At 43.5% G+C, this 215,983-nt stretch overlaps 8 protein-coding genes, 1 long non-coding RNA gene and 2 other non-coding genes across 48 annotated transcripts; 3 read left to right on the forward strand and 8 right to left on the reverse strand.

Moving 5' to 3' along the window:
* The first annotated feature begins 9,899 nt into the window (after window positions 1-9,899).
* On the forward strand, window positions 9,900-11,938 carry SPRYD4 (SPRY domain containing 4). The gene is made up of 2 exons (XM_025476967.3): window positions 9,900-10,076; window positions 10,386-11,938. The coding sequence occupies exons 1-2, from the start codon at window positions 9,992-9,994 to the stop codon at window positions 10,922-10,924; spliced, it is 624 nt and encodes a 207-aa protein (XP_025332752.1). The 5' UTR covers window positions 9,900-9,991; the 3' UTR covers window positions 10,925-11,938.
* GLS2 (glutaminase 2) lies at window positions 11,907-27,785 on the reverse strand. 7 transcript variants are annotated; one of them, XM_025476955.3, is made up of 19 exons: window positions 27,384-27,517; window positions 27,143-27,239; window positions 20,695-20,794; window positions 20,132-20,253; window positions 19,385-19,514; window positions 18,768-18,847; window positions 18,515-18,678; window positions 18,236-18,294; window positions 16,695-16,727; window positions 16,170-16,228; window positions 15,604-15,670; window positions 15,402-15,452; window positions 15,007-15,183; window positions 14,207-14,338; window positions 14,001-14,093; window positions 13,777-13,838; window positions 13,212-13,288; window positions 12,719-12,782; window positions 11,907-12,578 (listed from the first exon to the last, which is right to left on the reverse strand). In XM_025476955.3, exons 3-19 carry the CDS (start codon window positions 20,773-20,775, stop codon window positions 12,422-12,424), a joined length of 1,608 nt encoding a protein of 535 aa, XP_025332740.1. In that variant the 5' UTR covers window positions 20,776-20,794; window positions 27,143-27,239; window positions 27,384-27,517; the 3' UTR covers window positions 11,907-12,421. The 7 variants fall into 7 exon arrangements, with proteins under 7 accessions (XP_025332740.1, XP_025332734.1, XP_025332736.1 ...); XM_025476949.3 differs by lacking the exon at window positions 27,143-27,239 and having other exon boundaries at window positions 27,384-27,764; XM_025476951.3 differs by lacking the exon at window positions 27,384-27,517 and having other exon boundaries at window positions 27,143-27,370.
* A 230-nt stretch (window positions 27,786-28,015) lies between these two features.
* On the forward strand, window positions 28,016-120,126 carry RBMS2 (RNA binding motif single stranded interacting protein 2). Of its 13 annotated transcripts, none has more exons than XM_025476960.3 (17): window positions 55,675-55,757; window positions 56,010-56,032; window positions 56,134-56,201; window positions 57,292-57,378; window positions 94,097-94,263; window positions 98,883-98,941; window positions 99,736-99,827; window positions 101,432-101,589; window positions 108,952-109,031; window positions 109,159-109,268; window positions 109,595-109,641; window positions 110,279-110,372; window positions 116,861-116,938; window positions 117,277-117,387; window positions 117,971-118,051; window positions 118,408-118,559; window positions 119,527-120,126. In XM_025476960.3, the coding sequence occupies exons 4-16, from the start codon at window positions 57,313-57,315 to the stop codon at window positions 118,552-118,554; spliced, it is 1,290 nt and encodes a 429-aa protein (XP_025332745.1). In that variant the 5' UTR covers window positions 55,675-55,757; window positions 56,010-56,032; window positions 56,134-56,201; window positions 57,292-57,312; the 3' UTR covers window positions 118,555-118,559; window positions 119,527-120,126. The 13 variants fall into 13 exon arrangements, with proteins under 13 accessions (XP_025332744.1, XP_025332750.1, XP_025332748.1 ...); XM_035696323.2 differs by lacking the exon at window positions 57,292-57,378 and adding an exon at window positions 68,320-68,342 and having other exon boundaries at window positions 55,676-55,757; XM_025476959.3 differs by lacking the exons at window positions 55,675-55,757; window positions 56,010-56,032 and adding an exon at window positions 28,016-28,276.
* Window positions 46,639-47,490, reverse strand: LOC112678008 (actin-related protein 2/3 complex subunit 3-like). Its single transcript, XM_035696324.2, has one exon. The coding sequence runs from the start codon at window positions 47,416-47,418 to the stop codon at window positions 46,882-46,884; it is 537 nt and encodes a 178-aa protein (XP_035552217.1). The 5' UTR covers window positions 47,419-47,490; the 3' UTR covers window positions 46,639-46,881.
* Window positions 57,387-67,322, forward strand: LOC112678009 (60S ribosomal protein L7-like). The gene has a single exon (XM_049115672.1). It carries the CDS (start codon window positions 63,078-63,080, stop codon window positions 63,492-63,494), a length of 417 nt encoding a protein of 138 aa, XP_048971629.1. The 5' UTR covers window positions 57,387-63,077; the 3' UTR covers window positions 63,495-67,322.
* A 4,150-nt stretch (window positions 120,127-124,276) lies between the features above and the next one.
* Window positions 124,277-159,037, reverse strand: BAZ2A (bromodomain adjacent to zinc finger domain 2A). 6 transcript variants are annotated; one of them, XM_025476943.3, is made up of 30 exons: window positions 158,849-159,037; window positions 154,106-154,190; window positions 143,418-143,555; window positions 141,250-141,843; window positions 140,168-140,353; window positions 139,328-139,546; window positions 138,376-138,876; window positions 138,175-138,235; window positions 137,028-137,136; window positions 136,757-136,858; window positions 136,388-136,598; window positions 135,012-135,112; window positions 134,607-134,672; window positions 134,187-134,420; window positions 133,792-134,046; window positions 133,187-133,401; window positions 132,828-132,902; window positions 132,439-132,619; window positions 132,275-132,334; window positions 131,939-132,083; window positions 129,916-130,628; window positions 129,572-129,776; window positions 129,296-129,451; window positions 129,032-129,183; window positions 128,558-128,847; window positions 128,314-128,446; window positions 128,054-128,200; window positions 127,434-127,660; window positions 127,168-127,311; window positions 124,277-127,086 (listed from the first exon to the last, which is right to left on the reverse strand). In XM_025476943.3, the coding sequence occupies exons 3-30, from the start codon at window positions 143,551-143,553 to the stop codon at window positions 126,921-126,923; spliced, it is 5,784 nt and encodes a 1,927-aa protein (XP_025332728.3). In that variant the 5' UTR covers window positions 143,554-143,555; window positions 154,106-154,190; window positions 158,849-159,037; the 3' UTR covers window positions 124,277-126,920. The 6 variants fall into 6 exon arrangements, with proteins under 6 accessions (XP_025332728.3, XP_025332729.3, XP_048971631.1 ...); XM_025476944.3 differs by lacking the exons at window positions 154,106-154,190; window positions 158,849-159,037 and adding an exon at window positions 153,457-153,608; XM_049115674.1 differs by lacking the exons at window positions 154,106-154,190; window positions 158,849-159,037 and adding an exon at window positions 151,905-152,122.
* Window positions 159,038-160,639: 1,602 nt separating this feature from the next.
* ATP5F1B (ATP synthase F1 subunit beta) lies at window positions 160,640-167,204 on the reverse strand. Of its 15 annotated transcripts, none has more exons than XM_025476956.3 (10): window positions 167,012-167,204; window positions 166,370-166,552; window positions 165,958-166,132; window positions 164,808-164,929; window positions 164,374-164,558; window positions 163,703-163,861; window positions 163,471-163,593; window positions 162,588-162,800; window positions 161,854-162,055; window positions 160,640-160,893 (listed from the first exon to the last, which is right to left on the reverse strand). In XM_025476956.3, the coding sequence occupies exons 1-10, from the start codon at window positions 167,133-167,135 to the stop codon at window positions 160,796-160,798; spliced, it is 1,584 nt and encodes a 527-aa protein (XP_025332741.1). In that variant the 5' UTR covers window positions 167,136-167,204; the 3' UTR covers window positions 160,640-160,795. The 15 variants fall into 15 exon arrangements, with proteins under 15 accessions (XP_025332741.1, XP_048971640.1, XP_048971634.1 ...); XM_049115683.1 differs by having other exon boundaries at window positions 163,477-163,593; window positions 167,012-167,172; XM_049115677.1 differs by having other exon boundaries at window positions 161,858-162,055; window positions 167,012-167,172.
* Window positions 164,653-164,723, reverse strand: LOC112678062 (small nucleolar RNA SNORD59). The gene has a single exon (XR_003147354.1). It is a non-coding gene; the product is annotated as a small nucleolar RNA SNORD59 (small nucleolar RNA).
* Window positions 166,228-166,303, reverse strand: LOC112678063 (small nucleolar RNA SNORD59). Its single transcript, XR_003147355.1, has one exon. It is a non-coding gene; the product is annotated as a small nucleolar RNA SNORD59 (small nucleolar RNA).
* Window positions 167,205-175,135: 7,931 nt separating the features above from the next.
* Window positions 175,136-193,822, reverse strand: PTGES3 (prostaglandin E synthase 3). The gene is made up of 8 exons (XM_025476940.3): window positions 193,749-193,822; window positions 182,320-182,433; window positions 182,105-182,174; window positions 181,085-181,183; window positions 180,185-180,274; window positions 177,654-177,716; window positions 176,794-176,818; window positions 175,136-176,288 (listed from the first exon to the last, which is right to left on the reverse strand). Exons 1-8 carry the CDS (start codon window positions 193,805-193,807, stop codon window positions 176,269-176,271), a joined length of 540 nt encoding a protein of 179 aa, XP_025332725.1. The 5' UTR covers window positions 193,808-193,822; the 3' UTR covers window positions 175,136-176,268.
* Window positions 193,823-194,169: 347 nt separating this feature from the next.
* LOC125755986 (uncharacterized) lies at window positions 194,170-198,436 on the reverse strand. The gene is made up of 2 exons (XR_007413673.1): window positions 198,167-198,436; window positions 194,170-195,578 (listed from the first exon to the last, which is right to left on the reverse strand). It is a non-coding gene; the product is annotated as an uncharacterized LOC125755986 (long non-coding RNA).
* Window positions 198,437-215,983: the final 17,547 nt, after the last annotated feature.

Consider the following 215,983-nt stretch of genomic DNA (forward strand, 5'->3'; position numbering starts at 1 on the left):
CAAATGCCCATTGATAGGAGAATGGAGGTATAGACAGTGATATATGTCTCATCTTTTTTTAAAAATTTTTATTTATTTATGATAGTCACAGAGAGAGAGAGAGAGAGAGAGAAGCAGAGACATAGGCAGAGGGAGAAGCAGGCTCCATGCACCGGGAGCCGACGTGGGATTCGATCCCGAGTCTCCAGGATCGCACCCTGGGCCAAAGGCAGGCGCTAAACCGCTGCGCCACCCAGGGATCCCATATGTCTCATCTTTATATATAAATATATTTCACACAATGGAAAACTATTCAGCAGTCAAAATGAGTGAATCTGGGGTGGGTCAATCAATTAAGCATCTGTCTCTTGATCTCAGCTTAGGTATGGATCTCAGGGTTGTGAGTTCAACAATTGGGACGTGGAGCCTACTTAAAAAAAAGAGTGAATCACCATAGTGATACTCAATAATAGGGAGGAATTTTAGCAATAAAATGCCAAGAGAAAAAAAAGTCCCAGAAGATTACATATGGCATGATAACCATTTCATAAAGTTTAAAAAAATTGGGGCACCTGGCTGGCTCAGTCAATAGAGCATGTGGCACTTCATCTTGGGGTTGTGAGTTTGAGTCCCATATGGGTGTAGAGATTACTTAAAAAAAAATCTTAGAAAAATCTAAAATAAAAATATGCTTTTCAGAACATATGCAGATAAGATGAAACTACACAAAAAATAAAACAAAGAATGATGAATATAGGATTCAGGATGGTGTTTACCTCAAGTTGGGATGGCAAGGGGATGAAATAGAATATATAAATATATATTTGTAGATTTCTGTGGTTCTCAAGGTTCTAGTTTTTCTGTTACATGGTTGTTGTTTTTTTTTTCAAAGATTTTATTTATTTATTCATGAGAGACACAGAGAGAGAGAGAGAGAGAGGCAGAGACACAGGCGGAGGGAGAAGCAGGCTCCATGCAGGAAGCCCGATGTGGGACTTGATCCAGGGTCCCCAGAATCACACCCTGGACCAAAGGCAGGCGCTAAACTGCTGAGCCACCCAGGGATCCCCGGTTTTTTTTTTTTTTAAGATTTTATTTATTTATTCATGAGATGCAGAAAGAGAGAGAGAGAGAGAGAGGCAAAGACACAGGCAGAGGGAGAAGTAGGCCCCATGCAGGGAGCCCGCATGGGACTCAATCCCAGGTCTCCAGGATCAGGCCCTGGGCTGAAGGCAGCACTAAACCGCTAAGCCACCCGGGCTGCCGTGTTACATGGTTGGTTAATGATGCTGCTTAATTGGGATGTCTAGGTGGCTTAGTTGGTGGAGTATATATGGCTCTTGATCTCCGGGTTGTGAGTTCAAGTGCTCCACTGGGCGCAGAAATTACTTTTAAAAAATAATGAGGGATCCCTGGGTGGCGCAGCAGTTTGGCGCCTGCCTTTGGCCCAGGGCGCGATCCTGGAGACCCGGGATCGAATCCCACGTCGGGCTCCCGGTGCATGGAGCCTGCTTCTCCCTCTGCCTGTGTCTCTGCCTCTCTCTCTCTGTCTCTCTCTGTGACTATCATAAGTAAATAAAAAAATTAAAAAAATAAAATCTTAAAAAAAAAAAATAATGATGCAGGGCACCTGGGTGGCTCAGTTGGTTAAGCCTCTGCCTTGTGCTTGGGTCCTGGGATCGAGCCCTGCATCAGGCTCCCTGCTCCTCAGGGAACCTGCTTCTCCTCCCTCTGCCTGCCACTCCTCTTGCTTATGCTCCCTCTCTGTGTCAAATAGATAAATAAAATCTTTAAAAAATATAATGATGCTTAGCTTATTACTTAATAAAAAATGAATTAGGGATGCCTGGGTGGCTCAGTTGGTTGAGTGTTCAACCCTTGATTTTGGTTCACGTCATGATCTCAGGGTCTTGAGATCAAGTCCCATATTAGAGTCTGAGCTCAGTGTGGTCTGCTTGGGATTCTCTCTCCCAGCTCCCTCTGGCCCATGCCCTCCAAATATGAGAGCTCTTTTTTTCTCTTTCTCTCAAATAAATAAATAAATCTTAAAAAAAAAAAAACAACAACCCACAACAAATTAGGGGAAGCTATATATAGGTCAATGAGAAGGGGATGTCATGGGCAGCTCTGGTGGCTCAGTGGTTTAGTGCCACCTTCGGCCCAGGGCCTGATCCTGGAGACCTGGGATCAAGTCCCACGTCAGGCTCCCTGCATGGAGCCTGCTTCTCCCTCTGCCTGTGTCTCTGCCCCCCCCTCTCTCTCTATGTCTCTCATGAATAAATAAATAAATAAAATCTTAAAAAAAAAAAAAAAAGAGAAGGGGATATCATAAACAAAGGAATAGTCCATGCACGGGAAATCCATAACAAGCCATAGCAACAACAAAAATCCTGGCTAAATATAAATTCCCCACTAGATATAAATTCCAGGAGGGCAGGGCAGGGATGTGTCCGATTTGTTCACCACTGTAAACCCCAAGCTTGACACACAGTAGACAGTAAATAAATTTTTGTTGAATAAATTAATGTAGGCTCTCCAAGCCTCAGTTTCCTCTGGATCAAATAACATAATGTACATAATGGCTTAATAGACTGCCTAATACAGAATAAAGCACTTAATAAACAGGAGCCATTTGATGAGGGTTTTATTAACTACAAAAGCTTACCCCTAACCACCAACTCTACAAACGAAGGGCAGAAGGACAAAGTGCAGCTAATTTGGTGCCCTTGTAAACATCAAATAAAATGATTAAATTTCCTTATTTGAAGCTATCAGCTTTTTTTAACTTTTTTTTTTTTTTAAGTAATCTGTATGCCCAGTGTTGGGTTCAAACTCATGACCCTGAGATCAAGAGTTGCATACTCCACCAGCTGAGCCAGCCAGGCCCCAAACTTCTCTTTATTCCTCATCAAACATTGATAAGAATCTCATGGAGAACTGAACCCCAGCCCATTTCTTTTCAAATCAGCCACTTAGCTGAATGCCAAACCTTCAAACTCAATATAAGCTTTCAAAAACTCACTTGAATTTTTGTAGAGATTTACATATAACTAGAATATCCATTGTTTTCCACTAGTCTAGCCTCTTTTTATTTTTATTTTTTGCTTTAAAGAGTTTATTTATTTTTTCATGAAAGACAGAGAGAGAGAGAAGCAGACACAGGCGGAGGGAGAAGCAGGTTCCTCACAGGGAGCCTGACGTGGGACTCGATCCCGGGACTCCAGGATCATGCCCTGAGCCAAAGGCAGATGCTCAACTGCTGAGCCACCCAGGTGTCCCTAGTCTAGCCTCTTTAAAGGAAAAAAAAAAAAAAAGGCTGTGTCTCCCTTGAGGAGTGGAACCCAGTTTTCCTCAACCCCCTGCTTGGTATGGTTTGGGTTCTTACCAATGCCAGTTCTCCAGCAGTCACTGAGAAACCCAGTACCAGGATGCCTGGCCCACCTCCTTCCAGTCACTGCTGAGCCACAGCAAACATGGTGAGCACCTCCTGGATAGTAGAGAAAAACTCCATGCTCAGAGCTTGGCCTATGACTCTTCTTGCTCACCTGGATGAGACTAGACATGCTAGGACTCGGGTGAGAGGACACAAACACCACCCCTTCACTGTTCCCCAGGCCCCACCATCTACCTACCAAGGAAGCTTTAAACAAAGGATCTGCAGCAAGTCATCCAAAATCCTTGAGTTGCTGAGCCTAATCCATTGGTCTATTTGCATCATACTGAAGGTAGCAGGGATGCCCCCTCTTTTGTTCATTCTTTAAAGTCCTATCAGCCATCTGCCCTCATTACCTACCTAGTGTCACCCTACTCAGGAAGGGGGGAGCTGCTGCTTAGCTGGATGAGTAGCTGGGCTACAGCCACCTGGGGCAGTTATAGGTAGAAGAGGACCTAGGCCAGTATGACTTCTGTGCTCTGGTCAAGGACACAGGACACCTCCTGGAGGGGTCAAGCCAGTGGTACAGAGCAGTGCTGGAGTGAGGGCAGGGTTTGTCTGGGCCCCACTGACCCATCAAAACTCTGTGCCAGGCTCACCACCACCAGCTCTTTTTTTTTTTTTTTTTTTTAAATTTTTTTTTTAATTTTATTTATTTATGATAGTCACAGAGAGAGAGAGAGGCAGAGACACAGGCAGAGGGAGAAGCAGGCTCCATGCACCGGGAGCCCGACGTGGGACTCGATCCTGGGTCTCCAGGATCGCGCCCTGGGCCAAAGGCAGGCGCCAAACCGCTGCGCCACCCAGGGATCCCACCACCAGCTCTTTAAGCAAGAGTTGAGGGACTGTGCCTGGCACATGCACTGGGGCATGAGACCCTAAGAATAACTCCTACAAAGACCAGGGTGCCTAGGCCTTCAGCCAGCAGGTCTCTCCCAAATTGTTGGCTCTATAGGTCCTGGGGGACTAGAAGAGGAGGGGAAGGCAAGCTCAGGCTGGCTGTCTGGGCTGACAGTGTCTGCTCCACTCTTCTCCCCACTGATCTCCCACTCTCTCCTCTCTGTTCCCCTCCCCCCAACAAACTCTTCCAACCAGGTGTCACACTTTTCATCTGGCACTTACTGCCCACCAAGCACCTGTTATGAGAGGATGGGAGAAGGACTGAAGGAGAGACAGACAGAATAAGGGAGAAGTCATAGAATAAGTCCCCACTTGCTTTGACTTTGACTTTGTAGAGAGAGGAAAAGTCTGTTTCAATAGGAGAAAGAAGGAGTCTATTGGAAAAGATGATGAATTCTCCTCTCTGCAGGAATCTCATCTCCCAGATCCCCATTTTGCCAGTTTGGTTCAGGTCTCTGTTAGGTGTCCTGGTCTGGTTTGCAGACTGCTTTTCTAGGTCTAAGGTGAGTGGGGTTGGGATGAGGAGCAAGTGTTTCAGGTGCTTTCTCTGGAGGAGGCAACCAGAGAGGTGAGAGTTCCACTCTTGTGATTAGAGAACATTTTGTGTTCTTCCTTCAGCCAATAGTGAGGAACCTCATCCCTCATCCTGCCATCTGCTACCCATTCAGTGCTCTCCCCAAGGGAGCCTTAGACTTTTATACTCACACCTAAACATCCGCTCTCCCCAACCTTGTCCATTCTCTCTTCTATCAAGCTCTTTCTCCCTCTTTAGCCCTCCAACACAGACTCACCAAGGGAGGAGCAAGAGATCATAATGGCTTCTGTGGACCAAAGGTGCTCACAGTAAACATAGGGACTCATCCTTCCACTTCCTAATCATCTTTATAAACCTGGGTTTCAGGAGCCAGAGAGGTAAAGAGGAAAGTTAAAGTGAAGATCTGGAAGACAATGAGAATTCCAGGGAAGGGAAGGATATTTCCATTTCTCACCATAAAACAGAGCAAGCCAGTGAGAAGGTATCAATGCTGACTTGGCAACTAGGTCATTTGAATCTGCAAAGGAAAGTTCCTTTGAGGAATTGCCTAGGAGTGCAGGGGATTCCCTGGTTTGAACGCTCCTGGGATTTCCCAGGACATACCCCAATTCGTCGTTGTTTTCTTTTCTGTCTGGCTTGTTTACTTTTTTTTTTTTTCTATCACTCTAATTCATTGTTGTATTTTGGGTTCTTTTCAGGGGTTGCCAAAATTTTTAAGTTCTAGATTCTCCCCCTTTCTCTCTTCTGGCCTTAAGTAAGCATACAAACATTTTTTATTTTTTTTTTCTACTAAGAAGTATGGAAGTAGAGAAAATGGTAAAATAACAAACTTGGAGAAGTTACAAAGTTATTTTAAGTATTAGCTGCTTGTAGTGGTGATCATCCTGGAGTCTCACCTATCTCTACGCTAAAGTAAGTTATCACTTGATTAACAATCAGCCTCTGACCTCTTTATATTCCTGGAGCTAGGGATCCTAAGTTTACTTCAACAAAGGAAGACTCCATTTCTGTCTCCAAGAGGTGCCATAGGAAGCATAATCCATAATATTAGGGAGCAAGTACATCTATAAATCTCAGGGAATCTGCAGGGAGAGCTACTTGTCTCGTTCCATTTCTCCACAGTGGGTCCCATGTGATTACCATAGCCACCTCTGAGGTTATCCAGGAGCAGCTTATGCCACAGCCAAAGCTCCAAAGCTACTCCACAGCCAGCCCGTATCATCAAGACCTAAACAATAACCTTGGTCTGAGTTCCATGAAAATACCTAATTTGCTGATCTTACAGTATTATAGGAGGATCAAGTGAGATATACTCAGGGAGTTAAATTAGCTCCCTTCAAATGTAAATAAAGTGATTCATGAATTGAGATAGAAACATAATTTACAATTATCAAATACTGAACATCCTCTCTGGCAATTACAATGTGGGTGAATGGAGATACTGCCGTGAGGGGCTGGGTGAACATCCATCTCTGCATCCACCACATGGAATCTCTATCTCAGCCCCATATTCAGAATGCCAGATCAGCATGTAACCCAGCTCCATTGTGTGGACAGTTTCATAGGACAAAGGCCCCAGCATAACACAAGCCAGCCTAGCAGCCCCTTTGGCTAGCTCCTGAGGGCCCCCCTTCTCTCTTTTTCTCTGGTTATGCTTTGCTGACTGCTGACTCCTGGCAAAGTCCAGAACAATCACCATGCTCTGAGTGCATCATCCCTCTCGCATCTATAGTTAAGGGCTCCAATTAGCACTTGGATCCGGTGAGAACCCCCACATGTTAGAAATGGCATAGGTAATCTAAGAAACAGAGTGAAAATAGACTGACCCATCCTGTCCTTGCCTCCTCATACCCTCTTCTTCCTAGAGAGTCAGATAGGACTCCAAGCTAGACAGATCAATGCTCACTATGGTTAGAACCTGTCCTAAGTACTTAACAGTATATGTGTTATTTCAAGTACTGGTTTTCCCTAGGATTGTATCTCAGTTTATTGCCTGTGTACTCTAGTTAACATCCTCTCCTCGGATGACTTCACCTATTTATGTGACTTCACCTATTTCACTCTCCCTCAAAATTATATCAGAGAACATTTTTGTTCTGTAGATTCCTCAAATACAGCCTATCTGAAACAGAATGAATTATCTTCCCCCATTCAAACATGCTTTTCCTTTTGTATCCCTTCATTAAATCAGAAACCTATGAATCAGTTGGACTCCTTCCTTGAATCCTCTCACTCCCACCTACCCAGTCACCTAAACCCTACCAATTCTACCTCCTAGGTGGCTTAACCCTCATTATGTCTCACCTGAGAACTCTAGTGGCTTCGAGACCTCAGTTGACCCTGTTTCTGGTCTCATTCCCTCCAATTTATTCTCTATGTTGCTGCCAGTTTTATCTTTATAAAAGTACAGGGTGCCTGTGCGGCTCAGTTGGTTAAGCACCTGACTTCAGCTCAGGTCATGATCTCAAGGAGTCTGCTTCTCCCTCTCCTTCTGCCCCTCCCCTCAATTGTGTACACATGCTCTCATAAATAAATAAATAAATAAATAAATAAATAAATAAATAAAATCTTCAGTGAAAGTACCTGTAATTTGTCATTTGCGTCCCTTCAACAGCTCACGAACGCTTGAAAGACATTCTTACTACGAACACACAACTCTTCATAATTCAGCCTCTACTCTTCCAACTGTTCTCCATATCTCCCCAGCATGAGGCCCTGGCAATTTTATGCTTCTTGTGGCTCCTCAAACACCTCATTCTATTTCATTATCCAGTGCTTTAGCAGAAGTTGTTCCCTATGCCTTGAATGTCTTTTCCCCTTTTGTCTGTCAAGGGAAACTATAACTTAATTATTATGCATGGAAATGTTAAGGATTAACTATTGTATATTAGCATCAAGGTAAGTAATCACCTGAATGGTGAAAGTAAATGTATCAGATGGATGGTCAGTCTGTGAAAGCAGAATAATACAAAAGGCAAGAAGTTATTTTCCTGAGCAAGGAATAACGTAATAGAGATATGTCTAAGTGACTGTGAGGAATGTGCAGTGATTGCTTCAGCTTTCACATCTACGATGGAACCTAAGGAGAAAAACTACAGGAACAGAATTTAAGAACTTTCCTCTAATTACCAGCAAAATGCAAAGTATTGATAGAGCAGGACTTTTCTGTAGGAAATCTGTCCTCCATGCCTTTGCTCCGAGGCTTAAGAGAAATAGAAACCTCTCTTCTCACACATTAGGCAGGATGTAAAGGCTGGACCAGGCTGACGCCTGGTGGAGAGAATGAGCCAGCCACCGCACTGCAATAACAAGGGCACAAAACTTACTCCCTTTATCCTCATTCATTTATTAATTAAAAAACAATAGTACACTTTGTGCTAATACTGAGGCCCTGGAGCACAGAGAATAAAGGACTTAATCCCCACTCCTAAGAGTTCTTAAGAACCCATTCATAAGAACCTAACAGGTGAGAAAGGGTGCCTAGGTGGCTCAGACTGTTTTGTTTTTTTTTCTTCTGCTTTTTAAAATATTTTATTTAGGGACGCCTGGGTGGCTCAGTGGTTGAGCAACTGCCTTTGGCTCAGGTCCTGATCCCGGAGTCTTGGGATCAAGTCCCATATCGGGCTCCCCTCGCAGAGAGCCTGCTTCTCTCTCTCCCTGTATCTCTACCTCCCTGTGTCTGTCATGAATAAATAAAATCTTTAAAAAAAGATTTTATTCGACAGAAAGAGAGAGAAGGCATGTGCACAAGCAAGGGAAGCGGCAGGCAGAGGGAGAGAAAGAAGCAGGCTCCCTGCTGAGCAAGAAACCCATATGGGGCTCTATTCTAGGACCCTAGGATCATGACCTAAGCTGAAAGCAGATGCTTAACCAACTGAGCCACTCAGGTGCCCCTGGCTCCAACCTGTGTCCGCCTTCATCTCAGGTCCTGGGATTGAGTTTACATGGGGCTCCCTGCTCAGCAGGGAGTCTGCTTCTCTCTCTATCCCTCTCTCCGCTCAAGCTCTCTCTCACTCACTCTCTCAGATAAATAAAATATAAAAACAAAAACAAAAACAAAACCCAAAACACCTAACAGATAAGTAGCTGCCTCTTTAAATGTTACATCCTTGCAGCACCAGGGAGACTGGGGAGTCCAGTTAGAAGGCTAATGCAGTAGTCCAGGGGAAAAATAATGTGATTGGGGTTCAAGGATAATCAGGTTTCGGGATCCCCGGGTGGCTCAGCGGTTAAGCTCTGCCCTCGGCCCAGGGCTTGACCCTAGAGACCCGGGATCGAGTCCCATGTTGAGCTCCCTGCATGGAGCCTGCTTCTCCCTCTGTGTCTCTCATGAATAAATAAAATCTTTTTTTTTTAATAAATAAAATATTTTTTTAAAAAAGGATAATCAGATATGTGACGAGAGAGACAAGTCAAGGACTTCCAGGTTTCGGGCGTGGGCAGTGGGCTGGTTATGGGTTGCAGATCACAGAGGTCCGGGAACCAAGCGAAAGAGGAAGCTTGTGTAAATGTGAGAACAAAGTTTTAGACCTGTTAAGTTTCAGGCTGGCTGGTGAGGGGTGGGGCGTATCCGGGTAGAAATGTCTAAAAGGTAGTTGGACATACAAGCCTGCAAGTCAGTCCTTCTGCAAAAACCCTGAAAACACAAAACCAATATTTATACTATTTACATATTACTATTTATCAAACCATTTAACCTAGTGGCTGCTGTCTGTCAAGTTGTATTCTAGGCTATTCTTTCTAATTTTTATCAAGGTCTAGAGGGTGGTTATTTTTGTTTTACAAAGTAAGACACTAAGTCTCGGGAGAAGTGAAGTGATTTGCCCCAAGTCACACAGCGGAGCTGCGTTCGAATCCTATTATTAATTCTAAAATCTATGCTCGACACCCTTCGACGCTACCTTTTTAAAGGACCTCCTTGCTAAAAGTGTGAGCAGCAGTCCCCTCGGGAAAAGCAAACAAACCGTGCCCAGCCCCGACGCACCTGCGCAGAACGCGCCAAGATGGCCGCCCCGACCTGGGCGGGGGGGCCCCTACGTCATCACGCCGCGCGGCGGCCTGTCGCGCACCACGTCGGAAGGGGGCAGGCGGGCAGATGGCGGCGTGTGCGGCCCGGGACGTGCCCTGTTTAGCCCTGGCGCAAGATGGCGCTGCCCTTTGCACGTTTGTTGTGCCTGTGCCGCCGGGGAGCCGAACGCTTGGGGCTTGCTGCCGCCGAAGCCCGCAGAGGTAAAACTATCTTCTCTCACTCCTTTACCTCCCAAATGGTTTCCGCATTCCCGGGAGCCCTTTTGGGTCATTCCCCTCCCGATCTGCGTTGGTCTTGAGAGTCCAAACATGGGACACGGGCTGTTTACCCCGAGGCTTCCCCGAGCCCGAGGCCCATATTAACGGGCCCCGCTCTTGCCCGCTGACGTCCTGACGCTTTCCTGTGTACTCGTGAGCTCCCCGACCGCGGCCTCGGATCGTCCTATGCACGTATCCCTAGGCCTAGGGTTCTACCCCCGTCATCATCCAGTCTCTTTGCTCTGCTCGCAGGCATCAGTTTCAAACTGGAAGAAAAAACCGCCCACAGCAGCCTGGCCCTCTTCAAAGGTGACACGGGCGTCAAATACGGCATAGTGGGATTGGAGCCCACCAAGGTGGCCCTGAATGTGGAGCGCTTCCGGGAGTGGGCCGTGGTGCTGGCAGACACGGCGGTCACCAGTGGCAGACACTACTGGGAGGTGACGGTGAAACGCTCCCACCAGTTCCGGATAGGAGTGGCAGACGTGGACATGTCCCGGGATAGTTGCATCGGTGTTGATGAGCGTTCCTGGGTGTTCGCTTATGCTCAGCGCAAGTGGCACACCATGTTGGCCAACGAAAAAGCCCCCATTGAGGGCATCGGGCAGCCAGAGAAGGTGGGGCTGCTGCTGGAGTATGAGGCCCAGAAGCTGAGCCTGGTGGACGTGAGTGGGGTCGCTGTGGTCCACACCATACAGACCGATTTCCGAGGTCCAGTGGTACCTGCCTTCGCCCTTTGGGATGGAGAGCTGCTGACCCACTCAGGGCTCGAGGTGCCTGAAGGCCTCTAGCATGTCCCTCACTGTAGTCCCTAATTATGCTCTTGGCCAATCTCCTCTGAAAGTGTCTGAATCCTTTTAATTTTGCCACCAAGCAATCTCTAACTCTCAAAATTCAGTGTTGGGTCCTCTGTGCAATATCCTAGTCGTTTTCTTCTCCCATACCCTGAGAAAGCTAGGCATACAGCCACCTTTCCCCTCCCCCAAGCCACTGCCAGTTTCCTAAGCTATCATGAGTGTACCTTGCCTGGCTGGCTTCCTTCAGTCCCTCTGCCTCCCTGTGCCCAGACCTGTCTCAGACTGCAGTTTAGTCCTGGGGTCTTAGCTTTCAACTTGTTTGAATGTATTCACCATGTGATACCCTCTGCCTCCCTTTGCCCACATGTGATTTTTTTTTTCCCCCTTTTCCTTGGGGCTCTACAGGATCTCTCGAGTAAATCCTTTCTACCTCTGGCTGGAAGAGTGGTGCAGTCAGTGACTTGCCCCTTTACAGCGTATATGCAGTCTGGGCTCTGCCTCCCTCATAAAGTGCTTTATGGTGGCTGAAACCGAGCCCTCCTTCCCCAGTACCTCAGTGCCAGACTCTCAGCCCCACACAGCTGCAGCTGTCACCACCCACAGTCCGTCTGCCTTAATCTGCACACCTCTGACATCTGGTATAATCACTGGGTCAGTTACAACCACGACCAAAGGAGACAAGGTACTTTTGCTGCAGTTGGAACTTCCAGAGGGAGGAGAGATGCCTGAGGTCTTGCACAATTCATTTTTGGGCCTGCTCAGTCCCAAACCTCCAAGCATCAGCCCACCCCTGCAACCTGATCTCTGGCAGCAGAATACAGTTAGCCTACAGCAGTAGTTGGGGTTGAGGAAAACGTGGTGGGGTGAGTATGTGAAATATGTATTGTTTGGGCTCTGTGGTTCCCTCTTACTCTATGATAGTGATGCAGCTGGATGCCTCTAGAAGAGAGAGAAGGATGGGATTTAACAAAAATAATTTGTGTAATTAAAGTTTATTTGAGCACAAAATACTTTCTCTGTCTATAAAATTAGCAGTAGCAGCAGTACTTCCCAGCCAAGGAGGGCAGACCTGTCCAGGCTCTTAAAGCCTGGAACATAGCTGTCCCACTTCTTCTGTGGATATACACCTATGCATGGTAGCTAAGACCTCTTTACCGGAGTATTTCTGTGTCTCCCATGATGGTTTCTTTAGGGAGAGGGAGAGGGGACCTGGGTGAAGACCTGGGATGATTTTAAGTGGGCCCAACCATTAGGGTGTACCTGGAAGCAGCTCATAGTCTCCGTGGATTGCTCTACTGCATGTGTCCACCAAGGCACTTCTCTATGCTCTGTCAAGGGAATGGGGTATTTTCACTCTCACAGGAAGCAGTGGCCTAAGTTTTGGTCCCCACTGAAGCAAGGTGGCTCTCCATAGCATGTTTGGTGGTTATGGATTGAGGGTGTGGCCAGCTCGTGCTTTTTCTGAGCAGGGACTGTGTGCATGTCCCATGCTCACACCATGCTCTCTAAGTTTTCTTTGGACAGGGCCTCAGCCGCTGCCTCGGCCTGAGTCTCAGATGGTGTGTAGGAGTCCTGGTAATCCTGCAGCAGTTTCACAACCTCCAGGTGGTTGAACTGCACAGCATCATCCAAGGGAACGTTGCCCCACCTAAAAGGAACAAAGACCATGATCAGGCAAAGAAGACACCAACGGTGCCCTGGTTACATCTAAGACTATGGTGGCTGGAGGGCAGCGGTAGAGAAGCTGTTGCCTAGCCCCTGCCCCCCTTTTAGCTTAATCTTACTCACCTGTCCTTGACAAAAGGATTCACTTTGCAAGCTTCAATCAGGAATTTAACAACTTCAATGTGTCCTAGGAATATGGACCAAAGAAAAATGAGATAGTGCAGATTCTCAACCTTTTGGTGTTAACATTAGTACAGACGTCAGCAGCTGGAGTCTAAACGAAGAGGGAAGGTGGAAAGGCCTCTTCATTTTGTTCCCTGCAGCACCCAACCATAGTTGGCCTGCAAACCGCAGGGCATCTGGACAAAACTAGTTGCTGCCCCTGTAACCTTAAGGGCATATATGATAGGGAGTACTCTTGGTAGAAAGGAAATGGTCTTGGGGGCACTTGGCTAGCATAGTAAGTAGAGCATGTGACTCTTGTGCACACAACTCAGGGTTGGGAGTTCAAACCCCACGTTGGGAGTAGAGTTTACTTAAAAAATAAAAATAAACTATTTAAAAAACAAAAGAAAAAGTTAAGATCTGCTTCCCCTTTTATTTAACCTTCAGATACCTTCAGCCGCAGCAACATGCAGGGCTGTGCGGGAATCATAGTCTTTCTGTTCCATGTCCATGGCTGACAAGGCAAACCTGAGGGTAGTGGAAAGCATTTGGAGTTACCTAGATCAGCCTAGAATCACTACTGTCTTTTCTGAGGTGGGGTTAGAATGGATGGGTTCCAGAAAAATAAAACAGCTTGCTAAGATGTGTAGACCCTGCATGATCATGTTCTATACCCAGATGAGACTTCCAAATCAGACAGGGGTGGGATGCTTCCAGAAACATCACTGCCTATTCGTGGTAGGTGCCCAGTACGTGTTTGTTGATGTTGGTGATCTATTTGAAGCAGAGTCCTTACCTCCTAGGACTCTGCTCTTAACACCGAAGTTAATCATAGCAGTGGCCACCTGCCATTATTTAAATTCTTATCACATGGCAGTCACTGTACTTAAAATAATCTCATTTAAATGCAGTCTATCCAATCTATCTGGCTCTAAAGCTGAAGCACTTAACTATTTTGCTGTGTTGACTCATAATGAGATCTCTGACCAGGACTATTTTCATTGTTTATTTGGTACCTTCGAAGAGCTGAGACATCTCCACTATAGGCAGCAAATAACAGGTTCACCACAGTCTTGTTCTAGAAAACAAATACCCACCTGAGATTGTGACTCTGCGCTCACCCATGCCCAGCTTTGCCCTGTGACCCTTCTCCAAAGATGCTTAGCCAAGGGTACTGCTAAAGCATTATGGAATGTTCTATTCTGAAATATTCTTACAAGCCATCTGGGGTTTTCCTTACCCGAACTTCTCCCCCTTCACGCCGTGGGTCTAACTTCCGAGCACAGTGCCTCAGGTTGTCGTAGTTGTGGAAATTGAAAAGAGATACCAGCTTCTAGAGTTGTAAGCCAAAGAGATTGTTTACTTACTCCCCGCACTTAGTAGGAGCTCAAAATTATTTCATTTACTCATTCAAAAACATTAAGTCTTACATGCAAAGTAGCTCACCTGGCAGAAGCTGATGCCCCTATGGCTGTTCCCTAGCTTGTCCAGTGGAGGTGACAGACACATCATTCCCATGACATTGGGTACCACTAGGAGGATGGCTCCTGACACAGCTGACTTGGCCGGCAGGCCCACCTTGGGGATGAAGTTGAAACTGAGGATGAGCTAGAGGTACCCTCAAGTTCTGGATTATTAAATTGGTCTATCCCAGATGAGTGCATAGGTAAAGTCACATCCATCTCAACCTCTTGGCTTGTTAATTAGCTTCTTACTCCTCTCCTGCCCTATCCCCCTTAAATTCATGGCTTCAGTAAGGAAATACTTGAGTGTCTGTGCTATGTCTGATGCTGCTCTACAACTAGGACAGTCTCACTGGACTTCATTCTGGTGACAGAAGATAGATGACCAAAAGACAAAAAGAATCATGGCTTATGAGAAAACACAGGAAAAAAGAAGTAGGGTGCTCTGATGGAGGATGAAGTGGGAGGGGGGTCCTAGTAGGAGGCAGGATGGTCAGCAAAGTCACTGAGGAAGTGACATCTAAACAGACCTGGAGGAGAAGCGGCCAGGTACACGATGGGGGCAGAGAAGGGTTCAGAAGCTGCACCATTATGTATTCATGTGTTTGAGGGACTCAGGGTATTTGACAAACTCCCCTAAGGATTCTCAGCCTAATTGCCAGGCTAGAAGTTAGTGAAGGAGAGGTGGGAACAAGCTGCCAGCTTCCACCTTCAGGGACTCCATGTCCTCACTCCTTGGCTTGGAGCGGGTGGCAAATGGATGGCAGGGTCAGAGGCACTCACGTGGAAGGCAAACTGGCCCGAGAAGTCATACATGCCACAGGAGTGCATGAGGCTGAGGGTGTTGCGCACTGCTTCAGCACTCAGGACGCTCTCCCCCGTGATGGGGCAGATCCCGCCGTTGGCCAGGGTGGCTGCCATGACGCTGCCCGACTCACAGGTCACCTCCACAGAGCACAGCTACAGGGACAAGGTGGAGGTGAGGATGCTGTGTGGCTCTGAACGCTGTGTTCTTGCGTGCAGAACAATGTTCTTGGCATCCTGATCTTTCAAAAGGCTCCCCTGGTGTTTCTGCAGGACACGAACCACTAGAGAGGAGTATCCCTCTTGTGGGTCAGAGCAAGGATGGCAGTGTGTCCGTTCCCCCGGCCCCGAGCAGGACAGCAGTGTTTGCTCACCTGGAAATAGAGATCAAGAGCAGCCATCATGTCCACCCCCTTAGGAAAGCACTGCAAGGAAGAAGAAGGGAGAGCATTTCTCTTCTGCCATCAGCATACCCTGGCACACTGCCAAGGTGTCCACCCGAGTCCACAACCCCATGTGCCCTTCCACCAGCTGCAGAATTCCCAGGGACTTTCTCTACCGGCTCCTCCCAGTTACCTTCTTTTCCTTTAGATAATAGCCGATGGCATAATTCCGATCCCCTGTTTCCTTCTCTGACTGGAATCTGAAGCAAACACCCAATTTAGTACTTGACGTTTGAGGGGTGGGTTTAAGAAGAAGGGGGGAAAATACCTTCCCCGAGAGAGAGAACTAGATCACACATGTCAAACTGAATCCTGTATAAATCCTCACAGGAATACCAGAGGGAACTTCTGACCCTGAGCAAGCACTCGGCATAGCTTTATTGTAAAATGTAAAAAAAGAAACCAACCCCCAAACTGTCTAGTCATCTAGTCTGGGAAAAGTGATGAAGTTCTTGGCTTTGAGAGGCTTGGCAAGAAAGGGCTGAGGAATAAACCCTCACACCGCCTCTCTAAGTACTAAGTAGAAATGGAACTAATTCTTTTGCAAAGTAAACAAATGTCAATGAATGGGCTCAGAGGAATCCAGGTGGCCAAAATTCCCCTGGATTTCTTCCTCTCCAGATCCCATCATCCCCCTCCTCCATCGTACGTGCACACATCCCACAATGTAGTCAGCCAATACTGTGAACAGGGCCTTACGTGGCATTGCTGAAACCTATGTATTCGTTCCCAGCCATTTTGTTCAGATACTGTAACACCTAAAAGAGAAAAAGGGAGGGACGCCTGGGTGGCTCAGTGGTTGAGGGTCTGCCTTCGGCTCAGGGCGTGACCCCAGGGTCCTGGGATGGAGTCCCGCATTGGGCTCCCTGTGGGGAGCCTGCTTCTCCCTCTGCTTATGTCTCTGCCTCTCTCATGAATAAATAAAATCTTCAAAAAAAAAAAAAAAAAAAAGAAAAAGAGCATGAAAGGCATCATGTGGGTGAGGACCCCTAGTAAACACATACTAGCCTGACTAACCCTCCTGAACTCCTAGGTTCTTATCGCAGCAGGAACTCTCGAGACTTTCCCCTCTGAGGCCACAGATTCCCACATCTCTGGAAATAAGACTTCCAGCATGGCCTGGTGCACTATCAAAGTGGGGTTAGAGCCAGGCACTGGGGCAGCTGGAGGGGACAACATGCTATGGAGAAAAGCAGCCAGGGGCTGAGTAGCAAGGGAACTTACAAAATCAAACTTCTCTGCTTTGTTACAGTCCATCTGGAAAGAGGGAAAGAAAGAGATTGAGATCAGCATTCCAAGCCTAAAATGATGACAGGGCAATGTCAGGAACACCTAGTGCAGCTTAATGTTTTACACTGGTTTTGCTACTGGGAATATTTTACATTTACCGTATCTTTTTTTTTAAACAACTGAGATTTTTTTTGTACACCTGCATATCTAGTGATCTTAAAAATCAAATCAGGGATGCCTAGGTGGCTCAGCAGTTGGGCAGTTGCTTTTGGCTCAGGTGGTAATCCTGAGGTCCTGGGACGTCACCCATGGGGCTCCCTGTGTGGAGCCTGCTTCTCCCTCTGCCTGTGTCTCTGCCTGTCTCTGTGTCTCTCATGAAATAAATAAATAATAAATAAATAAATAAATAAATAAATAAATAATAAATAAATAAATCTTAAAAAAAAACCCAAATCATTTAGATTTTATTATCAGGTAATGAGTACAGATAACTTCATCCCATCCCTGAGTCTCACCCATCTGAGTCTCACTTCCAATTCCATTCTCAATCCCAGCCCTCATCCCTGACTCTCACTTCCATTCTCCTGATTCCAGTCCTGTCCCAAAGCCCCACTCCTATTCCTGATCCCCATCTTCAACCCTTACAGCCCAGCCTGGAGCCATCCTTTATCCTATCCCTGACTCCCATAGCCATCTCCAACTGGAGTGACAGGAATGGGATGAGAGATGTGTTGCATATAATATTCAGTTATACCAATTATATTGATAACTGAGATAAAGCTGAAGATTTTAGCCGAGAGCGGGGTCCATTAAGGCCTGCTTAGATGGGAATGGAATGAGACAGGTGCTGGCTACAGAGTTGTAGATAGAGCTATCCCAGGGTAAGGGTAGAACCTGAGCCTGGTCTCTCACCCCACCCCCACCACATCCCATTGCTTCCTGCACATGTCAACTATAGTGTCAACACCATAGGGACTCTGACACCTGAGTCCCTGAGGGGAGGGTTCCTAACACCACCTTCCTCAGGAGGGGTTGTGATTGGCTTTGGAGTGTTGCTGCCCACACTGTTCTCAGGTTCTTGCTCAAGCCCTGGGAGACCTACAGCTGACAGGCCAGCCTGATACCCTTGCTCAAGGCCAACTCACAGTTTCAGGTGACGTGAATAGCTGCCCTGGCCTGGCCATTCACCCTTCTTTTTGCGTCCCTCACCCAGAAATAGCCAATCAGTGCCCAATAGTGCTGTCCTCCCCCTGTATCTGGCATTTGGCCCTTGGTCCTAGGCAGGGGTCAAGACCTGCTCACTTCTCTAAGGGCCAGGAAGCTCTGGGCTCCAGACTCATGGGTGGGGGCAGAGGTGCAGTTCCTTTTACTAACATCTTCAACATATGTGGGTCCTTGGTGTGCCCTCACTGCCTCCTGAGGACAGAGGGATCAGAGCCCCAGCAATCTCCCTGGAGAGCTGGGCAGATAGGAGGAACATAGGAACAGGGGGGTTTAGAGAATAGTACCTTCCAGAAAGCTAGGATGGCACTGACCTTGATCAGGGAGCTCACGACAATGGCACCAGCATTGACCATGGGGTTATGGGGGATTCCTGGGGAAATACAAACCACCCAGAGTCTTATTAGCTGCTGAGAAAGCCTCCTTTACAGCCTTCCCACTCTGCAGGCTAGACAAGAAAAATTTCTTTGCTGGGGAGGATGAAATGACAGAGCTAATCAGGAGGGTTAGAGAAACGAACAAGGCTTCAGGGATGGGTGGGAATAAGAAGGGGGGACATCTAGGAGTCTGGTCTGAGCCGTGGTAGTACTCACCTTCCTCATTGAGGGACAGCTTGTTGTAGCGTAGGCCACTGGGCTCCTTGCCCACAAACTTGTGCACGTACTCAGTCCCTAGGGTGCTTATGGAGATAGCATAGGTGAGGGGCTTCACACAGGACTGCAGGCAGAAGGGAATCTTTGTGTGGCCCACGGAGTGCCTGGAGGCAGACAGGGGCCATGAAAGGGGTCGAGCCTACATTCTGCACCTGCGCCCTACCTCCCCACTCCCTCTCACCCAGCATCTCACCGTTGACCATCCACAGTGCACAAGGAGACGCCCCACAGGTCTGGATTGGACTTGGCCAGCTGAGGGATATAAGCTGCCACCTGGGCATGAGTGGGGAGAGAAAACAGAACAGAAATATGGATATAGAGAGGGGAAACAGAGCTGCTGAAGTTCAGGGTCAGGAGAATCTTCTAGATAAAAGTGAAAATTCTGTCTTCTTCAGGCCAATGGGTTCCCTCCTGCCTGTTGTTCCCAGGGACACCCAAGTCTTAAGTCCAAGAAGGGCTTATCTTCCTGTAGCCCTATTCCTATAGAGATGGCAGTAAAGCCTATGGAAGGTAAAAACAGGAGAACTCTGGGGTCAGCTTCCCTTATTGGTTCTTAGGCTTAATTATTCTATAGGTCTTTTTCAAAGTTCTATCTAATCCTTTATGCCAATTGTCCCCATAAATTGGGGTTGGATTCCCTCATCTGCTCTAGAAATCACATGTATAGAAATACATAAAGCCGTTGTCCCTATTTTTAAAGGTTCTGCTTCTCATCTCTCAACCATGGATTCCCAGCCCCAGGAAATTTCCAAGAAGCAAGGTATATCTGGCCCAGAACCCTTGCCCCTCCCTTAGTCCCCTGGCCCTCACTTTGCCTCCAGTGAGCTCTTTGGCATCCTCAAAGATGCGATCCACATGGCTCGTGAACTCCTCAAAATCAGGAATGACAAACTTCTTTCGGAATGCCTGGGTCAGGAGCACAATGTTGCTGCTCACACACCTGGATCCCAGACACGATTGGGTTAGGGGGCTGGAGAGATGCAGCTGTCACTCACTCTGGAGCCATGGAAGTTGGGAATAAGGAAGGTGTGAGTGGTCATTAGGTTTGGGACCAACAGCTGTATGACCTTTGGCATATCACTTTATCTTTCTGGGTCTTAGGTTTCTTTTGCTCCTAAAATGAGGGGTTGTAATGATGTGGAAAGATAGCCCAAGACACAGTGCCTTGGGATATGAGAAAAAAAACCCAAATAATATGTATAGTGGGTCACCTTTATATTTTAAAAATCCTAAATCATATAAGTATATTTAAATATATTCTTACTGGTACGTAAATGCCGTAAATGCACAGGACATCGTCTAGAAGATACCCACTAATTTGTTAACAATGTTTACTTCTGGGCAAGGGGACTGGGATTGGGGAGACAAGGAAAGGAGAACATGTATTTCCACATTGCTTGCATTTTTACAAATATAGAACATTCATATGTTACTTGTGTTATACACAAGTAATAAAATGAGGGGTTGAACTATCCAATCCCCGAGAGCTCCCTGCTGTTACAGTCTATGTCCACAGAACAGTTTTGAGAATGGTGCTCTTGTTTCCGGGGCCCTCACTTTTGGAAGAGATCTCGGTCCAAGAGGCCACCACTGCTGGACTCTCGAACCATGCGGCGCATCTGGCTCATGCAGTCCCGGAGCCGGGGATCTGATGTCTGCAGTCCAGTGGCCTTCAGTGCCTTTAGGGAAAAGAAGCCTGGTAAGGTCAATTAGAAGGATAGCAATGCAATCCTAATATTCTTTCCCAGTGGATCACAATTAGCTCAATCCCAATTACTACAACAGGTAGAACAAATGGATTTGCAGACTAATAAAGGAGGGACATGGTACAGCTTTGAAGGCTAATAAGGGTTTCCTGTCCTTTTCATCAAGGCAGTTGGTTTCTGAACCCCTTGGGTCAAAGTTTCAAACCAAGAATATGGTTTGTGTCAGAGGGTTTAATCTTCCCAGCCTGGAGGAGAGATGGGATTGCCTTATGATTCTAGGTATCTACTGCCATCTGTTATTTTTCACCTTCGTGAAGCAATGCATTAGCTGCCCTACATTTGTCCTACCCTCCTTTTCCCACTTTGCAGAGGTCCTGAGGGCTCAGCATTCTGAGCAGATAGAGAGGAACTTACAGTAGTGAACTTGTGGATGGGGATTCGTTCCTGTCCTTCAGCAATAGTGTAGAAGAGGAGATCACCCAGGCGGGATAGCATGCCACTCTCTGATGAATCACTGTTTGGGGGCAGAGATAGGGAAGGAGGATAGGAGCGTGAGAATGGCTACCTGCTCCTCCTCCAAGAACATGTCCTTATAAATAGGTATGTGTCCTCACTCTATCTCACTCAGGCCTCCTGCCTGAATCATCTAATCTATCCCTATAATTCCAACTTTCTCATCTTTGCTGGGAAGTCTTAAATCTTATTCTCTCGCTTTCTTGTGTTCCTAACCTTCAGATCTTTATTTCTAGTAGCCTTCAAGACAGCTTTTCTAGACTTCCATTTCTAGATGTCCTGTAGGCACTGCCTATTCAAAATGTCTTAACCTGAGGTTATCTCACCTCCGTCCCTCTGCTCTTCCTCCTGTGCTCCCCATTTGGGTTAATAGCAGTATCACTCACCCAGGTGCCAAGCTGGAAACGTGGAATCATTTGGAAAATTCCCATATCTTACATCCATGTTCAGTTGGTAACCCACATCATGGTAACCATGATAATGTTTCTGAAATCCACCCTCTTTTCTTCCCCTGTGCCAGCATGGTATAGTAGAAAGAAACAGAATTTGCCACTTAAAAGCTGTGTGACCTTAATATGGATAGTAAGTCAGGTTATTTAATATTGCTGAGTTTGCTTCCTCATCTGTAAAATAAGGGTAGTAATACCTATTTCACACGGGTGAAGTAGGCTTAATTAATTTTGTGAAAAAGTCTTTCACAAAGTAAATGTTCGGTAAACCATGCTTCTTTAGCATCAGCTCCATAATGTCTGTTCCCTAACTGCTACTACACTCCCTTGATTTCCAACCCATCTTCCACAATGTACCAGTTCTTTCAAAAACTCAAATATAATTTCTCTCTTTTTAAATTTTTATTTATTTATGATAGTCACAGAGAGAGAGAGAGAGAGAGAGAGGCAGAGACATAGGCAGAGGGAGAAGCAGGCTCCATGCACCGGGAGCCCGACATGGGATTCGATCCGGGGTCTCCAGGATCGCGCCCTGGGCCAAAGGCAGGCGCCAAACCGCTGCGCCACCCAGGGATCCCAAATATAATTTCTCTATTCAAAAACCTTTGAGGGCAGCCCGGGTGACTCAGCAGTTTACTGGCACCTTCGGCCTTGGGGCGTGATCCTGGAGATTGGGGATAGAGTCTTGCTTCTCCCTCTGCCTGTGTCTGTGCCTCTGTCTCTCTCATGAATAAATAAATATAATCTTAAAACAAACAAACAAACAAACAAACAAACAAACAACCTTTGATAGTTCTCCAGTGCCTGCAAAATAAGTTCTTATTTCTTGGTATAGCATTCAAGGTTCTTTAAAACCTGCCAACAGGGGTGCCAGGGTGGTTCAGTAGGTTAAGCATCTGACTCTTGGTTTTGGCTCAGGTCATGATCTCATGGGTTGTGGAATCCTAGGATAGAGCCTGAGTCAAGCTTTTTTTTTTTTTTTTTTTAATTTTTATTTATTTATGATAGTCACACAGAGAGAAAGAGAGAGAGGCAGAGACACAGGCAGAGGGAGAAGCAGGCTCCACGCACCAGGAGCCCGATGTGGGATTCGATCCCGGGTCTCCAGGATCGCGCCCTGGGCCAAAGGCAGGCGCCAAACCGCTGCGCCACCCAGGGATCCCTGAGTCAAACTTTGAGTTGGGATCCGTGCTCAGCGGGGAGTCAGTTTGAAGTCTCTCCCTCAGCCCCTCCCTGCCCCACAGATTCTCTCTCTTTCAAATAAATAAATAAATAAATAAATAAATAAATAAATAAATAAATAAATCTGCCAATGTCCCTTTCCTATTCTCCACAATGCCCCAATACTCCAGTTATGCCAGATAATAGGTAGGTGCCCAAATAGGCCAGGCATTGTCAGGCTTCCTGCCTTTGCCTATGATGCAACTTCTGTATGGATGACCTTTTTTCTCCTTCACTTGGGACAGTCCTGCTCATCCTTCAAGGTCCAGATCAAATGTACTCATTCTGTAAAGGCTTCCTTAAACCTCCCAATATTGTTTATGCTGCTGGTATGACACAACCCACCATCTTACTGACTTACTGACAGAAGAATCTCTCTTGCTCCACTGTTAGGTCTTTGTGTTTTGTTTTGTTTTGTTTTCAGAATCAACATTCATTATTTTTACTAAATTAGACATACGTTGCAAAATTTAAACAGATATGATATTTTTGGGTTATTGATTAAATTCAGAATAAAAAGATGTAAAAATGTCTTTTTTAAAAGATTTTATTTTTGGAGTGCCTGTGTGGCTCACAGTTGGTTAAGAATCTGCCTTCAGCTCAGGTCATGATTCCAGAGTCCTGGGAATGAGCCCTGCACTGGGCTCCTTGCTCAGCAGAGAGCCCTGATGCTTCTTCTCCCTCTGCTTGCTGGTCTGCTTATTTGTGCTCTCTCTCTTTCTGTGTCAATCTTTTTAAAAAAAAAAAAAAAAGATTTTATTTTTAAGTAATCTCTACACCCAGTATGGGGCTCTAACTCACGATATGGAGATCAAGAATTGCATGCTCTCCAGCCGACTGAGCCAGCCAGGTGCCCCAAGATGTAAAAATTTCTCTTTACTTTTCTTTTTCCCTTCCTTCCTTCCTTCTTTCCTTAAGCTATAAAGACTTCTAGTTCTAATTCTTCTGATTTGAAATTAGAAAATTGACATTTTTAAAGGGTGTATCTCCCACTCCCCTTACCCATTTTGCCCATTCTCCCACTCCTTCCCTCTTGATATATATTTAAAAAAATATTTTATTTAGGGACGCCTGGGTGGCTCAGTTGTTGAGTGCCTGCCTTTGGCCCAGGGTGGGATCCTGGAGTCCAAGGATCAAGTCCCACATCTGGCTCCCTGCAGGGAGCCTGCTTCTCTCTCTGCTAATGTCTCTGCCTCTGTCTGTGTGTCTCTTGTGAATAAATAAAATCTTTAAAAAATGTATTTTATTTGACAGAAAGAGAGACAGGGAGCATGCACAGAGGCAGAGGGCGTGGCAGGCAGAGGGAGAGGGAGAAGCAGACTCCCTGCAGAGCAGGGAATCCGACATGGAGCTCTATCCCAGCACCCTGGGATCATGACCTGAGCTGAAGGCAGACACTTAGCTGCTTAACCAACTGAGCCACCCAGGCGCCCCTTTATGTATCTTTATATATCTATACCTTTATCTATAGCTATTCTCTCCCTCTATATATCTTGTCTTCATTACATTGAGCAAAGTCTCTAGCACACAGTGGGTTTTCAATAAAAAATTACCAAGTCACATTTCTAGTAAGGTCCCTTTTCCCCAATGTATCTCTTTTGCTGGCTTACAGCACTTAAAATTCCAGGTAATTAAGACTTCTTGGTCTTCATTAATTCTACTATTAATATGTTAACAGATTTAGAGGATATGTTTTCAGATCGTTCCAAAGATGACAGCTATTTGAGATTAACACCCTTTAAAACTCTTTGACCCCAGGGCACCTGGGTGGCTCAGTTGTTATCGCCTTCAACTGGGGCCATGGTCCTGGGATCCAGCCTCGCATTGGGCTCCCTGCTCAGCAGGGAGTCTGCTTCTCCCTCTCCCTCTGCCCCTCCCTCCTGCTTGTGCACACTCTCTCTGTCAAATAAATAAATAAAATCTTAAAAAAACAACAATGACTCTTTGACTCAACAATTTGACTATATGTTCACAAAGTCACATATTCACATTTATTGCATTGTTAGTAAGACTGAAAACAACCTAAGTGTTCATCAACAGGTTAGGTAAATTATGGTATAGTCATGCAATGGAATATTATACAGTATAAGAAAAACGAAATGAGAAAGTTCTTTAAGTACTGATATGGAATAATCTCTAAGATGTCATATTAACTAATATAAGCAAGCTGTAGAACAATGTTTATAGTATGGTACTATTTATGTTTAAAAGGAAAAAGTATGTTTGCCTCTTTAGGAACAAAATATTTCTGGAAGGATAGATAAGAAACCTGTAAAAGAAAAAAAGAAAAGAAAGAAAAGAAATGAAAAGAAACCTGTAAGCCTGATTTACCTTCCTCTAGGGTGATGAAGCTGGTGCTGGGCAAAAGGAGTAGGAGGGATACTGCCCACTACATATTTTTTTTTTATATTTTGAATTTTGAATGATATGAATATGTATATGCTACTTATTGAGTGTGATGTATATGAATATGGACATACTCTCTATTGAAACAATCCATTAAAAAATAAAAAGTCTCTCAAGAAGCTTGGAATAGACCAGGCATGTTTGTATTTAGGGCGAGGAGGAATATCAGAAGAGGGGAATTTCTTTTTCTGTGGAAATCCAATTGTCACAATGAGGCTAGTGCCTATAGGGAGGACGGGATCCATGTGGTGATAGAAGGGAGGAAAAAGCTATCTGAGGAATAATTCAAGAAGGCAATTATGTAGGAACACTTTAGAGCAGGCTTCTGTGCCTGGCAGCTAAAGGAAGACAGGAAATAATGCCACACCACTGAGGTGTCACAAGCCTTAAGAAAACTGCATACTCTTTTGGCCCAGTTATGGATTTATCTCCAAGATAATGTTGGTGGGGGGGGGGGGAGGAAAGCAAGGTGCAGAACAATGTGTATAGCATGACACCATTTTTATTTAAAAAAAAAAAAGAACGGGAAATAATATCAACATGTGTTTGCTGACACATACATAAAACATCACTAGAAGATTATACAAGATATTGATGACAGATGTCTCTGGAAGGAAAATTTCCTAGGAATTTACTCTAAGAAATAATTGAACGGGTGCACAAGAATATGCAGTAACCAAATTGAAGACTGGTTAACTAAATTATGATACCTTGTATAGTGTAATCTTAAAATGGCTAAATGGCAGCTATTAAAATGACAATATGACACACACATTCAATACTAAAAGCTGTCCATAAATGAAAAAGATAGGTTACCAAAGAATATGAATACTATGATCCTATTTTTGTTAAATTTTATACATACATATATAGAGTATTTATGGATATATACCACAATATTAACTGGTTACCTCTAATATTGGGATATTTATTTTCTTCTTGGTACTCTTATTTTTCTTTTATAATCAAAAATAAGAAAGCTAAATATTAAAAAATAAAAAAAGAAGCTGAATAACTGGGTGTTTTCTCGTTTCTGCCTTTCCCCCCTCAAACACAAGAACCTCTCCCCATCATGGTATCACACGCCCAGAGCCCATCCCCTGCCGGTGCTTTCAACTCCTTCTGCCTAAGGGAACCACCCGATGAGGGGCCCTAGCAAGAATTCCCTGAGAGCACAGACAGCCATAGGCAGGAGGATCAAGGTTCCCCAAAACGCGTCCATCACCTGACTCCACTGGATAAGGAAGTGTGTGTGGAAGGAGTCAGGGATACTACTTGCTCTCCATCCTGCAGAAGACTTGAGGGTGAGGGAGGTTAAGGCTTTGCTCTATCTCACCATTTCTCCCATGGAGATTATTTGGGAAAAGTTAGAGTAGAGAGTAGAACGGGAGAAAGAGGGCCTATTCCTGAATGTTAAAATGTTCTGTATTTCCTTAAGAAGAGGCTGATGGACAAGTATAGCCTAAAAATTAGTAAGTCAATCATACCTTACTGGTCTGTTATCTGTCAGGACAAGGGCTCCGTAGTGGTGAGACAGTGGGTGCCATGTCTGTCTGGCTAGTTTAAAAATGATGTGCATGTCTTTCTGACATGTACTGATGATTCAGTACATGTCAAGGACACAGGAGATGGTCCGTTTTCTGTTCCTGCTATAATAGAGCAGGGGTTACGTGGAAACTGTCTACGTTGGCTTCTGGAAAGGACAAAATTTCCTGCTCATCTCCTCTGCGTCTGGGGGAATAGAGGCTCTGCCTCCAACTGCTCCTGGGTGGTGGAGGGGAGAGGCGCAGCCTCTGGGACAGAATATTAGCCCAAGGGAAGAGAGCCCTTTAAATCAGGCAGCACAAATGACGGGCTGACTGGTTCTGGTTTGGGGAAATCTGTATCTAATGATTCCCCCCCCCCCATTTTTTTCATTCAACAATCAACTGGAAAACTACCCCTATCCTACAGATTTGGGAGCCCTGACAACGCACGCATCCAACACATAAGCAAAAGACACACGCACATACCTGCGCACTAGTAATGCACGCGCATCACACATTACACGCCGAGGACAAGCCGAAACACAGACACGCCATACAGATGGGCAGACCCAAGTCCACCGGGGCTCTAAGCAAGAGGCCGTTTCATACGCACGCGTCCCCTAAAATACACCCGTGGACCTGGAAGGGGGGGGGGTGAGGATGCGCCGTGCGCGCTCGGTCCTGCACTCAGACACGTGCACTAGGCAACACTCCGCGCCCACCTGCGTCTCCCAGCGAGGTACGCACCTTGGACGGGCACCATCCCGAGGACCGACCTGCCCCAGCGCCCTCCCGGGCGGACGGCACCTTACCGCCCGAGCGCGGCGGACCCAAAGCCCCAAATCTAAAGGAAAAGGCATCGCAGGCTAGTGAGCGAGAACAGAGGGGCGAGGAGATGCGCTCCCGGGGTAAGGGGGCTCGGGAGCTGGCAAGACGACAGCGGGAGTGGGAGCGAGCCCGTCCCCTGCCCCGGTCCCGCAAGCCTTACTGATCCTGGCGCTGCGGCTGGTGGCTGTGCGGCGTCTCCCTGCCCAGCGCCGCGGCCTCACTGAGGTGGTGCCGGACGCCCCCGCCAAGGAGAGGGCTCCGGCTCGGGCGGCCCCAGCCTCCCAGCCGGCACTGAGCGCCGGCCCCGCTCAGCGCCTCCTGCAGAGCCCTGAGGGAGCGCATCCCCCCAGCGCGCCTCCCGCTCGGCCGAAGCGCCCCGGGAGTCTGAGCCGCGGCGGGAGGGAGGGCGGAGGACGCGCCGCCGCCGGGGGGAGCGCTGTGGCGGAGCGCGGGGCCTAGGATGTGAGGGGGCGGGCCCGCTGGGTGGGGTGGGAGCGGGGGAGGGCCGGCCCCCGAAGCTCGCCGGCCTCCGCGAGGTGCGCTCAACCCCTCTGGGCAGGGGACCGGCGGCCAGCGGCGTAGGAGACAAACCCTGGCGGAGGGCGTTTGCCGCGGGGTAAGAAAGGGGCGGTGCGCGAGGTTGGATGGACAATGCACAGGCCCAATCACTGGGGAAGCAGAGGCCTTGGGGGCGGAGAAAGGATGAGGCGAGCCAATGAGAGCACGGCGGTGGGCCGTCCGCAGAGAGCCTCGCGAAGGCTGCGGGGCCGGCAGCCTGCGACCGCGCGGCGTGCGGACGTTGAGGGCGGGAAAGCCGAGGCTTGGCGGTTGGCGAAGCCTGGCGAGCGCGCGGAGGACGAGGCCGCGCCAGGACGATGGAGTTGCCGGAGAGAGAGGGGAGCGGCGCCTCTCCGCACTCGGATAACAGGGAGCCCTCTTCAAGAGGCCATCTAGTGACCTTCAGCGTTCGAAGGCCAGAACCGGACACAGTAGCCCGCCGCGTGGAGCGGCATGGAGGTCAAATGAACGCCCCGTCCCCGGCACGCGGTTCTGGTGAGTTGAGGAGTCAGGTGGCCGGAAGACAGCCCGACCCGAAACAGCCCCTGGGCACCTCAGGGAGGGCCCGAGGCGGCCCCAGGGTGCCCTGGTGGTTAACTGGGTTGCCTGGGCTCTCGATTTCTCTCTACCAGGTATTTGGTGGCGGTTCAGCACTTGAGTGTTCTTGGCTGAGCCTCACACGTTTTGTAAACCTGCAAATGCTCCCAAAATTTTAGTCTTTTTACTTGTTTACTCCTATATTCCTCACGGAGAAGTGGCCTAGAAAAAAGAATCTTGAAAACTAAGCACATTCAGGAATTTTTATCAATTGCAACTAGGAAAACATTCATTTGTATCTTCACAGTGCCTCACACAGCATCTATGTGTATATTTTAAAGATTTTATTTATCTACTCATGAGACACACAGAGAAAGAGGCAGACCCAGGCAGAGGGAGAAGCAGGCTCCATGCAGGGAGCCCGACGTGGAACTCGATCCCGGGTCTCCAGGGTCGCGCCCTGGGCTGAAGGCTGCGCTGCACCGCTGAGCCACCCGGGCTGCCTGGCATCCGTGTTGAATAGAAACTCCTGTAATACCAGCTCTCATCTCGTGCTCTTGGTGTGCCAACTATTTTAGTCTATGGCTCCTACTTACCAGACTTCAAAGTAGTTATTGTTAGTCCCATTTGGAAGATGAGGAAAGTGAGACTCAGAAATGAGACTTCTTTGAATAAGGGAACCCCAGTTATTTAATATCAAGCCAGAAATCAGACTCAAGGCTCCGACTACGAGGCTTTCTCCATCCTAAGCTCTTCCCAGAATTAACCCTTGCATTGAATTATCCCAGGAAACGACTCCATCCTTAAAGGAAGCATTTTAGGTGGAAGCGTTAGGATACAGTACTGGGAATTGTTTAGAAGCTGGCTGTATCACAAGCTATCACTTTTCTTTTTACAATTAAAAAATTTTTTTAAAAGATTTATTTATGATAGAGAGGCAGAAGCAGGTTCCATGCCGGGAGCCTGACATGGGACTCGATCCCAGGACTCCAGGATCGCACCCTGGGCCAAAGGCAAGCGCCAAACCGCGGAGCTACCCAGGGATCCCTACAATTTAAAAATTTTAAGTACTCTCTACACTCAACGTGAGGCTCGAATTTACAACCCTGAAATCAAGAGTTGTACAGTCTACCATCACTTTTGGTTTGGAGATTAAAATGAGCATCAGCATAACTGTGGGAGAATAAATATCAAAACCATACTGTGGTATGTTTTGGGGGAAGGCTGTTCTCCTTTGCTACGGTTAGGGTTGGGGGGTTTATTTGGTTTGAAACCAGATGGAGTGAACTTTCTTTTGTTTTTGTTTGTTTTTCCTTGGGCAGGCATTCCCTGTCTACTGTCTCTCTCCTATTGGGACTCTCTAATTCAGGAACTCTATTTTGCCCTGGCTGCTTGGCTTTGCCCATGTCTTTAAGAAAAATCTGGTAGTATAAACTCAAGCTAGCATTAGTTTTACCAAATACAATAAGGCTAATCTTTTTTTTTTTTAAGGTTTTATCTTTTTAAAAAAAAAAACTTTATTTACTTATTCATGAGAGACACAGACAGAGGGAGAAGCAGGCTCCATGCAGGGAGCCCAATGTAGGGACTTGTTGGGGGATTCCAGGATCAAGTCCTGGGCCAAAGGCAGGGGCTAAACCGCTGAGCCACCCAGGGATCCCCTATGTTAGGGATTCCTAACCTACCTAGAAGTCATTTGTCTCCTTTATTTCCTACCTCTGCTTTTATGAATTAGCCTTAATTATAATGAGTAATGAAGTCCCCAATCTCTTTCTTCCCACTTCTCTCTGATTAGAGGAACTGGTTGGGCAGTGAAGAAAATCTGCCTGTAGAAGGGGAGGTTCTTTGCATAGAGAACTGCTTCCAGCTGCCCTTTGGTCTTTGGAGTAAATTCTTCTTCCACTACAATATTGCTAAATTTGCATGAGGGTGGAGCATGAACTAGTGACTTGGGAGGCCCACAGTATTGTATAAAGTATAAGATATTTAAGAACAAATTTGTCATCCCAGGTGGTTAAGGCTTGGCAGTGTCAGATCTTTTTGTTTGTTTCTGATTTGAAAAGGACCCATCTAATTAAATCTGTGCAAAAATATTAGCTAACTGCAACATGGTCAGCTAGAAATAAGGCTTTTCATAAAGTGAAAGATATCCTCTGTCATGTCTAATAGTAGGTTTTTAGGTCAGTCCCTGGTTGTACTAGAGTTGGTGTATAGGGGAGGATTGTCTTCAGTGATTTTGAGCCTTAAATCAGAAAAGCTAAATCCTCTGTGGTACAAAATTGGAAACTTGATGTTTGTGTTTGGGGAGTGTTTATTTGTTATAATTTAGAGGTTCTCCTTGGTTCTGCTCTTTAGATTGTAGCTAGGATATGAATTAGTGCAAGTGAATGATTTCACATAAGCTTTTTTTTCCCCATAAATCTTTGTTCTGCTAATGTTACTGTTGCTACATATATGCTTTCCTGCTTTAGTTTTTCCATTTGCGAAAGATAATCTCGTATTTTACTGGTTAAAAGATAAGTCCTGGGAACTCTGGACATAGTCATCTTCCATGCAGTCAACAAATATTTGTTCTTTGTCTTATCCTCTGCCAAGCCTGGAGCTAGGGAATCCAGAAATTAACAAACAAAATCAGTTTCTGACTATTGGAAGAAGTGAGAAAGCAGTGTTTGGGGCACCTGGATGGCTTAGTTAAGGGTCCGACTCTTGATTTTTGGCTCGGGTTGTGATCTCAGGGTTGTGGGATTGAGCCCTGAGTGGGGCTTCGGCTCAGCATGGAATCTGCTTGCCTTTCTCCCTCATGTCCTCCCTCCCCCACCATCACATGCTTTCATGCTTTCTCTCAAATAAACAAACAAACAAACAAACAAATAAATAAATAAATTAGATCTTAACAAAAAAGAAAGAAAACGGTGTTTAATATTCCCAGTGAAAAATGCTGAGATGAAGAGAAATGCAGAGGAAGTATAAAGAAGGGGCACCTAACTAGGCTCAGGGTAAAGGGTAGCTGAGATAAAGGGAAAGGGACCTCAAGAAATGTTGGGTGATGGGAGCCAACTCTTAAAGGATGAGAAGTGTTTGTATGGAGATGAGGAGAAAAGTATTCCAGACAGAGCTCCGCAGTAACAAACATAGCATGAGAGAACATATGAGGGACTCTGATCAGTTGTGAGAGTGAAAATTCAGTTGGGTGTGAGAATATGTGGATCAGTGAAGTAGAGCCTCATTATAAAGAGTATTTTATTTATTGGTTGATTGGTTGAGTAGGCTCCATGCCCGGTGTTGGACTTGAAGGGTCTCATGCTCTACAGACTGAGCCAGCCAGGTGTCCCTCACTGCATAAAGAGTTTTGAACGCTATGATAAAATTATTTACATCCTAAAGGCAACTCCATAGTCAATCTTCTTTCTAAGATGCTCTCCTTCACTTGAACTCACCACCTCATTGCTTCACAAAGAAGCCCTCAGTTTCCTGTCATTACACTTCTACTCCATATCTGTTCCTCCAGGTGCTATAGAAGAAGAATCCTTCCAGCACTTTCAGGTTAATCTCTCCACTTGCTTTGCTGTATTTTTCAACTTCTTTCTCTGTAATGAGTCCATCTTTCATCATTTAAATGTTCAAATCTTTGCTATCTTTTTTTTTTTTTGGTAAAGATTTTATTGATTTATTTGAGAGAGAGACAGAGCACAAGTGAGGTGAGGGGCAGAGGGAGAAGCAACTCCCTGCTGAGCAGAGAATCTGATGCAGGGCTCTATCCCAGGACCTTGAAATCATGACCTGAGCCAAAGGCAGTCGCTTAATCTACTAACCTACCCAGGCAACCCAAGTCTTTGTCATTTTAAGAAACAATCACAAATGTTATTTGACTCTTACTGTGTTTAATTAAATTAAAACATATCTCAGTTAAATTTTTTATTTATAATAGTCACACAGAGAGAGAGAGAGGCAGAGACATAGGCAGAGGGAGAAGCAGGCTCCATGCACCGGGAGCCCGATGTGGGATTCGATCCCGGGTCTCCAGGATCGCGCCCTGGGCTAAAGGCAGGCGCCAAACCCCTGCGCCACCCAGGGATCCCAAAACATATCTCAGTTAAGCAGCTTTATGCAATTCAGGTTTTGTAACAGCATTGCTTTTTTTTTCTTTTTTCTTAAATTGAGATAAATTGAGGTATTTTGTCTCTTCTCTGTATTTCTTACACCAAGTTTTTTGAAAAAGGCATTACACTTAGCATTACACTTCTTTTTTTTTAATTGTTTTATTTTATTTATTTATGATAGTCAGAGAGAGAGAGAGAGAGAGAGAGAGGCAGAGACATAGGCAGAGAGAGAAGCAGGCTCCATGCACCGGGAGCCTGACATGGGATTCGATCCCAGGTCTTCAGGATCGTGCCCTGGGCCAAAGGCAGGCGCTAAGCATTACACTTCTTTATCATTTCATTCTGTCCTGGATAGTGGTGAAACTAAGCTGCTGGTGCTATTGTGTTGCTTTGGGTTCATGGGCTTTAAGGGATTCACCAGAGCTGAAAGTTTAAATAATATTAGTCAAGGCTACTAAATATGTTAATATATTTAAGAATTGCTAAGTTATCATTAGTAAGCGCATGTATTTGAATAGGATTTAGATTCTGGCTAGACTAGCACTCTGGTGCTGGTGCACATGTTTTGATGTTAGATCTTCACGGAGTAAATGAAATTTCATATGAATTCAGATGTATCTATGATCTATCCCATGTACGTTTCTAATTCCTGTTTAGTTTAACAATTTCAAAATTAATTTTATAGGACTGAAAAAATTCATACATGAGCATGTAAAAAAAATCTCAAGATACCATCACACTGGTCAAATTTACAATGCCCAGTACACATTTTCTCTATTTTGCCAAATAATCTGTTCTGTAAATTGGCTGCTTTGATGGCCATAAGAATAGATTATAGCAAGTCTGGATCATTATAATATGCTAAGAGAATGTAGATTTTGCCAGGGTGCCTGAAGAAGATTTAAAAAAACTCTTAATAGACTAATGCGGGATCCCTGGGTGGCGCAGTGGTTTGGCGCCTGCCTTTGGCCCAGGGCGCGATCCTGGAGACCCGGGATCGAATCCCACATCGGGCTCCCGGTGCATGGAGCCTGCTTCTCCCTCTGCCTCTCTCTCTCTCTCTCTCTCTCTCTCTCTCTCTCTGTGTGTGTGACTATCATAAATAAATAAAAATTAAAAAAAATAGACTAATGCTAATGTGAAAGAATTTGAAACTGAAAACAAAACAAAAAACCTTTGTGGGTAGTTGTGGTTGGTAATGTTTTAATACTTGTTTTTTTTTTTTTTTTTAATACTTGTTTTTTTAACCTAAAGAACATGAAAGATGTTTTCAGTATCTCGTGTTACTATATGGTGAACAAAACCATTCTCTAAAAAACGAAAATTTATTTTAACCACATTCATCTACTTGAAAGCTCTATAAACGATAATTTCTCAAGATTTTATGTAATTTGAAAATTTTTACATCATCCATTTTTGTCTGTCAATTTGTTAAAAGCTACTGTTATAACTCTGAAATTTGGGAAATTTTTAGAAAAAACAATTTTATTTATGTTTTATTTTTCAAGTTTTTATTTAAATTGCAGTTAGCTAACATATGGTGTGATACTAGTTTCAGGTGTAGAATTTAGTGATTCAAGGTTGCCTGAGTGGCTTAGCAGTTGAGCGTCTGCTTCTGGCTCTGGGCGTGATCCTGGAATAGGACATCTGGTCCCACATTGAGCTCCTTGCAGGGACCCCGCTTCTTCCTCTGCCTATGTCTCTGCCTCTCTCTCTCTGTGTCTCTCATGAATAAATAAATAAAACCTTAGAAAAAAAAGAATTTAGTGATTCAGCACTTAAAACATCCTGTGCTCATCTCAACAAGTGCCCTTCTTAATCTCCATCACCTAGTTAACCATCCCTCTGGCTACCTCCCCTAGATAAAATAATTGTAGATTATCAGGCAATATGTGTAGTAATTACCACATAGGCAAGAGATTTTCAAAATTATGTATATTTATTTGCTTATTTGTTTTTTTAAAGATTTTATTTATTTATTAATGAGAAACACAGAGAGAAGAGAGAAGAGAGAGGCAGAGACACAGGCAGAGGGAGAAGCAGGTGCCATGCAGGGAGCCCGATGCAGGACTCGTTCCCAGGCCTCCAGGATCATGCCCTGGGCCGAAGGCGGCGCTAAACCGCTGAGCCACCTGGGCTGCCCTACTTGCTTATTTGTATTTATTATTCCAGCTCAATTTAATTTAGGTGAAAAATCACAGAAAGAGTACAGAGTTACCAAATAAATTTATAATGTACTAAAATGATTATTAATATAATTGCTGTTTTATGAGAACTATTAAACACAGAAATTAGAAAAAAGTTATACACATTTTTTCTGTGATAGTTACTGACAGTACTGGTACTTGATTTAAAATTGTTCTTAGGCGGGCAGCCCGGGTGGTTTAGTGCCTGCCTTCGGCCCAGGGCGTGATCCTGGAGACCCAGGATCGAGTCCCACATCGGGCTCCCTGCATGGAGCCTGCTTCTCCCTCTGCCTGTGTCTCTGCCTCTCTCTCTCTCTGTGTCTGTCATGAATAAATAAAATCTTAAAAAAAAATAAAATAAAAATAAAATTGTTCTTAGGCAAGCCTGGTGGCTCAGTGGTTGAGCATCTACCTTCGGCTCAGGGTGTAATCCTGGAGTTCCGGGATCAAGTCCCACATCGGGCTCCCTGCGTGGAGCCTGCTTCTCCCTCTGCCTATGTCTCTGCCCTTCTCTCTCTGTGTCTCTCATGAATAAATAAAATCTGTAAAAAAAAAAATAAAAATAAAAAAATAAAATTGTTCTTAAATATTAGTTTTGAAAAAAATATTAGTTTTGTTTGCACAATTCTCATGTATTTATAACAGAATTAAAATGATTTAAAAACTAGGAAACTGGGCAGCCCGGGTGGCTCAGCAGTTTAGTGCTGCCTTCCGCCCAGGACATGATCCTGGAGACCAGGGATCGAGTCCCACGTCGAGCTCCCTGCATAGAGCCTGCTTTGCCCTCTGCCTGTATCTCTGCCTTTCTCTTTCTCTCTCTCTCTCTGTGTGTGTCTCTCATGAATAAATAAATAAAATCTTAAAAAAAAAAGTAGGAAACCAAAAAAATAACCTGGGAAACTCTATAGGATCATAGTGTTTAACAGAATTTTATTATTGAGCACAGAAGCTCAAGCAGGGGGAAAATAGAGGTCATAAAACTTATCAATTAAAAGTTATTGCTGGGACTATTTTACAATTTTATTTACTAATCTGAATTTCGGTTCAAAATTTAGAGGGTACAAAAGGGCATATAGTGAAGTTACCCTTTTATCTGTTCCTAGCTACCCACTTTATGCAGAAGCAAATATCATCAGTTGTCTATATAACTTTCCTTTATATATTTTATCTATATCTAAGCAAATATATTTTTCCTCTTTTACACAAATGGTAGCATCCTTTAAACACTGTTTTATATTTTTCCTTAAAAAAATTTTTTTAGGGCAGCTCGGGTGGCTCAGTGGTTTAGCGCCGCCTCAGCCCAGGGTGTGATCCTGGAGACCTGGGATCGAGTCCCACATCGGGCTCCCTGCATGGAGCCTGCTGCTCTCTCTGCCTGTGTCTCCACCTCTCTCTCTCTCTCTCTCTCTCTCTCTCTCTCTGTCTCTCTCTCTCTCTGTGTCTCTCATGAATAAATAAATAAAATCTTAAAAAAAAATTTTTTTTAGGGACACCTGGGTGGCTCAGCATTTGAGCATCTACTGCAATTAATAATATTAAATATCTTGTCATTTTGCAGGTTTACAAATATAACTGTAAGATAAATTCCTAGAATTAGAATTCCTGAGTCAAAAGGTATATGTGTTTGTAAGTTTGATGTTGCCAAATTGCTTCTATCGTTGGTCAGACCATTTTCTAGTCTCACCAGCAGTATAGGAGAGTACTTCTTTTGTTTTGTTTTTTTAAGATTTTATTTATTCATGAGAGACACAAAGAGAGAGGCAGAGAGAGAAGGAGGCTGCTTACCGTGAGCCTGATGGGGGACTAGATCCCAGGACCCCTGGAACATGACCTGAGCAAAGGCAGATAGATGCTCAACCACTGAGCCACCCAGGTGCCCCAGGAAAGTACTTGTTTTTCTGCCCTTCTCAGTTGATTATCACTTTTTAAAAATGTTTCCCACTCCAATTGGTATAAAATAATTTCTAAGTGTTTTAATTTTAACTTTTTACAAATTATGAGTTGAGCTCTTTTTGTATGTTTAAGAATTATGAATTATTCATGTATTTCTCCATTTTCTTTTCAGTATTAGAATTTTGATACTGATTTATAGGAACTCTTCATATATTTTGGAAATTAGCCTTCTATAAGATGAGCTGCATGCATTTCCTCCCCTTGTCCTGATTTCTTATTTGACTTTTGGTTTTCCTTTTGTGGTTTTTGCCATGTAGGAATTTTAAATCATTTTTCCCCTTTTTTCCTTTCTTTTTTAAAAAAATACTTATTTATTTAAGTAATCTCTATACCTAACGTGGGGCCTGAACTTAACAACCCCAAGATCAAGAGTCACACACTCTTCTTTTTTTTTTTTTTTTTTTAAGATTTATTTATTTATTAATGAGAGACACACAGAAAGGCAGAGACACAGGTAGAGGGAGAAGCAGGCTCCTTGCTGGGACTCAATCCTGGGACTCAATCCTGGGACTCCAGGATCACACCCCTAGCTAAAGGCAGAGCTCAACTGCTGAGCCACCCAGGCGTCCCAAAGATTAGAAGTTTTGTAGTTTAAACATTTATACAGAAAATAAATACAAATAGTTTTATGTGGGAGTTCTATGAAACTTTCAAAGAACAGATAATCCTAATTTTATGCACTTTGTTCTAAGAAATTAGAAAAAAAGGGAAACTTCACAACTTTTCTTGTTAAATTAATATAACTTTGTTGTTGTTTTATCTCTACCCCTAATATCTGGTTAGAACTTATGACCCCAAGATCAAGAGTTGCATGTTCTATTGAATGAGCCAGCCAGGTGCCCTTAAATTAGTAACACTTTAAAACCAAACCACACAAGGACAGTATGAGAAAAAATAAATAAAGGTATAAATGTAAAAGTAATAGGACCTATATTTATGACCCAAGTAGAATATATCGGAAGGATGCTAGAATGGTTTAATATTGGAAAATATGCATAATTAATCCCATCAACGGATTAAGAGAGAAAACCTATTTGATCCTCCTGGTCATTGAAAAAAAAGGATCCGATAACCTTAAATGCAAATAATATGCATAATTAACTACATCAACAGACTAAGAGAAAACCTATTTGATCTTCCTGTTCATTGCAGAAAAAAAAATCTGATAACATTAAATGTGCCTGTTCATCTTCAAAGCTCTTAGCAAACTAGACAAGAAAAGGAACATCGTAATAAATCCAATAAAGAGTTTATTGGGGAGTTCCTGGCTTGCTCAGTCTGTAGAGCATGTGACTCTTGATATTGCATTGAGTTCAAGCCCCACCTTGGGTGTACAACTTACATTAGGAAAAAAAAAAGTTTATCAGGGAATAGGGCCAATATCACAATTTCTGTTAACTAGTTTACTGGACATATTACTGTCCAATAAGAAAAAGAAAGAAATGGTATAAAGATTATAAGAAACAAAATTGTCATTCACAAATGATATTCATTAGGAAAATCCAAGTGAATCTACAGGTAAATTGTTAGGGCTAAAAGGAGAGTTCAGGGGCACCTGACTGGCTCAGTCCATGGAGCATGTAACTCTTAATCTCACGGTTTTGAGTTTGAGCCCCATACTTGGTACAGAGATCACTTAAAAATAAAATCTTAAAAAGAGAGAGACTTTGACAAGATTGCTAGATAAAAGATGAGTGTCCAAAATTTAGTAGTGTTCCTATACTGAGTAATTATGCCTATTTTTTAAAAGCTATGTTTATAAAAGTGCATATGAATAAACCTAATATAAGATGCATAGGAATTTTATAGAGAAATTATTAAATGGAAAGGTATACCATATATTGCAAACCCTAGTGTTTGTATCAGCAGTACAAATCTATGATCCCTGGCTCCTAATATTCATGCCTTTGTGTAAGCCCCTCCCCTTGAGTATAAATGGGACCAGTGATTTCCTGCTCACAAATAGAATATGGCAGAGGTAACTGTGCCTTGTTGGCTATAAAGAAGCAAGCAACCATGTTGTGAGCTGCCCTCAGGAGAGGGCCACATGGCAAGGAACTGAAGACCACCCCAGCCAACATTCAATAAGAAACTAAGGCCCTCAGACCTGGAAGGAACTGAATGCTACCAGAAATGAAGCTGATCCTTCCCAGCTTGTGCCTCATGTGAGAGCTGAGCCTTGGACAACACTTTGATTGCAGTCCAGCTAAGGCATGCCCAGCTATCTGACCCATAGAAACTGTGAGATAATAAATGTGTTGTTTTGCACCCCTTAAGTTTGCAGTAATATTGCTATACAGCAATAGATAACTAACACACCATGTTCAGTGGAGGAAAACATTCAATTTTAAAAAGATGGAGGGGATCCCTGGGTGGCTCAGTGGTTTAGCGCCTGCCTTTGGCCCAGGGCATGATCCTGGAGACCTGGGATCAAGTCCCACGTTGGGCTCCCTGCATGGAGCCTGCTTCTCCCTCTGCCTGTGTCTCTGCCTCTCACCCTCTCTCTGTGTCTTTCATGAATAAATAAATAAAATCTTTATTAAAAAATTTTAAAAGATGGAAACTGTCTCCAGAGTAATTAATTTATCATAATTCCAATGAAAATCTCAACAGAATTTTGCAAAGAATTTATAAGAAACCTAAAAAAAAACCTAGTTTTTTGAAACCTAAAAAAATTTTTTAAAAAAAATTTACTTATTTATTCATGAGAGACACAGACGAGAGAGAGGCAGAGACACAGGCAGAGAGAGAAACAGGCTCCATGCAGGGTGCCCGATGTGGAACTCGATCCCGGATCCTGGGATTAAGACCAAAGCCAAAGGCTGGCGCCCAACTGCTGAGCCACCCAGGCGTCCCTGAAACCTAAATTTTTTTTAAAAGATTTTATTTATTTATTCATAGACAGAGAGAGAGGCAGACTCCATACAGAGAGCCCGATGTGGGACTTGATCCTGGGTCTCCAGGATCACACCACAGGCTGCAGGCGGCGCCAAACCACTGCGCCACCAGGGCTGCCCTGAAATCTAAGATTTTTATGGAAGGCAAAAGGGCTAAGAGAAATCAAGATAATTTTGAAAAAGAATGATGGAGTTGGACTTCTCTATGGGATACCAAAACTTTTTTTTTTTTTAACTTTTTTTGAGAGGGTAGCGTAAACAGGCAGAGGGGTAGAGGGAGAGGAGAGAGAGAGAGAATATTAAGCAGGCTCCACACTCAGCATGGAGCCTAACACAGGGCTTGATCTCATGACCCTGAGATTTCTACCTGAGTCAAAATCAACAGACCCTTAATCAATTGAACCACCCTGGGGCCCCTCAAAACTTTTTATAAAACTGTGTGGTAAAGCTGTGATTAACTTTTTAAGAAACTGCCGAATGATTTTTCGAAGTTGCTATACCGTTTTACTTTTCCACCAGCAATGTATGAGGGTTCCAGTTTCTCTACATTCTCATCAACATTTGCTATTGTCTTTTTTATTTTAGCCATTCAAGTAGTTATCTTACTGTGGTTTTAATTTGCATTTTCCTAATTCCTAATGATTCTGAGCACCTTTTCATGTGCCTATTAGTTATTTGGATGTGAAAATGTTTTGCCCATTTTTTAATTGGGTTATTGTCTTAGTATTGAGTTGTAAGAATTCTTTATATATTCTAGATGCAGGTCTTTTATCAGATACATCATCTATAATTTTTTTAAGATTTTATTTATTTATTCATGAGAGACAGAGAGAGGCAGAGACATAGACAGAGGGAGAAGCAGGGTCCCCACCGGGGCGGGGTGGGGGGGAAGGGGGCAATGTGGGACTCTATCCCAGGACCCCAGGGTCGTGTCTTGAGCCAAAGGCAGACACTCAACCACTGAGTCACCTACGAGTCCCAACTGTAATGTTTTCTTGCAGCCAGTGACCTGTTTTTTTGATTTTGTTAACAATATCTTGTGAAAGTCAAAAGTTTTAAATTTTAATGAAACCCAGGTTATCATTATTTTTCCTTTATGACTCATGCTTTTGGTGTTGTGTCTAAGAACTCTGCTAGCCCAGAGTCATGAAAATTTTCTCCTACATTTTCTTGTGGATTTTTACATTTAATTCTGTGATCTATTTTGAGTTAACTTTTGTATATGGTATGAGGTAAAGGTCTAAATTTTTGGTTTTTGGTGTTCTTTACATGTGGCTATCCAATTATCCCAGGACTTTTTTTTTTTTAAACTACAATTTTTTTAAATATTTTATTTATTTATTCATGAGAGACACAGAGAGAGAGAGAGGCAGAGACACAGGCAGAGGGAGAAGCAGGCTCCATGTAAGGAGCCTGACATGGGACTCGATTCCGGGTCACCAGGATCACACCCTGGGCTGAAGGCAGCCTAAACCGCTGAGCCACCCGGGCTGCCCTATCCCAGGACTTTTTATAGAAAAATTCTTTCCTCATTGAATTGTCTTAACGCCTTTGTTAAAAATTAATTGATCATAAGTATAAAGGTTTCTTTCTGGTTTCAATTCTATTCTGTTGACCGACAATCTTGTCTTTTTTTTTTTTTTAAGATTTTATTTATTTATTCATGAGAGACAGACAGAGAGAGAGAGAGAAAGGGAGAGACACAGGCAGAGGGAGAAGCAGGCTCCATTCAGGGAGCCGGATGTGGGACTGGATCCTGGTTGTCCAGGATCACACCCTGGGCTGAAGGTGGCGCTAAACCGCCGAGCCTCCGGACTGCCCCTGACACTCTTGTCTTAACACCAATAACACAGTCCTTTTTTGCTTTAGTCTTTAGTAAGCTTTTAAATCAATTAGTGTAAATCTTTCAGCTTTTTTCTTTCTTTTTTTTCTTTCTGAACTCTTTTCAAAATTATTTTGGTTCTCCTAGGTCCTTTGCCTTTCTATCAGCTTGTCAGCTTCTACAGAGAAGATTTTGATAGGAATTGCATTGAAACTACGTATATGTCAATTTGGGGAAAATGACCATTTTAACAATTACTTCTTTAATTTCTCTCAATGTTTTATAGTTTTCAGTTTACAAATCTTACATTTGCTTTGTTAGATTTATTTCTAAATATTTAATTCCTTTTGTTGCTATTATGAATGGAATTGTTTTCTTAATTTGTCTGCTTATTGCTAGTGTATAGACATACAGTTATTTTTGTATATTCATCTTGTAGCCTGTGACCTTGCTGGACTCATTATTCTTTTTTTTTTTAAGATTTTATTTATTTATTCATGAGAGACAGAGAGAGAAGCAGAGACACAGGCAGAGAGAGAAGCAGGCTCCATGCAGGGAGCCCGACGTGGGACTCGATCCTGGGTCTCCAGGATCAGGCCCTGGACAGAAAGCAGCGCTAAACTGCTGAGCCACCCGGGCTGCCTGGACTCATTATTCTAACACTATATTCTATTAGTATTTTTAAAAAATATTTTATTTATTTATTATGAGAGACACAGAGAGAGAGAGAGAGAGGAAGAGACACAGGCAGAGAGAGAAGCAGGCTCCATGCAGGGAGCCCGATGTGGGACTCCATCCTAGGACTCTAGGATCATGCCCTGAGCCAGAAGGCAGACGCTTAACTGCTGAGCCACCCAGGCATCCCTATTCTATTAGTATTATTATGCGTTCCTTAGGATTTTCTACATGGACAGTTATGTTGTTTATGAATAAAGACAGTTTTACTACCTTTTCTTTTTTCAAGATTATTTGAAAGAAAGGGTGTGTGCACACTCAGGGGGCAGGGGTGTGTGTGTGTGTCGGGGGGAAGTGGCAGAGGGAGATAGAATCTCAAGTAGACTCCCTGTTGAATGGCTGAGTGCAGAGCCCATCATGAGGCTGGATCCCATGACCCTGAGATCATGACCCAAGCTGAAGTCAGGAGTTGGATGCTCAACCAACTGAGCTACTCAGATGCCTCAAGGTAGTTATATTCCTTCCTTTCTAATCTGGATGTCTTTAAACTATTTGGTTTTTGAGGTTTGTTTGTTTTTCTTAGTGCATTGTCTAGAAGTTCTAGCATAATGTTGAATAGAAATTATGAAGAACAGGCACCCTTGCTTTGTTCTTGATCTTCAGTGGAATGCATTCAGTCTTCAGCAGTAAGTATTATGTTAGTGGTGGGTTTTGTTGTTGTTGTTGTTGTTGTTGTTTTAGTGGTAGGGTTCTTGTAACTGTTCCTTATCTATCAAATTGAGAAAACTCCCTTCTATTATAAGTTGAGAGATTTGATCATGAATAGATATCAGATTTTATCACGTTTTCTACATCTACTGAGATAATCCATGAATTTTGTCCTTTATTAATATGCCACATCAAATTACTTGATTTTTGGATGTTTAATCAGTATTGCATTCCTGGAATAAATTGCAGTTGGTCATGGTGTTATAAACCCTTTTATATATGTTTTGGAGTTCAGTTTACTAATATTTTGTCAAGATTGTTTATATCTGTATCCATAAAGGATATTTGATATTTGTGTGTGGGGTTTTTTTTAAAGATTTTATTTATTTGGGATCCCTGGGTGGCGCAGCGGTTTGGCGCCTGCCTTTGGCCCAGGGCGCGATCCTGGAGACCCGGGATTGAATCCCACGTCGGGCTCCTGGTGCATGGAGCCTGCTTCTCCCTCTGCCTGTGTCTCTGCCTCTCTCTCTCTCTCTCTTTCTCTCTCTGTGTGACTATCATAAATAAATAAAAATTAAAAAAATTATTTATTTATTTATTCATGAGAGACACAGAGAGAGAGGCAGAGACATAGGCAGAGGGAGAAGCAGGCTCCCCACCAGGAGCTCGATGCGGAACTCGATCCTGGGACCCCGGGATCACTCCCTGAGCCAAAGACAGATGCTCAACCACTGAGCCAGCCAGGCATCCCAGATATTTGTTATTTGTAAATAGTTTTTTTTCATATGATACCCAATCATTTTTCAACCTAATGGTCTTAGTAACTTTTTTTCTTTAAAGTAATCTCTATAACCAATGTGGGGCTCAAACTCATGACCCTGAGTTAGAGAAATAGATGCTCTACCAACTGAGCCAGCCAGGCACTCCTGGTTTTAGTAATCTTTGACAGTCTTTGCCTAGATCAGCTGTTTCACTAGCGGTTGCAAAGTGGTGCTCTTCTGTCATTACTTATTTCGTTACTATTTTGAATTCTTCTGTAAAGAAAGACTTTGCTTTATTAACTAGGAATAACAGTTCATATGTAAAAGGCCATGTTTGTTTCTTTTTTATTTTTTTATGTTTTAAAAGATTTTATTCGTTAATAAGAGACACAGAGACAGAGAGGCAGAAACACAGGCAGAGGGAGAAGCAGGCTTCATGCAGAGAGCCTGACATGGGACTTGATCCCGGGACCCCAGGATCACGCCCTGGGCCGAAGGCAGCGCTAAACCGCTGAGCCACCTGGGCTGCCCCGTTTCTTTCTATTTGCTAATTTTCAGAATAAGTTGGTTCCATAATATCCTCTAAAGGTGATTAGTTAGACTTTTAAAAACTTTTATGAATTTATGAACTTTAATACTTTTGATGTGTTTACATTGTTGATAATTTTTTAAAATTTTTATTTATTTATGATAATCATACAGAGAGAGAGAGAGAGAGGCAGAGACATAGGCAAAGGGAGAAGCAGGCTCCATGCACCGGGAGCCCGACGTGGGATTCGATCCCGGGTCTCCAGGATCGCCCTGGGCCAAAGGCAGGTGCTAAACCGCTGCGCCACCCAGGGATCCTCTGTTAATAATTTTTTAAAAATTTATTTTAATGCTCAAGTTGTCTTACATTTATTTATTTATTTATTTATTTATTTATTTATTTATTTATTTATTTTTAAAGATTTTACTTATTTATTCATGAGAGACACACAGAGAGAGAGGCACAGACACAGGCAGAGGGAGAAGCAGGCTCCATGCAGAGAGCCCTATACAAGATCACTCCCTGGGCTGAAGGCAGCACTAAACCTCAGCCTTTAGACACTGGAAGTTTCCTCAAGTTGACTCTTGAATCTTTTGACACAACGCTAGTACTTTTTTTGTTTTGATGATTGACATTTTTTTATTTAATGTAAAAATACTTCACACTTTTTACAATAGGAAAATGTTTCTTTTATGAACAATTAAATGAAAACTATCTTAGGACCCTATAGGGCTTTTTAAAGTTTTATTTATTTAAATAATCCCTACACCCGTGGGGCTCAAACTCAGACACCTGAGATTAAGAGTTGTATGCTCTTTTTTTTTTTTAAGATTTTATTTATTTTTTCATGATAGACATAGAGAGAGAGAGAGAGGCAGAGACACAGGCAGAGGGAGAAGCAGGCTCCATGCAGGGAGCCTGACACGGGACTTGATCCCAGGACTTCAGGATCGCGCCCTGGGCCAAAGGCAGGCGTTAAACCGCTGAGCCACCCAGGGATCCCCCCTTTAAAAAAAAAAAAAAAAGATTTATTTATTTATTCATGAGAGACACAGAAAGAGAGAGAAAGAAGCAGAGGGAGAAGCAGGCCCCATGCAGGGAACCCAATGTGGGATTCAATCCCAGGACTCCAGGATCATGCCCTGCACTTTGGCAGGCACTGACCTGCTGAGCCACCCAGGGATCCTAAGAGTCATATGCTCTTTTAACTGAGTCAGCCAGGCGCCCCCTTATAGGATTCTTAATGTACACTAGGTTTGATGCATATCTTAGAAGATAGGACATTAACTTGTTAGGATCATTTGGGTACAACTGAAAATAAGAAACAATAATTTAAATTTTAAAAAATATTTTATTTATGGGGCAGCCCCGGTGGCGCAGCGGTTTGGCACCGCTTGCAGCCTGGGGTGTGATCCTGGAGACCTGGGATCAAGTCCCACGTCAGGCTCCCTGCATGGAGCCTGCTTCTCCCTCTGCCTGTGTCTCTGCCTCTCTCTCTGTGTCTATGAATAAATAAATAAAATCTTTAAAAATATTTTATTTATTTATTTATTCATGAGAGAGACAGAGAGAGAAAAGCAGAGACACAGGCAGAGGGAGAAGCAGGCTTCTTAGGGAGCCCGATGTGGGACTTGATCCCAGATCCTGAGATCAGGCCCTGAACCAAAGGCAGTCACTCAACCGTTGAGCCACCCAGGTGTCCCTTATTTTTATTTTTTATTTTTAAAAATTTATTCATTTTAAGAGTACAATTTAATGACTTTTTGTAGATTTACAAAGTTATGCAACCATCACAACAGTCTAATTTTTAAAAATTAATTTCTATGCCAAATGTGGGGTTTGAACTCATGACCTTGAGGTCAAGAGTTGCACGTTCTACTGACTGAGTCAGCCAAGCGCCCCTAAATTTAGCTTATTTTTACGTTCAACATATTTTAGTAAGTTGATGATAGTGAGTCTACATTAACATATAAAGAAAGAAATTTGCCATTAGCCATTTAAAATTTAATGAGTTGCCTCAGATTCTCAAGCTGCAGGTTATTTACTTAGATTTGTAGTAAGGAATAATATGGGTTTGTTAAGACAACTACTGTGTTTACAAAATATTCAATTTGAAGATAAAAAGATGGATTTGTGATACACAGAGCATAGTACAGTGTAAATATCATGTATATATGAAAAAATACTGCATTGTAAAATGTTTTATAATCATTGTCCAATTTGGCTCTCACAATAATTCCTGAGAGAAACTATGCCCCTTTTGTGGAAGGGGAAGCTGATGTTTTAAAAGATTGAGATTTCGGGATGCCTGGCTGACTCTGTTGGTGGGACATGTGACTTTTGATCTCAAGGTTTAGGTTTGAGCTCCACATTGGGTGTGGAGATTACTTAAAAATAAAAGTATTGAGGGGTGCCTGGGTGGCTCAGTGATTGAACGTCTGCCTTTGGCTCGGGTTGGGGTCCTGGGATTGAGTCCTGAATCGGGCTCCTCAGAGGGAGCCTGCTTCTCTCTCTGCCTATGTCTCCTCTCTCTCTCTATCTCATAAATAAATAAATAAATAAATAAATAAATAAATAAATAAATAACCTCTTTTAAAAAATAAAAGGATTGCAGTTTTCCAGTTTAACACAGAAAATGGTAGAGCTGGGTTTAAATTTCCAACTTCTTTTTTTTTTTTTTGACATGGAATGTTAGAAATTTCTTTATTATTACTTATTAAGCACCAGCTTAATACTGCAGAAAATTTCAAATCATCCTTCAACAACCCATTCTTCCTTCCCCCACCCAAATTCTTGATAAAGAGCTTTTCAAATGAAGACACGGTCTCTTTTTTCTTCTGTATAAAACTTTATCAAATAAAGGCAAAGAACTGTGTACATCTTGCTGTAAAACGCTGCCCAAGGCTGTGGAAAGTGTCTGCCCAGGCTCCTTTTACTGTCCAGGTCCTGAAAGACTCTTGTTCATGAACTGTCTCTTCACAAAGCAAGTCCACCACTTGCTTGGCTTATCATTCTGAGGGTCAAAAACTTTCTCACAAAGTCTCAGTCCAGTCTCTTGTCTCAGCTGCTGTAAGTAGGCCCTCATCACCTCATCTTCCTGTTTGTTTGCAGGTTTGGCATAAATTGCATTAAGTGGAAAACCAGGCTCTCCAGGAATGGGGAAATTAGTGATTCCCGGTGTATACATTTCTTTTTCACCTTGGCTTTTGGAATTACACTTTTGGAGTTTCTTTAGACACTCAGAAATGTAGAGTGTTATATATATCAAGGTTCTATCGGCTTCATTCTTAATCTCATAGTTTTTGAAGAAGACATTGGCCTTGAAGTAATAAATGGCTTCATCCACAATATCTGTATCTTTTGTCTCTCTAGGGGCGGGTCCTTTGAATTGACTTCTGATAGGCAACAATGCCATGTTTCCAATGAGTTTGGTGTCAGGGTCCATGAGAGAAGAGTGGTAAGCCGGCATCTTGGCGGCGACCGGGTTTCTAGCCAGACGAGGCTGGGGTTAGAGCTCGGCCAATTTAAATTTCCAACTTCTGACCTACCTATGTACAAATTCTATGTTTTGTTTTCTCTTTATTTGCTAAAGGTTGCATGACCTATATTACCCAGGAGGCGGCAGTGTTATCTTAATGTTCATTGGGAATTCATTTTTCCCACTGGAGGTACTTAAATGCAAGTGAAAATTGTATTCTTTCAACTAATTCTTCAGTGTAAATTATGTTTGGGTGTTAAAGATAAAAAGGTTAGTAAAGTTGGTGTCTACTTCCTAGGAGCTCACAATCTGGGTGCAAGAAATGGGGCAGCCAAGCAGAATTAAATCCTACTGAAATTTTGTACAAAATGCCATAAGAATATGAATTTATGACAGACCTTTTTAGTGTCTTTTTAATGTGGTAATGGAAATATAGTTTTATCTAGCACACAGATGAGAGACACAAATAAATTCAGGCTTTCTGACTGCATAATGGTACAAAATGAGCAATAAGAGGAAAATAATGTATATTGTGAATATAAAGGAAAACCTCCTAGCTCTCCTAACTTACTATTCCATGACTGTCAACACTATTTTCAGCGTTTTTTACATAATTTGTTATTGTACATAATGCTGCTATAAACACAGGGGTGTATGAATCCCTTTGAATTAGTGCTTTTGTATTTTGGGGGTAAATACCCAATAGTATAATTAGTGGATTGTAGGGTAGTTCTATTTTTAACTTTTTGAGGGACTCCATACTCTTCCCACAGTGACTCTCCCAGTTTGCATTCCCACGAACAGTGCATGAGAGTTCCTTTCTCCACATCCTCATCAGCACTTATTTCTTGAATTTTTTATTTTATTCATTCTGACAGGTGTAAGGTGATATCTCAGGGTGATTTTGATTTGCATTTCCCTAATGATGAGTGCTACTGAGCATCTTTTCATGTGTCTGTCCAATGGCTATAGTTTTCTACAAATCTTGTTGTTTCCATTATAAGTTTATTCCCAGAAATATTGTCCATTATGCAATTTAATAGTAGGCTAAAATATTGTTCATCACTGCTACTTGAGATAAAGAGCTAGTTTGAGGAGAATTAGTTGAACTTTCACCTCTGGAATCCTAGGCTTATTCTTTTATTACTTGTGACCCCAAAATACATATTCATCAGAAATTTTATTTTTTAATTAAAAAAATTTTTTAGGGCAGCCTGGGTGGCTCAGCGGTTTAGCGCTGCCTTCAGCCCAGGGCGTGATCCTGGAGACCCGGGATCTAGTCCTGCGTCCGGCTCCCTGCATGAGGCCTGCTTTTCCCTCTGCCTCTCTCTCTCATTCTCTCTCTCTCTCTCTCTCTCTCTCTCTGTGTGTCTCTCATGAATAAATAAATAAAATTTAAAAAAATGAAAAAAAATAAAAAAATTTTTAATGTAGGTTCCACACCCATGTGGGTACCTGAATTCATGACCTTGATTGAGATCAAGAGTCTCATGCTTCACAGACTGAGCCATCCAGGGGCTCCTATCAGAAATTTAAATTTTATAGGCAAATCAGATTGGTGTACTAAGGAATTTGAATTGAGAGACAGAAAGTCTGGAGTCTGGTGTCAGTTATGCCCTTATTTGACTGCCATGACCTTTGCAAGTGAGTCCACCTCTTTAGGTTTTTTGTTTTTTTTTTTTAAGATTTTATTTTATTTATTTGAGGAGAGAGAGAGCAGGAGGGAGGAACAGAGGGAGAGAGACAGGCCAGGCAGACTCCACACTGAGCACAGAGCCCATTGTGGGACTCAACCCCATGACCCTGAGATCACGACCTGAGCCAAAATCAAGAGTGAGACGCTCAACAGCTCAACCAACTGAGCCACCCTGGGCCCCTCTTAGGTTTTTTTTTTTTTTTTTAATTTTTATTTATTATTTATGATAGTCACACAGAGAGAGAGAGAGAGAGAGGCAGAGACACAGGCAGAGGGAGAAGCAGGCTCCATGCACCGGGAGCCCGATGTGGGATTCGATCCCGGGTCTCCAGGATCGCGCCCTGGGCCAAAGGCAGGCGCCAAACCGCTGCGCCACCCGGGGATCCCATTAGGTTTGTTTTTTATCTGAAAATGAGAGAGGAGAAAGGAAAAGAACTATGCAGTTAATTAGTATTCTGACTCTGTCATCCTCACAGTCTCACAGTTTGTGCGATGTTAGATTTAACTGTTTGAAATTGCCAATATTCATCTATTTGAAGATATTCATATTCGACCTAGAGAAACAGCCATTTCATTTGTGCAACATAATTGTTAAATTCAGTTGTGGTCCCTACTGGGATCATCTGAGCTATTTATTTTGAGGATAGCTGAGGCCAACTAAAATTAATGTGTCAGGTACAGGGTATCCCTCTGTGGCTCAGCAGTTTTGCGCCTGCCTTTGGCCCAGGGCGTGATCCTGGAGTCCAAGGATGGAGTACCCCCGCCCCCTCGGTCTCCCAGCATGGAGCCTGCTTCTCCCTCTGCCTGTGTCTCTGCCTCTCTCTCTCTCTCTCTGTGTGTGTGTATCTATCATAAATAAATAAAAATAAATCTTTAAAAATAAAATAAAATAAAATTAATATGTCAGATACAAAGGAAATACACATTTAGAGGATATAATATTACCATATAATCGATGTAGTCCATTCTGGATATGCATAGAATCCAGTCTAGTCTGTTTCTACATTATGCTAATTTTCTAGCCCAGTGATTTTAGATGATTTGATTCCTGTATTTCTTTAGTGTCTGGCAAAGGAAAAATCTACTTGAAAATTTTGGTAGGCTATTCCTTACAGTAATTTTTGGCTGAAAGTATCTGTTGCTATAGAAGAGAATGTACTCTAAGCACTGATATCCAGAGTGTGAGGTAAATAGTTCTTCAAACTTGTCTTTTTCCCTGTTTTTCAATGGACGGACTCAAGGAGTTAAGAAGGCAGACTTCCCCAATTTATAGTTTTAAGCCCATTTTGCATCCATCCTACATCAGAAGGATGTGGAGCTAAACTATTCCTTGTTGTTTGACGCAGCTCCTTTAGGAAGCTGATGTTTAAATAAACTCTTTTTTTCTCTTCTTCCTAAAGTATTACCTCATTTTTTTTTACCATGAAATAAATTCAACTTTTTGGTATCTTTCCATTATCTAGTCTTTGGGCACAAAAGTTAATCAAAGGGAGGAAAGATGATCCACAAGAGAATATTAATAGCTGGGGGTGGGGGGCCGGTAGCAACCTTGGTCCTAACATATCTTGTTGAGATTTCTGAACCAAATTCACTAGCAAACTGTCTCTGTCTCACTGCTTTCATATGCATAGTGCTACATCAGCCTGGCTCCAGTTGAATGTCTGTCTAGGGTCTAGCACATCTGCAGGTAATACATTCTTTTGGGTTCTCCACCGTGATGTGGAGAGGCTGATAGTTGCATGCAAACATCTTTCATTATACAAATCAGAGTTGATCTAGCCCCAGCTCCTTTACTTGAGGCAGTTATTTAAAAGTGTTTTTCTGGAGAAATTAAAAAAAAAAAAAAAACAGACTATCTTGAATCAGAGGTGCAGTTGTCTCTCTCCAAGACAAGTTTCTAAAAACTCCTATTTTACTTTTTCCCCTCAAAACAACTCTTGAGTGCTGGGCCCTTGAGAATCAAGAATTTGAGAGGCATTGACTAGATCTAGAAAAATATGGGCAATATAATGGGCAAAGGAGATGGGCATGAATGTCAAACACACTGAAGAAATAGATTTCTTCCTCCTCTTCTGTGTCTCCTGAATCTAACCATAGAACTCTATTACATTCTCTATCACTTCCACAAAATTCCATAACCTCCTTTAAAAATATATTTACCAGAATAAAGGACGTAGTTTGAGGTCATGTTGGTGCTCTTTGACATAATTAGCTGTCAGCATCAGTTCACAAACCTAGGTCATTTTACTTCTATGGCCCTGAACTTATTAGACAGACTATAAAAACCTAGGTTTTGTGTTAGCTCACATAAAATAAAATTTATTTAACTGGATTCTTCTTTATCTCCCTTCTATATGATAGACTCTACTTTATTTTTATATTTTTTAAAGATTTTATTTTTAAGTAATCTTTATACCCAATGTGGAGTTTGAACTTACAACTCTGAGATCAAGAATTGCATGCTCTACTGACTAAGCTAGACAAGTAACCCTACTTTATTTTATTAGCACAGGAAAAATAAAGGTTTTATTTATTTATTTTTAATATTTTATTTATATATTTGAGAGGGAGAGAGAGAGAGCACGAGCAGGGAGGAGAGGGAGAAGCAGGCTTCCCGCTGAGTAGGGAACCTGACATGGGGCTCAATCCCAGGGTGAACCCTAAAAGTTTTAATTTTAAAGCTGATAACTCCAAAGTTTTAAGACTGAAAACTCTATTTTAACATTTTTATTTTTAAAATTAAGACAATTTTTTTAGAGGCGCCAGGGTGGCTCACTCTGTTAAGCATCTGCCTTCGGTTTGGGTCCAGGGGTTGAGCCCTGCATCTGGCTCCCTGCTTGGCAGGGAGTCTGCTTCTCCCTCTCCCTCTGCCTCCTATTCCCTCTGCTTGTGCATGTGCATGCTCTCTCTCGCTCTCTCTGTCTCTGTCTCTCTCAAATAAATAAATCTTTTTAAAAAACTTTTAAAATATATATTTTAAGTAATCTATACCCAACATGGGGCTTGAACTCATAACTCCAAGACCAAGAGTCATGTGCTTTACAACTGAGGCAGCCAGGCATCCCCAAAAACCTTAATTAAATCAGTATCTTGGGACTCCTGGGTGGCTCAGCGGTTGAGCCTCTGCCTTTGGCTCAGGGTGTGATTCCAGGGTCCTGGGATCCAGTCCCAGGTTGGGCTCGCTGCAGGAAGCCTGTTTCTCCCTCTGCCTGTGTCTCTCCCTCTCTCCTTCTTTGTGTCTTTCACGAATAAATAAATAAAATCTTTAAAGAAAATCAACGTCTTAAAAAAAATCAGTATCTTTAAATTTATTAGAATTCATAATATTTTCCCAGATCACACGAACATGAAATCCATTTGGATTTAGTTTCTATTTAATTTTTGAGAATTAAAAAATAATAATTTTATTTATTTATGAAAGACCTAGAGAGAGAGGCAGAAGAGAAGAGGACGAAGGCTGAGCCACCGGGGCTGCCCTATTTTTGAGAATTTTTATGATTACTAAATATATGTCAGTGTAATTCTTTTTTTTTTTTTTCTTTTTGGCTTCTTCAATGTGGCCTCTTCTCTACCTTTAGTAATGGAGCTTATTCTTCCAGTCTTCAGGTCAGTTTCTGGGGTACTCAAGATGATTTGATAATTACCTAGTTGTATTTGTGGAATGAGCAAGCCTAGGGTCCTCCTACTCGGCCACCATCTCCCAATTTCCTTATGTACTGTCTACTTTTAGAGAAGAGAAGTGTTATTAAATCTTAGGATTCGGGGCAGCCCCAGTGGCACAGCGGTTTAGTGCCACCTGCAGCCCAGGGCGTGATCCTGGAGACCCTGGATCGAGTCCCACGCCAGGCTCTCTGTATGATGCCTGGTTCTCCCTGTGCCTCTGCCTCTCTGTGTCTCTGTGAATAAATAAATAAAATCTTAAAAAAAAAAATCTTAGGATTCAGGGACGCCTGGGTGGCTCAGTGGTTGAACGTCTGCCTTTGACCCTGGTCCTGGGATCGAGTCCTGCATTGGGCTCCCTGCATGGAGCCTGCTTCTCCCTCTGCCTGTGTCTCTCATGAATAAATAAATAAAATCTTAAAAAAATTCTTAGGATTTATGAAAATCTCTTTTTCTCTTTTTTTTCTAGATCTATTTCTATTTCTTAGAGTAGTAGGACTCTAGAGAAATGGGAGCTGGGGTGTCCAACCTAGTGAGCTTTGATTCTGTATTGTTTTGTTTACTCTTTTTCTAGAGATAAGAGATGTTCCACCAATTTCCATTTTTTTTTTTTTAAGATTTTATTTATTTATTCCTGAGAAAGAGAGCGGGGGGGGGGGGGGGGGGCGGGCGGGAAGAGACACAGGCAAAGGGAAAGGCAGGCTTCTGGCAAGGAGCCTAATGTGGGACTGGATCCTGGATCCTGGGATCACGCTCTGAGCCGAAGACAGACGCTCAACAGCTGAGCCACCCAGGTGTCCCAATTCTTCTTCTTTCTTCTTTTTTCTTTTCTTCTTCTTCTTCTTCTTCTTCTTCTTCTTCTTCTTCTTCCTTCTTCTTCTTCTTTCTTCTTTCTTCTCCTTCTTTCTTTCTTTTTCTTTCTTTCTTTCTTTCTTCCTTTCTTTCTTTCTTCTCCTTCCTTCTTCTTTCTCCTTTTTTAATTTTTGTTTTATTATTTATTCATGAGAGACACACACACACAGAGGCAGAGACATAGGCAGAGGCAGAGGGAGAAGCAGGCTCCTTACTGGGAGCTGGATGTGGGACTTGATCCCAGGATCCTGGGATCATACCCTGAGCATGAAGGCAGATGCTCAACCACTGAGCCACCCAGGTGTCCCTGTTCCACCAATTTCCAGATAAAAGATAAGAATTTCTGAAAAAAAAAAAAAAAAAGATTTTCTGAATGATCAGATTGTTTGCTTATAGAATATAGAGAAAAGAAACTGGATGGGTGATTCCTGAAACTTCTTATCTAGTATTTCCAGCTATAAAGTTTAGCTTGGGGCAGAGGTTTAGCACTGCCTGCAGCCTGGGGTGTGGTCCTGGAGATCCGGGATTGAGTCCCACATCAGGCTCCCTGCGTGGAGCCTGCTTCTCCCTCTGCCTGTGTCTCTGTCTCTGTCTCTCCCTCTCCGTGTGTGTCTCACATTAATAAATAAATAAATAAATAAAAAATAAAAAAGAAATAAAGTTTAGCTTGCCTAGTTCTAGTATAAACTTTGGAATGTAATTAAAATACTAGTTTTTGAAATGTTTGCTTCAGCTCATCCAATCCGGATTATACAGTACCCACGGGGATTCACACTGGGAGATAGTAATTAATCAAAATGGAGTTCATATCTATTGAGTGTTTACCAAATGCCAAAGACTTTCCTAAAGCTTTGTTTTATTTTTTTTTCTTTTCTAAGGCTTTATCTGTTTTATTTTATTTCCCTACAATTTTAGGAAGTAGATATTATTTTTTTACCATGTTTTATAGATGAGAAAAGATTCAGATGTGTGAGATAATTTTCTGTGTCATTCAGTTTGTGACAGGACTGAACTAGAACTTAGATTTGATTCCAAAGGCTAATGAAGTAGGTATTATTTCCATTTTGCAAATGAGTGAATTAGAGATGTTAAGTACCTTGGCATAAAGTCACATAAGTAATAAGTAATAATGGTGTCAGCATTTGAACTCATGTTTGTCTATCTCTAAAAATCATGGATTTAACTATTTTAAATTCTTTTTTTCTTTAAAATTTATTTATTTTATTTGAGAGACAGAGTGCATGAGTGGCAGAGGGAGAGGGAGAGGGTCGCGACTGGATTCCACATTGAGCTCAGAGCCCCATGCAGGGGAGCCCATGACCCTGAAATCATGAGCTGGCCAAAACCAAGAGTTGGGCACTTACTTAGCTGAATGTGCCATTCAGGCATCCCTAACTATTTTAAATTCTAAAATATCACTGAGCATTAAGGATTAAAGTAGGAAAATAAAGCACATGGAGAATGTTACAATTTTTAAAAAATTAAAATAGGTTGACTGACATAAATCCCGTTATAAATCAGGTTTTAGAGATTAAAGTTTTTGTTTCCCATTGTTAGGCTAAGAGAGAAAAAAATCAGCTAAGGGCCTTTTATTTTTTATTTATTTATTTTTTTAAAATTTTTATTTATTTATGATAGTCACACAGAGAGAGAGAGAGAGAGAGAGAGAGAGAGGGGCAGAGACACAGGCAAAGGGAGAAGCAGGCTCCATGCACCGGGAGCCCGATGTGGGACTTGATCCTGGGTCCCCAGGATTGCGCCCTGGGCCAAAGGCAGGTGCCAAACTGCTGCGCCACCCAGGGACCCCAGGGCCTTTTAAATGGCAAGGATAACTTGGCATATAATGAATGAGAATCTCTGAGGGCAGAAAAAGGACTTAAAAAAATATGGTAGCACTGAGAGATGCCTTTAGTATTTTATTTATTACATTTGGCTGCTGTTCTTCAGTCTCTGTTGCAGTTCCCACAATGAGGCTGTTCCCACCCTTCCTGTGTCCCTTGAACTGAGCAGGCACTTCCTGTCCTATTGGAAATGAAAGTTAGAGATTGGGGGTGGTATGTGGTGTGTGTGTGTTTACTCTGCCCATGGTTAGTGCTGTCTGTCCCATTATCATAGCAAAAAGGTGACCAGAAAACTGGAATAGAGACTGGGACTTCATTTAAGGGAGGGTTTGGGCTTAATGTTTGCTGTGGCAAAGCAAACAGGGTTAATTTATGTTTTAAGAGAATATCTATGATGGCACAAGGTGACCTGAAGAAGGGATTTGAAGGCTTTGATTTTACATCCCTGTTTCATTTGGATTGGTAGGAAATTACTGGGTTCATTCTTGAATTTTTTAGTTTCCTACAAATTTCTTATTAAGTCTCCTTCACAGGACATTACTTTGAAACTTTAGAGGTGAGTGTTGTCTCAACTGTGTTAGGTTCTTCTTCTCTCAGAACTTTGTATTTTCTTCTCTATGAAGCATATGCTTTTTAAAAATTATTTTTTTCCCACAGCTGAGAGACAACTTGAAGCAAACATTCCAACTCTGTGAACTTCAGTTTGGGCGTAAATTCCAGATTTGGTGAGTGACTCTTTTTTTTTTTCTTTTTTAAATTTTTATTTATTTATGATAGTCACAGAGAGAGAGAGAGAGAGAGAGGCAGAGACATAGGCAGAGGGAGAAGCAGGCTCCATGCACCGGGAGCCTGATGTGGGATTCGATCGGGGTCTCCAGGATCACGCCCTTGCCAAAGGCAGGGGCCAAACTGCTGCGCCACCCAGGGATCCCTGGTGAGTAACTCTTAATTGTTTCAGCTTCATGGACCTTGAAGACTAGAAAATGGTGGAATAAAGAGTCAAACAGGATAGCTTACAATTGTTGAAAAAATTGCTAGGTAGGCAGTTTTATCTCCGTAAAGCAGAGGGAAAAGAAAAGAAACCACTAGACACCAAATTTCATGACCTGGTCCAGTTTGATATTTCCTTCATAAGTATGAAATCATGCCTGGGGGAATCTGAAAAGGAGTGAGAGGCATTAGCCCATCAGTGTGACCCAAGAGGAATAGAACTATCCAGGGATCTGAAACTAGTTACTTCCTATATTCTGTCTCTGCTCTTTGGTGAGCTCTTCTGTTTATTCCTTCTTCAGGCATTATGATCACTGTAAGTATAAAGTGTGGGGAAAGTCCTGAATGCATCTCACATATTCTTTCTCAATGTAATTAGTTGGCTTCACATATTCTCTGAGGCAGTGCGTCCTAGTGGCCCCTTTAAAATCAAACTTGAAAGCTTCTTCTAAATCTTATAGCTCTAAGGAAAAAAAAATCCTCGGTGTGTTTTCAGGAGAATCAGAACTTGTTCTTATTGGAAAAGGAATGGAATTGAGAGGAGTAGACCTAAGAACTTTTCTTTTTGCTTTAGCTACCAAGACTGTGAAAAATAAAATAACATCTTGGGCATTAGGACCCAGTGGAAGTACCTTATTCAGACTCTTGGTTAACTTCTCTCAGTGACGTAAACAAGCAGCCCTAGCTCCTTCTCTACCCGCCCCCCCCACCCTTCTCCCTCCTGCTCCTTTTCTCCCCCTTTCTCCTCCCCCTCCCTTTTCCCTCTCATTTTTTCTTTCCCCCTCCCTTCCCCCTCCCTGTCCCTCTCCCTCTTCTCTTTCTCAGCTCCCTTACATTAAAGAGAAAATGCTGCTATCAGTGACTTCCAGGCCTGGGATTTCGACTTTTGGCTATAACAAGAACAACAAGAAGGTAGGGAAAAGTGCTTTTTTGGAATCCAGCTCCTTCCTTTCCTGGGGATCGGGGAGTGCCCTTGGCTTTAACATTCTTCGTTAGAGGGGATCAGAATTCCTCTCTCCACTCAGCACCTCTCCCTTTTCCACCACTTCTTTCGGCATCTTTTCTCACCTGGCTTTGGAGTTCCAGCAGTTTACAGTCCATGTGTGTGAGGACTGAAAAGGCAGGGGGATTAAAACAAATCAAGTTTGTAAGTTTGTATCTTTGTGAAATGAAGTTAGTTTGACTTCCTGCTGATATACCCCATCTACCCTGGAATAATATGTCATCTCAAACCCAGGCCCCCTGCCCACACCCTCCAAGGTTATTTTTATATTTTTGAAAAACTCTTTCTATTGCTGCCCCACTTCCTTTCTAGCCCTAACTGGTAGCCCTAACTCTACCAGCATTATCAGGTAAGTAGCTGAAATATGTAGTCAGTGAAATCACAACAGCTTGATCAAGAACTGGGTATACGCTTCTAGACTAGGAAGAGACCCCCACTTCACCCAGTCTGTAGGGAAGGAGTCCCAAGACAAGAACAGACCTTGGGATTAAGGCAGAAAGTTCTGTGATTCTTTGGGTTCTGCTGCTGAGCTGGTGCTTGGACCTCTGCTGATAGCCAGGCTCTGAAGGGATCCTTGCAGTCTCTGTGATTAACCCACCATTGCCAGAGAATTGTGATACGCTTGGGCGCATGGGGAGTCTAATGAGGAGAGGTGGACAGTGATGCCCACATTCAGTAGGGAATATCCTTGGCAGTTTCTTGGCATTTCAGGACACACGGTGCTGATTAGGAGGAACTTCATGCTGTAGGAGAAAGACCCTTTACCCTCTGTCTTGGCATTCAGCTGTTTTTTGAAGAAAAAAGATGTAATAGATGTATAGGGATCTTTTGTCCATCTGATGGAGTATAGGAAGGTGTGGAGAATTCTGCTACTTTTCTCATATATCTAAAGATATTGTTATAGATAATTTAAACAGAGTATCTGATCAGGGCATTGGGTAAATGTTTAGATCCAAAACACTTCATGTCAATTTATTTTTTTATTTTTATTTTTTAAAGATTTTATTTATTTATTAATGAGAGATACAGAGAGAGAGGCAGACACAGGCAGAGAGAGAGGCAGAGAGAGAGAAGCAGGTTCCATGCAGGGAGCCTGATGTGGAACTCGATCTGGGTTCTCCAGGATCACCCCCTGGGCCGAAGGCAGGCACCAAACTGCTGAGCCACCCAGGCATCCCTTAATGTCAATTTATAATGGTATTCATTCTGTTTATATCCTTAAGAAATGTGGGTCCATATATGTTTGTTGGTTATCAATAATATACATATGAATTACATATGAATATATAATTTTGGTAGAATAATATTTCATGTATATTCCTTTCAAATTTATGTAGTACTGTATGAAACTTTCCTTAATTTTTTTTCTCCAAGTCTCTCATGTTACCCAGACCCATTAAAATAAAGTAAAAAGAATTCCAGAAGTTAGTTTTTTTCCTCCTAGGGGATTCATCTAAAATCTTCTCATAGCTGTCTTTACTCCCTTTCCATCTTGTAGTATAGGAAACATTTAACCAGCTTCTAAATCCGGGATACCATAGGGGACAAACAAAGAGTTATAATTGTGGACTTGGATTCAAATCTCATATTTCTTCTGATAACTTAAAAGTTTGAGAAGCAATGAAGAATAATTGTGTGGGTTCTTACAGGTCACTGTTATGATGTCATCACTTTGAGGTTATTTAGTTTAGTTTAGTTTTGTTTTTTTTTAATTTATTCATGAGAGAGGCAGAGATATAGGCAGAGACTTAGGCAGAGGGAGAAGCAGGTTCCCTGCGAGGAGCCTGATGTGGCACTCGATCCCAGGACCCCGGAATAATGCCCTGAGCCAAAGGCAGTTGCTTAACTACTGAGCTACCCAGGTGCCCTGATGACATCACTTTGTATAGATGATTCCTTTGTGTGTGTGTATAGACTGGTGAATATTGGGTATATTTAAAGCATTACTACATTGTGTTGACCTGTAATGCTTTATGTGTTTCTTTTTTAGGAAGAGGGTGTAGATGGATTTGTTCATGTAATTTGTAAATTTTTATATTCAAGGTTACATTTTTCATATTAAAAACAAAGATTTTATTTATTTTAGAGAGAGAGAGCAAGGGGAGGGGCAGAGTAAGAGGGAGAACAAGTCTCAAGTGGACTCTCTGCTAAGCGCAGAGCCCATGGCAGGGCTCCATCCCAGAACTCTGAGATCATGAACTGAACCAAAATCAAGAGTCAGCTGCTTAACTTACCCTCAAGGTTATGTTTTTAGAATAACTTTTGTTTTTAGTAATAAATTTAAGACATACCCACTAAAAAAAAAAAAAAATAAGTCTAAAGAGGTATATAAAATAAAAAGTTAAGTCTTCCTTTCATGTCCTAAAGTTCTTGCCCAAATCCCACCCCTCAAGTAAATTAAACTGGTAGCAATTTGGCTATATATCCTACTATTCTATAACAGGTTAAGTTTTAATTTTGACATTGGCTTATTTGCGATTTCTATTAAGAACTCAGTTTCTCAAGTATATCAAGTCTGTGTAATAAAGTTCTTGGACCTGTCCAAAATATTTAAAAAACTGAAAGAACAATCAAAATTTAAACTTTTGAAAAATACAAATTCTAAATAGCTGCTTTGATTGACTATCATTATGTTATACAAAAATCTAGGTATAAAAATTTGTGGAGATCTGCTTTCTTGAAGGAGATTTTTTTTTTTAAGATTTTATTTATTTATTTATTTATTTATTTATTTATTTATTTATTTATTTATGAGAGACACAGAGAGAGGCAGAGACATAGGCAGAGAGAGAAGCAGGCTTCCCACAGGGAGCCTGATGCAGAACTCAATCCTAGAACCCCATGATCACTCCTAGGACCCCATGATCATAACCTGAGCCAAAAGGCAGACACTCAACCACTGAGCCACCCAGTTGCGTCATGAAGGAGAATTTTTATATCACAATTTACTGTAGTCATCACTTCTAGCTTGTGGAGTAGAAATAATTGCCAGTGAGCTCAGAAGAGCTATTTGTACACCAGTGTTGTAACTTCTTTGAAAGTGTATTAATTTTATTTACTTGACTTTAAACAGTAGAATTGTTTTATTTTGAAGCATATTTGTATACTTCACTTGTCAGGGAAGTTGTTACCTGAGGAGTCCGTGACATCATTTTTTTACTGTTTTTGCTGTGGTGAATATAGGAATATAATAAACGAATGTATAATTCCTTTTTTTTTCCGAATGTATAATTCCTAATAAAGGCAGATTCTTTCTCAGGATTTAGTGTTGAATATCCATTCTTTTCTTGGCATTAAAATAGAGAAAAGGGGAACGTAGATTTCAAAGACTGTTCCTGCAAAATAATGTAGCACATGTTTTAAAAACATCTATTTTAATGGCCTTCAATTACTCTTTGGTTCATTAAAAAAAAAAAAGTAAAAGGACCAGAGTTCTAGGGTCTCAACACTTTCTTCAGTGTTTGAAAGTGCCTCTGTAGAGAGATTTGAGTATAGGTGAGACTGAAAGAGGAAATGTTTGGAACTAAAGGAATCTCAGACTTGTAAAGGGTCTAACCACTCCTTCCCTGACATCATCTTCCTGGCATGTGTTATTATAATTTAACTCCTCAGAGCATCAACAAGTATTTCCTGTGGAAAAAAAAAAGAAAGGAGATTTTGTTTAACTTGGGATAATTTGCCTTGCCTAACCTATTTTGCATAAATTTCTGTTTCCTCTGGATCTTAATGTATTGAAGATCAGTGTGGGGCGGGGGAGGAAGAGAGTAGAACTGACTGTTGGGCAGTGTCAGATCTTCACTTTTTGAGAAGCAGGAGTTACCTGAAAGTTTAAGTATTTACTTAGGAGAGAAGAAAGTGGGAAGCAATGCTATAATTGCTTATACTTAAACAGGGAAGGATGATTTTTTGCATGCTTGCTATATTTTTCAACTAGTTTTCATCAAGTCAAACTTATTAGAACTGAGGACTAAGAACTCTTAGTTCTTGACTGGGGCAGCTATTCTGTTATCCGTAATAAAGTTGACTTAGATGGTTAAAGTTTAGTGGTGATATCTTTCCTTTGATCCCTCCTTTCCCTTTTGAGCCCTACTATACTAATTTATGTACTCATTACTGATTATTTTTATGTTAATAGTATCTTTACTTTAATAGTAGTATCCCACATGACTCCTTGCCTCCTAGTTCTCTTCCCCTTACCCCTGGCCCCTAAATAACTTTAAAGGATTTTTTAAAAAGATTTTTAATTTATTTATGAGCAAGACCGTGCAAGGTAGTGAACACAGAGCAGGGGGAGGAGCAGAGGGAGAGGGACAAGCAGACTCTGCTTACATGAGGCTGGATCTTACTACCTTGAGCTTATGACCTGAGCCGAAAACAAGTCAGTCGCTTAATTGACTGCACCCCCTGCCAGTAACTTTATATTTGCTGCTAGAGCAGTCTTCCAACATCCCAGCAGTCTAGTGCTGAGCATTTCTTATATAAAAACCTTTAATGAAAAAAAAAAAAAAAACCTTTAATGGCTATATATTACCTGCTAAACAAAGCCCATGTCCTAGCCCAATACTCACTATTTATCCAGCCTTTCCTTTTTTTTATTAAAAACATTTTTTAAGATTTTATTTATTTATTCATGAGAGACAGAAAGAGAAAGAGAGAGAGAGAGAGAGAGAGAGGCAGAGACACAGGCAGAGGGAGAAGCAGACTCCATGCAGGGAGTCTGTTGCGGGACTTGATCCCGGGTCTCCAGGATCAGGTCCTGGGCTGAATGTGGCGCTAAACCGCTGAGCCACCTGGGCTGCCCCCTCCAAAAAAAAATTCTTTTAAGTAGGCTCCATGCCCAGCATGGCACTTAATGTAGGGCTTGAACTCACACCCTGAGATCAAGACCTGAGCTGAAACTGAGAATAGGACATTTAACCGACTGAGCCACCCAGGTGCCCCTATCCAACTTTCCTTATCTCCCCCCCTTCCCCCTCTTGATTCCATTCCTTTATTCCGCTCTACCCAGATGTTTTACCTGTAATTTTCTGGATATACCCTTGAATTATTGCATTTCTAATTCCATAAGAAAATATGCTATAATAAAAATAGAAACAGGAAACAGAAAAGAAACAGGATGACATAAAATATAGATTAGAATAAGAGGTTGGATGGAATTATAATACAGATGTGCACACCATAGAGTTTTACCCTGAAGGTGAAGACTGAAGAGTACTCATTGATTTTTGTCACTGCAGAGGTGGTTGGTAATTTTGACAAGCAATTTCAGAGTGGGGAACAGAAGTGAGGTTGTAGTGAACAGTGTATGATTGTAAAAAGGTATGGAAGTATAGATGGTGTATATAGACTAATCTTTTAAGAACTTTAAGGCAGAGTCCTCTTTTCTGGCTAGAGCCACGGTGGGTGCAAAAAAGAAGAAATAGAAGATCTTTGCTGTGCCAGAAACCCTTAAGAAAAAGCTATAAGGAATTCCATAGAGTTGAAGATCAAGCATCTGAGAAAAAAGTTTGCCCCAACGATGCTTTGAAAGGCAAGGAGGAAGCTTATTTATGAAAAAGATAGGCATTACCACAAGGAATACAGGCAGATATACAGAACTGAGATTTGAATGGCGAGGATGGCAAGGAAAGCTGGCAACTTCTATGTGTCTGCAGAACCCAAATTGGCATTTGTCATCAGCATCAGAGGTATCAGTGGTGTGAGCCCAAAGATTCGAAAGGTGTTGCAGCTTCTTTGCCTTCGCCAGATCTTCAATGGCACCTTTGTTAAGCTTAACAAGGCTTCAGTTAACATGCTAAGGATTGTGGAACCATATATAGCATGGGAGTACCCAAACCTGAAGTCAGTGAATGAATTGATCTACAAGCGTTGTTATGGCAAGATCAACAAGAAGCGAATTGCCCTGACAGATAACACACTGATTGCCCCATCTCTTGGTAAATATGGCATCATCTGCATGAAGGATCTGATTCACGAGATCTGTACTGTTGGAAAATGTTTCAAAGAAGCAAACAATTTTTTATGACCCTGCAAATTATCTTCTGCATACAGGGGAATGAAGAAAAAAGCACCCATTTTGTAGAAGGTGGAGATGCTAGCAACAGGGTAGACCAGATCAATAGGCTTATTAGAAGGATGAACTAAGGTATCTACCATGATTATTTTTCTAATCTGGTCAGTTAATAAATGACTACTTTCATTTTTTTTTTTAAGATGTTATGTATTTATTCATGGAGAGACAGAAAGAGAGAGAGAGAGAGAGAGGCAGAGACACAGGCAGAGGGAGAAGCAGGCTCCATGCAGGGAGCTCGATGCGGGACTCAATCCAGGGACTCCAGGATCATGCCCTGGGCCAAAGGCAGGCGCCAAACTGCTGAGCCACCCAAGGATCCCCTAAATGACTACTTTTATTTTTTAATTTTTTATTTTTTAAAATATTTTATTTATTTATTCGTGAGAAACACAGAGATGTGAGAGAAAGAGGCAGAGACACAGGCAGAGGGAGAAGTAGGCTCCATGCAGGGAGCCCCATGTGGGACTTGATCCCGGGACTCCAGGATCACGCCCTGGGCCAAAGGCAGGCGCCAAACTGCTGAGCCACCCAAGGATCCCCTAAATGACTACTTTTATTTTTTAATTTTTTATTTTTTAAAATATTTTATTTATTTATTCGTGAGAAACACAGAGATGTGAGAGAAAGAGGCAGAGACACAGGCAGAGGGAGAAGCAGGCTCCATGCAGGGAGCCCCATGTGGGACTTGATCCCGGGACTCCAGGATCACGCCCTGGGCTGAAGGCAGGGGCTAAACTGCTGAGCCACCCAGGGATCCCCAATGACTACTTTTAAATGGAAAAAAAAAAAAAAACTTTAACATGGGGAGCAGAACCCAATTAAAAATGGGCAGAAGATATGATTAAATATTTCTTCAAAGAAGATCTACAAATAGCCATGAAAAAGGTGCTCAGCGTCATTAGCCATCAAGGAAATGCAAATCAAAACTACAATGAGATACCACTTCACACCCCCTAGGATGGCTGTAATCAAAAAGACAGGTAATAATAACCTGGAGTAATTGGACTCTTCATACACTGTGGGAATGTAAAATGGTGCAACTGCTTTGGAAGTTTGGCAGTTCTTTAAAAGATTAAACGCAGACAGGGCGTCTGAATGGCTCAGTCCATTAGGCTTCTGACTTCGGTTTAGATCATGGTCTTGGAGTCCTGGGATCCAGCATGGTGGTGGGCTTCTGGCTCAGTGGGGAGTCTTCTTGTCCCTCTGCTGCCGCCCCCTCACCCCGCTCTCTCTCTGTCTAATATAAATAAATAAAAAATCTTTAAAAAAAGGGTTAAACACTGTCCTAGGTATATACCCAAGAGGAATTAAAACATGTCCATACAAAAACTTGTGCACCGGTGTTTATCGCACCATTATTCATAATAACCAAAAAGTGGAAACCACCCAGATATCCACCAACTGATGAATGGATAAATAAAATATTGTATGTACCCATACAGCGGAAGTTTTGGAATTTTATTCATCAGTAAGAAAGAGTACTGATACATTTTTTAAAAATTTTTACTTATTTATGATAGTCACACAGAGAGAGAGAGAGAGAGAGAGGCAGAGACACAGGCAGAGGGAGAAGCAGGCTCCATGCACCGGGAGCCCGACGTGGGATTCGATCCCGGGTCTCCAGGATCGGGCCCTGGGCCAAAGGCAGGCACCAAACCGCTGCGCCACCCAGGGATCCCAGTACTGATGCATTGTACAAGATGGATGAACCTTGAAAAATGTTATGCTAGGTCAAAGATGCCATTAATGAAGCCCACGTATTTTATGCTTCCATTTATATGAAATGTCCAGAATAGGCCAATCTATGGAGACAGAAAGTAGATTAATGGTTGTCTACATCTAGAGGGGATGGGGATGGTTGGGGAAAATGAGGAGTGACTGGGTAATGGGTAATGGGTATGGTATTGGGTTTTTTTTGGGGGGGGGATAGTGAAAATGTTCTAAAATTAATTGTGATGGCTGTGAAACTGTGATCTAAGTACCATTGAATGTATACTTCAGGTGGGTTGATTACATGGTATGTAAGTTACATATCAATAAAGTTGTTATTTTAAAAAGATAGGGAACAGAGAAATGAGATAAAAGCAGAAAGAAGATAGGGGTAATATTGAGAGAACTTTTTTATTTTTATTTTTTTATGATTTTCTTTATATATTCATGAGACACACACACAGAGGCAGAGACATAGGCAGAGAGGGAGGTAGGCTTCATGGAAGGGAGCTCGATGTGGGTCTCATCCTGAGACTTTAGGATCATGCCCTGGGCCAAAGGCAGATGCTCAACTGCTGAGCCACCCAGGCGTCCCCAGAGAATTTTTTTAAAGATGGGAGCTATGGGAGCCAAATGTAAAGAGAATTACCTGTGTTACTTTATACTTATTTTCCAAATATATATGTTCCTATTCTTCTTGTTCTCTTCGATCCTTTCATTTTTTTTGTGCCTCAAGTATTCAGCCTCTCTGATCCTTTGTTGTTTTTGCTGTCCCTTCCTTTTGGAATAGCCTTTCTGTTGGTTTGTTCCCTCCACCCACATTCATAAACAGCTCCACCATGCTAGGCCCTGGGGGTAAGGCATGGTTGTGGCTGTCTGTAGCTCACAGAACTGTCTTTCAAAACCCCATCTATCCCTCAACTTCAGCTGAAATGTTACCTTTTCGGGATCCCTGGGTGGCGCAGCGGTTTGGCACCTGCCTTTGGCCCAGAGCGTGATCCTGGAGACCCGGGATCGAATCCCACGTCGGGCTCCCGGTGCATGGAGCCTGCTTCTCCCTCTGCCTGTGTCTCTGCCTCTCTCTCTCTGTGTGACTATCATGAATAAATAAATAAAATCTTAAAAAAAAAAAATGAAATGTTACCTTCTCTATAAAGCTTCTCCTAATTCCTTTACCTCCCAGCCCTCAAGAAGACTTTTTTTTCCCCCCAAAGTCTCTATAATATTCTGTATTTCATATAGGATAATTTATATAATTTTGCATTGCTTTGGAATAATTTAGGTGATGGTCTTATCTTCACTGGAGTATATATTCTGTAAAAGGTAGCATCATTCAGTTTTTATCCTCCAGAATACCTGATAACAGTTTCCTAAGCCTATCTAGTAGATACTAAAAAATATATATATCCTAATAAATGTAATTAAACTACTGTTAGGCATTAAATTAAGGTTAAATGAAGGAAGGCAGCATTGTATTCTATAGAAATAGTGAAATACGGAGTTAGATCTGAATTTAATTGTGGCTTTTGTTAATTATTAGCTGTGTGCCTAGTTGCAAATTTCTTAGGGTCTCTCTGTCCTTGAGTTCTTCATCTTAAAGTACAGATACATTTTATTGGGTTATTTTGAGAATTGGTAATATTTGATAATATTTGTAATCATATATCAGTATGTATAACTGGGCTATTTTCTTTCTTTTCTTTCTTTTCTTTCTTTTTTTTCTTTCTTTCTTTTTTTTTCTAATGGGGCTTGAACTCATGACCCCAAAATCAAGAGTCACATGTTCTACAGACTGAGCCGGGCAGGGGCCCAAACTATTATTTCTTTTATCAAAAAAAGCCGTTTTTCTTCATGCCACTTTTTCTTCCAGCTGCTGCCCCATTTCTCTTCTTCCCTTTACCGTAAAATATCTTGAAAGGGTTATCCAAGAGTTGCATGTACTTGCGCTCTCTCATTTATTTCCTTGCATTATTTTTCTTTTCTTTTTTCTTTTTTCTTTTCTTTTCTTTTCTTTCTTTTCTTTTTTTTTTTTAAGATTTTTAAAATTTATTCGTTAGAGACACACAGAGAGAGAGGCAGAGACACAGGCAGAGGGAGAAGTAGGCTCCATGCAGGGACTAGATCCCAGGTCTCCAGGATCACACCCGGGCTGAAGGTGGGGCTAAACCGCTGAGCCACCCAGGGATCCCCTATTTTTCTTTTCTCAACTTTAGTATATTACTTGATAATACAGAAGATTACGTGAAATTGATTATGTGCAATTATAAATCATAATATTAAGAGAATACCTGTAAGCCCGCCTTCCAACTTAAGAACTAGAATAATTTCTTATAAATTACATTGTTCGGGGATCCCTGGGTGGCGCAGCGGTTTAGCGCCTGCCTTTGGCCCAGGGCGCGATCCTGGAGGCCCGGGATCGAATCCCACGTCGGGCTTCCGGTGCATGGAGCCTGCTTCTCCCTCTGCCTGTGTCTCTGCCTGTGTCTCTGCCTCTCTCTCTCTCTCTCTGCGTGTGACTATCATAAATAAATAAAAATTTTAAAAAAATAAATTACATTGTTCTATGTATGTAGTTATTTAATTGTATACATTATCTCACTTAATCCTTATAACAATTTCATCATTATTATCTGCATTTTACAGGTGAGAAAAAATGAGGTACAGAGAGTTTTAATAATCACTTGCTGGTGAATGGCCCAGTTAGGATTTGAACTCAGTCTGGCTTAGTCTATGTTCTCAATTACTACCATATTGCCTTGTTGCAATACATAGTCTTCTGGCCTTTTTTCCCCTCCATTCTATATGACGTTTTCATTATCCATGTTCTCTTAATTTAATTAAAAAAATTTTTTTGTGATTCATGTTCTATACAGCAGTGAATTATTCATTTTTCAATGCTGTATGGTATTTCATTTTGTGAATATACCATAATTTATCCATTCTCCTGCCAGTGAGTTTTTGGATTATTTCTAGGTTTGTTTGTGCTATTACTAACATTGTTGCACTGAACATTCTCATATTTGTATTGTAGTACATTGGTAAGAATTTCTCTTGTGTTTGTACCTAGGAGTTGAATTGCTGAGTCACAAGGTATGTGAATATTCACTCTAAAGAGGTAATGCTAAATTGCTTTCCAAGTGTACCAAGTTTGTTCTTATCCATGCTGTATAAAATTTACTATAGATTCACATCCTCTCTACTTATTCATTCTCTTGTAAACCCAAGATCATTAGGCTTTTACTACCGCCGCTTCACCAAAACTGCTCTTAGAAGGGTCTGCAGTGACTTTCATGTTGTTGAATGGTCAGTTTGTATCCTCATCTTACTTGATTGATCTATTGTCAAAACACTTGACATAATTGATCACACTATTCCTTGAAACACTTTCTTCATTTGTTTTACGGAACACTACTTTCTCCTCTTCCTCTAGTACCTGAGGCCTCTCTTCTTCTTCTTTTCTTTTTAATATTTTATTTATTCATGAGAGACAGAGAGAGAGAGAGAGAGGCAGAGACACAGGCAGAGGGAGAAGCAGGCTCCATGCAGGGAGCCCGATGTGGGACTCTATCTTGGGTCTCCAGGATCACACCCCACGCTGCAGGCGGCGCCAAACCGCTGCGCCACCGGGGCTGCCCGAGCATGCAACTCTTGATTTCAGGATTGTGAGTTCAGTCCCCACATTAGGATATAGAGTTTATTTAATAATAAATTCTTTCTTTGTCTCTCTTTTTTAAAGTAGGCTCCATGCCAAACACAGGGCTTGAATTCATGACTCTGAGATTAAGACCTGAGTTGAGATCAAGAATTGGATGCTTAGGGATGCCTGGATGGCTCAGCGGTTGAGCATCTGCCTTTGGCTCAGGTCATGATCCCGGAGTCCTGGGATCAAGTCCCACATTGGGCTCCCTACATGGAGCCTGCTTCTCCTTCTGCTTGTGTCTCTGCCCCCCGCCCCCCTGTCTTTCATGAATAAATAAGTAAAAAATCTTAAAAAAAAAAAAAAAAAAAGAATTGGATACTTAACTGAGCCACCCAGGCACCACTTAAATTCTCTCTTTGTCTTTAATTTTAGACATTTTTAATTATACTGTATCTTGGAGAAAAGTGTTTTGGATTAAAATTTTTGGATGTGGGCAGCCCTGGTGGCTCAGCGGTTTAGCGCTGCCTACAGCCCAAGGTGTGATCCTGGAGACCTGGGATCGAGTCCCACGTAGGGCTCCCTGCATGGAACCTGCCTCTCCCTCTGCCTGTGTCTCTGCCTCTCTCTCTCCTCTGTGTATTCTCATGAATAAATAAATAAATAAAATCTTAAAAAAAAAATTTTTTTTGGATGTGCCATTACTTTCATGAATTGGATGTCTAAATCTCTCCAGGTTTAGGTAGTTTTCAGTTATTATTTCTTTGAATAAACTTTCTACCCCTTTTTCTTTTCTATCTGGGATTTTAGGGGTGCATAAATTGTTTCTATTAAGGTGTTCCATAAGTTCCATAAGCTTTCTTCATTCCTCTTCATTCTCTTTTTTCCTTTTTTCTCTTCTGACTGGATAATTTCAAGCGATCACTCTTCAGGCTTGCTGATTCTTATGTTTGGTATAGTCCATAAGGTACTTTGAAGTTGCCAAATTCAACTAGCTTTTTTATTAATTTAGTTTTCATCTTACATAACCTCTTACTAGCATTTGCTAGGGTTGACTATTATCCATTTCTTGAAGCACTCTCTTTCTTTGCCTCTGGTTACCTATCACTTTGGGTATTGCCCTTTTGGCCCTTCTCTTTTGGTCTCTTTGGCAGTTACTCTCTTCAGTTTCTGATTATTTAGAGTTCTTTAGGCCTTCTTATCGTACCTTCTTCCTAAGTATACTTTCTTCTGAGGTGCCTGGATGGCTCAGTTAGTTAAACGGCTGCCTTTGGCTCAGGTCATGATCCTGGGCTTCTGGGATGAAGCCCTGCATTGGGCTCCCTGTTCAGCGAGTAGTCTGCTTCTCCCTCTTCTTCTGTTCCTTCCCTTGCTTGGTTCTCTCTCTCTTTTATTTTTATTTTTATTTTTTTCTCTCTCTCCTTTAAATGAAAAATTAAAATCTTAAAAAAATACATACTTTCATCCTAAATTTTAGTTATTACTATGCCATCAGATTTGCAGATTATAATTGCTAGACCAGATCTCTCCTCTGGGCATCTAACTGCCTAATTGATATTCTTTCCTGGAAATCTCACATGTTATTCAAGTTTTTGTTTTTGTTTGTTTTGTTTTGTCTTATTTTTTGCCCCAGTGTGGTGCTCAAACCCATGACCCTGAGATCAAGAGTCAAATGTTCTGCTGACTGAACCAGCCTGGCACCCCTCAAATTTAACATATTCAAAATGTAATGCTTGCTTTCTAGTCCTCAAATTGCCCTCTCCTGATCTCTACAGTGTTATGATACCACCATCCATCCAGTTACTCAAACTAGACACTATCCTTTCCTAAATCCAATCTATAAACTGTTGTAGTACTCTTGATTCTACATATAAGTTAAATCTCAGATCTTTTCACTTTTTTTCACCTTTACTGCCATCTCTCCAGTTACAGACTGCATTGTTTCTTGTTTGGGTACTATAGTGGCTGCCTAGTTGATCTTTGATTTCAACTCCTGCCTTACTCCAATTTGTTCTTTCCAGAGTATCCACAGTAATATTTTCAAAACATAGATCAGATCTTATAACTTCTTTCTTACAGGAAATTATTCACTGACTGTCTAATGTGTTGAGAATGAAAACCAAGTACATCAGCACAGGTTGGAAGGTTTTGTGAGTCTTTTTTCCTCCTTCATTACACTCCACCTTCACTGGCCTTCTGTTCTTTTTAGATTCATTTGAAAGGCTCCTGGATGGCTCAGTCAGTTAAGCATCTGCCTTCAGCTCAGGTCATGGTCCCCGGGTCCTGGGATTGAGCCCCACCCATGTCAGGCTCCCTGCTCAGCGTGGAGGCTACTTCTCCCTCTCCCGCTGTCTGCTGCTCCCCCTGCTTGTGCACGCTCTCTCTCTTTCTCTCTCTCTGTAAATAAATAAATAAATAAATAAATAAATAAATAAATAAATAAATAAAATCTTTAGATTCATTTGAAAGTCCCACCTTATATCTTTTGCACACATTCCCTTTTTCTGAAATGATCTTCTCTTTCATTCTCTGAATGGTTAGTTTCTTCTCATCCTTGAAGTTTCACTTAAATACCACCTTTTTAATCAGAGTAGCTAAAGTAGGTCACAACTTTCTGATCTTTTCCTTTCTAGCTCATTTATCACAGTGGGTAATTACATGATTACTTTATGATTATTTGATTAATGTCTCTATCTCCACTAAATGTTAAATTTTATTAGGACCAAGACTATCTCTGGTGTAGCTCAGCATTTTGTCCTTGGTACCTGTCCTTGCCTGGTACTCTAAAGCGGGCATTCAGTATTTGTTGAAAAAAATGGATGTGAAGTCTTTTTATATCTCAGGCACTATTATAAGAGCTTTACATGTATTTATTTTCATCTCCATAACAATTCTATTGCATAGGTGCTGTTACTGTCCCCATTTTACAAGTAAGGTTAGGCAGCTTATCCAGAGTCACAACTAGTACATGGTAACCCTAGAATTAAACCTAAGTCTTCGTGATTTTTGAACCTGTATTTGTGTATTTTTAAATTTTTTTGAGCCTGTATTTCAGCTACTTTCTGGTAGTTAATGGGATCTATAGTCAAGAAAGATAGTTTTGAAAAAATATTTAATAAACATTTATTCATCGCCTACTTAATTCCTAAATGAATAGTGAATAATTGACTGCCTTTATAAAAATTGAATCTGATTTTTCCTCATTTGTAAAATAAAGGAAAGAAAATTATTCTTTTTGTTGCTAACTCAAGTTGAATTAGTATTAAGTCATTATTTTACAATTATGGGACTTGCTAACTGGGAGGGCCAGGCATGCTAATGTTTTACCTGTCCCCCCTCGTTTAACTACCAGAGATTAATACTTGCCTTGCCCTTAAAGATTGTTGAGGTTTCGGTTTGAAGCATTCCTCTTCTTCCACTCCACGTGAGAAATAAGAAGAAAGTTTGAGAGAAATAAAAACAATACCTTTATTATTAATAAAACTAATATTCAAGAGCATAGGTTATATCTGTGGACCAGTGGATTTCTAATACTACCCCAGCTTTAGACAGATTTATCCATCTAGATACAGCAGCATTTTTTTTTTTTAATGAACAAACAAACAAATGGAAAGCTGTGGACTTCCGCATCTTGTGGCTTACTCCTTTGAAACTTAACCAGTGTGGAGGGGCACCTGGGTGGCTCAGTTGATTAAGCGACTAACTCTTGGTTTCCACTCAGCTCATGATCTCAGGGTCTTGAGATCAAGCCTCACATTGGGTTCCTTGCTGAGTGTGGAACCTGCTTGAGATTCTGTCTCCCCTCTCTCTCTCCCTCTGCCTCTCCCCACTTGTGTGCTCTCTCTCTCTAAAACAAACAAACAAACAAACAAAAACTTAAATATTGTGGAATAGAAAAGCTGAATTTGTATAGGCATCCCTCATCCTATTGTGCTTCACTTTATCATGCTCTATAGGTATTGTTTTTTTTTTTTTACAGATTTAAGATTTGTGGCATCCCTATGTTAAGCAAGTTGGAACCCTTTTCTAATAGCATTTGCTCACTTCGTGTCATAGTTTGGTAATCATTGCAATAGTTCAGATTTTTTAATTGTTCTATTTATGTTAATCTGTGACCACTGATCTTTGTGTTACTATTTTAATTGTTTTGGGGTGCCATGAACTCCTATAAGATGGTAAATTTAATCGATACATGTTCTGTGTGATCTGACTGCTTCATTGGCTCTTCCCCCATGTCTTCTTCCTCTCCTCAGGCTTTCATATTCCTTGAGACACAATATTAAAGTTAGGCAGATTAATAATCTGCAATGGCCTCTAAATGTTCAAGTGAAAGGAACGGTTCCATGTCTTTTACTTTATATCAAAAGTTAAAAATGATTAAGCTTACTGGGGAAGACCTATCAAAGCTGAGATAGGGGCAGTGGAGGTGCCTGGGTGGCTCAGTCACTTAAGTGGCAGATTCTTGATTTCAGCTCAGGTCATGGTCCCAGTGTCCTGAGATTGAGCCCCCCCTGGTAGAGCTTCCCACTCAGCAGAGTCAGTGCAAGGATTCTCCCTTTCCACCTGTCCCACTCTCCCTGCTTGTTCTATTTCTTTCTCTCCAAAATAAATAAATAAATATACCCCCCCACCCCCCTAAACTAAGGCCAAAAGCTAGGCCTCTTGCACCAGTTAACCAAGTTGTGACTGCAAAGGAAAAGTTTTTTTATTTTTTATTCTTATTTTTTATTTATTTTATTTATTTTAAATTTTTATTATTATTTTTAAAGATTTTATTTATTTATTCATGAAAGACACAGAGTAGAGAGAAACGCAGAGACCTAGGCAGAGGAAGAAGCAGGCTCTATGCAGGGAGCCTGATGTGGGACTCGTTCCTGTGTCTCCAGGATCAGGCCCTGGGCTGAAGGCAGGCGCTAAACCACTGAGCCACCCAGGGATTCCCTTTATTTTTTTTTAAAGAGAGTGCCAGAGCATGAGTGAGCTTGTGGAGAGGGACAGAGAGGGAGAGAGAAAATCTTAAGCAGGCACGATACCCAGCGTGGATTCTGATGCAGAGCCTAGGGCTCCATCTCACAACCCTGAGATCATGACCTGATCCGAAATCAAGAGTTGGATGCTTAACTGACTAAGCCCCTAGGGACCTCAGCCAAGGAAAAGTTTTTGAAGGAAATTAAAAGTGCTACTCAAGTAAAACAAATGATAAGTGAAACAGACTTATTACCGATATGGAGAAAGTTTTAGTGGTGTGGGTAGAAGATCAAACCAGCCACAACATTCCCTTAGTCCAAAATGTAATAGAGAGCAAGGGCCTAATTATCTTCAATTCTATGAAGGCTAATATGTGAGAAAACTGCAGAAGAAAAGTTTGAGGATAGGAGAGGTTAGTTCATGAGGTTTAAGGTAGAAGCCATCTCCGTAACACAAAAGTACGGAGGAGGAAGTGATGACATAGAAACTGCATCAAGTTATCCAGAAGATCTAAGATAATTAATGAAGGTGGCTACACTAAACAACAGATTTTTCAGTGTAGATGAAACAGCCTTCTACTGGAAGAAACCACTATTCAGCACTTTGATAGCTAGAGAGAAGTTAATGCCATGCTTCAAGGGACAGACTTTTTTTATTTTATTTTTTTAAGATTTCATTTATTCATGAGAGACACAGAGAGAGAGAGGCAGAGACACAGACAGAGGGAGAAGCAGGTTCCCTGCAAGGAGCCCAATGCAGGACTTGATCTCAGGACCCTGGGACCACGCCCTGAGCTGAAGACAGATGCTCAACCACTGAGCCACTCAGTGTCCCAGACTTGACTTGTTGAGGTTAATGCAGTTGATGACTTAAAGTTGAAGCGAATGTTCATTGACCATTCTGAAAATCCTAGGGGCCTTAAGAATTATGCTGAATCTGCTCTGCCTATGCTCTGTAAATAGAATAACGATGTCCTGAATGACAGCACATCTCTTTATAACATGTTGTACTGAATATTTTAGACCCAGTGTTGAGACTTACTGCTTCAAAAAAAAATTCCTTTCAAAATATTACTGCTCATTGACAATTACCTGGCCACCCAAGAGCTCTGATGGAGATGTCCAGTGAAATTAATGTTGTTTTCATGCCTACTAACACAACATCCATTCTGCAGCCCATGGATCAAGGAGTAATTTTGACTTTCAAGTCTTAGTATTTGAGAAATATGTTTTGTAAGGCTATGGCTTCTATAGATAGTGATTCCTCTGATGGATCTGAGCCAAGTAAATAGAAAATCTTCTGGAATGGATTCACTATGCTGTTGCCGTTAAGAATATTCATGATTCATGGGAAGAGGCTAAAATATCAATGTGAACAGGAGTTTGGAAGAAGATTCCAACCCTCATGGATGACTCTGAGGGGTTCAAGACTTCAGTGGAGGATGTTACTGCACATGTGGTAGAAATAGCAAGAGAACTGGAATTAGAAGTGAAGTCTGAAGATGTGACTGGATTGCTGCAATATCATGATAAATTTGAGTGCATGAGGAATTGCTTCATATGGATGAGCTAAGAAAGTTGTTTTTGTGTTTGTTTGTCAGTAAACTCTACCCACAACGTGGGGCTTAAACTCATGACCCCAAAATCAAGAGTTGCATGCTCTACTGACTGAGAACCCTCTTAGAATGTGGTTTCTTGAGATGGAGTCCATTCTTAGTGAAGATGCTGTGAAGACTTGAAATGACAATGAATGATTTAGAATATTACATAAACTTAGTTGATAAAGCAAGCAGCAGGATTTGAGAAGATTGACTCCAGTTGTGAAAGAAGTTCTGTGTGTAAAATGCTATCAAGCTACAGATGTGCTACAGATAAATTTTTTGTGAGAGGAAGAGTCAACTGATGTGGCAAACTTCACTGTTGTTTTATTTTAAGAAATTGCCACAGCCGCCTCACCCTTCAGCAACTACTACCCTGATCATCAGCAGCCGTAAACATTGAGGCAAGATCCTACACTACCAAAAAGATTGCAACTCATTGGAAGCCCTGATGATGCTTAGCATTTTTTTAAGATTTATTTATTTATTTATTCATGATAGACAGAGAAAGAGAGAGGCAGAGACAGGAGGAGGGCTCCATGCAGGGAGCCTGACGCAGGACTTGATCCCGGAACTCCAGGATCGTACCCTGGGCCAAAGGCAGGTGCTAAACCGCTGAGCCACCCAGGGATCCCCGATGCTTAGCATTTTTTAGCCATAAAGTATTTTTTTAAGTTTGTTTCAAGTAATATCTGTACCCAATGTGGGGCTTAAACTCACAACTCAGATAAAAAAAAACATGCTTTTTCAAGTGAGCCCCCCACGAGCCCCAGCAATAAAATATTTTTAAATTAAGGTAATTACAGTTTTTTTTAAAGACATAATGCTAATTGTGTACTTAATAGACTATGGCATAGTGTAAACATAGCTTTCATGTGTATTGGGAAACCAAAAAATTTGACTTACCTTTTTTTTTTTTTTTTTTTAAAGATTTTATTTATTTATGAGAGAAAGAGAGAGGCAGAGACACAGGGAGAACCAGGCTCCACACAGGGAGCCCGATGTGGGACTTGATCCCAGGTCTCCAGGATCACACCTTGGGCTAAAGGCAGCACTAAACTGCTGAGCCACCCGGGCTGCCCTGACTTGCTTTATTGTGACATTTGATTTAGAATGATGATCCGAACTGAACCCACAAAATCTCCTAAGTATGTCTGTACTCCCTTCATCTGAATCCTGAAGATTGGAAAAGGATCTGTGTGCCCCTTCCTTCCCTACTTCCTTCCATGCTGTTGCTTCTAAAGTCTCTCATTATAGGAGGGTGATATGCTAATATCTGTCCCTCTACACTGAAAAAAACACACAGAGTGAGGAACAGTGTTTTTCTCTACAAAGGTGACAAGATTCTCTTGATTTGGTTCCATTTTCACAGATCAGACAGTGCTTAATCTAGTAGATTTTTTGATGATTGAGGTAAGATGATAAGCTAAATCTCTGCCTCTTTTGGTGTCATTTTTAGACTGTTGATTTAAAAACATTTTAGAAATTGATTTTTCTTTTTTAAAAATAATTGGGGTTAATTGTTGACCTTACTTACAGTTTGTGAAAGCAATTGCGTTTCCTGTGTTTAAAGAAACAGCAATGGAAAAAAAGGCTGTGGGTGTGGGAGCCAGATGATCCTGAGTTAAGAATAAGATTTTACTATTTATTAATTATGTGAACTTGGAAAAGTAGCAAACTCCTCTGAATATCAGTTTCCACATCAACAAAAACCAAAATGGAAATGATACTTGCTTATTATCTTCTTTGTAAGGATTATATTAGATAACAAAATCCTCTAGGGCTTGGAATATGGTAGATGACCAGCAAATGTTGTCTTCTCTTTGCTTGACAAAAAGATAATAAAATAATAGGTCAGTTTCAACTTTCTTGTATTCACTTTTCTAGTTTTTGTTTTTTTTTTTTTTTCTTGAGATTAGCTTCAGTAGTCACTTTTGAGAGCCTAGGCCAGGGGCACTTTTACATTGTTACCACGAGTTTTTGTTTTGATTTTTTAAATGTAAATGTTCTGTTTTTGGATTATATTTTATACTTGTTGAGGGCCAGGTTTTCTTGTTTTGCATTTCTTCATAGCATCTCTATATGTTAGAGATACAATAATTGTTCAGCTATATGTATTTATTATTTATTTTTTAGAGAGGGGGAGGGGCCGAGAGAGAGGGATGGAGAGAGAGAATTTTAATCAGGCTCCATGCCCAGCACAGAACCTGATGCAGGGATCAGACTCCATCTCACAACCCTGAGATCATCACCTGAGCTGAAATCAGGAGTTGGGACACCTAGCCGTCTGAGCTACCCAGGCACCCCAGTTGTTCAGTTATAGGTTGTTTTTATTCTCCAAATAGTGAGCACTTAGTGTTTCTTGAATGGGATAATGTTTATACTGCTACATATCAATGAACACAATTTCTTTAACAAAAAAATTGGGGGAAAAAAAGGAATGAATGAATAGGAGGATGTCAGACATAGCAATCAGTCATAATATGTGGACCTTACTGATATCCTTTGCATCCTATTTTGAAACAAATAAATTGCAAGATGAAACAAAACAAAAAAGTTTAATATGTATGAGACAATTGGAAATTTTTCTTTTTTTTAAGTAAGCTGTACACCTAATATGGATTGAATTTACAACCTCAAGATCAAGAGTCATATGCTCTGCTGACTGTGCCAGCCAGGCAACCCAGGAATTACTAATTTTTTTAAAGGTTTTATTTATTCATAAGAGAGAGAGGCAGAGATACAGGCAGAGGGAGAAGAAGGCTCCATGCAAGGAGCCCAATGCGAGACTCCATCCCAGATCCCAGGATCACGCCCTGAGCCGAAAGTAGATACTCAACCACTGAGCTACCCAGGCATCCCAAATTACTAATTTTTTAAGTGATATAGTGATACTGTGCTTTTTTTTAATACTTTTTTCAGGGCCACTTGCCTGGCTCAGTTTGAAGAGTATGCAACTCTTGGTCTCAGTGTTAGGAGTTTGATCCCCATATTGGATGTAGAGATTGCTTAAGTAAATAAATAAATAAACTTTAAAAAATATTTTTTCAGGGATACATGTTGAAATATTTTTTCCCACCCCTTCCCCCCCCCTTTTTTTTTACATGTTGAAATATTTTAGAATGACATGATATATTTAGTATTTGATTTGAAATTATATGGGAGGTAGGGAAATAGAGCTACAGATGAGGCAGTTTGTACATGAATAATTGTTGAAGCTAACTGATAAGTAGGTAAGGATTCATTATGTTCTTCATCTACTTTTGTAGATATTTTCCATTATAAAAAATAAAAAGCTCTTGCTACTAAACTTTGCTTCCTATTCTCTACTAGAAGTGTCATCTCCTAAAAAAAAAAAAAAAAGTGTCTTCTCCTTTTTTTTTTAAATAGGTAGGATGTGAACAACTTTAATATCATAACCCATATCCCTTAGTTACGACTTAAGGATATCACTGAACAAAACTGTCAGGAGTAAGCCTAAACAAAGATAGAAAAGAAGGGGGAAAAATGGACAAAGAAAGGAAGGGAGTAAGAGAGAAGAAGGAGACTGGAGAAAACGAAAGAAGTCAGGGGTAGTAGAAGATTGCCTTAAAGTAGAAGTCTCTTATTCCCATTCTAATTTTTTTTTATTTCACCTCCAAATGATACCTTTAGTAGGTAAGTAGGAAACTGAGATTCTGTTTTATAAGTTTTGTCAAAATTATTTTGTAATAAGCAAAAAGAAAAACAGCTATTTTGTTTTAGCATATCAGCTTAAGAGAGTAAGGATTTTCCCTTTTAAAAATATTCTTTATAGATGCTACTATATTGTAGCTGCTATGTACATAGTATATATTTATGTGACTCTGGGTACTGGTGGATCTTGCAAAAATTCTTACATAATCTTACGTATTATTATCCAGGAACTGGATAGAATTTTCTCCTCCTGACACTACATCATATTTAAGGGGTCTTCCAACAAGAAGACCTAACAATCATGAATATTTATGCCCCTAATGTGGAGCTGTCAAATATATCAATCAATTAATAACCAAAGTAAAGAGACACTTAGATAATGATACACTAATAGTAAGACACTTCAACACAGCACTTTCAGCAAATGACAGATCTTCTAAGCAGAACATCACCAAAGAAACAAGAGTCTTTTTAAAGATTTTATTTATTCATGAGACACACACACAGAGAGAGAATGGCAGAGACACAAGGCAGAGAGAGAAGCAGGCTCCATGCAGGAAGCCCGATGTGGGACTCGATCCCACCACTCCAGGATCATGCCCCGGCCCAAACGCAGATGCTTAACCACTGAGTCACTGAGGCATTCCAGAAACAAGGGTCTTGAATGATACAATGGACCAAATAGATTTCACAGGTATATACAGAACATTCCATCCAAATGCAACTGAATACACATTCTTCTCAAGTGCACATGGATCTTTCTCCAGAATAGACCACATACTGGGTTTCAACTGATACCAAACGAGGTTTCAACTGATACCAAAAGATTGGGATTGTCCCCTGCGTATTTTTCAGACCACAAAGCTTTGAAACTAGAACTCAATCACAGGAAGAAATTTGGAAGAAACTCAAACACATGGAGGTTAAAGAACATCCTACTAAAAGATGAATGGGTCAACCAGGAAATTAGAGAAGAATTAAAAAGACTCATGGAAACTAATGAAAATGGGGCAGCCCAGGTGGCTCAGAGGTTTAGCACTGCCTTCAGCCTAGGGTGTGATCCTGGAGACCAGGGATCAGGATCCCGTGTCAGGCTCCCTGGATGGAGCCTGTTTCTCCCTCTGCCTGTGTCTGTGCCTCTGTGTGTGTGTGTGTCTCTCATGAATAAATAAATAAAATCTTTTAAAAAAAAAAGGAAACTAATGAAAATGAAAATACAGCTGTTCAAAACTTTGGGATACAGCAAAAGCAATCCTTAGAGGGAAATACATTGCAATAAAAGCATCCCTCAAAAAATTGGAAAAAACCTCAAATACACCAGCTAACCTCGCACCTAAAGGAACTGGAGAAAGAACAGCAAATAAAGCCTACACCAAGCAGAAAAAGAGAGATAATAAAGTGAGAATGGCAAAAATTAACAAGACAGGAAACAACAAATGTTGGAGAGAATGTGGAGAAAGGGGAACCCTCTTGCACTGTTGGTGGGAATGCAGGCTGGTGCAGCCACTCTGGAAAATAGTGTGGAAGTTCTTTAAAAAGTTAAAAATAGAGCTACCCTATGACCCAGCAATTGTACTACTGGGTATTTACCCCAAAGATACTGATATAGTGAAATACCGGAAACCTGCACCCCAATGTTCACAGCAGCAATGTCCACAACAGCCAAACTGTGGAAGAAGCCATGATGTCCTTCGATGGATGAACGGATAAATAAGATGTGGTCTATATATACAATGGAATATTAGTCATCAGAAGAGACGAATACCTAACATTTGCTTCGATGTGGTTGGAACTGGAGGGTATTATGACGAGTGAAATAAGTCAATTGGAGAAGGACAATCATCATAATGGTTTTACTCATATGGAATATAAGAAATAGTGAAAGAGATTATAAGGGAAAGGAGGAGAACTGAGTGGGAAAAATTAGAGAGGGAGACAAACCATGAGAGACTCCTAACTCCTGGAAACAAACAAAGGGTTGCAGAAGGGGAGTTGGGTGGGGAAATAGGGTAACTGGGTGATAGGCACTGAGGAGGGCACTTGATGGGATGAACACTGAGTGTTATATGTTGGCAAATTGAATTTAAATTAAAAAATGTAAAAAAAAAAAGAATTTTCTCCTTCAGAGAAAGACAAATACCTTATGATTTCACTCATGTGGAATTTAAGAAAGAAAACAGATGAACATAGGAGAAGGGAAGGAAAATAAAAAGAAAATAGAGAGGGAGGCAGACGATGAAACTCTTAACTCTAAGAAACAAACCAAGGGTTGCTGGAGGGAAGATGGATGGGAGGAGGGGGTTACTGGGTGATGGGCATTAAGGAGGGCATGTGATGTAATGAGCTCTGAGTGTTATATGCAACTGATGAATCACTAAATTTTACCCCTGAAACTAATAATATAGGTATGTTAACTAAATTAAATTTATTTATTTATTTATTTATTTATTTATTTATTTATTTATTTATGACACAGAAAGAGAGGCAGAGACACAGGCAGAGGGAGAAGCAGGCTCCACTCAGGGAGCCCGTCATGGGACTCGATCCCAGGTCTCCAGGATCACACCCCCGGGCTGCAGGTGGCGCTAAACCACTGCGCCACTGGGACCGCCCCACTAAATTAAATTTAAATAAAGAATTAAAAAAAAGAATATTCTCTTTTTTTGGAAAACTTACCCTTTGTTTATACATTTACCCTTGAACAATGTGAGGGTTGGGGCACTGAACACCTGTGCAGTTGAAAATCCAGATATAGGTTTTGACTCCCCCCAAACTTAATACTAATAGCCTACTTTTATTTACTTAAAAGATTATTTATTCATTCATGAGAGACAAACAGAGAGAGAGGGGGGTGGGGGCAGAGAGAGAAGCAGGCTCCATGCTGGGAGCCTGATGTGGGACTCAATCCTAGGACTCCATGATCACGCCCTGGCCCGAAGGCAGGCGCTAAACCTCTGAGCCACCCAAGGATCCCTAATAGCCTACTTTTAACCAGAAGCCTTACCAATAACATAAACAGTTGATTAATACATATTTTGTATTTTATATGTATTATATACTGTATTCTCACCACACAGTAAGCTAGAAACAAGAAAGTGTTATTAAGAATATCATAAGGAAGATGGGGCATGTGGGTGGCTCAGTTGGTTAAGCCTTTGGCTCAGGTTGTGATCTCTGGGTCCTAAGATGGAGCCCACATCCGGCTTCCTGGCCAGTGGGAAGGCTACTTTTCCCTCTTCCTCTGTGCTTGCTCTGTCCCTCAAATAAGTAAATAAAATCTAAAAAATATATATATAAGGAAGAAAAAAAGTTTACATTACTGTATCGAAAAAAATCCACGTATAAGTAAGTAGACCTGCATAGTTCAAACTCGTGTTAAGGATCAGCTTAATCAGTTTTTGGTATTCAGTGTGCTCAGTTTCGCAACAAGTCCTCATCTCCACCCCTTACCTCCAACCTCTGCCCCGTTCCAATTGTGTTTGAGATTATGAGTTTGGTAAAGTAGGTTAACATTTTCCCAAGGAAAGTTTTGTTCAGATCACTGTCTTTTTGAGATTTAAGTTATTTTAGGAATTAGAAGATCACAGATCCCGGACTTAGGCAAAAAAACCTCAAGTATTTTAATATTCTATCCTACTCTTTTTTTTAAAAATTCATTTGGGGGAGAAAGAGAGAGCACAAGCAGGGAGAGGGAGAAGCAGGCTCTCTGCTGAGCAGGGAGCCTGGTGTGGGGCTCGATCCCAGGACCCTGGGACTATGACCTGAGCTGTGAAAGCAGATGCTTAACCAACTGAGCCACCCAAGTGCCTCAGTATTATGTCCTACTTAAAAAAAAAAAAAAATAGTGTGTCAGATTTTTAAGAGATTTATTTATTTAAGGATTTTTTTTTTTTTTTTTTTTTTTAGATTTTATTTACTTATTCATGAGAGACACAGAGAGGGGCAGAGAACACAGGCAGAGGGAGAAGCAGGCTCCCTGTGGGGAGCCCAATGTAGAATTTGATCCTGGGACCCCAGGATCATGCCCTGATCTAAAGGCAGACACTCAACCACTGAGCCACCCAGGTGCCCCTTATTTATTTTAAAGTAATTACAGGGCACCTGGCTAGCTCAGTCAGAAGAGCATCTGACTCTTGATCTCGAAGTCTTGGGTTTGTGTATAGAGATTACTAAAAAAAAAAAAAAAAAAAGTAAAGATTTTGAGTCTTAAGACCAGATCCCCAATCTACCAATCTGGGTATTCTTTGAACAGGTAGTGTGAGGGTGGAAAAGAGAAGTGCTGGTGTTTCCTGACTTCTGTGAGTTTCTGATCTATTTCTGGCTGAAATGAAATTGTGTTAAATGATGAAAATATGGTAAATGATGCGGTAGGGTAAAACAGATAAGCAGGTGTTATCTTTTCTCTTTTTGAAACAACTGCCCTGTGGAAGAGGCTCACACTTCTCTGTGAGCCATGGAGCTGTACTGATGCAGCTATTCTTGTTCACTTTGCAGTTCCTTCCTAGGCCATATATTCTCCTGAACACAGATAATCCATCAGCCTAGCTGTGGAGGGGTTCAATAATGCAGAATAACATTCAGTGGGGGCTCAGTTGAGTTCCACACATATTCTTCCCAAGCAGTTGGCTGTCACGTTCTGACTTCAGCTGCTTAACCTTTAAAGATCTGGGATGCCTGGGTGGCTCAGCGGTTGAGCATCGGCCTTTGGCTCAGGGCGTGATCCTGGTGCCGGATCGAGTCCTGCATTGCGCTCCCTGTGAGGAGCCTGTTTCTCTCTCTCTCTCTCTCTCTGTGTGTCTCATGAATAAATAAATAAAATCTTAAAAACAAAAAACCTTTAAAGATCCTTCTTTTGTCCTGAGAAGTTATTTAACTTTTTTTTTGTATTGTTTCCTCATACATATGAGGTATTGCCACACTGACATGTACCCACAAACTGGTGACATGGTTATTAGTTGGGTTGCAGGCATGAGCTTGTACTTCCTGAAACCACTGTGCCTAAAAGGGCTCTGCCCTCCTTAGAATTGTCCATATACTTCAGTTGAGGGCTCTTGATCTGGTTGGTTTCTCTAAGCACCAATCTATAAGAGTTTCATCTAGCGTATTTGAGTCATAGTTCAGATACGTTTGTTCCTTAAATGTTCTACACTAACTAGATGTTACCTACTGCCTGGGAACTTAGAACTGTTCTCTTTCCAGAAGGGAGAGAAACAAAGGATATAGGGTCATGTAAAGGGCTACTTTACGTGTTTACTCAGCTGTTTGCACTGGTTTGGATACTTTCAGTATTTGGGTTTTCTCTTACTTGATTCTGCTTAACAAAAAGCAAAGCAATGTAACAGAATGTTGAAATAAGACTAAGCCTCAGTTTCTAAGTCTCAAAAGAGAATAACACATCTCCAGTTCCACCTCACAGAGTTGTTAGGAAGATCAAATGACATCATAGATGTGAAAGGATTTAAGGCACTGTTAAAGTTAAGACAAATTGATATAGGGATGCCTGGGTGGCTCAGCGGTTGAGTGCCTGCCTTTGGCCTGGGACGTGATCCCACAGTCCCAGGATCAAGTCCCACATCCGGCTCCCTGCATGGAGCCTGCTTCTCCCTCTGCCTGGGTCTCTGCCTCTCTCTGTGTGTCTTTCATGACTAAATAAATAAAATCTTAAAAAAAAAAAAGACAAATTGATATAGAACAGAATTCTGTGTTAAATTGTACCTTGAGAATTTTTGCACATTGAGAGGGGTTTTTGTTACTCAGTTTTGGAGAAATCAGAGTTTCTCAAGAGCTTCTGACACAAATCTTCCACGCGAGTCTTCAAGGTAGAATGGTTGGTTCATCATTCAGGGTCCCAAAAGGAAACAGATGGCATATCCAAATTGAGTAATTTGAGAAAGATTTAATAAAGAGACTATTTACAAAGAGGTTTAAGGAAACCAGTGAGAGAGAGCAGAGTACCCTATAGCCAGCAATTACAGAGCCTACATTACCTCATTACCTCTAGATCTAATAAAGCAAAGTACTGAGAGAGATTACCTCAGAATCTGAGAGTAGCTGTATGGAAAGAACTGTCGGCTTCAGTAGTATGCAGCCAAATCATGGTACTTTGGCAGGAGCTAGGGAAATAAATATTCTGATCTCATTTTCCTCCTACCCTTTGATCTTGTGTACATCTGGTTAGCCAAATTCAGCTAGAAGCCAGAGGACAAGGGAGCGTGTGCATGCACTCTCTATGGCAGCTTCCTGGTACACAAAGAAAGGTGGGCAAGAGTGGTGAGTGGATATGGAAATGCAAATGGATTCCTGGGCAATATGCTGTGGCTATATGCTTAACTGAGGATTCTGTAGTAATTTTGGCTTAGGTTTTTTTTTTTTTTTTTTTTTTTTTTTTAAGATTTATTTATTCATTCATGAGAGAGAGACTAAGAGAGAGGCAGAGACACAGGCAAAGGGAGAAGCAGGCTCCTCGCAGGGAGCCCAATGTGGGACTTGATCCCATCCCGGATCCCAGGATCACAACCTGAGCCGAAGGCAGGCACCTAACCGCTGTGCCACCCAGGCGTCCTGAGGCTTAGGGTTTTTAAGTAGCAATTGTATACTTGAGACCCAGTTTGAGTACCACCTGGTATAAACATAAAAAACTCTCTGGAGGCCATATGGTTGGTACACCTTACTGTTACCATCTTGGTATTAAAGGATATATGAAACAATTTGCTACTGTTGTGGGAAGACCCATGAAAGAGGAGGAGGAGGAGATAAGCTGGAGATGGTGTCAGGTTTACTTGAATTTAGAGGAAGTAGTAGAAAGTGCTGAGTCAGCTTTTAAAACCAGCTATGGGGTGGGGGAATAAATAAATGAAACCAGCTGTGGTGGACAGATATGTGTTATGTGATCTCTGGCTCAGGCTCTGCATTTTCCAGAGATGCCTTTTTGTTTTTTGTTTTGTTTTTAATATTGTTAATGTTTATTGTTTTAGGAAAAGGGGATTGTAGGAAATATCCCTTTCTCTATCTCTTGTTTTGTTTTGTTTTTTTTTTTGGTAAAGCTTGTTTTTTTAGCAATCTCTACACTCAATTTGGGGTTCGAACTTACGACCCTGAGGTAAGCACATGGTCTTCTGACTGAACCAGCGAGACACCTTGGAAATAGCCATTTCTTGCTCTGATATGATTTAATGATTAATCTATACTTCCACTTGAATTTCAATAAAATATATTAATCTTAGGACGTTTCTATCTGGAAGTGGAGTAGGCTGATGTCAACCTAAGCTGAATTCTTTTTTTTTTTTTTTAAGATTTTATTTATTTATTCATGAGAGGCACAGAGAGAGATAGAAGCATAGGGAGAAGCAGACTCGTGTAGGGAGCCTGATGCGACTGATCTTAGGGCTCCAGGATTACGCCCTGAGCCAAAGGCAGACGGTCAACCACTGAGCCATCCAGGTGCCCCCCTAAGCTGAATTCTGTGCTAGTTCATGTTAACCTGTGATTGCCAAATATCGCAAGATTTTTTTTTAAGATTTTATTTTTTCATGAGAAGACACAGGGGCGGGGGGTAGAGACATAGGCAGAGGAAGAAGCAGGCTCCATCTGGGAGCCCGATGTAGGACTTGATCCCAGCACTCCAGGATCATGCCCCCAGCCGAAGGCAGACACTCAGCCACTGAGCCACCCAGGTGTCCCTCTCAAGATGTTATTTTAGTGGTTGGAATGTCCTCTTCTCTCCACCCAACCCCATCAAATTTTTATAGTAGCTTTATTGAGATATAATTCACATACCATACAATTCACTCATTTAAAGTATACAATTCAGTGGCTTTTAGTGTATTTGCAGAGTTTGTATCAATTACCATAATCAATTTTAGGACATTTTCATTACCCCCAAAAGAAACCCCACCACTTAGCCACCAGCCCTCTTCCACACCCCCTCCCGCCCCCCATTCTCACTGCTTACCTCTCCCAGTCAGGTAGTCACTAATCTACTTTGTCTATATATAGCTTTGCCTGTTCTAGATATTTCACGTGATGGAATCATACAATATGTGCTCCTTTGTGACTTCTTTCACTTTGCATGTTTTGAAGGTTCATCCATGTAGTAGCATGTATCCGTACTTCATTCCCTCTTATAGCTGAATAGTAGTTTCATGTATGGATATACTACACTTTATTATCCATTCATCAGTTGATAGACATTTGTTGTTTCCACTTTGGGCTAATATAAGTAATGCTACTATGAAATTTGTACACAGGTTTTGTGTGGACATATGTTTTCAGTTCTCCTGGGTATATACTTAGGAGTGGAATTGCTGGGTTATGTGAAAACTGTGTTTAACTGTTTTAGGAACTCTTAAACTGTTTTTCAGAGCAGCTGTATCACTTTACGTTCCCACCAGCAGTGTAGAAGGGTTCCTGATTCTTTCTTTACATTCTTGCCAGCATTTGTTATTGTTATTATTGATTATAGCATCAAAGTTACTTTTTTTTTTCAAATTTTTTATTTATTTATGATAGTCACACAGAGAGAGAGAGAGAGAGGCAGAGACACAGGCAGAGGAAGAAGCAGGCTCCATGCACCGGGAGCCCGACGTGGGATTCGATCCCGGGTCTCCAGGATCGCGCCCTGGGCCAAAGGCAGGCGCTAAACCGCTGCGCCACCCAGGGATCCCTCAAAGTTACTTTTGATTAAAACAATTATCTTGGGCAGCCCAGGTGGGCTCTCTCTCTCTCTGTGCCTCTCATGAATAAATAAATAAAATCTTAAAAAAAAATAAAACAATAATCTTATTATAGCCATCCTAGTGGATATTAAATAGTATCTCATGATTTTGTAAAGATTTTATTTACTTGAGACAGAGAGAGAGAGAGAGAACGAGAGAGAGCACAGAGGCAGAGTGAGAGGGAGAAACAGGTTCCCCACTGAGTGGAGAGCCCAACGTGGGTCCCGAACCCAGGACCCTAGGATCATGACCCGGGCTGAAGACAGACGTTTAACTGACTGAGCCACCCATGCACCCTGTGATTTTTTATTTGCATTTCCCTATAGCTCCCCATTAAAAGTTTAATTTCCTATACATTCTTCAAAATACAATTGTCTTTTTTTGAGAAACTTTTCCCTCGGGAATTAACTGTCTTTTCTTTCATACTCCTATACAATTTTACTTGGATCCCCATTAGCACACATATTTCATTTTGCTAGTTATGGAGATCATAAGCTCTGTTTTGTGAATTCCTTAATGGCTCCTGTGAGTGTGTGTTTAAATTTACTATGAAATATTTCACTCATACTCTTATGCATTTGTGAGTCCCCACTGCATCACATAGGGCTTGCATGTAGTTGGCATTCAGATGTTTATTGAATGACTCAAAGAGTCTTATGAGTGATTATTAAGAGGTCTTATTCCTCAGGGAAAGTGGACTTTCTCTTATTAGGAGATATTATGATGAAACAAGGGAAAGTATTTTAGGCAAAAATGAGTATGCCTGGCTGGCTCAGTTGGGAAAGCATGGGTCTCTTGATCTTGGAGGCATGAGTTCAAGCCCCATATGTTGAATAGAGTTTACTTTAAAAAAAAAGTTCAGATGTGTTATATGTTCTAGAGACCACCAGCTCCAGAAACATGTCTTCTAGATCATCCATATCCAAGTTGCAATAAGAATTTTGATGTCAGGTCACCGGATTGTATATCTGTGAGATTTTTTTAGGGGTTTATTATAATGATACACAATTAGCAAATCCCCTGAGTTTTACTCCTTTTAGCATATATCCATGCCTATATACTAAATGCTAGGAACTTAGTTAGCTAAGCACTAGACATAGGATGGGGTTTTCTCCTGCTCTGATGGTAATAAGTAAAGACAAGGACCCAGGATGGGGATGACTCTGATGGCAAATGAATGGATACAGGATTTCTCAGTTTTATTAAACCACACAAAATGAACACTTGATTAGAATCTAATTTTCAGAACGAAGACAGCGTTTTACTTACATTATAATTTAAGGATGCCTGGGTGGCTCAGTTGGTTAAGTGTCTGCCTTCAGCTCAGGTCATGATTGCAGGGTCTTGGAATCAAGCCCCATGGCAGGCTCCCTGCATCGTGGAGAGCCTGCTTCTCCATCTCCCCTCAGCTTGTGCTCTCTCTTGCTATCTCTTTTCCAAATTAAAAGAAACACAAAAACACATTTAATTCACAAGTAGCTTATCTTATTGGATCATTCTCTTAAAGATCTGATGGAAACTTAGTGATTGGGGGGTTGGCATTTTATCATCTCTACCATTAAGATCTCTTGAAAGAGAACAAAAGGAAGAACACTGTCTTGTCTCCCAGTTTCCTACAACTCAGCAACACAAGAAACATAAAATTCCTGCTACAGGAAGAGGGGAATTCGATTTTTTTTTTCTGGATAAAGATGAAAGAGTTCTACATTTCTGGATCCCCATCCTAGACCCTTCCCCAAGTATTTATTCCCAGATACTCTTAAGAAATTCATCACAGCCTATTCTCTGCACGTCCTTTAAACACCACCCCACCAATCTTTAGGCTTTTTCCTTACCTCCCTTCATGTCTAATATCTCCTAACTAGTCTCACCCTCTGGTTTCCCACCTCTCTAAACCAGCTTTGATAATGCAGCTGAGAAATGTGATATTGTGTCTCTGTTTATAAACCCATCAATGTTTCCCACTCACTTCCAGAATTAAATCTCCCTTGTGAGAAGACTGATACCTGTACTCTTCTACCAGATAACTTTGCATATTCCTTTGATACATAATATACTACCATCCTTCCTTTCTGAAGGCAAATTTAATAATCTAAGGTATCTAAGATTCTAGGCTGAATGTGAGGACCCTTGTTTAAAGGGGTCATATCTTGGAATTATAGGGCATAGTACAATTCCGAGTCCTGGTCTTTTTGGTTTTTTTTAAAGATTTTATTTATTATTTATTTTAGAGAGAGAGAGAGAGAGAGAGTGTGTGTGTGTGTGTGTGTGTATGCAAACAAGCAGGGAAGGGGCAGAAGGAGAGGGAGAAGAAGACTCCACTCTGAGCAGGGAGCCTGACATGGGGCTTGATCTGAGGACCCGGAGATCATGGCCTAAGCTGAAGTCAGACACTTAACTGACTAAGCCACCCAGACGTCCCTCCAAGTCCTGTTCTGAAGGGCCACTAATTCAAATGACTTCAGGAGTTCCACCTACATGAATGTGAACCAAGGTTATAAGTAACAACCTGCCAGTTTTTCTTCTAGCAGCAGAACAAAACTACATGTCATTCAAAGGGACATAGTTAACTGATAGATGCTATAATAGATTTCTGTCCCTTCCTAAAGAGAACCTGGTGTACTAATAACTCAGCCATTTCAGCTTCTCTAATAACCCTGGAGTTTACCTCACATGAAAATGACATATTTTAGGACATTGTGATAAAAAGCAAATTAGCTTAGAATTTAGAGTCTGCTTTGGTTTATGAAATCTATAGTACAGAAGAATTAAGGAAATATCTTGCTCTTCAGTGTCTAGCTTAGGCCCTGACAGGACCAGTGACCTCAGAGAACCATTTCAGTAGGAGTCAAGAGAGTCAATACTGCCCTATGCTTCCCTCCCCCATAAGAATATCTCAGTTCTGTACCCTTGTACATACTACCCTTTTCTTGCTTATATACATAGGTAAACATGGTTTTTAGTTTACATTAGTTATTATGTCTGCCCAAATAGTTTCCTTTGGGAATCCATATAGGCTTTACCTAGGGACTTTTTCAAGTTTTCTTTTCTTTTTCTTAGACTCTCTTACCACTCAAAATGAGGGTTGTTTTGTTTTGTTTTGTTTTTTTACCATTTCTCTTTGGAGCCAAACCTATGTGGCAATTTCAGCTGCATTGAATTAAGAGATAAAAGGGTTTTTTGTTTTTCTTTTAAAGATTTTATTTATTTATTTATTTATTTATTTATTTATTTATTTATTTGAGAGAGAGAGAGAGAGAATGAGGGAGGGGCAGAGGGAGAGGGAAAAAGCAAACACTTTGCTGAGCAGGGAGCCTGATGCCAGGCTCCATCCTAGGACCCTGAAATCATGACCTGAGCCGAAGGCAGACACTTAACCAGCTGAGCCACCCAGGCACCCCCAAGGTTTTGGGTTTTTTTTTAACCATATCTTTTTCCTTAGGAATTTTTCAGGCCTTGCAGCAAGTTTATTATCAACTAAGTCATGTTTTTATTTTTTAAAGATTTTATTTATTTATTCATGAGAGACGTAGAGAGAGAGAGAGAGAGAGAGAGAGGCAGAGACACTGGCAGAGGGAGAAGCAGGCTCCATGCAGGGAGCCTGACATGGGACTTGATCCCGGGTCTCCAGGATCCCACCCTGGGCTGAAGGTGGCGCTAAACCGCTGAGCCACCGAGGCTGCCCTAAGTGATGTTTTAAATGATAGCTAAGGCCTTAGTATTAAAACCAAGGTTATAGCTATGTAGCAAATCAATAATTTCTTTTCAGTTTATCTCATTCTTCAGTAACCCTTGTGTTCTCGTTTGGATAGCCCTGGCATCTTTGAAACTGCCCCATTGTGTATTTTTAAGCAACTTTCAGACAAGACAAAAATAGGGCAAATAAACCTAAAAGTCATACATTCAAATCTAGAAATGACAATACTTTTTTTTTTTTTTCTTTTTTGACAGTACTTGTTTTAAGAATGACATTGAAGGGACGCCTGGGTGGCTCAGCGGTTGAATGTCTGCCTTCCGCCAAGGGCCTGATCCTGGAGACCCGGAATCAAGTCCCATGTCAGGCTCCCTGCATGGAGCCTGCTTCTCCCTCTGCCTGTGTCTCTGCCTTTCTCTCTCTTTCTCTGTCTCTCATGAATAAATAAATAAAATCTTAAAAAAAAGAAACACACATGCCGCATGCACCATCTGCCTTTATTGACTATATCATGTGACTGTCACCACCATCATATGGATTGTTCTATATGAGAAATCGTAGTATAAGTGCTGGCAAAAGAAAAGAGGACAAGGTTGGGAAATATAACGGGTTATTGTAGCAGTAGTAAGTCATGAGTCTTTGGGCCATCTCAGAATGTGGTCTTAGTTCTCTTCTTTGCTGCAGTGTAGAGCCAAGGGATAAGCTGCTGTGTTTGTGCAAGTGAGTGCACATTTTTATTGTGTATAATGACAAAGATAGGAAAATTCTTGCTTTAACACATTTTAGCCCAAGCAAAGATTTTATTTTAAAGTTTGCTAAAGGTCAGAGTCATAAAATATAAGAGGCACACTTCACATTAATTAAGATTCTTTGGAGAGGAAGATTTCTTCTCTTTGATATTCATGTTTCTCTTTTTCTTCTGTTACTACTGCTTGCCCTCAACACCACCACCAAAAAGAGGGGTAGGGGTGGCGACCTGGAGAAGAAACTAGCATTCGAGAGGGAAGTAATTCCAAATAGAGTAATACTATAAAGTGTTTTGAGCTTAGGGAGAACTGGAATATGAGTATGATGTAGTAAAATGCACTATATTATAGGTAACTGTGCGAATTTAGAGTATTATGAACCAAATATAAATGTAAACACTAGAAGCCTGATTAGGACATAAGGATTTAAAATATCCATGAGGGGGGATCCCTGGGTGGCGCACTTTGGCCCAGGGTGTGATCCTGGAGACCCGGGATCGAATCCCATGTCGGGCTCCCGGTGCATGGAGCCTGCTTCTCCCTCTGCCTGTGTCTCTGCCTCTCTCTCTGTGATGACTATCATAAAAAAAATTTTTTTAATTAAAAAAAAATTAAAAAAAATATCCATGAGGAATGGATCCGTGTTTCACCCAACTAACAGAAGTTTTTCTCTAACAGAAGTACCTTAAAAATGTAACAGAATCTCGTTGCCTGCCTTGGTATCAGTAGCAAGAGATGAGGGATGCTTCATCCCAAATCTTGGGTTTCCTTGACCATAATGTATCTATTGTTCAGTCACTTAAACTTTTAAAAATTTGTAAGTTACTTAGGACTAAAGCTGTATTAGTATGGTAACAAATTTTAGTTTTTACTGGTAATTAGTATTTTTACATGGTCATTTGTATTTCATTTTATTTGTCTAAGTTTATAATAATGTTTAAGATCTTGAAGGAATTTTGCAGTTCTCCTATTCTACAGTTTTTTTGAATCATATGTAAAATTTATTTATAGTTTTAAAGTTTTATTTCATCTTCATAATTTTTATTTTTTTAAATATTTTATTTATTTATTTATCTATGAGAGACACAGAGAGAGAGGCAGAGACATAGGCAGAGGGAGAAGCAGGCTCCATGCAGGAATCCCGATGCAGGACTTGATCCTAGGACTCTGGGACCACGCCCCGAGCCAAAGGCAGACGCTCAACCACTGAGCCACCCAGGTGTCCCTCATCTTCATAATTTTCTTTTTTTTTTTTTAAAGATTTTATTTATTTATTCATGATAGTCACAGAGAGAGAGAGAGAGAGAGAGGCAGAGACACAGGCAGAGGGAGAAGCAGGCTCCATGCACCAGGAGCCCGATGTGGGATTCGATCCCGGGTCTCCAGGATCGCGCCCTGGGCCAAAGGCAGGCGCCAAACCGCTGCGCCACCCAGGGATCCCTCTTCATAATTTTCAAATAGAACCTAGATATTGTCAGTCTTGTCTCATTATATTAACTTAAGAGGCATACATTGTGTTCTCCAGTATCAGTCTGATAAAAACATTCTACTATAACAAAGTATTTTTTTTTCAAAACCTTAAACAAGCCTATTTTGGCCTCTCATTATTCATGAAAGATAGGTAAGACAGTTACGTATTTTCTTATTCTATGACAGAGAGGAATTCCTTAGTTTTGGTGTTGTTTTTACTCTCTATTGAGTTAATTGCTGTTAAAGTTTGGAATCATTCTTTCCATGGAGCCAGGTTCTTCCTCACTCTCCAATATCTAGATGTATAATCTTCTGACCTTCTGTTCCTCATGTCTTTCTGCAGCCATATGTGTCATTGTCTCAGCAGATGGCACCACCTAGTCCAAGCAGCAGTACCCCAAACAGCAGCAGTGGGAGCAATGGAAATGACCAGTTGAGCAAAACCAACCTCTATATTCGGGGATTGCAACCAGGCACTACTGACCAGGACCTTGTCAAATTGTGCCAGTCGTAAGTTGGGGAACATGTGAGGAGGCTTGAGAGACAATACAGATTCAGTGATACTGGCTTCTTGTCAGATACTCTTGTCCTGAAATGCAGTATTATTTGTCACAAGGTTTCCTAGCAGTCCCTCTTAAGGAAATTCTACCTGCTTCTAATGTATAAAACCTTTGTGTGCTTCTTTTTTTTTTTTAAAGATTTATTTTTATTTATTTATGATAGACATAGAGAGAGAGAGAGAGGCAGAGACACAGGCAAAGGGAGAAGCAGGCTCCATGCCAGGAGCCCGACTCGGGACTCGGGACTCGATCCCGGGACTCCAGGATCGTGCCCTGGGCCAAAGGCAGGGGCGAAACCGCTGAGCCACCCAGGGATTCCTCCCCTTTGTGTGTTTCTCTGAGGAAAGTCAGGATGGGCTGGCCTTTGAAGCTGAGTATGTGACTATTTCCATTGTGCTCCCAGAACTGATGGTCTTTGTGGAAAGATTCCTGTCCTTACACCTCATATAGAAATGCTTAATGTCTCTAAAGATATTGATTAGAAGGCAGTGAGAGTTGGCAGTAGGGGTAGAAGAAGGTAGAACTAGACAATTGCATTGTACACTTAGGAGCTTTTCTACTGATAGAGATAATCCCAGTGAACTAGAGGAGCTCTCAAATTAGTGGATAAAGGAGAAGGTGGAGAAAAGGGCTGTTGCTTTGCATCTACCCCTTACATACCTTTTGGGGTTCTTCACAGTATATTTGAGTCACGAGGTAAAGATAACTACCATGGAATTAGCCCAGTTGGGAATGCTGGAAAAATTGCAAGGATCCAAAGATGCCAGCTCAGTTCCATTTGGCAGAAAAATATGTGTTTCAAATGATATATTTGAGGGAATGCTTAGAGGAAGAAATCTGGGGGATGAGGAGGGGAAAACTGAGTTTGGGTAAGTGAATGGTGGAAAGAAATAGAAATAGGAACCTTAGACTGTGTAATAGCCATCTTTTAAAACTTTTTATTTATATATAACATAGAAAAGTGCACAAATCCTAAGTGTATATACAACAGTGACTTCACAAGGTGAACATACCCTTGTAACATAGAACATCACCAACTCTTCAGAAGCCCGCCTCTCAGTTTCTGTCCCCCCTACCCCCAATGATATCTAAATAATTGATTGCTGTGGTTTGTTTGAACTTCATATAAATATAATGATATAGTGGAATGCCCTTTTATGTCTGGCTTCTTTTGCTCAGTGTTATTTGTGAGATTCATCTACATTGTTCCATGTAGCAAAACTTTGTTTCTTCTTATTGCGTTATGGAATTCCATTATAGGAATATACCATAGTTCATTTACTCATTCTATTGTTGCTGGACATTTTGAGTTGTTTCTAGTTTGTGACTATTATGAATATGAATAGTACTGCCATGAACTTGTACATGTTGGTGCATATGTGTACACATTTATGTTGGCAATATAAATTGATGAGTCATAGGATATACATGTGTTCAGCTTTTGTAGATAACACTAAGTAATTTTTGAAGTGGTTAAACTAATTCAAACTCCCACAGCAGTGTATGTAAATTCTAGCTGTTCCAAATCTTGGAAAAGCAGAACATTCTGCCCCCAAAATGTAGTTGTAGGAGTCATCAGAGATATTTTATAAGTCCCTTACTCTTTTGAGGTTTGGTCCATGCAAATCATACAGGTTTTTGCTAACACTGCACTGTACAAACTCAATCTCTAAAGGCTAGGCATATGGGTAAAACTGGTTTCTTTACCTCAGCTCACCTTGCTAGAAAACTATTTAAATGGAAGTGAGGGGACTTAGTCTAGAACTAGTAATTTTTGAGGGAAATGGGAATCGGCAGAAATATTGGTGTGTGAGAGAAAAGACTATCATATCAGTCTGGTTTGTTGATTTCTGCACCATGTATTTCTAGTACTAACTATAATGTGCTACATAAATCCTCTCATTCTGCAAGACCACAAGACAAAAACTCAGGTCTACTTCACCATACTTTTAGGCTTTCATTTTGCTCTTCCTAACAGTTGCCTTACCTTTGACTATGTCTGAAGGGATGAGAATAGTTAGGGTCATCATATAGGATGGAACTAAGGAGCTCAATAGGGGATATGGAGAAGTAGAAATGAAGCAGGGAAAGAATAGGTGCTAGATGAATTATGACAAAAAGGAGGCAGAAAAGAGCAGGTGGCTGAAACCCTTTTGGATGCTGCGAGCTAAACCTTTCTAGGAAGCATGTTTACCGTGCACAGAGGGACTTCCTGGTTTTGTCCCAGTTGTCTCTCTGGGATGTAGGGGAAGTGAATGTTGCTGGATCCTAAACCCTGCTGGGCAGACAGGAGAGACAAGAGTCTGGGATAGGAACCCCTGGCTCTCCTGGAGAGGCTCGGTCCTCTGTGGAAGAAGCAGCAGCACCCTAGCTATTGTCAGCTGTAGTAGAAACTCTGGGCTCTTATCTCAACCTGCTCAGACCACAGCAAACTCCACCCTGAGGCCTTGATAGGGATAGCAGCATGTATGTCCTCTAGCCAGGCTCATGCATCCCTTCCTTTGCCTTAATTTGAAAAGAATCCAAATATGTAGCCCTAAAGGGCTAGGCTCTCCACATTCATCCCCACCCCCATTTTAATGTGTTCTTTTCCCAGCCTCCAGGGCATTGCTTGGCTTATTCTGTCTAATTCAGTGGGTGACAGAAGCCCAACCAAAAAAGTCAGTGAGAGGCTCCCAAGGAATAAAAAATATATCAATCATCATATAATCTTTAGGGATGAGAGGGGAAATTAAAAAAACAAACAAAACCATCACTTGTTTAGGGTATTGGTCTCGTATTCAGTCCTTGCCAACTGTTTTCAGTTAAATCCTATGCTTCTGATTCTTTAATTTTCACCTTCCTAGAGTGGAACTTAAAGACTTCTTTCTAGTGGAACAATTGTAATATAGTCCTGACCTGTGATACTGCACTGCTCAAGTTTGGGGAACTCCAGATGACTTTGCTGCCAAAGTATAGTTTTCAAAAAGTTGAAAAACATGACTCATACAAATATAGGTAAACACATGCTCAAGATTTATTTCATTCATTAATAAGGGAACCAATAAGATGATAAAATGGATTCAAAGAGCATTTGAGGGACTGAATATTTATAGGTACTAAAGAAAGAATGTTGGAATAAGATTTATAGGTTATATACAAAATTGGTTCATATCCTACAGGACAGTATAAAACAGTAACCTTTGGGATTCTCTCTTTTCAGCTCAGGTCATGGTCTTGGGGTGGTGGGAATCAAGCCCCATGTCAGGCTCTGTGCTCACCATGGAGTCTGCGTGTCCCTCTTCCTCTGCTTCATCACCACCCCCCAAAATAAATAAATAAAATATTTTTTAAAAATTAAAAAAAGAAATTATTTGTATTTCTACTGGACAAAATATACAAGTTAATATATATCTTCACAAGGTCTGGACCCTAGTAGTAAGTAGTAAGTCAAAGAAATACCCCCCTAGGGGATCCCTGGGTGGCTCAGTGGTTTGGCGCTGCCTTCGGCCCAGGGCCTGATCCTGGAGACCCGGGATCGAGTCCCACATTGGGTTTCCTGCATGGAGCCTGCTTCTCCCTCTGCCTCTGTCTCTGCCTCTCTCCCTGTCTCTCATGAATAAATAAATAAGATCTTAAAAAAAAATACCCCCCTAGATAACGAGATATATTTCAAATGGGCCTTGTAGACAGTGTTCCAGAATGACATTGAAAGGATATTTTCAGTCCTCATTTTGTCTTACTGTTAAGTTTTGGGAAATTGTCCTTATACTGTTGCTGTGGCCTTATACCTACTCACCTCCCTAACATACTCAAGTCTTGACAGTGAGAAATAGAAATCTTAGAATAAAGTAAACCAGGAGAGAGAACCGTTTTCACTAAAGTTAAGGTTCCTTGAATATAATAACAAAAATGACAGCAGTTAAGAACTTTCAAGTGTTTGCCATGTAGTAGACATTAGTGCTTTGTATCCATGATTTCATATCGTATTCCCAACAACCCTGTTTCTGCAGATAATGAAACTGAGGCCTGAGAAAGTTAAATGACTTGTCCACGATGACAGCTCCACAGTGCCAGAGCCAGGGTTTGAACAAAAACAGTTTGGTTCAGGTTAACCTTTACTCAGGGGTGGAGAGCAGGGTATCAGAAAAGACAGGTGTCTATGATTTTTCATTGGAGGAATGGTGTTTTTCCAAAAGAAAATAAGTAATTATTAAGGATTATATTTAGTCTCCAGGGAATTCCAGCCAATGCTCTGCCTGTACAGATTCTGTTATGTGGACATCACCAGGCTTCTTTCCCAGAAGATAGTAGTCTCTTTCCAACTAATACCTGAGTCTTAGTTGGGGAAGAAGAGAGAAATGTGTTGATATTATAAGGACTACAGTTACCTTATTTCTTGTAGGCACCTTTGGAGAATAGGTGTATATGATAAGCATGACATTTTAAATTCATTTTTTCTTGTTTTTATTAAGGTTTGAGTGGGAACAGTTGTGAAGAAGGGGCATGGATTCATCCAGATGTCTCAGTCCCTGACCTGTTCCAAATACCTGCCCCAACATTATCACTTTGCATTTTATTTTCCCTTAGATATGGCAAGATTGTCTCCACTAAGGCCATACTGGACAAGAGCACAAACAAATGCAAAGGTGAGAGTACCCAGTGACGAGGAGTCTCTGTAAGGTTTTCAGGCTTAAAAGACTAGTAGATAGTTAGATTGTTTGGTGACCAGATAGCTAGAGCTGAAAATGCTCTTTTGAGGACCCAAGGCTAGAAGCCTTCACAGAGTGCCTGTGAGTCCCTTGTGCTTATTTTGGACTTCATGTTTCATGAAGATTCCCCAGATTGGTTGGTAGGTTTGAGTAGGTAAGATTATTTCTACTTAGTAAACCGTTAGAAATGCCTTGTTGTGGTGATAGTGGTGGGATGACTTAGTATTATCTTGTAAGGATGAATAACTTTGTTTAGGTTTTGAGCAGCTCTAAGTGGGGATGGAAGAGAGGAAGGAACGGGAAGGACTATCTGTTGGGGTGGATCAGGATTCTTGCAGGTGCCTGGCTATCTGCAGTGGAGAGGCTGTATTCCCTACATTCCTAGCATTCTTGGGATTTGGCTAGAAAGCAGGAAAGAATTCTGTTAGGGGTGGGGGCTGTGGATTATTACAAGAACCTCGTTTCTGAAACCTTAGATTTCTTAAGGGGGGAGGGGAAAGGCAACACCACAAGGACTTCATCGGCCTTGGCGGCCTTAGCTGTAAAACTGACCAAATATCATGGGATTTGACAAGTACATGGATGACCACATGAAACGTCTTAATTTCTCTTTCTCCCTACTACTTTTATTACATGGATCATAATTCTTCCTCTGTCTCCTGAAAACTCTTCTTCTTCTTCCTACCTCCCTTACACCCTCGCCTCCTAGTGATGCTGTTTCCCTGTTCTAGGCTATGGCTTTGTGGACTTTGACAGTCCTTCAGCAGCACAGAAAGCTGTGACAGCACTGAAAGCCAGTGGTGTACAGGCACAGATGGCAAAGGTAAGGGCGCTTGCTGTCCCATGTCTGTTCCTCAGAGGGGTTGTGCTTAGCACCAGAGCTTGAGTTCTAAGGCCTCCAGAGGGTTTAAAGCCATGAATTTGATGGGTGAGGGCTATCTGAAGTATTTTTTTTACTATGTCTGGCCAAAGATGGGCTGGGCCAGGGTCCCAGTACCCCTTGGCTGCCAGAGGAAGATGTTCTTCAAAATCTGTGGCAGGTTAGATCTGGAGACTCTGTTCCTCTCATCAAATATTATAATCAGATAAGAGGGTCAAGAGGCTTCCCTTTCTCTTGCTGTTTCCCCATTTCCACCCTGGCCCCACTTGCCTACCAGACATCTTGTAGTAGTTTTGCAACATTCTCTGAAGAAGCCAGTTGCCCAACTCAGAAGTTAAGAACAGTGCTTTTCTCTCTGGGTGCAGGTGGGGTGGGGGGAGGGAGATAGGGGTAGGAGAGTTGTTAGGAGTTGGGGAGAGGGAAGCCAAAGCAAGGAAGGAAACTGTCCTTCCTTGTTGAATCTCCCTGGAGCTTTTATCTTAATCCAAACTATTAGAAAACCAGAGGTTTTTCTCTCCCTTTTTTGAGGTGGGATTGCTCCCTTGCCTTTCTGAAGTCATTGTGAATACTCTATAGAGCTGATGAGGCAGGCCTACCTGGCACCTCTTACTGTGTGGTTAAAGAATTAAAAGTCCTGAAGGGAAAGGCAGAAGAGGGGTTGGAGTTTGCTGGTGACCCACTGTCTAGGGCAGTGACTACTTAAATTCTTAACAATACAGCTATGGGAAGTTCTTGCCATTTTGTATATTCTACTCCCTGGAGGGGCTCTTCCGAAACCTCTTCTTTCTGGAGAAAAGCCCTCTCACAGTGGAGTTCAGGAGCTTTCAGAGTTCCTATGAGACTAGAGCTCTCCGGGCTGCAAGCTGACCCAGTAAGCTATACATTTATTCATGAGTGACACAGAGAGAGAGAAGAGAGGCAGAGACATAGGCAGAGGGAGAAGCAGGCTCCATGCAGGGAGCCTGACATGGGACTCAAGGATCACGCCCTGGGCCAAAGGCAGCACATTACCTTCCCTTTCCCCTTCTCCCTCTTCCTGCTCTCTCTCCACTGGGGAGTGAACAGGCATTCCTACTTAGAGGATTCTGCTCTGGCCGGAAGAGGAAGGAGGGAGGATTACTTAAAACAGTCCAGCAGGGGAGCAGTGCAGTCCGAGAGAATCCATCCCCTGGAGTAGGCTGTTGGCAGGGAGTGCTGCCCTGCCTGGTTCTTAAAGAGACAGCCAAAACTTCATCAGTGACTTGTATTATGGGCTTCTAAAGTACTAGAAATATTAAATCTGCTTTCTTCTTCTTTTTTTTTTGGCCTGGACTCAACATCCAATCCATGGCAGTGAGACTAAGTGTTATAAACAGTTAAGATTCCTTTGGTTTGGTTTATGTGGCCCCCTTCCTACTATGTCTTTTCAGAGATGTAATTTTTTTTTTTTTTCAGAGATGTAATTTTTGATGAGGGCTGAGGGTTGTAGAGGGATAAGAGATGTGAGTTTCAAAAAAAAAAAAAAAAAAGAGAGATGTGAGTTTCATTTCCTCCCTTTTTTTCCATAGCAACAGGAGCAGGACCCCACAAATTTATACATATCAAACCTTCCTCTGTCAATGGATGAGCAAGAACTAGAGGGGATGCTGAAGCCTTTTGGCCAAGTTATCTCCACTCGAATCCTCCGAGACACCAGTGGGACCAGCAGAGGGGTTGGCTTTGCAAGGTGAGAGATGCCAGAGTGGGAAATGAGATTAATGAAGAATGTCACTTGGAAGGTCACCAAAAAAATCTGTCCCCTCTTCCTCAAGGGACCAAAGTGTTGGCCTAAATAACTTGATAGTGAATCAGAAATTCGTTTAACTATAGGTCACAATACTTAAAGACCGATTTGCCCCCAAATCTTTATCCTTTCCCCACTATTTCTTGCTATGCTAGCATTTGTTCCTTTGAAACAGACCCAAGGGATCCCTGGGTGGCGCAGCGGTTTGGCGCCTGCCTTTGGCCCAGGGCGCGATCCTGGAGACCCGGGATCGAATCCCACGTCGGGCTCCTGGTGCATGGAGCCTGCTTCTCCCTCTGCCTGTGTCTCTGCCTCTCTCTCTCTCTCTATGTGACTATCATAAATAAATAAAATTAAAAAAAAAAAAAAAAAAAAAAAAAAAAAAGAAACAGACCCAAACAGAATAAAATAATTCTGATCTTTTTTATAGATAAGGAAACCAAAGCCCCCACTGTGAGGTGATATGCCCAAGGTCCCCCAGTAATGGATGGTAGAACAGAGCCCTAATCCTTCTGCCTTCAAGATCAGTGGGATGGGGATGCCCGGGTGGCTCAGTGGTTTAGTGCTGCCTTTGGCCCAGGGTGTGGTCCTGAAGTCCCGGGATCGAGTCCCACATTGGGTTTCCTGCAGGGAGCCTCTTCTCCCTCTGCCTGTGTCTTGGCCTCTCTCTCTCTCTCTCTCTCTCTCTCTCGGTGTCTCTCATGAATAAATATATAAAAGTCTTAAAAAAAAAAAGATCAGTGGGATGAAGTAGAAGATTTGGTCTTCCTTTTCAGTTCTGTTGAGAGACTTAGATTCTGGAACCAACTCTGCCACTGAGTGCCTCTGTGATACCAGACCTTTCTGTGAGCCTTGGTTTATTCTGTGAAGTGGAGAGTGATTTTTTTTTTTTTTAAGATTTTATTTATTTATTCATGAGTGACACAGAGAGAAGAGAGGCAGAGACATAGGCAGAGGGAGAAGCAGGCTCCATGCAGGGAGCCTGACATGGGACTCGAGGATCACGCCCTGGGCCAAAGGCAGGCACCAAACCACTGAACCATCCAGGGATCCCCTGGAGAGTGATTTAGATGAGTGATTTTCTTCAGGTGTCCCTAGAACTTCAGAGTTCTCCAGGGCGCCCTCTTCTGAGCTGAGGTGTCATTGTAGGGCTTTGGCCTCCCCAACCCACTGAAAAAATGGTTCTGCTTTTATTTTAAGATTTTGTGTGAGGAAAAAAAAAAAAAAAAGATTTTGTGTGAGGGACACCTGGGTGGCTCAGTGGTTGAGTGTGTCTGCCTTTGGCTCAGGGCGTGATCCTGGTCTGGAGATCAAGTCCCACATCAGGCTCCCTGCGAGGAACCTGCTTCTCCCTCTGTCTATGTCTCTGACTCTCTCTCTCAGTGTCTCTAATGAATGTAAAAAAAAAAAAAAAATGAGATTCTGTTGCTTTTTTTTGCACGTTTGAAAACTATTGGAATAAATGATCTAAAGATCCCATTTTGTTTTATGATATCTTGTCTGGTCCAGGAACACTCTTATTCTGAAGTGTTTCAGATCCTGGGAACAAGGTATAGGGCCTCTTCCCTAGCTAACTCAATCATGGTAGTACCACCTGCTGGCAATCCCAAGTATAACTAAAAGAGTTCCTAGGCTTGTGGTCCCACACTTACTTACTTACTTACTTACTTACTTACTTACTTACTTATTTATTTATTTATTTATTTATTTATTTATTTATTTATTTATTTATTCATGAGAGACACATACACACACACAGAGAGGCAGAGACACAGGCAGAGGGAGAAGCAGGCTCCATGCAGGGAGCCTGATGTGGGACTCAATCCCGGGTCTCCAGGATCACGCCCTGTGCTGAAGGCAGCGCTAAACCGCCGAGCCACCTGGGCTGCCCCCACACTCTTTTTTGAATTTAAATTCAATTAATTAGAACGCCTAGGTGGCTCAGTGGCTGAGTTTCTGCCTTTGGCTCAGGCGTGATCCCAGAATCCCAGAATTGAGTTCGGCATCAGGCTCCCTGCATGGAGCCTGCTTCTCCCTCTGCCTGTGTGTCTCAGCCTCTCTGTGTCTCTCATGAATAAATAAATAAAATCTTTTTAAAAAAATAAATAAATTCCATTTATTAACATATACTGTATTATTAGTTTCAGGGGTAGAATTTAGTGATTCATCAGTAGCATATAACACCCAGTGCATATTATATATTATTTGCCCTCCTTAATACCCATCACCTGGTTACCCCATCCCCCTACCCACCCCCTTCTAGCAACCCTATTTGTTCTCTATAGTTCAGAGTCTCTTATGTTTTGTCCCCCTCTCTAATATCGTCTTATTTTATTTTCCCTTCCTTCTTCTATGATCCTCTGTTTTGTTTCTTAAATTTCACATATGAGTGGAAATCATGATAATTGTCTTTCTCTGATTGACTTATTTTGCTTAGCATAATATCCTGTAGTCCCATCCACATGGTTACAAATGGTTAAGTTTCATTTTTTTGAATGCTGAGTAGTATTCCATTGGTTATGCTTACGACATCCTCTTTATTCATTCATCTGTCGATGGACATCTGGGCTTTTTCCATAGATTGGCTGTTGTGGACATTGCTGCTCTAAACACTGGGGTGCAGATGCCACTTCGGATCACTGTGTTTGGCTCCCACACTAAGCAAAGGTTCTCGACCCTTTTCAGTTCATGGCACTAACTTAAGTTATGTCAATATATTTTTGCTCTAGACCAAAAGAAATACTTAAGAGGCACCTGGCTGGCTCAGTCAGTAGAGCATGTGACTCTTGATCCCTGGGGTTGTGAGTTTGAGTCCCATACTGGGAGTAGAGTATACCTTTAAAAAAAAAAAACAAAAAACAAGGGGATCCCTGGGTGGCTCAGCAGTTTAGTGCCTGCATTTGGCCCAGGGCATGATCCTGGAGTCCTGGGATCGAGTCCCAAGTCGGGCTCCCAGCATGGAGCCTGCTTCTCCCTCTGCCTCTCTCTCTCTCTCTCTCTATGTCTATCATGAATAAATAAATACAATCTTTAAAAAAAAATAAGAGGGGCACCTGAGTCAAGAGTCTGATTCTTTTTTTTTTTTTTTTAATTTTTATTTATTTATGATAGTCACAGAGAGAGAAAGAGAGAGGCAGAGACATAGGCAGAGGGAGAAGCAGGCTCCATGCACCGGAAGCCCGATGTGGGATTCGATCCCGGGTCTCCAGGATCACGCCCTGGGCCAAAGGCAGGCGCCAAACCGCTGCGCCACCCAGGGATCCCAAGAGTCTGATTCTTGATTTTGGCTCGGGTCATGATCTCAGGGTTGTAAAATCCAGCTCCGTGTCGGGCTCTGTGTTCATCATAGAATCTACTTGTGCCTCTCCCTCTGCTCCTCTCCCCTCTCGCTTGCTCACTTGCACTCGCTTATGCTCTAAGTAAATAAGTGAATAAAATCTTTAAAAAAGAGAAAAAGATTTTTATTCCATTCTTAAGTAACTATACTTACTAATGGGATGTGCATCTGTTGAACACTGCATAACTTCTCAAACCTTGGAATCAGATTGGGTAGTTACACCCTCATTTCTTGTTACATTTTGGTTTCCTTACGGTATTTGCTTTTGTCACAGCAACTGTGGAAAAACCAGCTTTACAAAAAATGTTATCAAAAGGACTGTAGGGTGGTCTGATGTTGAAATGGTAAGCTGTTCAGAGTTGATAGTCTGCATGGTATTCAATAGATGTTACTGTATTTTCTTCAGAATGTTAGAAAAATCCCTTGTATCTGCCCCTGTGAGCTTACCACAGTGGCACAGGGTGCCTCAGAGCCCAGTTTGGAAACTGGCTTTGAAGACTTGAAAACCTGTGAAATCTCTTGCATGTTCCTAAAATGCTACCTATATATTTTCTTATACATGTAGATCCTGCAAAGTAGAATTTTCAACAATTACAAATAATGACTTTTTAAATAAAACTGTCATGTTGTTTATAAGTGTATCCAAATAGATCGAAATATCCTAGCAATTTGATACACAAAACTATCCGTTTAAAAATACTTAAGGCGGGGGATCCCTGGGTGGCTCAGCGGTTGACGCCTGTCTTCGGCCCAGGCCGTGACCCTGGAGTCCTGGAATTGAGTCCCACATCCGGCTCCCTGTATGGAGCCTGCTTCTCCCTCTGCCTGTCTCACTGCCTCCGTGTGTGTGTGTGTGTCTCTCATGAATAAATAAATAAAATCTTAAAAAAAAAAAATCCATTTATCTAAAAAAAAAAAAAAAAAAACTTAAGGCAGGGCACCTGGGTGGCTCAGTGGGCCAAGCATCTGACTCTTGATATCAGGGTCATGAGTTCAAGCCCCATGTATTTTATTATTAAAAAAAAATACTTAGGATATTTCTTTTTAATAGACATAACTCATATCATTTTTATTATAGTATTCCTTTTTTTAAAAGATTTTATTTATTCATGAGAGACACAGAGAGAGAGGCCGAGACACAGGCAGAGGGAGAAGTAGGCTCCCTGCAGGGAACCCAATGTGGGACTCCATCCTGGGACTCCAGGGTCATGGCCTGGGCCGAAGACAGGCGCTCAACCGCTGAGCCACCGTCCTGTATAGTATTCCTTTTTTGCTCCTGATCTTGTATATTCGTTCCATTTCCTTACAGAATTATATTCGAGCATAAAATATTTTTATAGCTGAAAGTCTTTTTATGGATCATTGTTTCATACTTATCTGCAACAAAAATATGTATATACAGTAAATGAGACATTTTACCTCTGGTTACAGGACTGTACAGTAAATGTTATGGAAAAGCTTACTCCTATGACATAGATAAGTTTTACTTTGGGGATCCCTGGGTGGCGCAGCGGTTTGGCGCCTGCCTTTGGCCCAGGGCGCGATCCTGGAGACCCAGGATCGAATCCCACATCAGGCTCCCGGTGCATGGAGCCTGCTTCTCCCTCTGTCTGTGTCTCTGCCTCTCTCTCTCTCTGTAACTATCATAAATAAATAAAAATTAAAAAAAAATTTAAAAAAAAAATTAAAAAAAAATAAAAAAAAAGTTTTACTTTGTTTAGGCTTTTCTAATTAGGTCACGTAGACATCAATGACTATTGTTTATTGCTATAATATCAGTTCTGTTCTTGTTTTGTGTTTTCATGCTGAGAAACCTTATTCACATATATAAGTAAATGGGAATAGGAAGAGTTTTGCGAAAATGGGAATTCATTGAATTCCTCCTCAGTTATAAGCCAAGATCCAAGGTAATCAGTCTGTCAAAACTGATTTTTTTAATGTGTCAGTTAACCTGCTGTATCGTTCAGCTTGTTGGAAGAATTAAAAACATCTGACTCAAAAAAGACTTAAAAGTCAGGCATCATCGCCTCATGTTGAGTTTGGGGATAGGGCGAAGTAAGGGCAGAGCAGTGGCTGTGAGAGGGCTGAACTGTCAGTGAGCATGAGCTCTCCTCAGGCCTGCCAGTTTTAGAAAAGGGCTTATGAGGAAGCAAAGATTCTGTAGGCAGTTCTTTAAAACTCCCCATGCCTGCTCACGCTTTTGGAAGATTAAGGAGTAGAAGTAACCCAACTACAGACTTCTGCTCTGGGATACCTAGCTTGTGATACCTTTCCCTAAAAGGTTCCATTTAAGGCCTTTTTTTTTAGTGACCACCTTTATAGCACTGGCTCATATTTTTAGTTCTTGGCATAGACAATATACTGAGACTTAATTTAAATATGGAAAGAAAAAAATAAATATGGGAAGAGGGAGAGGTGCTTGAGTGGCTGAGTAGGTTTAGGTCTGGCTTCAGCTCAGGTCATGATCTTGGGGTCCTGGGATTGAGCCCTGTATCAGGTTCTCTGCTCAGTGGGAAGTCTGCATCTCTCTCTCTCCCCTTGTGGTTTCTGCTCTCTCTGTCTCTCCCTCTCTCAAATAAATAAATTTAAAATTTTAAATATAAATAAATAAGGGGAAAATACTGTACCTTGTGTCATATAGAGCCTTCTTTTTTTTTAATTTTTATCTATTTATGATAGTCACAGAGAGAGAGAGAGAGAGAGGCAGAGACATAGGCAGAGGGAGAAGCAGGCTCCATGCACCGGGAGCCCGACGTGGGATTCGATCCCGGGTCTCCAGGATCACGCCCTGGGCCAAAGGCAGGCGCTAAACCGCTGTGCCACCCAGGGATCCCCATATAGAGCCTTCTAATTTTTAGAACACATTAAATACATGATCTCATTTGATCTATAGTTAGATCAGGGTAGGGTATATAGGGTATATGGGTAGGGTAGGGTATATATAGGGTAGATGGATGTCACATCTAACAGAAATGAAGAATGGGTCCGGTGGGTTTTTGTGCAGGTCCTAACTCACAGAACTTGGGATAGTGACTTGGTACAGGAATCTAGATTTTCTGATTCCTTACTCAGTTGTCTTTCCCCAACAAGATAATTTTTTTTAAAGATTTTATTTATTTATTCCTGAGAGACACACAGAGAGAGGCAGAGACACAGGCAGAGGGAGAAGCAGGCTCCATGCAGGGAGCCCGATGTGGGACTCGATCCTGGGACTCCAAGATCACGCCCTCAGCCAGAAAGCAGCCGCTCAACCGCTGAGCCACCCAGGCGTCCCCCCAATAAGACACTTTAACTCTATAGTTTGCAACATTGTTTCTATCACTATAGACCATGAACTCTGTCTTACCACTCTTTCCTCCTATAGTTTCATGAAATCTTAATATTATCAGTAGCTAATTAGTACTTGATAATCAAAACCAGAAGCAAAAAAAAAAAACAAAAAACAAAACAAAACAAAAAAACAAACACTGGCAAGTTTTTAGCTTGTGTGGTTTTATTGGAGTGAAGGAACAATTTCCATTAGGAATTTTGTAGTAACAAATAACGGTGACATGGATCACCGGGCTAGCTCAGTGAGTAGAGTATGCAATTCTTGATCTCAGGGTTGTGAGTTCAAGCCCTACATTGGGCATAGAGCTTACTTAAAAAAAATCCTAGTGACAGCCACTATTTATTATATTCTTGTTTATGAACCAGACCTAATAGTAGGCCCACCCATCGATGTCTTCTTTGGAATATTCATAGCTTAATTTTTCCATTCAGGAGCCCTACAGGAGGCAGTTGAGGTAACTTTCATTAGAAGCTAGAGTTACCTCTTCAAGATACCTTGAATTTGTGTGGAGGAAACTGTTTATATAGTCACAACTTTTGGAGCATTTGTGGGCTGGGAACTTAGAGCTTTCTCTTTGAATGTAGGGGGAGCACAGATCCTGGAGAAGCTAGAGCCTAACCCCTCTTGTGCTCCTTAGGATGGAGTCCACAGAGAAGTGTGAAGCCATCATCACCCATTTTAATGGAAAATATATTAAGACACCTGCTGGAGTACCAGGTGAGGCATCTGGGAATCAGGCTGAGAGAACCATAGGTTGTTACTTCCAATGAAGATTCTGGACGTGTTTTGCATGACTGTGAGTGGACTAAGCGAGGTGGGATCTGTTTGCTTTCTTTCTTGGCAGCCCCATCTGATCCCTTGCTTTGCAAATTTGCTGATGGTGGTCCAAAGAAACGACAGAACCAAGGGAAATATGTGCAAAATGGACGGGCCTGGCCAAGGAATGGAGATATGGTAAGAGGACCTCTGAGGAGACAGGAGTACTGAGGACATTAGAGTGGAATGGAAAAATACCATGGCCCGATTTCTGTGAGTTGAAGTGGCAAGCTTGAGAGTTACAGTAAGTGAGAGATGGCTCACTGCCTAACATGATCTTCAGTGTGGGTATTTAGTGGGATTGTGCAGCCTGCACAACCAGAAAAACTCTGGAATAGCAGTAGTAGAACCTGTCCAGACTTCATTTTAATCTGTTGAATCAAATATATCCCAATCTTGACACTGGGCTTCCTTCTATTCTCCCCAAGGGCTCACAATATGAATACTATGTTCTTCCTTTATAGGGTGGTATGGCCTTGACCTATGACCCCACCACAGCTCTTCAGAATGGGTAAGGATGTTTTATAGAATTGGGCTACCTGAAAATGACAACAGCCTGCCCAGGCACTGGGATATTTCACCTTGATTTTTTTAAAATTTTTATTTATTTATGATAGTCACATACAGAGAGAGAGAGGCAGAGACACAGGCAGAGGGAGAAGCAGGCTCCATGCAGGGACCCCAACATGGGACTCGATCCCGGGTCTCCAGGATCGCGCCCTGGGCCAAAGGCAGGCGCTAAATCGCTGCGCCACCCAGGGATCCCCTCACCTTGATTTTTATTTTTTTATTTATTTATTTATTTTTTAAATCACTCTAATATATTCTATTACTTTATTTTTTTTAATTTTTATTTATTTATGATAGTCACAGAGAGAGAGAGAGAGAGAGAGAGAGAGAGAGAGAGAGGCAGAGACATAGGCAGAGGGAGAAGCAGGCTCCATGCACTGGGAGCCTGACGTGGGATTCGATCCTGGGTCTCCAGGATCGCGCCCTGGGCCAAAGGCAGGCGCTAAACCGCTGCGCCACCCAGGTATCCCCCCTCACCTTGATTTTTAAACAGCAGTTAGTAGTGCCTGTGTCTGTCCATGGGGGCCCTTACCTTGGGGCTTCCTGTAACTCCTTACTGATGAGGTTCCTTCCTCCAGGTTTTACCCGGCTCCTTATAACATCACCCCCAACAGGATGCTTGCTCAGTCTGCGCTCTCCCCATATCTTCCATCTCCTGTGTCTTCGTATCAGGTATGTTCATGCTGAAAAAAGGGTGTGGTGGTTTTCCCTATCACTGTGCTTTACAGGTAAAGGAATGTAAGGCTGGAAACTACTTATTTTTTAGTTTTTCCTTTATACTTATTGCCCACGAATAATTTTACATGAAAGCATAACATGTGATCACATTACATATATATGGGCTGTTGTGGTAGCATCTTCTTACTCTCTGTCCACCACCCCAAAGTAAATCTATATTATATTTTAAATTTCCTATTATTCCATATGTTTCAGAAAATTCTATATTTTTCTTTATGTGCATATACACATATTTATACGGGTTTAGAAGTTGTTTATTTTACAAAAATCTGTCCAAATTAAATATATTTTGTACGCTCCACTCTCCCACTTAACAATGTCTTAAACTAGTGATTCTCAAAGTTTGGTGCCTGGACCAGCAGTATCACCTGGGAATTTCAAAAAAACATAAATTCTTGGATTCCACTCCAAATTTGCTGAATTAGAAACTCGGCAGATGGGTCCCAGCAATCTGTTTTTTTGTAGTCACCATCTGCCATCATACAGAGTTACTACAGTATTATTGACTGTATTCCCTGTGCTATACCTTCCATCCCTGTGACTTACTTATCTTCCACCTGCTAGTCTGTATCTCTTAATCCCCTCTCCCTGTTTCATCCATCTTGTGCCCCCACCACCCCACCAGCAAGCTGAGTTTTTTAACATGCCCTCCAGGTGATTCTGATGTAGCTCATGTTGAGATTTTTTTTCTTTAATTTTTTTTTTTAAGATTTTATTTATTTGACAGAGAGAGCATGTGTGCACAAGCAGGGGGAATACCAGAGGCAGAGTGAGAAGCAGGCTCTCTGCCTAGCAGGGAGCCCAATGCAGGGCTGGATTCCAGGACCCCGGGATCATGACCTGAGCTGAAGGCAGCTGCTTAACCGACTAAGCCACCCAGGCACCCTTTAATTATTTTTTTTTTAATTTTTTTTTTTCATTTATTTATGATAGTCACAGAGAGAGAGAGAGAGAGAGAGAGAGGCAGAGACATAGGCAGAGGGAGAAGCAGGCTCCATGCACCGGGAGCCTGACGTGGGACTCGATCCCGGGTCTCCAGGATCGCGCCCTGGGCCAAAGGCAGGCGCTAAACTGCTGCGCCACCCAGGGATCCCAATTATTTCATTTTTAAAGAGTTGCATTATATTTCATGATGCAGGTTGACTAGAATTCTTCATCTCTACCTCAGTGAAGGGGATTCACTTGGATTTCAGGGAGTTTTGGTACAAATAATACTTCCATCCATATATTATTCAGCCTAGTAGTCCCACCCCTTGGACTCTAGCTCCCAGCTCAGTAAAACCACTCATATGTAAAGATCTTTATGCCTACATCCTTAAATATAAGTATTGTTATTTCTGGGGGCTAGAGTCCAAGGAGTGGGATTGCTAGGTTGACTAATATATGGACTTTCAGTTTTACAGATGTTGCCAGATTGCTTTCCACAAAGGCTGTGTCACTTCACATTTCTACTAGCAATGTATGAGAGTGGTCATTTCCCTCCAGCCATAAGTGACATGATGGTCTTTTTAGGTTTTTCTTACCTTGATAGTTATGAAGTACATTGTTACTTTACTTTTTTTTATTTTTATTTTTTTAGTCATTGTTACTTTAATTTGCACTTCCCTGACTATAGCTGAGTTTAAGCATATCTTTTTATGTTTGTCATAGCTTGATTTGTTCTTCTCTGATTGCTCTCCATATGCTTGGCCTATTTTTCTGTTTGGTTATTCTTTTCCCATCAACTTATAAAAAAGCATTTGTATATTGTTAAAGTATTAATCCTCTAATGTTATATTTCTTACAGATTTTTTTCAGATTTAATTTTTGTCCATTGACTTTGTGTTGTGGTCCCCAAACTTGAGCTGTGTATCAGAATCACGTGGAAAGCTTATCAAACACAAATTATTTTTTTTTTCTTTTTAAGATTTTATTTATTTATGAGAGACAGAGAGAAAGGCAGCGACATAGGCAGAGGGAAAAGCAGGCTCCCTGGGGAGCCTGATGCTAGACTCCATTCCAGGACCCCAGGATCACGACCAGAGCCAAAGGCAGACATTCAGTCATTGAGCCACCCAAGTGCCCCCACAGGAATTTCTAATTCAGTAAGTCTAGGCCAAGAGACAAGAGTTTGTATTTCTGTTTCCCAGATGCTGCTGCTGCCAATCCAGGGAACATACTTTGGGAATCACTAATTTTCACCACAAAAAGACACAAAAGTTTAAAATTTATGTATAATTAAATGTCTGCTTTTCCACTAAAGCTTTTAAATTTCTTAATTAAAAAGGTCTTGGGGGGGATCCCTGGGTGGCGCAGCGGTTTGGCGCCTGCCTTTGGCCTAGGGTGCGATCCTGGAGACCCAGGATCGATTCCCACGTCGGGCTCCCGGTGCATGGAACCTGCTTCTCTCTGCCTGTGTCTCTGCCTCTCTTTCTCTCTCTGTGACTATCATAAATAAATAAAAATTAAAAAAAAAAAAAAAGGTCTTGGGGATCTCTGGGTGGCTCAGTGGTTTAGCACCTGCCTTCGGCCCGGGGCATGATCCTGGAGCCCCGGGATCAAGTCCCGCATCAGGCTCCCTGCATAGGGCCTGCTTCTCCCTCTGCCTGTGTTTCTGCCTCTCTCTCTCTCTCTCTCTCTGTGTGTGTCTCTCATGAATAAATAAATAAAATCTTTTGAAAAAAATAAAAATAAAAATAAATAAAAAGGTCTTCTCAGTCCCTATATTATACATATAGTCTCCAAGATTTATTTTATTGTTTTATTTTATTATTATTTTTTTTATTTCTGAGTAATATTTGGCTAAGTAATATTTCATTGTATATATAGACTACATTTTCTTTATCCATTCATCTGTTGAGGGACATCGTGGCTCCTTCCACAGTTTGGCTATTGTGGACATTGCTGTTATGAACTTTGGGGTGCAGGTGTCCCATCATTTCATTACATTTGTGACTTTTATTACCCGGTAGTGCAATTGTTGGGTCAAGGGTAGCTCCATTTCTGACTTCTTTTTTTTTTTTTTAAAGGTTTCATTTATTTATTCATGAGAGACACAGAGAGAGAGAGGCAGAGACCTAGGCAGAGGGAGAAGCAGGCTCCATGCAGGGAGCCTGACGTGGGACTCCAGGATCACACCCTGGGCTAAAGGAGGCACTAAACCGCTGAGCCACTGGAGCTGCCCTATTTTTAACTTCTTGTGGACCCTCCACACAGTTTTCCAGAGTGGCCACACCAGCTTGCATTCCCACCAACAGTGCAAGAGGGTTCCCCTTTCTCCACATCCTCTCCAACATTTGTTGTTTCCTGCCTTGTTAATTTGCCCCATTCTCACTGGTGTCAGGTGGTATCTCATTGTGGTTTTGATTTGTATTTCCCTAATGGCCAGTGATGCGGAACATTTTCTCATGTGCTTGTTGGCCATGTGTAGGTTGTCTTTGGAGAAATGTCTGTTCATGTCTTCTGCTCATTTCTTGACTGGATTGTTTTTTGCGTGTGAGTTGGATAAGTTCTTCATAGATCTTGGATACTAGCCCTTTATCTGATATGTCATTTGCAAATATCTTCTCCCATTCTGTAGGTTGCCTGTTAGTTGTATTGACTATTTCCTTTGCTGTGCAGAAGCTTTTTATCTTGATGAAGTCCCAATAGTTCATTATTGATTTTATTTCCCTTGCTTTTATAGATGTATCATGCAAGAAGTTACTGTGGCCAAGGTCAGAAAGGGTGCTGCCTCTGTTCTCCTCTAGGATTTTGATGGATTCCTGTGTCACATTTAGATCTTTCATCCATTTTGAGTGTATCTTTGTGCATGGTGTAAGAGAGTGGTCCAGTTGCATTCTTCTGCACATGGCTGTCCATTTTCCCAGCACCATTAATTGAAGAGACTGTCCTTTTCCACTGGATATTCTTTCCTGCTTTGTTCAAGATGAGTTGACCATAGAGTTGAGGGCCCATTTCTGAGTTCTCTATTCTGTTCCATTGATCTATGTGTCTTGTTTTTGTGCCAGTACCATGTTGTCTTGATGATCACAGCTTTGTAATACAGCTTTGGTTTTCTTTTTCAACATTCCTCTATTTGAGGTCTTTTCTGGTTCTATACGAATCTTAGGATTATTTGTTCCCACTTTGTGAAGAAAGTGCATAGTATTTTGATAGGGTTGTATTGAATGTGTAAAGTACTCTGGGTAGCATAGACATTTTCACCATATTTGAGAATTGACTTCTTTTAAAAGATTTATCTATTTATTTTAGTGGGGGAGAAGGACAGAGGAGGGAGGGAGAGAGAGAGAGAGAGAGAGAGAGAGAGAAACAGACAGACAGAATCTGAAGCAGACTCTGTACTGAGCGTAGAGCCCCATGTGGGGTTGGACCCAGGGACACTGAGATCATGACCTGAGCTAAAACCAAGAGTTGAGTGCTCAATTGACTGAGCCACCCAGGCACCCTGAGAATTGACTTTTTTAAAAAATTTATTCATGAGGAACACAGAGAGAGAGGCAGAGACATAGGCAGAGAGAGAAGCAGGCTCCATGCAGGGAGCCTGACGTGGGACTCGATCCCTGGACTTCAGGATCATGCCCTGGGCTGAAAGCAGACACTTAACCACTGAGCCACCCAGGCATCCTGAGACTGGACTTTTTGTTGTTGTTGTTTTTGAGACTGGACTTTTTAAGAAGTATTCTTTCACCTAAGATTTGATATTTCTTTTCTTGTTTTCAAATCTTTTAAAAATATCCTTTGATGTTACTGTTGTTTATCTAGGTCTTATGCTTTTCTTTTTGAATATATTCCTAAATGTTTAAGCATTTTGAGATGCTTATGGATACACTGAAGAAAAGTTACTGGTTTATGTTCATCTATCTTGTATGCAGCTAATGTACCAAATCCTTATTAATACTTGCATTTTTTTACTAGTTCTAGGTATATAGTTCTGTCTGCAGTGCAAAGATTATAGTTTTCTCTTCCTTTCCAATTTTGTGCCAGTTGTGTTCTTATCTAATTGTATTTGATCCTACTATAAGATATTATTATAAATGCAGTGGTTTTAATATTTCTTTGATTAGGTTAATGTTAACAGCTAGATTTTGGTACTAGCCTTTAATAAATGTAAGTAGTTTCTATCTAGACTCTATTTTAATGGGGTTTTTCCCTTGTTTGTTTAATAAATTAATAAATGTGAGACAGGAATCCATCAAAATATATACAGCATATGTCTTGGTGTCAGGCTTCTTCCACTCAGCATCTTCAAGGTATACTCATGTTGTAGCACATAGCAGTACTTCATTATTTTTTATGACTAAATCAGTCACCTTCCATTGTGTGACTATACTAGTTTGTTATCAACTTAGCAGTTGATGGCCGTTTGAGTTGTTTCCATCTTTTGGCTGTTAGAATAATGCTGCTTTGAATATTTGTGTACAGTTTTTGTGTCAACACATGTTTTCATTTCTCTTGGGCATATACCCCTGAGTGGACTTGCTGGGTTACATATGAACTCTAGGTTTAACTTTCTGAGGAAATGCCGAACTTTTCCAGAGCTGCTGCACCATTTTACATTCCCGCCCACAGTGTATGACACTTGTTATTCTGTCCTTTATTTTTTTTTTAAGATGTATTTATTTTAGAGAGAGAGGGAGAGTGAGTTGAGGGGGAGGGGGAGGCAGAGAGAGAATCTCCAGCAGACTCCTTTTAATTACAGCCATCCTAGTAGGATGAAGTGAAGTGGTTTCTCATCATGGTTTTAATTTGCATTTCCCTAGTGACTAATGATGTTGAGCCTCTTTCATGTGCTTGTTGGCCCTTTATATATCTTAGAGAGGTATCTGTTCCTATCCTTTGCCCGTTTTCTTTTTCTTTTCTATTTAAAAGATGTTATTTATTTATTCATGAGAGACACAGAGAGAGAGGCAAAGACACCGGGCAGAGGGAGAAGCAGGTTCCCTGCAGGGAGCCTGACGTGGGACTCCAATCCCAGAACGCTGGGATCATGCCCTGAGCCAAAGGCAGACGCTCAACCACTGAGCCACCCCGGCGTCCCACTTTGCCCATTTTCAAATTAGGTTATTTATTGACATGTAAGAGTTGCTAATATTTTTTAAAGAGTTTATTCTTTTTTTTTTAATTTTTTTTTTCTTATTTATTTATGATAGTCACAGAGAGAGGGAGAGAAAGAGAGACAGGCAGAGGGAGAAGCAGGCTCCATGCACCGGGAGCCCGATGTGGGATTCGATCCCTGGTCTCCAGGATCGCGCCCTGGGCCAAAGGCAGGCGCCAAACCGCTGCGCCACCCAGGGATCCCAAAGAGTTTATTCTTAATGTTTCTGTTTTGTGAGGGGGTACTCCAACTTCTTTGGGGTTTTGCTGAACATTATCAGATCACTGGGAGAAACAGTAGTTTCTAGGCAATTAATGTTTTTGTCTGTTTCTTTTGTTTCCATTAGAGAGTAACTCAGACATCTCCTCTCCAAGTACCTAACCCATCTTGGATGCACCACCAGTCATACCTCATGCAGCCTTCAGTGAGTGTTCAGAAGTGGGCAAAAGCCATGAGGCAGTTTGATGTAAAGGAAAACAATGGGATCTCATGATAGCTGACGTGGGTGTGAGTTCTGGTTCAGTCCATTGTGCAACCCAGCTGTATGACCTGAAATTCTCTCGGTTTTGTTATTCTTAGACAAGGATTCCTCCACACAGGTAGGCAGACACCTGTTTCTATTGCGCAGCTGGGTTGCTACCCACCTGTTATTTCCCAGGATTTTTAAATGTCTGTCTTTTGTGGTCCCTGTAGGCTTGAATCACCACTGTAGGCAGCTTCACAGGATGCTGCCCCCTAACCCCGTCCTTTGTCTGCCTCCAGGGCTCTGTTCTGCCGCCAGGGATGGATCACCCCATTTCTCTCCAGCCTGCCTCCATGATGGGACCTCTTACCCAGCAACTGGGGCACCTCTCTCTCAGCAGCACAGGCACGGTAAAGCAGGATATTTCTGATTCTAGACTCAGACTGAGCAAGGAGTACCTGTGTAATGCTTTTGGGCATAAATACTTATGAACAAGGGTGTCATTCACTTTAGTGTCACTGAAGGTGCGCTCAGACTCAGAATAGGAGATGAACAGAGTGCAGCCATTGCACTGCTCAGTTCATGCCTTTAACGGATTCCTACTCACAACCAAAATAAACGGTGCTTCTGTCTACACAGCAGTTTCCCCAGGAGCTCACACACATTTCCTAGAAATCCTTACCAAAATCGTGAGAAGAATGAAGCTCGGGAGCTTTCTCGTAGGCTGGCTGCACTGGGCCACGCACAGGAGAGCACAGGAGAGCGGAGGGGGCTGTGCGCTGAGGGGATGTGGGAGGCAGGATGGAGGAGGAAGGGAAGTCCTCTGGCAGATGGCTCTGGAAACCAGTGCACTTTAGGACCACTGGAAGTGCTCTGCAAAAGGACAATTAAATTAGACTCTCGTAGGCCTCAGTAGTTTCCAGAGCTCCCCAGGTGCTTTAAGTAGCCCAGAGTCACATCCCCGCCCTGAGCCCCAGATGGTTTTCCTTCCAGTACCTGCCGCCGGCCGCCACTGTGCCAGGAGCTTACATCTCCCAGTATGCCCCTGTGGCTGCTTCCAGTGTTTCCGCTGAGGTGAGAGCTTTTTACTCTCTTTGAATCGAGGGTAGGAGGCTGAACAGAGGCAGACATGCCCCTCCCACCCCCAATCCAGATCTTCCTCTAATGGTGATGCTGACTGTGTGCCCTCAGTCAGCTGCTAGGGATTGGGTGAAAGGAGGAAGGAAAGAGTTAATGCCGGCTTGTACTGAAGAGCATCTCCTCTCCTCTCCTCTGCTCTTCTCTCAGAGGGGAGAGGGTGGTCCAAGTGCTGGGGGAGGGGGGTTCAGCGCATGCGTGCCTGCATGTGTGCGTGCACGTGTGCTCTCACACTGGAGTGTGGGTGGGAGGAGGTCGGAGAGGACACCTAACTCTGGGTGGGTTTTCGCTAGGCTGCTTTAGTGGGAAGGGCCAGAAGGATCGCACAACTTGACCCTCGTGCCTTGGCTGTGGTGCAGGAGAGCGGCAGCCAGCAGAACCCAGTGCCGGTGGATGCTCCCTCGGACCACGGGCTCTACTCCTTCCAGTTCAACAAGTAACAGTGGTGAGAGCCAGGCTGAGGCAGCCTGAAGCCAGATGGGTCCTCTGTTGGTCACCCCACCCCACCCCCTCTCCCTGCTTTATGCCTCCTTGAGGGTTCTCCTCCCCTGGGGACTACAGGCAGGCCTCTTTGGCTTGTACTTTACTGAGCTTTGCATATATATATATATATATATATATATATATATATTTTTTTTTTTTTTTTTTTTTTTTTAACAAATTGAAGGTTTGTGGCAACCCTACTCTGAGCAAGTCTATTAGCGCCATTGGCATTTACTCACTTTGTATCTCTGTGTCAATTTGGGTAATTCTCAAAATGTCAAATTTTGGGGTGCCTTGGTGATTCCATCAGTAGAACTAGTAGAATGCTAAGCATCTGCCTTTGGTTCAGGACATCATCCCGAGGTCCTGGAATCGAGCCCTCCCAGAGTTGGGCTCCCTGCTCGGCAGTGAGTCTGTCTCTCCCTCTCCCTCTGTCCCTCCACCTGTGTGTGCATGCGCATGTGTGCTCTCTCTCTCAAATAAATAAAATATTTAAAAATACATGTCAAAAAAAATTTTAAAGAATTTTATTTATTGATTGATGAGAGACACAGAGAGAGAGAGGCAGAGACACAGGCAGAGGGAGAAGCAGGCTCCATGCAGGGAGCCTGAGGTGGGACCCCGTGATCACTCCCTGGGTGGAAGGCAGAGACTCAACCGCTGAGCCACTCAGGTGTCCCCATGTCAAATTTTTTATTACATTTGTTATAGTGATCTGTGATCAGATACTATGACTTGCTGAAAGCTCAGGTGACGGTTAACAGTTTTAGCAATAAAATATTTTTGAGTTACTGTGTACGTGTTATTTTTTAGGCCTACTGCTCTTGCACACTTAATAGGCTACAGTATAACAAACCTACTTTCTGTATGCACTGGGAAGCCAAAAATTTCATTCAACTTGCTTTACTGTGAAATTTGCTTTGTTGCAGTGGTCTGGAACCGACCCCACAATGTCTCTGAGGTGTGCTTGAACAAATGAATTATTGGAAATGCTGGTGCTCCCGGACTCGAGGGCCGACTGGGAATAGAGAGCCGCTGCGGACCCTGCTAAGGACTAACACGTGGGCAGTGTTGTTCACAGGCCTGGGCCTGGAGAACGAAATCTCTGCACTCCTGCCCCCTTCTTCTTCCTCCATTTCTGAGGGAGCCTGGGGGGGACCGTCACTTTTTGTGCGTGCTGCATTCAAGGAGATCAGAAGAACTTCTTTTTTCTTTATTTTGCAAAGAAAGTTTTAATATTTTGTTCTTAACTGCAATATACTCTTTCCTTATCCCAAAGAGACGTAGTGCCTGGAGCTTCTTCCCATCTTTATGAAAAACAGTTTTTGACGTGTTGGACTTGCCAGGGGAGGCTTTAAAAATTTTTGTTATTTCTTTTTTTAAGAAAAGTGCAGTTGTAGAACATGATGAAGGAGTCCTACGGTGGGCCCTTCTGCGCAGCTGCGTTACGGGCTTGTTTTGGGGTGTGTGCGGGGGGAGATGATGCAGACAAAATTTTCTGTTTTATAAAGCTCTTAGCTCACACATCACCTCTCCTCTTCACACATTTTATGCCTTCTTTCTCTCATCCAGACTGTTCTTCTCTTTTCTCTATAGCAAAGCCTGCCTACTTTATACGGTTTTTAATTTTGTGAATTTCTTTTTTGAACGAAATTTTGTACAGACTTTGGGGGGCTGGGTGAGGAACAGGTAGAAAGCTAAGCAGGCAGTGGAAGTGGCTTTCCCTTCCTGCCTGTGCCACATCCTGGGAGAAGAGGCCAGACTTGCCTTCGGGAAGCAGAGATGTGATGTGGGCTCGTTGAAGAGACACTCCTACGGCCCTTGGAAGCTGTCCTTGAGCCAAATTTAGATGAAGACTAGGTCTTCCCTGACAAGCTCCAGGAGGGCGGACTTCCTGACTTCTGACTAATTCTCACCACTGAGGCCAGCGCCATCTGAGGAAGTGTCTTCTCCAGAGACAGCTTTTCAGGAATCCCTGCCTTCCTGTTTCCTGGAGGATCTCCTTCTGCCCTGGGTCCCAGAGCCCCTGTTTTCCCTGTCACACGTTGCTGTGCTCAGATGAACCTTTGCAGTTATGACCGTGCCAAACCCACTAGGCTCCTTCCCCACTATGGAAGATCAGCTGCTTCATCTAGACCAGTGCTTCTCGGGAAAGTGGTTTTGTCCCCTAGAGGCCACTTGGAAATCTCTAGAGACATTTTTGATTGCCTTGCCTGGGGGTGAGGGCTGTGCGCTACTGGCATCTAGTGGCAGAGACCAAGGATGCTGCTAAACATCCTACCGGGCACTCGACCTCCCCAACTCCCCCCACAAAGAATTATTTAGCTCAAGATATCAGTGCGCACTTGTGAAACCTTGATGTAGGCAGTGGTGGTACTGCCTCCTGTACCGGGTTACTTGGTAAAGTCTCACCCTGACCCTGGACATGCAGCGCCTTTTGACACTCAGTGTAACTTTTGAGAGGGACAGAACCAGGGTCCTTGAGTTTTCCCCAGGCTGTGGCCTTGGGTACCTCTGCATGCAGCGAGAGCTGTCCTTGGAAGGCTGTGGGCTTGTGCACCTGCCACACGCACACAGGTCGGCGGGATCAAGGCGTGGGCCGTGTTCTGTGTGGTGTGCTGTGCCAGGCCGGAAAAGGACCGAGTTCTCTAACTGTCCGGGGCAGCCTGCTCCGCCCTGATGTTTGGATCCCTTTTCCAGGGAACCAGGACATCAAAAGTGATTTTCCTTCTTGTGGAAGGATAACAGGGCGCTAGGATAGAAAAGGACAGTAAACCCCACCTTGTTAGTTACAAGACCAGCAATCCTCTAGAACCTGTCTTTGCCCTTGAGCTCCACCTCCTGCGAGTGTGAGGCCGCTGGAGACAGGAGAAGGCCCTCGCCCACCTGGAAGGAAGAGCGCAGTCCCGCCTGGTGCACTCCCAGCCCTGCCCCCTCCACTTCGAAGTCAGGGGCTTTTTTCCCAGTCAGGAAACCCAAGGGAGAGAATGGAGAAACGGGTGCTGGCAGGGTGCTGGCAGGGTGCTGGCCGGGGGGGAGAGGAAGGAGATGCTACGGAGGGAGGAGAGGCGGTGACGCGGTCCCCGGCCTGGGGCTGTGTCCGACCTTCCCTCCCCTTCCACTCGTCCTGGAAGTGAGAGTCCCCGTGCCCCCTGCCCCCTTTGTACAATCCCGGGGCAGGGGCAGTGGGTACGGGTACGGTGCAAGGCGGAAAGACATAATTGCCACTACTCATTTTCTCATGGATCCTCCCTGCAGCCTCAGGAAGCGCTTATACCCTGTAGAGCAACCCCGAATCCAGTCACTTTCTAGAAGGGTTTGGCTGGGCACGTAACTCTTTTTTTGGGGGGCGGGGGGCAAATAACTCTTGTTTCTGAGTCTCCAGCCCCGGTGAGGAAAGTAGACCATAGATTTCTTGTCAGTGACCTTGAAGGAGAGAAATCCGGTGTCCTGCTCATTGACGGCTAGTTTGGAGGCACCTGCTGTGGGGTTTAGTGCCGTGGGGACCTTCAGGTATGGAAACTGTCCTTCGCGTGACTCCTGCCTTCCCTTTGCCCCCCAGAACTATTTTGTGGGTATTTTTTAACTGTGTTTCCCCCCCGCCCCCAACTCTTCAATCTATTTTGTGTTTTGGGTTTTTGTTTTGTTTTGCTTTGTTTTGTCTGTAAATGGCCAGGATTTTGCTTTGTTTTGTTTTAACTCGTGAAGTTCCCCTCCGTGTGTTCCTCTCCTGGGACTCTAAGGGGTGTGTTGGGTGTTTCCGGCTTGGACGGCTTTGGGCTCGGGAAGCCTTGGCGAGTCTCAAGTACTTTGCGGTAGTTACGACCCTGTAGAGCTTCTTTCTGGTGGTTTTCGGTTCCGCTCCTGTTTCTCCCCTAGTTAGGCCACTTCTACCAGCTGCTGACGTGACTGAGGGGGGACGGCGGGGGGGCGGCCGTCCTGGGCGGTGAGCTGTTGGCCCCCAGCGCCGGGGCCGCGGAGCGGGCGCGCTGCGCTCTCACCCTGCGCTCGGGCTTCTCGCTGGGCTCCGCGGCCCGCGACCCAGCCCCAGCCCCAGCCCCGCTCGTCACACGGTCACATGCGCGCACGACTCCCAGAGCGCCGTGGGGGGTCTGTTTTCCGCCACAGAGTGTCCGAGCCGCGTCTCACGACCCGGGCCTCGACGGGGCTCAGGGCCGGCCGGGCCCTCCGTGTCCGAGTCCTGACTGGTCCCCCCGCCGAGGGGAGGGCCGCCCCGGGCTGAGCGACTCTGGAGAGGCTGTGGGCAGCGGGGGGGGGGGGGGGGGGGGGCTGTGGGAATGACGGGGGAGAGGGGATTTTTTAAGACTGTTCTTAACCAAAGAATTTGAAGAGCTGCCCCGACGGGGCGGCCCGGTGGCCGGCGAGGCAGCAGCCCTTGGCGGCGGCGCAGGACGTGTGCAGGGCGGGGTGCGCCCGCTGCCCACCAACCGTCCGGGCTTCCTCCCGGGCTTCCCGGGCCACTCGGCGCAGCCCCTCCCCCGGGGGTGCCCGCGGCTCGCTCCGCCCCGCCAGCGCCACCCGCGTGGGCTCTCTCCGCGCCAGAAGGTACTTCAGAGGCCGGGCTGGAACGGGGATGCGGGCTCCCCGACGGCGGGCTCGGGGGCTCAGGGCTCGCCTGGGCCCGGCCCCACGGTCCCTCCTCAAAGCAGCGCCCGCCCCCCGCCGCGCAGTACGCCTCGGATCTTCGCTGACCTCGCCGAGGGGGCTCCGCGCGGGGCCGCGGCCCCGTAGGCCCGAACGCCTTTGTCCTCGTTCCGCATCTACCTCAGTTTCCCCGGTCAACAGGGGGCACGGGCACGTGGTGAGCGCTCTCCTTGCCTCCGTGAGCAGATGCAGCTCACGTCTGGGCATTTTTATTTCTGTAGCGTCATCTTGGAGACTCTTCGCTCGTGAGTCTTCCTCAGTGGGAATCCTTCAGTTGGGTCTCACGGGCGGGGGAGGGGGGCGAGTGGCAGCGGCGGAAGTCACCTCCTGCCTGGGAGCCACCGCTGGGAGCTGGAGGACTAAGAGCAAGTACCCGAGAGGGCGGAGTGGGACTTCCGCTGGAGGCTGGCGCCCTGCACCTCGCGGCCTCGCGTCGGGAGAACGTTCGCGGGAACAGCTTCCAGCCTGGAGGGTGGCGGTTTCCGCAGCCCGAGCCCTCACACTGGGGTCCCCGTCCCAACACATTTTTTTGGGTGGTGAGTGCTTTCTTGCGTGCACTTGTCTTCAACAGGATATATTTAATTTATACTCAAAACACATTTTGTACGTTTTTCTCTTTATCCAGATGCTTCTAGTTTTATATTCTTTTCATTTCTATGCCAGTGCTACCTACCTTTCTAGTTTATTCTTCCTTTTTGACCCTTGGTATGGCTCTATTTTGTCTATTTTCAACTTTTGTTTTGAAATAAAACGTAAAAGTCGACCTCCTGGTGCTTTATCCGTGGGCGGAAGTTGGGAGGTTGGGGAAGGGCCCGCATTTGCTGCTATGGGAACGGCGGCGGCGGCGGCGGCGGCGCACAGGGCCCAGACTCGGCAGTCTGGGTGGCACCTGGCTGCGAGGGTCGGAGGGGCCTCGTGGGCGCCTCGTGGGCGCCCTCCTGCCTGAGGCCCAGTCTTCCCCTCAGGCACGGCGAGAACCTCTGTGGAAGGGAAGATAAATACACAACCAGAGTCTTTTGAATCTCTATCAAATGTGGTTTTTATTTCAACTGACAAGCACTTTTCTACAGCTGCACTTGTGGAACATCACATGGCAAAAACAGGAGTTTTTTTCTCTAGACCTTTTTTTTTTCTTTTTTAAACCTTATTAAAAATGAGATTGGTCCTAAAAATATAGAAAGAAATAAATTTAAATTCACAAAAAACTGTACATTATCAAAAAGTCACTAAAACACCACATTTGGTTATATAAAAAGTCAAGTCCCTTTTGTTGTAAAAGGAACATGGAAACTTGTTGGTGTTGATGGTGTGGTTTCTTCCTGTTACCAGACTGATAGAGGGGAGGGGGGAACCAGGGGCAGGGGTGGGTTTTATTATTATTTTTTAACCTGCCTTCCCTACCAAATACTCTCATTTGTCAAGAAGAGAAAATCCACCTAGCTCAAGGGGCAGTGAAGATGAGGAAAGAAACACGAGAAATGGCCCCTTTGATCATGCCCTACCCCCACCCCCCTTTCAGCCCCAACTTCTTCAAACTGAGGCTGGGACGCCACCCCACCTCGAGTGCCTGGTCCCTAGGGAAAGAGGTGGCGCTAGGAGAGGAACACAAGGAACACGGAGCCTTCACTCCCCCCGTCCACCTCGCCTCCAACAATAAAATTAGTACATTTTATACCAGGGGAAAACTGCCAGGGGGCAAAAAGAAGAGCCCCCAACTAGAACAGTTCCAAACGTTTGACTAACACAAACTTTGTTACAGCGCAGTTATTTAGATAAAATATAAATATTTATGCATAATATAAAGTCAATTCAAATATTCTTCAATCCTCTTAAAAAGCAAAAAAAAAAAATCTCAAATAAAATTAAAAGTTTTGAGGTTTATCTGACAGAAAAGGCGACTTTAGAAATAGGCCATGGAGGAGAAGGGGGGCAAAAGGAATCAGAGGGGCTGCCCAGCGCCTCCCGCCCCGCCCCCAGGGCCATCCAGTGCTGCCAGTACAGGGAATGCTCCGCCTCGCCGGCGCCCCTCCCCCGCCCCGACGCCGACGCCTCCGCTCTGCTTGGGAGGCCAGCAGCCCCTCCCCAGTGCAAGTACCCGTATCTCTGGTGGGAGGGGCTCTGCCGCCAGGAGAGCAGGGGGCGGGCCGGGCCGGAGCGGGAGTTAGCAGCTTTCCTCTCACGTGCTGGGGCTTAAGGGGCGCGGTCACAGGTAGGGCAGTGGTGGACCCCCGAACCCCCTTCCCGGCTCTCCTGTGCTCTGCGGTCGCTGCTGCTGCTGCTGCTGCTGGGGAAGGGGTCCCGGGCTTGAAGTAGGTAAGGGAGGAAAAAGCACAACTAAACCCACAGAAGCTCATGGGATTAGGAAAAGATCCAGTTCTACCCCTCTCCCCGCACGAGCTTAGGGCGAGCTTAGGGCTCGAAGCTCCGACAGGAGAGGGGGTTCCTGCTGAAAGATTGCACAGTTTGAAGAGGCTGGAACAGAAATGCCTGGGAGAGAGGAGACACAGCCTTGTACCCAGAAAAACTGCTCCTGTGGTTTCCCGAGGACAAAAATGTGATGGTTTGAAACACTAGGGAAGGTGGGAATAAAAACAGACACTTGGGCAACCTGGATGCCATCACACAGCACAGGGCACAAGCACAGCGATCCCCGCCCTCCCCCTCCCCCCACACCACACACACACACAGAGACACACACACACACCTCTGAGGCCAGCTGATTGCTACCTGGCCTCCATCTTGGGAGTGCGCCCAAACTCAGCAGTAGTTGTCCCTGAGGAGTTCCCAAGAGGGAGGTTTGGGTAAGAGGCGGGGAAGGAGGCCGGGAGGCCTGGGGTCAGGGTGCCTCCCTGCCCTCTCCCCAGCTACCGGGTTTCACAAAAGGCCAGAAACTCAGCACGTGAGGAGTATCCAACATGACAGAGGGGACAGCTATTGGCAGGAAGATGAGGACAGAGAGAAAGACAGGGACCTCTGAACTTCTTTTTCCTTTGAGGGGAAAAAAGATCTGGGGAGAGAAAAAAGGGTAGAGGAACCCGTACATGATAGATTTACATTATTGGATGAGAGAAAAATCTTAAAGGAGGAAGAGTAGGAAAAGGAAAAACTGAGAAGGTGAGAAGCAGGGAAGGGACTGAACATGGAAGCAGCATGTTCAGGGCCCGGTGTCCGGCTCGACACACTTGGGAGTTAAGTCCACTTTACTGGCCGTCACTGCGGGTCCACACACAGTACAGAGTGTTTCTCGGTTTCACACATTCACTAGAACTATTGCTATTGTTAAATAGCCCCAGGATGCTGGGGCACGTACAGGGAAGGAGAAGCTGGGAGGAGGAAGCAGGGACTTCTTTCCTCCTCCTCTTTTTAAATTAGGAAATAAAACAGAAAGGAAAAATTCTTTCTTTCTTTTTTTTTTTTTTGGCTTTCAGTCCAGAAGGACCTCATCTCTGCCCCTCTTAGTTGAGGAGCAAGAGGAGGAAAGGGAAAAAGGGACGTAGGGAGAAGAGGATGTAGGGCGCTGCCGAGGGTAAGGTCAAAAATCAGGCTGAGCTCTCTGACTTGAGTCTGGACCCAGGGCAGCATCAGCAGGTGAGAATGGCAGGGTTTTTTGTTTGCAGGGCGGGGAGATGCCACGAGGTGACTCCCCACCTCCCTTGCCTCACAGATTGGCCTGTTTTCCCTGATAAAACTCCTCCCAGCGGCTCTCAAAGAAGCGACGCATGATGTGCCCGGCCTTGCCCACTTCAGAGTCGTCCTCGTTGAAGGTCTGGCAGTTGTCAAAGACCAGGAGCGCATCAGCTGCGAACTCCTCGGAGCTGGTGTACCTGGGCGGGCGGAGGCGGCGCGTGAGCGCGGGCGGGGGGCGGCGGCAACAGCAGCCAGGGGCCCGGCGCAGGTCTACCTACCCTCCCCGGAGCAGCCGCTCCCGCATGGTGGAGAAATCCATAGGGTTTTTGATGATGCGCCGGTACCCGCTCACCAAGCGTGGGTTCACAGGCTCCAGAAAAGGCCAAGCTGCATCATGAGACTCCATCTCCATCAAGATAATCCTGTGTCATTAAAGGGACAGGGACGGCTGCGTCTCAAGCAGCAAACACACAGACCCCCCTCCTCCTAGTCCTTTACTCTGGCCAAGGTAGAGCCAGCTGTCCCCAGAAGTCATTCAACTCACTCGCAAAACGTGAGATCACTGTGGTGGTTCCGCATGGAGAAACGCCGCCGCTTCGAGGGGGACAGCCCTTCATCCGAGTACCGAGGCACTGCTGGGCTCTCCCGGCCCCTGGAGAGTACCCGGCGGCGGCGGCCATCGCCCTCCGGGAAGTTTAGCTCATAACTGCTTTTCCGCTTCTGGCCTCGTTTTGGGAAACCAGGCTTCTGAGCGAATCCTCCCTCTACCTGCTGAGGCCGGGAAAAGGGAGACCAGTCACAGCTGGAGAGGTACTCGGCTTGTTCCCTGCTGGTTTTCATCCCTGCGTGTCTGCGACTGAGGCTTCGAAATACTTCCACGCATCAGCCAGCATGTGCATCTACCCACATGATCCAATAAGGTAGGTAAAGAGGGAAACAATCAATCCCACTGCACAGAAGAAAGCAGATGAGGCTACGGAACGTAAGTGACTTGTCCTAAGAAGGATCAGAACCCAGGCCTCCCAGCACGGAGCCTGGAGTTCCTCCCACGGAGAGACAGAGGCGCGGTGGGCAGTGCTGTGTGTAGGACTGCTGACACACGGCGGGGGAGAGAAAACCTCGGACTTCTGCTTGGGAGGGAGAATGAGAAAGCAGAAGCCTTACCTGGGCCAAACATACTGCACAGAACCAATCTCCTTCTGGGACAGCCTCCATCTTCGGCCGATGGCAGTAAATGTGGCAGCCACGGTCACATCCGTCACAAAGCAGAAGAAACTCATCGTTGTCACCCTTCCGGCAGACAAGACAGGTCTAGACCAACGGTATGAGGAGGCAAGGTGAGCGCCCAAGCCTCTGCCTGCCCTGAGCCAACCCCGCCCAGGCTGGCTGCCCCTCGGCCTTCTCAGGCTCTCCCGGCCTCTTACCACTTTGTTGACGGACTTCTCCCAGGCAATGGACCTCTCCAGCTGGCCCAGGCACAAGCACACCTGGGCTGCACTCCGGCACCGCTCAAGTGTCTGGCGCCAGGCCCGAATGCGAGGGGTGATCTCATATGATCTGGGGTGGGGAGTCGGGGGTGGGAGAAAGTGGTGATCTCTGGATGAGAAGCAGGATCCATTAAACTTAACCCTTCTTCCCAAGACCAAGAATGGGGGTAGGGACACTCACATCTCTGTGGTGGTGCACTGGGGGGCACCACCGGGCGTGCTGAGCAAGGCCTTCTCCAGCACAACCTCATGAGCTGGCCAGAGGGGCTCCCGCAGATACCGCCGCTCCACATTCTGCTCTAGGGCGGCCAGTCGCATCACAGCCAAATCCAGCGGGTTGGTAGTTTTACGCTGGGGTGCCAGTCCTTCTCTACCCCGACCTCTCCAGGTGATGTCCTCCTGGGAGTCAGGGAGATGCTCACAGTAGGCCAAGTCTTCACGAGTAGAGTCTGGGCTGGGACATGTCCAGCCCTGCAGGTGGGAAAGAATTAAAACTCATTGCAAAGAAAGAAAATTAAGCGTCAAAAAAAAAAAAAAAAGGTAGCATCCTAAGATGTCACTTGTGAAGTGGGGACCCAGGGTTTCTCCTAACAGAGTTTAAGAGACAATCACCTCCCCCTCAGCAAGTTCCCACCCAGTGCCAGCCCCGGGGTACCCGAATCTGCAGATCGGACAGGATGACCCGCTGTTCCAGCTCCTCTACCCACTGAAGCACAGCCAGGTCTGTCTCATAGGTCTTCTCTTTGGGGGACCAGCTCATAATCCCTTCTTGAAAGGCGGGTAACTGACTGCGCTCAAAGATGGGGTCTGAGAACGCAGAAGGCAGAGGGAAAGACCCACCAGTGAGGCCGCTGTCCCCAGCAGCAGCCCAACACCTATCCCTGGGCTCGGCAGCTCAGGCTGGGCCGACGCATCTTACCGGTTGAGGGCCGGAGGCAGACCTCCTGTAAGAAGTCCCTGTGCTTGTTGAGGTGTTTGTGAAGTGCCTTTTCTCGGATGCCCCGGGGGTGCAGAGCCTTGAGCATAGCATCCAGTGTCTCAGGATCTTGGATGCACCACCAGCCAGAGCACATCTCTGTGAAGAGTTGATATATGTGGGGTGGGGAGTGGAAACCAGTTCTGAATCCCACGGCCCATACTGATGCCGTTCATACCCATACTCTCACCCCGTGCCACCTCACGGGCACTTACTTACCAGGGGGAACCGGCTGGGCTGTCAGCTGGGTCAGATAACGCTGTTCCATCTGTTTGAAGAACTTGCTGGGGGGTCTCCCTCTCCGTTTCGGCTGTCCTAGCCCTGTGAGACTCTGTGTGCCCTCAGGGTCTCCTGTCCGTCTCTTAGGGGCTGTCCCAGGCAAGGGGGTAGAGGAGAGCTGTACTGGAGAACAGGGTCTATTGATCTGTGAGTGAGAGCAAACACAAGATAAGGGCATTTCCACATTTTATAGGGCCTAATGGCCCAGCCCTTCCCCCAGCTCCAGCAACAGCCTGCACCCGAGGAGCGGAGCCTGTGGCAAGATGAAGTCAATCACTACTCACTGGCCTAGGGGCGGCAGCTTGCTGAGGGGAGAGAGCAGGCTGGTCCTCAGAAACAGCTGGGGGTGGTGTAGGGGCTGCATTGCAAGGCATCTGGGCTGAGAAGTTAAACCAGGGAGCTTGAGAATCGGGGACGGACTCTGCCTCACTGGGCTCTGGCTCCTCCAAGGGCTGTGATGGGGCCGGGTCCAGTTTTCCAGGGCTGCTGTCAGGTGTGAGGACGGAGCTGCTCAACAGGGAGCCGTGGCTCTGAGTCTGGCTCAGCCAAGACAGGAAGGCTGACTGACTGAGGTCATGCTGGCTCTGACCCAAGGACAAGGGGGAGCCTTCTGGCTCCAGGAACCCATTTTGGGACTGAGGATGGAGCTGAAGCTGGGGCTGGGGCTGAGGATAAGGATGAGGATGGGGCTGAGGCTGGGGCTGGGGCTGGGGCTGGGGCTGGGGCTGGGGCTGGGGCTGGGGCTGGGGCTGGATCTCAGCCTGAAGCTGAGCATCGGGCTGTTCTGAACCCTGACCCTGGACAGGGGGTTTCAGGTGCCTAGATTGCAGAGAGGCAGGCTTAGTTTTCCGAGGTCGGCCTCGGGACCGGGCAGGAGTACTGGCAGAGGTGCTGGAGCCAGCTAACTCCTTCTTCAGAGAGAAGGGGGCCAAGCTGGGCGCTGGATGAACTGCCACTTTTAAGGAGTCAGTTTCCTGCTTTATCATACCCTCAGGAACTGTAAAGAGAAGTGAAGAGTTTAAGACATACACTGATGTATAAAGGGAAGGAAAGAGGGTGTATAAATCCAGGATATACATTTTCTTTTTCTCTTGGACTTAGTTCCCCCTTTTGAGATTCAACTGGGAACAACTTACACGCCAATGAACAGTGCTGGGAAAGAAACACTATTCTCCTAAGTAATCAGAAGCAGCAGCATAATCACAAGCTAACATTTTTTTAAGAACCGGATAGATGTTAAACATTATGCTAAGAGTATTAACTCATCCTTCCAACAGCCCTATGAGATATATGTACTATCATCATCCCTATTTTACAAATGAAGAAACTGAAGCATACAGCAAGGAAATTGGAAGTCTCACCCCAGAGCATGTTCTCATAAAATGAAAGCAGCCCAAAAAGACATAAACAGAGATTTCACCAGGAAGACATAGACATGGCCAAAAAGCACATGAGAAAATGCTCCGCGTCACTGACCATCAGGGAAATACAAATCAAAACCACAATGAGATCCCACCTCACACCAGTGAGAATGGGGAAAGTTAACAAAGCAGGAAACAACAAATATTGGGGAGGATGTGGAGAAAGGAACCCTCTTACATGTTGGTGGGAATGTGAACTGGTGCAGCCACTCTGGAAAACTGTGTGGAGGTTCCTCAAAGTTAAAAATAGACCTGCCCTACAACCCAGGAATTACACTGCTGGGGATTTACCCCAAAGGTACAGATGCAATGAAACACCGGGACACCTGCACCCCGATGTTTATAGCAGCAATGTCCACAACAGCCAAACTGTGGAAGGAGCCTCGGTGTCCATCGACTTATGAATGGATAAAGAAGCTGTGGTCTATGTATACAATGGAATATTCCTCAGCCATTACAAATGACGAGTACCCACCATTTGCTTCAAAGTGGATGGAATTGGAGGGTATGATGCTGAGTGAAGTAAGTCCATTGGAGGACAAACATTATATGGTCTCATTCATTTGGGGAATATAAAAAATAGTGAAAGGGAATAAAGGGGAAAGGAGAGAAAATGAGTAGGAAATATCAGACAGGGAGACAGAACATGAGAGACTCCTAACTCTGGGAAACAAACAAGGGGTAGTGGAAAGGGAGGCGGGCAGGGGTTTGGGGTGACTGGGTGATGGGCACTGAGGGGGGCATTTGACGGGATGAGCACTGGGTGATATGCTATATGTTGGCAAATTGAACTCCAATTAAAAAAAAAAAGAAAGCAGCCCAAACGAAAAGCAACTAGTTACCTCCATTAGCTAGGACTCAATTCAGGCTCCCATGAAACACCTACCTAAGCTCTCCTCTGTTCCTTCCACAAAGATACCAGCCAAGTAGGGCAACACCCAGTAGCGGCGTCTGTAGCGGTCCTGACCCAAGGAGACTGCTCGAAGCATCTGGGATGAGTGAAGCAGCTTTTTTCGAAAGAAGAGCTGACGCTGTGTAGGCAATGGAAGGAAAAAGGAATAAAAAACACATTTCCAAAGAGTGACTCTGTCCAGTATATGGGAGATGGGCAATGGCTCTCAGCTTCCCTATAAAATTGATACCACCCAGGGCCCAACTCACACAATGATAAATTCTCTCCCAGCCCACATCCCCAGTTCCTGGGAGGTAAGAAGCACAGTACCTTGCTCAGTTTTTCTATCTGGCGCTCTAGCTCTGGAATGCTTGATGCTGTGGCATCAACCTGGAGAAGAAACAAATGGACAACGAGAGGAAGGGAATTATTAGAGTCAAGAAAGAGAAGTAATGTATTTCCAACTCCCACAGCCCTCAGTGTGGGGCTAGTACCTCTCCATCTCTTCGACCCCTACGGCCATGGACCGTCGCTACAGTCTCTTCCTCTTCCTCTTCCTCCATGCCACTGGTCTCCTCCATGATGCGAGAACTGCGCCTCCTTCCCAGGCTCTCCTCTGGCCCTTGCAACTCTACTTCAGGCCGCCCAGTTCGCTTGGCCAGAGCAGTTTTCAGTCTTGAAACAGATTAAGGGAAAAACTGTGGTGAGGAATGTGAGACTACCACTAAAGGAACCCTGGTATCTAAGCCATCCTGAGCCCTGGGGTAAGGTCCCAACCCCAGGGGAGAGGCTAGAGGCATCAGTTCCAGATGCAAGTTCTGGCTATGCTTCCCCCTTGCCCCATTCTCTCCTCTCTGGGCCCCTCCCTCTGTCCAATCCCTACCTCCGGAGCCGGCCTTCAACAATCCACTTGTTTTTTCTGTAGCTGGACATACTCTCCAGAGTCTTGTCGATCTCACTGCAGAGGAACAGGAAATGAGATTTCAAAGCAGGAGTGGTAGCACAAACAAAAAAGAAGGGAGCCTAAACGGTGAAGGGGATGCAGCTGAACTGGAGTTTCATCCTAGGGCCTAGGTTGGATAAATGGCAGAAGGCGGCTTAGAGTCTCCCTGGGAAGGTACCTTAGTACAGTCCCCAAGTTGCTCTAGCATCTCCAGAGCATGGCAGTGGACACACATCACCCCTCCCATTCTGACCAAGGCATACAGTAACCATCGCCACCTCCCCCCACCAGCCCCTCACTTGATGATGAGGGTGGAGCCATTGAGCTCATGCACAAGGAAGGCCAGGACAGCAGCTTTCTGTTGAGGTGGCTGAGCCTGAAAAGGCTGGGTACGCAGGCTATCACAGAGGGCTGGCTCCACTCCATACGCCATGAGGAAGCAGCGTAGGATCTCAGATACATTGTCTCTTGTCAGTGGGATCTCGGACACCTTCTCCCCCAAGATCTTTAAGGACTGTTAGGAGGAGAGCAGAATGGGAGTTAAGAGAAAAAGTGGAACAACGTAGGTTGGGTCAATCTGGAACAAGAAAATACACCCAGAGAGAACTACGGGGTGAAAAGAGAAAAGAATGAAAGGTGCTAGGACTTGATGAGATCACACAAAAGTACAAAAAGAAAAAGAAAAAGAAAGTAAAATAAAGGAAAATGAACAAAATAAGCAGAGAAGTCAGGAAGATCAACAGAAGGGAAATTATAAGGAAAACAAAGAGGAAGAAACCAGATCTTCCTTCCACTTGTCCTGACCACTTCAGGGAAGGGTTTATTTTTGTGTTTAACTTGAAGCAAAACTGAGACACAGCCCTGGATCCCAGGCCTGCCCAACCTGCTTGGGGAAGGCCCTCACCTGACAGTAGGAGGGCAAGCCAGGATCATAGAGCGCAGCCTTCAGGAGCCGCACCAGCAGATCTTGCACCTCACCCAGGCTGTCGCCTTGACACAGGAGTCCCTCCTGCAGGACCCCCAGGCTAGGTACATCTTTGGCAGGGTCAAAGCCCAGCACCTTGCCGAAGCTGTGCAGGAATTCCACGATGGTCAAGCAGTCTGAGAAGGCCCCGCTGGGCAGGACCAGACCCGGGATGCGTGAGAAGTCAGGTAGGGGCTGTAAGGATAAAAGCGGTAGGACTGTCAAACATACTTGAAGGCAACAGTCTGGGTATCTAGGAGGTTCTTCTTTTATTGGAAATGTCTTCACAACTGGCCCCTCCAGGACCCAGGGACCTGCTACTCTCCCCTCACTACCTGGTGATCAGTCAGACACATATCCTCTGTGGGCTTCTTCATCTCCTCCAAGATCATCTGCTGCCTCTGCCGCTCCTCCAAGCGCCTCTGCATGGCTAGCATTTTATCGGCTTTACAGGCTGATTTGCCTTTGGCCACTTCCTCCTTTTCCTTCATTTTTACCTTCTCCTTCTTCTCCCTCTTCACTTTTTCCTTCAGTTTTTCCTGCTTTGTCTTTACCTTCTCCTTCTCAGCCTACTCACCAAAGGAGAGAGGAACCAAGAATTCCATAAAGATTCCAGTCACCACCCTTTTTCCCTGGTCCCCATCCTCCCCACCTCAGAGCCCACAAACATAGCTATAAAACAAGACCAACTCACACATGTCTTGCAAAATAAGTTTGGTGACTTCAAAGTTATACTTGTGTGTACATGCACCTACCTTGGATTTCTTCTTAGCTTCCTTCTGCTTTAAGCTCTTGGTCTCTTGTTTCCGCTTGTTTCTGGCCTGTAAACCATAAGGGAAGTCATTTCTCCTCAAACTCTGAAAGCATCTCTGCTTGGGCTAGGATTCAAAAACAGACAAGGGTGCTGGGGAGGAGAGGTGAGAGATGGGATGAGGGGTTGGCAATGGATCACTTCTCTCACCCTGGAGATGCCCACATGATTTCTGAACAAGCCCAATTCTCTAAATTAAGCCCCCCGAAATTTTAGGTAAGGAAAGTATGCTGCTACATGAGGGGCCGTGAGGAGGGAGGGGCAGGTGGCAAATGTGGGAGAAAGAAAAAGACAATGAAGCAGATTGTAGGAAAAGTTAACCCACTATATAATCTCTGATGTCTCTCACCTGTCCTTGGTTAGTAGGCTGACACTCTCCTCGTTGTACCTTCTGCTTCATCTTCTTCTTGATTTTACTCATCTTTGCTTTATCCTCCTCATTCAGTGTTTCTGTGAGGGCAGAAAGAAAAATGAAGAGTGAGGCAGGGCAGACTGATTCCCAGCATTCAGAGCAGCACACGCCTATCACAAAGCTGGGTTCCTAATAAGCAGCTCCCTGAAGAATCTAGTTTTATTTTTGAGTACACATAATAAAATGCTAGGGAGAAAAATGGTGAAGAAGAGATACCAGCTATGGGACAGCACAAAGAACTCAAAAATATCCTCTCCAGAAGTCCCAGCCCCTAGAACAGATTAGACTACTTTAGAAGGGGTCCTAGAGGCCACAATGGCAGAGTAGCCTCGTAAGCTGTCTCTCTTCCCAGAAGACTTGGTTGGGGCGGCAACCCATGGACTGATTTCAGTGCACAGAAAGAAAACAAAACCAAACTGCCAAGGAAAGAGGGGGTCTCCAAAGTTGGAATCACAAATTAATAAACAATGTGCTAGAAAGAAAGGGCTCAAATAATGGACACCTCAGTAGAATTGGATCACTGACACAGCTACTGCTTATGGTCCACTCTTATGCCTTACTCTATCCAAAAAAAAAAAAAAAAAAAAGTCTTTGCTTTTGGAAGACTGAATATTGAAATGGAATGCTACAAACAAGAGTAGTACCCATTCTCTTCTGGCATGGACACACCACCATATCTATACGGCAACCCTCTAAATTAGATACTATCTGTAGATAACCCCGTAGAGGCTTCTAGCAAAATGTAAGTGCCTTGCTCCAGGTCATATGGTCAGAATGTGGCAGAGCTGGAACTCTGAATAAGAGACAATTTTTTTTTTCAAAATTTTCACACTATAATGAATAAATGTGATATTTGCTGAAAAATTACACTATTTCCTACCTGTTTATTGACTATTTCCTACCAGTGTCAATTATCTTTGGATTCAGATGTTAATTCTGAACCTCTGTGATGGTGGCAATGAATAAGGTAAAAGTGCACACCCCAAACCTATAAGCCAAGGAGCTGAAAGATGGCAAGGAAGGATATGGAAGCCCTCTCTTTGCCTATCAATATCTGGGAACCACCCAGGTCTGTGGACCACCCAAGAATCCACTAGTATGAGCAAATCAGGAAACAGGTTGTTAGGTTGTTAAAGAAAAGTGCTGGGACTTTGGTGCTACTTTCTAGGGAGGGGATGGTAGATTCAGATTCATTCTGTCCAGATAATTAATGCCATGCTCCCGGGGAAACCCAGGCATTAGTAATTCCTCAACATCTCTAATACTTCACAAAGCAAGTAGAATCCTAAGTAAAATAAGAGACACCACTGTACCTTGGGCTTCCAGTTTCTTTAGGAGGCGGTTATCTGTCTTATTCAGCAACTCAGCGATTTTGACCTTGGGTGGCCGACCTCGTCCCCGTTTCACCTTGGGGACTTCCTTAGTCTTGGCCTTCTCAGTGTTTCGAGGTCGGCCCCGTTTCCCAGTAATTGCCTGAATCCTGGATGGGATCTCTTCTGCTGAGAGCTGTACCCACTGCAAGCCCTAAGGTAATGAGGAAGACTATTACAATGTGAGGGTGCAAGCCACTGGATCCTCTGAATCATTCAATGCCCCAGAACCTCCAAACCCCACAAGAAGCTACAACTTGTCCACCAATTCTTTCTCAGAGACAAAAGCATATTTAACCCTGGGGTATGCACCTCTGGTGTGTCTCTCTCTTCAAAGAAATCTCCAACAGGCATACGGGGACTGAAACTGAAGTGCTCACGGCGGACATTGTGTACCACATTGCGGCTCAGATACTAAAAGGAGGAGGCAAAGTGGCATTAATAAAGTCACAGCCCTACCATGCCTTTGTCCAACAACAGCACAAGCAGAACAGGCCAAAGAGCAGAAAATGCTAGTCTGTTGCCACTGGGCCCAAGAAAAGAGCCCGTGCTTCCATTAAAATGCCCATGAAAGCTACATTACCTTGATCACTTCTGGAAACTGTTTCATCCTCTTCCCACAGGGACCATAATACCATGTCTCCCCTTGCCATCGGTGGCTACCCTTCTTGATGCGCACCTCTCTCCGCCACCTGCCAGAGAAGCACACGTGCCCTGCCGCCAGGTCACACTCCTACCCACAGTCAAGCCATCCCAGGAGCCAAGCTCACTGAGATGACCCTCCCAGCATCCTGTCTTACTAGATGCAAACATAGCACGAGACACAAGTGTGGTGGGAAGGCAGGCCTGAGCTCTACAAATCCTTCAGGGCCCCGGGGGGAAGGCAATACACCAAACTCCACAGGCCCAGAAAGACCTGCACCCTGCCTTGACAAAGTCAGTGTGTGATGAGCAGCTAGGAACCCCCTCCCCAATACCACTCAAAGCAATTGCTGGGTTTCCAGTGAAAAGGATGAAGACTAAAAGCAGAAAAGAAAGAGGGTGAGGGCACAAGCAGAAGAGTAAACTTGCTGCTGACTTCATGAAATGACTTTGTAGGCCAAGGTTTAGTAAGGAACTCTGTGTTCTGAGAAACAGATTATTCTAAGACTAAGCCTTATCTTTCTCTCAAAACTTTAAGAACTCAGACTTGGTGACCACAAGTAGCCTAGAGGGGTGGGGGGTGGGGACAATCAGGAAGGCAGTCATTCTTATGAGGCCCTCAGTGTCAACTGGCTTGTTCATTCTAGTCACATACTGTTCTTGCCCTTACCTCTCCAAAGAGCATTGAAAAAATAATAATAATAAAAAATCCTAACTCATCAGGATTTAGCCACTCCCTACTCACTGCTATCCCTTCTGTAAGTATATAAAGCAAGTCAGCTAATTTGGATATCTGAGCTCTAGGGTCACCAGCTGGGTTTGGAAAAGATAACAGCTGTAAGCCCCTGGAGCGAAAATCCAAGTAGCTACAAGATGAATAAAGAATAGGTGAGGGGAGGCAGATCCTGGGAGAAGGAGGAAAGCCTAGGAATCTCAGGCATTATCATTGCAGATAACTGTCCTTTAATCCATTTTTTTGCCTAGCCCATTCCTCTCCATCTCAGATGAGATGACCTCTCTTCCCTTCTTCCTAAAGTCATTCACTAAATTTGTCAAGGTCAATGTATGTAGCAAATTAGAGCATTTACCCATGTTGGAGGGGAAGACGAACTTCTTCTGGGGTAGCAATACGTCTCCTCAGGACATCACCTTGGGAGGAAGATAGGGGGATACCCAAGTTAAGAATTTAAGCAAAACAGTGAAACAGGCCAGCAGGAAAGGGCTAAATGCCACAAAAGGATAGCAACTTCTTGAAACTGACTAGGAATGGAACAGAATCTGACACTCACCACTACCAGAAGTAGTGATTCCTTCTCCAGTGATCTCTTCCAGATCAGTGGTGGTTTCAGGGAAGGTGCTGACATCCTTATCTGCTGGGGAGGCTGCTGGGAGGACAGCTACCGGGGAAGCTGCAGGGGATACTTTTGGGGAGGTCACCGGGGAGGCTGTCAAGGAGACTTCTGAAGAGACTGGTGGGAGGGCTGCTGATGAAGTTGGAGAGACAGTTGGGAAAGCTGCCGGGGAGATGACTGGGGAAATTTCTGGGGAGACTGCTGGCGAAACCGCTGGGGAGACTTCTGGAGAGATTTCCAGGGAGGCTGCTGGCGAAACTGCCAGGGAGATTGCCGGGGAAGCTGTTGGTGGGACTGCTGGTGAAGTTGCTGGATGGAGCTGAATAGTGGATGACTGGTCAGAGGTTGGCTGGGTGAGAGGTGGTGAGAAGTCTGAAGCCTGAGTCTCCATTTCTTCCTGTTCTGCATCACTACCATTATTCAGGTCAAAGCTGTTATCTAGAATCCAAAGGGACAGGATGGGTAAGGAAAAATAGTGTCCTACAAAGCAAGAGAGTCTACTCAGTCGAACCTGGACTAAACTAAACAGAGTCACTTAGAGGGCTTTTCCCTAGGGTTAGAAAACAAGAAGTAGCCTCTGGCTGTCCTCTCCAGCCATTCATGAAGGTTAAAGGGCAAAGCTATTGCTGTCACTGTGTGAAGTACCTTTTACCTGGACCCAGTAAGGCCCTTGGCCTCCTTCTTCCTGCAAACTCCAAGTCCCACAAGTTCTTCTGGGCACAGGGCAGAAGTCAGTGAGCAGCCTGTGCCTTTTTTAGTCCCAACGCACACTATTCCATAGCCCCCTCAGCTCCCAGTAAGGCGCCCATCCCTAAGGCCCTATCTACGGAACTGGTTTCCTCACCTTTTCTCGGGTTGAAGAGACTCTGTCCTCCCTCTCTTCACTTACCTTGCAGGACAGACTCCCCAAGAACAGGTGGAGAGCTGGGGCTGGCAAAGATAGAGGCTGAAGTTTGACTATCATCTGCCAGGAGACTGAAGGCAGTGGCATTATTGAGAGAAGGGCAATCAAGGGCAGAAATCACAGGGCTGTCCTCAAGAGGCAGCTTGTCCTCTGTATCCATCAGCTCCGTGTCATCTATACCATAAAGTCCTCCACTCACTGGCTCTTCAGGAGGTGGAAAAATCAGAAAACAAGATTTAAGAAATACTGGTCTCAGGATTTCCCAATTCTAGTTAGTTCTCATTGTGTGAAGTTTCTTTCTAATTATTAAATTAAGGAAATTCTACAGCTCTCTCCCTGAAACAGTAAAGTCACCAGGCTAATAGGGATTGTAAAAGCCTGAAATAGAAATGAAGGGAAAAGCATGGGCTCTATATCGACCCACAGACCAACACAAAATTCTAGCATTCATCATAAAGTCGGCTTTTCTTATATTTCAGTGGGGTGAAAGGTACTCGTTCACTGGCAAGTTTTCTTAGTGAGATAGTTAGAACTCAAATAGCCCAACTATGTGGTAATAAGTCCTTATCCAGTGAATTATTACAGCCCAGGGCTCCTGGCCAAAAGGAACATTGGGAGAGAACCTGGGAAATGAACCAATTCAGCTCAGAGTGCAGTTGGCCTAGTCAGCCAGTGGCATGAAACTGTGTTCGGCCACAGGATTATCTGGAGGCCCTGATGCCCCAAATTCCTCAATACTTTCCTTGGTTTACCATCTCTTCTAGGTGATAGAAGCTGGCTACCTTCTGCATGGACAAACTGAAGGGAGCCAGCCGCCAAGCCTACCCGGTGCCAGAGGGTTGAAGGGCTCCAGAGAGACTTCACTGAGGATTGGAGTGTCTTCCAGTTGATCAGGAAGATGTGAAGGATCATCTAAGCAGCTCACTGTGGGGTCAGGGACCAAGACTGAGACTTCTTGGTGTAATGATTCCACAGAAGGGACAGAGCCATTGTAGCCACACATCTTTAATTCTAGGAAATCCCAGAAGAGAGCAAAAGTCATATCAGTGCCTTCAACTGTTCAACTGTGGCTACAGTAGGCAGTCAGTCTTTGCTAGTGGGATGTTCATTCTTTAGTAATTTTAAGTACCAGTCCTATGGTTGGGTTCCAATCTTACCAAGATACTCTAGTGAGTAATGCTAATAAAATCCTATAGCAAGTAAAGAGAGGAGGAAAGGAGAGTGGGGTCTGAGATAAGAGCCCCATCATATTCTCAGCTATTTTCCCCATCCAGTGGGAACAGGTGGTAAGCAGAGAAAATACCCAGTGATTTTATAGGGTGGTCACTCTTGTATTTGGAATCAATGCTAAAATAAGCATTTATCTATTTTGAGGAAAAAGAGAGGGACTATCACATGTACCAATGCTAACAACAACAACAACAACAACAACAACAACAACAACAAATGGAGTAGACAAGCAACGGTATGCTCTGCCTGCATCATTCCCACCTTTGGGTGCCAATCACTATTAGGCCTCAGCCCACTTCAAGCAGCCCAGTCTGGCCTTGCCATAGTCAAGTCAAATTGGCTTCAATGCCCTCCACTAATGCCCCAACCCCTTCCTGTATTTTGGAAGAAGCCCTTCTTGATGCAGCGTGTCTGTTGGGGCTGTTTCGGGCTCGCCCACCTGCCCTCTCCAGGCCAGCAGCTCTGCATGAGCTTGAAATAATTTGCACTCCCACTCGCGAGCTGGTGCTGCTGCCACAAAAACACCAGCCACTTGGCTCTGCTAATCACCAACATGCAAATCAGCCTCCACTGCAGAGAGCTGGAAAGACAAGTTTTCCTCACCTCAAAAAGCCACTGCCCCCCCCCCCCCAGCCCCGTTTCTCCTCTCCCAGCCCAGCTCACAGACCCAGTTATACCTGGCTGCTCTTCTTCCAGCTCCAGGCTGCCTACCAAGCCAGTGCCATTCTCTGCCACAACTGAAGTCAGCTCCTTTTCTGCTGCCTCATCAGGATGGATACCACTGCCTACCTCCTGGGAGGGTGCAAAGGTCTGGATGCTGGATCCCAACATAGGAGAAGTCTGTGGGGAGGTGAAAAAACTAGGGGGTCCATTGGGCATCACCTCAAAATTCTGGTCAGGAAAGGAATCATACAGTTCCTGTGAGTCGAAGTTAAGCCCCATGGGACTCTGGGTACCGTTGGCCCAGAACTCTTGGCTCCCAGCCCGAAGGTTAGTGTTGTGACTTGGGGATGAAGGCTGCCGGCTGCCCCCAAGGATGCCGTTGAGTGGGTATTGTCCCCCCGAGAACTGGGAGAGAAGGGGTGGGTCCTTGAGGTTGCTGCCAGGATTGGCAGATGGGTACTGTGAGTAGTTCCAGAGACAGTCGTAGGCCACGCTGGGGTGATGGAGGTGCGAGGTGCTGGAGGAGTGGGGAGCAGAGTTCAAAATCCCTGAAGTAGTAGTGTGAGATACAGTAGATAAGCCATTAACATTCACATCCCCATTCAAACCTGGCAGAGAAAGAGGAGAAGGGTCAGTTACAGATCCATGTGCAAGATCTAGCGCCTCTACCAAAAGAACAGCGCTGACTAGAAAAAGGGAAGGTGAAGGGGAGGGGGATTCCCCCTCTGCTATATTTATAGCTTTTCGGTCTCCAGGGAACACCGAACCCAGATGCTCCTGGATGTAAGCTTAGCAACTGCTTCTGAGGCTGCTGAGTAGGGAGCTGGGGAGCTCTACTGGCCTAGCACAGGAGCGACCAGCAGAGAGCTGACTGCTGCTGATGCTCAGGGTTTTTTATTTTTTTAAATGAAGCTGCTTGCAGACTCCCTACAGTGACTTACATTCTTCTCCACCCTCATTCCCTAGAGGAATTCTTGCCTTGGAGTGGCATGACTGAATTCTCCAGCGCCCCCCCCCCCCCCTTACCCCAGAGCCCGTTTGGCCCTGCAGTGGCACCAGAAGGGACAGCCTCCACCTCACTGGCACATGCAGATCCAGCACTTTGTGCTGGGCTAAGAATAGAATCTGCAGTCACCACAGCAGCAAGATCCCAACTCAGAAGGCTGGGCTTGGCCCCCCCATAGGAACTGGAGGGTAATATTGCAGGGGGAAAATCACTGCGTGACCAGTGCTACAGACTTCAGTTCTCAACACCTCTGGACTGGAGGACAATTCAAATAAAATGAACCAAGATACTAAAGACACTTGGGGGAGGGGGTCCTCCAGTGAAATAAAGGAGCTTCGTCTATCTATCTGCAACCCCTGTGTGGAGGACAGAAGGGAGAAATAGTTAGGTATAAGGCTATGGCAGTATTTTTCTGCTGTAAGGAAGGAGGGAAGCATTTGGGCTTCTCTCTGCTTCCAAGTATAAAGTACCTGAAATCCAGGCAAGATTAGAGAAGTACTTGGCAGAGCTATGTACAGAGCAACTGATAAGCCAAATCCAGGGAAAGACCTGATCTTGGCAGCAACACTTCCATCTGGAATTATAATAGATGTTTCCCTTTGGGGAACTAAGTAAGCATTAAAACTCTCTCTGTCCCTACCTTCTACTCTCAAGGACAGGGGTGGCACAGACACTCCAAGCATCTGCCCTCTCTTCTACTACACAAACTAAAAGGCAAACACATCCCTACCTTCACCCAAACTCTCCACCCCCAATCCTAGGGCTGGCTTCACCTTTAAAAACAGCTTCTCAGGGGGCTGGACCTTTATCTCTCCCATGGGTCCAGAAGTGTTATCAGAAGCAGTAGCCATCTCACCACTCTGGCAGTAGCCAGGGAACAGGGCTGACAGAAGAGCAGGCCAAGATGAAAAAGCCAGTATGTTTTTCTAACCCCTCCCAACCTTAAGTCAAGACTAAGAATGCTGCTTCCAAAAACCCCTAGAACTTGTTCTTAGAAACTTGATTTCTCTCCAGCAGCTGAAGTTCTGAGGATTTACTTCCTCCCTCCCCACCTGGCAAGAAAAAAGAGCTGTAGTGAGGTAGCTAGCCCAGAGGGGAGCCAAATCTTGTCCCATCAACCTGCTCTATAGGAATTATGCCCACTCCCTCCCCAGGCCATGTGGCCCTCACACTCACTTTTCCCTTGCTGGGGGAAGTTCATGGGAGACCCGTTAGTGTAGAGGCCCTCCCCTGAGGAGGGAGAGGGTTTCAGTCCTGAGGCAGCAGGTGCAGGGGGAAGGCCAGTAAAGTTAAAATGGTCGTTTGCCTCCATTTCTGTAGGAGGGAAGAGAGAGGGGGGAAAAAATACTGGCGGTTAAACAAGGTTATATCACCTGGAATCTTCTAGAGGGAATGCCCCCTCCCCTCCATCTACTTACCCTTCTTCTACCTATGTACTAGGGGTTATTTCAGGGGGTACAGGTTGAAAAAGAGGAGGAACTATACCCCTAACCTGGGCAATGACCCTACAGAAATAGTGCTATAAAGCCACCCTTGTAGAGATAAATAGTGAGAAAAAAATAAGCTATAAGCCTCGAATAATCTTCCCCTGTAAACCCCTTAATCAATCTTAACTTCTGGTCCAGGTTATCCTCCTAAGTTAGATATTATTAAACCTCTATTATGTTATATTTAACCTTTTCCATCCTTTTGTTTTCCTTCCCCTCAAGGTAAGGCCAGAGTCCCATTCCCAGGGGCCACAGAAGGTTCTCAATGCCATCTTTTTGATAGGAAGCCATGGAGATAGGGGTGTTAGCAGAAAAAGCATATCTGACACATATGCTACACTGTTTATTATTATACTTGAGTTAAATTATTTCCATGTTATCCTGTCCATAGCCCTAGGCATCTGAAGAAGATAGTAGTTACCTTAGTGAAGGGATTTGAAAACATGTTTTAGGGAAGTAGACCATAATAGCAAAACTCAAATCATCCAACACTTCTACTCTTTTTCATGGTTTTCTAAGAACACAACTCAGAAAAACGTCAGAGGTGGAAAACTGATTAAAAAACCGTGGAACCAAGGGATCCCTGGGTGGCTCAGCAGTTTACCGCCTGCCTTCGGCCCAGGGCGTGGTCCTGGAATCCCAGGATCAAGTCCCACATCAGGCTCCCTGCTCCCTGCGTAGAGCCTGTTTCTCCCTCTACCTGTGTCTCCGCCTCTCTCTCTCTGCATCTCTCATGAATAAATAAAGAAAAATATTTAAAAAACAAACAGTGGAACACCAAGGAATATTATTCTGTTATACCTATTATGGTTACTTCCTAATGTTTTGGTTCTGTAGCTTAAATGTAAAGGGTCATGGGAGAATAGTTGGATATCTTACATTTGTAAAGGGTAGTGGTTCCTTGGAGGGATAGTATGGTTAAAAAGCTTTTTGCACTGTTCTGAACATGACAGGGCGAAATGAGAAGGAATGATAAGTGAAGCTTTTGGTCAGAATATATTTAACCTTGGGATCCCTGGGTGGCACAGCGGTTTTACCGCCTGCTTTTGGCCCAGGGCGTGATCCCGGAGACCGGGGATCGAATCCCCCGTCAGGCTCCCTGCATGGAGCCTGCTTCTCCCTCTGCCTATGTCTCTGCCTCTCTCTCTCTATCATAAATAAATAACATCTTAAAAAAAAAAAGAATATATTTAACCTTGACAGAGCAAAGATAAGAGGGAAGAAAGATAGGAAGCAGAAGCCAGAGTTACTGGTAAAGTCTGACTTATCAGATACTATGACATACTAGTACATACTAATTTGATATGTAAGAAACACGATCTATCTCAATATAGAAAAAGCAACCCCTTATGTTACCATGTTTTTAAAAAGGACAGAAGAATTCAGGTAGATTTATCAAGCTTCCAAGATAAGGCAATAAAGACCTAGATGATGTTTTAAACAACCTCTTTTTTTTTTTTAATTTTTTATTTACTTATGATAGTCATATCACAGAGAGCGAGAGAGAGGCAGAGGGAGAAGCAGGCTCCATGCACCGGGAGCACGACGTGGGATTCGATCCCGGGTCTCCAGGATCGCGCCCTGGGCCAAAGGCACGCGCTAAACCGCTGCACCACCCAGGGATCCCGAACAACCTTTTTTTTTTTTTTTTAATTTTATTTATTTATTTATGATAGTCACACACAGAGAGAGGCAGAGACACAGGCAGAGGGAGAAGCAGGCTCCATGCACCGGGAGCCCGACGTGGGATTCGATCCCGGGTCTCCAGGATCGCGCCCTGGGCCAAAGGCAGGCTCCAAACCGCTGCGCCACCCAGGGATCCCAAACAACCTCTTTTTAAAAAGAATCAGAAGTAAAGCTGTTTAAAGAATGAATAAATTAAGAACATATATGACTATTGCCCAAAGATTTTCAGAATCATGTTCCTAAATATGCTAGATAATGCAAATTAGACACAATTAGGTGTTCTGAACATGAAATATAAACTATTTATGACATGACAGTTATCAGATTTTCTAGCTAAATACCCTAATTGTCTCTACCTTTATTAATTTTAACTGAAAAAAAATTTTTAAGATTTTATTTATTCACGAGAGAGACAGAGACACAGGCAGAGGGAGGAGCAGGCTCCCTGCAGGGAGCCCGATGTGGGACTCCATCCTGGGACTCTAGGATCACGCCCTGAGCCAAAGGCAGACACCCAACCACTGAGCCACCCAGGTATCCCTTAACTGAAATTTAAAAAAAAAAAAATTTTTTTTAAGCAAGTCATATTTTATTGACAAAAGGGGGAAATCTTTTTAGCATAGATTGATTTCCCATAGTCACTCTAAAATAAGCAGAACTAAACCTGCTGTGCATCAAAGAAACTGGGTTTCTACAGAGAAAGACCTCAGGATCTCCGAGGATTTTCCTACAAGGGCCACTCCTCAGTAATAAAGGGTCTGAAAAATAAGCCTTATGGAACGATAAGCTTCTGAAATGAAAGACATCAAGGAGGAAAGTTCATTCCCTAATCCTCTAGGTTAGGTTCCTTCCAAAGCTTACATCACAGAGCAAAGAGGACATGCAGTAATTCATTTCGGAAGTACTAGAAACGCTATTCCTGGAGAGCCAATCTCATCTGATCCCCACCTCTTCCCTCCCCCAGTTTTATGCACAGCCACACCTCCCCTGGTATGTGTGTGACAGACACCTTTTCTCCCATGTGCACCAAACTATATCCTTCCACTCAATGATAGGCCACAGTTCATTTCTCCATTTTCTATTTGAATCTGCAAGGAAACTAGTGACCTTCTTTCTCCTCTCTGCTACTCTGGGAAAACACAGCGTTTCAGGTCTCATAAATTACATACTAATAGGAATAAATGGATGGCTCACAGAAATCAGATAAGTAAAAGGAATGGGAAGTTATCTAGTGCCTGAGGTCTGTTTCCCCACTAGCCTCTGCTGAAGGGTCATCAGGACCACAATCACTTCATTTACAAGAAGCTTCCTAAAAATATAAAATACCCTTTGTGCCGTGCAGTGAAAATAGCACATTATGGGCTCTACGTTCAAATCCCAGCTATACTACCATTAGCTGTGTGACCCTGGACAAGTTACTTAATGTTGCTGAACCTCAGTTTCATCATTACTAAAAATTGTAGTACCCACCTCCATGGCTTGTGAGGATAAAAAGATAACAAGACCCAAAAGATCAAAATAAAAATATAATTTAAAAACATAACCAGAGGCACCTGGGTGGCTCAGTCAGTTAAGTGTCTGACTCCTGATTTTGGCTCAAGTCATGACCTCAGGGTCGTGGGATTGAGCTCCACATTGGGCTCAGAGCAGTCTGCTTGAGACTCTCTCCCTCTGCCCCTCCCCACCACATCCTTGGTCCCACTCACTCTTGCTCATTCTCTCTCAAATAAATTTTTTTTTTTTTTTTTACCAGTACTACAAAACTAGGGGTAATCCTCCCAGTCAGACTTCCTTACACATTGACTCTTGATTTCAGATGACCCTTAACTATGGGATCACACCACGGGAATGCAAAAATGTAGACAGCTCTTGTAAGCAATAAACCTAGGGTTATTTCATTTTAACCTTCCTACCCAAGATGCTTGTCACAATAATCCTGAAGGTAAATTATGACTTCCCATCTATGCCCTCCCTCCTAAAGGAGAATAGGTAAAGCAAAGGAGCATATCTCCCTTTGAACTAATAGGATTTTGGGCAAATGAAAAAAGAATCAGTCAGTGCCCAACCCCCAGAATAGCAGACAGCTCTCATGACCAGGAAGTATAATCAGGCCAGTACTCAGCCCAGTCCTGGTAGTGTGTAAATGGATCTCTTAAGAGACTCTATGCTTCATTTGTAAGAATTAAGGGACATTGCTCCTTGAGCTTGAAGCAGTAAAGCCCTTGCCACATGGCCAAATAAGGCTGTTTTTCTCAGTCTCAACTGAAGAGCTACTTATTCTGTGGACCTGTGACATGGTTTTAACACAAAAAGGCTGACAATGCACAATGTGTTGAAATAAATATTACAGATTTCGACACTGTTGCAGGTGCCCTGGCCAATCCTAACAGACTTCTGAGGCTACCCCCAGAAAGACAAGACACATTAACCATCCAGCCAGACACTTTGGCAGTACCTGCAGTTCTTTGGTTCATTCTTCCCATATAGTAATACCACAGTTCTACAAATAGAGAGGTTCCTAAATTGGGGGGCGGGGCAGGAAGGGGTGGGGAAAGCTTTCAAGTGTTTATCTTTATTAAACAGGAAATCCAAATTTTACTGTATAGTAAATAAATCATACCACTATGTCTTACCTTCATAACTGTGAATGCTATAAAGGATATTTCTCAAGTCTACTCATATTTGGATTCACAAACCATAATCTAATACAGTGATTCCTAACCAGGAGTGATTTTGCCTCTGGGGCTATTTAGTAATGTTGAAAAGTATATTCTACTGGCATCTAGTAAGTAGAAGCTAGAGATACTTCTAATGATCCTGTAATATACAAGACAGCCCACCACAACTAACAATCATCTGGCTCAAAATATCATTTGTACCAAAGTTGAAAAGTCTTGCTATAATACAAAAGCTGCCCCATTCTGCAATTCCTATTCCATACCCTGAGAGAATTACAAAGATGTACTGACTTTTATTAAAACCCCCTTTCTGGCTAAGGTGTCTTCCTCCACCCATACAGAGTTCAAAATGCCAACCCATACCTTCTCTCGTAAAGGATAGCCCATTCCAACAGCCCTGGTAACAATCTGCACTTGGAACTCTGACTCAGACCACTACAGCACGTATGGACTGAGGCTTTTTCTCAAAATGTGCTTTCTTTAACTCCCTTTCATAGTCAGGGCAATGAGGCAGGAGAATGATGAAAGAAGACTACATATATTAAGGGGAGCCACTCAGCCCAAGGCATGATCCTGGAGACCCGGGATCGAGTCCCACATCGCGCTCCCTGCATAGAGCTTGCTTCTCCCTCTGCCTGTCTTTCTCTGTCTCTAATAGATAAATAAAAGCTTAAAAAAGGGCGGGGGGGGGGGGGGGGGAGCAGCCCCGGTGGCTTAGTGGTTTAGCACTGCCTTCAGCCCAGGGCGTGATCCCGGAGACCCAGAATCAAGTCCCATGTCGGGCTCCCTGCACGGAGCCTGCTTCTCCCTCTGCTTGTCTCTCTTTCTGTGTCTCTGTCCTCTGTCTCTAATAAATAAATAAAATCTTAAAAAACCAAAAACAAAACGCCACTCAAAGACAACTGCCATGTCTAGGCTGCTCAGAACACAAAGAGGATTGTTCTTTGACCTTATTTCTTCCAAACCATATAGGTTCTACAGCATCAATCAGATAATATGTTGTACCATTATATGTCCAGCACCTAATTTAGTGCTAAGTACTTAAAAGAACCAAAGGAAATATTGCTGAAGCCACAGATTGGACAAATGAATAAATCTATCTTTTCTGCCACTACCGGCTTACTCATTCAATAAAGGCTGTGGTTTTTGCTCAGAGAACCCAAAAATTTAGCTTCATTCTTCAGAGGTAACAATTCCTAGAAAGAAGAGAGGTCCCAAATCTTAATGTATTTTAGACAGCTGTCCCCTACGGAAAATAAGGCCTATAAACAGGGAAGTACTGAGAAAGTAAGGGGCAATAAATTTGAGCTCTAAATTAGTGAAATGTTCTCGGTTGATTTAACTGAACACTCAAAGTACACACTCAAGGTACACAGTAGGTTTTAAACTATTTGTTGACTGAATAAAGAAATCATATAATGATCTAAATGAGGTTTTCTGCCACAGTTCTCTCTGGTCACTTCACTGCCAGAGGAATGGAGATGCCTCTGAAATTACAGGACAGTAAAAGTCATATTCCAAAGGTTGTAACAAGGTTATTTCCTTCGTTCAGCCCTAATTGTTTCTCAGAATTTCAGTTCTAACAGTTAAGAACTCGATCCTTGCCTTCAAGAAGACATCCCCCCGTAAAAAAAAACCATGAGATGAGCAGGTAGGTTAAGATCCTGTTTAGTGAGACAGGTCATGAAGAGTCCAACCCAAGGAGACCAAAACTAGTGAGACTACTTCTCCCTGAAAAACCCCCATATGTTAGTTTCGATGAATTTTTGCTAAGATTATCTTTTTAATTGGTAAAAATGCCCTATTATTCTCTTTAATTAGGACAAAACACTAAGCAACATAGTAACACAATGCTACTTTTACTGCTAGTGACCCAATCTAAGAACTATCTCCAGAGCTCTTCAAATACAGTTTTTCTGTTTTGCAGAATTTCATAAATTTCAAAATGAATGAGGCAGACTGACAAGCTGGTTGGAAAAAAAATTTTAAAAAGTCCTTCTGGAGGCCCTGGCTCACTCAGTCAGTAGAGCATGCAACTCTTGATCTCCAGGTCCTGAGTTCGAGCCCCATGTTGGGTGTAGAGATTATATTAAATAAAGTCCTTTGACCCATGTGCAATAATGCTGATAAAGTATTAATCTTGGGCTATGGGGTATATGAAGACATCCATATCTCAAGAAACAAATTTGGAAGATTATCTGCCCCAGGAAATACCTTCCAAGTTTTATACTTCACTCTATGTCCCAAGACATAAAAACTTTGGCATTATTGCCTCACTGTACACATCAGATACAAGGTCAAACATCACACCAACTATTGGACTAACTTCTACACTATTTTAACAATAAAAGAATATGGGATCCCTGGGTGGCGCAGCGGTTTGGCGCCTGCCTTTGGCCCAGGGCGCGATCCTGGAGACCTGGGATCGAATCCCACGTCGGGCTCCCGGTGCATGGAGCCTGCTTCTCCCTCTGCCTATGTCTCTGCCTCTCTCTCTCTGTATGACTATCATAAATAAATAAAAATTAAAAAAAAAAAAAGAATATAACATAGCAAACCTCTTCAGAGGTAATAAGAAAGGTCAATGGCAGCAAGACACAGTTATCCTAACAAGCTTTGCTTCTCTTGGCAACACCTGATTCCAGAACCACAAGACTGCAAGATGAGCCTCTCAAGGAAGTCTAGATTTCTGACTAGCTCTGGAGGTCAGCCCACGTAGTACCTCAAAATTTTCTCCTTTATGAAGAAAACAAAAACAAGAAACCAACAAAACACTCAATATTAAGAAATCCACTGCTCTGATGGAAAAATGCATCCATTTTACAAGGACGTGGAAAAGTTTGCTTCATTCACCATTCCAATTAATCATGTATCAAATGAATCTATATCTACTTTCTCAAAACCAACTTCTATTCCTTTACGGAGTCCAAAGAAGAGTGGTCTTTTTCCCTCCTTCACTTTTTTTTAACCCCCAATGGGGAAAATCAATTTACTATTCTGTCAGGTCTCAACTTAGGTAAACAAAGGCTGAAGAAAGGGAAACTTACAATCAGTGTGTCAAATCAACCCTGTCAGAAAACACCTCAAAAGAACCAACCAGCTTCTCTGTGTCTCTCATGAATAAATAAAATCTTTAAAAATAAAATAACCCCCCCCCCAAAAAAAAAACCAACCAGTCATGAAGAGGGACAAGAAAAAGGACAATAATACTGAACTTGTTTTTATTTTTTCCATATCAACCTCAACAGCTTCAGTGAAAAAAGCAATGATGCTATCTTAACAGTGATGCTGCTGCTATCACGTCATACATCCATCTATTCCCACCTGGACCTCTAATCTAGGAATCTGCAATTCAGGTGGGAGGGTTATGACTGGAAAATACTGAAAAGATTAATGTTTATGCCAGCCTTAAGCAGTTTTTAGGATAGTCCAATGATCTGAGTATGTCATCTCTCAAAATACAAAATCCTGTTGCCAACTACTCTCTAACCAAAGTGCCTGGGGACATAGTACACACAGTGCACCAATATATGCTAGAGTAGAAATCCTCTGCAGTTATCAGGTAGGAGAAAGAAAATGTGGACACATGACTTTGTGCAGAACAGAGGGAAAAAAGCTCACCACTCTCCAACAGGTAACAAGAGAGAAGATGTCTTTTATGGATTGAAGAGCGAGTCACATGACAGCTAACCTTCCTTACTAGTTGGTTCTGCAGAAAGTAAACCACCCAGCACCCTACATCAATTAATATGCTTCCCATGGGGACTAACTACTCTTAGGCTAGAATCACCAGTAAGGAATAAGCCCATCACCTTCACCCTGCAAATCAGTCCCTACTCCAACATATAAATTCCATTCCCTCTTCTTCCACTTCTCAGAATCTACTCTTCATCTCACAAGTTCATCTGATGAGGTGCTCTGCAATACAGAAAGTTATACTTAAGAATACATTAAGTAGGACCCTAAAAAGTCACTCTCATGACACAGAAAGATCCCAGGTCTTCCTGGCAGCTCTCTAACGCTGCGAGAATTTTCATCACTAGTATTCAAAGTGCAGTGGATGACTGAGTTTGCTACTCTATGACCTCTAGCTCAAGGAAAAAAAAAAAAAAAATCCAGACATGGAAGCAGAGATGCTCTGGAGTGTGGGAGGAGGGGGGAGGCAGATCGGGATTCAGTGAGTCAACTGCAGTGACTACACTTCCAGTTGACAAATGAAGTTTACCAAAAAAAAAAAGAAAAGAAAGAAAAAAGTCGAACGAAAGGACTCCTAAGACCGCATGGTTGGCAGGATCCAAGCTTGCCCAGAAGGCCTCAGAAAATGAAACCAAATCTGATTAAAATGGACATTTCAAAACAACAAGAGACGCAGCAGCAAACGCACAGCTGCCATTTCCCGGCCACTTCCTGCGGGAGGCTTGGGGGAGGGGCTGTTTGTGTACAGATGGAGGTGGAAGCTCCCCCCCCCCGCCCCCCCGTAGGATGCAAATCTCGCACACCAATAAATCCTACAAAGGATGCCCGCTAACGGCATAGTCTTTCCTCGGAAAACTGGGAACATAAGCAAAGAAAGGGATGATACAGGATCGTCTTTTCTGCCACGGAAAGGGGGATCCCCTTAGTAAGGGATCCCCTCGGAAGGGGATCCCTCTTTATTCTTCCCTTCGGCCCCTAAAAGCCCGGCTCAGACGTCTCCGCGTCAGCTCCATCAACCCCCATCCCTCGAGTGGGAGACTCCCGGGGCTCGGCGGCCCGAGCCAAGCACACCGCGCTCCAGCCAGGCCCTCCCCTGCTCGCCACGCTCGAGGGAGCGCGCACCCCGCACCGAGGGAGGCACCGAGACCCCCGGAAGCCCCTCTACCTTCCTCTCGCCGCTGCCAGGACGGCCCAGTCCCCACAGACGGAGGGTCCCACCCGCCCAGGGAACCCCCTCGCCCACCCTCCGCACCGGGCAGCCCCCGCCCCCACCCCACCCGAGGAGGTGGAGCCCCTCCCGGGGATTCCTTCCGAGTCCCCCACAGGAGGCGTCTCCACCAGCCGGGCGGCTCCTCCGCCTCCTCGCAGCCGCCGCCGCCGCCGCCGCCGCCGCCGCCGCCGCCGCCGCCGCCGCCGCGAGCCTCCTCGGCCGCTCCCGCCCCCGCCAGCCCGGCCCGGCCTTCAGCCGACCCGCCAGCCCCCTTCCCCTCCCGGCCCGCAGAGCAGCGAGCCCCCCGCCCCAGGCTGGGTCCCAGCAGGAAAGACGCCGGAGTCAGCTCCTCGCCCGGGGCGACGCTCCGGGCTGCCCCGCAGCCTGTTCCCTGAGGGAAGCCTCGGAAGAAAGCGGGGCTCCCTCCCCTCAGGCCCCCGGCCAGCGACCCAACAGACCTGAGGCGGCGGCGTCCAGCCTGGCTCGGGGCTTGTCTCTCCCCGGGGGACGGGCGGTTCACATGGCCGCGCTCCGGGCGCCAGGAGGGGAGGGGACCGCGGGGGAGGGGGTCTGGGGTCCGGGAGGGGGGAGGGGGACGCGGCTCAACCGCGGGGCCCGAGCGGAGCCAACATGGCCGGCGGGGGAGGAGTGAGCCGAAGCCGGAGGGGGCGGGGAAGCTGCGGCCGAGAGAGAGCCGCCCTCCGCGGCCTCCGCCACCGGGTCCTAGCGCCGCCGGCCCCGCTCCCCGACCCGGATCTGGGTCCTAGTGCCGCGGCGGCTCCCCCAGCCGGCCCGGCGGCTCCCTCGGCCTAATGGCTCCTCGTGGGCGGTAGTCCTGCTTCACACCGAGCAAGCTGAAAGGCGTGCCACGGGCCCAGAGGTTAACCTGAAAGACTAGACCAAAATTTTAGGACCAAGGCATGCGCCATTCCCCTAACAGGGGTGTGGGGTGGAGGCGGAGGGGATAATCTCAAGGGCACTTATTTCCCAGGCTGGGTGGTTGGTTGAAAAGTGGACGTGTAGGAGCAGAAAGGTTAGTGAGGAAGTTCAGTCCTGATAAAGGGGCGGGTAGAAAGGCAAGAGGCTGCGGCGTCTGCCCCCACTCACCTGTGTCCTGTGGGGGCAGCCTGGTCCTGTCTGGATCACCACTTTCCCGGTGACATCTGCAGGGCTCTGGGAGTCAGGAAGATTCCTGTGCGTAGGAAAAGGAAGCTCGGCTCTGGAACCAGACCAGGAAGACCTGAGTCTAGCCTAAACCTGGCCGGAGCGGCGGGGGATTAGCCGGAAAACTGGCACAGCAAATAAGATGCCCCAAATGTCCAGCTGCTCTAGAACCCCAGTACTGTTTTTGATAGGGCTATATGACTGTGTGAAACCTGAGAACAGGAGAGAAAAAAAAACTAGCAGAGGACTACAGTTTGGCTCTCATCTATAATGTCTATTGCGGGGCCCTAGGATGGAAAAGAGTGTCATATAATATTAGATTTTAGAATTTCTAGCTCAACCTGCTCTTGTTTGGCAGGTGAAGAAATTAAGGCCCAGAGAGGTTAACAGGCTTGTTCAAGGTCAAACTGTGGATAAAATGTGACTAGAAATCAGGTTTGTAACTCAACAGGCTCTGCAGACTTCAAGATAATTCCTATTCAATGCAATGTAGTTCTACAAACAATTGCAAAACTCAGGCTGAATATGCTGGAAGAGGAACAGAGTGTGGATAATGAAACTCTGGCAGGTTGGAGAGTCAACAAATACCTTTCCCTCTGGGGGTCTGGGAAGGAAGAAAATCTGAAAACTGGGTGGGGACAGGGCAAGGCAGGACCAAAAATACATCAGTCTGGATTGTATTTCCTAACTTCACAGAGGAGTAGTCTCTGCCTCAATTTTGGGAACAGACTCTACTCCCTACCACAAATGGCTCAGAGAAGCTAATAAAGAAGTGAGCTTCAGTAAAGCCTTAAAGCGTGTGGGCCAGAGGGAAGAGGCTAAGAGGGTTAGAAGGGTTACTCTCCCGTTCCTGAGAGAAGATTACTAGGGGGAAGGAATAGACAGGTCAAATCAAAACTCTTCTCTCCTCCCTGACTCAATAACAGATTTATAGGTCACCATCGGGGGGGAAAAAAAAAAAAAAAAAAAAAAGACCCTAACAGCCTGCTGACCTGAGTTAAATCAAAGGATAAGGGCCCCTTCTTCTGGAGAAAGCAGGGATCCGGCAAACTTCTGCTAAGGAATGCCCCACCTTCCCCAAAATAAAAAATTAAAAAAGGCAGATGAAGAGGGCTCAGGGCTTGGAAGTGGCTTCCTAAAAGGCCAGGGAAGAGAGCCACTATCTTTTTTCTCTCTCTCTTCCCTTTTCCAGGGCAGACGAGGGACAATCCTCCTACCTCCGCCCCCGTCGTAGGGCTGGCCAGTCAGAGGCGGGAGGTAGGGGAGGAGCCCGCCAGTCGCGGGCGTGGCCACGCCCCTTCCCCCACCACACACCCACACACACCCACCCGCTGGCTCCACTACGCTCCGGAAGAGCCGGTTACTCCTGTGCCCCACTGGCTGCCCCCACCCCTTCCGAGCCCCAGGCCTAGTCTCCAGGGCAACCTCTAGGACTATCCCAGCCAGGAGCGGTAGGGAAGAGGGGTGTTGGATAGGAGGGCCACCTGGGATTAGAAAGGAAAGTGGGGCAGGATCCGTTCTTCCCATCTGGTGCAGAAAGACTTCAATTACCTTCCTCCCTGAGAGCCCCCTGCTCATCCCATCTAACCAGAGACCTTCCTTGCTCTTTGAGCCCGGATGAGGGTGAGGTGTCAATATGCCCAACAGCTGGGTATTTACTTCTAGTCAGAAGCCACCCCAGGCAGCAGCTGTGCTTCTCCCCCCATCCAGACGACAGAGGGCAGACTGACCCCATATGTCCCCAAACATTCCTCAGTCTCATCACATGTGGTCAATCACCCACCCTATCTCCCTTCAGGAAGCTACTAGAAAGGGGAAGGGGCAAATGGTCACTTTTTCAGCAACTTGTGAGAAGGGTATCTAGGGAATACTCTGAACCTCTCTCAAGCCAGGCCAGTGGGCGGGTAATGAAAATGAGAAGGGAGAAATTAGCACCTGCTCCCCCTTTCTCGCCCTGCCTGTGTTCCTGCGGCACCACCCTGACTCTGGGGTCAGTTGCCACAGTGCCTGGCTCCACCGAGCCAGATGGCTGGGGCTGGGAGGGGGAAGAAAGAGAATGGGAGAAGGAAGAGGATTCGTTTGCATCCCTTTACCTCCCTCCCTCCGTCCCTCCCTCTCCCCCTCCAGATACTCCTGGAATTCCACCCGCCTCGGCTGTGCTGCCCACCACCCTTCTCCTCCACCCAGCTATCTTCCAGGTCATGGAACAGGACTCCGAGTCTGGAACAAATCCAGATGCCTGGTCCCCTCATTCTGGAGTGGTGGATCTAGTGGGGGAAGGATGCAAGCCCCAGATGGGAAGGGGCAGAGTTTGGGGGCCCGGCTGGACTCGGAGGGAGGGGAGTATTCCCCGATAGAGGGGAGGTAACTATTAAAGCCCCCCCTCCCCGCGCTGGTCGGGAGTCAGCCCTGAACCCCGCAGCCACTCCAATTTGCTCCCCTCCCTCTCCAGGTTAGTCCAAAACAGTCTCCTCCCCCTCTCTATTTGGAGGAGGCTAGATTCTCCTGTAACACATCCAAAGGACCATAAACCCTCCTCCTCTCCTCTCCAAGTTGGTATGTGCCCCCCTCAGATTCACCCACAGACCTGTTTCAAACTCCCCAATGAGCTTCTCCGCCGCAGTCTCGCAGGCGGGGGGGGGGGGGGGGTGAGGGGAAGTGGGGGGGAAAGCCCTGTTCCTTAGAATGGGACTCCCTCTGCATCTGAGCCGAGAAGGTTAAGATTCCCTCACCTCTCCCTCACCCCCACCCCCCAGCACCTTCACGCGCTTAGATCCAGCCCTCACCCACTATGTCCCTGCAGACCCTTAAGCCCGGAATCACAAGATTCTGGGTGTGCCTCCCTCCCCCCCATCCCCTGCTCCTGGAATAGAAGTGTTCCGAAGCTGGCCCAGCCCACCCCAGGTCCAGGAAGAGGGCCTTTCCCACCTGGGCTGGCTGGTGGGTGCTGAGGTTGGACCCCCAAACTCCGGGAGAGGCGGGGTGGGGTCAGAGCTACAGAAGAGCTTTAGTTGGGGCTCAGTTGAACTTGAAGGTCGACACGGAGCAGGGCCCACTAGGGACTGGGTAGTCCATGTCCATGCTAAACCTCCAACCCCCACTTACTACGAGGAAGGGAGAGGAGTTGGGGTGGCGGTTGTTCCCCCTCCCATTGGAGGTTAGGATGGCGTGGGAAAGCTCCGGATCCAGGGGGGAGGAGGCGAAACCCAGACCGCGGGAGATTTCTGGCGAGGCAGGCGCGGGGGAGGGGCGCTCCCGGGGCTGGAATAGGAGGGGTGCTCGGGAGAGGTCGGCCAAGGCGTGAGAAGCCCAGATTCCGGGCGCCGAGGACCGGGGAGAAACGCGCGGGCAGATAGTGCGGGGCAGAGAGGAAGGACCGTTCCCGCAGGGGAGTCGGGCCGAGGCTCGGCGGCGGGGATCCCCGGGCCGGGCGACCGCAGGAGGGCCCCGCCGGGGACGCCGCTACCGGGCGCGAGCCGGGCCTCACCTGCAGCAGGGCCGGGCCGCGGGGGCGGCGCGCAGGTGGTGGGGGCCCCGGCGGTGTGTGCGGGCGGGGGGGCGCCGGCGGCGTGTGCGGGGGCGGGGGGGCACTTAAAGAGGCCGGAGCTCCGGGGTGGCGCCCGGCGCCGGGCAGGGCGGTCGCGAGGAATCCGCTGGGGGAGGGGAAGCGGGTGGCGTCTCCTAGGGGCGAGAACCAGGAAGGATCCCAGATGGAGGAAGAGAAGAGAGCCCAGAAGAAGAGACAAACTTCTCCGGTGAAGTGGGGAGGCTGGTGGGTCCGAGCCGAAGGACTCGGGGGGAGCTCCGGCCGCGACCTCCTCACAAAGGGCCGGGAGGGCGGCGGCGGCGGGGCAAGGACGCGGGGCGGGGGGAGGGGGGCGGCCGCGGCCCGGGAGCGCAGCGGGGCCCTGCCAGGTGAGCAGGGCCCCGGCTCACGGCCCCGCGGCCCGTGCCCTCAGCTGGGGGGGCCCGGCCTCCTTCCCCAGCGCGACCCGACCCTACATGCCTCTGGACTCAGGAAGCCACGAGGGCCAGGACCTCCTGGGCCCTTCAACCTCAAGCCTGCCTCTCGCGGGGTGTTGGGGCTGGCGCTGGGGGGCCGCCAGTGGCAGCCCTAGTGGGACCGCTGTGGGACCGTGAGAACCGGCTCTATTTCAGTTTTCCCCCAACCACCACCACCCTTGCAGCAACCTCTGGGGTAACAGGAAGCAGCTGCTCAGTGCAGCCCCCACCTGGTGGTGGGTCGGGGTGGGGGAGGAGAGACGACGGGACTTAAAAGGCCTGGGAGAAAATGAGGGGAGGAGAGGCACCTTAAAAATCCTCCAACGCTACCAAAAGTGGGCTTTACTTTTTGGGGGGAGGCCAGCAGTGCATATTGTCAAGTATTCCTTGAATCTCAGCTCAAATGGGGAGGAGCAGGGGGCTGGGGCGTCGGGGGTATGGGGAGGTCGGGGAGAGCCCCACTTAAGGTGCAGAGTCTCAGACTCTTCCTGTGAACCCGAGCTTGTCAGTGCTCCTGATCCCTTGGTCCGCAGACTCACTGCCTGAGTCCTGCGCCCCTGTAGTCCGGTTTCCCCTCCTTCACCCCCCAAAAGAGCAAAGGTTAGGCCCCACCCCTGCTGAGTCAGCCAGGGAGGGAGGTAGGCATCCTTCAGGCCTTCCCCGGGGGCTGGTCCTCATACTTACCCATGTCCAGCTGGCAGGGCTCCAAAGCTGGGACCACCCAGCTTCTCACTGTCCTTGGTTCCCCCTTCACGTGAAGGCTGGTGTTAGATCCTCCTAAACTGTGAGCTGGGAAGTAGCACGAATCAAAAAGCCAATGTATGCTTCCTGCGAACCACAGCCTGAACTGCTGTAGGGTGATGTCCCTGTGTGACAGACTGGGGTGGGGAGGGAGGAGGGAAGGGCGGGGCTTTCTCTGGGTGGAGAGGGAGGAGGAGGCGAGGACAGGGCAGAACCAGGAGAAATATGGAGGAAGGTTAGATCTGTGTTGACACTCCAGAGGCGTGGTGGAAGAGTGGTAAAGGGGGAAGGAAATAAACAGTTGCAGCTAGTGAGAGGGAGAAGGTTCTCGATGAATGCTGAGACACGTAAACGTGTGGGGGAGGGGATGGAGGGATACAAACGACCTTAAGCATCAGTTACCAGGTCTGCATCTGGGTAACATGGGAAAACAAAGCCCCCATATCTTGGGGCCTTCCTGCACCAGCTTCTTACCCACTGGAGTCAGGATCTAGAGGAAGTGCCCCCACCTCCATAACTCAGCATTTCCCCAAATCCAGGCTTTTCTGGGAGCCAAAGACCTGGCACAGTCGGCTCAGGGGCTCCACCTTCTGTCCAGATCATGACACAGGAGAGACTAGTGCCAAGGACGTCATAGGCAGATGGGAGTTAACTTACAGGCCCCTACTCCACCCCTGGCATCTCTCCCAAGGCCCCTCCCCAACCTTCAGCCCTCGGGGGCCTCTGAATTGGGATGTTTGTCCCCGCCCTGCTTCGATCCAGCTTGAAAGCCTCAGGGGTGGAGCCTATAGATGCAGGCTCCTCCTCAGGACAAAAGCCCCAGCTGGTTTGTAAACAATCGTTAGCTAAGAACCACATCCCAGCAAATGGCCTTTATGGATTTCAAAATGGTGAGATCAGAGTTCTTGCAGTCTCCCGGCCTACCACCAGAGGGCAGCAGGAGATGGGCCCTAGTTCAGGAAACCACTCACTGGGCTGGGACTAGGCACTTAGTTCACACTGAAATAGGTGTACTTTGGAGTGCTCCTGACCTGCCATTTTAGTGGCTAAAATGAAGCGGAAATTACCTAATTCCATTATTTAGTTTAGAAGGCCAACCCCACAAACCCGGAAATTGCCATGCCCTGTAACAGATTAAATCTCCCCAACTTTCCTAAAGGATTTTAGCAGGAGTCAGGACAGGCCTCATGGTTATTTTATACCATGCACTGCCTCAAGGGATCACACGCAACTCTAGGCTTGCCCAAAATATAAATCAGGCAATAGTCAACAACTTTCTGAAAAAAGGTGAAAGGGTGGGCAAGGAGAAAGCAACCTTAGGTAGACCTGGGGGGGGGGGGGGGGGCGGCAGGCAGCAGGCTTGACTTGAGTTTTGCAGGTTTTTAATCCTTCAGAAGCATCCTTTACAAAAAATTGGATTCCTTCAATTCACTGATTGATCCCTGCTCTTAGTATAGCATTCTGTAGACCCATCACCTCTCCATATGCTCTTCTAAAAAATATCCCTGTTGCTTTTTAATCAAGCAGGAATAAAGTATATTCGAGGCAAACAATTGATTTGCTTTGCCAAATAAAGGGCCAAAGTGGAGGCCCTACTATTGAGATCACATCATCTGCAGGGAACCCCTCATAAGACCTGCAGTTGTCCATCAAGACAGTACTTTGTACTATTTCTTACGGCCACTCTAAAACTTAGTGTTGATGGTGTTGTCAGGACAAAGAGAAATAGACCACTTCTGAGGGATGTACATTTTATTGGAAACTTTAAATACTCTTCAGACAGAACACAGGCTTTCATGTGGCCTACAGAGCAAACAGATTTTTCTTAGATTAGGGGCAAGCAGCACAGCACCGAGGATGATCAGTGCTTAGTTTGCCAAAAGGACCTCCTCATGAATGCTCTTCAGCCAGCTTGTCAGCTTTTGCCACAGCTTCTTCAATGGGTCCCACCATATAGAAGGCCTGTTCTGGAAGATGGTCATATTCACCTATATGGAAAAAAAAATCCACTGGTGAGAAGCGGCAACTTTTTGCAGTGTATACATACTTCACCACTTGGGGCCACCAGTCAGAATGTGATGAATTTGTGTCATCCAAGAAATCTTTTAACACACTTCTGTCACAAATAACTTGTAAGACAATACAGTATGGATTAAGAACAAATGGTCCTGGCCATATAACCTGGATTCAAATTCTTACTCTTTACTTCAGCTGGATATCAGGACCAGTTATTTTATATTCTGTGCGTTAAGATTCCTCATTTGTGGGATCCCTGGGTAGCGCAGCAGTTTGGCGCCTGCCTTTGGCCCAGGGCGCGATCCTGGAGACCCGGGATCGAATCCCACGTTGGGCTCCCGGTGCATGGAGCCTGCTTCTCCCTCTGCCTGTGTCTCTGCCTCTCTCTCTCTGTGACTATCATAAATAAATAAAAATTAAAAAAAAAAAAAATTCCTCATTTGTAAAAACACGGTAATCACGCCTTCCTTATAAGGACCTGTAATTCATTTAGAATAACTAGGTCTGAAAACACTCGGTAAATGTTAAATGACAACAACCAAGTAATACAAGTTCACTCTCAGAAGTAAATAGAGTATTTCCAAAGAACACTGATAGGAAATAGTTTATTTTTTAAAATTATGTGACTAGGGACAGCCCGGGTGGCTCAGCGGTTTAGCTCCTGCCTTTGGCCCAGGGCGTGATCCTGGAGTTCCGGGATCGAGTCCCACATCGGGCTCCCTGCATGGAGCCTGCTTCTCCCTCTGCCTGTGTCTCTGCCTCTCTCTCAAATAAATAAATAAAATCTTTAAAAAAAAAAAAATTATGTGACTAGACACAATATACTTATGTACTGCTTGATGATTGCTGGAATGGGAATATAGCACAGTGAGCATTCAAGAGATTTCAGCTTCTCTGCCATTTTATGTTCAGCTTTATACACGTAATCTCACCTGCCAAAATCTGCTGGAATCCTTTGATGGTCTCCTTCAGAGGTACCAGCTTCCCCATATGACCTGTGAAAACCTCAGCTACTTGGAATGGCTGAGACAAGAAACGCTGTATTTTCCGTGCACGGGACACAGTCAACTTGTCTTCCTCAGAAAGTTCATCCATACCCAGGATGGCAATGATGTCCTGGAGAGATTTGTAGTCCTGTGAGAAAACAAGAAAGGCCTGAATAAATACTTACACAAAATATTTTTCTTTTTTTATTTAAGTAGGCTCCATGCCCAAAGTGGGGCTTAAACTCACAACCCAGATATCAAGAGTTGGATGCTCTACTGACTGACCAGCCAAGCACCCCAATATTCATTTTTTCAAATTTGGACAGAAACCTAAGGGTTAATACCACCTTGTACCCAGCGCTTTGTACAAAGCATTTTAGCACCTTACCTCACAAAGTAAACAAGTTAGTAGTGAAGTTACATACTTGGGATCCTGAAGGCCCTCAGCTAAGATCAAGGTCTTATCCTCCCCTCTAGTCTGGTGCCATTAGAAAATGGATTCCAAACCTAAGTACCTGGAAACCCAAGAGTTCTCCTTCACACTAATAGAAAGTCGTAATTTCATCTTTCCTTGCTCCAAAGCAAATCACACAGGTCACCAGGAAAGATTTGCTATTAATATTGTCCTCAAAAACCCACCGTATGACTTTATGGCCACTGATCTCACCTGCATTACTCACCTGCAGAATCTTTTGTACCCCACGAGCAACATCATAATGCTCATTTCCAACAATGTTGGGATCCATGATTCGAGAGGTAGAATCCAGAGGATCCACTGCTGGATAGATGCCCAACTCAGCAATAGCACGGGACAGCACAGTGGTAGCATCCAAATGGGCAAAAGTAGTTGCAGGGGCAGGGTCAGTCAAGTCATCAGCAGGCACATAGATAGCCTATAGTGAGTCAAGACCCCATGAGGAGCAGCAGGAAACCAAGTAATTTGATTTAAGCCACCCTTTTTTGACCTCTCATCATCTTTTAGCATTCGAGACTCAACCTCAAAAATAGCCTTATCATCCCTAATACCTGCTGAGTGAGCATATAGATGATCTAAGCTGTGCTCAAAGATTCATTGTCATTCCTTTTGTTTTTCATCCCCCATTTTAACTCTATTTTATTGATACCCACAGTTTCAGTTAAAAACAAAAAATCCTGCATGACTACAGCAGTTCACTAGGTTCACTGAAAGTCACAACAGTTTAGACAAAGTAATCTTGCTATGTGTGTATATATACACATACACACATCATCTATATCTGCAGATGTGTGGTGTGGCACTTTGGTGCAGTACATGATTAATGCGGTTTCCATGCAGCTCCAAACTCCTAAGGCTTTCTAGAAACCACTACTTTGTGATCCACATTCACCTGTATGTCTTCAACTACTTCAAATGAGCATTTCTTAACCTTCTAGGGTCTCTAACATGCACACATAGAATTTTATACATTATTTTGGGGAGCTCATTAACCTGGTCAAAACCTTGAGACATAAGCAACTAGGTTGTATACTTTCCTGTATATACCTCTATACAAATTAGACCTTCAACCATTTCATTGTTCTTACCTGTACAGAGGTAATAGATCCCTTCTTGGTGGTGGTGATTCTTTCCTGCATGGTACCCATATCAGTGGCCAAGGTAGGCTGATAGCCCACAGCAGAAGGGATCCTGCCCAATAAAGCAGACACCTAAGAAAAAAAAGAAAAAGAACAAAGGTATTAGGTGTCTACATCTTTAGCCTCATCTGCACCTTTCCATAGAGAAGTCCAGGAAATAGGTTCTTTCGAGGCTTCTTACCTCAGAGCCAGCCTGGGTGAAGCGGAAAATGTTATCGATAAAGAGCAGTACATCTTGACCCTCTTGGTCTCTGAAGTATTCGGCAACAGTCAGTCCAGTCAGAGCCACCCGGGCGCGAGCGCCAGGCGGTTCATTCATTTGACCGTACACCAGCGCTACCTGGAGTAATCATACACAATCAGAAAACCTGGCAGGGGAATATGGAAGACATATACCCAAGGTCTCCAAATCGGAGAAACTACCAAAAAACCCTCCTTCTCAGAAAGTGTCAAGATTTTGGTTTGCAAATTTCTTTTCCCTTTTAGAGATGCGGCTCAAAATAACACAAAGATAGTTTCTTACAGCATTAAGGCAAAACTCCTGAAATAGGAAGGAAATAAAACGAAGAAAGGCACAAAACAGGGTTAATTGGAGACAGAAGTATCTCCAACTCCCAAAATTAACTTTCAAATGATGGGACTATCTACTAAAAACGAAGTTTGGAAACGTAATGTCAATGAAGAAAGAAAATATACTTTAGTGTATTACAAGCTGCAGAAAAAAAACAAATTTTTGTAGCCCCTGGGACACTAAAATGAAAACATAACACATGGCTTCAGCAAGTAACACAGTCAGCTAAAATGGTTTCCTGGCACTACAACTACGTGGACATAAACCAGGTCACTACTTACCTTGGAGGTAGCATCTTTTAAGTTGATAACACCAGACTCAATCATTTCATGGTATAAGTCATTGCCTTCACGGGTCCTTTCACCAACACCAGCAAACACAGAGTAACCACCATGGGCTTTGGCGACATTGTTGATTAACTCCATGATCAGTACTGTCTTGCCAACTCCAGCACCACCAAACAGCCCTGGAAGAGGTTGAAAAGAAGCAATATTTAAGCGTTGTGTGTTCCCAAATAAGCAAACTTAGAAAAAAAAATTATACTAGTTTTCTATCTTTTCCCTTCTCAGGAATGGCATCTGGCTTCAGCAAACTCAGAAGAACGAAAGTCAGAAGCTACTCATCAGTGAGGGATAGATCTTAGTACCTACTTATTACACTGCAGGATTTTTCTTCCCACATTAGGTTTGGAAAATATGTACTATAAATAACTTACCAATTTTGCCACCCTTGGCATAGGGAGCCAGCAGATCCACAACCTTGATACCAGTTACCAGAATTTCCTGCTCAACACTCATTTCCACAAACTCAGGGGCTTCAGCATGAATAGCTGCAAATCTGTAGAGGTAGGTAGAGAGGATCAGTGTCTTTTTATTCATCTTGTTGAAAGTTTTCTCTCAATTCTCATCTCTTATACAACACTCCACACAAGCTGGCATCTGGCACCTCGCCTAACATTCTGCAATAAAGGGGATTCCATTTCCATTATCTCAGGAAACCATAATCGCAATCTCTAACAACTTTAACAGTCAAAAAGATTTTCCTTTTGCTAAGCCCTAACCTAACAGCACTTCTTCATGCGTCAATAGGAAATACAAAGACCCACCAATTCTGGAAACCCCACAACCTCAGCCATTGGTATTATTATGATTTTTTAAAAGATTTTATTTATTCATTCAGGAAAGACATGGAGAGGTGGAGACACAGGCAGAGGGAGAAGCAGGTTCCCTGTGGGGAGCCCGATGCAGGACTCGATCCCAGGATCCAGGAATCACTACCCAGGCTGAAGGCAGACACTCAACCGCTCAACCGCTGAGCCATCCAGGCATCCCAGCCATTGGAATTAAAACTCACATAATCAACTTGAGTCCTAAGCAGCAGGGTTTTTTTGTTTTGTTTTTTACAATCAGAACTTTTGCATCCTTAATTTTCTTAAGAAACTATATCTACGGTTTTGATAACAATACATCAGGGACGCCTGGGTGGCTCAGTGGTTGAGCATCTGCCTTTGGCTCAGGGCGTGATCCCGGGGCCCTGGGATCCAGTCCCACATCAGGCTCCCTGTGAGGAGTCTGCTTCTCCCTCTGCCTAGGTCTCTGCCTCTCTCTCTGTGTTTCTCATGAATAAATATAATCTTTAAAAACAAACAAACAATATATCAGCATTTTAAGCAGTCTCTGCAGGAACATTTTGCTACACTACAAGGTGTTGCCTTCATATACAAAACTACAGAGGGGTGCCAGGGCGGCTCAGTCAGTAGAGCAGGTGACTTCTGAATTCAAGCCCCAATTCTGGTGTAGAGCTTACTTAAAAAAAAAAAAAAAAGTAGTTCCTTTGCATGTAAATGCAGCAAGAGGGATACTTACTGTTTGGTTTTGATGGGACCTCTCTCATCAATAGGTTCTCCAATGACGTTCATGATTCTGCCCAAGGTCTCAGGACCAACAGGAATTTTGATTGGTGCACCAGAATCCAGGACTTTCTGGCCTCTAACCAAGCCTTCCGTGCCATCCATGGCAATAGTCCTCACTGTGCTTTCACCTGTTAGTTGAAGATATTGCAAGGTTATACAGAAGGACAAGCAGGCTTGGTATTTAATGTTCAGCTGGCATGAAAGACCTAAAGCAACCAAGACTCCTTCTCAGTACCTGAAATGTAGCTTCAGCAAACTCAGAAGAACGAAAGTCATTTTGATATAATCGTCATTGAAGGAGGACTGATTTGGGGGGTACTTGGGACTCAACAAGTTCTTTACAATTCCTAAGAAATTCTACTTACCCAAATGCTGGGCCACCTCCAAAACCAGCCTGGTCTCCCTGCCTTGCACTTCCAGGGCATTTAGGATGGGTGGTAGTCCTTCATCAAACTGGACATCCACCACTGCACCAATGACCGCCACGATGCGCCCGGTGGCAGCGCCTGCCTTCGGCGAAGGAGATGTTTGGGTGGCATAGTCTCTGGCTAACAGACAAAAAAAAAAAAAAAAAAGTTGGAAGAAATTGGGGTGAGGGCAGTTAATGGTCACATGAACTGGCAAATTCGGCCCAAGACCGGCCTCCTCTTGCTTTCAATTAAGACAAGTCCGGAGGGAGGGCCGCGCAGGAACCAAGACGGCGCCTGCACAATCTTCCCATGCACAAAACTCCATTATTCGCGGCCTCCGGGCCCCCGTCCAAGGGAAAGTCAAGGCACCTGCCCACACTTCGCGTCACAGAGAGCCCTTTCCCAAAATGAGGCGAATTATATCGAAGAAGGCTCCCATAGGCGACCTATTCTTGTTCGCCCGCGGTTAGAGGGCAGAGCGCCGGCCCGGACGTCCTTCGGTCACCAGAAATGCCTCAGGCCCGAGTGACAAGCGGCCTGCGGCTCAAGGTCATGGGGCGGCAGAAGCGAACCCGGCTCCCAGAGGAAGGCACTCACCGGACTGGAGCGCTGCCGGGCTGGCCCGCAGCAAGACCTTGACTTGGGGTAGCGGCGAGGGGCCGAGTCCCCGTAAGGCCCCGGAGGCCGAGGTAGCAGCCACTCGACCCACAAAGCCCAACATGGCGGAGCCCGGGTGGAGACTAAGCGCCGCAGCGGTGCGGGCAGCCGACTCCCCCGTTGGGGCGGGGCCCACTCTGCAGTAAGCACGGCCATTGGATGAATTTGCTGAACATCACTCTCAGTGCTGCTCCTATAGGTTAATAATCTCTGATGTTTTCAACCATTGGTCAAAATCGGTGCCAATCTGAATTCCTTGTTTTCATTGGGCAATATCAGGTTAGGTCCACCCTCGGAACCTCGAGATATAATTGGATAACAAAGATGCCAGTTAGAGAGCGTTCTTGGCGGAACTACGTTCTGACCGGGGCCGAGTTCCTGTCGTGAAGCACGCGGGCTGTCTTTGGCTGTCCTTGGGCTCTCACGTTAGCAGGGACCTTGAGCTAGGCGACGGTCTGCGGGGCGGGACGCACCCCTGACGGTGACCTTGGGGAACTCAGGAGCCTTCTCTAGACTCAAAGCACGGTTCTTCTTTTGCAGCAGTGGAATTGGAAGCTTCCAAGTAGTTCAGGAGGTCAGGAATCCGGACACTTAGTACTGTACAATGAAAGAAACTAGTCTAACCCGGTCATTTAACAGATGTGTGTGTGTGTGCCAGAAATTGAAGAGATAAAGGTAAAATTAAGACTTAGGACCTGCCTTTATTTTTATTTTTTAAATAGGCTCCACACCCTATGTGGGGCTTGAACTCACCACCCTGAGATCAGGAGTCAGATGGTCTATGGGCTGAGCCACCAGTGCCCCAGGTGCCCCAGTACCAACCTTTTAAACAGAAAACGATGCAGAAACGACTAGTGCAGGGTAAAATGGGTACAGGAAGAAGGAAGGGATGAATTTGGGCCACCTAGAGATGCAATGGAATTGTCTTAAAGTGGAGGAGATGAATATACTTGTGAAACCAAGTAGAAATTCCAGGGTAAAGTAGACTATTCCAAGCACATGTTTGCGTGAAACTATGTTCTTTTTTTAAAACTGCAGGTCAGGAAGGTTGGAAATAAGGAAAAAAGAGAAATAGTAGTAAAAAGATTAGCAGGAGCCCGCTCTTAGGGCTTTGGATGGAAGTGAAGACAGGGCTGAGGAAGTGAAGACAGGGCTGAGATAAGTGTGTGGAAATGTTCCTTGAGTTAGGAAAATCAGAAAACCCAGGGCATTCTTTTCTGTAGTATTGATTTTGGCAGGTTGGAGAGACCCTTTATCTATTAGAATAAGTGTGGCCATATAGAGTTTATCGTGGTGTTAGCTCCCCAGACTTTGTCCCACCAGCTCCCATACGTTCTCTTTCTGCATGATTGTGAGAAAGTCTCCTGTTTGGCATGTAGAGAGAGCTATCAAAGAATTAAAGGAGAAAACAGGAAGAGAATGTTAATTTTGGGGTCCTCATGGTAATCTTGCCTAATAAGAGGGAAAGAACCCAAGAAAACAGCAACATGTATGGAGCAGGTAAGAAAAATGAGGGACACCTGGGTGGTTCAGCAGTTGAGCGTCTGCCTTCAGCTCAGGGTACGCGGATCGGGTCCCACATTGGGCTCCCATCATGGAGCCTGCTTCTCCCTCTGCCTGTGTCTCTGCCTCTCTGTGTGTATGTCTCTCATGAATAAATAAATTTTAAAAATCTTCAAAAAAAAAAAAAAGAAAGAAAGAAAAATTAAACAACAAAGGAAGCAGCAGAGGAATAACACCAAGGACCATAATGTGAAGAATCAGGGGGAAGGGTACCTGGATGGCTCAATTGGTTAAGCAGCTGACTTGATTTCAGCTCAGATCATGATTTCAGGGTTCTAGGATCAAGACCCTGATCAGGATTGGTGCTCAGCCAGTAAGTCCGCTTCTGGATTCTCACTCCTCTCTCTGCCCCTCCCCATGCTCTAGCTCACTCTTAATCTAAAATGAAATAAATCGGGCAGCCCAGGTGGCTCAACGGTTTAACGCCACCTTCAGCCCAAGGTGTGATCTTGGAGACCCAGGATGGAGTCACAGATCGGGCTCCCCGCAGGGAAACTGCTTCTCCTTCTGCCTGTGTGTCTCTGCCTCTCTGTGTCTCTCATGAATAAATAAAATCTTTTTTTTTTAATAAATAAAATCTTAAAATGAATCAATCTTTAAAAAAATAAAGGGGGGGCACCTGGGTGGTGCAGTTGTTGGGTGTCTGACTCTTGATTTCAGCTTAGGAACTGATCTCAAGGTCTTGAGACTGAGCCCTGGTCAGGCTCTGAGCTCAGCAGGGAGTCTGCTGGAGAGTCAGTGTCTGTCTGTCTGTCTCTCTCTCTCCTTGCACCTCCTCCCCCTTGATGTTCTGTAATAAATAAATAAATAAATAAATAAATAAATAAATAAATAAATATTTTTAAAAATCAGGAAAGAGAATGTTGAGAAAGTGGTCAATAGCATCAATCACAAATATTCTATAAAATAAGGGCTGAAAAGAACCAACTAGGAATTCATTCCATGGTGAAGATGGGGGGTCCAAAGATAATTTGAGTGGGCTGCATCTTAAGACATGATACACATTTTTGATTTATGATCCATGCTCTTTCCATTACTCTGGGCAGCATCCCAGTTAATAGGTCCCTATATATTATGACCTCAACTATTAAGAGTTGAAGTTTCTGTAGCTATGCCATGATATCCCACACTGGAGCCAGACTAGGTTAAAATCTTGTTTCTGCTCTTTACTAGATGTCATTGGGAGAGTTAAATTCTCTGAACATCACTTTCTTCACCTATAAAAGAGATAATAAAATGGGAATAATCTCATAGGGTTCTTTTGAGACTTAAGATTAATAATGAAAAAAGTATTTAGAACAGTCCTGGCACATAATTAGCACTGTATCTGTGTTAGCTAGTATTTTTACTTACTATTGACTTAGTGTTAAGATCTTTGGTTTGGGGACGCCTGGGTGGCTTAGCTGTTAAGCATCTCCCTTCAGCTCAGGATGTGATCCTGGAGACCTGGGATCGAGTCCTGCATTGGGCTCCCTGTGTGGGGCCTGCCTCTCTGTGTGTCTCTAATGAATAAATAAATAAAATCCTTAAAAATAATTTAAAAAGATCCTTTGGTTTTGTATCACCAACTTTGGTCTTGGCCAAAATATTATGAACCAACAAACATTTATAGTGACACTTCACTAAACCCAGGTGTCAAAGATTTTCATAAATTTCCAGATTACAGCTCATTACCCTTTGAAATGCATCATACATTTCTGTTCTCTTAGCAGATTACCAAATAATTTTTTTCTTGGACATTTGGGTTATCATTAAACATCTCAAATTCCAATGCTAAATACTTTCAATGTTATTAAGGTAGATGAACTATTTCTCCATTATGCTCAATTTCGTTAACTTATTTTTGCTCTTGATGATGGCCCTTAGCAACTTTATACCTTGTTCTGAAATTAGTGAATCTGCTATATTTGTAAATAATACGAAAATAAAAGTAAACAAATTTGATTAACTTGAAATGAGATAGACCTTTCTGAACAAATAGTGTCATCTATTTTAGAGTTCTGATATGTTTTGGTCCTATTTCATGTTTCTTGATTCCCAGATAGCCCAAGGTACCTATTTTATGTGAAATACAAGCTACTTTTCATGGGACAATAGGAACCACAAAGACCTAATCTGGCTTTTTTTTAAGATTTTATTTATTCATGAGAGAGAGAGAGGCAGAGACACAGGCAGAGGGAGAAGCAGGCTCCATGCAGGGAGCCCGACATGAGACTTGATCCCGGGTCTCCAGGATCACACCCCAGGCTGCAGGCAGCGCTAAACCGCTGTGCCACAGGGGCTGCCTAAGTGCTCTTCAAATGCTTTTATATATATATATATATATATATATATATATATATATATATATATATATATATTTAGTACATCACTTATCCTTCAACCTAATAGCTTTTTAAGATTTATTTATTCACGAAAGACACACACACACAGAGAGGCAGAGACATAGGCAGAGGGAGAAGCAGGCTCCTCTTAGGGAGCCTGATGCGACTTACTTGATCCTGGATCCGGGGATCATGCCCTGAGCAGAAGGCAGTCATTCAACCGCTTGAGCCACCCAGGCGTCCCCTAATAGCACTTTTTTTTAAGTAGGCTCCACATGCAGCATGGAGCCCAGCCCTAGGCTTTAACTTGTGACCCTGAGTTCAAGAATTGGATACTTAACTGAGCCACCCAAGTGTTCCCTAATAGCATTTTTTGACATATTTTTTGAAGATATTAAGTAATCTCTACACCCAGCATGAGGCTCAAACTTACAACCCTGAGATCAGGAGTCCTATGCTCTACCAACTGGGCCAGCCAGGTGCTCTGACCTATGTTAATTTTATTTATTTATTTATTTTTATTTTTTTATTTATTTATGATAGAGAGAGAGAGAGAGAGAGAGAGAGGCAGAGACATAGGCAGAGGGAGAAGCAGGCTCCATGCACCGGGACAGCCAGGTGCTCTGACCTATGTTAATTTTATTTATTTATTTATTTATTTATTTATTTATTTATTTATTTATTTAAGAGAGAGAGAGAGAGAGAGAAAGAGAGAGAGAGGCAGAGACATAGGCAGAGGGAGAAGCAGGCTCCATGCACCAGGAGCCCGACGTGGGATTCGATCCCAGGTCTTCAGGATCGCGCCCTGGGCCAAAGGCAGGCGCCAAACCGCTGCGCCACCCAGGGATCCCAACACTTAGCCATTATGATAAAACACTAGCCATAGGGGGTTATTTAAATTTAGAAAAATTAAAATTGTCAGTGATACTAGCCACATGTCAGATTCTCAGTAACTATGTGACTAGTAATTGCTCTATCAAAGATATAGAACATTTCCTTTGTCAGAAAGTCACAGTGGACAGAGCTGATATATCTGCAGTGCCAACTGATTCAGAATCTGCATTTTAGATCTAAAACAGTCATTGTCAAGCTTAAGATGTCTTAAAAACGTATGACTGGCCTCCTCTGCCCTCCCATTTCTGACTCAGTAGGCCTGTCTGGGGGCCCAGAATTTGTATTTCTGACAAGTTCTTAGGAAAGACAGATGCAAAGTCCAGGGACCACTCTTCAGAAATCACTGACCTCAAGTATCAGTTAAAGTGCAAATTTGGTCTCTGCATGGACCTACTAAAGCCTGTCTACCTACCAATGGGACCTAGCAATCCATGTTATCATAAAGCCCCATGATTTTGATATATTGAGAACCACTGGATTCAAGACGAACCAAAGAAGGAAAGGATGAAACTAGAGCTTCGAGGCTTACTAGTTTTGAGAACAAAGAACAATGGTTGGGGCACCTGGCTGGCTCAAGTGGGCTGAGTTTGAGTCCCAGGTTGGGGAAATTACTTAAAATCTTGGGGTACCCAGATGGCTGAATGTCCCAACTCTGGATTTTGGCGGGGGTCAGGAGATTGAGCTCTACGTCAGGCTCCATGCGCAGTATGCAGTCTGCTTTGGATTCTCTCTCCCTTTCCCTTTGTCCTTCCCACTTGTGCACTCTGTCCCTCTCTCAAACAAATCTTTAATAAAAACAAAAAACAAAACAAAACAAAAAAACAATGACTGAGGGACAAATACACTCAACAAAGCTGTTATAGCTGTAGTGGAAGCAGCTTTACAGGTCTCTCACTTCTGAACTAGTGATCATTCAACACACAGCCATGGAAATGGGTTGCTAAATGGAGTATGGAAGTCACTGAATTTTTTTTTTTTAAGTCACTGAATTTTGAGGCTAAAAACTTTAGGTTACAGTTCTGGATAGGAAAAAAAAAGAAGTTCTGGATAGGTTCTTCACATAATGAAATTATCCAGATTGACAACAAAACTTGTAAGCATGTGACACGATATGGCTTTCACTTCAGAAAAGACTGCTTAACAGCAAAGCAAGACTGACAGTATCTTAAATGCATTGTCATCTCTAGAAATCTTTCTCCAGGTCCCACCTGCCAGTGCAGAAGTTTACCTTTATTTTTAACATATGAATTACTACATTAATTTGTTTCATCTCTAGACCCACTCACAAAACATCCATTTCTGAAATGTATTCATTCAAAAGTTATTTCCTGAGCTTCTACCACATTCAGGTGCCATCCCAAGGGCTGGAAATTTATTGGTGATACAGAATGCCCTTCACTCTTCTGAGAACAGACCTCTCAACAATGAATAAAGTGTAGTTAATGTCTAAATTTGAAATCCACAGGCCTGAAAATCATTATCTAGGATAAAATAATTTAGGGGGTTAGAAGAGGCCTCAGACAAGGTGTCTGCCTCTCCTTTCTTTCCTAGCCTTTATGTTCTCCTGCTTAGTATGCTTGGTGAGTCATGGTTAATAACAGCATTAAAGGTTGGCATACGATGAAGTTCATATCACTTGCTTATCAAAAGAACTGCCACCAAATAGAAGAAATTAAAACCAGCTCAAATTAAATTGGTAGATAATACCTTTATGCTATTATAGCAAATAATTGCCTTTATTTCCTTCCTTGGAGGTACTTTGTAATTTAGGAAGTTGAATATAACATTTATCACCATTTATCAAATGGACAAACTATGGAAATAGATGCTATTTAAACTTAAAAACTACTCAAGTGATCCTCTCCCCAGTAATTCTCTTTAAAGCAATAATTACAATTTAGATTTGAGATAACAAGGACAAATATTTCTCCTGAAGTTTTGGCCTACTAATGCCATGCACAAGGTGTGGTACCTGATTGAGCAATAAGGATAATGAAATTCTATTCAAGTGTTTGAAGACAAAATAAATTTGATTTAGAACATCTTAGAGGACAGAAATCCATCAAGCTATACTTTCTTATTGCTAGAACTTAATGGCTGGCAATAAAACCAATGAACCCTTAATGAATCTTTAACTTCTAGAACTGACAAAAACAGATTTGTAAAAGAACCACACTAAAAATGTAGTTGAACCGGGGCACCTGGGTATCTGCCTTCAGCTCAGGTTATGATCTGGGGGTCCTGGGATGGAGCCCTGCGTTGGGGTCTCTGCTCCACAGGGAGTTTGCTTCTCCCTCTCCCTCTGCATGTGCTCTTTCTCTCAAATAATAAAATAAGATCTTTAAAAAAAAAAGGGAGTTGAGCAGCAGCCCAGGTGGCTCAGAGGTTTAGCGCTGCCTTCAGCTCAGGGGGTAATCCTGGAAACTTGGGATCGAGTCCCACATCAGGCTCCCTGCATGGAGCCTGCTTCTCCCTCTGCCTGTGTCTCTGCCTCTGCTCTCATGAATAACTAAATCTTAAAAAATATTTTTTTTTTTAAAAAGGGAGTTAACTTTTAAGTAATTTCCCCTGAAGCTAAGAACTATTCTTATCAGTCATACTAATACCTTTGACATGCTCCAGACAAAGGAGAGCAAGGGTTTTTTTTGTTTGTTTTTGGTGCAAAAGGTGCCTTATTAAAGCATGGTCGGGACAGGACTCTTAGGCAGAAGAGCTGCTGCACAAAGGAGACCAAATTTAAAACAATTTAAAAGGACTGTTGAAGTTCAAATGTACCTTCCAATGTAGAAAAGTCTAGGGCTTTGAAGAAGCTGCATTCCTTAACAGGACCAGAACCCATATTATACTACCATAACATAATAAAACAGAGTTGAATGCGAAGTGCTATGCCCAAGCCTCCTGGAAAGCATGAAGATTTTCTAGTTCATAGCATTTCAAGAAAATGATTTTGAGTATCACAGTCATATACTTAACAGGGGAAGGGAAAAAGGTGTTGTCCCTTCTAAATCACCATAATGCCCTATGCAAACCTATTATGGCACACTTCCCATCTATCCAGTTTTTGTTCAGAGTTTGTCCCCTGTTGCCTAGCCTTTGACTCCCTGAGTACATTAAGTACCTGAAGAATTATTTTTATATTCGTAGCACTTAATATTGCCTGTATGTACTTAACGTCAAACATAAAGAAATACGAAATGGGAAGCACTTCTATGCTAGGACACAGAACACAGAATACACAGAAGTTAGAGGGAATAAAAATTGCCAAAATGCAGATGCTCAAAGATTTACAGGAGGACAACACATTTAGTTTTATTTCAATCAAATCACAACACTTTCTTTTCCAACTGCTGCAAAGTGCATCTACAATTTGCTATTACAGATCCACTTTTAAAAGGTTTCCTGACATCACAGCAAGCCTTTTTTTTCCAAACAGAGGAATATTCCCAAATTCTTCCTCAAGTAAAAATAAAAACTCCATTCCAGTAAATGGTAATACATGAATTACAGTAAACCAGACACTTAAAAGGACAGCCAAAAAGTCTTCCAACAGTTTATTAGAAAGAATGTAGACATTAAAAAAAAAAAAAAAATCCCCACTGTCATGAACATAAATTGAGGTTTTCAGCCTGGGACAAGCTGAATCAAAAAAATAAAAAATCCAATAGTGTATTAACATTTTTTCCACTCATTTGCCATACTGACAGTGCAAATACAATTTGGTCTAAATGTACAGACTCTCAAGCAACAATGTACAGCCTTTCTTCGTCCTCCATGCTAAGAGATGTAAAAGTTTAAGGGTCAAACAATACCAAATGTACAGGCTTCAAAACCATCTAAGTTAGGGCATTCACTAGCTTTAGCTAAGATACATCTGGAACACTGACAAGTGATCACTTACAATAATGTGAAGTACATCTTTTGAAAAATAAAACTTTAGTGGAATAATTCTGGAGGATATACCAGAGGAACAAGTTACCAGTTTAAGGTATCAACCAATTGGTTTCATCAGCCACTCTGAGTCCATGTGCTAAAATCTAAAATTTAGTTATCTTTCTTCTAAGCCAAGATCTTCCTATCATGTCAGTATCTATGTTATGAAGTAAAAGGAGACTGAGGTGAAATGTTTTTATTTACCACAACTGCTGTATCAATTGCCTAGGACCTCAACAGCATCATGGAAGTCTGGGAAAAGTTCATGCATAAGGTTATTGCCTTAGCTGACTTAAAATTGCCCCATACAATGGTACATATCAACCCTTAGTGAAGCCTTTAAAAAAACAAACAGGTTGAAAAATGGGTTAAAGGAGGCAAATACAGCATCTGCCTTTAGAGCTATCAATTCAGGAATTCTCTCAATTATGAAATCTTGCAGAGAAGTTACTTTTCTTTCTCAAAATCCGGTGATGACAACATTTCTTACTCCAGATCTGGCATTTCTGAAAGATTTAAAAAAGATCAGCGTGAAGTATAAGGGAACAATCTATCAACTTCAAAGCTTTATTAAAAAAAAAAAAAGGCAGTCAACAATAGAATTAGTTTCTAGGGAATGGTCTTCTTTTGGGGGGAATTGTCTTTTTTTTTTTTTTTTAATTTTTATTTATTTATGATAGTCACAGAGAGAAAAAGAGAGGCAGAGACACAGGCAGAGAGAAGCAGGCTCCATGCACCGGGAGCCCGACGTGGGACTCGATCCCGGGTCTCCAGGATCGCGCCCTAGGCCAAAGGCAGGCACCAAACCGCTGCGCCACCCAGGGATCCCCGAATTGTCTTTTTAAATGTAAATTTCAAATCATTCAAATTTCTACTTTTTCTTATTAGAGGCCATGAAGAATTAATTTTTCTTGCAAGAATTGTAAAGAAGTTAACATCTCTATTTTGAGAGCTTGTGGTCTTTGATATGAAATATCACTATGTAAATAGACTTATTACAAAGACACTTACTTTCATCATCACTGTCTTGTGAATCCTGCAGAAAGAAGAATTTCAAAAGTTACCAAGTTGATCAAACATTCCTCTACTAACTGAACAGTTTGCCTTAAAAAGCTGAAGCACTGTACTTTCACTAAAGTAGTAAAGATATGTGGTTATATTAAGCTTATGAATATAATCACTGAACTTAACAGGTTTACTTAAGATGAAGAGACATAATTGCTGAGGATCTACCTTCCTGTACAGTGTGTGCCTTTTGATGGGAATTGGTGCTCATCCCTTAAATTCCTGACTTATCTTGGTATAAAATGGTTTCTCTTTTCCCTTGGCATTCAATGGAAGAGGAAAACAGCTCACTGTGAAAACTACTGGACTGATACAAGACAAAATGAATTCCAATCCTAGCTATTGAGTTGTCTACATATTTTTCAAACTGTACCGAACAACTTTCTTGAAGATGTTAGCAGGATGCCAACAGGGGGAATGTTGAGAAAAGTGATCCAGTTTATCCTTAAAGATTCAGAAAGGTCCATCTACTTTATGGTTTCTGATCAATCCTGCTGCAAAACCTGTTTAACTTAGTCAAGATAATCTCTAAGCTAATTCTTAATTGAATACGGCATATGATGTCTCCATGCAGTGATTCTCTTGAAATCTGGTCCTTTGAAGAATGGTCCATGGGACATCTATTCCCTAGTAGATACCTATCCTTCAAAAATGAGCACATTTCAAAATTGCTTTTCCCTGTATTTCTTAGGGAAAAAACCCAACAAGAAGTGGCAAAAAAGCAATCCTGAATCTATATAAAACAACCTATAAATACATTGTTTCTTACTATTTAAGTAAACAGAGAAAAGAATTTATAGACTTACATCATCTGCTCCATCTACTTCTGGTAAATCTACATCCTCATCACCACCCATGTTGTTCATCATCTATTTGAAGTGTAAAAATTAGTTTTAAAAATGATGTTAAATTAAGCCCTAGTTATTAGAGGTTGCAAGCTCCAGAATACACCTTAAGTCTGTCATAGATTTCCACCAATAAAAAAAGCAAAACAAATGTTAAGTACCTTCCTTGCTGGAAAAGGTAGATTTTTATAGGTAATTACATAAAATCTTGACAACTTATAGGGAAGACTAAGTTCTCATTGAAGAAAAGTGAAGTTAGTAAAATTTATCTAGCAAATATTTATCTATGATGCAGAAATTAAACACCGAAATCCTGAAGAGTGCTTACCTCTGGTGCCTAAGGAAAAGAATGGGATTCATTTGTAGTTGTAAAGCTTTGTATATCTTAAGCTAAGTGGCATGTGTATTATAAAGACCCTCAGGATGATTACATTGTATAAAAGGCCTGAATCCTAAATCAAAGACTGAACAGCAGTAACATGTTAAAAACAGAAAATAAACATAATTCTTGAAATAAAAGGTACATATACTATGGAGAATAATACCCTTGTGTATGTACTCTTGTATACTCACAAGATGTTGGGACTAACAACACAGCATACTTACATGAAATACTAACTTACTATCTTTAATTTCTTTTCTTTTTTTTTTTACTATCTTTAATTTCTGATCACAAATCAAGCAGTATATTATTTAAAAAGATACAAAAAATCAAACTAAAAACAGATGGGGAGGGACTTCTCTCTTCAAGGACAACTTTTCTGTTAATTTTTTAAATTTTAAAATATTCACATAATCATACATAACTTTATAAACAAAAAATTAAAGCTTCAAAAATCTATGCTTACCTCCACTTTAGAGTTAGAAGGGCCCTTTAAAAGCTACCTAATCCTCAAATTGCTCAGTATAAAAGTTCTGGGCAACCTGGTGTTGAATAATATGAATAACTAATAAAGTTTCCCTACAGTACTGTTGAACACTTCGGTTAAGTTTCTTTGAGCAGCAAAAATGCTCAAAATGTGCCAAACACAATGCTAGCTGTTGAGGATACAATGGTAATAGAGATAGAATGAACTGAATACATTCAAGAACTATTTAAGATGTAAAACAAAAAACAGAACAAAAGATAGCTGTTAATGTTATACTAGATGGAGACAGTAAGAGAAAACAGTGTTAAGCTGTGACATGCAGAGCTGGGTAAAATGGTGGCACCAATTACTACAGGTAAGAAATACGAATAGCATAAAGAGAATCTTCCAATCTTCCCTTTCCTCTTTAAATTGAAATCAAGGTGCCAGAACCATGTGAGATGTTGAATAAGCAGTTGCATACATGACACTGGGAATTCATTCCTTTTAGCCCTTAATTTTCAAAGAAGGGTTATAAACAAAACCTAGTCAATTAAAATTTCAAATAGCCATGAAATGGATCTCATCTTCAACTTACAACCTAATATTCTGTTTTTCTTTTTTTTTTTTTAAATCTTTATTTTTTTTAATTTTTTTTAATTTATTTATTTATGATAGTCACAGAGAGAGAAAGAGAGAGAGAGGCAGCGACATAGGCAGAGGGAGAAGCAGGCTCCCATGCACCGGGAGCCCGATGTGGGATTCGATCCCAGGTCTCCAGGATCGCACCCTGGGCCAAAGGCAGGCGCCAAACTGCTGCACCACCCAGGGATCCCAATATTCTGTTTTTCTAATCAGGTTTACTGCAGTACATTTATTTCATAAGGCTTAGTCTACCTAAAGGGAGATCAATGATTTTCCCCCCCCTTTGGCCATGCAATATGTATTTGGATGACATCTTGGAAAAAAAAGGCTTACTTTAATCCTTAATTTTGCGAACTAAAACATCCTTACACACCACTCATCATGCACATCTCACTACCATTTTTCTGTTTAAAGTTTATATTCATATTACATGGCTCTAAAATGCAAAGTAATCCATGCTCAAAAAAAAAAAAAAAAAAATCAGGGCAGCCCCGGTGGCGCAGCGGTTTAGCACCGCCTACAGCCTGGGGTGTGATCCTGGAGATCCGGGGATCGCGTCCCATGTCGGGTTCCCTGCATGGAGCCTGCTTCTCCCTCTGCCTGTGTCCCAGCCATTCTCTCTCTCTCTCTCTCTCTCTCTCTAAATAAATAAAATTAAAAAAAAAAAATCCGTTTCAATACTAGAATAACAACTGGCTGTAAAAACAAACAAACCAACACCCCACCCCCCAAAACTAGTTATATTTGCATTGACAATACGGTTTATTTTTGTCTGTATACAAGTTTAGAACTTACCACTAATTTTTAAAAGAATTATAAAAGAATGTTAAACTTTAGGATAAAATGATCATTGTTAAGATCTTACTTTGTTTTGCTGCAGAATGACCTTTAAAGTAAAAAAAAAATTAGGTCTTAAGTACCACTAAGGTGCTTTAAAACCAAATTAAATTCACATAGAAATGTACTGAGAGGTGGTAAAATGCGCTTATAGGAACTTACCTCAGAGAAACGATCAAAATTAGACATGTCTTCATCTGAATCATCTTCCCAGTCTTTCCAATTATTGAAGTCCACACTAAGCCAATTAAGCTATAGATCAATACAAACATCTTGTAATTAGGTTAACTTATACGTACAGGTATGTATGTATGTACCTTAAACAATATTTTTGGGACTGTAGGTTCATACTAATGAGGCATGGAATTAACAAAAAAGACAAAAAATTAACAAAAAAAATAATAGATTACAAAAAAATCAGAATGAAGTAAAATGCAATTAATAGTCAAGATAGTTTCACAAAGCTTCTCTCACAGTTCTTAATCATAATTTAAAAAAAGGGGGGGGGAGAGGGACACCTGAATGGCCCAGTCAGTTAAGCCTCTGATTCTTGATTTTGGCTCAGGTCTTTATCTCAGGGTTGTGAGTTCAAGCCCCACACTGGGCTTCACACTGGGTGTGGAGCCTACTTAAAAAATAAATACAACAAAATTCATTGGTAGGAACTCTTCTCAGATACAACGGACTTTTTTTGCAGCACAAAATATGTTCCCATGTGATACATAAGTAACTAATAAAGCCTAAGAATGAATGAATGAATGAATGAATGAATGAATAAATAAATAAATAAATAAATAAATAAATAAATAAATAAAGCCAGCCAGCCTAAGAAAAATCTGCCTCTTGAATTCAGCAAAAGATTCTGCATCAACTAGGGACTGACCTTATTCTGACCACATTTGGTTTTAAGTTAAAACTAATAAAACTCAAAGAAAGGAAAAACATATAGAACACAAGACTTTAATACCACTTAACTCTGAAACAAACATTTTATTCCTCATGCCAAATGTGTCTTTCATTACTTAAAAATGTTCAATTTTCCCTCCCAAAAAAGAAACATACCTTTGCCCTTTCTTTTGTTAACCTTGGCCATGACTGGCCAGATTCACCTTTTCGTAAACAACATAAAATTGATCTGTCCGTTCTTTTATGCTTGGAATCCTAAAAACGAAAACAAAAACAAAAGCACCATCACATCATTTCTCTCCAGTATCACTGTAGAATAGAAAATAGCTTGTCATTCCTCAACTTTCCTTTCTAATTTCTTTCCCTACGTTTTCTCAACTTTAAAGAAACATCTCCTAGATTACTAAAAATTCAGTAGCTATGCAAATTGCAAAAAATAACTTTTCCCTCCCTGTACAAAGTGAATAAAACAAAAACCTTAAAAAAATTAACCAAATATATGGGATCCCTGGGTGGCGCAGCGGTTTGGCGCCTGCCTTTGGCCCAGGGCACGATCCTGGAGACACGGGATCAAATCCCATGTCGGGCTCCCGGTGCATGGAGCCTGCTTCTCCCTCTGCCTGTGTCTCTGCCTCTCTCTCTTTCTCTGTGTGTGACTATCATAAATAAATAAAATTAAAAAAAAAAAATTAACCAAATATAATACAATCATAGAATAATTTAAAGATTCTATAAAGTTAGATTAAGACAAACCTCAAGAATATTGCCCTAAGTCCAAACAGTGATAGCAAGAACAAAAGAAAGAGTATGCAGAGAGGCAGTTGCAGAGGGAAATATTGCAAAAATATAAATACGCCTAGTTAACCTCTGAACTTTTTTATTTTTTATATTTTATTTATTTATTCATGAGAGACAGAGAGAGAGAGAGAGAGAGGCAGAGACACAGAGGGAGAAGCAGACTCCTTGCAGGGAGCCCAATGTGGGACTCGATCCCAGGACTCCAGGATCACACCCTGGGCTGGAGGCAGCCACTCAACATTCAACCTGAGCCACTCAGGCGTCCCATAACCTCTGAACTATTAAGAAAAACAATTACTGCTTACTGCTAAAAAGAGTACTTGATGTATGCCCATTTCCTCACATATAAATTGGAATTAAAGCATCAAGACTACTTACATTTGGATCAATACAGTGAAAAAGATCAATTTCATTTAAATGTTTAAAATTATCACTTCCTCCAAGACAACTGTGTAAAAAAAAAAAAAAAAATGAGCCTCTTCAAAGAGATAAAGATTAGTATTATTTTCAGTAAAAACACAAAACAAGCTAGCCAAAGTTACTCAGTTGTCTGACACAAACTTATTACCCAATGATGTAAAATGGTAATTTACCTGAATGTAAGTTTGGATTTTTCAAAATTTACATTAACATCTTTACTGTCTTCAACACAAAATTCAATGAAGACGTAGTCCCTTCGATCGTACCACTTTGCAGAAGCAGGCTGCCTACAAAGAGATAAAATTAGACAAAGTTAAGCTGGAATTCATTAACTGAGTATTTACATAACCTCCAGAGTTTGGCATATAAGTAACGTTTCTCTACTCCACTAGAACACTGATTATTTTGAGGCAGATTATTATTATTTTAAATAGGGGCTTGAACTGCCAACCCTGAGGATCAAGACTGAATCTGGTTTCAAAGACCCTGACACTTAACTGACCGAGCCACCCAGGTGTCCCTTGAGGCAGTTAACTATAATTTCAAATGGAAACTACATCTTTACTCTTTAACAGCTGCATTCCAAGTTAAAACACAATGATACTGATTTCACAATAGGAAAGAATTAAAAAATGAAAAAAAAAAAAGGAAAGAATTATAAAATGAAACAACATACAATAGGGTTAACCATTACATTGCCCTGTCAAAATTTATGTGCCATATACCTTTAGTCTTGCTCCTAAAAAACAAACAAACAAAAACAAAAAAAACCATCAGAACTAATCCACTGTCAACTGAAATTCAGAAACATTTCTACTTATAATGCCAGAACTAGGGAGAGGGTAGGGGAGATGATGGTAGAATTGACAGTGCTTTCTTTTTTTTCTTTCTTTTTTTTTTTTTGACAGTGTTTTCAAAAAAGTTCTCATCTGTAGCTTATTTCTGACTATATCAGGCAACCATTTTCTGGGGACAAATTTTCCTAACTTTAATGACATTAAAGAATTAAGCTTTTTTACAGTCTTCTATTCTTCTACACATGTATCCAATAGATACTATACTGGAAAGAACCTGGACTATTATCTTTTAAAAAATCTTATTCTAAAAAAAGGATTTTATTTATTCATGAGAAACAGAGAGAAGGCAGAGACATAGGGAGAGGGAGAAGCAGGAGCCTGACATGGACTTGATCCCAACACTCTGGGATTACACCCTGAGCCAAAGGCAGACACTCAACAGCTAAGCCACCCATAAGTAACCTCACCCCCAATTCTTAAGTTAAAAAAAAAATCGTTCCTTTACAGTTTTTCTCTTAAAAAGGTCTTTATTTATTTTCCAAATAAATAAGAAAGCAAGTGAGCAAGAGAGAGCAGGAGGGGGAGGCACAGAGGGAGAGGGAGGGAGAAGCAGACTCCCCCACTGAGCAGGAAGCCCAATGTGGTGGTCAATCCTAGGACCCCAGGATCATGACCTGAGCAAATGGCAGATGCTTAACTGACTGAGCCACCCAAGTGCCCCAAAACTGTTCTTTGTAATCTTTAGACAAATATCCTCATATGCATAAAAATTCCTAGTAAAATTCACACACATACACACCCGAACAGCATTTGCTCCATAGAATGAACCAGAAAGACAATGAGGGAAAGGAAGCAGAACCACATGATTTTCAATGGTTTCACTTATTTCCTAAAAATAAGCATGTTCTGGTGATAATGTAAAAGTTAAAGTTATAGGCTGGCTATACAGGAATTTTTATTATTATATTTTTTTAATTTTTTGGACTCTTCTGTAATCCTCGAAGTTAAAAAACTTAATTATCGTATGTTCTAGCACTACACATAAGATAAAAACTCAAACGAAAGGAATTAGTTTCAAAGCTCTGAAATTCCCAACCCTAAGGAGTAGCAGTTTAAAGTCCCTATAAATAAACAAGTTGCAACCAAGTGCTCATCAGTGTTTTTACACAACTGTTAAACTTGACTAGTCATATTCCACTCTGGGATATTGATATCAGATCCAAAGGAGGTTAAAAACTATGGATGGCAGTTTTCAAAGTCTAAATACTAGCCAAGCAGCAAGGGTAAAGCTATTTCTTTAGGCATCTATCAACAAATTTAAAAAACAAATAGATTTTTACATGGATCTGAAGTCTAACCAAACTTCTTTTGGACTAAGGAATCACTTTTAATGTCAGTATGTTAATACAGCTAACAAACAAGTTAGGAGTTTTATGAATAGGTCACATTATTTTTAGCTCATTTCTTACCAAAATGGCACTCTCAATATGTGGTAACCTGTTGGTCTTTAACAGAAAATATTTGCTAATAATGAAAACTTACTGGTTTTAGGTTCATAGATTTTTTAAATGTATTTTTTCAAGATTTTATTTTACTTTTCTATTAAGATTTTATTTATTCTTGACAAAAAAAGAAGGCAGAGACATAGTCAAAAGGAGAAGCAGGCTCCCCGCAGGGAGCCCGATTCAGAACTCGATTCCAGGACCCCCAGATTGCAACCTGATCCGATGGCAGATGCTCAACCACTGAGCCACCTAGGTGCCCTGGTTCTTGATTTTCAAATTGAAGTGACCATATAGTCCTATGTTTAAGAAGTGCTCGAGAGGGCAGCCCGGGTGGCTCAGCGGTTTAACACCACCTTCAGCCTAGGGCGTGATCCTGGAGACCCGGGATCAAGTCCCACATCAGGCTCCCTGCATGAAGCCTGCTTCTGCTTCTGCCTGGGTCTCTGCCCCTCTCTCTCTCTCTCTCATGAATAAATAAATAAAATCTTTAAAAAATAAAAAGTGCTCGTGATAACCTGAACAATGAATACCAAAAAACAAAACAAAACAAAACAAAACAATGAATACCATGTGCTAAAATACTATTTCCTTTTTTAAGAACAGAAAAAAATTTTTAAAGATTTTATTTATTCATGAGAGACACACACAGAGAGACAGAGACACAGGCAGAGGGAGAAGCAGGCTCCATGCAGGGAGCCTGATGTGGGACTCGATCCCAGGACTTAGGATCACACCCTGAGCTGGAGGCAGACGCCAGCCTCTGAGCCACAACCTCTGAGCCACCCAGGCGTCCCTAAAATACTATTTGAACTAAAGGAACCAGGTTTCCTATAAAGAAATGGCTGACCTCAAGGCCTGAGGTGGGAAATACAGATGACGTTGGGACATCTTGTGCAAATGCAGCTATTAAAAACTATGAGGTCAGGGGCAGCCCAGGTGGCTCAGCAGTTTAGTGCCTGCCTTCAGCCCGGGGCCTGATCCTGGAGACCCAGGATCGAGTCCCACAGTCAGGCTCTCTGCATGGAGCCTGCTTCTCCCTCTGCCTGTGTCTTTGTCCCTCTCTCTGTGTGTCTCTCACGAGTGAAAAAAATCTTAAAAAGATTACTGAAACTTTGAAGATCTGAATATGGACAGGATATTAGATAATATGGAAAACACTTAAATTTTGGTAGGCATGAAAGGCACTATTTTTACGGGGGGAAAAAATCCACTGAAGATGAAAACTTAGGTATATGGAGTTTATTTTTGGAGTTTGCTTTAAAAGACTTCAGGGGGGCACCTGGATAGCTCAGTCTTAAAGAGTCTGCCTTCAGCTCAGGTTATGATATTCCTAGGTCCTGGGATCGAGCCCCACCTCAGGCTTGCTGCTCACTAGGGAGTCTGCTTCTTCTCCCTCTACACCCTCGCCCATTCTCTCAAATAAATAAAAACCCTTATAAATAAATAAATGGCTTTAGCAGAGGCACCTGGGTGGCTCAGTTGGCTGAGCATTTGACTTCAGCTCAGGTCATGATATCCAGGTCCTGGGATCAAGTCCTGGGTCAGGCTCCACATTCATCAGGGAGTTGTCTTCTCCCCTCTCCATCCCAAGTCGTGTGCTCAACTCCCCCTCTCTCAAAAAGGTGAAATCTTATAAAGTAAAAATAAAAGATTTCAGGAAAGAAAAAGGGGGCAGATAAAGCAATGTGGCAAAGGCCTGTGAAACACTGAATCTGGATGACAGGTAGATGGGGAATTATGCTGATTATACTTTTTTTTTCATTATACTTAAAAAAAAAAAAGTTACTAAAGGATTCTGGCAGAGAATACTTCCTTCCTTTGGTGTAACCCAGTCTAATTTTGAAATTGGGGGATCCCTGGGTGGCGCAGCGGTTTGGCGCCTGCCTTTGGCCCAGGGCGCGATCCTGGAGACCTGAGATCGAATCCCACGTCGGGCTCCCGGTGCATGGAGCCTGCTTCTCCCTCTGCCTGTGTCTCTGCCTCTCTCTCTATCATAAATAAATAAATAATTAATTAATTAAAAAAAAAAAAAAGAAATTGTGTTTTACTTGATTAATGAAAGGATTCTATTCCAAATATATTTTACAAATGGTAAACTCTGGTAAATGCTTTTGTAGCCAAATTTAACATAATCTGAAGATTATGTTTACCTTGTAAAAGTTGCATATTAAAAGCCTACTACTGTGGGGCAGCCCGGGTGGCTTAGTGGTTTAGCGCTGCCTTTGGTCCAGGGCCTGGTCCTGGAGCCCCGGGATCCCACGTCGGGCTCCCTGAATGGAGCATGCTTCTCCGCCTCTGTGTCTCTCATGAATAAATAAATAAAATCTTAAAAAAAAAAAAAAAAAAAGCCTACTGTAATAGTGAAAGAACACACTAATGGTGACATGGTTATTAGAACAGCTACATAAAAATCCAACTATCATATTAGCTCTTCAGTTTGTTCATACTGAGAACTTTGGAACCAGAGAATCTTTTTCCTTTTCTCAAATTCACATTAAATTATCTAGGATTAGATCATTATTATGGGCTGAACTGTAATCTTCTACAAATTCATATGTTGAAATTCTAAATCCCCCAGACTTCACAATGTGAATGTATCTGGACAGAAGATATTTATTTTTAAAGACTATTTGAGAGAGAGATAGAACCCTCTCTCTCTCTCAAGAGAACCAAGCAGGGGGAGATGCAGAGGGAAAAGCAGGCTTCCTGTTGAGCAGGGTGCCTGACACAGACTTGATCCCAAGGTTCTGGGATCATGACCCAAGTTAAAGGCAGATGCTTAAGTGACTGAGCCACCCATGCATCCCGGAAAGAGAATCTCTGAAAATGAAGTCTTATGGTGGGCCATAATCCAACATGACTGATAACCTTACAAAAGACAAGGACACAGGGGGATCCCTGGGTGGCTTAGCCGTTGAGTGTCTGCCTTCGGCTCAGGGCGTGATTCTGGAGTCCCAGGATCAAGTCCCACATCGGGCTCCCTGCATGGAGCCTGCTTCTCCCTCTGCCTGTGTCTCTGCCTCTTTCTGTGTGTCTCATGAATTAAAAAAAAAAAAAAAAAAAAAAAGACAAGGACACAGAGAAAAGACCCCATGAAGACACGGGAGAAGAGGGCCATCTACAAGCCAAGGAAAAAGGCCTCAGAAGAAACCAATCGTGCTGACACCTTGATCTCAGACTAACACCCTCCAGAATTGTGAGGAAATAAATTTCTATTGTTTAAGTCACCCCATCTCTGGTACTTTAAGGCAGCTCTAGCAAGCTATTACAATCATTTTCCAAATAACAAAATTAAATGATCTAAACCAGGGTTTGGTGCAGAAGCCAAAAATGTTTTTTATATTTGTAAGGCATTGTAAAAATGAGCATGTGAGACAGATATTTGTGGCTTGCAAAGCGTAATGTTTATTAGGAAGTCCTGATCTAAACTATCAAAAATACAAGAGGGGACCCTATAACTTAACCCTAAACTAGTAATAAACTCATATATCCACACTCATCTGGAAGAGTAATCAATTGTTTGTGAAATCATGCTTGTCTTCTGAGGATCATGTTTCTTTTTTTATTAACCAAAAGAGAAGCTGGTTTAGCTTTAACTCCAGCTCCTAAATTATATTGAATTTGTTTCCAGCCTTATACTAACATTGGCAAAATTCATAACCACTGTGCAAGTCAGTCAGTTCACTCTAATAGTATATACCTACAGATGTAAATGAAAAAATTTTACCTCCGCATATGCTATATAAATAATCCAATACTTAAAAACAAAACTGAAAACCCCCACAGTGGGATATTCTGTGCTTTCCCGACAAGAACTTCCAAGTTCAACATTAGGCCCAGATCTATTCAAGCAACTAAATTTTGCAGAACCTAAAATTCACTATAGTTTTGACTAAAACTTCTTAGTTTGTCTTAAAAGGACAGAGGGGGTACCATTATTTGTTCCCAAATACCATTTTTAATATGTTAGAATCTGGTAAGTTTTAATTCAAATTCGTAGAAAACTGCAAGTACCTTTCACCTTAAAAAATAGATTAACCCCCCCAAAAAGATGCATCAGTGCAACGGTCTGAATTCATCCCCTAAAACATGTATGTTGAAATCCCAATGCCCAGTGTGATAATAATAGAAGGTAAGACCTTTGGGAGGTGCTTAGGTCATGAGGGTAGAGCCTTCCTGAATAAAAAGCCAGGAAGTGGGCTCTAATACTAGATGACCCTGCTGGTGTCTTGATCTTGGGACCTCCAGCTTCCAAAATAGTAAGACAATAAATTTTTGCTGTTTATAAACTAACCAGTCTGTGATATTTTGTTACAGCAGTCCAAACAGACTAGACCACCAACAAAGCTAAATGGAAAAAATTTGCTAAAGAAAACTTCTCAAATATTGTAATTCTATGTGCAAGTCATACTGAATTATAAGAGACCATTAAAAAACCTCAAGCCTTTTGTGAACTGGAAGAACAGACATACATAACTTGGGGTAAGTTCACAATGCTGAAAGTTGAAAACCAAGTTAAGGCCAGATCAACAGATGCCCCTGGAGACAATGGAAAGGAATTCGGTTTATTCTTTAACTGGGTAGTTAAAAATAAACAAGCACACACACACACTAATGGCAGCCATCATCCCTTTAGAGCTTTGGAAAAAAAAATTTTTTTTTAAGATTTTATTTTATTCATGAGAGAGAGAGAGAGAGGCAGAGACACAGGCAGAGGGAGAAGCAGGCTCCATGCAGGGAGCCCGATGTGGGACTCGATCCCAGGACCCCAGGGTCACACCCTGGGCCGAATGTGGCGCTAAACCGCTGAGCCACCCAGGCTGCCCGAGCTTTGGAAATCTCGAGAGAAGAAAATTTCCACATAAATTTTTTTTTTTAAGATTTATTTATGATGGACGAGAGAGAGAGAGAGAGAGAGAGAGAGAGAGAGAGAGGGGTGGAGACACAGGAGGAGGGAGAAGCAGGCTCCATGCTGGGAGCCCCACGTGGGACTCAATCCTGGGTCTCCAGGATCGCTCCCCTGGGCCAAAGGCAGGCGCGAAACTGCTGCACCCAGGGATCCCCTCCACATAGAATTCTATAGCTTATGACCTGTCTCTCTACCATTAACACTAGTCAAAACTCCAACATCTTTATTTCTTCTCTCTCAGAATTTACAATGTCCAGAAATTTTTATAAGCAGGTACTGCAAACCATCACACACAGCAAATATGAAAAGTATTGAGCCTGTACATCAGAATTTAGTGAAACAGGGGCACCTAAGTGGCTCAGTTGGTTGATTGTCTGTCTTTGGCTCAGGTCATGATTTCAGGGTCCCCTGAGCTCTGCACTGGGTGTGTGTGTGTGTGTCCCCTGCTCAGCAGGGAGTCTGCTTCTCCCTTTGCCCCTTTTCCACCAAGTGCAATGGCAGGGCCCACTCTCTCTCAACTAAATAAATAAGATCCTTACATAAAAAGTTTCTAGGGCGCCTGACTGGCTCAGTTGGTTAACTATCTGCCTTTGGCTTGGGTCATGATCCCAGGGACCTGGGATCACAAGCCCAGCACCGGGCTCCCTGCTCAGTGGGGAGTCTGCTTCTCCCGCTCCCTCTCCCCCTGTTCATGTTCTCTCTCTCCCCGCCAAAAAGTTTCTATCATATGCAAAGGTGATAGATCATTAGTACTGGACTCCTTACTTTAAATCATTGGGAAATAATTCAGATATTATCATTTGGTCACAAGATAGAGGCTCTTTGGGGCATCCTCTGCCCCTTCTTCCTGCTCTATCTTTTGCTCTCAAATAAATAAAATCTCTCTTTTTAAAAAAGATGTATTTATTCATGACAGACACACACACACACACACACACACAGAGGCAGAGACACAAGCATAGGGAGAAGCAGGCTCCCCACAGGGAACCTGATGTGGAACTCCATCCCGGGACCCTGGGATCATGCCCTGAGCAGAAGGCAGAGACTCAACCAGTGTGCCACCCAGGCGCCCCTAAATAAAATCTTTAAAAGTAAATACAGGGGATCCCTGGGTGGATCAGTGGTTTAGCGCTGCCTTCAGCTCAGGGCGTGATCCTGGAGACCCGGAATCGAGTCCCACGTCAGGCTTCCAGCATGGAGCCTGCTTCTGTCTCTGCACACCGCCCCCCCCCCCCCCGCCACCATGAATAAATAAATAAATCTTAAAAAAGTAGTAAATACATAAAGGGCTCACAAACAAGTCCAACGAACTTTGAAGGTATATATGGATTTGGCAATACTTTTCCCCCCCAGATTTCCCAAAATACAGCATAGCCTCAATTAACAAAATATAAAATCAGGTATTCAATTTATAGATGGTTCTCATCAACTTTATCTTTCAACACTGACCACCTACATTCTACAGAAGATATAGTTGAATTTGGATGAAATGTGATATAGCAGAATAACAGAGTAATAGTAAAAAAAAAAAAAAAAAAAAAAAAAAAACCACACACACGAACCCTTAGGCCCAACCCTCACTATCAAGCACTTCATGTAGCCAAGCCTAGCAGATAAAATGCATTTAGAGCTTGAGCTTGAATGTTATTCAATAAACAAATATTTATTAAATATGGGGTTAGGAATCGTTCTGGAGATAGAGCAGTCAACAAAACAAAACTTACATTCAAGTTAAATGTAGTCCAAAAATATTAAGAAATATTGGGGAAGGGGGGTAAAGGGATCAGGTCCATTACTAACTACAGTTTATCTTAATGTGTACATAGGTAACACATCACAACACTCAAACAAAACAAAACAAAAACTTTCTCTGGTTATTCGTACAGCTGAGCTTTGAATATGAGAGTTAAGGGCACCAACCCCTTAACAAAGATGAAAATCCAAGCATAATTTAGGACTCCCCTAAAACTTTACTAATAACCTACTGTTGACCAGACTCTTTATCCAAATGTAAACAATAAACACATACTTTGTATATCATATGTTATACACTGTATATTCTTCCAATGAAACTAGAGGAAAAAGGGCAGCCCAAGAGACGCAGCTAAAGCAGCTGTTTAGCATCGCCTGCAGCCCCAGGGCGTGATCCTGGAGTCCTGGGATCGAGTCCCATGTCGGGTCGGGTTCCCTGCATGGAGCCTGGTTCTCCCTCTGCCTGTGTCTCTGCCTCTCTCTCTCTCTCTGTGCCTCTATGAATAAATAAAATCTTGAAAAGAAAGGAAAGAAAGGAAAGAAAGGAAGAAAGAAACTAGAGAAAAAAAAAACAATGTTGAGAAAGTCCTTAAAAAAAAAAAATTTCACAGGGGCACCTGGGTGGCTCAGGCAGTTAAGGGAGTCAGACTCTTGTCTTGATCTTAGGTCAGGTCTTCATCTCAGAGTTGTGAGTCAAAGCCCCACCCTGGGCTCCACAATGGCTGTAGAACTTACTTAAAAAAAAAAAAAAAAAAAAAGGGATCCCTGGGTGGCGCAGCAATTTGGTGCCTGCCTTTGGCCCAGGGCGAGATCCTGGAGACCCGAGATCGAATCCCACATCGGGCTCCCGGTGCATGGAGCCTGCTTCTCCCTCTGCCTGTGTCTCTGCCTCTCTCTCTCTCTCTCTATCATAAATAAATAAAAATTTAAAAAACAAAAAAAAAGGGTGTGTGTGTGTGCGCGCGCGCGCATGCCTGGATGGCTCAGTTGGTTAAAATCTTAAAAAAGAGGGCAGCCCGGGTGGCTCAGCAGTTTAGTGCGGCTTTTAGCCCAGGTTGTGATCCTGGGGACCTGGGATCAAGTCCCAAGTCAGGCTCCCTGCATGGAGCCTGCTTCTCCCTCTGCCTGTGTCTCTGCCTCTCTCTCTCCCTGTGTCTTTCATGAATAAATAAATAAAATCTTAAAAAAAAAAATCTTAAAAAAAAAAATACACTAACCTTATTGTATTTATTGGAAAAGATTTGCCTAAATGGACCCACACAGTTCAAACCCGTGTTACTCAAGAATCAACTGTACTTAGTTTTTTTTTTAATTCATGTATTCATGAGACACACAAAGAGAGGCAGAGACATAGGCAGAGGGAGAAGCAGGCTCCCCACAGGGAGCCCAATGTGGGACTCCATCCCAAGATCACAACCGGAGGTGAAGGTGGACACTCAACCACTGAGCCACCCAGGTGCCCCAATGAGTTTCCTTTCAAGTTAACTCTTAATGGAGCACCATTATTTTTCTGAATTACAGGATCACTTTGAATTCTAAGATAAAACAATAGAAATCAGAAGACTAGCTTTTTACTAAATCTTAACCTAGTATTTTCTAGGTTTAGAAGTAAACATTTCTATTTAATAGGAAGCTTCTTAAACACTAGATTCGATGATCTCTTATACATCTCAGAGTATCTTTAAACGTCATAAAAGAGGGCAGCCCTGGTGGCGCAGCGGTTTGGTGCTGCCTGCAGCCCAGGGCATGATCCTGGAGACCCTGGATCGAGTCCCACGTCGGGCTCTCTGCATGGAGCCTGCTTCTCCCTCTGCCTGTGTCTCTGCCTCTCTCTCTCTCTCTCTCTCTCTCTGCATCTCTATGAATAAATAAAATCTTTAAAAAAAAAACATTTTAAAAAAATAAACATCATAAAAGATTATAAAAGAAAAATCATTAAAACCAAGGAAAAAAATCAGCAATAAAGAGGTTATAAAATTCAGAATTACTGATTTTTTTAAAACTAAGTTTGTCAAATAGTCTATTATTTACAAAAAGGAATCAAGACACAGGTAAATCTTTTTTAGTTTGTACTAAGTGAGGAATGATATGGAAACATGAAATTCTGCTATTAGAAAGGAAAAAAGTAGTTCCTTTTTGGACTGGGCTTTTGACTGCACATAAATTGAGCAGTGAAAAGCCCTGTCCACAAATGTCTAAAAATCCAACACTCTTTTTTTTAAAGATTTTATTTATTCATGAGATACACAGAGAGAGGGAGAGAGAGGCAGAGACACAAGCAGAGGCAGAAACAGGCTCCATGCAAGGAGGCCGTGGGGACTCGAACCCGAGACTCCAGGATCTCGTCCTGGGCAGAAGGCAGGCACTAAACTGCTGAGCCACCCAGGGATCCCCAATCCAACACTCTCTTATGCACATATTCTTTCTTCAAACAAAACCCAAGATATGCTTCTCATACTTTCAGAGTATCTGTATGTCAGTTGTACTACCATGTAAAACTTTCTAGATAGGTGATCTGAATACACATGCTGACCCAGTTGCTTCCAAATTACTTGCCAAGGTGCATCAGGGCACCACAAGAAACTTACTGGGTTGCTGCAAGATATTTTCAATTTGAGAAAAATTTAGTGATACTCAACCTCAGTTCAGACACCAGGTGGTTCAGTTTTAAAGCAGACTGCACCACATCCCTCTCCATTAATCTTCATTTCTCCAAAGTTAGAATTTTGGTGTTGCTGTGATTTAGAGGAAAAAAAGGGGGGGTGGGGGGGGAGAAAGGGACCCATAAAAAAAAACAAAACAGTAGAGAACAGAAGTTGAGATAGACATATCTAATCTGAATTCAAGTTATAAGAAGTTATACAGTGCCCAAAGGGCATTCATATTCTGTAACTGTGGTTATTAAAAACAAAACAAAACAAAAAACCTTTTTCTTTCAATTTTTGTGTATTTGCTTTTCAAAGACTACTAGGTTGTTCGGATAAATTACTTAAGTTGTTTTGACCTAACTACCTAACTAACAGAACTGCTAGGTTACTTCTTTTGGCCAGCAACACCATTAAAAAAAAAAAAAAAAAAAAAAAGGAAACAACAAAAAACCTACTAAGACATAAAAGGGCAAACCAAGAACATTTGTGAACCTGTGTTATTAGTTCCTTTATTTGGTAATTCCTACTCTAAACGTAAAAGTGAAAGCTGTTCTTAAAGATGGTATTTCTCCCAAGACTTAGCGCCTTTCTTCCAAGCAACTCCAACCTTCCTACACTCCCACTTTTGTGCATTCTTTTAAATATCTCCAAAGCAGATATAGTAATTTTTCTTCAGACAAATAAGACTCAAAAAAAAAAAAAAGAACAAATAAGACTCAAGGTCAACGTTCTCAGTGCCTCCAGTAGAGAAAAATTTCAGAGCCTCTGGACTCCATTATCGTATGTCAAGAAGTGGCACAGGTTTTAACAGAAACAGTTTACATAATAAGACAGAACTAGAGAGACATAGTTATTTCTTTGGAAATAAAAGGATCACTGGGAAATTATTCTTCCTTTCTGTAAAGTGGAAAAAATAACCTTTCTGTCAGAAATCCTGAGTTCCAATTCTATCTAGGACAACTCCTTATACTAATTAGCACTGTGTGAACTAGTATTTATGGAACTTAAATATATACTAAAATTTTTAAGAACACCTGTCTGTGACTTAGAGCCTTCCGTACACAAAGATAATTAAAATGCTGAGCTGGAAAGGACCCTGACAAATACTTTTTTAATAATAAAGTATGACAACATGTGAAGATCAACTACTGTACAGAAAATGCACTAAAGCACATTATGGCTTTGGAATACAATAGGGGGAAGAACATACTACTGCTCAAGGTAATGTGTAAAGTAATTGGCATCTTCCTGAAAAACCAGAAGTTCAAAGGTGTCCTAGGGAAACAGAGAAGTCAGCCTCAATTTAAAATCACTGTCAATCTACACAGTACATAATAAAGTTTACTACAATACATATTGTACTTCTGTAACAGAATACACTAGGATCAACAATTTCCCATTTAGGAACTCAGAAAAAATATCTTAAGAATTTATGGGATGCCTGGGTGGCTCAGCGATTGGGCGGCTGCCTTCGGGCTCAGGTCATAATCCTGGGATCCAGGATTGAGTCCCGCATAGGGTTCCTGCGAAGAGCGTGCTTCTCCCTCTGCCTGGGTCTCCGCCTCTCTCATGAATAAATAAATCTTAAAAAAACAAAAACAAACTTTAAAAGCTAGACTGGTTCTAAACAGTCCGTAATACAAGAGTATTTTTCCTTGAAAAATGACATCCCTATCACTCAGAGGACTCCAAGAAGACTTCAAGAAGACTGTAAAACAGAAAATACAATTAAACATGTGTATCTTAAGTAACAGTATATACTTGCCTGCACTGAACTGATTTGTCACTTCCAGTTTCAACTGCTTTCTAGTTAAAGTCTAACTAAGCATAGAAAAAAAAGAAGAAAATCCAGTTGCCAGGTTACAATGGTTTGGAAATCAACACTGAAAAAAAGCCATCATCAGTTACTCTTAACTTCCAGAAATTAACCATATACCTTATGCTCATTATTATATTTTGGAGGCTAAAGAGTGATCATTTTATTTTGGGGGGCTCAATTCTACAAAGCTGAGTGTTGGTAAACTATTAAAGATTTTAATCAATGTTTGAGATAGTCACAGTACATTTCTGGACAACTTAATTCAAGTACAAGACAACCCAAATAATGACTTCAAATAGCCCCAAACTAAACAAAACAGGGGCGCCTGGCTGGCTCAGTCAGAGTATGGGACTCCTGACCTCCAGGTCATGATGGTGTAGAGATTACTAAAAACAACAACAAAAAAAACAAAAACTTAACAACTTTTCCTTTAAAAAACAAAACTTTGGGATCCCTAGGTGGCTCAGTGGTTAAGTGCCTGCCTTCAGCTCAGGGCATGATTCTGGAGTCCTGGGATCGAGTCCCCCATCGGGCTCCCTGCATGGAGCCTGCTTCTCTCTCTGCCTCTGTCTGCCTGTGTCTCTCATGAATAAAAATCTTAAACAAAACAAAAAACGTTTTTACTTTGTATCTATTGTTCATGAGTCTAAATTGGAATGAAAACCAACTACAAAGACTAAATTTAAAAAAGCAAGGAAACTAGCACACCCCCCTACACCTTTGAAGGTGACAAGTCCTAAACCAGTCTCCTCCAAAAAGGTTAAAAGAGAGATTTTTTATGTAAACTATTAAACAAAACTTTAAAAACTTGATTCTAAAAAATGTCCTAGAAAAACCACCACTAAACAGTACTCAAATAAGAAAAAACAGACCTTAAAAACCCTTAAAATATCCAAGCATGAATGTCTCTCTCCACCTTAAAATAAGTTTTACAGCAGGCTCAATCAGAAGAGCATGCAACTCTTTGATTTTGGTCTCCTGAGTTAGTGCCCCATGGTGAGGTAAAAGATTAAACAAACATAAATTAAAAATAAATAAAAATAAAAACTAGAAAGTTCATAGCAAGCATCAACAAAATGAACCCTTATCGGCCAGATCCTTCTGAGGACTAAACGACCTACTAAAGTTTTTTTCCAACTGAAATAACGGATTCATAATATTCATCTTCTAAACTTATTCAAGTCATTAGTTCAAGAAGATCCCCTAGGGATCCCTGGGTGGCGCAGCGGTTTGGCGCCTGCCTTTGGCCCAGGGCGCGATCCTGGAGACCCGGGATCCAATCCCACATCGGGCTCCAGGTGCATGGAGCCTGCTTCTCCCTCTATGTCTCTGCCTTTCTCTCTTTCTCTCTCTGTGACTATCATAAATAAATAAAAATTAAAAAAAAAAATCCCCTAAATAACTTGCAAGATGGCATTTATTTTAAAGAGATTTATCTAATCTCTTCAAAACACACTTTGAAAGTAGCATTCTTGTAACTTAGACTGCTTTTTTTGGTTTATTATTAACACTTTTCATGAGTTTTTTTTTTAAGATGTTATTTATTTATTCATTGAGACACACACAGAGAGAGAGAGAGAGAGAGAGAGAGAGAGAGAGAGGCAGAGACACAGGCAGAGGGAGAAGCAGGCTCCACGCAGGGAGCCCGACATGGGACTCGATCCCGAGTATCCAGGATCACACCCCGGGCTGAAGGCGGCGCTAAACCGCTGAGCCACCGGGGCTGCCGCTTCATCTGAGTTTTTAATCTATTTACCTAACATCTCTTATCTTTATTTCATGTGCCCTCCCAAAAGTATATTTCTTTTTTTTTTTTTTTTTTTTTTTTTTTTTTTTTTCCAAAAGTATATTTCAAGTCATTTAAAGCTTGGTATTTCTTAGTGAAAAAATATTTTATTTGGCTACATTAGTCTATTAACAGTTGGTAGCTTCTCAAACAATTTATTCTCGACTCATGGAATTTCAAAGTATAAAAGGCATTTTAAGACTGACAATCCTGGGGTGGGGGGGGGAGACAATCCTGCTAACGTTATTTGGAACAGATATTGCAAAGAGAAAAACAAAAGCTACCTCACACAGATCGAAATATTTTGTTAGACACCACGGGGAATACCTAATATTCTGGTAGTTCCCTCTTACATGGTATTACTGTGTTCTTGAGGCTTGCTCTCCATCAACCAGCTGCAGTGTATCCTTTACTAATCCATTTAGAGGTCGAGCACAACATACTCACCATTAGTATCATTTTATTAAGTAAACCTTTGAGAGAGTTACTTTTCACCGGAATTAAAGTTGTTACCCTTCAACTACTCCATACATGTATAAACTTTTAGGGAGCATGTAGTACCAAAAAAACCCTATAAAACCAAAGGCTCTCCCATCTGCAAAGAGAAAGCTTTTCCTAAGACTGTAAGGCCTGGAAACGGAGTGCCAAAAACTTTCGTTCGTTTAAAAATCCCTAAGCTTCGCTTTTTACCACAAACTAAAATTGCCCAGAAAACAAAAACAAAAAACAAAAAAACACCTGTCTACCCAACGTAAACAAATTTAAGCTCTTAAAGACAAGAGGGCAATCACGTACCTATCTCACCTTTAATTAAAACAGGATCGTGAAACCTCACCTCCAGTCTAACGCTGAACACAGAAAACGTCCCCAAGGATCTTTCGATTCGACACGTGCGAACTACCTGCTCAAGGCTAACTCCTCGCGGCCACGGGCAAGGCTGAGTTTTGGCAACCTTCACTCTCGGCAAAAGCTTGGAGTTGGGGAGGCCTGGGAAGACCCATTCCCAAGAAATCACGACCCCGGAGAGAGCTGGGGAAGTTGTGATGACGTTGTGACCTCCCTGCAGTGGCCGAGCAGTACCTGTCGCTCGCGGCGGAAGGCCGCGTGCTGCTCTGCGAGGAGCGCCGCCGGCCTTCGGGGAGCGCCCCCCGCAGGTGCACCTGGTCCGGGGCCCGGGGTCCGGGCCCGGCGCCGGAGCCACAGAAGCGGACTGCCCCAGCCGAGCGGTCTCCAGGAGGCTCCGCACCGCCCACAGCTCCCGGGGGCTGAGGCCTACGGCTAAGTTGCGGAGTGCGAGCAACCGGGGCCGGCAAGCGAGGAAAAGTGGGGCTTCCGGCGTGGGGAAGCCGAGGGCCGGTCCGAGGTGGGGAAAAAGGACATCTGGAGGGAAAATGTCCTCCGCCCGCCAACGGTAACCGGAACAAGGATGCCAGACCTCCCACCGCAAGAGCGAACGCCCGCCGCCGCGGCGGGGAGAAGGCCGAGGGGGCGCAGGGCGGGGGAGGGGAGGGGAGGGCCGCCTCGGCCTCCCCGCGGGGCGACCTTCCCCCGGCCGGCCGGCGCACTCACATCGTGAACGGGGCGGGGGGCCGGGCGAGCGGGTGGGCGGGCCTCTCCGGCGGCAGCTGCCGGGCAGTCGACTCTCCTCCGGTGGCGACTCGGCGCTTTCTTCCCGGTCGCGGCCTCTCCTCGCTTCCCTCAGGCGACGGCGGGCTCGACCCGGGTCCCCAGAATGCACTGCGCGGAGAGAGCGGCTCCTCCGGTCTCGGAGAAGAGGAAAGTGTAGGAATCGGGGCGCGAGGACGGAGGATGAACGTGCGTGCGTGCGAGCGAGGGGTGGTGAGGCCGGGCGGCGGCTGGTGACGCAGCAAAATGCCCGGGCCCTGCCGCCGCGCGTGCGCACTCTTTGTTTTCGGGCTCCTGCGCGGTTTTCTAGAGATATCTACGGAAAGGGCGGGGCCTCCCAGCTCCTTCGCGATCCTTCCCGGCGCTGGCCCCGCCCCGCGCCGGCTCCGTCCGGCCCGGCTCGTTCCCGCCTCTGCTCCCGCGCTCCCCCCTCGCCGTAGGAAGCCGTTGGCGGCCAACCGCCGGGCCACGCGCCCGGACGCCGTCCCCGAGACGCGGCTGTGCTGGCGGCGGGAGGAAGGCCGAAGCGGAGGGCCCTGCTTCCCCTGGACGGAGCGAGCCGGTCCCCGGAGGCACAGAAGGCCCGGGCCGGGGGTGCCGCGGGCAAGGCCGGCCCCCGGACGGTCGGAGAGCCTCTCGAGGGGCGCTGCGAGTTCGAGGTGTTCGGCGGAGGAGGGACGTCTGGCCCTGGGGCGGGCACGTGCCCTGGCTCCGAGACGGCTCGTGCCGGCGGGGGCGGGCGGCCTCCGCGCGCGTCGTGGAGCGGGTTCCGCGCTCGAGCTCAGCCGTTGCTCGTGGAACTGCCCCTTTGTCCCTTGGACCTGGTTGGGCCCTGATGAGGGGTAGGAACCCGGGGAATGAAAGCAGCCCTGCGTCCCCCGGAGAGGGGCCCCGAACAGCGAAGCAAGGGGAACAAAGGGAGCCGGGGCGTCCTAGGACGTTTGGGGGAAGTACCGGCTTCACAGCGTTAAGGACCCGGGGATTCGTGCTGTGCAAGGCGGTGCCAGGAACCACACACCGTGGACACCACGCGCAAATCTTCGTTTCAAAGGGGTGCCAGGCCCCAGCTTTCCAATACTATGATTTTCAGGAACCTACTGCCTGTTGGGGAGAGCAAAATACACAAAGATCCAGTGCTCTAACGGAGGCCCAAAAAGTAATGGGAGCATAAAAGGAGGAAAGGCCGATATTGACTGGAAGGATTAGCACAGGCCTTGTAAAAAAAAAAAAAAAATTATATATATATATAATCCCTAACATGGAAATAAAGGAGTGGAGGGATGACCTTTCACTTCATACTGGGACTTGGTTTAACCTGCCTCCCCAAGGATTGTTCTCTAGGCGAAGGTGCCTATATTTGACTTTGCTAGCTTTTAAAAATATTTTTTTTTAAATTTTTTTTAATATTTATTTATTTATTTCGCAGCTTCTGAAAACCTTTGGAAAAAATATTTTATTTGAGAAAGCGCTCAAGGGGGGTCGTGTTGAGGCAGAGGGAGAAGCAAACTCCCTGCTGAGCTGGGAGCCTACACCTGGCTCTGTCCCAGGACCCTGGGATCATGACCTGAGCCGAAGGCAGCCGCATCACTGAACCACCCAGGTGCTCTGGACTTCCCTGTTTATAATATTAAACCTCAAAATTTATGAGTGATAAAAAAGCTAACCCGAAGTTACGTATTTTTGTGTGTGTGTTTTTAAGATTTTATTTATTCATGAGAGACAGACACAGAAGTAGAGACACAGGCAGAGGGGGAAGCAGGCTCCATGCAGGGAGCCCGGCTTGGGACTCGATTCCGGGTCTCCAGGATCACGCCCTGGGCTGAAGGCGGCGGTAAACCGCTGAGCCATCCGGGCTGCCCCAAAGTTATGGTTTTATTGCTCTGTAGAACACTCACCAGTTTTGTTTAACCTGCAACCTCATTCTCTTTTCATTTTTTTTTTTTTTTGGCCTGGCTTTTTAAGTGCTCCTGAAACCAGCTTTACCATCTTAGTAGTGCCATCAATGCGGTAAATAAATGTTTGGCTCCTGTTAATTTTATATTTGTAGGAGAAGTATGTGTTTTTTTCGGGAGGGGGGGGGGGATTACGTTTTTAAATTTTTTTTTTTTTAAGATTTTATTTATTTATTCATGAGAGACACACAGAGAGAGAGGCAGAGATACAGGCAGAGGGAGAAGCAGGCTCCATGCAGGGAGCCCGATGTGGGACTCGATCCGGGGACTCCAGGACCACGCCCTGGGCTGAAGGCGGCGCTAAACCGCTGAGCCACCCAGGTGCCCCCGTTTTTAAATTTTTAAAAAGACTCTTGACAGTCTCATAGAGGTGACAGCAGGAATGAGTGAGAGGAGTACATTTTAGGCAGGAATCTTGAAGGTGAAGATCTAGGTCATGGGTTGACCGACTTTCTGTAAAGGGTGAAATAAAGTTACAAGGTCTTTGTTGCACCTTTTGAACTCTGTTATTGTAGCATGAAACCAACCATAGAACATGACCTCAGGGTGGGTCCTGGGATCAAGCCCTGTTTCAGCTCTGCTTGAGATTCTCTCTCCCTCTTTCTCTGCCCCTCCCATGGCTCTTGAACTCTCCCCGCCCCCTCTAAAAATAATTTTAAAAAAAATTAGGGGCCCCTGGGGGGCTCAATTGCTTAAGTGTCTGCCTCGGCTCAGGTTGTGATCCCAGGGTCCTGGGATAGAGCTCCGAGTTGGGCTCCCTGCTCAGCTGGGAGATCCTTCTCCCTCTCCTCCCTGCTCCTGCGCTCTCTCAAATAAAATCTTGGAACATCTGAGTGGCTCAGCGGTTGGGCGCGCCTTCCGCTTTTTTTACAAGGCCTGATCCCGGGGACCCGGGATGGAGTCCCGCGTCGGGCTCCCTGCATGGAGCCTGCTTCTCCCTCTGCCTGTGTCTCTGCCTCTCTCTCTCTGTGTCTTATGAATAAATAAAATATTTTTTTAAAATCTTAAAAAAAAAAATTAAAAATTGATAGTATCGGGATCCCTGGGTGGCGCAGCGGTTTAGCGCCTGCCTTTGGCCCAGGGCGCGATCCTGGAGACCCGGGATCGAATCCCACGTCAGGCTTCCGGTGCATGGAGCCTGCTTCTCCCTCTGCCTGTGTCTCTGCCCCTCTCTCTCTCTCTCTGTGACTATCATAAATAAATAAAAATTTTAAAAAAATTGATAGTATCCCAAATTTAGTCTGCGGGCTATAGTTTGCCACTCCCCTGACCTGGGATAGCCCAGAGTGTGGGAAATAATTCAAGACAAGGTTTAGAAGTAGATCACAACCAAGAAATGGTGGTACTGAGTATCGGGTTAATTGTTCTCAATTTATTTCTCTGACAATGGAAAGGTGTTGAAGGGTTTTTTTTGGAGAGGAGTAACACTCTTGTGTTCTAGATAGATTAATTTGGTAACATATGATGAAGTGAAAATGGAAGAACTGAATTGAAGATAGCATTTAAAAGACTGCAATCTCAAATAGCTGGCAATTTCGTTTATCAAAAGAAGTCCTATGGGAAAAACTGACTTTCACACAAAAAATTTTTGGAAATTAAGGCCCATTGTGCCCTAATTCATAGTTTGTTTTTTATCTTACTATTCTCATTGGATCTATTTCAGGGGATTTCATGTTAGTGTCGGTCTGGAAATGGCTTTCTCACCCTTTGCAATAAGATTTATGCTTTTACATGTTACATCAATCATTAGCTGGTAGGGACCCAAGTTGTACCAGGTTTCTTTTTTAAACTCACAAGTTCTGTTTCTAGTAGGAGGCAATATCTAGATTCAAACATGTATAATTATAGTGTCAGGGCTTTTGGGAGAGAAATCTACAACCCAAAATGACAGGAACTGGAAAACACTTGGCAAGTACTAATTCCATCTCATGGGTTTAATCCTAACAATCCCTAAGAGAAAGCCAATTAAAAAAAATTAGTAGAAGCAACATGAAAACAATTTGTTAATTATAATTGTAGTATAAATCTTCTAGTATTTTTAAAGATTTTATTCATGAAAAAAATTAAAATAAAAAAAAGATTTTATTCATGAGAGACACAGAGGCAGACACATAGGCAGAGACATAGGCGAGACTTGATCCCAGGACCCCAGGGTCATGACCTGAGCCAAAGGCAGATGCTCAACCACTGAGCCACCCAGGCACCCCTAAAGATTTTTTTCCTTCCTTTTTTCTTTCCAAAGATTTTTTTTTAATTTTTTTATTTATTTATGATAGTCACACACACAGAGAGAGAGAGAGAGAGAGAGGCAGAGACACAGGCAGAGGGAGAAGCAGGCTCCATGCACCGGGAGCCCGACGTGGGACCCGATCCCGGGTCTCCAGGATCGCGCCCTGGGCCAGAGGCAGGCGCCAAACCACTGCGCCACCCAGGGATCCCCTTTCCAAAGATTTTATCTATCTAATCAAAGATAGATAAAGATAGAGACAGAGAGAGAGGCAGAGACACAGGCAGGGGGAGAAGCAGGCTCCTCACAGGGAGCCCGCCCAACTTGAGACCCGACTCCGGGTCCCCAGGATCAGATCAGGCCCTGGGCTGAAGGCGGCGCCAAACTACCAAGCCACCCGGGCCGCCCTCCCTAAAGATTTTTTTTTTTAATGTTTTTTTTTTTTAAATCTTTATTTATTTTAATCTACGATAGTCACACACACACAGAGAGAGGCAGAGACACAGGCAGAGGGAGAAGCAGGCTCCATGCACCGAGAGCCCGACGTGGGATTCGATCCCGGGGCTCCAGGATCGCGCCCTGGGCCAGAGGCAGGTGCCATACCGCTGCGCAACCCAGGGATCCCAAGATTTTTAAGTTATCTCCCCACCCAATGTGGGGCTCAAACTCAACAACCCTAAGACCAGGGGTCGGGTTCTTTACCAACTGAGCCAGCCAGGCATTCCTCCCTGATGTTTTTCTGAGGACTAAATTTTAATGTGGGTTCCACAGACACTACTAGCAAAAAAGAACTATAATCTAGAAGATTGACATGAGCACTTAAAAAATTAAAACAAGTGAGAACAATAAGATTTATGAGGGGATTTTCTTTTTTTTTTTTTTTTTTTTTTTTATGAGGGGATTTTCTAATAAGAATTTAGATTGGCAGCTGGGTGGCTTAGCGGTTTAGTGCCGCCTTCAGCCCAGGGCCTGATCCTGGAGACCCGGGACCCAGTCCCACGTCGGGCTCCCTGCATGGAGCCTGCTTCTCCCTCTGCCTGTGTCTCTCTCTCTTATTCTCTCTGTCTCTTGGGAATAAATTTAAAAAATTAAAAAAAAAAAAAAAAAAAGAACTTAGGTTGTTGGGACACCTGGGGGGCTCAGCGGTTTGGTGCCCACATTTTGGCCCAGGTGTGATCCTAGAGTCTTGGGATTGAGTTCCACATCAGACTCTCTGCATGGAGCCTGCTTCTTCCTCTGCCTGTGTCTCTGCCTCTCTGTCTCTCATGAAAAAATGGATAAAATCTTAAAAACAAACAAAAAAAAATAAAAAAAAACGGGACACCTGAGTGGCTCAGCAGTTGAACATCTGCCTTCAGCCCAGGGCATGATCCTGGAGTCCTGGGATCGAGTCCAGCATCGGGCTCCCAGCATGGAGCCTGCTTCTCCCTTTGCCTGTGTCTGTCTCTCTCTGTGTCTCTCATTAATAAATTAAAAAAAAAAAAAAACTTAGGTTGTTAATTTTGTATTTGTGAGGCAAAGTAGTAATCTGTTCTAGGTATAAAGAATAAGAAACTGGGTCATAATCATCTAGCTAAATATCACATATAGCAACTTAAATTACTTATGTTCTCTGATGCCATCATCTTCCCCCCCCGTTTGCAATCATACCCTATTAGTCTGGTTTGGCTGTAATGGGAAGGGTTAAAAACAAGTGTGTTTCATGTTGAGCTTTTTCCTATTCTGAGTTTTGCTACCATTTTGTGGGCTGATAAAAGCATGAACAGCTCTAGGAGAATGAAGAGGTTAGCTCTTTAAAAAGATAATCTTACTTTTTAAAATGAAATATATTTGGGGATGCCTGGCTGGCTCAGTTGGTGGAGCATGTGACTCGATCTCAGCTTCATGAGTTCAAGCCCTACACGGGGCATGAAGCCTACTTAATTAAAAATAAAAATAAAATGAAATATATTTAAATTCTCTAAAAATGGTATTCTATTCCAAATACTACCTTACAATATATATACCTAGAGTTCATAGTACAGGAAATGAGACTATAAAACGAGTGATATGAGTGATACATGCTATTTCTATGTAAATTAGCAATGTTCTCTGGGATCAGAAGAAATCAGGTAAAATTTGAAGAAGGAAATCAGGGAGAGGAAGAAGCAGGGTCCCCTCTGAGCAGGGAGCCCAACACGAGGCTGGATCCCAGGACCTTAGATCATGACTTGAGCCAAAGGAGACAACCAACTGAGCCACCCAGGTGCCCCCACTCCACCCCCATTTTTTAAGATTTTATTTATTTGACAGAGACAGAAATCTTTAAAAAAATAATAAAAATAAAATCTTGGGATGCCTGGGTGGCTCAGTGGTTGAGCATTTGCCTTCGGCTCAGTGTGATGGAGAGTCCCAGACCAAGTCCCACATCGGGCTCCCTGCATGGAGCCTGCTTCTCCCTCTGCCTGTGTCTCTGCCTCTCTCTGTGTCTCTCATGAATAAACAAAAAGTCTTTAAAAATAAATAAAATCTTTAAAAAAAATAGAGCATTTTCCAGACAGAAAATCTAGCATATGTAGAGCAGGGGCAATGGAATTTTATAAGATCTGTGCAAAGTATATTGTGACTGGAGCTTAGGAGAGACTGTAGGTAAAGTAGAATGGTGAGAGTTAAGGCTAGAGCGGTGGATCCAGGCCAAATGGTGAAGGGCCCAATTGGCTCCTTAAGGAGTTTGAACTTATGTTGGCAACAAAGAAGTTTTTATTTTTTTATTTTTTTTTTTTTTACAAAGAAGTTTTTAATAGGGCTGATGCTATTGTGGGTACACAAGTTTCTTGAATTCATATTTGTCTCTTGTGTTTCTAATGCCAGACACATATGTGTCTGGCAAAAAATGTTTGTAGAATATAATTTACCATCTGGAGTGGAGAAAGACTTCAGACAGACTAGTTATGATAGTTTAGGCAAGAGGTTAGAAAAAAAGCTCACTCAGAATTTTGATAAATTTCTGACCTTGAAAACCAATTAGAAATGGGGAAGAAATGAGGTTTCTACTTGGGGAGTTTCAGTAAAAATGCAACACCATCAGCTGAGACTGAAAGGGACAAATATAGGAGTAAAAAACATAACTATATTGTATATATTTAGTAGTCAAGGAAAAGGTTTTTATTTTTTTGGCTTGTTTAAGAATTAGGAGGGTTTTTATTTTTATTTTTTTTTAAGATTTTATTTATTTGTTGAGAGAGAGAGAGAGAGAGGCAGAGTCACAGGCAGAGGGAGAAGCAGGCTCCATGCAGGGAGCCTGACGTGGAATTCGATCCCTGGTCTCCAGGATCACACCCCAGGCTGCAGGCGGCGCTAAACCACTGTGCCACCGGGGCTGCCCCAATTAGGAGGGTTTTTTTTTTTTTTTAATTATATTTGAAGGATGAGAGAAGCCAATGGAAATGGAGATACTGGAGAAGACAGGATAACAGAGAACAAAGTCTGGCATAAGGCAGGAAATGATAAAACCCAGGGAAAAGAGATGGTTTAGGAAGAGGGGAGGAGATGAAAGTAAGCCTAAGGGATTTTAAACTAGTATGTGGATACATTCTAAACTCCTTTACACATAGAAAAACTCAAGACTTGGCTTGTAAGGATGGATTTATTGTGTGATATATATAGCTGGAACTATTTTTGGTATTCTAATCCTGGAATGTTTTGGATTTATGCAATGGAATGAATGTTTATGTACTCCCAAAATTCATACATTGAAATCCTAAACCCAATGTGATGGATTTAGGAGGTGGGGACTTTGGTATGAGGGTGGAGTCCTCTTAAGTGGTTATTAGTACCCTCATAAAAGAGACCCCAGAGAGTTCTCTCTTCCCCTCTTTCTACGATGCAAGAATACAACATAAAGTTGGCAGTCTGCAACCTGGAAGAGGGTCCTCAGCAGAATCTAACGGTGCTGGTAACCTGATCTCAGACTTCCACCTTCCAGAACTGTGAGAAATTTCTGCTTATAAGCCACGTAGTTTATGGTACTTTGTTATGTTTATATATTATATCTTTTTTTTTTTTTTTTTAAGATGGAGGGTGGGCACCTGGCTGGCTTGCTCGGTTAAGTCTCTCACTCTTGGTTTTGGCTCAAGTCGTGGTCTCAAGGTCATGAGACCGAGCCCCCCCTCAGGCCCTGCCCTCTGTGTAGAATCGGCTTGAGATTCACTGTTCTCCCTCTGCCCTCCCCCTGGCTAGCTCAGTCAGAGCTTGAGATTCTTGATCACAGGGTTTTGAGCTCCAGCCCCACATTTGGCACAGTTTCCATTATAAAAAAAAGTAAGATCTGTCAATAGCCATATTCAAAGACTTTTGGTAAGTCCCCATTCTGGATCTTTTGAAACATTTGACATAGTCTACCCACCATTCCTGTTTCTTGAAATGGCTTTCTCTGGGTTCTTATCAATCTCTGACTGACTGACCTTTCTCTGTCCTTCACAGACTGCTGTCCTTTAAATATAGGGGATTTCCCAAGTTCTGTTCTCAGATCTCCTTTCCATCACTAGTAGTGGCTAAACGTTCTTAATCACAATAACTTATTGGGGGATATATATATATATATATATATATATATATATATATATATATATTATATATAGTTTATTTATATATATACAATAAGGATTCTCATTATTTATAGTAGTTATGTTCTGTAAAGTCACCACAAACACTGATTTAGTGAAAACTGAACCATTGCTCCTAGGAGAAATACAGGTTAGGTTTCTAAAAGCTTCTAGACAGATGCCTGGGTGGCTCAGCAGGTTAAGTGTGTCTGCCTTCTGCTCAGGGTGTGATCGTGTGATCCTGGAATTCTGGGATCAGGTCCTACATCCTGCTCCCTGCATGGAGCCTGCTTCTGCCTCTGTCTCTTCCTCTTTCTCTGTCTCTCATGAATAAATAAAAGTCTAAAAAACAAGATAAAACCTTCTAGTCACATTTTCATTACTGATTGGTACATGATCTTGTTTTATATGTGTTTCTGTTTAAAGACACTTAGTTTGGGATGCCTGGGTGGCTCAGCAGTTGAGCATCTGCCTTTGACTCAGGGTGTGATCCCGGGGTATGGGATTGGGTCCCACGTCGGACTCCCTGCATGGAGCCTTCTTCTCCCTCTGCCTATGTCTCTGCCTCTCTCTGTGTGTGTCTCTCATGAATAAATAAATAAAATCTTAAAAAAAAAAAAAAAAAAAAGACAGTTTAGGGCAGCCCCGGTGGCTCAGCAGTTTAGCGCTGCCTGCAGCCCAGGGCGTGATCCTGGAGACCCTGAATCGAGTCCCACGTCAGGCTCTCTGTATGATGCCTGCTTCTCCCTCTGCCTGTGTCTCTGCCTCTCTCTCTCTGTCTCTATGAATAAATAAAATCTTAAAAAAAAAAAAAAATATATATATATATATATACTGTTGATTCATTAACATTGAACTCACAACCAACAGTGCTATAACTCATGCCTGAACAAAGCTTATCTAACACCTGTATTTTCCCCAGAAGTTATGTCACAGCCTTCTTGCACCTAGGAAAGCTACACATCACTTCAATACACGTGAGGGCTACTTTAAACAGTGCAATAAAAGAATGCAAAAAATGTGTGACTATACCACAAAAACATGTTTGCAGTCTGAGATCTGAAACAAAACAACTGTGCCACAGTTCAGTATGTGCACATCAGGGAACTTTTTCACTGCTCTGCATGTCTGTGGATGATCATGAATTCACAGATGTGGAATCCGTGAATAATGAAGATTGACTGTATATGCATATGTATATTTACAAATTAAAAACTTTAATTTAGAAATTAAAAAAGCACCCAAGTGGTGCAGTGGTTGAGTGTCTGCCTTAGGCTCAGGTCATGATCCTGGGGTCGTGGGATGGAGTTCCACATCAGGCTACCCACAGGAAGTCTGCTTCTCCCTCTGCCTATGTCTCTGTCTCATGAATAAATAAAATCTTAAAAAAAAACCCAACTTGTATTAGCAGTTACTAATGTTATTAATGTACTTGTCTTAAGTACCTGCCTCCAAACCAAACCAAGCAAAAACTCTTGAATTCCTCGAGGCAGGGAGACAAACTTATTTTTATATCTCCATCCCAACAGCACACTACTGAGGTTTTGAGGGTGCTGTCATCTATTACTGTTATATATAATCCAAAGGTTCCTGAGAAGACGTAACAGTAGGGACCTACCATCAAATGCACAATATTTTTGAAAAGAGTAATCTTGTCCACTATCTTTACCTCATTTTTTAATCTTAGAGAAAATCCTACGGAGTCAGGTCCCTATTCCCTCTTCTCTGGGCCCTACACAGAGTTTTCTCTCTCTCTCTCTCTCTTTTATTTTTATTTTTTTAATTTCTTATTTATTTATGATAGTCACAGAGAGAGAGAGAGAGGCAGAGACATAGGCAGAGGGAGAAGCAGGCTCCATGCACCGGGAGCCTGACGTGGGATTCGATCCCAGGTCTCCAGGATCGCGCCCTGGGCCAAAGGCAGGCGCCAAACCGCTGCGCCACCCAGGGATCCCTCTCTCTCTCTTTTAAAGATTCCATTCATCCATCCATCCATGAGAGACACACAGAGAGAAAGGCAGAGTCACGGGCAGAGGGAGAAGCAGGCTCCATGCAGGGAGCCCGACGTGGGACTCCATCCCTGGGCCCCAGGATCACAGCCTGGGTGGAAGGCGGCCTCCCAGGCGGCCCTCTGTGGCAGCTTTAGTACAGACCATATTGTAATTCCTAGGTGGTTACATGGCCCCTCCCTGAGATGGAGGTTGGGAGAACCACTATAAAACTTCAAAATGTGATTATATTTTTTGTTTGCAAGGGGGAGGAGAAGGACAGCAGAAGGAGGAGCTTTGCGGGACTTAGGGGCAGAGGCTTGTGTGAACTTCAGCTACTTCGTTTCTAGGTCCCCTCTTTATGGCTTTCTCCAGGTCCTCTATTCTGCAGATACCTGTGACAACTAGAAGTTATCGGTGTTCAGTATTTGATGTTCTTCACCCTTCCTGGGACAAGAGTGAGAGCAAAGAAAGAGTTTTTAAGAAAGAAAGGGTGAGACACCTGAGTGGCTCAGTGGGTGAGCGTCTTCCTTTGGCTCAGGGCGGGATCCCGGGGTCCTGTGATCGAGTCCTGCATCAAGCTCCTTACTGGGAGCCTGCTTCTCCCTCTGCCTGTGTCTCTGCCTCTCTCTCTCTCTCTGTCTATGAATAAATAAATAAAATCTTAAAAAAAAAAGTTCAGCAAATAAACAAATATGGCAAAATAATAGTTGTTGATTCTGGAAAGGAATATAGCTATTCATTGTACTAATCTTTTTACTTTATGTATAAAAATTTTCACATTATATGTAAATATATATATATAAACAGTTCTTACACATGAAGAAATCAAGAAAGTAATTCTCACACATTTTCCTATGCCTACTTTAACTCCCTCACAGAAGTGAGAATCCATTTTTTAAAAAGAACCATTTGGGGATCCCTGGGTGGCGCAGTGGTTTGGCGCCTGCCTTTGGCCCAGGGCGCGATCCTGGAGACCCGGGATCGAATCCCACGTCAGGCTCCCGGTGCATGGAGCCTGCTTCTCCCTCTGCCTATGTCTCTGCCTCTCTCTCTCTCTCTCTCTCTGACTATCATAAATAAATTTAAAAAAAATAAAATAAAAATAAAAAGAACCATTTGAATCGACCTACTTCCATCACCATTTCTCCCCTTCACATTTGTCTTTGGAAAGAAAGTCAATGCTTCTCCTTTGTATTTAAAGATCACCTTTTGGTTTTCCTTTCCTTTAGCCTCCTTTCCGCTACTTCATGAGAAACAACTCTCAATTTCTTACATTCCTTTTCTCTGATAATTGTGAGTAGGGGAGAGGAAGAAGAGAGGAATTTTTTTTTTTTTTTTTTTTTTTTAATTCAGACAGAGAGAGATTGGCAGAGACACAGGCAGAGGGAGAAGCAGGCTCCATGCAGGGAGCCCAACGTGGGACTCCATCCCCAGTCTCCAGGATCACACCCCGGGCTGCAGGCGGCGCTAAACCTCTGCGCCACTAGGGCTGCCCGAAGAGAGGAATTTTGTATCTTGATTTTGTCACAATCTAAATCATGAGATAGATAGCTAGTAAAGTTGGCACTCAGTACTCAAATTTTATTGTTGAAACAAATTTATTTTTAAAGATTTTATTTATTTATTCATGAGAGACACAGAGAGAGAGAGAGAGAGGCAGAGACACCGGCAGAGGGAGAAGTAGGCTCCCTGCAGGGAGCCCGACGTGGGACTCGATCCTGGGACTCCAGGATCACGTCTGAGCATCTAACTCTTGATATAAACTCAGGTCTTCAACTCAGGGTCATGAGTTCGGCCCCGTGTTGAGCTCCATACTGGGTGTGGAACCTATTTAAAAATAAATAAAATAAGGTGAATTTTTCTCCCCCTAATACTTTGGGGCCTCCTTTCTCTATTGGGCTTAAGGAGAATGGGATGTCAAATTTAATAACATGCCATGAGTAAAATATGAGAAAAGTGAACCTCAAGATATTCCAAAATAAAAACATTTTCCTCAGATAAGTTTTAAACTATATTTTACTGGCTTTAACTTCCATTATGTGGACAATTGGGAATTGACTGCAGTTCTAAATGCAGCTTCTAAGAAGCTTGATATTTTGGTATATTCTCCATCCTGTAAGTGTAGGCTTCTAACTCTCAGAGGAAGGAAGCAGCCTCTTTGCACCCTAAAGCCAAATTCAAGGAGTAAGAATGTTTATGTCAGACCACCTGTTTTCCTGTTTGGCTCAAGTCCAATAGATGGAATATTGGGCAAAATGAGACATATTCATATTTTCTTATATGTGGTCAGAAAAAAAATAAAAGACTTTAGTATCTAGTTTTCTTTTCTTTCTTTCTTTCTTTTTTTTTTTTTAAAGATTTTATTTATTCATGAGAGACACAGAGAGAAAGAGAGAGGCAGAGACACAGGCAGAGGGAGAAGCAGGCTCCATGCAGGGAGACCTTCAGCCTAGGTCTCCAGGATCAGGCCTTGGGCTGAAGGCGGCACTAATCCGCTGAGCCACCCAGGCTGCCCTAGTTTTCTTTTCTTTACGCTAGTCGATCCAGAAATGGATAAGACAGGCCCAAATCAGCCACACATTTTACTTCACTGCTTCATGCTCTTTTGTAGATCACAAAAACAGTCATCTCTTTAACTGAAGATATCTCCCAGTGATGTGACTGGCCTTTCTATCGAAATGTTTCTAGCCATCATGTTGCAGTTCAGTAGCTTTTGCAGCATAACAAACCACCACAAAGTGGCTTTAAACAACAATTTATTATTGTTATTTTGTGTGTTGGCTGGCTACAACTATGTGACTTTTCTGCTCTATGTGTTATCAGCTGGGTTTACTCATATGACAGTCATCTAGAGTCTTGACGAAGTCTGAGTGATACAATATGGCTCACACATTGGTCAGTAGGTTCTTGCTATTGGCTGGAACTTTTCTCTCCACCTAATCTCTCCAGCAGGATAGCTGGACTTCTCTACAAGGCTCCAAGAAGGTGAAAAGTGAAAACTACCAAGTCTCTTAAGTCCTGACTTTCAGGGCAGCCCCGGTGGTGCAGCGGTTTGGCGCCACCTGCAGCCTGGGGTGTGATCCTGGGGACCTGGGATCGAGTCCCACATCAGGCTCCCTGCATGGAGCCTGCTTCTCCCTCTGCCTCTCTCTCTGTCTCAATAAATAAATAAAATCTTTTTTTTTTTTTTTTTTTAATTTTTTTATTTATTATTTATGATAGTCACACAGAGAGAGAGAGAGAGGCAGAGACACAGGCAGACGGAGAAGCAGGCTCCATGCACCGGGAGCCCGACGTGGGATTCGATCCCGGGTCTCCAGGATCGCGCCCTGGGCCAAAGGCAGGCGCCAAACCGCTGCTCCACCCAGGGATCCCAATAAATAAAATCTTAAAAAAAAAAAAAAAGTCCTGACTTTCAAATTGTCACAGTTTTATTTCCACCATATTCTCATGGTTAAAGCAAGTAGCAAGGCCAGTCCAGATTCAAGGGTTGGGGAAATAAATGCAACCTCTTAAAAAATAAATAAATAAATAAATAAATAAATAAATAAATAAATAAATAAATAAATAAGTGCAACCTCTTGATGAGAAGAATAGGAATGGCAGGAACTATATTGCTAGTCACCTTTGCAGACAATCTATCACACATGGGAAAAGAGAAGACTAAAGAGACAGAAAAGAACTTTAATTGAGAAAAGAGGAGAAATATGAGATGAAACAGAGAAAAAACAATATAGGTGTGCTTCTACAATGCTTTTGTCAGCTGAATTTCTCCAGGAAAACTAACTGAATGTACAAATGAATGAATATATGTTTGTCTTAGTAAAGGAAGGAAACATCATGCATTTTGTCTGTCTTGTTCTTTTTTTTTTTAAGATTATATTTATTTATTCATGAGAGAGAGAGAAAGAGAGAGAGAGAGGCAGAGACATAGGCAGAGAGAGAAACAGGCTTCATGCAGGGAGTCCGATGTGGGATTCGATCCCGGGTCTCCAGGATCATGCCCTGGGCTGAAGGCGGCGCTAAACGACTGAGCCACCCAGGGATCCCCCGGTTAATCGATTTCTGACAAGAGTGTCAAGACAGTTGAATGGGGGAAAGAATAATCATTTTTAAAATTTTTTTTTATTTATTCATGAGACACAGAGAGAGAGAGAGAGAGAGAGGAGAGAGAGGCAGAGACACAGGCAGAGGGAGAAGCAGGCTCCATGCAGGGAGCCCGACCTGGGACAGGATCCTGGGACTCCAGGATCCTGCCCCAGGCCAAAGGCAGGCGCTAAACCGCTGAGCCACCCAGGGATCCCCAAGAATAATCTTTTTAATGAATGATGTGGGGACTACTGGATATGCAAAAAAAAAAAAAAAAATTTGGACCTCTACCTTATATTGTATATAGGGATTAGCTCAAAATGGGTCAAAGGCTTTCATATTAAGAACTAAAACTAGGGCAGCCCTGGTGGCACAGTGGTTTAGCGCCGCCTGCAGCCTGGGATGTGATCCTGGAGACTAGGGATCCAGTCCCACGTCGGCCCCGTGCATGGAGCCTGCTTCTCCCTCTACCTATGACTGCCTCTCTCTCTGAATAAGTAAATAAAATCTTTAAAAGAAAAAAAAAAAAAGAACTAAAAGTATAAAATCCTTAAAGAAAAACATAGGTGTAAATCTTTGTGACATTGCATTAAGCAATGGCTTCTTGCATTTTACACCAAATGTGTAAGCAACCAAACGGAAAAAAATTTTATAAATCAGAATTGAGCAAAATTTGAAAATCCTGTTCTTCAAAGGATACTCTCCGGAAAAGTGACAAGACAACTCAGAATGAGAAAAAATATTTGTAAATCATATATCTGCTAAGGGTCTAGCATACAGAGTATATAAAGAACTATTCCAAGTCAACATTAAATACATAAATAACTGAATTTAAAAAATGGACACAAGGGGAAGTCCCGATGGCTCAGCAGTTTAGTGCCGCCTTCAGCCCGGGGTGGGATCCTGGAGACTAGGGATGGAGTCCCACGTCGGGCTCCCTGCATGGAGCCTGCTTCTCCCTCTGCCTGTGTCTCTGCCTCTCTCTGTGTGTCTCTCATGAATAAATAAATAAAATATTTTTTTAAATAAATAAAAAATGGACACGGGATTAGAAGAAGACTTATTCAAAGATGATACACAAATGGCCAGTAAACACATGAAAAGATGACATTAGTCATTAAGAAAATACAAATCAAAACTACAATGAGATACCAATTCATACCCATTAGGATGGCTAAAATAAAAATGAGATACAATAACAAATTTTGGTGACTATGAGGAGAAATAGGAACCCTCATACTTTGCTGGTGGGACTGTAAAATAGTGGAGCCACTTTGTTTAACATTTCAAGGAAGTGTTTTCCAGAGTTACCACATGATCTAGCAATTCCACTTCTAGGTATGTACTAAAGAAAGATAAAAACATATATTTATATAAAAATGTGTATGTGAATATCTAACAGCATCATTCATAGTAGTAAAAAAAGTGGAAACAACACAAATGTCTATCAACTGATGGATGAATAAATAAAATGTGGTATGTTCATGTAATTAAATATTATTTGGCCGTAAAGAGAAAGACATACTGCAATATAGATGAAATTTAAAACCATTCTGGTAAGTGAAAATAGCCAGACACAAAAGGCTACATATTGTGTGATTCTATTTACATTAGATGTCCAGGATAAACAGAGACAGAAGGTAGATTTGTGGATATCTTGGGTTGGAGTGGGGAGGGTTGGGTAGAAATGAGTAACTGCTATTGGGTATAGGGTATCTCTTTGGGCTCATAAAAACATTCTAAAATTGATTGTGGTGATGGCTGCACAATCCTTACTAAAAACCGCTGAATTGCACGCATAAATGAGTAATTTTTATTTTTGAAGTAGGCTCCATGACCAGTGTGGATGGAGCCCAACACGGGGCTTGAACTCACAACCCTGAGATCGAGACCTGAGCTGTGATCAAGAATTGGATGCTTACCTGACTGAACCACACAGGTGCCTCATAAATGTGCAAATCATATGATATATGAATTATGTCTTAAAATAACATAAGTCAGATTTATAGAACACTCCACCTAACTACACCAGAATACATACTCTTTTCAGATACACATAGAACTTTTACCAAGATAGACCATATTCTGGGCTGTAATACAAGGCTCAATAAATTTATAAAGATATCAGTATACAGGCTATTCTAGGGCCACAA

The sequence above is a fragment of the Canis lupus genome, chromosome 10 (assembly GCF_003254725.2).
Source record: "Canis lupus dingo isolate Sandy chromosome 10, ASM325472v2, whole genome shotgun sequence".
NCBI lineage: Eukaryota > Metazoa > Chordata > Mammalia > Carnivora > Canidae > Canis > Canis lupus.

Excerpts from the sequence above, each read along its gene's own strand:
- LOC112678009 (XM_049115672.1), top strand. The coding sequence starts at position 63,078 with ATGGCGAGGATGGCAAGGAAAGCTGGCAACTTCTATGTGTCTGCAGAA.
- BAZ2A (XM_025476943.3), bottom strand. The coding sequence starts at position 143,553 with ATGGAGGCAAACGACCATTTTAACTTTACTGGCCTTCCCCCTGCACCT. Across the intron at positions 134,047-134,186 it reads TGTGTCTGACTGATCACCAG|CCCCTACCTGACTTCTCACG; the intron begins GTAGTGAGGGGA and ends TTATCCTTACAG. Across the intron at positions 130,629-131,938 it reads AGGAACAGAGGAGAGCTTAG|TTCCTGAGGGTATGATAAAG; the intron begins GTAGGTGTTTCA and ends TTCTCTTTACAG.
- LOC112678008 (XM_035696324.2), bottom strand. The coding sequence starts at position 47,418 with ATGCCGGCTTACCACTCTTCTCTCATGGACCCTGACACCAAACTCATT.
- PTGES3 (XM_025476940.3), bottom strand. The coding sequence starts at position 193,807 with ATGGAGAGGGATGTGGTGCAGTCTGCTTTAAAACTGAACCACCTGGTG. Across the intron at positions 182,434-193,748 it reads CACCTGGTGTCTGAACTGAG|GCAGCCTGCTTCTGCAAAGT; the intron begins GTTGAGTATCAC and ends ATCTCTTTGTAG. Across the intron at positions 177,717-180,184 it reads ATTTTGATCGTTTCTCTGAG|ATGATGAACAACATGGGTGG; the intron begins GTAAGTTCCTAT and ends CACTTCAAATAG.
- SPRYD4 (XM_025476967.3), top strand. The coding sequence starts at position 9,992 with ATGGCGCTGCCCTTTGCACGTTTGTTGTGCCTGTGCCGCCGGGGAGCC. Across the intron at positions 10,077-10,385 it reads TGCCGCCGAAGCCCGCAGAG|GCATCAGTTTCAAACTGGAA; the intron begins GTAAAACTATCT and ends CTCTGCTCGCAG.
- RBMS2 (XM_025476959.3), top strand. The coding sequence starts at position 57,313 with ATGCTGCTATCAGTGACTTCCAGGCCTGGGATTTCGACTTTTGGCTAT. Across the intron at positions 109,032-109,158 it reads GACACCTGCTGGAGTACCAG|CCCCATCTGATCCCTTGCTT; the intron begins GTGAGGCATCTG and ends CTTTCTTGGCAG. Across the intron at positions 110,373-116,860 it reads CTCCTGTGTCTTCGTATCAG|AGAGTAACTCAGACATCTCC; the intron begins GTATGTTCATGC and ends TGTTTCCATTAG.
- GLS2 (XM_025476949.3), bottom strand. The coding sequence starts at position 27,565 with ATGCGCTCCCTCAGGGCTCTGCAGGAGGCGCTGAGCGGGGCCGGCGCT. Across the intron at positions 15,453-15,603 it reads ATTATCTAAAGGAAAAGAAG|TGCTTTCCTAAGGGGGTGGA; the intron begins GTAACTGGGAGG and ends TCTTCCTTGCAG. Across the intron at positions 15,184-15,401 it reads CTCTTGATCTCTATTTCCAG|CTGTGCTCTGTGGAGGTGAC; the intron begins GTGAGCAAACAC and ends TTGTCCCTGTAG.
- ATP5F1B (XM_049115676.1), bottom strand. The coding sequence starts at position 167,135 with ATGTTGGGCTTTGTGGGTCGAGTGGCTGCTACCTCGGCCTCCGGGGCC. Across the intron at positions 166,553-167,011 it reads CCCGGCAGCGCTCCAGTCCG|CCAGAGACTATGCCACCCAA; the intron begins GTGAGTGCCTTC and ends TTTGTCTGTTAG. Across the intron at positions 162,056-162,587 it reads GGGTACAAAAGATTCTGCAG|GACTACAAATCTCTCCAGGA; the intron begins GTGAGTAATGCA and ends GTTTTCTCACAG.